The sequence below is a fragment of the Dermacentor variabilis genome, chromosome 1 (assembly GCF_050947875.1).
Source record: "Dermacentor variabilis isolate Ectoservices chromosome 1, ASM5094787v1, whole genome shotgun sequence".
NCBI classification, from domain to species: Eukaryota; Metazoa; Arthropoda; class Arachnida; order Ixodida; family Ixodidae; genus Dermacentor; species Dermacentor variabilis.
In genome coordinates this window covers 213289455-213577812 of record NC_134568.1, presented here as the reverse complement: position 1 = coordinate 213577812, position 288358 = coordinate 213289455, and the positions used below count along the sequence as shown (strand labels likewise).

Genomic DNA, 288358 nt, shown 5'->3' with positions numbered 1-288358 from the left:
AAAAAAAGTGAGAATTTTTGGAAAAGGCCTGTTCTTTTTCTTCGTTTTTCTTCAGGGTATAAAAAGCGAAAGAACAAATAAACGAACAAACAAACAAAAAGCACTAACGTTCCCAATTTGCCCAATAAAATGGAGTGCGTTGATGGAAATCATGCGAAAGTTGTTTTGATGTCACTTTGTGAGCATAAACATTCAGGAGACATTGATTCATCCAGTTTGTGTAGCATTTGTTATGTTGGTGGTATGCTGCATCTACATCGTTTGTTGTTCAGAAAGGCGCCCTCGACATGAGTCACATTTGACCGTGGGACCTTTTGACCGTGGGACCATCCGACCTTTTACAGATGAAATAACGACAGGACAAACAGTTTTGGTAACGCTCTCATTCATAATGATGGAGAAAAACGCGCTTTAAAAGACACTTCGGGTGTCTTGCCTAGTCTCGCAATGGACGTCTGAGTGGGTACACAGAACATAATTTACCGTTGTCTTAACCTAGTACTATAAGGTGCGCGTGAACCGAGAGCTTGGCAATTCAGCTCAACATTTCAGAGTAGCTACTCTAAGTTTGCGTTTATGAAGTATCGTCCAGAACCCGACACACGCCAAGACTACAAGTAAAGGACATGGTTTGCTCCAGACACACCTGGTCGTCTTCTTCAGTCAGAGAGTTCATGGACGCACGCGCCCTGCCGATGCACGCATGCACAGTTCAGCAGTGAGCGCGATACGGCACTTCCTTCTCCTAAAATTTGTCCGGTGGCTTTCTTTTCCGAGTCGATCGTCTGGGTAGGCTCGGGACTTCCCCAGTACTTGCAGATTGACCTGTACTAGACCTTATGTCGGTTCGCTCGCAGGCTTCATCTATCCATGGTAGATCAGACTGCGAACCTCCGCCGCCATTCTCCATTTCACTCTCCCTTTCTTGTGCTACGGCGGTTTCCTGCTGAACTTCCCGAAGTCGCACTTGGTCTACATGTCCTCACTGTCTTCTGCCTTCCGTATCTGATCAATCATCCACCACTGGCGGCAGCCACTGTGCCAGGCAGCCATCTCTGTCTTGTGCGGTTATACTGTCGCGACCAGACTCGTGTTCCGGAAGGAAACAATGGGGTAGCCTGGTGTCGAGACCTGACTCCTGGCTGGAAAACATTGTGCCCTGTTGATCTGGGAAATGAGCATTTAGTGTGGTCCCAGGTTGGCTGTCCAGCAGCATCAGGCGATTTGCCGTCCTTTGTCGGCGTTCTGCTGTAGCGAAGCAAGAATCGAGCGAGTCGACATTGCAGCAACCCTGATTTAAATTCCTTTAATGCTTCTTTGACGGTGTGCACCACGCGCTCTGCTGCCCCGTTCGACTGCGGATAATAAAGCGCAGTTGTAACGGGACGCACATGGTTATCTCGGAAGAATATCTTTGTCACCGTGATGGTAAATTGGGATCCATTATCGACGCGTCTGTGTGAGGCAGGCCGAAACGGGCGCAAATGCTCCGAAGCACTTCCACTGTGGTATCAGCCATCGCAGTTTTGAGCGGCACCACCTCTGTGCATTTCATTCCTGCTCCCACCAAGCGCTTGTTGGTTTCCGGCCAACTTAAAGGAACCTGAGCCGCAGGTAGTGGCCAACACTGCACACATTGCGGGCAACATTTTACCAGACTCTCTATATCGCGGTTCAGCCCACGATACCAAAAGACCGTGCGAGCGAGGCTCTTCATTGGTGTCATGCCCCGATGGGGTTTCGTGCAACTCTTGCAGCATGAAGCAACGCGCCTGCTCGGGCTAAATAACGTGGTGCTCCCAATAAATTAAACCGTCACTCACTACCACTTCGATCGTGCCTACGAGTGAAATAAGGTTGAGAATACTGTTCTGCACTGTTGCAACTTCACGTGTGTTTTTGAAGTGCGCGCACATTTTATCGCCTCACCTGGCGATCCTTCGGAGTTCGGACTATCACTACTAACACGTGCTCCTTCCTATCTTCCTGCCACTCGGCTACTTACAAAAACGCTCTACACCCTTGAATAAACGTTCATTTTGTTCTACTGACTAAGCTGATACTTCACTGGTCTGGCGTTACTGCGAGCACGCCATGGCTACGCCACAGTGGCGACGAGGATGGACATCACCCATGCAGTGAAAGTCGACGCTGAACCGGAACCTCCGCAGAACCGAGAAACCAAGCCCATCATGGCTCACCAAGTTCCGGACTTCGAAGAAGGCAAAGTGGAAGCCGTACCTTATTAAAGTAGAGGCATACTTCGAAGTGAATGCGATTGAAGAGTCGACTAAGAAAAGAGCATTGCTTGTTACCGCGCTAAATACGCATACGATCCATGTGCTGGCAGGGAAGGTGGCTCCGCGCAAGCCAAATGCGTTGACGTATGAAGACGTCCTCAAAGTTTTGAGTGAGCACTACAGTCCCAAGAGACACGAAATCGCCGAAAGCTACTAGTTCTTCAGTCGTTGCTAAGCGGAGGGCGAGCCGATTAATGAATTCCTGGTAGACATTCGCCGAATAGCTGACCATTGCAATTTTGGCAGTCCTTTGGATTGCATGCTACGAGATCGCATTGTGTGTGGTATACGGTCAGATGCCCTGCAGAAGCAGCTACTGGCAAAGCGGGAATTAACGCTACAAAACGCTGAAGAGATGGCCCTTGCAGCTGAGGCTGCGGATAGTGATATAAAATACATGATCGGACCGGCAACGACACCCGTGTTAAATGTACAGGCGTATCAGAAAGAAACTCTGCTGGATGAGAGCAGGGCTGCCGCACGTCAAGAATGCGCAAGGTGCGGTAGTACAAAACATAATGACGCATGTTGCCCCTGGTCCAACGCTCGCTGTTACCGCTGTGGACGACGTGGTCAGCTTGCAAGGAAATGTCGAAGTCGCGGGGCTCGAGAACAAGGCACGGCAAAGACGGCCCAAACTAACATCTTCTTGGGGACGGAAGCCTTAGCAGACGAGGAACACGAAGCCGCCCACATTTGGACTTTGGTATCACAACGAAAAAGCTGTCTGGAACCGCCGCTCCGCCGAACATTTGCTTGGTGCGGTGTGCAGCTGAGCATGAAAATCGATACTGGGTCGCCCGTTTGTGTCATCTCGCGTCAACTGTACTAAAAGCACTGCAAGCAATGGCCGAAGCTGAAACCGTCTAGTCTGAATTTATCCTGCTACACAGGACGCCTTCCAGTACTTGGGGAGCTTGCGCTCCAGGTTTGTCATAAAGGGGTGACAGTGGAGTGTGCTCTGACCGTGTTGGACTGTGCGGGACCAAGCCTTTGCGGTCGTGATTTAATCCAGCAGCTGAACGGCGCAGGTGCTCCGGTAGTTCGTTTTGTAGAGGACTTAGCGGCAGTTCGTTTTGTAGAGGACTCAGCGGCAACAAATGAATTAAGCGAATCCAGCGTGAACAGCATATTCAATGAATACCACGACGTGTTCTCCGAGGAACTGGGGATAATCAAGGGTCCTCCAGCCAGCCTGCACATGAAGGAAGGCGCCGTACCCAAGTTCTGTAAGGCCAGACCCATCCCATACGCGCTACGCGAGCGAATGTCACTCGAACTAGACCATTTAGTTTCTCTGGGCGTGCTGTCGCCGGTGGCACACTCTGAATGGGCAACGCCCATAGTCGTAGTGCTTAAGACGGCGCAGTAAGAATCTGCGGCGATTTCAAGGCCACAGTAAATCCGGCGTGTGCAACTGAGCAATACCCATTGCCAATCATTGAGGATATGTTTGCCAAATTACACGATGGGGACTATTTCAGCACCCTGGATTTACGGGATGCATACAATCAAGTGGCGCTAGACGATAACGCGAAGAAAGGTTGCGTCATCAATACGTCAAAAGGGCTATTTTGCTACAACAGACTTCCTTTTGGTATAGCCTCTGCGCCCGCGATATTCCAAAGAAAAATGGATGAGGTATTGGCTGGCCTTCCAGGAGCACAGGCTTATCTTGACGATGTGCTCATTTCCGGAAAAGTGAGTGATAGATGCGAAAGGCTGAAAAACGTCTTAGAGCGCTTCCGAGAGCACAGTGTAAAGCTAAGGTTCGATAACTGCAACTTGCGCAGCCCAGCAGTAACTTATCTAGGGCATCGCATCGATCGTGGTGGGCTTCAGCCAACAGAGAAAAACCTTGACGCTATCATGCACGCACCGAGCCCCTGTAATGTCAGCGAGCTACGTTCTTTTTTGGGTATGACTACTTTTTACGCCAGGTTTCTGCCGAACATGTCAACCACACGTGGTCCATTGTATCAAATGCTTGAAAAGACTGCACGCTGGCAATGGAAACAGCCTCAAGAGCTCGCGTTTGATCTTGCCAAGGAAAGCCTTAAAACAGCCAAGGTTGTTGTTCATTTCGACTCCTCGAAGGAACTTAAACTTGAATGTGGCACGTCTCCGTACGGTGTGGGAGCTGTCTTATTTCACACGACCGGTAACGTTCACAGGCCCATCAGTTTCCGCTCGCGAACATTAACGCAGGCGGAGCGCAACTATTCGCAGCTCGAGCGAGAGGCACTGACACTGGTATTCGGAGTTGCGAAATTCCGTGAATACCTTCTAGGTCGGGAATTTACCTTGGTGACTGACTACCAGCCGTTGTTGGGCCTGCTGAGATCGGACAAGCAGACGCCCACAATGGCCGCCGCACGGATACAACGTTGGGCGCTCCACGTGGGCGCCTACCGCTACGGCTACAGTACGCACCGGGACGACATATGCTCAACGCTGACGCCCTGAGCCGACTTCCGCAGCGATCTCCCGGATCTGACGACGACGGTGAACCGCCCGAATATGTGCTGTCGCTAAACCTGCTGAACAATGGCGCCATATCACGTGAGCTGACGGCATTGACATCTTTTGACCTTGTCCTGGTCGAGGTCAAACCGTACATATTACATGGGTGGCCCAGAAACGCAAACGGAACGGCCCGGGCCGTACTGCCGTTTTTTGACCGTAAGCTCGAACTATCCGTAGCTCATGAACTGGTGTACTGGGGTAATAGTCATAATACCGACCGAAGCTAGGGAGCGAATGCTGCATCTTCTACATGAAACGCACCAGGTTCACCGGCAATGAAATCTGTCGCACGTTCTTTGTTCTGGTGGCCAGGCCTCAACAGAAATATTGAAGAGGTGTCTGCTCAATGCCAGAACTGAGTGCAAAATCTGCCAATGCCAACCTCAGCCCCCGTCGTTAACTGGCCTGAAACAGGCGAACGGTGGTCCCGTATTCACATTGACTACGCGGGTCCGATCTGAGGAAAAATGAGACTCGTAGTAGTGGACGCACATACCAAATGGCTCGAAGCAATACCTTTGTCGCATGCCTCAACGCAGACTACCATTAACTGTATGCGTGGAATTTTCAGCAGGTCTGGAACACCACGCACGATCGTTTCTGACGTGACCCAGTTTGCCAGTCAAGACTTCGCGTTGTTCTTGGCAAACAACAACATTGTGCACCTTCGATGCGCTCCATACCATCCCCAGTCTAATGGTGCCGCGGAAAGGGGAGTGCGAACTATAAAAGATGGCCTTCGAGAAATGAGGAAAGGAAAACTGGAAGAGACCCTAGTACGGTTGCTTCTTAACTACCGGAGGACTCCGAGAAAATCGGGTAAATCCTCAGCAGAGCTATTTTTGGGCTATCAAATACGCTTACGCTTGGACACATGCTTTCCTCCAGCACTTCCAGGAGCAAAAGAGAACCAAGATGACTGGCTGCCGCTACCTGGAAGTGATGTATATGCCCGTAATTACGGCGCGGGGAGCAAGTGGACGCCCGGCAAAGTGAAGGCGACATCTGGAGCGAGAATGGTGACCGTGAAAACATCGGACGGAGTCGTCCAGCTGCACGTAGACCAGGTCCGCCCGCGACAAGAAGCACCAGGGGATAAACCGACAGTAACTACAACAACCACACATCGCAGTGAGCCAGAGCAAGCAACACAACTACAGCACCCAGAAATGGTGAACCCGGATGAAGGCATAACTGCTCGGCGCATTCCGAACGGCACACGTTCTCCAGATTTTGTGGCACCAGATATTCCGGTGGCTCCGTAGAATACACGTGTCGCCCAACAAACTCTGAGACGCTCAACGAGAGAACGCAAGCTGGTGCAGCGCTTTCATTTCTGAGGAGGAAGGAATGTTGCAACTTCACGTGTGTTTTTGAAGGGCGCGCACCTATTATCGCCTCATCTGGCGATCCTTCAGAGTTCGGACTATCCCTACTAACACGTGCTCCTTCCTATCTTCCTGCCACTCGGCTACTTATAAATACGCTCTACACCTTTGAATAAACGTTCATTTTGTTCTACTGACTACGCTGATGCTTCACTGGTCTGGCGTTACTGCGAGCACGCCATGGCTACGCCACATGCACTCACTTCTCTTGGCCAGCCATGCAGGATCCACGTGTTTACCTGACGAAGCAGTCTGTCCTCGGCAGTGTTGGCAGCTAACTTCTGGGGACACAGAGAAAACTCGTTCAATGCTTGTGCGTGCAGCACATATTCCACGGGCGTATATTCTCCAGCGTTTTATAAATTAGGCAAAGGTAAGCGGATCAAGGCATCGGCATTAGTGTTTAGCTGTCCTTTCCGATACTCCAATTCATATTGATACACGGACAACAGCAACACCCAGCGTTGGATACTTGCTGAGGCCATTTGAGGAATGGGCTTATCCTGTTGGAAAAGCCCGGTCAAGGACTTGCGATTGGTTGTCAGTGTGAAACGGTTGACCCCCCCCCCCCCCCCCAAAAAAAATGAAATAAAAAATAGTCACGAAACTTGGTCACACCAAAAGCTAAGGCAAGCCCTTCTTTCTCCAATTGCGAGTAGTTTCTCTCTGCTGCCGCCAATGTTCTCGGCCGGAGACCTATCGCGTAATCTTTACCGTTGATGCGATGAGAGAGAACTGTACCCAAAGCGTACATTGACGAATCACATTCAAGCTTGTGTGGCTTAAGCGGGTCATAATGAATGAGAAAGTGCGCCTTTTTCATAGCAGTCTTCGCTTCTTTAAGTGCGCATTCTTGCGCCCATTCCTATTTCCAGGCACATCTCTTCGTCAACAAGGCATACAGTGGTCCTAGCATAGTTGAGAGGTTGGGCAAAAATTTAAATGGATACATGATCAAACCAAGAAAAGATTTCAACTGGCTCACCGAAGTTGGTGCCGGTGTGCTTAGTATGGCACCGAGGTTGTCTTGCAAAGGTTGGAGACCTTTTTCGTCGATTCGGTGCCCCAGAAATGTCACTTGCTTTTCCCGGAACCTGTACTTGGCTTTTTTCAGCTTCAGGCCGTTGTCATGCAGTCGCTGGAACACTTATCGCAGTAAGGACATATCATGCTTCTTTTCCGCAACGATAATATCATATATATAGGTATATTTCACCCCTGGAAGGACCTGTAGAACAGATTCCATGCGCCCTTGGCACAGAGCTAGTGCTGAAGCGATTCCAAAAGCGAGGCGATTATAGCAGTACACGCCCTTAAGCACTGCTATCTATTTAGCTCCTGCGTCTAGAGGAAGCTGGTTGTATGCGTTGCATAGATCCTGCATACTAAACACTTCAACTCCTGCTAGCGCCGCGAAGATATCATCGACTTTCTGCAAATGACACTGTTCTAAGTAAGTCGCTGGGTTCACCGTTAACTTGAAGTCCCCGCAGAGCTTTATGTTGCCGTTCTCTTTCGCCATTGGAACTACCGGTGTTGCCCATTCAGACACACTGATCTGGGAAAGCGCTTCTTCTTGCACCAGGCGATGAATGTGTGCTGAAACTTATGCACACATTGCATAGGACATGGTTCGTGCTTTACAGAAACGAGGTCGAACACCTTCCTTGATGTACACCTTCCCAGGTGGCCGTTTACAGCAACCCAGGTTGTTGTCAAACTGCTGCGAAAATTCGTCAAGTAGCGTTCTCACTTGCACGTCCACTTCAACAAAATTTTACATTCGTAGCACCCTTGGCATCCAAGAGAGACACACCCGCCTTGCAAAATTCCTCAGTGGTACGCCGACCGCAGAAAAGTGGTCCTCGACAGTCCACTGCGATTAACCTGCTGCTCACGGTTGTCGCCCCGGACTTCACGTCCATAGTGAATTTGCCGACGACGGGCAGGGATCTAAGGAAACGCGATAACAGCAGGGAAGTTTTTTCCAGAGCTAGCCACCATCTGCGGTGTTTCTTGTATACACTCGTGGATACCACAATCACCGGCGAGCTAGTGTCGATGATCATGCGCAGCTTCCGCACTCTCCTCGTCAAATCTTGTTCGAGAGGCCGCGACATGTCCCTGTCGGCCGAGCTGTGCGTTGACCAGGGCAAGCATAAATTCTTCTTAACTCTGTCTTCCATCTTCAACCACGGCGCATGCACTTGACATCCGGAAACGACCCTTGTGGCAAACCCTAACCAGGTGTCCTTTCTGGCTGCACTGACCGCATTTGGTGGTTCGGTACCGGCACACGCTGGAATCGCGCGGCCCGTTGCAACGTTAGCACAGAGGGCGACTGTTTTACAAGTTGCTCATTGGTGTCCGTGGCTTGCAACGCCGCTGTGGATGCAGGACATTGATGGTGCTGCTTCCGTTCTCCATGCTATTCTCCTGCATGTCTCGGATGTCTTCTTGCGCCTTCTCTGAAGCCCTGGCGGGCTCTTCAGCCTCTTCCAAAGTCAGCTTCTTTTGCGTCAACAAGGAACGCCGTGCGTCGTCGTCCCGGATACCGAAAATGATGTGGTCTCGTAGCATTCGCTTCATCATGCTACCGAAGTCGTAACTTTCGGCAAGCCTCCTGAGTTCGGCGATGAAGTCTCAGACGCTCTTCCCTTCCTTTCGCTTCCGCATAAAAAACGCGTAACTGGCTGGAATTTCATTAGCCGGCGGGTTTTACTGATCTTCCAAACATTTCACAACATCTTCGTAGCTTACGCTGTTGACCGCGGTAGAAGGATGACGTCCTTGCAGTACACGCACGGCGCTGTCGCTCAGCGAAGATATCAACAAGACGCGGTGCTCCGCGGGATCCGTTAATTACTTGTGTCCTTCGAAGTAGGCTTTCAGGCGCGTGCGATACGTACCCCAGCTTCCCGCTGTTCCATTGAAAACTGGTGGGCGAGATGCCGTGCCTTGGTGCGTCCGTCTCCAGCAAAAGGTTATGCCGGAGTAGCATTTCATCCTCGTCGCCACTGAGGTATCGTCCAGAACCTGACACATGCCAGGACTGCAAGTAAAGAAGAGGGTTTATTTCTTTTTTTTTTGTTCCCTAGTGAAATGGTGCAATCCACTGTGGGCGATCGGCCATGAATCGGGCGATGAAGAAAGTGTTACCGATTTTTTTTTAATAAATTAGGGGGAAATAAAATAAGTATCTTGCAAAAGGGGTTTAAAGTGTCTATTGTTACAGGTATGTATTATCAATTATCTAAGCATTACAGAAAAAAGAATTTTGTGAGCATAAGTATTAAATGGACTGATCATTAAAGGGACACTAAATGCAAATACAAAGTGACGTGGACTGTTTAAATACCAGTCCAGAAACCTCGCAATGCTTGTTTCCTGTTAAGAAAAGACTTTGTTTACGAGACAATTGCATCTGAAGGGTCCGAATGCCTTTTCCGAAATTCAAATCTCCCGCCACCCAACCGGGTGAGTGGTGACGTTGCATACGCCATCACCACCCTTCGCTACCATCGGTGAGTAAAACGTCGCTCGACAGACGGAGGTACCGAGCCAAGACAGAGCGGCGGATTAGCCGCTGCAGCTGCTTTTTGGTCAAGTGGCGTAGACCGTTCGGGCATCCTGCGACATCACGTGGAAGTTGAATTATCTGCTACTTGCAGTTTGTGAGAGTTTCGCGAGTCAGCAAAACCAGTGCAGCAATACGCGACAACGAAACTAGTGAAACGCGAATGCGTGGGCGTTGCGGACTCGAGCGAAAACGAAACCCGTCGACCAGCCGCGTCATTTCCAAGGTAATTTCAATTAGTTTTTTTTTCTAAAGAATGAAATAGAACTGGACAAGTAGCATTTTATTTCGTCTTATAACACAATACAAGGATGTTTCTTTTTTGCAACGTATGGTTGAGTGCTAGTGACAGAATTTAAATGAGGTGTGCTTTCGTCATCGGGCAAGTACTTGAATGTCCCGGGGGAGTCCCTAACCATGTCCTGTATTTACCTCAATTTCTCAATTATTAAGGCTCTGTTCGCGATAATATTTGCGCCTTAAAGATTCTCGAGCAGTAATCTATCACTTTAGCTTGACTTAATATTTGCCTTTAGTGTCCCTTTAAGGACGTAGTTTTTTACGGCGCAACGCAAAGCTCACCCTCGGTATAGTGTTTGCACCTTCAGCAGTTACTTCCAGAAGCTCGTGGACATTCAGCAAGCAGAATGTTTTGATCTGAGCAGACTCTAAAGAAGTAAGAGTCCCTCCTCCAGCAACGCTGAGAAGTGAGAGCGATGTCAATAGCCCGCCTCGCAAAATTTGAAAGCCGCACATCGTTCTGCTGTCACAGGAGTGAGGGAAACATCGTTAACCACTTAGATTTAGACGTTTTCAGCTATTTTTCAAAATAAAAAGTTGGTACAATAAGTTCGCGTTGTTGAAGAGACCTTTCTTAGATTTATACCGCATTTCCCCCCAAGTACACGCCTACGTCATAGCTCACTGGCCCTCAACGTCGTTGTTCTGTCGATGGACAAGCCAAGCCAACTCATCGAAAACGAAGGCGAAGGCAGCGCCGCTTTTCTACTCACTTCAAACGAAGGCCTATCTGCACATTGTAAGTTAGACAAAACTTATAACAGAAAAAGGGATTTTAATACCAATAAAAAGACCAGGAACCGCGTAGACTAATAGAAGGTCACGTGTTAGGCCTCTTATGCATCTTCACGCTTTTGGCGCGTGGAGTGCCAAAGGTCATTTTTCGCTGCTTTTAGTGAAAAAATCAAAATATAAATCCACGTTTAATGAGAAAAACATCGCTCGTTTTAGCCACTACGATAGGCAATCTTTCCATCGGCGGGGTTATCTCGATTCATGTTGTGCTTTAAGAATTGTCGGTCCCTTTAAGAATTCTAGCATGCAATTTTTTTTTTGTCTCACGCAGAAAGATGCATAGGGCTTCACAAACGTTCCTGTGGCTGTAACCTAGTTCGGTAGCCCCAAACGAAAGAATTGCAGGAAGAGACAAATACAAGCCAAGCTTTTGGAAGGGTTCTTCTAAAAATCTTTTCCATTGAATAATGAACTGGCGGCATGTAAAACAGAAATGTTGCAGAGATTCACTCTCATTGCATAAAGGGCAAGAAGGCGATATAGCCCGACCAGGCCTGTGGAGGTAAAAGTTCATTGGGGGGCTTGACACCGTAGTCTCCTAATCGTTACTTCAATTTTTCTATTCGATCATCATTTGTTGTTACGAGGAAAATTGAGTTGCGGGAAATGAGACGTTTACAATGCTGACTGCGCGAAGTTATTTGCAGTAGTATATTTTCTGAATCGCATCGCAGTGACGAAAGCTGACGTAGGTTAAATTTGCTGAGCCGTTTGGTTCCCAGTAGCCATGCCAGTAGCTCTTATTCTGTGCGCGTTTGTTTGGCTGCCCTGCCGTGGCTCCAACAGCGCACTTTGACGTGCCATCCCGTACCTGTTGGGCGACCAGGCCTGGTTTCTATCGCGTTGCGCGATGCTCCCTCCTAACAATTTCCTTCCTCCATGATGGAAGCCGTTCCAACGCTGACCAGATGAAGTTCAGCGAGTACAACTCCTTGCAGGAGCGTTGCAGTTGGAAGTTATTTATAAATTATTTTTTTACATGGTAAAGGCTGTTTCAAATACTTCAATTATACTGCAATGCGCAAGCTGAGGAAGTCGAGGGTGCGCATTTCTCAGTTAATTGAGTTCTGGGGCTCTATTATGGACATGGAGGAAGGAAAAAGTTAGGAAGGAGCATTGCGCAACGTGACTGAAGCCAAACCTGTCGGCCCAACACGTGATCGCACGTCAAAATGCATGGTTAGTTTTACTGTTCCCGCTCTGCATGCAGAGACACGGCAGGGAAGCCGAACAAGCGCGCAGCGAATAAAAACTAATGGAATAGCTACAGGGAACCAAACGTACCAGCAAATCTCCATTCTTGTTCCGGGATCTCGACGCAAGAGGTCACGTGTTGGGCCAGCACTGAGCAAAGGGCTGGTTTCACGGAGCGTTCACTTGCCAAGGCTGGCTGCGTGACGTAATGCTTTCCCCTAACTATTACACGCAAGCGTAACAGCTCGCAAAATCGGCGGTATCTGTTTGAAGCCGCGAAGCAAGCGAACGAGGAAGGCGCCTGCAGGTGAAGAGAATTGCGCGCCGGGGAAAGCACGAAGGAGCACGCTGAGTGCGCGGCAACGTAAAGGCTCGTTTATAGTCCGACGTTATCGGCGCGCGGGCGCGACGCCGAGCACGTCGGAGGAATCGTACCTCGAACCATCGGCCGAAGTATAGACGCTGTTGTTCTCGCCAACATTATGTAACGTGTACGTGCCCTCACGCTGCGGCGGACTATATTTAGCCCTTAACGCTACCTAGAGGAATGTGTAGGTAACGTTTAGCGAAGTAGGGATGCAGAAACGAGGCCAGGCGTCGCGGAGGAGGAAGGTAGGCGGATGCGTGCTGGGTTGACCTCCTCTGGCACTTGCTACAGGTTTTCTTTGAGATGCGTACGTACCGGGTTCTTTTCGTGATAACATCGTCCTCGTGCGCCGTACGCTGTGTGTGCGACAGCATCTGGTGGCGGTGCAAGGAACCCAGCGGCGCGCCTGCTCCGCTGTGATTGGTTGGCAGCACCCACGGTCATAAAACCCGGCGAGCTTCGCAAAGGAAAGCTTTGCTTTGAAAAAAAAAAAGCGCATCGTGTAAAAAGGAACACACATTATATGACACTAATGGTATCTTCGACTGGTCGCCTATATGCCCCGAAACAGAGTCGGTTAGATCGGTCGTTTCCCGAGCTCAAAGGTAGGGGACAAGCGCGCAAGCCGAACGTGCGACTCGCTCTCGGAGGAGGAAATTGCTGATGCGAAGCCACGTGACTACTGCCAACGTCCGATGTTTCGCCTATCCAAAGCTCCCAGCGCTGCCGGAAAAACCGGCGGACGTGCCGGCGGGACGAACGTTTGTCGAGACGCCAGCATGCAGTGGCGTAGGTTGCCAAGGTTACGGTGGGCCGTCGCCAACAGCAGCGACGCGGCGCTGCGATAACGTTTCAATCTCGATGACTGCTCCGACGACAGGGCTCTGAGCGCCTCAGAGCGCTCCAAGATAGAGAGCAATCGAGAAGAACCAACCGAACGCAGGGCGCGCACCCTCTTTCAACCAGCCGAAGACAACGCCGCTCGCGAGAGCGCTCCAGAGTGCTCAGAAACGACCAGCCGAAGATAGCATTAGTATCTGGCCGCTATTTAGGACCTTCGAAACGGATTGCTGGGCTAAACTAGAACGCTGCAGTGTTTAACGCAGTAGCCAAACTGTGGTTCGCTTTCAACAAGGTTCCTAATGCAATATGAACGAGAGAGCCAATAAGTGAGCGAGTGCGCGAGTGTGTCATCTGTCACCCTACAGCCTTATACATCTTCACGAGCATGCCTCGCATGCTCGTACATGTGTATAAGGCATGCTCGTGCAATCGTACGAGGCATGCGAGGCACGCGGGCACGCTGTCTCTAGTTTCATTCAAAGCCAGAATGTCTGTCTGTCCATACATCAAACGACAACCGCATGCTGATGAAAATGGAATTCTACACGGCAAGAGACGAAAGGCACGACGGAAAGCCGCCGCAGACCCGTCGGAAGCGCTTTGCGCAATGGCCGTCAAGTCTCGGCGCGACATTGAGGCGTCCTGCTGCGGGAAAGCTGCGTCGCGGGGGGCGAGGCGGGCGACGCCGCACTCGCTCATCGGACGCGGCTCCGTCACCAAGGGCGCGGCGTCATCGCATGCTCGGGGCATCAGTGCGATTTCGAAAAATAAAGAAAAGCCGTTGCGTCCTGCAGGTGATCACCTACCACGCCTCGCGCAATAACGCGTTTCTCCGCTTGTGGCGTGACTCGTAATTACCCACAGTAGCTTCGGCCGTGGTTTTGTTGTCAGCCGAATGAACGTCCCCTTTCTTGCTTTCGTCAGCAGCAATAACGCGCGCAGGCTCCCTTGCCATCGGGCAAAACCCGAGTGTAGACAGTGCCGCGCTCGTCCAGGGAGGTCCTTATCCAGACCGAGTTTTCAGGCACACTGAAATTGAGCGACCTGAGGCTACACGCCCAACTTTGATCTTTGTCACTGCTGGCGATACATTCGCTTTGCAGCACGCTCCCGTGCGCTGAAAGCGAGTTATGGTGGGATGCAAGCTTTACATGTCAGCCCCATGGGCTACCAGGGATGTGCCACGTCAGAGCCACCGGGATTCCCTATAGTTTCCGCGCACATTAGAAAATGTACACTCGCACAGCACACTCGACATGGTGAACTGTCGACAGGAAAGAAAGGTGTGCGGCACCACAGGAGTTGAGTGAACTTAGTGTTAGCACACAACGCACCCGGACGATGTGTATAATAACACGAGTAGGTTTCCACGCACATCGGTAGAAGCGAAAGTAAAAAAAAAAAAAAAGAGAGGCGTGTTAGCGCGGCTAACCTCGATCGGTATGGTGAACTTCATAAGTTTATCTATCCGGAATAATGTTGAACATTGAGCCCCATTGCTAAACCAAGTCAATCTCGTAATTTGGGCGCAGAGATATAAACAGTATTACACAGATTACGACTTGGCGCAGCCGACACAAAGTGCTTCATATAAAGGATAGGAAAAGCTAATAGCCCTATTTGTTCGGTGAAGATGCAGTTGAATAATAGAACACGTTCTCTTACACTGCAGCAAATACTCATCTTACCGCCTAAAGCTGTAAAAAAAAAAAGAACACACCCACACACAAAAACAAAAACAAAAAACAAAAAACAACAACAACAAGAAATCCAGATTCGTGCTACAAGACCGCTGTCATTAGAGAAGCTCTCGGGTGCCTGAACAACAGAAACATTACGAGCACGGACAGTACGTGCATTCGTAGACTTTCTGAAAGAAACGACAAAAACGCGGAAACTATCTAGTGGTTTTGAAATAACTTGCAAAAGGTTGGGATTTTAAAGACACTTATTTACCCTTATTCGGACATGTGCATCGACGATTGCGACATTTGTGACAACAGAAAGGCTTTTGATCCCAGATATGTGACCTTGTATGTTCATTGTTTATTATATGTTCTTACATTATGATGCTTGACATACTGTGGTGGTATCTGTGTTTATCGTCGTTGTATCTACTTTATTATTATTTTTTCACATGGACTGCATAAGCTTGTGTTCTAGCTTGTGAACATGCAGCTTATGTGCCACGACTCGGAAATTGTTTGCGGGAACTCGTTACTGAGTGCTTTTGCATGGCTATGGATTTGTTATTTCCAGGGCGTTCCTCTTTTTAATGCACGTCGGAGCAGAGGAAAGGGATGTTTCAGTAGTGATCATGCTCGATAGTTATGGACGATGTTGTGCAAAACTTGAGGACAAGTAGAAATGAAATATAACTTTGTTTAAGTCATTATGCACAAGTTAAAGTGCACCATATTATTTACATAAATTTTTCATGGTTTAAACATAATTATAGGTAAAGGCACGGCGTGTAAAGGAACAAGGCAGATAATTATTTTCTAAAACTTACTGGATCCCCACCCCCCACCGCTCTAAGCCCCTAAAATAAATAAAGTTTAAACTACTACTACTATCAATGAAAAGCAAGGTGTACAATCACTACGTTCTACCGGTTCTAACATATGGGCAGAAACTTGGAGGTTGACAAAGAACCTGGAGAACAAGTTAAATTTCTCCTTTGCGGGTTTTCGCGCCTTTATGGCGAACGGTGGACATCATTCACGTTTGTACTAGTAAAGGACCCCTCCCCCCTCATTTGCATAGGAGTTACCTTGGGTTGGGCCCCCCTCGAAAAAAATCCTGGGTACGCGCATGTTAAGAAGTGAATGAGCACGACGGTTCTAGTGAATTCTAACGACGAAATCGATTAAGATGATTTGATGCCACTGACATTAATATAATAGAACTTCTTCGAAGAAGTGTTTTTGCACGAACTAAACCCTTCGCTCCAACTTCGACCTCCACCCGGGCTTCACCGATGTGAGTGATCGCTTCTATACCAGCTGTGCTTGGGAGTGGCTTTCACGAAGGCGTACACAAGTTTGATTGGAATGACCGACAGTGCTGCGTGCGACGTCTGTGGCGTCGAAGAGAACATCGAACATTTATTGTGCCACTGTCTTCGATTTCAGTCGGAAAGACAAAATTATTTATCACATTGCGACGACTGGACGATCGGTCGTTGTCTGTGCAGGGGCTGCTTGAAGGACCGTCCCCATCGCTCGTCGGCACACAAAGCTGTGAAAACACTTTTGTATTTCTTGAGGGCGACTGGCCTAGGGGAACGTCTTTGACTCGCTCAGGCCCTCCCCGTGTGCGCGAGCTCACCGCGGCCTTTCCTTCCCCTCCCCTACCTCTCTCTATGTCATCTTTCTATCCCCTTTTTCCCGTCCCCCAGAGTATGGTAGCCAACCAGACGCATTTCTGGTTAACATCCCTGCCTTCTCTCTTTATTTCCTCCTCCTTCGAAGAAGTGGCTCTTGTTTGGAACCCCGTTTTCTGTTTCGCTCACTTTACGAGTATTTTTGCATGTTTCCAGGAGACGCCGCTCCGTATACCTTCGGCGATGCAAGGGAAGTAAGCTAGGAGTCCGGATGAGACAGAAGTCATAGCGTCAAGCGTTCGAAGGAAGCACAACCACCTTATGAGTGACACTGGCAGCGAGGACATCCTGCTATACTACTCTGCTTCAGAAGAAGATGTGTCGGATGACGGGGACTACTTGACAGTTGTAAGGCAAAAAGGAAAGTGGAGAGTAGTCACTGCTTCCTCGTCTTCAACAAGAATGACGGCGATGGCAACGAACACTGACACGGTCCGTACCATCCTCTTTTATCCCGAGACACCAACCGTCGACCTGAATCGGCTAAACAGGCAAGTAACATCTGTCTCATTAGAGGCTCTTGTTCCGAGTTAGATTACGGATGTGAGAATTCACACTCGTAAGGATATTTTAGCAGTCGGTGTCAAGAACAGAGCAACGCTGGATATCTGGAGCACAGTAAGAGGGCTGGGCGCAATAAATGTCCGCAACGTAATACCACAGGACAGCGATACTTCATCAGGCGTGATTTATCATGTCGATGAGTCAATCCACTACAAGGACATGCCTATTTTGGCCAAGCTCGCTACAGCGGATGTAGTTATTATTCAAGTCCGTGGCCTAGGGGGAATCACGTTGTAAGAAGATAACATTCAAGGAAGGACGCTTGCCGTCACATGTGAAAGTTGAATTTTTTCGTCATCCAGAGCGACCTTTCGTTCCGAGACCTCTTCAGAGCCACAATTGTTTGAAGATCGAGTATGTCAGCGGAGTATGCAAAAATTCGATCATAAATCCAAAATGCTCGCAGAACCATAGTGATGATGTTTGCCGTGCGACTGACCAAGTGTGCCAATTGCTCTGCTCCCCATGAAGCCTCGTCGAAAGACTGCCCGAGACACAAGAGAGACCTGAAAGTCCTCAAACAAATGGTGAGAGACAACGCACAAAGACGCCGCCGCCAAAGTGCGATGGTGTCATGCCCAACGCGGACGATCTTCATCTACTGAGAATACTGATGCTGTCGTAAGCAAGACGCTACTTTCTACAGCTGGTTCTCCCAAGCCGGTCACCCGCACTCACAACACGGTGTCTAGTGACGCAGTGAATATACATCTATAGATATATAGTGCGAACGCCTGGTCTGCACTTCCGACATTAAATCCTGCAGCAGAACAAAGACCCATGGTGCAACCCATGCAACAATGACGGCACGGATGGCGTGCAAGGTCAAGACAAGCAAGTAATAGAAATCATCAAGTCTCTTTTGAAAGTGATTCGTGTGTTGATAAATGACATGCAGACACCATCTGCTCGGGGTGTACGGCAACTGCTGGACACCTGGATCCGGTTATTGCGAGCCTCGAATAGCAAACACAATGGTTCTACCACCTCAGCAGTTCGTCGGACAAGGAAGCGTTCATTATGCAATGGAATGCCCGTAGACTAAAATCCCGTATTTATGATTTTCGACAATTGATTCCCCATTCTTGTCGTATGTGAACCGAACCTAAAGAAACCCGTCCGATCCTCAGGCAATGAACTTTATGTGCCATCGACTTTTAATGACATTCGGTTATAATCTACATGCGGTGTGAACTGACGTATGTTATTGCTCCAGCGCGGCCTCACGACAGTAATCTTATGTCTGTTTGAGCGTGAAAAAACTCAAAATTGCGTTTACTTTGGCGTGCGCTTACCTTTCGCATACTTTTGAATCAATTTCTAATACCTTGTCGCAACTTGAAGCATCGCAAACTACCATGCTATATGAGGCAATAATGATCCGTGTAGCCCAAAGCAATATTGAGCACCTGGTCAACAGTCTTTCAACTCGTGTTGATGCCTTAGAAAAACTTGCTGAAAATAACCGTTACGCCGCTTCAGAGTCAGTTTCCTCCCCACATGCTAAAATTGCCAAACTTACTGCAGAAGTAAAGGCCTTAGCCGAGAAGTGTGACGACTCAGAAAACCGTCAGCGCCGGTCAAATCTGCTACTTTTTGGAATTCCGGATGAGAATGAGGATAGGCTGGACGCGATCCGAGTCGCATGCTGTCTTATTTTGTGCTGATAAGCTAGCCATTACGATTAACAGCAGTGATATTGAAAGGGCGCATAGACTAGGACGTTTCCAGGTTGGAAAGAACCGTCCGATAATTGGCCAAGTTTTCGAGATTTAAGGATAAAAGTTCAATTCTTTCTGCTACACCAAAGCTGAAGGATACACCTTTGCAGTTCGCGAAGATTACTCGGTACGTGTCAGAATAGCCCGCCAAAAACTTTTTGCAGATGCGCAAGAGACTCGGTCCACTTCCTTTAAGATTCGTTTTGACGATTAAGCTGGCAATGGACAACAAATTATTCATTTACGACTCCGTGGCTGATACCGTTAGAGAACTAAAGTACTAGCGTTCACCGCAAACGCGCTCGCTGTTACCCTGCCACACTACATTGCCACATTCACACCAACGTAAAGTCCCAGTATACGACAGCATTTCATTCCTTCTGGGAAACGTGCCAAGCTATCTTCTTAAAAAAGACCTAATAGAAGCCGTTGTTGATGACAGTTCCGCAGACATTGCAATATTTTCAGAGTCATGGCTTACTACTGATATAGACACGCAAGAACTTTTGTCTAGTGACGTGTTCAAAACCTGACAGGGTTGGTCGTCGGTTGGGGGGGGGGGGGCGGGGTTCTCTTACTGATTAAATGGGATCTGTCTTCCTCCGCTATACCAATCAACAACGAACAAGAAATTCTTTGCGTTAAAGTTTCTTTTCGTTCTTGCTCAAATATTATTATTATTATTATTATTATTATTACCGTGCACCCGACTTCGATACATCTTTTAGAAGATCTATTCAACTTGCTTTTGTATTTATTTGCTACATTTCCCAAAAGTAACTTCATCCTCTGGGGTAATTTTAACGTTCCTGACATTAACTGGGATAAAATGATAGCATCTTCTCAGCTATCTAAAGAATTTCTTGATCTTGTTCTAACATTTTTCACACAAATAGTGTCTACGCCGACTGGCGGTGCCAATATTATTGATTTAGTTTTGGTTTCCAACCCCGATGCTGTTTAATCGTTAATGTGTATTGATGGCCTAAGTGATCACAAGATCGTGTTATTTGACCTGACCTTTCAGGTAACAACCAATCAGCCTTCAACAAATTATACCCGCGATTACAACAAAGCAGACTTCTCGAAAATAAATCACGAATTAGAAGCTTTTTTTTGCGTGTTTTGAGCAGTTCGCTTCCTCGCGAAGTGTAGAGAGCAATTGGCTACATTATAAACAGAAGATATTGTCTCTTGTCGAGAAATATGTGCCACTTGTCCGTATTCGGGGCGATGTCGATAAACCATGGTTCACCAACTCCCTAAGGAAGCTCGTAAACAAAAAGAAGCGCCTTTTTCGGGCAGCTAAACTCTCTGACTGCAATTCCAAATGGGAAAGGTATTTCGCATGCCTCCGCCAGTACAATTATTTGTTGATGCAATCAAAAAAGAATTTTTTTCATATTGACCTTCTTGGTATCCCTCGTGAAAACCCACAGAAATTTTGGAAACTTCTACCTACAAACCACAGTGCTTCTCACAATATAACTTTGTTATATCCTGATGAATCACCTGTCCCTATCGATCATCGATCCGTTGTCATGAATCGTTATTTCTCTTGTGTTTTCCCGCATGCCTTCAGTTTACGTCACATCTGAGGACATTTTGGCCCTGATCGATAATATCAAGGTCTCCAGTGCTCCCGGTTCGGATAAGATTCCCGCTAAAGTCGTCAAAAGCACTAAGGCGCTTACTAGTAAATTTATACAAATCATCTTTTCGCAGTCCATAACTACCAGTACCATTCCTAACGACTGGAAGTTAAGCAAGGCTGGCCGGTTTTCAAAAGCGGCGACAGAACTGATCTCTCGAATTATCGCCCTATATCACTCACCTGTATTGCCTGCAAACTTCTTGAACATATAATCTATTCTCATGTTGCCTCTCATCTTGAAGCTAACTCTTTCCTTTTCTGTAACCAGCATCGCTTCCGACCAGGTCACTCATGTGAAACTCAACTCTTTGAATTCCCTACTGACCTCCATTTAAACCTTGATTCTTTCTTCCAAACAGACGTAATTTACCTAGACTTTTCGAAAGCCTTTGACCGTGTACCTGATGAACGACTAATCATCAAAGTAAACAGCTTATGTCTCCATCCTCTAATGACGCCCTGGAGCCGGTGCTTCCTAATTGGCCGATCACAGTTTACAGTATTGGGCACCGTCACTCTACAGTCATCGAAGTGTTATCTGGAGTACTGCAAGGTTCAGTCCTTGGACCCCTTTTGTTTTTAATTTTCATTAATGACCTCCCTTCTGGTATTTCGTCATACATCCGGCTCTTTGCCGGTGACTGCGTGCTGTACCGCAGTGCAAACTCATACAATGATCAGTTGCTTTTACAGCGTGACCTCACTACAATTGAAAAATAGGGCAAAGCGTGGGTCATGCAGCTAAACGTCAAAAAATGTAAGTTCATGCGCATATCGCGGAAACACTCTCTTATGTCATACTCTTACTCTTTGCATTCCCTTCCTATTGAGCTGGTTCAATCATACGGGTACCTTGGTATCATCTTCACTAGCAAGCTTACATGGTCAGAACATATCCAAAATCTGGTTACTGCCCCTAATCGATCCCTGGGATTCATAAGACGGTCACTATCATCATCACCCCCGGTGATCCGTCAACTAGCATACGAGGCATTTATCCGTACTAAACTGGAATTCGCGTCGGCAATAAAGAATCCCCATCTAGCGTACTTGGTTGAGCTACTGGAAGCGGTCCAAAACCGCGCATCCCGGTTTATTACATCCCAGTACGACTATCGGCTAAGTGTTAGAAACATCAAGTCATCCCTCCATATCCAATCTTTGGCATATCGCCAAAGAACCTCTCGCTTATGCCTCTTTCAAAAGCGCTATTAGAATTTCCCAAATTTACGCGACACGCTTCTTTTGCCACCCAACCGTACTCCACGCCGTCTCTCAAACAACATCAGTCTTCAACGTCTTCACGGCTCTACTAAATCCTTCAACAACTCTTTCTTGCTGGTAGCTATTGCAGAATGGAATAGTTTACCTGACCGCGTAGTAATCGAACGTAACCCTACCAAGTTTCGAAACATACTAACGAACTTTCTGAGTATTGATGCTTAACGTATTTGACTTACTTTTACTGCATCGCACTTTTTTGAGTGCATTGGTTATTACTTTTTGTGTTTGACTGTCATTGCATTACACCTTATTTACCCTTCTGAATGCTATTTTTATTGTTTTTACTTCAGTCATGACTGTTTCAACGTTTCTTTTTCTTATGTATGCTCGCCCCTTATGTAATACCCCAACAGGAGCCTTTAAGGGTCAATAAGTGATGGTGATGACGATGATGAAGTCGTACCGACAGGCAGAGACTGAGGGACATTTTAGATACGACTTCCGGTCCATGAATTGTTGTTGGTGAAGTTAAAGCACGTCATTCACTTTGGGAAAGCATCAAGGTAAATTCCAAAGGAAGTAACCTGTATTCCTTTGCATGCGATCGTGAACTTTGCTGTCTAAACGATTGTAGTACAAGGTTTCTACACGACAGGACGTACAACAGTTGTTTAGACAGCTTTTGTCTTGCTATCTCTCACTGGTAGCATCCACTGGTTCGCAGATACAGAAACCCATGGAAATGAACACATTCCTACCTACCCGAAAATAAAGGGCCTAGCAAAATCGGCTTTATGAAATCTTCAACAAGCAATAGTTTGGTCAGTGTTTAAATCACTCATGGAATACGCATGTTACGAAGGCTTTTCATCCACACTGGAAATTCAGATCGCCAAGGCCATACAGGATACTATGCGTTCATTTCCGCCATTGGAGAAATACACGGTTTTTGAGGCCCAAATACAGCGCCTCCGTGCAATCGGCTGGCGAGCGGAGCGACGATACAGACAGACTAAATCAGTTTACTGCTGCCATTCAAAAGAAAGTTCAGCGTCACAATATAATAATAATAATAATAATAATAATAATAATAATAATAATAATAATAATAATAATAATAATAATAATAATAATAATAATAATAATAATAATAATAATAATAATAATAATAATAATAATAATAAGATGAAGAAGAAGCCTATTTTATGTCCACTACCGGACGAAGGCCTCTCCCTGCGATCTCCAATTACCCCTGTCCTGCGCCACCCGATTCCAACTAGTGCCTGCGAATTTCTTAACTTCATCACCCCACCTAGTCTTCTGCCGTCCACGACTGTGCTTCTCTTCTTTTGGCACCCATTCTGTAATCCTAATAGTCCACCTGTTATCTAACCTACGCATTACATGACCTGCCCAGCTCCATTTCTTTCTCTTAATGTCAATTAGAATATCGGCTATCCCTGTTGGCTCTCTGATCCACACCGCTCTCTTCCTGTATCTTAACGTTACGCCTAACCTTCTTCGTTCCATCGCTCTTTGCGCGGTCCTTAACTTGTTTTCGAGCTTCTTTGTCAGTCTCTAAGTATCTGCCCCATATGTCAGTACCAGTAGAATGCATTGATTGTACATCTTTCTTTTTAAGGATAATGGTAAGGTTCCAGTCAGGATCCGACAATGTCTACCGAATGCGCTCCAATCCATTTTTCTTCTTCTGTAAATTTCCTTCTCATGATCAGGATCAATTACTCACTATTTATGTGAGCAGTTGACCTAGGTAAACGTACTCCTTCACAGACTCTAGAGGCTGACTGGCGATCCTGAGCTCTTGTTCCCTTGCCCGGATATTGACCAGTATCTTCGTCTTCTGAATATTAATCTTCAACCCCACTCTTATACTCTCTCTGTTCAGGTCCTCAATCATTTGTTGTAACTCGTCCCCATTGTTGCTGAACAGGATAATGTCATCTGCAAAGCAAAGGTTGCTGAGATATTCGCCGTTGATCCTTACTCCTAAGCCTTCCCAGTTTGATAGCTTGAATACTTCTTCCAAGCATGCGGTGAATAGCATTGGAGATATTGTGTCTCCTTGTCTGACTCCTATCTTTATAGGTATCTTCCGACTTCTGGAGAATTAAGCTAGCTGTGGAATCTCTGTAGATACTTTCCAAGATATTTACGTAAGCGTCCTGTACTCCTTCCTTACGTAATGCCTCTATGACTGTTGGTATCTTGATTGAATCAAACGCCTTTTCGTAAACTATAAAATCCATATAGAGAAGCTGATTGTACTCTGCGTATTTCTCGATTACCTGATCGATGACATGGATGTGATCCATTGTAGAGTATCCCTTCCTGAAACCTGCCTGTTCCCTTGGTTGCCTAAAGTCCAGTGTTGCTCTTATTCTATTGGAGATTATCTTGGTGAATATTTTATTAAATATTGACAGTAATGTAATGGGCCTATAGTTTTTCAATTCTTCAACGTCTTTCTTTTTGTAGATTATTAACATATTTGCATTGTTCCAGTTCTCTGGGACCTTTGAAGTCGATAGGCAGTTCGTATAAAGGGCCGCTAGCTTTTCAAGCATTATGTCTCCACCATATTTGATGAATTCGACTGGTAGTCTATCTTCTCCTGACGCTTTTCCCCGTTTCATGTCTTGCAAGGCCCTTCTAACTTCATCGCTAGTTAAAGAAAATGCCTCTCTAACCTGTTAAGTACTATTTTGAATCGAGGTATCGTGGCTGCTTTGGGCACTGTACAGGTCAGTATAGAATTCTTCCGCTGCTTTTACTGTATCTTCGAGATTGCTGATGATATTACCCTGTCTATCTTTCAGTGCATACATCTTGGTTCGTCCGATGCCTTGTTTCCTTCTCACTGTTTTCAGCCTGCGTACATTTTTTGCTGCTTCCTCAGTCTTTCTCAGGCTATAATTTCGAATATCCCTCATTTTCTCAATGTTGATTTGTTTTGACATTTCCGTGAATTCTGTATGATCTCTTGAGTTTGACACTTTCATTCGTTGTCGTTTCTTTATTAGGTCCTTTGTTACTTGGGAGAGCTTACGTACTGGTTGCCTCGGGGCTTTACCTCCCACTTCAATTGCTGCTTCTGAAGCCAGCCTAGTTGTGGTTTCATTCATTGCCTCTATGTTTTCTTCATCTCTCTGTTCTAAGGCAGCAAATTTGTTTGAAAGTACTAACCTGAATTGGGGGTCTGCTTTTACCCTTACTGCGTCTAGGTTGGCCTGGTTCTTCTTTACCAATTTCACGCTTTCTCTCTTCAAAGTGAGGTTAATCCTAGCCCTCACTAACCTATGATCACTGCACTTTACCCTACTTAACACTTCTACATCCTGCACTATGCTGGGATCAGCCGAAAGTATGAAGTCAATTTCATTTCTTGTTTCACCATTACGGCTTTTCCAGGTCTACTTTTTGTTCCAACGCTTCCTGAAGAAGGTGTTCATTATTCTCAGCTTATTCCTTTCCGCGAATTCTACCAACATCTCTCCCCGAGTGTTCCTAGAATCCACGCTGTAATTTCCAATTGCTTGTTGACGTGCCTGCTTTTCCCCCACTTTTGCATTGAAGACGCCCGTGACTACAGTATACTGAGTTTGCACTTTTCGCATCGCTAATTCAACATCTTCCTAAAACTGTTCTATTTCTTCATCATCGTGACTGGAGTTTGGAGCATAGGTTTGTACTGCCTTTATTTTATACCTCCTATTCAGCTTTCTTACGACTACTGCAATCATCTCATTAATGCTGAGAATTCGTCAATGTTGCCCGCTATGTCCTTATGAATTAAGAATCCTACTCTGAACTGCTTCTTATCTGGCAGTCCTCTATAGCAGAAGGCGTGGCCATTTGTCGGCACTGTATAAGCTTCACCAGGTCTTCTAACCTCACTAAGGCCAATTACATCCCAAAAATGCCTGATAATTCCTCAAATAGTCCTGCTAGGCTAGCTTCACTTGAGAGGGTTCGGGTGTTAAACGTTGCTAAGGGTCAGTTTCCATTGGCGGCTTGTCCGGGTCCAAAGATTCTTAGCACCCTCTGCTGCGTTACAGGTCTGACCACCGCCTTAGGTGCTCCACAGCTGCTGGGGACTGAGGGCCAATGGGTAATTGAGTGAGTCATTCGGGAGGGAGTGGGCGAATGCTCCACCACTGAGGCCAATTTCTGTTCTGGTGAGGGAGTTTAACAATACCTGCACACAGGCTAGATGGTGCATTGCAGATCGACGGAAAAGAAGCGCATAGGAAGACACACACGAACAGCCGAGAAAGACACAAGAAAGGCGCTTCAACAAGACACAGGAGTGTTTTTTTGAAGCTTAGCGGGTCTTCCTAATTTGGTTGTAGCTGCATGGAGGCGCCTCTCCAAGCGTGGAGATGTAGTGTACTGGGGGAGGTGGGTTCAAGTTTCGCAGCTTCAAAAAAAAAAAAAAAAACGCGAGGATTCGAACTTCTGACAGTGGCAACCAAGCATCCTAGCTAGCTCGGTCAGATAACCCAACGGACTGTCAAGCTACCTTAGGTCGGAGAATTCCAGCCCAGACTATCATATACGCGGCCTGAAAACATGTTTGAATTACCCGCGATATACGGGTTTTGCAGATTGCGGCAGGTGGCACGACATAGTATTTCTAAGTGGTTCTAACATCGTGGTTTCGGAGTCTCCCGTACGCATGCGGCCACGAACGCGGGTAGATACAGGATATATTTTCGGCGAATTTGAACAGCACTTAAAAGTAGTGCGAAAAAAAAGAAAATGCGAAACAGAAAGAACTTTTAGCGCTTACCGAAAATTCACTAGTCGCGTATGGAGGGAGGTACACCAAACAGCTCACGGTCTCGGCTGCATGGCTCAGGCATCGGAGAAGTCTTTCCGAACGAGGCGGAACTGATAGTGAAGCGGCGCCCGAGGCCGAGGCGTCGGATGAGTGGAGGGTGCATTGGCAGAGACTTTGGCTCAAACGGCAAATCCTCAGAGTGGCGAGACGGGCCGCCAAACAAGGGTTCTGAGCTGCGCTTAAAGTAGGCGACCTTGGAAGCGACCTTGCTCTATGGTTGGAAAGCACTTATACGACGCTTAGTTTAAGTTACAGCGTAAGCATCTGCGATCAGTTAGACATTGTTTGTACACTTCGCTCAGTTAAGCTATTGACGTCCCTTTTGCCGCTGCACTTGCAATAATTGCAATTTAGCAGTTGCGAATACACGCTCGTGATCTACAGGAGTACAAACGGAAACTGGCGAACACGAATATAAGTGCAAATGTAGAAGAAATAAATGGACGCAAACTACGAGCTTCTTTTTTACTTGATGAAAATCTGTATGTGAACTTTGCAACTGTTTTCGCTACGTTATTTTTTTCTGATTGTTTGCGTGATACTGCAAACCTTCTCATCACTTTTTTTCTTCCTTTGGTGCTACGATTCTTTTTTTTTTGGGGGGGGTTTCACTAGAAAGTTAACGCTAGGCGTGTCAGTAAAGTCAGTTTAAGCCAATTTTGTAAATCTTAAATGCTTGAAAACATGCTTGAATTATCCGCGGTATACGGGTTTTGCTGATCACAGCAGATGGCCCGGCATAGTATTTCTCAATGGTTCTAGCATCTTGGTTTCGTAGTCACCCGTACGCATGCGGCCATGAACGCGGCTAGATACACAATATAGTTTCGGCGAAAATATGCAAAATAAATGCTGGAAATGTTTTTGTGAGTCTTGATCCGTGTAAACCTCTGTCGGTTATCTAGAGAACAGTCCGTGGACTTTGAACAGCTCCGAAACAGCGCCGTCCATTTAAATCTTAGCGCTCCATCAAGGACGCCGAGAAGTCGACATAGCAGAAGATTACTGTGCAAGGATTGCGGGCCCGACATTCCAGACTTGCACACCCATTCCTATTGTCACCCCTTACTCCCGAGATCCTCGTATGGGCTGTTATGGCTGGCGTGTAGCACCCCGTGCAAGAGGGATGATCGACCACCATGGTTCATCGAAACGAAGGGTGAATTCCTAATTCGCTATGGTTATCTCGAGTGGATGCCGGTCTAGCGGACGCCCCGCAGTGTTCACATGCCCCTTTGTATGTGTGCACCCTTTAAGCGAACTAGACAGGAACCCCGGGCTGCCGCCCGCAGATACACGCTCGTGAAGACGTCAACTGGTACAATGGATTAGCTGCCTGTCCACAACCAGACGCCCTTTCTACGAACTGTCAAGCTCTACAGAACTTCCGCGAACCAACGTCGCCTAGAAGAAAGTATCAAGCTGCCCCTCCCGGACCTACAGGCTCACCGAAATTGAGAGCAGCTGCAAAACCACGACGAGGGCTTACCACGTCAACTGGGAGAATGGATCAGTCGCCTTTCCACAAACAGGCGCCCATCCACAACCAGGCACCCTTTCCGCGAACCAACGTCGCCTAGAAGAAAGGATAAGCGCCTCCGATCCCGGACTTGCGCGTTGGTACCTGCGGAGGCGGGCCCGTACCGGCTCACCGAAAGTGGGAGACGCCCATCCACAAACCAGACTCAGTGCCTGTCACGTGACGTTGACGTGAGCACGATCCCGCCCACGATTTTAGTGGGCCTATTTAAAGGGCCCCGCAATGTAATTTTTCACTTCATTCTCTTCTCATCTTTCAACAACCATTGAATAAACCGTGCAAGTTTCGCACTAGAAATCGTCTCGTGCTTGCCTGGTCGCCCTGGTCTACCGGATGCTTGCAGCCCGCCGACAACGCCACGCTACCCAATAGTAACGTCGGTCAAGCTTCGATAAACAGGCGTCGCAACAACTCGGCCGAGGTGGAGTACGCTACCCTGGAGAACGCAACAACTGGTGGCAGCAGTGGAATACGCTACCCTGGAGAAGGCAACAGGGCGCTCCTTTCTCCATTGAAGAGCCGGACGCCACACTTGTTTGGTACAGGAGTTTTTCGTCACCAGGACCGGATAGTATCACGTATTCTGCTCTTGCAAACCTTGGTCAAGAGGCCAGAAATGCACTTAAGGGCCTATACAACCCGTCATGGCGTGACGGCTCGGTGCCTACCACGTGGAAATTTATTCGCTTTGTTCCACTCCTCAAGCTTGGCTATTCTTCATTGGAACTGCCATCTTACCGTCAAATAGCACTGGCCAGCAGCATCGGGAAGTTAATGGAGAGAATGATCCTTACACTGTTAGAAGGATACTTTCAATTTTACAACGTCTATCCAGAGTTAATAGCTGGCTTTCTACACGGACACTCATCAATAGATAGCGCTATTGACCTTGTAACGTATGTACATCACTAGAAACACCTGCAACGAATCACTACGCCCTTATTCCTTGATGTTAAAGCTGCTGAGAACAATGTAGCTCATCACATAACTACGGATGCCTTAAAATCTGCAGGGATTGGTGGACACGTCTTTCGCTGGATAGGCAGCTTTTGGAATGGAGGATCTTTCTTTAGTTTGGCTGAAGATGGACCAATGCTGTCTAGTTATACCAGTCGTGGGGTACCGGGAGGCGGACTACTTGGTCCTACCCTGTTCAACGTAGTGCTTGTTGGTCTCGCCGATGCGTTGCCGCAAACCGTACAGCTCTCCATATATGCGGAAGACATTTGCATATGGGCTTCAGGAGGGACACGTGTACAAGACCGACTTCAGAAGCACGATTCAGAAGCACGACTTCAGAAGGCTTCAAGGGCAGCGTCAACATATCTAAGAAGAGGAGGCCTGGAACTTTCACCTGAGAAATGTGCACTCGTTGCTTTTACTCGCAAAGCAATGGCCCCATTTGCTCTGCGGATTAAGGGCCAAAATGTAACGAACACACGAACGCACTGATTTCTTGGCGTCATCATTGATAGAGACTTATCTTGGAGCCCTCACACCTCGTGCATGACAAACCATTTGACCGCCATTGTGGACCTTCTCGCGTTTCCCGGCGGGAAGTCCTGGAGTGCTACAGTACTGTCAACGTTGCAATTATATAACCAGGCCGTCTACAAAGTTGACGTTTCCAAATTCCCTGAGTTTTCCAGGTTTTACCTGAGTGCCTTTGCGAAATTCCTTGAGTGACACAGAACTTCGTTTTATGTCAAGACGGGCTGACACTGTGTCGCCCTATGGTGTCGCTCTCTAGTAAGCATGTTTAAAAATAAAAAAAAACTTAATCAAGCTCGAATAGTAAGGAGTAATGTTTATTGTATTCAAAAAGAAAACAGAAGGGAGGGGTTATTAAAATGCACAGCGAAAAGAATATATTCGATAACGGTAAAGCCCATTGTCAAACATTTCCAAATACGAATAAAAAGGAGATGCATACAGAAACAAATATTTTCGAAGATGAGCTATTTCTAACAACTGATAGCAAGCTCATTGGTGTGATACCCGAACTTTGTCACAATAAGATTCTCTCTCAACAGCTGATAACCACAACTATCCTGACATACTCTCAGCCTGCACACAACGCCTCATTCTTGCCTTTCACTGCGTTAAAGAATTTATTTTGGTTTGTATGAGGGACTCCTGCATCTCGGCATCAGCCAACACTTTGTTTTTGGAGCTCAAGCTCCTTCAAAGCAGCGGCACGCTTCCTTTCCCGTTCATTCTTCAATGCGTAGGTACTTTCTGTTCTTGTCCTCCTTCCACCGCGCGTTTGGCCGACGGATCACTTGAAGCATCCTTTTGGTCAGTTGTACAGTCAACGTCCGATTTTTGGGACTCCCTATCGGCCGCGAAAAGGTCCGAAAAGTCAAACAGTTGGAAAAAAATGAATGCATGTCTTTTACTGCCCTTAAGGGCTAAACTCGCCGCAGGCACATCCGAAAAAGCTCTGAGGGCCTGGCAGTACACTTTAGGTATAGCGGTGCCCATACTATGACAGGAGACGGTGGGTACAAGTTTGTATAATTAATGAATACATACCGCTTCCCGTGACAGTTGTCTCTACCCACGCATGTTATGTTTCACCGCAATACTTTTGCGTATGCTTCACCGCGTAACATTTTTGTACTGAGGCGAAGCTAACTTTCTGAAACCGGCATTAATTAAGCAACGCGTCGTTCTTTCCGAGTTTCGAAGCCAATGGCGAAGATTACAAAGGCGGAGTCGGTGCCAGTGCTGACAGCGGCGAATTCTTTCAATGAAAAAACACGGCACCAAATGGCAAGTAGCTTAATAGCGAACGTCGAAGCAGCCAGGTCTAGCGTTGCTGCGGCGGTGGCTACGGCTGCCAGCGGATCTGCGTGAAACAGCGCCTGTTCGAGGGGGGAAATAACCAATATGGCGGCGGTCATTGGCGCCTACTACGGGGAGGCTCCGGGGCCTGAGCCCCCCCCCCCCCACCCGGCGATGCAGAGGCCTACCCCCCCTCACCCCCACAAACACCTAAAGTATCAGCTTTGTCACCCACATAATATGAAGATCCTTTTGACTTGCGTCGACCTTTTCCCTTGAAACTTTACTGGGGCTAATAGCTTACTGCATCATTGTTGGCGCGGACGTGCATGGCTTTTAATTCATACTTTCACTTTATTTCTGCGAATCCTGACAGAAGGAGGACCCGCGCATCAGAAGCACTAGCAGTGGCTGCCTCCTCCGTATTTTCTCACTTCAACATTATTTTAAATGTCCACTGTAAGTACGATGCACACACACAATATGTTTAAATATAGACACAGGACAAAGTTTAATATATTTTTGAAGAGATGGAGGTAGGCACCGGACGGCGCGAGACATGACCCGCCGCGCCGAACAGGGCAACGCCTCTCGCACGATAACGAACGCTTCTCAAGCAGAATGGGACAGGCTCACCAGATACAACGACAAACCAGTGCATATTTGAACGCCAGAAGGATATACCCACCGCCGAGTCCCAAAGTGAACAGGAGGCAGGGCGTCGCCTGGAGACAACTCCAGACGAACACCTTCCCTAATCCATTCCGTCTGAAATGTATCTTCCCAGATAAGCATCAGGACGACACGTGCAAATTGTGCCAGGAAGGACCAACAACACTCAAACACATGCTGTGGGAGTGCAATGTAGTTATAGGAGGGATGGCAGTTACTCCGGAGACCCTGTCATCGAGGTGGGCCGCCGCTCTGCGCAGCTCAGACCTCGGAATCCAGACGTGGGCAGTCCAGCAAGCCCGTGAGGCGGCGTTGAGGCAGGGCCTTCACGTTCCACCGTGGGAGACCTGAGCCCGGGTCGCGTTAAACCTTGCCAGACGTACAAGAAAGTTGTATCCATCCATCCATGGAGGTAGGCAATTAAAGATTGCTTGCAAAGGTACGGATAGCCTAAGCCTAGAGAATGAATATGTTGCTGTATGTTCACCACGCTTCAAATTGCTTTGCGTGCTTTTTTGACCATGAAAAAAAACCTATAGACTTCAGTGACCCCTTCGGCAGAGACCTTTATCAATGGCGTGTGGAATGCACGTGAATGTTGTGTCTCTCAGTATTGCTTCTTTCCAGTAAGCAGTGCTAACGACTCGGGAAAAAACATTTCTAATAATTTCTAAACATTTTTAAGCCATTCGGGCACCCATTGATGAAAGTGAAAATGAAGACTCTGCAATCAATAGTGTTTAGGAGTCTATGGCTTGCTGTGCTGTTACTTTCTTAATAGATGTGAGAAGATAGTGTTCTTTTAGTGTTGTTAAGCTGTATCTGGCAAGAGATTTTGCATTTGCTTTCTTTATTGCAAGTATAATTCAATAAATTTTTATTTAAAATGTTGATAATCAGATGTGTGCTGTGGTATACACTCTTTATGGTAATTGACATTAAACACATCTGATAGCATCTTGACAAAAATGCATGCACGCTTAGCGAGTTTGGAAATAGGTCAACACACCACTCAATAATGCCTATTTTTTAGGTCACAGTGTTCCTATGTGGCACATTGTGCTGGAAACATATCACTGAACTGATGTCTTGCATCAAATACAGTGTGGCCTACATATGACATCATTATTTATTATATAGGATCAAGTGCAATGCAGTTCTTTCAGACCACGAAGCATTAAACTACTCGCCTACTGCTTTAAAACCAACTGCTTGAAGAAAAGTGCATCCTACAATGCACTCTCTAGACTTTCCTGCATTGAACATGGCAGGCAAGGCATTGTTCTGAGCAGGACAGCAACCTCGTAAATGAAATGCATATATTGGCAAGAAACCGGCAGAGGAAGAAAAAGATGAAAGTAAAATTTTGTGGCACCTTTTGATGAGGCATCATCTAAGACCACATGACATAATTACTGTTCATTGCACCTGTTACGTTCTGTTATGTTTGCGTTGTGCGGCAACGCAAACCAGCTCGGAGACGCCGTTGGGAGCCCCGGGAAGCGTTTTCTTTTCTCTGTAAGGAGATCGAGTCCCTGGAATGGGTTCACCCCGAGATAGGGACGGTGGCTCCGTAGAGCAGTGCGGCTGTTGCGCTGTCCGGTGCGCTCCTGTCGGCCCTTGAAAATCCGAGAGAGGGGGTGTGATTTTCGTGCCGGACCGTACCCACATCCGCAGCAGGTCTCCAAGGTGAACAGCCTCTAGTCGATAGACCGATGTAGGCAAGGGAAGTCGGCAAAATGGATGCGTAATTTTGGGAAAAGGATTGGCTCTGAGGGCTGAGCCGGTCGGGCTGGGGTCCAGAACGGCCAAGGCAAATAACTTTTGTCATGACCGACATATTTATAACTTTTCACTAGAAGGCTCCAAGTACAAGCTTAAAAAGGCCGAAAACTAAGATTGGAAAATAAGAATAGTTTGCTAAATCAAGGTTTGACTGTGTCAGTGATTTGGAACTTGTTGCAGTGTGGTAATACAAGTACAATTAATAATGCTCATGTTTCTTGTGGCAGGAGGCCATCCTCCATCTCACTCTCGGCTTTACGACCCAAGATTGTGGCTGTACGAAGTAGGGACAGTGCTGTGGATTCCTCCTGAGGCAGCAGTCGTTTGGTGGTGCACTTTCCATGATCTAGGCATGTGCAAATATTTACAACATTCAGTAGGGACTGGAACATCGTTAGTTGCATGCAAAGGTCACACACACACACACACACACACACACACACACACACACACACACACACACACACACACACACACACACACACACACACACACAAACACACATATATATATATATATATATATATATATATATATATATATATATATATATATATATATATATATATATATATATATATATATATATATATATAGTCACATCATAAGAAGCCAAGAAACACTGACACCAAGGACAACACAGGGGAAATTACTTGTGCTTAATAAATGAAAATAAAGAAACGATGAATTATTGGAAATTAAAGTGGATGAAAAATCAACTTGCCGCAGGTGGAAACCAAACCCACAACCTATATATATATATATATATATATATATATATATATATATATATATATATATATATATATATATATATATATGTATATACGGTGTCCCAATGGAATATCATTCATCAAGACTTAAAAGAAAGCAATACGCTACTCGAAGAAAATCTAGTGCATATTGCTTCCAGTAGAGTGAAGTGGCTGCCAGTCACTCCACTGTACTGAGATTCAATTAGGTCATTGTAATTAATTATCTCTCAGTACGTACTATCCTAATTATCAAAGGGTTAGTGAGGCATTTGTAGGCGCAGCGAAGGTACATCCAACTGTGGTATTTTCAGCGACGTACTAATTGCGTACTAATTTTTTACGATTGATAAATAAACCCTGCGATATATGGAGGATTCCACGTGACTGATCTCCCACCCTCATCATAAAGCAGCGCCCTCGAACAGGCTCCCTCTGAGTTAGCCAGGACAAAATAAAGGAAATAAAGAATAACATCGTGATCGAGCTAGTGTGTTATCTGCAGCATTGCGGCCGAATTAACACGTCGCGCTTGGTGTTAGTTCGAAACAAGCTGCGATAGCCGTTGTCTTAGAGTAGATAAAGTGCGTGGATGGTTTTTTCTTTTTTGCCATATTATCTATCCCCACAAAAGCCAATTGAGAACGTCAGTGCAAATGTTTAAAGGTGCGTTTTGTTTTGTCCCAGTCGCCATGTCTTTCTCTAATGAGCAGAAGGTAAACATAATCCTTGCCTTGGGATCTGCAAATGGCAACAATAGGAAGGCTGCAAATATATATATCAGTTATGGAAGTGTGGCGGTAGACCAAGCACATCGACTATCATCAGAAATTATGAAAACCTGAGACAAACCGGCGGCTTCAAGAAACAACGGCAGATGACTCAATCTTTGAGTCCTAGCCTACGCACGGATGTTCTAGCATTTATGGCCTCAAACCCTCTTGCTAACATGCGGGACGGGGCCGCCGAGATACAAATTTCCGAGTCATCAGTTTGGAAGATTCTGAATGACGGCCTTTCACCCGTACTACCTTAACCAGCACCAATTCTTAGAAGATAGGAACCTGTAGAAACGTCTAGATTTATTCCTCAAAAAAGCTGATGGGTCACCGGACTTTTTGAGCAAATCATGTGTACAGATGAAGCCAATTTTCGCGAAAACGCCTAGGTAAATTTGCATAATGCACACTATTGGAGGGACTACAATCTACCCTGGGTAAAGCGCAGTCGGCACCAGTACCAGTGGTAGCTCAATGAGTGGTTCGGAATTTACGCCGGTGCTAACATCGGTCCCATCTTCTTCGATCACAGACTGACTGGAAAGCGTTACGTGAATGAAATTCTTGAAGGAGGGGTGGATGATTTCGCAGCGAAGTCTCTCTGTCACGTCTTGCACTGCTGTAGATGTAGATGCACTGCTGTAGATGTCACGTCTTGCACTGCAAGATGGGGCACCCGCACAGAGCAGCAGCTGAGCACGAAACTGGCTGGATGCCACTTTTCATGCGCAATAGATTGGAAGGCATGGGCCTGTAAATTGGGCGGCTAGGTCATCTGACCTCTCCCCACTCGATTTCTTTCTTTGGGGTTATGTGAAAGATCGCGCTTACGTGATCGAGACGGGCGTCAGATTAGTTCAAGGCAAGGATAACGGATGGATGTCTGCCGTAGAATTCCGGCGTCGGTCATCAAGAAAGCCATTGAAAAGATGTGATAAAATGGACACAGTACTGCGTAGCTGCAAAAGGAGACCTATTCCATCACGTCCTCTAGGCTGCAGCTGGTGTTCAACAGGGCTTACAAATTCATAGATATTATGAAAAAACTGAAATCTGATGTTTTTTTTTTTGCTTTTTTGTGCAGGAATGCCAATTGCCAATTCGGCTTATTTAGAAATGGTATATTCTTTTTCTTGAACGCATCGGTTTTTCCTTTTCTCTATATGTAGGTCGCTTCTCGGTCTGTTTGTATCGCTTTTATTTTTTGCAGGAACCTGTTTGTGCAGCACGCATACATTTTCATGAAAAATAAAACCGTCACTTTTAATTGCTTTCTGGTGTGAAAGTAAGTTTTTGGCGCGAAATATAGCTGCGCGCGCACTCTTTCGATGCGATGCTAGCAGAGCAGGGAATTCTGAAACATTCCATGCTTATTACATTGCTTTTCGCGTTTCATGCATAGTCAGTGCGGCGCTTCAGCTGCGTTATCAAGGGGCTTTTGTTATCAATATGATCAGTCGGCCTTGAGAGACGCATAATAAGTGTGTCCTAGAAATGACAGGAAGGAATAGCTGCGAAACGCGAAACCTGCTGTTGGTGCTCCTTCCGTGCCATTATCAAGGTGATGCGCTGTCTCTTAGGGTTTGCGACAGGTATGCAGTTGCTTTCAATCAACTTATTTGAGGGTGCTGCTTTATGATGCGAGTGGGAGCGCAGTAACGTGGTATTTTTCTTACTTCGCGATGTTTTTTTGCCACTCGGAAAAAATTGTACGCAATTAGTACATCGCTGAAAACACACTAATTATATGCCATTTTGGGGTGCCTACAAATGTCCCATTGGCACTTTGATAATTAGGACAGTACTTCTCGAGTTTGATAAATAATCGCAATTACTGAAATAAATCCCAATAACAAAAAAGATTACTGGCGGCTGGAGTAACGCTACTGCTCATTTTTAAGGTCTTGGTGCATGATAGTTGGGGCACCCTGTATAATTCACTCAGTAACCGAAATGAGGCCGAACCGGATTCCCTCGAAATCAGAATCAATAGCAGTCATGTGCAGCAGCGCTCTACTCTCGTGCTCACAGAAAATGAAGAGAGCCAGAGAGAGAAAGAGAGAGAGAGAGAGAGAGAGAGAGAGAGAGAGAGAGAGAGAGAGAGCTGCAGTTTTTCCGGAAAGGCGAAGCAGTATTAGCGACAGCCAAGTATACAACAATTACACGAAGGAAGATTAAGCCACCGAGAGATGCCATATCCTTGGTGGTGCGAGAGGACTCGGGCTGTGAAACTGAACTGTCTCCTACTATGAGGTCTTGTAAATTCTCATATTCTACGCAAGGTAACACTCATATATATATATATATATATACATATACATACACACACACACACATATGGGGTTCAGAAAGCTGGTCCCCCCCCCCCCCCCCCCCCCCCCCCCAGGAAATATGAGCACTTTGCGCCTATCGTGGCGGTGGTGGATTTGTTTAGTGCGGTTTCGGACCCGCGGTGACGGCAAAAACTCCGGAAAATCTGACGGCGAAGGGTTCTTGCTTCCGAAATTTCAGACGTTCTTATACATAGGCTCTGTGGGGCACGTGGTGGTGCCGCAAAGCCGTCGGAATTATCGGGCGTCCGAAAAGTCGGTGGCTGACTGTACACTGGCAACTCCTCAAGCCGACGACACGCGTCAGAGACGATTCGCTACGATTCCTCTCTGTTACTCGAGCCAGCATTATCACTGCTTTCGTTCACTTTCAATAAAATTACACTCCCTTTCAATAAAATTACAGCTATTTTTTTCTTATAGAAGCACAAATTCCCTGAGTTTTCGCGGAGTATTTCCAGACTATTATATATCCCTGAGAATTCCCCGGTTTTCCTGGCTTTCCCGGTTGGTAGATACCCTTATAACGCGCTATTTTTGGGCTTCCTGCTGTACAGCCTACCTGTACTAGGAAATACTTGCTCTACAAATATCCACAAACTTCAGAGTATGCAAGCACAAGCACTCAGAACTTGTCTCGGTCTCCCCAAAACTACGTCATCGATTGCGACAGTGGCCATTGCCGGAGACACTCCTTTGACAGTCTATATAGATACAGATGTCCTGACAGCCCACATCCGACACTTGACTCGGATTCCCTCACACAATCTCGCCTGATTGCCAGTAAATAGGCCACATTTAATATTTGCCAAAAGTACTGTAAGACATGAGTCCTACTTGCCAATGCCTGCTACACGATTGTCATTGTCATTTAGGTATATGCACCGGCCGCAAATACAACTAACAATTCTGGACATCGAAAAAGGAAGCTGGAGCGTCGCTGCAAGCTTTGAAGAAAGCAACTTTGGAACACATTTTTAACGTTCACAGATTTCGACAACATGTCTACACAAATGGTTCGGTAAAACTCAACAGCTCTGTTGCTGCAGCCATCCCCATCCCGGTGAAACCTGAAGAAAGCAAATTAAAAATTTCATGTGTGACCACTTTGACAGCAGCAGAGCTTGCGGCACACCGTGCTGCATTTGATTGCGTTAATCAGGAACCACCGCAACCATGAACAGCTTTTAGTGATACCAAGGAAGCCCTTCAGTGCATACAAAGCCCAATGCACCACGGACCCCAATGCACAACTGGCCTCAGAAATTCGACAAATATATCATCACAGCCATGAGAAGAGACAATCTTTCAATGGCTTCCAGGACATTGCAACATCAGCGGGAATGACCACGCCGACGAAGCCGCCCGATCTGCACATGAAATGGACCAATGTGTTTTGATTCCGCTTTCGCGAACAGACCCTGCGGCTGAGCTACGATTGATGTCCCGTGAAAACATTTTGCCTCTTGGGGAATTGAACATTTTCGCCATGTGTCGGTTGCGTTCGTTGTCTCCGGATACAGATGCATTACCACGACATGAACAGACCATGCTGTACCGTCTCGGAGTAGGCGTCGCATTTACAAACTCCTTTGCTGAAAAAACGCCCATGTCTCTTGACTCCATCCGTCCTGTCAATTTAACCAGCTATGTTTTAAAAGTGATGGAAAAAATGATCGATACTAATTAGAGTGCAGTGGTGGATAGAATCAAGCAATTGTCTACCAGGTCAAATGGCGGGCTTCAGAAAATATAGATGTGCAGGAGAATGTATCTGACTTGGTAACGTTTGTTAACCACAAGGTTAGCTGTGGGAACATTGCTGTTGCTGTGTTCATTGATGTTAAGAAGGCCTTTGACTCAGTCAGTCACCTTCATGCCCTGCATGGACTCTGAACACTCGGAGTGCATGGCCGGGTTCTCAATTGAATTGATAATTTCTTGAAAGACAGAAACAAATATATAAATACAAATGACGGACAAAGCAATGCATACTTCATAAACAAAGGAGTTTCGAAAGGAAGTGTATTATGCCCACTTCCATTCAATGAAGCAATAGCAGGCTTACCAGCAGTACTTCCAGCAGACGTAAATATATCTACGTATGCTTATGATATTTGCATATGGACATCGCATAAGACTGTAAAGGTTGTCACGCATCGTTTGCAGGCAACGTTAAATGCAATAAGTGACTATCTAAGAGAAAGGAGCATGCAGATATCCTATGCCAAATCAGTGGTTTTTCCATTCACGAGAAAGAAATTAAGAAATTTCGGCCTTTCAACAGACGGCCATGAAATAGAGCTGGTTCGTAAACATCTTTGTCTCAGCATGATTTTAGACCACCAGCTTCGATGGACTCATCATTTGACCGCCCCGGAGGATCAAATTAGTTGTGTCATCAACCTTCTTCGCAGAATCACAGGCACGAAGTGAGGTGGAACAAGTGCATTCCTGCTCCACGTTAACTGAGCGCTTGTCGGCCAGAAAATTGCTTACTCCGCCCCTGTATTGCACAAACTATCTATGACGTCCCCTCACCGACTACAGCTACTGCATGCTCGGAGTTTACGAGTATGTGTAGGAGTCCCGCAAGCTACATCCGGTCACCTCACTATTGCAGAAGCGCAGGAACCACATTTCACCGTGTTCGCAGCCTGGAAACATGGCAGCATTCTGCGCACCCACTTATTTCAATGATAGAGAACCGTCCGGGTACACAGATGCATGCCATGTTTCAAGAGCATAAATGACGACTTCCACGACAGGTTTTTTGGCACTCAGACCTCTGCTACCCGCCATAGCTTCTATAGGCACCGAAAATAGAAACGGAAATCGAAGGTCTTGAAAATAAAAGCGACGTTTCCACTTTAGCAGCGAAGCAATTAGCCTTACATCAGCTATTTGACGAGTACCAGGAGTATATTTACGAGTTCACGGATGGTTCTATAATAAAAGAAAGTGCGGCTGCAGCTTATGTTATGCCATTCTTACAGGTAGAATACGCGTGTCGGCTAGAACACACGTCGTCACCAACCATAGCGGAATTAGTGGCAATTCTCCAAGCCACTTATTTTATCAAAACATATGAGACACCAAAAAAGTGGATAATTTGTACGGGCTCCTTATCGGCTTTTGCATGTCTTGAAGATATTGATGACAACCAACCACACGCACGAATAACATACGCACTACTGAAGAGTTTAAGTCAGGCTACCGAAAGAAACACGAAGTGATATTATAGTGGGTATATTATGCTGGTATAGCAGGCAACAAGTTAGCGGACTCGTTGGCAAAGTCGGCCCATAAAGATGCGTAAATTGAACTCATCCCTTTATCACCAATGGACACGCAACGCATATTATGCGAACTAAACAAGGACTTGTGTATGTCAAGCTGGTTCAATGAACATACTAAGGAATTGATTCTTTACGTAGTGGACCCTCAACTCAAATACCGGCTGGATATAGAACTTTCGAAAAGTATCGAGACACTGATTCATCGACTGCGCCTTGGGACAGCATACATTAAAAATTTTCTATATCGAATAAAACCAATTTCTTCCCCGGCTTGCTCCTGTGGCAACGACGATGAGGATGTTCGCCATCTACTCCTCGAATGCTCCATATACGCGATGCAAACACGGCAGCTCGAAGAAGCACTGCACTCCATTAATCCTCACCAACCTTCCTCACTCGCGAAACTGCTGGGCCCATGGCCATCAAAAATAACACAGCGAAAAGCATTGAATGCACTCGAACATTTTTACGAAGATACAGGCATCCTTACCTAGTACTAGATATCGCACGGAATAGACATACAATGTAACTACAACTTGCTTTTATTATTTGTAATTATTAGCGCTTCTATATGACCTGTCATACGTTTGTATTATGTGTCGAAAATCATTCTTGACTGTCATACTCTGCGCGTGTATTATTTTAACTCTGTAATTCCTCATCTGTTCACATGCTCTTCTCAGTCTACATCGCGGCCCTTTGTCACTTTGTTTACAAACTCAATGTGGTGCAACTTGCCTTTGCCTGTTATATATATATATATATATATATATATATATATATATATATATATATATATATATATGTGTGTGTGTGTGTGTGTGTGTGTGTGTGTGTGTGTGTGTGTGTGTTCGTGGACTTATAGGACAGTGTGCTATGCGTTTCTGACCCTGTGACGTCGTTTCATTTCATGTTCTACATGTTCCTACATGTTCCTACATGTTCTTTTTATATATTGTTATTTCTGCTATGAGGAACGGAGTAGCCGTCACCATTATAGGGTGACTACATCTCTTTCTTTTATATCCATTTCAATAATTAAAAAAAAACATTCCTTATTGGAATGGCCAACATTCCCACGTGTGACACATGCAGCTGTGATGAGACGCTCGCAGACATTATTTGTGTCTGCGCGTGATGTGCCGAGTGCTGTACCAATTGGACAATCGTCTGCTCGTTCCCCCCGTGCATGGTAGCCAATCGGAACGACGCCTGGCGAACCTGCCTGCCTTTCTATGCATCCTACTCTCTCTCTGTCTTCTTGGACTTGTTGGCGGGGTTTGCTAAACGTTGCTTTTGGGTGCTAGATGGGACATACAAAAGGAAAGGCGGCGTTGTGTGTACGTGGGCGTGCGTGCGTGTGTGTATGTGTGTAAAAGAGAGCAAGGAGCACAGAATGGCGAGTCTAACTTTGAAGGCTAATCAAATAATAACTATAGTCACAAGACTCGCTCAAGAACTAGGCAAATAGCCAAGCAAAGAATGTGAATGTGTAAGTTCGAATAGGTGGTGAACGAATGTTCGCTATCATAGTTTGAATGTGCAAAAGAGAGCGTTGTGAAGTGTACTTATTAAGCATATGCGAGAGTTGATGATGGTTCCTTGGCAGTAATCATTCTCTGTATGTATCTTCCCAGAGACGTTAGGCGAAAGTTGATGCCGAGATTCTTGTAAGTGGATAACCTGTCGGATTTGCTGCTTGTTAAGCGAGTATGCGTGCATACATAGAATTGAATTGTTTTCAACCCAACGTCATTAAATTGCGCTTGTCAGTATGATGCGGCACATACAGAGTGGAACAAATCGCTTATAGTAACACGGTTAAATAATGCCCGAGGATATATATATGATCAGCATCTGGGCGCATCTTCCGATGTATAATGGCATCATCTGCAAAAAGTGTAGTAGCAGACTGTGTTAGAAGGCAAGTAACTCATATATACAAGAAAATAATAATAAAGGACATCGAACACTACATTGATGTATCCTAGATGACACGTCAAAGTGGCGATGAGTACTTGTCGACTACGATAAACGGCTTTCGGATGAGAAGACGCATTGCGCTAGTGTGAGACACATGCTTATATCCTGGGCATTGGCGGGCACCTGTAATGTTATGCTCTGTCTGCCGATTTGCCTTTCAGCCACCGCTAAGATGCGAGCCCTTCCTGTTTTTGTTCTTGCTTCCTGTTCTGTTTGTTCTGTACTGCAGTCGGCCTTACATAAGGGGTGCTCAGCTAGCTCACAGCTGTAGGTGCCCACGACTTATGTGAGACGGCAACAAAAGAAAACAGCACCGAGGAAAATCGTGCTTGTATAAATGTGCCAGAATATATTCATTTCCTTGGTCACATCCAAATAATAGCGTTCCCAGCGATTTAGAGAGAGGTTGTGAATAATAATAATAATAATAATAATAATAATAATAATAATAATAATAATAATAATAATAATAATAATAATAATAATAATAATAATAATAATAATAATAATAATAATAATAATAATAATAATAATAATTTATTATCAAACCTGCGAGTATAAGTACAGAAATCGGGTTCGCCTAAGCCGTCACAGTGGCTTGTCACACGAAACCCGGCAGTCAATAACAAGACTCAGCCAGAAACTGACTTTTCTTTCTTTTGCAAGAAATAAAAACAAAAAGACATTGAAAACTAAGGTAGTGAGAGATAAAGTACAAGGAAAAAGAAAGAGAATCACGAAAAAACAACAACAAAGAAAACAAAAAAGCGAAGAAACGACCGCAGAGCGAAGACATGTTTCAACAATGACAATAAAATTAAAATATGACGCCTATAATCATTCTGTGTACAATGCCCTTAATGTTTTGCGAATGTCGCGTACAGACTTACAGGAAGAAATTTCAGTAGGAAGGGCATTGAATATATCTGGAACATAAAAGGCTCGAGTATATCTGCCAAATCTGGTACGTGTGTGAGGAACTGAAAAAGCAGGTGCACGCCGTAAAGGACGGCAAAGCACAGTGGGAATTTTATAGGTATCCGTCCAGAAGTGTTTAAGTACCACTGTTTAAACAAACAGTGAGCGCATGTTCGGCATTTTTAGCATCTGAAAAAGGTTCATCCCTTGTGGTGTGTATACGTCATAAGTAACACTTTTTAACATACACTTTAGCAACCTATTTACACGGTGATGCCAGGTACTAGAACAATGTACAAATGTTGTAATACCATATCTGAGCACACTGTAGGCTAACGAGTGGACCAAAAGTTTCCTGACAGACAAGGGCAAAACGCTTTGATGCGGTACAGTAAACAGACGATTTTACGAAGTTTGGCACATATGTAAGATAAGTGAGTAGAAAAAAGAAGACTAGAATCAAACCATATGCCTAAATACTTCACAGAGCCCGAAAATTTTATTGGAGGGCAGGAACAATTATTACATCGAGAGTTGTGCAGATAAAGTGAAGAAGAAAGTGAAACACGCTTGAGTGGGCTATGGAAGCAAACCAACTTTGATTTAAAATGATTGATGTCAATTACATTTGCACCAAGATAATCCATCAATTTCCCGACGTCATTTTGAAGGATTGAGAATGCGTCTGGAAAATTCACATGTGTGGCTAAAATTGCAGTATCGTCCGCATATTGAAATAACTTGCAGACAGATAGCACGTTGCACATGTCCTTAACGTATATATTAAAAAGTAAGGGAGACAGTATGGAACCTTGTGGCACACCGGCCTTCACAAAAACACGGGAACTGCAAATGCCTGAAATGGAAAAAATCTGGGAGCGATCTGTAAGGAAATTGCGTAGCAATCGGAAGAAAGGTCCTCGAAAAGCTAAATTGAAGAGTTTCTCTAGCATAATCGAATGGCATACCATGTCAAAGGCTTTTGCCACATCTAAAGAAAGTGCGCAACATACAAGATTTTTTTCAAGTGAAGAAAATAAATGGTCACTCAATTCTTCTAATAAAGCCTGAGTGCCCCTTTTTTCAATAAAACCATATTGACAGTCGGGGAACCCCCCCGCTTTGTCAATAAAGCTGTTCATTACTAAGAAAACATGTTTTTCTAAAACATTTGCTATACTAGGGAGGATAAAAATGGGGCGATAATTATGCACACACTAAGCATCACCACCTTTTAGAAGTGGTCGAACTACGGCCGTTTTTAACCGCGTAGGAATACTTCCGCTTGTAATTATCCCATTTAGGATTTCTAGCAAGACATCTTTCAGAACGCCGAAGTTCCTGTATAGATCAAACATGCGAATTTTATCGATACCTGGTGATTGATGTCTGCCAAAGCTGCCCAATAACCAGTAAAGCTCTTCTTCCGTCATAGTGGGTAGGAAAGCGGATTCAATTACAGGAGTAGCAGTGCTACCAGTGTAGCATGATTGCTTAGACACCCCAGAAAACTGAGAGAAAAATTGATTAAAATTGTCAACGACTGTTGATGAGTGAGTGAGTGAGTAAAGACTTTATTTGAAAACAAGGTATTGACGGATGACCTTGTTGTTAGGCAGCCACGAGCCCCTGGGCCCGGGCGGCTTCTTCAGCTCTCTCGATGACCTTGGCCTGCAGGTCAGGGTCGGAGCTGAGCAACACGGCCTCCCACTGCTCAGTACTACTTATTTCGTGATTTGTGTGATTTTCGGCTGGGCACGACCACATAATATGGAATAGATCCGCTTTTTGCTTACAATGCTTACATGTATTAGGGTATTGGTCCGGGTAGTAGTAGTGATAGGCTACGGGGTTGGGGTAGGTGTTCGTCTGAAGTCGTCTCCAAGCTACTTCTTGTCGCTTGTTAAGCGATTTGTGTGCTGGCGGGTACACTGCCCTGGCTAACCTGTAGTGCTGAGTTATTTCCTGGTAACTGACCATGCGATCCCTCCCTGACCCTAGCGTGAGCCGTCCGGGTGCTCGGTTGGCGAGTCCTCGAGCGGCGGTGTGGGCGGCATCGTTGCCGGGTAGGGAGGAGTGTGCTGGTGCCCAAATGATCTGGATTGGTCGTGGGTGTTGGTTTGTGTCTATTATGTGTTTTACGGGAGCCGAGACCCGACCTTTCGCAAAATTGCGAAAGATATTCAGAATCATTTTGATTCAGATTTACGACTGTTGATAAATCTGAATCAAAATGATTCTGAATATCTTTAGCCGAATTTGAAGGTAGTCCTCTCACCTCGTTTATCAGAGACCACGTTTTCTTAGGATTTCTGCGAGATTCATAAAAGCGGTTTCTGTTGTACGAACGCTTGGCTGCACGAATAAGGGCATTTACTTTATTTCGAGAAGTTTTAAATTGTGTACGCAGAATGCAATTACTAGGCGAACGTCTGCACCGTTGCTAAAGCAGGTCTTTTTCTTTGATAGCGGATAAGATCATGCTGTTCAACCAGGGATGGTTCGGGCGACGTTGGCGAGTGTAAATAGTCCTTTCACTGGATTTATATATAATGTCCATCGAACGTGAAAATTCGTCATATAGCTCGAGCCTGTCGGTATTTTCAAGCAGGCCTGGCAAGTCGAACAAGGCGACCAGTTTATCAAAAGTAGCCGTATCGGTAACAGCGTGGCAAGTGTTGGGGCTAGAACATGATAACGACCGAGAGGGAAAGCGTAGCTGACAAGCTATGAAGTAATGGTCGGCAACTTTCTGTTGTAACACTGCACCATGAACTGAAGCAGACTCCGTGCGGATGTTGAAGTGATCAATACAAGACTTTACCAAATTATTAAGAAGCAATTCTTCCCTAGTTGGAATATCAATAATACTTTCAAGGCCATGTTTTGCTATGATATCTAAGTAATCGCATACCGAGGTTGCAATGGGATTAAGAATATCTATATTGAAATCGCCTACTAGGCGTATGTTAGGAACTAACGTCGTTCTTTGTAAATGTGCCTCCAGCTCATTGAGAAACAAGGACAGGTTACTTGAGGGTGGTCTATATATTGCCAAGAGTGAAATATGACTAAGTTGGTTTGAAATGTTCAGTGCCAAAGATTCCGCACTAGAAAAATTAGCCGCTACCTGTTCCACACTCCAAGTATCCTGTACGAAAATTGCTATCCCTCCGCCTCTTTGAGTGTCTCGAGTGAACCAAAAGGAAACGAATCCTGGAAGAGTGAAAAGGTTAGTCTCGGCCGAGCATATATTTATTTCAGTAAGAACAAAAACGTCCAGTTTATGTAAAATGCTATCAACGTAAGTACGAAATGTGTCCCAATGCTTTCGCAAGCTGCGGATATTAACGTGAACTGTGGTAACTGTTGATGGAAAGGAAAACTGACGAAGAAGTGCTTGAAAGTCAACCAAACTCTCGCACAGAGCCACGAGGTTGTTTTGAAAAAGATCGCTGTAGTGAATGATAGACCGCTTTGAACCAATTACGTTAGGCGCAATAGATCATTCACGTCGGTCACACGGATTAAAGAGGCCCACCCTCCTCCTTCTTAGCAAACACGTTTCCGTCCTTTGTCCAAACATACTTATACTTCTTTTCCTTTCCCTTTTTCCTGGCAAGCCAGAACAGTTCCCAGTTTGCTGCTGTAAGGTTCTCATTAAAATAAAGTTTGTGGTCAGTATCACTTTTGCATAAGTTCTGCAGTTTGTGGCGACAAGCCAACCAAGTTTCCTTTACAGATACCGAAGCAAATTTAATCAAAACGACTGGACTTTTATCTTTCTTTTTGCTCGGTAAACGATGGATGCAAAAGGATAGACATTTGGGCGAGTTGGTACGTTAACATGATTTTGGGTTCTAGCGCGAAGTGAAACACGGACACAGAAAGGAAGCAGACAGGACAAGCGCTAACTCACAACTAAATTTTTATTTAACTAATTTTTATTTTAACTAAAATTCTTTCTAGACATAGATGCCAAACCACGCGGGAAATTATCGAGGCTTTCCACATAAAAAGATTAGGAGACACTTGCGTCAGTCATGCTTCGTTGTCTCTGTTAGATTGCGAATTTGAGTACCTTCGCAATACGTGTACTAATCTGAAATAATTTTTGTTCTTTGACTTCCATACCCCGTGATATGTTTAACTGATGCCTTTTACTTTGTCATGTTCTCATGCTACGGTTTTTGCAATCGCCCTTATATATGTTCTTCGTTTCAAAAAATTTAGTTGTGAGTTAGCGCTTGTCCTGTCTGCTTCCTTTCTGTGTCCGTGTTTCACTTCGCGCTAGAACCCAAAATCATGTAAACGATGGATGGCAAGAATGCCAGAGCTGTCGAAGTCTTTGATGGTCAATTTTTTTGCTAGATTCGCCGCAACAGCGCGCAAGTCCTCATTAGGTGCAGCAGGTTCCCGAACAGCAGCGTTCCCGAACAGCCACTGAGGCGAATCGGCTTCTTGCTTGAAATACGGTGGACAGCCACCACTTTCCCATTACGAGGCTTCTGTAGTTCGAGTTTCTGGGCCAGCTCATCAAGGAACTCGGTCAGGTTTCCCTCTGTTTTCGATTTCAAGCCATGAATTTCCATGTTGGCGTTCCTACTATTTTGTTAGGCAATAATAATAATAATAATAATAATAATAATAATAATAATAATAATAATAATAATAATAATAATAATAATAATAATAATAATAATAATAATAGATCATGTATTGACCGTGCCCAGGAAAAGGTTGGCATCATTTATTACCCCGGTCTGAGTGCTGGCGCAAGCATACATTAAAACAAAAAGAAAAACACGACAGGGGAATATAATTATGGTAACAATGAATAAAAAAAACTATTTGGAATAAAGAGTCTGCCCAAAACAAAGCGCAGGGGAAATACAAAAGAAGGAGGAGAAACGACAGTTAAACAATGCGAAATTGTGGCACAACAACGCTAAGCTCGGAAAAGAAAAATGACAGCGAGTTATGAGAAATATCGAGATCATGAAAGTAAACATTATAAAGAGTCGGTATTCAGTGGATGGTTGAGTTTTGGTGATGACTATCAGGGACATGGTAAGGTCTATGTTCACTGGTGATCTTTGCTCGGAATACGAAACATCATACAACTGAGGTATTCGGGACAGGTGAGAACACCGTGAAGGAGTTTGAAGAGAAACAGAAGGTCAGCGCGCTTACGTCGGCAGGGAAGTAAGGGCGATGACAATGATCCAATGATGACAATCGATGACAATGCGTGCCAAAACAAACTTGTGCGTGCAAAAATATAGCTCGCATGCGCAGTAGGCCATGCTTAGGGTATGACCCAAGCCACTGCCAGCCACGCACCTTGTCAAGCCTCTTTAATTGTTCAAGAATTAATGAGTTTCCCCACACCCACGCATGTCAGGTATAATCTGAGGCACTGTTCATGCGATATCTTGGGGGACACCATACTGGCGGACTTGTCAGCTCCTCCGTTAAAGGCTACACAGACGCGCATGAATTATATAGCTGGAACATGCGATCCTGATACGGCGTTGCTTCACAGTCGTAAATAGAACAAATGACAAAACAGGCAATTCGGTAACCGGAATAAACCACTGGTTCCGGTTAATTATGACTCGTTTCACTTACCTAAGCAAACACTAAAAGAAAATACAGCTACAATTTTGGATAAAACGCGCGAATCAACTCGGATCCACATAAAATCCCCGCCCGTACCGTTAAAATATCTGGAGCACTGTTTTATCTGGAACCTACATAGAACAAGATTAAGAGTGTAGAACAAGGTCCAGCGTCTATGTTAGTGAAGCGGTGATGATATATGCTTAGAAAATCTTATAGACACGATCCATAATGTGAGTGTTGGATCTAGAAAATGCAATTCTAGACGGCCGATGCGTATTCGAGTTGGGGAAGACTGATTGTTGTGAGCTTGCGGAACGGCGTAGGAGAATTGAATTCGCACGATGCTCTGAAATCTGAGTCCAGAGAGCGGTCAGCCTGCATTGCAACGCGTTTAGTGTCAGCAGAAAAGAGAGTGTAAGGTTGTACTGAAAAGTACGCTGAGATCATTGATCTCACAGACCTTACAGAATGGCACACAATCTATAGCATGAAAAAATCTTTATTGTTTGGCGAATGAAACTGATGACTTTGGTCTTAGCCATTACAAAAATTTTTATAGAAAGTCTATAGACAGTCTAGAGACGCTTATAGACTGTATATAGACTTTCTATAAAAATTTTTGTAAGGGAGCAACATTCTAGGTTAGGTTATTATCCTTGCATCAAGTAGAAACAAAAATACAGGTCCGACTGCAGGATGCGACAGTCAACCAACAGTATTAATTTTTTTCAAAATATTGATGCCATGGGCTTATCGAATTGAACGAAGCATTGCGAATAGCGTTGAAAACGTCATTATTAAAAATTAAAAAAGGCGTTCTAATACTGATTCTTGATGGACGCCGGTAGTTGCCATAAAAAGAAGACGTTTGGCTATTGACGTTGACATAAGATTGCCTACCAAGGAGATAACTGCGCAAGAGATTGACAACTGACGAGTCGACAGCAAAGTGCGTAAGCTTGATCAGAAGCAGTGGGCGGCTGACTACATCAAAATCTTTGCCGAGGTCACAGAAAATGCTGTCGCCTTGCCCCTTTTGAGGTACCGGCGCGGAGATCTGTGTCATGAAACTTGCAACATTTGTGACATTGGAGTGGCCGATGAGAAAACCATGCTGATTCGGAATCAACGAGTACTTCACAGTAAAAGACAATATGTTGCGAAGAACAAGCTCAAAAATATTATACGTGGAACAGAGAAGAGAAATCGGGTGATAATTTGAGACATCGGTTTTACAGCCAGACTTAAAAACAGGAATAACACGAGCAGTTTTCCACGTGTGAGCGAAAGTGGAAGCACTCAAAGAGTTATTTAATATTATGTCAATACTGAGGCAAATACACTGTCACATAATAATAATAATAATAATAATAATAATAATAATAATAATAATAATAATAATAATAATAATAATAATAATAATAATAATAATAATAATAATAATAATAATCCTTTTAGCACTCAATCCGAAAGTATGGGTATAGGGAGAACGCCTTACTTTATGCGACCACATTTCACATCATCTTCACAAAGAGATATATTACTACCGCCCTCACTACTGTCATCTGAGTCACGATTCAATCCTGACGCCGCACACGCAGCCTTTTCCTCCCGCAGCATTACCGGGCCATCAGCCGGCACATTTGACGGAGTGCGTAGAGTTGACACGCTGAAGCATTTCGGCTGTCACACGTGAACGTGAACGAAAATCGAGAAAGGCGAGCAAAAAACAAACCCGGCCGTCGGTCGACGGGCGGACGGGCGCAGGCTGCAGTTTTTTTACCACCGCCGTGCGAGTCGAGTTACCGCGCGTCCCCGCTCCTGATGGGTAACACTCGCGCCCAGCGGCGCTCTGTGGGGCTCGACCGCGGAGGGGCGCAGAGAGCGGAGCCCCGCCGCGCTGGACAGCCGACGACGCAGCGGACAGCGAGTGGACAGCTGTCCGCACACCACCGACGAAAAATCGTGAGTGCGCGCTTTGCTTCTAAGGTTTCGCACCAGCATACGGCGGAGTTGTGACTTGTTTTTATTATTTTTTTCAAATAAGTACACGCTCGCTTTGCGGCGCGAAACAGACGACCCGGATAATTAACGCTTACGCTAGGTATACGTTCTAAACGCGGTAGAGTTGCTTGTTTCGTGTAAGCCTTTTACAATATTACGACAAGCCTATATTCTTGTGTGTCACATGGCGGTATGATTAATTTCGGACGAAAATTGATCGTACCGCTATGCCTACCGGAAGCCTTGAGAAGAATGGGAGAATGCCGTAAAATGTTGCCCTATAGGCATTGCCATTTGATGACGTGTCTGGAAGAGGTGTCAGTGATCATCTTGCGAGCTTCCTGGCCCATGCGTCAGTGCACCACTGTCACACAGACACACAAGCATAGACAGTGTCTGTCTGTGTTTCGTACAGTACTTTGACGTACGAAAGCCACGTTCACGCGCGGCCGTCTGCATTTCACGTATTTTCTTGAGGAACTCGTCAAAGAAAACGTTCTTCGCTCGTTTATATTAAAATGAGACTAACACTCCGCACTCTCCATGGCCAGTGGTTCGAGCCATACTAAAATATGTTAAGGGGAAGTTACTGCTCGCTCAGGAGCGGCTGGCTACATATAGTCAAATAGCCACGTGATTTCGTAGAGGAGGCAGTGCGCAATGTAAGCGTTAGTATGCATCGACATACATTGATATACGCCACAAGCTGGTGGCCTTTCAATTTACTTTAACGTACGCAGCGAATTTCGAGGGAAACGATAGGCTATTTTGGAAGAATAAAAACACTGGCAGTGGGCTGGGGAAGGGTGCACAAATGGGTAAGGCACCGGCCTTAAAAGCGACGAAATGCCTCTAATCGCCCTTGCCGACGCTTCTGCCTTTTGCACTTGTGAGCGAACGGCCCGCTTGCTGCACGCGATGCCATGCGATCTGGCATTCTGGCATTCGGGGGTTCAAAACCGCGATACGGTTCACAGTAAAACTGTGCGGTGCGACCTACGACGGTCAGTGACGCCGAGATGTTCAGATGGTTAAAGCGCGGGCCAGATCGAGAAGCGACTGTTAACACACTTCGTCCTCGATGAGAAAGTAGAGATGCGACCTAGCGTTGGGGGGGGGGGGGGTGTAGCCCATGACAAGGACAAGAGAGGGGGTCGAAGAATCGCAGGGGTGCACGTTGGGTACACCTAAAGCCCCTCCATACACGTTTCCGCCGACAAGGTTAAGTACCGCCAAATTGCCCTCCTCCTTCACGCTCCTCTCCCACTCACCCCCTTAGCTTCCGGCGCCAAGCGGAACTTACGTAGCTGCAGCTTCCTGTTCCGAGTGGAAGTGACATTTTGTTTCTCAGCGTTGTTTACTTTCGCGTCGCTGGAGAGGCTTTAATTGCACCAGCTGTGGTTGAAACTGTGAATGCGATTCGATTCAAGAAGCACCGCCTATTCGCTGCTTCGCGTCAACCGCTGTGTTCGCTGTGTTCGCTGCTTCGCGTCAACCTGCGACCGGTTGTGGCACGAGCGACAACGTACAGTGGAATGTAGTGCCTGGGCGCTTGGAGAACACTGCCGTTTTTCGTGCATTTGGAAAACAGTGACCGCGAACTACAACAGCTTGTCTCCTTTGCATTCTTCTTATGGTGACTGCCACAGCTCTACTAAGCACGCGCGGGCGTCTCACCATCGTCTAACAGCAGTCAAAGCGGAAATTCCCGCAGCGCAACTCCAGGAAGCGGAAACGCCGGAACCGGAAATTTTTAAACCGGAAATGCCGGAACCGGAAATACCGGATTTGGTGTGAGAAGAAAAGGCGGCGCGCAACAAAGGTTGTCGCTACTTAAGAAAGCGGCGGTGGCGCGTGCATGCAGGGGCTTTAGGTACACCTTGTGTGGACCGTGCAGCAGCGGCAAAGAAAAAGGTCACCGCTGCTATACGCCGTCCGCTCACCCTGCACGTCCCAACGGCCTCGAGTGCCTCACGCCTTTCTAGCGCATCACGTTCTTGTAGCCGAGGGCAGTGGTCGCTCAGTGGATATGTCGTTGCGCTGCTCCGCATGAGTTCACGGCTTCGATCCCAGCGACAGCCTTCCAATGGAGGCAGAAATGAAAAAAAAAATATCGCCGATGATTACGATACTCCAATATGCGAAATTTGAGCGCAGCTGTATACGTGCTTTCATTTCGCGATATATTGGCTGGCAAGGAGAATCTGTCTCGTGCGGCACGTTGCAAACGGGGCAATGCGTGGCGCGTGGGTGAGATTCACAGCAGCCGCCGCAGACAGAGCTCCGTTATACAGTGCTTTGTTTCCATATGGGGTATCGGTCGACGCGTACGCCGCATGGAATCGCTGAACAGACGACGGCGCGCTACTCTGGCGCCATCGCATCATTACCGCAGAGCCCGTCTTGCGAGGCACTACGCTTTTCTTCTCACGCTTTCGCCACACCCTCCTCCGCCTTCTGCTTCATGACTCCTCTGCACCCTCCTCCTCCGCTTTCCTCCTCGCGCACTCCTCGCTATCGCCCTCTTAGCTATCGCGTTCTCTCAGCTATCGCCGAGGGACAACGCCGGGGCTCGCCGCAGGAACGGGCGCCTAAGGCCTGCGCTCTAAACGTGTGCCATACTTTCGGTGCACATTAAAGGACGCCAGATGGTCAAAGTTAAGCATGAACCCTTCAATACCTCGTCCCTCATAAAGCCCTGCGCAGTTCCGGGGATTATGGCGTATCGGCGCCCGTTCCTGCGGCGAGCGTCGGCGTTCCCGGCGTAACCGAGCGAACGAGCACAGCGAAAGATGAGAGCGAAAGCGGCGCGCCGCGGCGGATGAAAAAACGTGGCGAGAGAGAAGAGGCGCGAGAAGAAAAGTGGAGAGGAGGGTGCAGCATAACTATGAGGCGGAAAGCGGAGGAGGGTATGGCGAAAGCGGAAGAAGCTTAGTGCGGCGACGGTGGCTACGAGATGGCGCCCGAGTAGCGCGCGTCATCTTGGAGGTTTGTCCGCAGCGGCTTCTGCAAATCGCGCCCACGAGACACGCACGCGCTGGCTCTCGCGATCTCCAGTTTAGTGTTGCAGTGGCGCCACACTTCGATCCGTTGCAACGCGCCCCGCGAGACCGATTGTCCACGGCAGGATGTATATCGCGGCAATAAAAATGCGTATATAGCTGCGCTCAAATTTCGCATTAGGTTATCGTAATTGTCGGCGATCTTTTTTTAACCGTGGACAACGAACCTGAAAGGTTCGATTACGCGCATTTCATAAATTTGTCAGACGTTAATCATTCGTAATAATCGGTTTTAGCGAACTCGTGTAACCAACTGGGACATCACGCCGAAGCTGTGCTGTGGAAAGAGTCTGCACTCCACAGGAGCTTGTGCTGCCAGCTTGTGACGTGTGGCGTACAACCACCGACGCGCGAGACTTCATGCACTATCGTATACAAACACCGACGGATGTATGATGCGCCAGCGAATGCAATGCACTGCAGTTGTGCTCACGGGATTACGACTATATACTATAATAGTGACGCGTGTACTTGTTTAACCTTTTCTAGGGGACTGCATTTCACTCGCTAACAACTTAAAGCTATCGCTCAGCTCAAGACGCGCTTGCATGGTTTGGAACGTTCTCGGACGTTATCGATAGTTCTATTCGTTGTCTGTTGTTACCGAACGTTATGTAATCTGATTGTATGCGCGACGTGAATTGCATAGTACTTTCTGGAAGGCACGCAGGCGCAAGCGATTACATTAGAAACTTCGACGAGTCGAATCCCGCTTGACCCGCTGATCAGATTTCGACGATCGCAGACTGTGCTCGCTGCTGTCTTTGTGCTTCTAGTGTCACTATTGTGGGCACAGGTTCACCCAATACAAAAAATCCGCCTCCATTCCACCCTGTGGAAGTTGATGTACAGCGAAGCTGTTGCCGACGTTAGAAAAGCACTATACGGGCACTACACTCTAAGAAAAGTTTTCACCATTTGGGAGTGCCCCTTCTGCCAAACAACGATAATCGTCATCTGCCTTTATGCGTTTCCTTTTTTTAATGCTGCGAGCCCGGTACTTTCCAGTAACGAACGGCATGCGCGTTATCAGCATGATAGCATTCCCGACAGAAAAGTAGCGGGCGCGGCGTTTTCAAGAAAGGAAACGCATCAAGGCAGCTGGCGATTATTGTTGTGTGGCAGAAGGGCCACTCCAAAGGGTGAAAACTTTTCTTAGAGTGTACCACCACAAGCGACGTACGTTACGCGCGCACGCGCGTGTGCGGAAGTGCAGCATACATGCTGATTCCTCTAGGACCTCCGATAAGCGCAAGTGCCTTATTGAACAAATTTAATTTTTCAATGTAAATCATATCAAAGAATTCGCAAAGTGCCGCTTACATACAAGCAGAAGACATGCTAGCTTCGAATTGTAACTCGAATGTACGAGAAAACATACTTCTGGTACGCGGAAACTCACAGACAAAGCCCTTTTCCAGCTGCCCTTTGAGGTCTGTCTGAGTGGCCGCTAGGTGGAGGTACGGCTTTTGGACAGTGGCTACAAGGGATGAAGACGGTAATGTCTACGAAGGAGACGATGCGCTGCCGTACATCACAAACATTATTAGGGATAACTTCGGCACGAAAGAAAGCGCAGCTCAGACTCAAACAGATCCAGCAACACAAGAGAAGTCTGATAGATCAAACTTTAGCATAGAAAGCTTTTATTGAAAAAAAAAGCAGAAAAAAATGTCCCTAATAACACGGCAGCAGGACCCGATGAAATCCCAATACAGCTAATCAAAAAATTACCGACGATTACGTTACTTCCTAATGCGAAATTTGAGCGCAGCAAATAAGCTGTTTCACCTTTTGGATAGATTGAGGCAAAAAAATCGAGCAACACATGTATGCGCTATCACAGAATTTTTTTTTATTTTTCACACGTATTCCTTTAACAAAGACTCCACTAACAGTTCTTGACAGTCATGAAGGAAGCTTTGTGGTCGGAGAAATAGACTGATATATGTTCGACTTCGTACACCAATGCTTGATTCTCAAAGACGAGATGTATACAAGTGCCTCGCGAGGTTGTCACAGCCGTGGGGGAAGCAGAGGCTAAGCGCCGCCGCCGAGAAGACCCTGCCGTTCGCGCCGCCGAAGCGGAGGCTCATTGCCGCCGTCGAGAGCAACCAGCAGTAAGCGAGGCTGAAGCAGAAGCTCATCGCCGCCGCCGAGAAGACCCTGCAGTTCGCGCCGCCGAAGCGGAGGCTCATCGCCGCCGTCGAGAGCAACCAGCAGTAAGCGGAAGCGGAGGGGGGCGGCGTGTACACCCAGCGGCAAACGATGGGGGCAGAAGCGCGCGCAGCAAGCGGACAACACGATAAAGGGAGGAGGGAAGAGATAGCAGCGACTGACTGATGCCTTTGACTGATACTCTTTCTGCATGGCGGCGACGGTGTTCTATGCAGTCACGTTATCTTGACTCTCTAGCGGCGTCAGCGGCATCCAGCGGTATCAGTCGGTCGCTGCTAGCGCTGGGGGGATGAAAGGGGGGCGGAGCTGGTTACGAGGCCGACGCCGACGACAACGCCGACGACGACGCGAAACCCAGGAACGGACGCCAAAGAGCTGCGCTCTAAAACAACGGTCAGGGCAAGGCACTGCTGAATAATGACATGTAACAAGGGATTAGAACGAATTCCGGTTAAATGGCGTGATAGCAAGATTAACCTCATCTACAAAGGCAAAGCTAATAAGGATAAGACGAGCTCGTACAGACCAGTTACAGTTACGTCGGTGATATATGGAATGGCAATGCAAGCCAAAAAATTGGAACTGTCGAAGTGGGTAGAGAAAAATGACGTACTGGGGGAACTGCAGAATGGGTTCAGGTCAGGCAGGCGCTTAGGGGATAATATGTTTGTACTAACTCAGTGCATAGCGATTTCAGTAGCTCAGAATAGACCTTTATCGATAGCATTTCTAGATATTAAAGCAGCCTATGACGACGTAGACAGGGAATATTTATAGGATATTCTCAAGCACGAAGGCATAGAGGACGATTTCGTGAAGCTGCTGAGGGAGAAATATAGAGACAACCGAGTACAAGTTGTATTGGAAGGTCGAAAAGGTAATGAAGTTGTGGGAATTCGCCAAGGAATTAAGCAAAGGTGTCTTCTGTCTACATTGTTGCTCACGCTTTAAATTAAGGGCCTAGAAAGACGACTGGAAAACAGTGAATTGGGGTTTGATTTATCCTACAAGCGTAATAAGCAAAGGGTGCGACAGAAGGTCCGCAGACTGATGTATGCGGAAGACACAGTGCTGCTGGCAGACAATGCAAGAGATTTACAGAGACTTGCGAATATGTGTGGCAACACAGCGACAAATCTAGGCCACACGTTTAGCACAGAGAAATCGGGAATTATGATCTTTAATGAAGAGACGAGTAATTACGTGGTGTCAATTCAAGAGCAAGTCATACCCATAGTCTAACAATATAAATGCTTCGGCGTACAGATAAACGAAGGAAAGACTTATTCAAGCATCCACCAAGATAGTCTAAAGATAAAGGAGAAGGGGAATGCTGCAGTAAGGAAACACAGAGCACTGTGAGGCCACAATGAGTATGAGGTTGTGCGTCGAATCTGGAAAGGAGTAATGGCGCCAATGCCAACGTTTGAAAATGCCATTCTGTGCTTAAAATCGGATATCTTGTCGGGGCTGGAAGTTAACCAAAAATCGGTAGGCCTGCTGGCTTTGGGAAGCCACGGTCAAACCACAAATCAGCCAGTGCAGGGTGACATGGGTTTAGCCTCGCTTAAAGCCGGAGAACCGCAGAGCAAAATTTGTTTTGAAGAAAGTCTCAAGAACATGGATGATAATAAATAAGCACCTAATGTACACTAGTATCTGCACTTGAAAAGCGGGGACGAAGAATGGAGGAAGAAGTCAAGAAAGTTGGCAACCAAATACAGGGAAATTGAAACTGCAAATAGACAACCAGGAGTCATCAGAAGGAAGGTGAGAGAAACAGAGACAGTTAAGTGGATGCAAATAATGGACACCAAAAGGGCCGCGGAGATTTACAAGAATGAGAAGAAAGAAATTAAAAGGGAAAATCTGTACGATAACACAAAGGGAAATACCTTGCTATTTGAGGCTCGAGCCGGTTGCCTAAGGACAAAAACATGCCGCAACAAATAGTCGCAACAAGATGAGGCATGAGTGCGCTGCAGCAAAGATCTGGAAACCACTCAGCACATCCTATCGAAATGCGAAGGAATTCACCCAGTGGAACCCGGAGGTAACGTGCACATTTCAGAAGCGCTTGGGTTTAAAGTGGGCAGAATCATGAGACGGTCAGCAGTCGAGAGAAGCAAGAGACGTTTAGAGTATTGGTGGAAAAATGCAGGGAAGAGATCGATATGACCTAATCCCTTACAGTCACAGCTAGCGGTACAAGGTAGATTTTGATGAAAAAAAATTAAGGAGATGTATACAATAGTGATTGAAAACAAATGCTAGACATGCCAAGAAACATGTATAGCATACCTGATTAAATCAAGCAAGCTAGGTGACTATCTGTCACCGCCCAGTTTTAACAGCACATGCTGTGCGACAGATGCAACGGGCAGAGCACCCACGCATCAAAGGCATATGCATTGTGTGCACACGTGCGTTACGCGCGCACGCACGTGTGCGGAAGTGCAGCATGCATCCTCATTCGCCTATGCCCTCGGTCAAGCGCAAGTGTGCTGTTGAATTGAATTTCTCAAATTGCATCAGAAAACTCGTAAAGTACGGCTTACATACAAGCTGCAGACGTGATAGCGTCGGATTGTAGTTCGAATATACGAGAATAACTACATCGTCACGTGACGCTATAGCCGGATAAAGTAAACTGATGACGTCATCACATCAAACGTGACGTCACGCAATGGCGCCTTCTTCAAGTGATGTCCCCTGATGACGTCATGTGATGCCTTTTAGAAAAGCAGCACATTGTGCGATTCCTGCTTAATTGCACAGTCGCCGAGATTGGCCCACATTTTTGTGTTAGCACCGCGCACGCGGACACAAACACTCTCGACCAACTAGGGGATAACAGTTTCGCTGTAAAAGTTAGTTTTGTGATTCACAGTTTTGCGACTGTGTTCATCGTCACTAGAACGGGACAATCAATAATCATGCCACAATGCTGCTACTGCCCCTGTCAGATGTGACATGGGCCATCAAGTATGCGCTCCGGTTACGCTCAAGGAAAAAAAAACAAGGAAAGGCGCATGTTTGTGATGCGTCACGACATGCACATACGCACATATTGCAACGACATGTTGCTAGCCAGTTGCAACCGTCTCATAGGCGGTGGCGGTGACAGTAGAGCTGTCACTATGGGCTGATACGTTCCAATCGGGTGTTTTAGCATAGCGCTGCCGCTTGCCGTCCGGGGTGGCGTTTTTACAGTTGCTAGTAGGTACAGCGGGGCGTGGCGCTTCTCACGGTGGTCGACGTTTCTGCGCAGGCGCGAGTAAGAGCGGGTGCGAGAGAGAAAATCTGGGGGCCTTTGCTCCTTGAATATGTGGCTCTGCCTAGGCACTATGGTGGAGAAGTTTGTTTGCGCGTGTAGCATGCGTTTGTCCCTAGGCGTGCCGGCATGGCGGATGGGGGGTCGAGTTTGTTTGCGCTCCAACGCTGGCTGCCGGCGCGGCGAGGCAGTGGGCACGGACGCCCCATTTGGTGATCGCTGTGTCTGAAGGGGGAAGGTTCTGACTGATGTTCTATAAGTCGCGGGTCGCTTTTTTAGTCGCGACGATAGATTGCATTCTTTACAAGCACTGCTCCAGGAGGGCACATGTAACCGGCAAACGGAGGCCTCAGGAGAGCACCTGAGGTTATATTAAAGCAGGCTGCGCAGGATCTCTGGGGCACCCAAGAGCGGAGGTTTCAAAGCTGGAAGCAGGGCGGCCTGCGGGTTGGGGCCACGGAGGCCGAAGCGTGCCAGGGGGTGTTCACATAAAAAATTGGCTCTCCGCCATAGCGGACAGCCGATCTTATACTCCCCTGGCACGCGCAGACCTCTGCGAGCACCAACCCACGGACCAGTCCGGCTTCTAGCTTTGATGTCCCCGTTGCCGCTTTGGTGTCCTGGAGGCGCCGCCAATAATGCGAAATAATGACACGTTGTTTTAATTAGTAAACATCACGCTTGAATAAATATGATTGCGTCGAGCCGCCAATTTGCGATGCTAAGTTCAGCACTACCGCACCCCGCGACTTCTGCCGGCACGCCTAGGGACAAGCGCATACAACACGCGCTAAGAAACTCCTCCGTAGTGCCTAGGTAGAGTCGTACATTCAAGGAGCAAAAGTCCCCACATTTCCTCTCTCGCACCCTCTCTTTCTCGCGCATGCGCGCACACATCCGTCATCTCCGCAAGTGCCACGCCCCGTTGTACCTACTAGCAAATGGAAATACGCGTCCGGGTGACCCGCAACACTTGTGCGTGCTATATCTATCGCACGCCGCGCATGCACCTGGAGAGGACGCCGTGGATTAACTAGCGCGTGCGAAGATGGAACGTGGTCGACTGTATTGTCGCTATCGAGGCGGTAACGACGATATGGTTCCGATGTGTGCTTGATCACCCTATGAAACGATTTCAAAATGAGGACAGCCAAGGTGGGTGCCCTAATTTAAAACTCACTGTTTGAAATATTACGAATATAGTTATTGAAATAGCGTGAGCAAGAAGTTGCGTGAGATGAACTTCCCATGCACACAAATCAGATTACAGAGATAGTATTTCGTATGCTGACTTTGCGTCCGCAATTTTTTTTCTTTGCCTGAGTTTCCAGGTGGGATAATGTCCAGATGAAACAACACACAAGTATGGAGGCCGATTTCAGGCAGATAGTGCGACAGCGGCTTATTAAATATGTTGTCCATCGTTCGTACTCTTCAGTTTGGCCACTGCTCAACTTCACTTACCTAAATACACTTTCGCGGACTGCTTTGGTCCCAGCTAACGTCCAAATCGCGGTTGGTGGGCATCGCCTGCAGACGCAGGAGGGTAACACTTCGGACACTTGGGCATTGTCTTCCTATATTTAAACAAAATTAAATTCTGGTGCTTTACGTGCCGAAACCACGATATGATGGTGAGGTACGCGAGTCCTATCGGTGACCCAAGTATACAAGTGATGGCTCGTGTAAGGGGGCTCCGGTCCGATGTCTCCGCGGAAAGTCTTCCTCCATCTGAAAAAAAAAAAAAATTGTGGGGAAGGGCGCAGACACGCGGGAACCCGCGTCCCACCGGGGGGTAGATTTTCGCGCAGTGTAAACAGAGCCGAGGTCAGAGGGAAGGGAAAGAGAAGGAGCTACAGGTGGCGATAAAGAGTGGGCATCGCCGTACGCGAGGTCGTTCTCGTGGTCACGACTGTGTGCTTGCACCCAGTGGATAGTATAGTAGCGTTAACACTGGAGGGCTCCTGCTCACAAACGCGCAGCGTTTTTTGTCGCATCTTTGAGCTGCCTAAAACTGCGTTGATGATGTTGGTATATAGACATTGGCTTCGTTACGATTAGGCAGGTTGACGGGGACTTGGATCGCATCGTGTACAACCTGCAAGTCAAATGACAACGCCCAAATATAGCGCTGTTTATGGAGCTCTCTCTCTCTCTCTCTCTCTCTCATTCGCAGACGCGTCGGGCGCCTGTCTTCCAGCAAGGTGCCACTGGCCGTGTGTGGCGGCCGCGGTGGCCACCATGAGCGAGCGGCCGGTGGTGGGCAATGCGGCTCACGGCGGCCGCAAGCCCTGCTCGCGCATCCGCTTCTACAACCTCGGCTACTTCTTCTCCCTCAGCGGACTCATGGCTCTCTGCGAAATAGTGAGTTCCCCGAGGAATGAGGCGTCCATTGGCGCAAGCTGCGTGGTATAGCCTCATGGCGGCTTGGGCCGATTCGGCGCAAGTCAGCCCGCCGACGAAAAAGTATACACGGAACTCGTGCTATAAGGGTGTTCGCAGACCCTAGGAAGCGGTTGAGGCGACACGGTTACTCTTGAAAGGTTACGCGGCTATAGGAAAATGCAAGTTACGGTGCACAAACCGCGACCCCGACATGCATGTGCTCTCGAATAAGCATTTATTGATCTTGAAAAAATAACTTGCACGTAAGGTAAAGAATGATTTGTGATTTGCCGTACGGTAATGTAGCTATACTGCTGCATTCGCCCCAAATCAACAAAGTACTAAGATTCATAAATAATTAGACTCTTAGCCTTTTAACGTGCAAAATTATCTGGAATTTTCTGTGCCAGTTTCCGCACCCTTATCGGCATGTGATATTTAGAAAATAATTAGGGAATCGTATTCCTAGTACAAGCCCACATGGCTAAGCACCGGGATAATCAGGTCGAATGCGAGTCTTGTATTCAACGCACGTGCCTTATTAACAGCTGAGAGCATAGGCGTATCTATCAAGGGGAGGGGGACAACCCCCTCCCACACACACTGTCAGACATTGGGGCCTAAGTGGGCTTTTTGCTCGCCCACTTTTGAGGGCGGTCACTGTCGGCTGCAGACTGGAAAACACAACAAAGCAACTGCTGTGGCGTCGTTTTTCAGAATTGCACCCTCATCAGTAGGTACGTTTGTCAAGCGAAGCCGGAGTCCTCCACTACGGCGTGCCTCATAATCAGAAAGTGGTTTTGGCACGTAAAACCCCAAATATTATTATTGTCAAGCGAAGCTTGTATTGCCTCACTCATCTCGGCGTCAGTGTTAGTGATGCTGTACGAAAAAAACCCAAGCCACGCGAAAATAAAAATTGCTTGTCGGGCTGTGGAATCCAGCCAGCGACCTCCCGGTGGCGAGACCACCACGCTGACCGACTAAGCCATTTCAAGTTCATCATACGCTACCTTTAAACAGGGGTTTTATATGCCTGAAGAAGTAGGCGTAGCGCAAGGCGCGAGGAAATCACAGGCGTCCCCTCCCTCCGGAGGAGGAGGGAAAGGGTGTGATCGCGTGCTCGCTCGCCTCGCGCCCGCCGCCAGTCCTTTTTTTTTTATGGGGTTTTACGTGCCAAAACCACTTTCTGATTATGAGGCACGCCGTAGTGGAGGACTTCGGAAATTTCGACCACCTGGGGTTCTTTAACGTGCACCTAAATCTAAGTACCACGGGTGTTTTCGCATTTCGCCCCCATCGAAATGCGGCCGCCATGGCCGGGATTCGATCCCGCGAGCTCGTGCTCAACAGCCCAACACCATAGCCACTGAGCAACCACGGCGGGTTCCCGCCAGTTCAGGCCCGACAGTCAGATGGTGAGGTCGCGTTTCGTTCGTTCTGCCGAAGAGCAGGCTGCATTGAAGGAACGGCAGCGGGAGCGGGCCGCAACTTGTGCATTCGGCTGAAGAACACGTGGTGTTTGATGAACGCCGCCTGGAACTCGCTCGAGAAAGGGCTCGTCGTCGACGTACCGAACTCGCCGGGAGGGAGCGCGAAGCCGAGGCGTTACGACAACGAAGCGCCGCGGATCCCGAGCTTCGCTTGCACCCCTCACACAGTAGTGGAAGGGCGGTGAATTTTTTTTCTTTTATTATGTATCCTTTGCTTGAGTAGCTAGGACAACTTTTTGTATTTAGTGAAGGGCAACCTTTTTAGTGACTTGAATGAAAGGTGTGCGACATATTAGCGACTTAGAAGATAGGAAAGTCGCTTCAAAAATGGCCTTCTATGACGTAGTTCATTTTTCAAAAGCTACATGTGAACGGCCGAAACTCGCTGTAGGATGCGCAGGCTCCGTGACCATGATAAGGCAATGGTTGCGTTGACATTAGTATTCACATTGCGATTGTGCTTCACAGCATAGTGGTCACCACAGACTTTGCATTGCGCTCACAATATTGAAGTTTTTTTTTTCAATTTCTTTACAAAATCAATTCGAATTGGTTTAAACGCTGCGTGTTCTGCGGCATCACTAAATGCGTTCAATTGGTGGACGTCTGCAAACGCAGCAGTAAGCTATTTTACCAAAACCAATTGGAATAAATTGTATGTTCAGATTTAGAACACCGTAGGTGAATAAGACAGACAGACAGGCTGTTTAGAAAGGCGTAGACATCGGAGCTGCTGATCTCGTTCAAGAAAATCTGTGCAAATAACTTGCATTGCACACGGCTTTCCGGTAGATCAATGGGGGAAACGCGGTATTTGACCTGCACAAAGCTCGGGTAATTGTCATCGCCATGTCAACAACATGTGGCCATGCGCGTTCCGCAGAATTTAGCCATCTACACCTTACTGGTAAATACACTGTTTATCCATCGGCTGCACAGATATTACAGCTGCACAAACATTAGCATGCAACATGATAGCGTACGAGCGCAGTCACGTGGTTTTATTGCATATTTAGCAGGCTTTTTTTAAACGCCCCCAAAAATTGCCATGCAGCATGTACGTTGCCAAAAAAAAAAGTGGATCGGTCGTTTCTGAACCCCCTCTACAAAGCAACGGAACGCACTTCTCCCTAAAGTGCATATTAAATATTTTGCATAATTCATCTTAGCTAACGAACTAATTAAGCGTAATGTAAAAATAAATGCTCTAAGGAGCACGACATGACTGCAAACCATATGTCGTGGTTTCATTCAGGTGCGGCTAACCACTTCGTTTTTAAATCCTTGGTTTAACTTACAGGGACGTTATATGCAGGGTGTCTCCCGTAACTTGAGCCAAACATTGAAGATATGGAAGTGCCCACATTACCAGGGAAATGTTTATATATATATATATATATATATATATATATATATATATATATATATATATATATATATATATATATATATATATATATATATATATATATATATATATATATATATATATATTGTGGGCCATACTCTCCAAGCACCTTGCTAGTTTGGACGGTATACTTCGTCGCCCTTTATTCTTAGCATGTCTGGCAGCCAAGGACAGCCTAGCGTATATCTCCCCCTTCTCCCTCCACCACAATGGCAACCGCCCGTAACAGGTTCTACAATAATAGCTCGCGATGGAGACCAGCCGGTGCCGAAAGCGCGAGAGCGCAATCATCAGAAACACACTTAAAAAAGCGTTCGCAATTCGCTTTTTTATCAGATCCTGGGAATGGCGATCTATGCGCTGCTCTGGGACTCGGCCAACGAACTGGACAAGTTCCTCGTGACCGTGGCCTTCATGCAGTGGATGACCGGCCTCTACATACACGCCACGATCGCCTTCTGCGCAACGGGTGCCCGGATACGCGGCCTGTTGCTGGTGAGGCCGTCTACCTTTTGCACACGCGTCGTACATTCCGTCAGGGACAGCCGCGCAGCCCGTTACAAGGCCTGTCACAAGGGTTTCTTTTTTTCTCTCCTCATAATGAATGATCTGTTGAGTTCCTTGAACTCGATCGTCTTGTTTATCTTTTATAGTTACCTTTAAGCCTGTCAGAATTCCTGCTTTGTTCTTTTTCTTTTTCTTCTGAGCCTTCTTTCTAAGACGCAGGGGAAAAAATTATTTCGGTACTCACCAAATCGATGAGTGTAGAACTAGATGCTCAGTTGGTGCTTGTGCGCTTTTATTTTCCAATTCTGTCAAAGCCAATGCAGCTTGACTCAGTTGCGCACTCGAGAATGGCGTTTAAAGCATCGAGTGACATCCGAAATGACGACTGGTTTATCCACTCCTGAAACTGGTGAACAAACAAGAAATGCAGACGTAGCACAAGCATCTATATATGAAAGCGTAACTCGCATCACGTGCTTTATTTATTTAAAGGAACCTTGGTATGCTTCTTAACCCTAAGTGCGATGTCGCGGCATGAAATCCCGGTCATGGCGACCGCATTTCGATGGGGACGAAATGCAAAAGCACCCGTGTACTTAGATTTAGGTGCACGTTAAAAAGCCCCAGGTGTTCAAAATTAATCTGGTGTTCCACCACTACAGCGTGCCTCATAATCAAATTGTGGTTTTGGCACGTAAAACCCCACAATTTTAATGCTTCTCAGCAAATGTATGAAATAAATTTGGTATTAGACTGCGTAAAGGAATATCCTCCAACAAGAAATATTTCAACGCGTTGCGTAAGTTTTATTTTATTCGGGAGGATTGACATCAAGGCACAAAGAATAAAAGAAAGTTACACAAAGGTTTCTAACTCTGCATCGTGCAAGAACTGCAGCACTGTCTTTGCAAACTTGTTGTCCATCCCCCAACGGTCGTAGTTTTCAGGTAGGTCTGGTTTCAGCCTAGCCTTTCTTAAAATTTTAAGTCTGATCGCTCGCGTTTCAGGACACATCCAAAGCAGGTGTTGAGCATCTGACGCTGTCACGGGAGCCGAGCACTTCGAAAACGCTCCTTGGAAGTTTTTTGTCGATCACCAAGCACAGGTGACCGATGGTGTAGGGGCCACTCCAGCCCAAAGCCTCCGAAGAGGTACTTCCAGCGCATTGGTTATTGGCAGTCAATGATTACCTTGCCATCCGTCCACTGTGCTCCCGCTCCTTCTTCCTTCCTTGCATACTGGAGGCTATGCGAGGTAGAGTTAGGGGGCGGGGCAGGGGGGGGGGGGGGGGCTGGCCGTTATCTTCATATGCTTCGCCTTCAATCAGTCGCCATGATGCGATTTTTATCTGGGTTTTTGTTAGTAATGGGAACGCCACTACATCAGGTGTTAGCGCTACCGCTGATAAACTCGGAGGTTATCGCTCGGCTTTTACTTGAGTTCGTGTGTAGCTGTATTTTGTATGCTCTCGCATGAAGCAGTGACGAACTCGCGCTAAAATTTCTTGAGCTGACAGCAGCACCGTTAAGCACATCGTAGAGAGCGGAAAGCGTTTTAGTGGAATATGCAGCAGTTTTCAGGCGCGCCTTTCGTAGTTGATATAAGCGCAAACGTCTTGCTTTAGCCGATAACTGCCCGTTTTTTTGTACACGGGTGTACAGCTGCGCGCTTGAACGTTGGATCCCATGCCCGGCTCGCCACGGCCTGTGGATTTGGTCTGGCTGGGTGCATCGACAAGCGATAACACCTCTTTTTGTTGTTTCAAGCGACATATAATTTTCGCGGAAGCCCATGTATCTAGTGGCGTGAACGGCTACACGGACGCCCCGCAGTGCACTGCACACGCAAGGATATTTGACGGCGCTCGGCGTATTACGGCACTCGATGGAGAACTTTCGTATCGATGTCTTCGTATTTGCAGCCAACGATTCCGCAGCTATAAGCACGTTGTAAGTCCGCATTAATCTCAATCACCGCGGCTCTTGAAGCGCGCTCCACTGAGCTCGTATCTAGCTTAATTGTTCCGCTGAAACGCAACAAGACAAATGCGGTGTTAGCACCAGGGTGTCGGACAAAACCATAACTGAAGCAAAAATTGGAGCTGAAGCGTTATATCCAGCTGAACTAGAAACGATACCGAACCGTTATTTTCCCGTCATCTTGGAACCAAACCCCGAAGCGAAACTTATTGGAGCAACCGTTCCGAACCGCTTCGACAGAAAGTTCGAAGGCTCTGTGGACCCTCTTCTAGGGTATGTAAGAGGGGAAATGTTGGAAAAAGACTTTTAAAGGCTCCCGTCATCGGTAAACAATTCCCACGCTGAAGCAAGACACAACTAACTTGAAATAACCTCAACTCAATTCTGACACTCCTCATGCTGTTAATTTTCGAGCAACCAAGGCTGCTCTCGATGTAGTGAAAAATGCGTGCGCCTTACGGGTGCTCGCACATCTTGCTACAGAAAATGGACTGGAACAATTATGTTTAACTTCCTGTTCTATTTTAATGCTGTACGTGGTCGGCTGAGCTGCATTTGTAGTCTGACTACTCTCGAGAAATCTGTAGCGTTGAAAATTCCGACGCTTATTTCGGTTGTGCTTGGCGTCACGTGTGACGTGAGAAGCCAACAAACAAAGATACCAAGGAAAACATGCGGGAAATTACTCGTACTTACTAATTGAGTTAAAGAAATGGTAAATTAATGGCAATGAAAGTTGATGAAAAAACAACCTGCCGCAGGTGGCGTAATCCGAAGACGATCCCACGTCTTCGGATTACGCGTGCGATGCGTATCCTGAAAACCCAATAGTGCAAATTGAAATAGCGAGATCTCTCACACATGATGCACACGCTATTGCTAATGCTTTCAATGCCCATTTCCAATCTGTGTTCTCTCTCTCACACACACACACACACGCACGCACACGCACACGCACACGCACGCGCGCCTCGATTTCGAAGGCTGTGACTGCATAGCTTTCTTTCCGGTGTTCTCTAACTCTTTCACCGAGTCACCAGCAGCGCTGCACAACACGCTGGTTGGGTAGCCTGCTTATGTTAGTCGGTTGACTTGTGCTGAAAAGCTCTGTTCAGCAGAGTGCTCGCACGAACGCGTGGGAGCAGCTCGCGAACATATCTTGGCGATGCCTCGTTTTACGACTTTGGAGTGTGCGGACGAAAACGGGAGAAGCCCTTTCTTTGAGCGAGGCGAGTAGCTCCAGCACACGTGACGAAGTTTAAAAACAATTTCAGTGTCTAAAAACCTTAAACGGTCATTGATGGGTTGCTCCGTTGTTAATACAAAGTCCCTTATTATCGCACTGAAGGCATCTGTAATTGTCTTGGAGGTTAACTCCGTGTCACAAGGGTCGACTGGATAGAATGCTAAAAATCGTCAACAAAGCGGAATATTCTTACGGTTGTCAGCTGTGGGCTAGCGAGTAAGCCCCTTGTTGTATATGTGCAACGTTTATCAAGCGTATTGTCTCTTGTCAATGTGCGCCGCGTATCTGATGCATGCGGTCGCTGTTCACATGTGCTATTATATCGCTAAGTACATCTAGACTTTGCTGAAAAAGAAAAAAGATGTTCCTTTTAGCTGTAGATTCCTATTCCAAATGGTTGGAAATAAGAGTCATGACGTCAACGACCGCGCAATGCACGATCGAAACAGTGCGCTCGTTCGCAAGTCATGGCCTACTGAAAGAGGTAGTCACTGATAACGGGCCGCAGTTTCATGCAAAAGAGTTTGAGGACTTCCTATTGTCAAACGGAGTTAAGCACACGCTTACTCCGCCATACCATCCTCAGTCCAACGGTTCGGCCGAACGTTCGGTTCAAACAGTAAAGCAGTCGCTGTTGAAGCAATTGCTGGAAGACCAGAGGAATTAAAGTTCCAGGTCACTGCAGCACAGAATTGATAATTTTCTGTTCGCTTATAGAACAACGCCGCATACATTCACCGCCAAACACCAGCTGAACTCTTTTTGAGGAAGAAGTTGCGCACAAGGATGTCGTTATTGAAACCAGATCTGCAGGATGCAATAAATGCCAAATCTGAGAGTAATGTACGCAGTGCAAACAAGAGGAGGAGTTCACCCAGAGTATTTTCTGTTGGGGATAGAGTGTTTGTGCGTTCAGTACGTGGGGAACAGGTGAAATGGCGTCCAGGCAAAATTGTGGATGTGAAATCGGCAATGACATACCTTGTGGTTGTAGATGGACAGACGCGGTTTGTGCACGCGGACCATTTGCGACATTCTTGTGTAAAGCCTGGTAACGTTGTGAAAGAAAATGATGTACCTTTGCCACATGCAAGTGAACTGCTTGAAAGTGAAAGTGTCCTTGCACCCGCCTCAAACCGGCCAGTGTTGGACCGGAGTGATGGTGGCCCACTCTCACGTGCAGCCCAAAGTGCATCAACGTCAGAACAGAACGATGCCGGTTCACCTGTGCTAGCCAGGCGCAGCGCTCGTGATAAGCGGAAGCCGGATCGTCTGACGCATGACAGATTCTGATCTTGTTGGAGGGGAAGTGTTGTATATGTGCAACGTTTATCAAGCCTATTGTCTCTTGTCACTGTGCGCCGCGTATCTGATGCACGCGGTCGCTGTTCACATGTGCTATTGTATCGCTAGCCAATCGCATGCCTCGGCTACACCCATGCTCCCTTTATAAGGCCAAGCCACTGAATCGTTGCTGTCTGTTTTGTTCATGTTGCTGTCCGAATAAATACTTCACGGCGTCTCTGGTCAACACCCCTGTCATAGCGTGCCAACAAAATGTCGCTAAGTATGGGTGCCAAGCATAAACCTGCTACAACTCCGACCTCCACCCGGGCTTCACCGACGTGAGGCATCGCTTCTACACTGGCTGTGGTTGGGAGTGGCTTTCACGAAGGCGTACACTACTTTGATTGCAATGACCAAGAGTGCTGCATGCGATGTCTGCGGCGTGGAAGAGAACATCGAACACTTATTGTGCCATTGTCATCAATTTCAGTCGGAAAGACAAACATTATTTATCGCATTGCGACGACTGAACGATCGGCCGTTGTCTGTGCAGGTGCTACTTGAAGACCGTCACCATCGTTCGTCGGCCCACAAAGCTATGAAGGCACTTTTTGTCTTTCTTGAGGGCGACTGGCCTATGGGAACGTCTTTGACTCGCTCAGGCCCTCCGCGCGCGTGCGCGAGCTCAACGCGGCTTTATTCCGCCTCCCCTCCCTCTCTCTATCTTATCTTTCTGTTCCCTCTTTCCCGTCCTCCAGAGTAGGGTAGCCAACCAGGCGGATTTCTGGTTAACATCCCTGCCTTCTCCGTTTATTTACTCCTCCAGTATACACACACCCAGCTTTTGAATTAAAAGCTTATTCTCATGATAAACGAAGGTGGATTTTAGGTAGTAGTCGAGAATTTCCGTGAAGCTCTCGTTCCACAAGCATTTTGAAAACTAACCACCCCGTGCTTATCGATGCACTCAGCAACTTCCTCTAAAATCAGGTTACTTGGTAACGAATAGTACAAGTATTTCACATCAACGGAAAAGGCGCGGGAGTGTGGTGGGAACTCACTTTTCAAGAAAGTAGACACTTCACGCAGCTTCCGCATCAGGAAAGGGTCGTCCACTTCCAGATTTCCCAGAAATTTTTGCAGGAAAACAACTAGGAGTCGCTGCCATGTTCCCCGCTCCCACACAATCACACGGAAAAGGGTTTCCACCTTATGTGCTTTTACCAAGAGCACAGTCACAGTTACGCCCTATGAAGTCCTCACAGAAGATGCCAGATCTACTCGCCTGGCTCAAAGAAAGGGCTTCTCCCGTTTTCCTCCGCATACTCCAAAGTCGTAAAACGAGGCATCGCTAAGACATGTTTGCGAGCTTCTCTCACGAGTTCGTGCGAGCACTCTGTTAAACAGAGCTTTTCACCACAAGTCAACCGACTAAGATAAGGAGGCTGCCCGACCAGCGTGTTGTGCAGCGCTGCTGGTGACTCGGTGAAAGAGTTAGAGAACACCGGAAAGAAAGCTATGCAGTCACAGCCTTCGAAATCGAGGCTTGCTGTCATCCCATATGTACACCGTGTATCTCATACCATTATGAAAATTGCGGCTAAGGCTGGAGTGAGTGTTGTGTGCAATGCCCCTAATAAACGGAGCGGGTTGTGCAAAATAGTCAACAGGGTGGTTACTGTCGCGAGAAAAAAACTGCTATAAAAATCATGTTCGCGGGTTCATCGATTGTACAACGCAGCTCGTCTACAAAATCCCACGCTATTGTAAAGGTTGCTATACCGGGCAAATGGGGAGGTGCATTAATGATCGCATGCACGAGCATGCCGCTTCACTAAAAGGAAACTCGTACACTCATCTGGCTGCCCACTGTAACACGTGTGGTTGCGTGCACCCCGGTCTTTAAGAAATGCGAACTAATTTGAATATATATATATATATATATATATATATATATATATATATATATATATATATATATAGTGAACAGCAGGGGCAGGAAATCTTTGAGGCATTTTGCATATTCACAAGTGGCGACGCATGCGTCAATTCTGTGTCCCTTACGCTATCAACAATATAACTGGATTATCTCCGTGGCTAATGCTTATGATTTTTTTCTATCTTTTACGTCACCTTCAATGGTGTCTTTATATGCTGCTCCTGCCAATAAAGTATTTGGTTGCTAGTCAGCGCTCTGTCCTGTGCTCTTTGCTGGCTCGTCCTGTGTCGCGCTGTTTCTGTTTTATTCCAATGATGAACCAACCAGCCCATTTGAACGCACTGAAATTTCTTATTACGGTTTTAGAGACAGTATACTTTATCTGTTTTGTAGAGCAACCTAATATGAGTAATGATACTTGTTTAGAATTTTCTTGCTTTCTACAAGTGTTCTGACTCCTGGTGAAGCTTTTAAGTGATGTGGCCTATAGTTCGTAACATTCGGCAGACTCGCTTCAAAGCGTTGTGTCGGGGCTTGTGCGGCCCCGCGCGGCACACGCAGGATGGCTCACAGGCTGCAGGCTTGTGTCCTCTTCCGCCTCGCTGTGCGCGTCTTGTTCACCCGTCTCGCGCGCACTGCGCTTCTGAACGATGACGAACTTTCCCAAAATTTGCTAAAAGGAGTCGCGCAGGCGGTCTTAATTGCCGGCATGTCTTGCAAGGCTATTTCCGCCTGCAACCAGCAACATAATCCTCCCCTGTCCCCTCGGGGGCCATATTCTCGTATGTTTTGTGATGGGAAGCAGACTGCATGCTGTGCAGAGCTGCTTTAGAATCACAAAACATGACCCATTTTAGCGGCCGGTGCATCGCCACGGAGGCCTGCAAGTTCTGCCGCCGTAGACGTTACGCGAGACACCTTGAATTTAATTCTGATCTGCTTCGACGGAGCCACGAAAGCTGCTGAAGTCGAACCGTCAGTATAAATATGTATGCGGTCTCAGTATGTCTGGCGCCGTTATAGCAGCGTCAGTTGCTTCAGAGCCAGGGACAAATGATTGGCCTTCTTTGTAATTCCGGAAATATCTAGGTTCACTTGAGGCTGTCGCAGACATAACAGGAGAGGTGAAGGTTTTGTCGCAGGTGTATACGTTGTCGCTATACGCTCTTGATGAACGCAAATCACTCATGAAAAGGTTACTTGAAGTTTCTCTGTCATCAGGGAAGCTAAATGTTGGTCACGAACTTTTGACACATGGCGAATGTGCGCTATGAGAGCGTCGACAGCTGTGTGTGTCTGCATCAAATAGTCTCTCGCGATGACAATTGTTCCTTATGTTGGTGTGTATGAAGGCAGCCATATACACATGCGTAGGGCTTGACCTTGTATACTCCCTAGAGGGTGAATGTTGTTGCATGTATTTTACGAGACTGGCAGACAGTAACGTAGGATTCCCAGGAACAGTTCCCTGTTCCTTTAAAAATATAGACGCCTTTCAGGGTGATCCCGGGGGCGCCGCCATGTTTGATGAGGTGGTGACGCGTGCATTGCTTGCCTCAGCTGCTTCTGTGTTTACAATAGATGGGCATGACGCCCCTGTGCGGCTCAGCAAACGTCTGTTTTGGCGACTATCCTAAACGATGATTGGGTGGACGACACCACAGCTTCAAAGGACATGTAATCGCTTCCGGTGATCATTACGCCTTGTCCAAACAGCGCGTGCAGCGTACGCGGTATAAAAGTAGGCCAACAAATGTATTCCAAGGTGTCGAAACTCTCCATCTATGAATTAAATCAGGATCAATGTGTTTTTCTCTTCATTCCTTATTGGGCAAGTGCTGTCAATCAGCGGTTTGTAATGTTTCTGACTCGGTTACGCTTCTTGGTGCACTCGCTATCGTTTGTTAGTTATCTGCCTAATCGCTTGGGGGTGTGCTCGGTTGCGATAAATTTTTCCTTACTGCACACAAGGGCGTGGAACGTACACTCTTAGGCAAAGTTACACCCTTTTGCTTGCCCCTTCTGCCACACAAATATAATCGTTATGTGCCTTGATGCGTTTCCTTTCTTTAACGCTGTGAGCCCGGTACTTTCCAGTAACGAACTGCACGCGCATTATCAGCATGGAACAGTTTACACCCTTTGGAGTGCCCCTTCTGATAACGCGCCTGCCGTTCGTTACTGGAAAGTTCCGGGCTCGCAGAGTTAAAGAAAGGAAACGCATCAAGGCAGATAACGATTATTGTTGTGTGGCAGAAGGGGCAAGCCAAAGGGTGTAACTTTGCCTAAGAGTGTAGGTGTTGTGTAATTTGTAAGAGCCTCTAGCGATGACGTATTATCGCTATGGTCACTCGCTTACCACCTGTAGGCCGTCACGAAACGTTCAGCTTCGAGCATTCGTGTGTAGCCTGTACAGTTGCCGTAACCCATGCTTCGGCGCATTGATTCAAGTGTGCGCACATACACTTATTCTTGACCTGTGGGCGATATGCGGGGTAAGTTTACGTGTGAGTTGGGGTGGGTGTGGGTCGATAAAGTGCGAGAAACAATTACTATATCCTCCTGAGACCCCGCTATGGGGATTTGTCCAATATATTGGACATTCAGATATGAGACAGTACTCCTGTGACAAGGCTTTCATCCTCATAAAACCGCACTGTAAAACTTATTGGACACCTGCTTGCGCCATCTATGCAGCATTGATGAAAATACATTGTTCAAGTTCCCGCCAAAACAGTTCCACAATGGCGGCATTAAGCGGTGCGGCGTTTTACGGCAGCTGCCGGAGAAGTAAGCACGGTTTCTCGTATTTCGACCTGCTTTTAGGGCATATCTTTGATTTTATATTAAAGTTAATACAACAGCGTGCGCGCAGAATACAAAATTTTAACTGTTCGCGCGCTTACCTCTTTTTACTCTTCCTTTGATTTCGCGTGTCCATTACGTTGGACACTAGGACTCAACCCGGTTATTTTGAATGCGCTATTGCGATGGCCTTGTTATGAACAGCAGGCGAGTACTGTTGGCGTTTAGCGGCTTGCGGACGAAATCGCGTCGCTTTTTTTCTTCGGGGGACCGGCCTCGCGTGTCTGATGAATTAAGCCAATAACGTTTGTTTTTTCAATCCATGGCTTGGACCCGCAAGCCACCTACTGTCGCAGGTGGTCTCGTAAGGGAAAAACATATCAAGATCCCTCTACCAGATATTGTTCGCATGTACAACTTCAACATGGGCGGTGTTGACAAGGCAGACCGAATGATAAGTTACTACGTGATAAAAGCAGGCGTCAACAAGTCGACAATCAGAGCCATCTTTCACCTCTTCGACATTGCCCTCAACAACTTCTGGGTGCAGAACACGCAGGACGTACGCTCCCTAAAGAAACAGCGGAAAGAAATACTCAAATATATGCAGTTCCACCAATCTGTTGCTGAGACTCTCATGGCTCAAGGGAAAAAGCAGGATGAAACGGAGAGTGAGAACGAAACCGAGTGGCACCCGCCATCAAAGCAGGCTCGGCTGTCTCCTCGAGAACACCAAGAAAAGAGCACTACCCACTACTCAATACTGGCACCCACTACAAAAGCTGCCCGTTGCAGACTACAGGGCTGCGACATGAAAACAAGTTCTTTTGCACCAAATGTCGCCTCTTCTTCGGCATCACCAAGGAAAAACAGGTGTTTTGAAATTGCCCACGGGAAGTGAACACAAGAGCAAAATTTTTTTTAAGCAGAGGAATGCTCTTCTTATGTACTTTATTGACTACTTTTCCTTTTGAGTAACTAAAATATTTTTGCACACGAGTTTTGCGTAATATCTGCAGTACGTCATTACGTGCGCGCTGGGTGAAGAAAGACCGGGTAGCATCCCAGTGTCCAATATATTGAACATCGCGCTAAGCTCAAATTATCACGGCTATTGAAAAAACATTTAACACTTTTCACCTTCATAACCATACTGATTTATTCTGAAAGTTTGGGAAAAATCTGTGCACCCGAATGCATCCCGGGTCTCAGGAGGTTATGCCAGGAAGCGGCGCTACTCCTTTTGTCACTGTGTAACGAGCAGTACTCACCCTTGCCGACGTTCCGGGGCTTGGCGATGCAATGCTGGTGGAAGGGTAAACTTTTTTATCCTCGAGGAAAGCCCTGCATCGCGAAGGGCCGGCAACACTGGCAGTCCTTATGTAGCAGCGGTTTGTGGGCTTGGCCACACAGATGCATTTCATTCCTTACGATACCAGCCACTATTTTTGCAGCCAACCACTGCACACATCTTCCCTCCAAGGTTTCCCATATTACAGCACGAATGCAACACAGTGCGTTAGCGAACACCCAGTTGCCTTTCCGACAGCTGATCGTACAAGCAAGGCAGGACGGTAATGGTTTCGTATGCCTGCACTTTCGCTGAGGCAACGTGCTGCGCGCCGCCGAAAGCGCCATCTCGTTCCTCTATAGAGCAAACTTCTCCTCCAAAAGGGTCTAAAGATGTTACCAGGCTGAGGTGTTTTTGTTGTCAGAATTCTAGCGGTTTGGTTTTTTTATGAGTTATTATTGAGTGCCCCCCATAGGTGTCTCATTGTACTCCGCCCATCTAAGCTAAAAAGTGAGATGACATGATGGATCGTTTTCTCCCTCGTTGCGTGTCCGTCCAGCCCTTCATTCTGCCATGGCCAGATCGGTAGGTACGATGGAACTCTGCGGCCACGTTGGTGCAGATGAGGCTAGCACCTATCGGTAAACGACGTTGTGGCACAGCTCACCTGCAGGAAACTGCTTGCCTTGCAAAAATTTATTCCGCCAAGCCACGTAAAGTCTGTCAAGATTCGCCTATGGGATCCATACAGATTATTTAGTGCGCTGTGTAAAGTCGGTTGTCTTTCCGCCAAAGGTCTACGGAAATTATGGACTTTGCCACCCCTACCACTCTGTATGCGCTTTGTTCGTGCTTGTCTCCCTTTCTTTCTATCTTCCGCTTCCACTCTGTTTCTCTTTTTATCCCTCTTAACCCTTCCCCCTGCGCAGGGTAGCCAACCGGAACTACGTCTGGTTAACCTCCCTGCCTTTCTCTGCATTATCTTATCTTTCTCTTTATCTATGGGCTGACGACCTTAAGCTTTATATCAGCTACCGTATAACGTAAATTAGCACACCAAAAATTCAGCGGCGATTTAGCGTTAAATGCGAGAGGAATGCGTCGCACCTCTTTGAGGTCACGGTCCATGAGTTAAACCTCCTTCAGCACAGTGACAAAATTAGTCGCAAATGTAAAAAAAAAATGAAATAAAAATAAAATAAAATTAAATAAAATAAATGAAGTTACTAGTCGGCCGGGCCGTGCGAATATTTGAAAACTGCGAATACGAGCTCCACTGTTAAAATTAAAGAAATCGCATTCTATTCAAGAATTACCATCGAATATCTGATATGATTCTAATACCGTCGAATTTCGAGATAACGAAGTCGCATATGCAGCGGGAAACTTTAATTTGCGAATTTCTTTAAGTCGACTTTCATATGTTTTAGCAGTAGAAATCACTGCGCCGTTTCCTAGAAGGTGCATCGCGGAAAGCGTCCTGTCAACTTATGAACAGAATGCCGCAACCATCTCAACCAATAGTTACGGGGCCGAAATGGCTCGGTGCTTAGTATTGACTAGGTGGGCAATATTAAACCGGTTTCTTCCACGTCCCTTATAATCCATTAAAGAGCGTTGGGACGTCAAAGCTGGCCCATCACTGATTATTAACGATTTTATATATTGTGTCGTAACAGTAATGTGAGTGTCGTAACAAAATCCTCCACTGAAACTCCCTTTTGCAGCGGCATTCCTGTATGTGCTTTGTGAATGGTCTTCTTTTCTGTGCTCTTATAATATGCCAACCTCCTTCCCCGTCCTTAACTCTCATACCCCATACCGCCTGCGCTCGCCGCCGTTCAGGTGCGAGCAGCCACAGTTAAACAGTTACAGTGCGGCCAACAGCAATTTCCTTCATTCTTCTCATCCTCCTCCGCCCATTTTTTCTGAATAAACAACCAACTCCCCCCCTCTCGTCTCTCCCTTGCGTCTGTTCTAAACAAAACCTACACAGACCTAGCTCATTTTACTTTATCATCTGTCAAATCATGACATCAGGTTCTCGAACAGCTTCACGGCAAGTCGTCCTCAGCTTTCCTTGAAAGAACGCCCACATGGCAGAAACGAGTGTTTAACGTGTGTGTCGGCGCAAAGTCGGTAGCCACTGCGCCTGCCGCGTCGCCATGGCAATTTTTTTTTTCTTCTCTCTCTCGATGCTCTGCACACGGTCGCCTGCTGTCAGCCGTAAAAGACGAGAGTTTCTACACAGCAGCAGCGTCAGCAGTTCTTGCCACCTATGTCTGTATGCACACCCGTAGTTGCACTTCATTCGCAATCCTCTCGAAGGCCGGATGAGGAAAAGTGAACTTCACGCGTCGCTCCGCAGAGCACACTGAAAGAGAGGCGCGCCGTGGGAAACATCCAGCGGCGAGCATTCGACGACCCTGAACTCCCTGTCGGCAGCCGCGCCTCGGCTATCGCGTTTACCGCGATGCTTGAAATGCCCGTTTACTTTCCTGGGCTTCGCTTTTTCCAATGAAAATGTGCGTCCTTCAGCATTGTGCCTTCGCAGCTAGCAGGCTATGTGGTTTATGCTTTAAGAAAAATTTCAGGAACGTAGGCCATTATGGTAGTGTCGGCACAGATTCCAGCGCTGTAGCTCGCTCTCTATATAGGAGGAGGAGGAAAGAGAAGAGCAGAAGGCAGGGAGGTTTAACCAGAATATCGCTCTCTATATAGGAATCTGTGTCACCCATGGGCGCAAGGGGTCGGATGTAGTAAAACCATCTTGTTTGCATAAACAGTTCTAAGACAGTAAGACACCTACCTACTAATAAAAAAGTGCAAAGGTGGCTGAGCAATGATTATGTAAGGCCTAGTATTTAATTGGCTTCCCAGTTACTTCAAAGTCGCTGCATAGAACTTTTGCGCGCTTCATTACGTAATGGGGCACTAAAGAGTAATTTAGACGAGGGGTCTACGTGTTGACTTTTCTGCGCAGTGTTTACGTTTCAGTGGTGTAGAAGCATAGGCCAGTTGGTGTAGCATTAGGAGTAATAAGATGGCCTAATACCTATGGTAGAGAGCGCTTGTGTTGTTTCGTCTTGCTCTCCGTCCAGCGCATTGCGCTATGTTATCCTTGACAATGTTTCCGTCTTAAATGTTGCAAGAAAAGACGATTCGCATAAGTTGCAGCGTACAAGCTTATTCTGATCAAGTGAAACTTGAAGGCATTACGCGACTATGGGTTTCAAAAGCTGCCCCTTTTTTTACAGCCTAGCTGTGAAGGGCTAGTTTCCCCAGTATCGTGTCCGCGTGTAGAAAAAAAACTATCATAATCGGGATTGGCTCCAGCGTCATCGTCTTCTTCCACAGCTGACTCGTTGGCTCCCTTCGGCGCTAGCGCGTGAACGCGCTCGTGTGACTGCTCCCACTTTCGTCGTGGTCATTAATTAATTAATTAATACACACGAAGACGTAACCAATAACTGAGGAAGACTTTAATGAACCGTCGGAATTTACCAGTGTAAACACCAGGGCCGTACGTTTCAGCTTCGCTGGTGAACCATCTGTACGGGCTGCTTGGGCTGATAATGTTTTCTTTCTTTTCTTCGTGATTGTAGTCATGCAGCCTTAATTGCTATATTTTGTGGTATGCTATTTATTAGCAATAACCATTACCGTACTGGATATGTTACTGACCATTGGGGTAGCCAGGAGGGGGGGGGGGTCGAACCCTCCTCCCCAATAAAAAATATTCTGACCCCCCCCCCTTCCCCGCTTTCCCACGGAACATACCGTTTCAGGAGGTGGGCTCCTGAAGAGCGACATGGTTGAAAGGGAAAGCTGGAACGTGAAACCAAGGTGAGGGTTAGTGGCAGTTCGAGGGGGGGGTATGTCATGGGTGATCCCCTCTCCCATGCACAGAACACTGTGGCCCCCATTCATGGCGTGCCTCTACCTCATTCTGGGTCATTTTAATCGTAACTGCTGAAGGGAGACCTGCGCTGAAAATTACGCTAAGAGATAAAGATGGGACGAGCGCGCGCATAGAACGTCGAGCCATTCTTGCTCCCCACCCGGCCTTCGTGTCGTCGAAGAGCTTCTAATTTGTGGTATTTGACCAAATCGTCGACCATGTTGCGCGGAAGAAAATCATTCTGAAAATATTGCGACTTGCTTGTCTAGGATGCGCATAATAAGCACCCTCCCCCCAACCCCCTTTTTTTCTTCTTCCTTTTCTTTCCCTTGTCTCTGACTTTCATTATGACAAGAAACTCGAGAAGAGCTTGCGGATAGGCTAGTTTGTACAGACTGTGAAGAATGAAAACAGGGCAAAAAAAGAGGACAAGAAAGAAAGACGTCGTTAAGAACGAAGTTGGCGGATAATTATGGACATAGCGCGTCTCGTCACTGCCCGATCGCTCAACGCCAGATGGCCGTGACCAGTCGCCTAGCTGATGCTCACCTACCCCGTGGTAAAACGTAGTGCTTGCTACGGAGAGCCCATTTTAACTAAACTACTCGCCAGTTTTCAGAATAGACGGGTGTCAGGAGGCACAACACTTCAGATCTCTCGGAGCTACTGGCCCTTATTTTACTGCGAACTATGGATGCCGTAATTTTCACGAAGGTTTCTAAACAGGAAGCAGCCCTGTTTCAGACTGCCCGCCTAATCAATGGTTGCAAGTTACTTCCATGCGAATATCTCTCTAAACAAGTCGGACAGCAGGTCACCGAAAGTGAGTGAAATTTGCATCGTATGATGCTATCGAAGTTCTAGCGCAAAGTTTCGTTCCTGTATATTTAAATCTAGAATAATATAGCATGCCCACAACGCCGAAAGCGCGATTGAGTGACAGGCGACTTGCAATACAGTGACAGCCTTCTCCTGTACGTAGCCTTGGCCGTGCCACTAACTAGATCTATTTGGAAAACAACGGTTCTCTCCAGTGTCACCTGGGCTGCAACAAGTCTGACCTGCAAACAAGAGAACAAATGGGGAACGTGGGAGATGAAAATTCAAGACGATGAGCAAAACGAGAACAAGGTAAAAGCGGGAGCCAACGTTTCGTCAAGTACACTTGTCTTCTTCAAGGCGACATATGCTTTCCTCGGCTAAACTATATATAGTTAGGGTTCTTCTAAAGGGCAGAGGGGGTAAAGCGGGTGGGCGAGGCAACCATCAAGGGTGCGTTAGCGGCTCCTTCCACGGAAAAAGGAAAGCTACAGTGACTCGTGAATCGGCTGACTCACGGCGCTACCTCTTGGGAACCGTGTTTGTCGCTCCGCTAGCATTCGCGCTTCCGCTCCGCTGCTGAGCGGAGCGTAAAAACGACAAACTAGAACACTCTATTTAGGCGAGGCAGTCCGAAGGGGAATTCACTCGCCGCTGCTGCCCCTCTTCATCAAGCCTGACAGTGAGTTTCCGTGGTTATCGATTGGGATGTGTTTCGTGTTTGACTGTTCATGTGTGACACCGTGCTTGTTACTTTAGTCAGTAAGGAAATGATTGAAGCATTTGATGCAGCAGACTGATTATTAACCTTTTTTTTCTTATACGTGTGTAATAATACGCTATCACAATCAATGCTTCGCTTTTCGGGCGAAACTGCCACTTTTCTTTAACTCCATACGTGCTTTCCTTCCCCCGTCAACTGTGACCGAGTTTAGTTTGCCCCATTACAAGCTGTACGCGGTCATTCTTTTCTGATTCTTCAAAGATGTCCTCCCCAGTTACCGTATCATGCAAACTGTGGACTGCAGCTCGCTGCACGCTGCAGACTGAAGAAAACAGTTTTATACTATTATCAAGCCATTTAGGTGCTGTAATTTCGCCGGTGAAAGCTTTCTGAGCCCAGCGCACCCGGGCGAAGTCAAGAAAGCTTCGGCGAGTGTTCTCACGTGGTGGCGGGCGCAGGCCAAATGGAGCGTCACGCGTTTCTCTGGCGATAGTCGTATGAGACTCCCGATTAGCTTGTCGCCGGCTCGGTCGAGGTCGCGTCGTGCTGTCACCATGTAACTGCAGTGAAGTCGAAGGTCATGTGGAGGAGCCGTGCACTTCCACCCAGAGGTGCCGCGGAAGTTTGCGGGCCCGCCTGCAGGCCAGCCGTTATCGGATGGACCCCCGCCGGCCGCTGGCCAGCTGGAGGACCTCCGCGGACTGCATTCAGCCCACGGGCAGTAGTGTGGAGACCCCTGGTTTAGGCTGTTAAAGAATTTTCCCGAGTATTCGTGTTTACACTGATTTGACGAAAAAGAGTTGAACACTATAGAGGTGAAAATGAAGGCCAAACATGGCTTCAAGTTATTTTCTCATATTTGGGCGGTTCTGGCGCAGGAGGTGTTTTCAAAACTTGCTAGGTTGAGCATTTGGTCAATTCAGAGTACAATGTGATGATTATTAACCAGACCATAGTAGAGGCTGTCAATATCCATGACGTCACACAGAGCTGGTGCGAGATTTTGAGCGTTTGTTACAAGTTCCGAACACATTCCGATATGTGCGCATCGTCTGGACAGGAGGGACCGGATTCAGCTTGTCAATCTCAATGAAACGGCTGTGCTTGCGCACAAAAGAGTTCCTAAGACAAGCTTGCGTTATCGTAGCTTGCAGCTTCACCGTGGCAGCCTTGGGATGTGGCACACTTCACTAGGGAACAAGAGCGAAGAAGTTTTCTCAAGCAAATGGCAATTACCTCGGAAAAGAAAAGCGAGCTGAAGCTTTGCCCAGGCCATGGAGCAATATAAACCTGAGCGTCGACTCTCCTGGTAAGGCGTTCCTAATTTGTGTCCCCGGTGGGCCAGCACAAATCATGGATGGCACCGAAACCTATTAGTACCTAGAGTTGCGTCGCCTGCAGCGGCCCAAATGCGGTGTGGCGTCTAGCGAGGCATAGTGGGCTCTCTGTTTGTAGCCTACACTCTTAGAAATATTTACCCCCTCTGGGGCGTATCTTGTCCCACAACAATAATCGTCATCTGTCTTGCCCGCGTTTCCGTTCTTTAACGCTGCGAGCCCGGTACTTCCCAGTCACGAACGGCATGCGCGTTATCAGTGTGACGCAGCTTCTCGAAAGGAAAGTAGCGAGCACCGAGCTTTCAAGAAAGGAAACTCGGGCAAGACAGATGACGATTATCGTTGTGGGACAAGATAAACCCCAAAGGGTGTAAATATTTCTAAGAGTGTATTACTCGTTTGTTGTAGATATATGCGCACCTTTCGGCTGGTGCCCACGTGGCGCTGTTCTTATGCGCATGCCATCGAAGGCCGCTCGTGCCTTGCTGAAGTCCGCGTGAGATTTCGCTGCTTTTAAATGCATAAAAATTTACTAGTTTAAGTGCCACTGTCATTGTAGCGGCTGTTAAACAAGCCCATTTTTACGTTGGTTTGATTTCGCTAAAGTTATGTTTGCTAATAAAAGATGAAATGAAAAGGTGTGAACTGTCCTACGTCAGTGTGAATCCAGTACATCACCACCCGCCGCGGTGGCGTAGTGGTTTTGGTGTTGCGATACTAAGCCCGCGGGGGCGCGGGATCAAATCCCGGCCGCGGCGGCCGGGATTTCGGTGGGGGCGAAGCGCGAAATCGCCCGTGTACCTTGCATTGATGCACGTTAAAAAAATCTAAGTGGTCAAAATTAATACGGAGTCCCCCATTACGGTGCGCCTCATAACCATATCGTCGTTTTGGCACGCGAAACTACGATTTTTTTTTAAAAATCACTGAGAATTTGATGCTTTGCTTACATGAGCATATTTTATACTTAGATTAGCTTTGAGCCTACAAGCACCATCAAAAGCCAATATGACGCTACTGCTATACGTTCAAACAGCGCGCTGTTATCGCGTTAATCATCGCTAGTATAAAAACGACGGGTAACTCCGACGTTATAATAGTTTTTCACTCTTGGAAGTTGGCTGATCGTATCTTCAGTTGTTGCAGTCGCAATCGAACAATGCACCGCAATGATGTACCTCTTCAACCGGCGACAACAGCGAAAGCGCGTCATCCGGCCGCTTAATATTTTAATATATCTGAAAGGGTTCACGACACGTTCGTTTCCCGACTTGACCGCCGCATGGTGCGAATATTTGGCTCCAACGGGTAGGGGAGGAAGAAACGGAGGAGAGTACCTTGGAAAGCCACGAAGAAGAAAGTAGGTTAGGGGGAGCGAAGAGCGCGTTAGAATATAGTTAAGGGAACTGACATTTGGGCAAGTTGGTTAGGCTTCATCTTATGTACAGCGCAAGAGAACACGGACCGAGACGAAGACGACAGGACGGGCGCTGAGGAGGAGAGCTCCGGCCAGCAAGTTGGTACACGCTGAAACATGCAGGCTACACTCCTAATTTACTCAACCGTTCTTGCGAGATTATTTGTTGGCTAAAAAAAGGCGGCGAATCGCACGAACGCACAAAGAAAAGCAATATGGCCTTCATGCCTAATGTGCATCGTATATCGCATGCCCTAATAATAATAAAAAAAAAAAAATCCGCCTCCATTTCTCCCCGTGAAAGTACAGCGAAGCTGCTGCCGAAATTAGACAAGGACAACCACCACAAGCGACGTACGTCATGAGCGCGCGTACTTGTGCAGGAATGGGGCATACATGCATGCTCATTCTTCTTGGCCCTCCGCCAAGCCCTAGTGCCTTATTGAACTAACTAAATTTTTCAAAGTAAATTGCTACAGAGAATTCGTAAGGTACGGCTTATATACAAGCGGCACACATGCTAGCTTCGTACTGTAACTTGAATATACGAGGAAGTATATTTCTAGTACGCGGAAACTCAAAGATAAAGCCATTTTCCAGCTTACGTTCGAGGTCTGTCAGAGTGGCCGCGGCCGCTAAGTGGAGGTACGATTTTTGGACAGTGTTTGCCATAACGTCGATTACGCTCGCAGCACAAGCTGTGCGACAGATGCGGCAGGCAGAGCACCCACGCATCAAGGACAAATGCATGGCGTGCACGCGCACGGCACGCGCTCACGCACGTGTGCAGAAGTGCAGCACAGATGCTCGTTCTCCTAAGCCCACCGCCAAGCGCAAGTGTGTTACTGAAATAATTGAATTTCTCAAAGTAAATTGCATCAGAAAATTCGTAAAGTATGACTTAGAAGCTGTAGACATGATAGCTTCGGGTTGTAATTCGAAGATACGAGAATAATGGCATCGTCACGTGACGATATCGCCTGGTGATTTAATTAATGACGTCATCACGTCAAACGTGGCGTCATGCGATGAAATGTTCAAGTGATGATGCCACCTGGTGAGGTCAGGTGATGCCTCTTGGAGAAGCAGCGCACTGTTCGCTTCCCGCTTCTTTGCACTGTCTCGGGAATCAACCCACATTTTTGAGCACCGTGACCGCGAACACGAACAATCCCCACCAACTAGAGGCTAACAGCTTAGCGGTAAAACGTGGCAATAAGGTACGGGGTTGACGTGGTTTTTGCGGCACCAAGGAAAGTGAGTGGCATCGGCGCCGCTGTTCAACGAAAATTATAGAAAAGGATTTGCCTTTAGAACAAAAGGGCGGCGTTAAGCACAAGTTGGCATTCGTTGCTTGTAGAACGTGTGTGGTGTACCAGTGTACCATTGTCATGTGGGAGCGAGTATATAGGGTTGACGGGGCGCTGCATCAACATGCGTTTGAAAGAGCATGAACCGATCAGTAAGAATGATAGGCTGTCGCACATCGGAGCGCATTGGTGGCACATGTGGCTGCGATTCTTTTTTTGAGCAATGAACTGTCATTCACCACCATAGTAATCAACTCATGATGGAAATAGTATATGCGTTCCGTATTTGGAAAGCAAAATGTGTGTGTATCAGTCACCCTTCGGTGCCATTACAGAGTAATTGAATTTGCATCATAGCACTGACATAGATTAGACAGAATCATGCGTGCATAACGTTGACGTCTAGGCCTATGAGCATGCTCCCGATTACAGTGCCAGGCTTCTTCTCGAATGACGTTCTTGGAGTGCACGTGCCGTGATCGTGTATAATATGTGTGATCATTTCAACAAACTTCTCAGTGGCGACCCGCGCCTGTCGTGTCCTCTTCGCCTCCGTCCGTGTGGTCTTGCGCTGCTGTACATTGCATGAAGCACCTTAGAATACATGACGCCTTTTATCGCTGGGAGATTAGTACGCCACGCCAAATACATTGCAAGATAGGAGAATGGCCACTGCTGTATATTTTACTCCGTTGCCCGGAAGTTGCCACCTGAATTCCATACCGATAATAATGCAGGTTAAGACGCCTTAGCACAGCGTTACGGAGTTCTACCGTTACCACTCCAGGCGGGCGCCAGATGAACGCGCGTTAGCGATACCGTCCTGCTCCTGTACCATTATAGCACCTGAGAGGGACGGCTATGACAAGGATATAGTGTGTTGAGAAAGTACTTACCCTTCGTGCATCACAGTGCGTGTCAGCGTGTCACTCGCAGCATAATTGGCACCTACCTGAATCACCGAGGTCGAGGTAGAAGACAACAGTTGAATCTGCTGCGCTTTGTGTATTTCATTTATTTATTTCATACATACTTCAGTCGGAAGACCAAGCAGGAAAAGCAAAAGTGAACATAAAAAAAGACGTAAATGCTCTTTGTTTGAAGAAAAAGCTACACAGCTACATAACATCAAAAGTATATGCGCACAACGAAAAGCATAATAAATAAATAAAAAATAATGATTAATCTGGTTGGAAGCGAGAATTGTACAGCTCAATAAAACCACACATTGGCAATACCTAGAGCTCATGAAGGCGTTCAGAGCCCGATCACTATGTGAACTTCGTGCAGAAAGTATCGGCCTAGTCAAAAGCAGGCTACTTCTTTCGCATCAGCTTCTGCATGCATTTTGGGACTCTTGTGTTTTTTTGTTTTTTTGACCAGCTGTGAGTCTGCAGCTTCAAAGAACTTTTAGTCTCGCTTCATTGTAATCGTGTCCTTTTGCGTTTTCGGATAACAATACGCAGTTTCACCCGAAAGTCGAAGCATCGATTGCGATAGCAAAGTACCAGACAGATACGAAGTAAGGATAGTACTTTTATCAGCCGTATCAACTTGTAAACATTCGCTTTCTAACTAAATTAACAAGCATGGTGTGTCAGCGCGCGCAGCAAACATGAAAACATCGAACCCGATGACTGACTGCGGACACTTGCTGTCAAAATTCTGGCGTGAGGAGGCGCGGCAGCTGCAGCGAGCGAAGTGACACTCGTGCTGTCTATAACGTCACCGCAAAGCGAGCGCCGAGAACACACAGCACGCACAAACTACGAGCCGCCTACGTACGTAGACTGCCCCAACGCAGATAGCTCTCAAGGTACGGCTGCGCGACCGCGCGCAGCCGCCCCATGCGCAGTTGCAGCCGGAGATAGCGCCGCCCCTCTCCTCCCGCCGGCGCCTCGCAACGTTGGGGGCCTCGCGCGCGGGAAAATACGGCGCACTTTCTCTTCGCATTCGTCCCTTTCGCGCGGGCGAGATTGAGCCGCCAATCGTCGGCTCCCCCCGCACGCTTTCACTCGCACATTCAGCGTAGGGCGCGCGGCTACGGTGTTATCGCCCTTGGACTTAATACGGAACATCACGGCGACGCCGACGGCAGAAATGCGCTTGGAAGGCGAAGGCGAATCATGCCTAACCCTCATGCACATATAATTTCTAGCGTGTTTTAGGCGACACTGATATATAAAATTCTATTTGACTGCAAATTAGAAGTGTTGGAAATCTGCAGTTTGTCATGCTTTTCTTGTCCACTGAAATACTCTGATAACTTTGCTTACTAAACCTAACGGTACATTTCTGTGGGAAAATCAAACATCCTTCAAAGGCTTCTGTTTGTAGAAGAAGGAAAGGAAGATCCATGTAAAGAATCAGAAGGATTGTCATCTTGACCATCGGAGCCCAACAAAAGACTGACTGCACAACTACAGATACATAGCTGCAATCACGCCACGGCCTCATGTGTACTTTCAGCATTGCACACAGATGGCATGCGAAATCTTGTGACTCATAGTGTTTCACCTCTCTGTCCTACGCAGTACTTGCTGCACCATGGTGTCGGAGCCATCTTGTACCTGGGCGGCGCTGTTACAACCTTGGTCAGCTCCATGTACACGCAGACCGATGACATCATTCGAACGGCAAGTGTAAGCACTGCACCATACTCTTGCTCTTTCAATCTTGTGCAAATTGTAGTGACCGTATACTCGTACAAGCTAGTGGCATCAAGGTGTGTGTGTATACCCATGTGCATATCAAACGCAAACACACCTTTATTGTGACTTAAAATTGTAGAACTCTGCTGAAGTAAGATAAAAATTAGCTTTGGGGCTTTGGAATCATTTCTAGAAGGCGGGGGGGGGGGCAAGAACGTTTGTGAAAAAAAGCAAAAGCGAATTACAACAATGCAGTCGTTTACACTTGCCCATAAGCGCACTGGTGCCATCGAGAACCTCATTTTCTTATCATATGCGTTTAAGGAGATATCGGTGCCTTTGGGAAGTGCCCGTTTCTGTTCTTGCCCGACGTGTATACTTACTCTTTTGCCTACTGGCTTGCGAAGCTGAGGTAAACTGTCTTGTACGCCGGGTGGTCGTAGAGACATTGCTAAGTCACGCAGCGTACTGTAGGTGATTCCACTGCACCATCGTGGATCGAATGTAAATTGTGTGGCACCAAGTTGAAGCCGCACCTGCAACCTCTATAGACTTCAGACTCTGCCCAGGCGGCGCTGCGGAAAAACCCGTCACCAGCGCCCCCATCGCAGCCTTGGAGCGAACTGAGTTGTGCAAGGAGAGCTGTCCGCAAGCGGAGGTGCATAGGCCACAATGGACCCTTCTCTTTCGTTTGTGTTGAGGCACGGTTTCCTAAAAATCAAGGACCTGGAAAGCTTCTTCCGCCCATCCACGCTTCGGAAAGGAAGCTCAGCAGGGCGAAAGTGCGTGTACAATATAAAATAAAATCTCAAGTGTTACTTCGGCGTGCTGCAACTCGCAAGTACAGAGAACATCAGGTTTGTCTATAGGCATATCAGCATAAAAATCTAAGCATTTCAAATTTGTTCATATTGAATATATCCTGAACACAAGACTTAAGTATCTCCTATATTTTTATGTATTTTATCGTAATGTTTTGTCTCGCAATTATTTACAGAGAGTAAATCCTTTCATAGCCTTTTCCAGGGCAGCAAACAGAAAACGTTTTCCAAGGCAGCAAACAGCGTGCGATCATAACGAAAGTAAGCTTCCTACAGTGCCTACGCGCTGCATCTTTCTTTCTCGCAGGAGCTACAGCATCGCTCAGTACCTTAATTTGAAATTTTCGCAGACGCTTCGAGCAACAAGCGCGCATAAATAAATGTAAAGAAACGCGACATTTTTTTTCTTTCCACACGTGCGTTACTTCGCAATTACTCGTCCAGTGCTCCTACAGCAACTTTTACCCGCCGTGGTTGCTCAGTGGCTATGGTGTTTGGCTGCTGAGCACGAGGTCGCGGGATCGAATCCCGGCCACGGCGGCCGCATTTCGATGGAGGCGAAATGCGAAAACACCCGTGTGCTTAGGTTTAGGTGCACGTTAAAGAACCCCAGGTGGTCAAAATTTCCGGAGTCCTCCACTACGGCGTGCCTCATAATCAGAAAGTGGTTTTGGCACGTAAAACCCCAGATATTATTATTATTACAGCAACTTTATTGCTCACATTTAAAGAACGCAGTCTAGCAGGCTCAGCACATTGTGAAGCGTGCTTGTTGTATCGGCGCAGGACATGCAAAATAGCGAAAGTAGAAATGAGCTCGCGATACAACAATGCTCTAGAATAGGATTTTGAATTCATAAACGAACCAAAATGTTTGGTTAAGCTGACCTGCCAAATCTCTCCGTTCCACTTGTTGAGTCAAGCGGAGGCGAACGTCTGTTAAAAGATGGAGATATCGATGGCACATAAGCAGGATGGTTCGCAACGTTGTTTTTTTCTTTTACCAACGAAGTTGCGGCTGCAGATTCTTGAGCTTTCGCTTGGTTACCACGGTCCTCCGTCAGGGCTACGCAACACAATTACAGAAGAACAAAATTGTCGCACTTTCTCATGCGAGCCGCTGTGTTGTGCGGAATGCAAGTAATCCGATTACCCAACAGGTTGAATGGCCCGTATCCAGCGCTCTCGCCTTTCCCCTTCATACGATCGCGATGGAAATCGGTAAAACGGAACGTTGTTATTCCGTCCTTCACGTTCATGGCAATTTACAACACAACAGTAGCGTCGATTGCGGCGTTTCTTCGTAGCGCGCGGAGCTATCGCGGTTGCCGTCGTTTCCGCCATCAGTCTGAAGAGTGAGCCAGCAAGCGCTTTATTTATTTATTTATTTATTTATTTATTTATTTGAGTACCCTAAGGGCCCATTAGGGCATTACATAGGGGGGGACGAAAAAGTTCAAGCATGAGTGAAATCTGTACAATGTAAATATATGAAGGCATTAGGAACCATAAAAAACATCTAGCAGAAGCAAACAAAAAAAAGAAAGAAAGAAAGAAAAGGGTAACGAAATTTATACAATGTTTAGTAGTGTGAAACACGCATAAGAACCTAGAATGTGATGCAAACAATCAGTACCCATCGGAACACGATGGGTACTCAAATCAAATAAACGTTTAGGTAAACAGCCGACACAGATACATAGCAGATGAAACGGAGTGAATTTTACACAATGCCAAGCACTTTAAAACGCTGTTTAAATAAATATTCAAGAAAATGTGGGTTCTGACAGGTTGACACACTCTAAACAGGTTAGTAGTGCTGCATGAAATGATGATGATTCCGTAAGCGAGACAATGTTTGCAGGTAGCGAGTTCCATTCGGCAATAGATAAAACGAGAGGCGAATTTTGATAAGCGTTAGTCCTGGCAAATATAGGTTTTACTTTATGAACATGGTCTGTGCGGGTAGAGATGTGGGGAGCGGGAAGAATATGGGCTCGAGCGAATGCAGTGTTGCTGTGGTAAAGGCTATGGAAGAAGGTCAACCGTGATAATTTCCTGCGCATGCCAAGTGAAGGGAGATTAAGTAATTTCTTTAAGGCGGACACACTTTGATATCGCGAGTATGAAGTTAAGATGAACCGCGCAGCTTTATTTTGAACTGATTCGAGTAGGTTCGTGAGATTAGACTGATGGGGGTGCCAAATTATTGACGCATATTCTAAAGAAGGCCTGATAAGAGTACTGTATGCTCGAAGTCTGGTATCTGTGTTAGCAAGGTGTAAGTGACGTTTCAGGTAACCAAGTTTTTTGCATGCTTTTGTGGTGATGTGTTCAATGTGAGCATTCCAGCTTAAATTGGAGGTAAACAGGACACCCAAGTACTTGATTGAAGATACTGAGTCAACAGTAATACCGCGTATTGCATATTGGTCAGAGGTAGGTTGAGGTATCGAAGCAAATTTTACGTGTTTAGTTTTGGCTATGTTAATTTCCATCTGCCATGTGTCACACCAGCCAGTTAGTTTTGTTAAATCAGACTGCAACACAGAGATGTCGGCAGGGCAGCTTATTTCATTATATAAGACGCAGTCATCTGCGAAGAGACGTATATGTGAGGTAATATTAGTTGCGATGTCATTTATGTATATTAAAAATAGCAGTGGCCCAAGGACGGATCCTTGAGGAACTCCCGAAGTGACGTGAGTGCGGTTAGAAAAGCAGTTGTCGAGACTGATTACTTGAAATCGGTTCGTTAGGAACTCCTCAATCCATCGCGTCGTGTTGTAGTTAAGCTGTAGGTTTCTAACTACGCGCCCGACTAGCGTTTCTACGCGCCCGACTAGCGTTTCTACGCGCCCGACTAGCGTAGAAATTCATAGCTCTCTGTCTGGGTGTTAAACGCGCAAAACACTCGCAATATGGACCAAAATCTAGTCAAATCGTTGTTTCGCAGTCGCTAGCTGCATAGGCAACTTATCAGGGGAGTCGGGCTTCGCACTACTCAATTACTGCCTCTTCGCGCCGGCAGGTGGCGCTACGCGTCTTGCCAAACTCCAGAGGCTGACGTCTATAGGTACTCCACAAGTTTTTCTTCACTGCACTTCAGATTTACGTATTTCTTTGAAGATATCACCTCGCGTATAAAGCGTGTTTCTTTAACGGCTTCATGAATAAGCCAGCCGTCCGCAGGCATGCTGAAAGCCCTTCGGCTGGCCAGATGACCACACTGACGAAAAAGCTTCTATCCTTGTTCAATCGTCAGAAACATGCTCTGTGCATAGCTCAAAAGGCAGTCTGTCGTGACTGAGCTAGCTATTTATTTATGTCTGTGGACGCACTCAATAGTTCCATAATTTACGAGACGACTATTTTCCAAACCAGATTTACATACTTCTGAAAGCAGGGCCTATATGAGAATCTGTGGCGTTAGCACTTCTTTCGTTCACTCGGCGGGCTTTGTGACACACATGGGTAAAGTACCACGACCCCCTATGCCATATCTTTATGCCTTTGTAAGCGCCTGGCTTTTCCGGCTGACAATTCTGCATACTCACTGGGCTCTCCGATGATCACGAAAGCCGGGGTCTTGTACCGAGGTCTTCCAGGTAACATCGAGCCAGCCCGAAACAGGCCACTACCCCAAAGTCAATAGGCGCGTAATTTCACACCGGAAAATCCTGCCAGCGACGGGAGTTGCAGAGCAGGCACATATAGAGAAACCATACAGAAGCCTTGTAGAGAAACGGGCGCACGTAGCTGTTGATACAGGGTGAACATAGCCATGAACTATCTAGCGTGAAACAGAAGGAACGCAAGACACAGGCACACAAGAAGATGGACACTTGAAGTGGTCAACAGTGGTTGAACGAGGGACGTCCCACGGAGACATCGTTTCGATACAGAGATTTGTCTTTGTCCCTGACGTAGATGCCAACACATGTTGAGTGAATTCGCTGTTGTCTCTAATTCAGTTGCACGACAGTGCGAGGAAGCGATTTTTCTACTTGTGTAGCAACGCACGCGCAATGCGAAGACGTGGGATCGTTCCCTAACTGCAACAAGTTGCTTTTTCAGCCACTTTCATTGCCATTAATTTATCATTCTTTAAATTCATTTAGTTCGTACAAGTAATTACCCCCTATGTTGTCCTTGGGGTCTTTGTTGGCTTCCTATGATATGTGTCTGAGTCCCTCCACTAGACATGTTATTTTAACATTCGACTTCATTTTAGTGCGGTCGCCAGTCTTAGGCGTACTTATTGTGAAACTTGGTATTGATCTATAAGAAAGTATGACGTGAAGATAGCAGCTACCATCATTTGAAATGAGCCCTAAACAATGTAATATTTTAGCAAACACGAGAAAAGAAAGCTATACCTGTAGAGGGCTGGGGGGGGGGGATTATGAATATGATCAATAGTCGATTCGTTAGCTTTCACAGAAGAACGGGAACAAAAAGGGGAACGAAGCGTAGTTCGAAAATCAAAATGACAATGCAGCATGGCGCAACCTTAGACTGCAGCGAATGTAAAGCTACTTCCTTTCTTACGTACCTTTGTACCGGCCTTGAAGTAATGTCACTGCGAAGCACCGCATGCTGCAGCCATCGGCGCCCTTTCCACCGCTGTCCAGCATTTATGCTATTCTCCGCGATTGCGTGTACAAAACGACCCACACTATATGAGACGCCACTTGCTCGTATACTTACCCAACAAGTGCCGGCTTTAGATGGTAAAACACCACCAAAATGTAAGTACGTGAATAATGGCGCTACGCCCAAGGAGCCGTCGGACCAAAAGGAAATTATTTTTACGACCAGCGCGTGTGGGAAGACCGCATTTAAATATTCAAACTATCAAAAAATTCTAACGCGGTGATGACGCTCAGCGCTGTACAGCGTAACCGAGGTTGCGAAACAAGGGAGCGCTCATTAATAAGCGCAAATTGCGCAGAGCGCAGCTTATATGTATGCAGCTTTTTTTCTTTTTGATTTGGTGAAGACAGACAGCCAGGAGCAAGTTGGCCTGTCATACAGGGTGCGTCAAATCAACCTTGACATGCCATGTTAATGCGGGGAAGCAAGGGAATAGCCTTCGTAAAAGAAGCCTAATAATAATAATATTTGGGGTTTTACGTGCCAAAACCACTTTCTGATTATGAGGCACGCCGTAGTGGAGGACTCCGGAAATTTCGACCACCTGGGGTTCTTTAACGTGCACCTAAATCTAAGCACACGGGTGTTTTCGCATTTCGCCCCCATCGAAATGCGGCCGCCGTGGCCGGGATTCGATCCCGCGACCTCGTGCTCAGCAGCCCAACACGTAAAAGAAGCCTAAATAAGTAGAGAGGTGGCGTGTAAGAAGTACAGCCACAAAATATATCGGGATATTTCACTCGCACAATCTAATTAAAACCTAATGCAGCGAACAATGTTAGGCGAGTAGGCGTGCCAGCCTCACAGAACACCCAGAAAACTACCAAATAGAGCTTGCGTTGCAGAGTGCGAGTTGCCAGTTTCGGGACAATTCGCGTACTTTCGCGTATATACTGCCGGAAAGTTATGCGTTTTTTTTTTCCCAAGCCATAATGTGACCTCAAAGAAGAGTGTTGTTAAGGGGCCGTTATTCACGTAGATGTAAGCTGCTGTAGACACAGGACAACGTGAAAAGGACGACGGCATGACACAGCGCAACCTGCTGTTTAGTCATATTTGTCGCTATAGGGATCTAATAAGTATGCATGAAAACTGCCGCATAAGAACACTCACCACCGGCGCACATCAAAGACCAGAATAGCCACGTTAACAGAATAGCAAACATTCAGAACAAAAACTTGTAAGTGATACATAATTCACTCACCAATAAATTCCCGCAGACGGGCCGGATGTGTCGGCACGTCAGAAACACATTGTGAACGCGCAGCCTGACGTTTCCATTGCAACACAGAGTGAAGCCTAACAGACTTTGCTGACCGTGGTCTGCTGTCTTGCTAAACACAGAAAATAAAAGTACGCGGCCGGTAGTCGGATCGGACCTCGATCTTCCGGCAAAAAAGCCCGATACTCTAACAACTAGAACAACTTTTTTCATTTTTTTTCTTCATGGCCTGCCATGCAATTCATACTATACAGCAAACGACGATACGCAGCGCAGGCACGCTTATGTGACGAGCATTCCTAAAACCGTCAGCCCTGCTGGGTTGACAAAGTCTAATCAAAATTGAGCCATGCGGAGCTGTACTTCCATTTTAGGTATCCAGTCTGGTGCACATGTCTGCACTGTGGGCACTTCCAGGAAGTGTGGCAAGGATTCATTAAACTACTTCCGCACAAATCGTGCGTCAACATCTTCCTCGAGACACATATAACCTTTGCATATATTTATCCACAATTATATCGGCCCAGCAGGGGCAGACAGAATCAGCAGCCACGCCAAACTCAGGAGGTTAGGCAAATAAACCAGTTTTTATACATAATTCCGTGGGGGGAGGGGGGGGAGAAGGATGGGAAGAATGAAAAGTAGGGAGACACTGTAATACTATAGAGGGTGTTTAAAATTAAGCTGCATGGTTTTCTTAAAGTTAGGCACTGGGAGACACGCGAAGACCACCTATGCAAATAAGTTATCTGGCGAGGGGGACACAAAGTAAGATCATAATTATCGCTGTAAGCAGCCCAATTAACTAAAATTGAATAATTAACGTTTTGTTGACGGCAGTAACTCGGTACGTTTGTGTTGAAAATTTAGAGGCAGTCGTGTTCCTACACAGTATCAGTTGGAAGAATTCTTCTGGCGTGTCTGTGCTCCGAGATATCCGACTGCAAATTTTAATTGTCGTTCGCATGATTACGCATGCACGAGAGTGAGGATCGGCGCATGGATCAGCTGGCAAATTAAAAAATCGAAGTACCCGGAACCGCTGTCGTAACACGCGACCGCGCAGCCTGTAACGATGACGAAAGCTGCCGTGCCGAGATAATGGCACGAGCGGAGAAGCCGGAGGGCAGCGCGCGTGCGTAATGGTGGCTAGACGAGCGGGCATGGTCCTTGCCTGGGCTACGCAAATAAAGTGACTGCTGATTTTCAAGTACTGTAAGTTTTATTGAAATCAAAAGCAACAACTGCACTGCACACCGCGCTGTCATATCTTGATTTCGCCAGCCGAGAAGGGAAGGGGAACAGTTATCATCTTTGCCAATGCCTCCGCCTCGTTGTCAGATTAAACGCCGCACGCGACAGCCGCGTCAGATCAGGAAGGAGCTTGGCGCCGATCCTCACTCTCGTGCATGCGTAATCATGCGAACTGCAAATAAAATAAGTAGCCGGATATCTCGGAGCACCGACACGCTATAGAAGAATTCTTCGAACTGATACTGTGTAGAAACACGACTGCCTCTAACTTTTCAATACAAACATACCCAATTACTGCAGCCAACAAAATGTTAATTATTCAATTTTGGTTAATTGGGCTGCTGACCGCTATAATTAGCATCTCACTTTGTGTCCCCCTGCCCACATAACTTATATGCACAGGTCTTCTTCGCGTGCCTCACAGTGCCTAATATTAAGAAAATCATAAAACGTAATTTTGAACAACCGGTATATTTCCACATTATGTGCAGGATTTACACTTTACCCTGCGTGGCCTTTTCTCTTAAATTCCAGTTATTGTGTGTCGGTATGCGACATTTAATACAAATATCAAAGTGCAAGATTCGGCACTCGCCCATTGCAAACTAATTTAAACCGGACGCTCGTCTGGTTGACGAGCCTGCAGTAGACGAGCTGAGCAAATCATTTCTGGTGCGGGAAATTCGACGTTCTGTATACAAGTAATTGTTAAGTGAAAACACGTTGGCTTTGCACAACGTGTCGTGGCGCATTTCAGATAGCAGCCGCGGTTTTTGAAGAAAGTGAATGAATTCTGGATTTTTACGTGCCAAAACCCCGATTTGTTCACGAGGCACGCCGTGGTGGGACTCCGGATTAATTTTGACCACCAGGGGTTCTTTATCGTGCTCACAATGCACGAGACACGGGCAGTTTTGCCTTTCGCCCCCATCGAAATGCGGCCGCCGCGGCCTGGATTTAATCCCGTGACTTCGTGCTTAGCAGCGCAACACCATGGCCGCTAAGCCACCGCGGCGGTTTTTTTTAGAGCGCAGCTCTGTGAGGGCGCCCGTTCCTGCGGCGAGTGTCGGCGTCGGCGGCGTGGCGTAACCGAGCGAACGAGCACAGAGAAAGATGAAAGACGTGAGCCGCGAACGACGGAGACTAATGAGAGCGGCCCCTCCAGTGACGTGCGGGCGCGAAATTGGTGTCATGCGGACCCGCCCGACCGCTCGATGCGTGGTCATATCTGGTCTCAGCCGGACCGCTCGTTTCGCACTATCGTCTGCTCGCGGCAGCTCTCGCTTGTTTGGTTTTATTGGTTTGGTCTCGTTAGCGCTTGTTTCGATTGCCCGGTTTTGCGATTATTTTGCGGTCTGATTTCATACTCGAGGCGAATTGTGTTATTACTTTCTGGAAGCCACGCGACGCCAGCGATCGCACTCGAACCTTCGGCGATTCATGCACAATAGCCGACGCGCTTGACCCGCAGATTAGATGTTCGACTATTGCCGACTCTGCTACATGTCTCTCTAAAATTATTTCCCTCAATATATCGCGTAACAAAAACACGTATAGAGCTGCGCTCAAATTTCCCATAAGGGAGTATCGCAATCGTCGGTAAATTTCTTCGATGAAAGGAACAAAAGCTTTGACATATTACGAATATACAGGGACTGAAGAAGTCCATCTTCCTTACCTCTAAGTCCTGGTCGGCACCCCGTTCATAAACGTGCCCGTGCAAGCGATTTTTTTTTTGTAATGCTAGAGTTTTTTATTGACAGAGCGCGAGAATTTAAGCGTTCAACCTGATTTCCATATTGGGCATATTTAGCGGAACGTTTACGGTTTGCTCTATACTGAGACCTCTGTATCCTAAGCATTTGCAGCCGAAGCGATTGCGCCTGTGTGCTCGAGCCGGCAGCGGTCTGCTTCAACGCTGCCCCCGATCCGCTATCAGCGGAGCGTGTGGGTGCCTCTACCTGGCTTCTTTATCGTTCAGCAGCCAAGGTTACTGTGCGTTGCTCGCGTCTGTGGTAGGCGCATTTATAGAAAAATATGAATCAGTGCAGTTCTCAAACAGTGCCTCAGCGGGTGAAATCTGCATCAATGAAGCGTACAACCACCTTTCTGCAAAGGTACGTGACTGGCTCCTTGCTTCGGTGGCAGGTGCATGGCGAAAAGGATAGCGCATTGTATTACGAAGTTCTAGGGCCGGTGTTCACCGCGACTGCTGTTGTCCCGCCCACTGTGGCTGCCCTGTTCACACAAACGCGTGCGTGCGCGTGCCCGTGGACGCCGTTATAAGTCCAACACGCATTTCTTGCTGCGTCTGTCCTCGTCCTTGACAGTGCGTCCGCCTTCATGCGCTAAGTGAACCGCGCGCCAAGGCCTTCTTCGTTGCGGACAACATTGCAGTGACACGGAAAGCAGCGCAAAGTGGCTTGACGTCTCTAAAATATAATCGCCCGGAGTTGCTTTGCCATTATAGGTGGAGTCGCGAGAAGCGGCGCACGATATCCGGCGCCGACACGGCGATGGCGTGCGCGTCCTGCGTGCACCGGCTCTCTTCCAGTGTTGCGGCGGCGGCCGACCAGAGGCACGCGTGCCGTACGCGCGCAGCATAATGCGCTGTCGTTACACGGTCTGTCATCTCATTTATGTTCCTTGCGGCTGTGCAGCGGCCGGGCGATTTCCATTACCTCTCGTTCTCTTTACGTAAGGTCTCTAAAATGACGAAATTTGTCGTGACGCATTACAAACCTGCGCGTTTCCTTGTGTGTTTGATTGGGCGTAACCGACGGCAAATTCCTTTATTCGAATGAGCCGCATTACCGCAGGAAGTTGCTTTTTGCGTCGATGTATCACGCGAGCACACAAGTAATTTCGAGTCATTACGAGTACTTCGCAGCGAAAACTCGCCGCACTGACTTTTCTTTTTCTATCTCCCTATACGCGCGCATAGATTCATGTGTGTGCGTGTGTTACGACGTGCAGATGGCCGTGCTTGAAAGGAAGCAAGGCGAACGAACACGATCGGTACATCCCTTTGCTCATTAACTGTTGTTTGTTTTAAAATGAAAATTGTGATGCTACCACTACCTTACTTGAAGCCCATGGAAGGAGAGTTGTTTGGGAGTGCTTCCCGTGCGGGTGAATTGTCGCCTTGAAGAAAGTGCATGCTGCTTTCGCGCGGCTCTCTTCGGCCTTGGTTGGAATGCAGCGCTGTTCTTCCCATGTGGCGCCGCTAAGCTCACAAGATACTTCGTTGGTGCCACGAAACCCAAATATACAATGTAAAAATGAGGCTCCTGGAAGTAAATTCGAAGGGAAAGACATTTACTGTCTTGTTCTTTAAAATAAAGCATTTGCAGTACTCAAAGGCTGCGTTCAAACTCTGGCCAGCACTGAAGCATGTCTCCGTTGACGCCTAAAACAGCATCGAGCAGAAGTAATGCAGCACACTTGTGACGTGTCTCTGCGATTTGGCGCCATTCTCGCATCCGCGAAAAAACCATACGACAAACAAAAATATTAGCGCCATGTCTTAACACTGCGCGCGAACCTACGAAAAACACAACGTGGCTCCTTTAATTGCACAAGAAAGCGGGACTATAGGCTTGCTTGTGTGAAGGCGAGCTCCGTGCTGAATTTTCAGCCAGGCTGCTCAACCACCATCTTGTTTGGACAGCAAAACTAGCCTACATCATTATTAATTTTCGATGTTGTCTTCACGAAGCTCTTTCTTGCTGTCTTCACCAGAATTGGAAAGAAACTAAACATGGTCAATGTCCACTTTGCTGTCTGTTTAGCTGTTTACGGCATGTATCAAAACAATGCCAGAAATGCTGGTACACTGGAGCAATAAAGAGGCGATGAGCTAAGCCACTGACACATGCTGGCGAAAGATTCACAACGGAACCTCGAGTAAGCCGTGGTTACATCTCTCAACGTGTTTCACAACGATTGTAAGGCATCATATGCAAGCACTCGAAGTTGCGCTGCTGCATCTATTCTTAACAGCAGGATTGGCTCCTGCACGCCGTCTTCATGAGCAGACCGAGCAGCTTCATCGGCCTAGCTGTTCATTACCCATTATGCCACAGTAGCTAGGGAGCCACTGAAAGGTTACGTGGTGTCCTTGCTCGACGAGGCGACGAAGGAGCTCTCGGATTTGTAGCACTAGTTGTTCGCAGGGTCCACGGAGTAAGGCGGAAAGCAAGCAATGTATACATATAGAGCTTCGTTAGAGTCACCGAAAATGCTGCACTTTTGAGATGGTTCCTGTTGCATTATCCGTAAAGCGCTATGAAGAGCAGCGAGCTCCGCGGCTGTCGATGTAGTCTGATACGGTGTCTTCAACTTCAATGCGGGGACTTTCGCAGGTAAAAAAACTGATCCTGCAGAACCGTCCACGGTGGTTGAACCATCAGTGTATATATGGGTATGATCGTTGTATTGTTCGTACAGCAAGAGCAACGAAAGTTGTCTGAGAGCTGGTGATGAGACCTGTGCCTTCATTCGAATCCCTGGTACTGTCAGTCGAACTTGTGGCTGAGCCAAGCACTAAGGGGGAAGCAAAACTATCGATGCAGTTGTGTAATCTGGTGGCAGGTATACACGATAAGGCAGTATCGTCTGACAAAAAGAGGCACGTGGTCGATCTTCTGGCAGTGAGGCGAGATAGTGGAGAGGGGCGCGAGCAAGGTGCGTGACGTGTGCTCTGAGCGCTTCCATAACAATGTAAATCGTGGCTGGGTAGTCATGCGCAATTGCAATGGCTTCGGATGTTGATGTACATTGTGGCAGCGTTATGGAAACCCTAAGCGCCTGGGCCTGAGCACTTTCGAGTGTACGGATGTTCGTTCTGCAGGTATTAGTCAGCACTGCAAGCTGTGCCTCAGATATCCGAGAAACAGCGTCCGGTACAGTTGCATCATCACGTGTACTGAAGTATCCCAGGCTTTTCCTCCAAGAAACCATAAATGATGAGAGATGGCTGTCAAGCGCTTCTTTATGTAGGCCACATGGGGACTCCAACAGATAATTTGGCCATCGATGGATATGGCGTACGAAGTCATTGGCTTCCGGCTAAATGCCACCAATGCACATTCATCTAGAGAAATGCTGAAGCCCTGTTCCCTAAGGTACGTCGATATCGACGTCGCAGATTTCTGCAGCCTTGCACGCACTTGAGGACGCGTTACACCAGATGCCCAGACGCAGATGTCATCGGCATGAGTTGACAACTTCACCGTATTTGGTAGACATTCTATGAGGCCAATAAGCACAAGGTTGAAGAGTGTTGGGCTCAACACACCACTCTGTGGTACTCTAGGGTATGTATAATGTTGAGAAGTTGGACCGTCTTCGGTATTCGAAAAGAGAGACCGCATATGTAAACGACTGCGTGTCCAACGATAGAGTCGACCGCCGAGGCCAACCATTTCCAGAGCATCTAATATAGCCTCACGCAGAACATTGTCATATGCTCCTGTGATATCGAGGAACATGGCGACAGGTAATCATTTACACGCCTTTGATGTTGAAGGTACGTAACTAAATCGATGACGTTGTCAATGAAACATCGGTGACGTCGAAGTCCATCCATGGCGCCTCTGTAAACTTCATAGCGTTCAAGGTACAATTCATGTCTAGCGAGGATCATTCGTTCAATCACCTTCCCAATGCAACTAGCCAGCGTGATTGGGCAGTAAGAAATAACCTGTAGAGGAGAATTGCCAGGTTTCAGGAGCCGTATCAGGCGACTGCTGCTCCATTGTTGAGGAACGTCTCCAGCCTGCCAGGACTAATTGAAGATGTGCGGCAATGCACGTCGCACCTGTTCACCGAAGTGGCACAATATACGGTAAGATATACTATCTGGATCAGGCGATGTCGACTGATTATATAAGGCAAGTGCCGCGTCGAGCTCTTGAGTGGTGAACGGCAGATCCATGCTTGAATCCCGTGTGCCTGGAACGTAGTTAAACGTAAGGGAACCTGTGCTCATTACAGGCTGGCCTGCAATCATAGCACAGCAATGTTCCGCTACGTCGAGGTCTTGTCAGCGTTGGAAGAACACCAGGGTCTTGAATTGGAAGTGTTGTTCCGGAACAGAACGTAGGCCTCTAACAGTTCTTCATATTTGAGACAATGGTATACGGGGGTCAAGGGACTCACAATATTTTGTCCATCGCTCGGATTCCAGTTAATCCATGCGGCGTTGCATAGCCTTTTGAGTGCTACAGGCGGTCCTTCGATCGTGAATGGACTTCGTGCGTCGGTATCTTCGTTCGGCGTGACGACGAATCACGCGAAGTCGCTCAAACTCCATGTCGAATTGCGAGTTTTGTGAGCACATGAACGTGCGCATAGCAGTCTGCGCCACTTATTTAATAACTTCCACAGGAGGAGACATTTGTGACAAGCGTCCTCCAGCAGGTTTTTAAGCACAGTCCAATCTATTCTTCGTAGTGTGCTTGGCGGATGAGTGTTAGACATCCCGTCGATCTTAAGGTTAGTGGGGATGTGATCACTCCCATGTGTCTCCATGTCCAAAAACCACTTAACGCGCTTGGCAAAGCGGCGTGATACAAAGATCAAGTCCAGGCAGCTGCTGTACACTGTATCCTGTAGAAATGTAGGACTAGCGTCATTCAGCAGCAAGAGGTCATGATTAGAGACAAATGAAGTGAGTCTTCGTCCCGTTGCGTTAACTCTTGAGCTTCCCCAAATGGTGTGATGGGTGTTAGGGTCACCTGGGATAATCCAAGGACCAGGATATGCTTTTGTTATGTCTTCTAGTCTTTTGATGTCAAACGGGCGTGGTGGAGATAGGTAAGCACCTACGAGTGCAAAGCCGAGCTTTCTATTTTTGACTGTTAGGCAGACATACTGATTGTCGTCATGAGACTGCACAGGCTGGACAACGTAGGTAAGCTCACGGCGAATGAAGACGACGACATTGATACTTTCGTTGTTGCTTGAGGACGTAATTGACTGCTAGGCGGATAATCTGATCGAATTGTATAATTTTGGTTCGCAGATAACGATGATTGGAAAACGGTTAACATGCATAAATTGGCGAAAATTAGCAATGCGAGGTCTTAGACCCCTGGCGTTCCACTGAATAATCGATGTATCACTGACCTCCTTACGAAATGACTGGTGTCTGTTAGCCATGGTTCACTCTAGGGTTGCTAGGAGTGGACTCAGCGAGTCCAGCACTTGTAGTCCTCTTCGAGCGGGTGGAGTTTCGATGCTGGCCAACATTACTCTGACGGCATTGATTAGGGACTGCAGCGTCGGAATGGTTTGGCGGTCCACTATTGGCACATCACCAACTGAAGTTTGCTTCGGTGGAAGCATCAAGCGTGTCGGCTCCTTGGAAAACTGGGTGCTCGGAAGCGCCGGCCAGTCTCCTACAGAGGAATACTTTTCCGTTTCAGGCCTCTTTGGTATCTCGGGTCTGCTTGTACTAGAAGCTGATGTCGTTGACAAAATCTGTGTATGAACTGCACCTTGCGTTGCACGCTTGTAGACGCCGGATCGTTTCATAAGCTTCACTGTGAGAAGAGCTGTCCCTAACCAGTTGCTTCAGGATTGCAACTTCATTTTTTATACGTGGGTAATCTTTAAATGTGACTTCATGAGACCCATCACAGTTACCGCACCTGATATTTGTTACGCGGCAGACATCGTGTGACTCCGCGCACCGGGGACACACCATAGATTTTGCACAAGCACCTTTGACATGTCTGATCCTGAAACACTTGTGGCATTGAAGCGGCTTACGAAGGGATGGTGTCGCTCTTGAACACTATCTTCACGCAGCGGCTGTTTCCAAGGCGGCATACGTGATTTACGACCACTCCTTCATTAGCCGGTTTAATCAGAATAGGCAGGTCCGAGTTCGTAATTGCCAGGTCAATGTCGTAGTTGACGCCGGCAGTACAGGTGTCTTCCATCAGTATAACCAGGCGCCCACTTTGATGTTCCCACTATTAGAGTTGTCGGACGATCCCACCGCTGGCATACAGTTGTAGGAGTTGCCGGACGATCTCGCCGCTGCCACCATTTGAAGGGGTTGTAGGTCGTAGTGAGGAACTTGGGAGGACAGGGCGTACAGGGTTTATTTACAGTATTCACATTTTAAACAAGAGATACATCCACAGTCTAGCGTGGCTCCCAAATGGAGCACGCAAGACGAAGCATACAGCAAACGAGCACGAAGATCCAAACACACTGACGAGCACGCAGCTCACGAGCACGACGACGAGCACAATCACAGAACACGCTCTAGCAGCCGACAACAGCTGCTTATAAACACTCCAGTGGTCCCTAGATCCCTAGGTGAGGGAAACGTTCGAGTCACCATAGACGAGCTGACCAGGCACCGTAGGCGAGCCGACCAGGCACCGTAGGCGAGCCGACCAGGCACCGTAGGCGAGCCGACCGGGCACCGTAGGCGAGCCGACCAGGCACCGTAGGCGAGCCGCCTTTCAGCGGGAGGGCACACACACCCATACGCACTTTGGCTTCCCCGAATTCGAGTCGAGCGCGTGTCCGTAGCCAGGCGGTCACGCCTGACCCCAGCCGGCGCCTCTAAATTCCAGAGCTGGCTTTCTCGTGTAGTCACCGATTCTCCGAACGAGGCACATGGTGGATTAAGGAAGTTCATGGTTGGTTAGCGCTGTCGTCCTCGCTGGTTGTCTTAATGGCGCCACCACCGCGGATCGATCGGAGAACGTGCAGCGGGCTGAAATAGCTTTGCAGAGCAGTACCCCTGCAGGCTGATCCTAACACCACATTCTGTAGTCTGTCGGAGCGTGTCTAGCGCATTTCCACGGGTCGTGTCGAAAACCAAGACATTTTTCCGCGTGTTTAGTCGGACCTCCTTAATTTCATTAGGCGCTATTCCCTCAAGGAAAACGGAGTGAGCTTGCCTGTTTAATCCTCGAAGGCTGATGGAAGAGTCCACAGGTATGAAGAGGATGGTGTGCGGCCAGCGCTCATGGTTTGCCTGTAGGGTTGATGCACTCCTAGGTGATGACGTCTTGATGAGCCTCCTTTTGGCCTTTCGGCTCATCACCGACACAAAGCTGTCATCCGAAGAGTCATTGCCTGAGAATGAGTAAACCACAGTGTGCCTCTGGTACTGGACCAAGTGCCTCGCTTCCCTGAAGAGCTTATCAAACTAGACCTCTGGCCTGCAGGGTCGGCAAGCTCCGCGTACATGGGTACGAGAGCAGGAGCCTCAGTGGAGTCTTCACTGCTGGTGGACCAGGTGACTTATGTCAATGAAGAGCTCACTGTCCTAGTCCTCTGGTCGTTAGGGCCTCTTGGAGGCCCCACGTCCATAGCCGCAAGACAGGATGCATAAAGAGCCGCGGAAAGTGTTTAAAATTGGACGAAATATAGCTAGCCGAGAGAGATGGGTTCCAGCAAGAGCAACTTCGTCGTTCTTTTTCTCGGCTGACTAGAGAAAGCATATGGAAGATATTCATATAAAAAAACTGGAGCAATCTTGTGTGAGCAGCATTCCTTCTGTTATGCCAACAGATAAAGGTGTGTGCTTCCTATCGGGACTTGGTATGAACACACAGTAGGCTTGCTTCTTATTGTGCTTGTGCTGTTGTGTATGTTCGGTTTATTGGTTGTCAGCCTGTGTTTATTCTGCGCGATCGAGAAGTAATAATTTAGTTGTTAGTGTGCCTTGTGATCGTCTCGGTCTCCTTGCTTCTCCTTCGTCCTCTCTGGCACCGTTTGCTTATATATGGCACCATGCCATCCATTAGGGGTGCTTCCAGCGTCCATCGTGTTTGATGGTCTGCGATCTCTAAGGTATCAGTGCGCGCCGCCTTGACATTGACGGTCACGGCTTGGTGAACAGCAACCATACCCTTCAAAGGAGCTATTTCTGAGCTGTGTGCCAGATTCCATGCGTATCGGTGCTTATTCCTCTGACCTTGGCGGCCTAGAATAGCGTCGCTACATAGAAGAGGTTTGGTTATGTGGTGGCACAGACCTCACGACTACAAGGGCGCCAATGGGGTGTACAACGTGAGACCATTCTCTCGAGTGGACTCGATGGAGATCAAGGATGGTCTCGTGCCTTCCCTCGAGTTTTATGATACGAGACCAGCTAGCGAGAGAGAAAGGTGATATAGGAAAGACAGATAGAAGAAAAAAAACAGCCCAGTTCAGACGGGTCGACGTAAGACGAGCAAGACAGAGAGAAATAAAAGTTTAACGATGTGAAAGGCAGAGGTTGGCCTAGAGGGCCTGGAGTACATCCCTCTAGTCAGCTGCACTGCGCTGCGGAATGGGGAAGAGGGAAAGAAAGAGGAGCGTGATGGGTCACTATATGTGACGACAGACGGAGTATGCAAAGCACACAGCAGGCAAGTGTACTCAAAACCCAGAGTGCGGACCCGTGCTCTCGATCTGGATGACCTGAAAACTAGGTCTGCCGTCATGCCAAGGGCCGAATATTATTTCCTCTGACAATGGTTGGCTGTCGAGGCGGGCAAGATCACCAATCAACCGGTGTCACTCTTCCACGTACTGAGGGCAGTCACATAGCACATGCTTTATAGAATCATGCAAATGGCACAGTTCACTGTCGAGAGTCTCGGTGTCACTCAGTAAGCGCAGGTAAGCACGCGTAAACGTAACTCACAGCCTAAGTCGTCGCAGAAGACTGGCACAACTGCGCTGAATTATTTAGTGGCACCTAAATGTTATGTTAGGGTCAAACCTTTGGAGGGGTCTGTGGCAATATACTGTATAGTAGCAGTGCTTTTCTGTGACTTTTCGTATGAGAAAGCAGTTGGCGTCCGCTCTTGAAAATGAAATCGTACGCAGTATCTCTGAGTCTTCGATAACCTTCTTCGCTTCGGCGTCAGGTAGTTCATCGCCATGTAGGCTATACAATGACTGGGAGTCCACCGAAGTGTAACATGATGGCCGTTCTCTTCAGCTAGAGTGGGTAGCTCGGCAGTGTGAAGAGCCAACACTCTGTAAGGACTTTCATTGCGCCTCTGTGTAGCTTCAGAGTCGATTTCGCGTCACCGAATATTGTCCATAGTTGAAAAGGTTGCGAGAAATATAGAGAACTGTCTCTCTGATTGCCAATTGGTAGAGCAATGCAAGCGCAATGCGGAGGTTGTTGGTTCGGCTCCGACCAGCGGCACGTTTTCTTTTTTCGTCCACTTTCACTTCCCTTTGTACCTTATCATTTATACACTTCTGTTAAAACAATAATTTCGCTTGTTCTTTTCTAGGCTTTATTGAATGTGGGCTTCATATGATTGTGCCTAATAAAAATCGGACACCTCGGCTCCCATTCTCGTTCATTGGCGTTTCAAGGTGCGTCACTGCCCTTTAGCGAGCTCACAACGTACCGAAACCATATAGCTACAAAGTTGGAGCGCACGCATGTGTAGAAACAAGACGTCGTCTAAATACGTGTTCATTCTGAAGATGCACGTAACTTCCGGCAAGTCATATCTGATACGGGGGACTGAATAAACCTAAGAAAACACTGGTGTCTTGCGTGACTGCGTCAGTGAGCTAGAGGCCGTTGGAGCGCAATGAAGGCTGAATACGTCGAAGTCCGTACGACGCTGATGTCAATCTCTACTTTCGCGTGGAGTATGTTATCTGAACTGGGGAGAACTGCGACATATACACCTAATCTAAAAACAGCTGAGACTCTTTATAATATGGCCGAACAGCTGGGCCTTGATGACTACCACGGAATCTTAGTGTGGGACACGGCGTAACAGATGCTATCGAAGTTGCTACGCGTGCGCGCTCGACACTGCCCAGCTCTGAGGCCTTCAGTTTTAAAAAAGAAACCATTTATTCTTGTCTCGCCGATGCACTTTCTTTTACGTCTTCATAAAGCTTGTTACGCATTGGCGCAGGCGCACAAGTAACGATGCCCAGCTCAAGGCCTAGTCTTTTATGAAATGACATAATATGGCCACTAATCTGTGGATATGTTCCAGCGAGAGAAAGAGACCAGGAAATAATTAAGGACTAAACTCTGTTTTTCCAAAGAGGATGAAGAGTGCACAAAAAAGGGAAGTGTCAAAAAGTGATGCACATGCACGCACGGCAGCGTTCACTGAACGCCCAAATAAAAAAGCAGCCGCACAAAATAAAAGTAAAAAGTCCTATATACTTTCACTTTTCTCCACCATGTCTCACTGCCCGATAATTCTACGGCTAAATCTCGTCAGCTTTGAGACTAAGACCCAAGGCTATCCAAAGAACGAAGCTGTTTTTGAAACTGCCTCGGCGTTTAGTTAAAACACGTTGGCGGCTGGTTGGTTTGAATCCATGATAGAATGTGTAAGCGCGACTGAACGAGGACGTAGAAAGAGACAGACACACAGAGACAGCGCTTTGTTTGTCTCTTTCTTTCTACATCCTCGTTCAGTCGCGCTTACAAATTCTATCATGGCGTTTGGTACTTCGTATCCGACAAAAAAAAAAGCGAACCTTATTTTGTTTTTCTTGATGATCACGTATTTTCAATGTTGTAGAAACTCTAAAGTAGGCTTCTCGAACGTAAAAATGATCCCTTTTAACAAATATGAAGGTCGGGAAACATTGAAATATATATTGTATAATTTAATACAAAGTCGTCCAGCAGTGCCGGACCTATCCTTATCGACATTATAGTCACGCATGATACAGAGCAAAACTGTCTGACATAGTGTAAAAACGAGGGTAAGTGTGCTGGTGTTGCTCATAAAATAAATACAAAAGTAAATAAACCAGAGTGGTTTATCTAACTTCTGGTTCACGAAACCCGAACTGGTTCACAGAAACAAGTTACATAGGTAATTATTTAGGGCGCTGTCGTGCTTTCCACTGTTCTTTCATAGCCTTAGGGTGGCTCGTACCTTCATATAACGTATTAAAATGACGAGATGAAATTGTAATGTCAGCACTCCTTTAATGGTAAATGTAAATGTAAAGTCCTGCTTCGTAACCCATCGCACCAAGTGGCCGTAGCCGGCGATATCGATGATGCCCGAGCAATTGATGATGAGTCAAAAGAAGGAAAAATGGAACTAATCATTTCCAAACAGGAGTCCAAACGACGCTATCCCCATATATATTCTATAAAGCGACGTTTATTTGGTTTTGTGCCTGAAATGGACATAACTCTTTTGATGGAATTTTTACAACCGCTACTGCCGCAGAAAAGCAGATCTCACGTGCCGAGCACCGCCAAACAGTGCAGAGCAAAGCAGAACTTTCCTCACACAGTACAAAAGCCATGGCTGGAGAAGCGGCAAAAGCACCGACGGAGGAAGAAGTAGAAAAAGAAAGAAACAAAATAGAACGGGAGAGGAAATTTTACGCGAGTGTCCTCGTGGGCGTCGACGTTCTATTCACTTTCGACTGTGGAGGTCCACGCCTCCCGAACCTTTGAGCCTGAAAAGCGCGTGTTTTGTCGAGCCGATTCACGCCATGCACTTGGGGCTTTAGTTTCCTCCGTCGCTTTGTATAGAGGATTTCACTGCCGATTACTCCACGCTTCGACACGACGTTTGCTGTCTCCTTGCCTTCCTTCCAAGCTATTCTCACAAGTCTCGGCGGTCAACAGGGCACCACGCACTTTGTGCTTTTTAGGCGGGCCTCAGGCGACAGTTCACGTCTTTGTTTTTTCTTTCCTCTTTACCGGCCCGCAGAGTAACAGATATTTTTTTTGTGTGTGTTTTGCTCTCTCTCTGACCTGCAGTGATGGAGGCACTCGGTGGGGCGCCCTCGTTGCGCAGGTCACGTTGGAAGGAACGCGCGATCGCGCTTGTCCTTTCTTCCTGGTTGCGGGGGTAGCGTGCAGCTCAAGTTCTCGTCGCTGCCGGCGCCAGGAGGAAAGAAGAAAGCGGAGAAGGGGGGAGGGGAGGGAGGGTACATTCTAAGCCATGAAATGTAAACAACGGATTGCCCGCCGTTTACGTCAAAGGGGAAACCCGACAGACGTAGACGAGTGAACTTGCAACTCGCACACGCCGCAGCGCGCTGGGAAAGCTAGCGGTAGAGACAGCGTGGTGGAAAGGGACTGACAGCGGCGGAACTGGAAAGGCAGGCCTGCATGGCCAAGCACATGGCACACTGATATAAAACCACTTCGGTGAACGCGCGGTCTTAGGAAGCGGATGCAGTTAATTTTTTTCTCTCTCTCTTTCTTTTTGGAAGGGAGAAGGGGAACTACGGTGCCTCAACGCGCACCTCTTCCTGAGGACATCGAGGCACCTTAGGAGGCACGCGACTCGAGTGTCATCAGCAGAGTCCAGGTTAACGGAGGCTCTCTGGCACTGCCCGTCGTGCATCCGATCGGATTGAACGCTGCGTTTAACGTGAAATTCAAGCTACTTAATGATCGTTATAATTACTTATTTTTCCTCTGGGCTGTAGCAGACAGATTTATTTTCATAACGACGAAAGGTTGGTGATACTGCCGTCTGTCTACGGCAGCTCTATTCAAATTTATGTGCTTGTTTCTGTACCTCTGTTGAGGACTTCCGCAGCCCAACACTTAAGCAAGCTAGCGCACCGTGTGACATTCGAGAAGCGGGTACACACCTGAATTTGCTCACCATCGGTTTCACTCTCTCGACCCATCTATGCAACTGCGGTGGTTACCTGGGCTTCCGAGAAGCGAGAAAACAAAGCTGTCCCCCTTACTGTAGAAGGATCGACATTAGGGCGAGTTGGTACTGGTTGAACATCTTGAAGGGGCAGCGCAAAAAGACGATGACAGAAGGCAGGAACACACAGGACAGCGCTGACTTTCTTTCTGCGCATAAAAATCAGACTACGAGGGAGATTATTGAGGCCTTCTATATCAGGAAAAAAAGGGTCGCGTTGTGTAAGCATGCCATCGTTAAATTTGCATGATAGTGAATTTGAATTTTTAAGCCGCTTCATAGCGTTAGATTAAATGGTTTTGCGTGTTTTTTGCCTGCGCACTGATAATGACGCCATAGATGGGAGAGCACGTGGCTATGGGTTATGTACATAAGTGTGTGTATGCCTTCGAATAAAGTTAGTTGTGAGGCAGCGCTGTCCTGTGTGTTCCTGCCTTCTGTCATCGTCTTTTTGTGCTGCCCCTTCAAGATGTCCCCCTTATGCCTGGGCGTTGCATTCACCAATGCATATACATGTTTGATTGGAATGGCTGATAGCGCCGAGTGCAATGCCTGAGGTGTCGAGGAGCCACCTCCTGTGCTACTGCCCAGCCTTTGAAAACGGAAGTAATGACCTCTGCACAGTTCTAAATCAGTTGCACACAACACCATCCACCTTGAACAAGATGCTGGGACTATGGGCTCTCATACGGCAGCTACAAAATGCAACAAAAGCGCTGCTGCGATTCCTGAAGGCCACCGGACTGAGTGACCGACTGTGATATAGAGAACTGTTACTACGTTGGCGATATACAGAGCGAACTTTCTCTTCTTCTTTTAATCTTTCCCTCCCATTTCTCCTCCCCCCAGTTCAGGAAAGCAAATCGGCTCAGTCCTGGTTAACCTCCCTACCTTTCATTTATCTTTTTCCTTGCTCGTGTGTTTGTTTAGTATTATTACTTTTATTTTTATTTATATTCCGACTAGTGTTCTCTCGGATAAGAATTGAAAAAAAAAAAACGTATCGGTTGTGCGAGGTGAACATGCTCAGGTAACGCTAACGTCGTCGAAATCATGGTAGGCAGTCAACGCATAAAGAACTACAAAACCATAGGAACTACGAAAGACCCACTGACAGAGAGCTGTATACTAACTCTTTATTTTGAAACATGTTCACACATGCGTTTGTGACGTTCATAGCATTTCCAGATAAAAAAATTCGCTCGCCATCTCGGCCTTGCGAAAGTGGATGTTCTGCGATGCTGTAGCAAACCACCACTACATCTACTGAGAGGTAACTGATGGTTCGGATACTTGTCTTGAGCTTGTTCTTTATTGAAACGTATGCAGTTCCGTGTGTGGTATGGGTGATTTCAATGAATGTATGCACTGTTCGCTTCACTTCGCTAAGTGCTTGTAGCCTCTGCATTACGAGGGGAATGAGCCATTGCATTTTTGCTTGCTTACGGGGGTAGGATCCATTGCTGCTGATGATAAGTTCTATTCACAGAAGGACACGAAAAATACCGACCACGGAGAGGCTAACAGCTTCGCTGTAAAACAACGAGAACCAGCGAAAGAACACGCACCGGCACGCTATAGAAGCAGTGTGAAACCTAATAACATATAACGCCCCTTTGTGCTTGTGAAAGAAGTACGAGCATTTTGTCTATAAGGTGCACTGGCTCAATACAACGCACGAGTTACCAAACGCGCTGTGCACTGACCGATAAGACTTTCAACCACCAAAGCTATAGTCCCTGGTATGGGAACATTCCGCAGAGGCAGCTTACAATATGTCTTACTTCATCAGTTTAAAAACTCCGCTAAATTCAGCTGCTGGAATAACGAAGCAGTTCTCTAATAGCAGGGCGTCTCGCTTGCAACCACTTGTGCCGTGGAAATATTTAGGGTAATTTTGATAAATAAGTTTTGCAATAAAATGTCCCAGGTTCATCCCAGGTTCATACAGCAGGAACTCTGTAGTTTAAGTCGCCTTTCAGCCAAGCGACTGTGTCACCTGCTGCCACTTATACGACGTCATCTGCTGCCACAGGGGCAGCAAGTGACGTCGCCTAGAGTAAATTGTACTGGCCACACCATGACTATTGGAACAGGAGCCAGTTTTTAAAGATAAGAATTTGCAGAAGACAATGATTTTAAAGTATTTAAATAGCGAGTAGCGCAATAAGAACATAAGTCTCTTATGTGCGCAGGTACTACACCTCCGATATTTTCATTAAAAAACGTAGAAAAAAACAAATGAAATAAAAAACCCCATCCTGGCCTCCGTCACAATTGTGATTACTTCACAAACTTATGCGATTGATGTAATAGTTCTGCGGAAACCAGCAGGGTGAAGAGAGGTAAGTAATTAAGGGAAAATGTGACATCTACCCCCCAATCGTAGCAATTGCTACAAACTTACACGATACATCACAATCACTGCTTGCAAGTTGTGAGGGACTTTAGCGTCACGCCTGCAGGTGTGCTACGCGAAGAGAATGGACACGAGCCGCCATATGCGAACACACAATCAAAACCTGTCTTGGGAATCAATAATCAAATTACAGGTAAGAAATATTACACAAGCAAAACGAACAGTTCACAGAAAAATCAAATGTCTAATGTGATACAACAGGAGATGGAGCATGAAAAAACAATGACATTTTAGCAGAGGGCTCACGGTTATACGTCCATCATCCGACGCGATGCAGTGGTGTCATTTGATCAGTAGAGTTTGGCCCCGTGGCTCCGGTGTAGGTAGACGGCTTGGTTGCTCCTAATTATCGGCGGCGGCGGCGGCAGCGACCGGTGGAGTTGACGATGACGGCGCCTGGCCTTGCGCAAAGGTGCGGGACGTCTTCGTTCCTGCGGTTCTCTTAAGCGCCCACCCGATTTGAAGTTGAACGCGTCTCCCCTCCAACTGCCGTTCCCAGACCCGCGGTCGTCCTACACCCGGCCGGTGTTTTCTCTCTTTCGCCTATTTCTCCTCCAGACGCGCTGTGCCGAAGCACCTTTGTTTTAGTCGGTGTTTTGAAATTTGGGTGTCCGGGGACGGTCTTCGAAATTCCATCGAGTCGTCCGATGCGACTGTCTGGCTCCCGCTTTGCGGCCCAGTATTCGGTATCTTACGGAGAAGTACAGAAGTTGTCGCGCTAAAATAACGGGAAACAAATTTTTATGGCGTGTTTACTTTGCTCACTGTTGTAGCCATATGTAGACATCATACACAGCCACTGTTTAGAGTGTGGAATAGGAGCGTTAGAAAGCTACTAGCTCTTTAGTACTTGAGGGTGAGGGAGACTCGAGAAAGGACAATTCGAAAGCAAGAGTCTTATCAATGGGAGACCGGTGAAATTTAAGTTCTTGAAGGTGAGGATGGACAACGACGGCATTTGATCTGTAGTTCCTGTTAGCTGCAGTTCTATAGGTAAATCATCGCTAATTCGGCACGTATATGCATCAGATGTATCAAAAGGTGTGCTCAGGGCAAGCTTTATGGAAATGATTGCCGTCCCCTATGAGTGTCGTGTCCGCGAGATTTTATGAATGTCAATCTTCACGGGTTGGCAGGTATGGTGGACATCGATGGCAGCTACTGATATCATTGAAAATAAAAAGGCATAATCACAGTGTTGTGCCGGTACACTGACAGGTGGGGCATATAGCGGCTAACAAAAAGATAAATTTTGAAAGGAACTTAAATGGGGGTGTGGGGGGGGGACACTAAAGAGAAACGCTAAATCAATTTAAATTAACGAAATATTCTTCTTTCAAAACAGTATTGTTCTTTTTTAATTTATCGGTAGGAGGTTGAGTAATAGATGAAAAAAATGGAGGTCAAATTTCAATTTTTGTAATTTCGCACCGTAACCTTAGCGCCAGTATACGTCAGTCGTGTGATGTCATGAATTTCGTTGTTTCTTTTTTTTTTCGTATTTGGGACGACGTGGCTCAGTAAGAGTTCTTGAAACTTGCTACGTTGAGACTCTGGTTCTTCTGGAATCCTCCTTTACGAATTAAAAAAAAATTACTCGTGCCCGAGCAGACGGCGGCAAACACTACGACGCGCGTCCCGGCGAGCGGGTGCGGAAAGTTCAAAGTGTCCTGGTCATCCGCCTTTCGTGTTTGCGTCTTTCCTGGCTTGCAGAGCTCCCGTCCCACGGAATGAGGGCCTTTCTTTTTTTCTTTAGGGGGGGGGGCGGAGGGGCATTGTAGAAGCTTAATCTACTTATACAGCTTAACTTAGTTTTCTATTTAGTCCACCTGTAAGGGCCGCGCAACGAGCAATATAGAAAGAAAAATCGCTGGTGCATAGCGAAGGGAGTGCCTGTGAGGTGTCGCCAAAGTCTCCGATGTTTTTTTGTAGTCGTCCACTTTACTGAGGGCACGTAGCTCTCCTTTTCAGCATTGCAAAAACGAAAAAAAAAACTAATGAAAGAGAAGAAAATGTTGCTAAATAGCTATTGGCGCGGCACGCGCTTTAAGTAGTATGCATACTAAACATTTTAACACCCTTAAGGGTGTAAATCAGTTTGTCGCCAGACGAACACCCTAAGGGTGCTGTTGTCTACACCCTACAGTTGGGGTGCCACTATAGCACCCTAAAGGAAGGGTGTCCAGCAAAATAAATTTAGGGTGTAAGGGTGCTCGTCCAAATTAACACCCATCTGTGTGGGTGTTGGAAGGGTGTACACCCTTTTATTTCTAGCCTGTATGGAAGGCAGATTCGGCAGTACACGCCTTCAATTACTACTATGTACAGCGATCCACGTGCAACTATTGCGTGTGCCAGAAGGTTCAAGTTCGGCTACCAAACGCACTGTCGAACAGCCGGCCTTGAAGCTTCGATAGGCATACACAACACCTATACGTGTGGATCACATTACATATTAGTAATTCATGGTGTATATTGGAAAACCTGTCTTCACTGCACAAATACAACCTAGCAAACTTGACACTTTTGAGCATGTATATCAACACCAAGGTTATCACGATTTCCATATCCAAATAACATGCAACACAGACTGGTAAGATATATGCTGCATTTTCAAGAAAACGCAAATATATTTATTGCATGCTGCAATACAGAGTACAACACATACATAAATCACATGAAATATAAACATGCACAATCACCAAACACATCGGTAAGTACAAGAACATGTACATTCCCCACAAAGGTACCTAAAATAAATGTATTGATCAAATCTGTTATTAGAGAAGAAACTATGTATAGCGGCACTGAAAGAGCCTGGGTTGATTCACAGTGTTTTGGGCCACATAAAGGAATAAATTTTTAGTATTAGGCTCCAGTGAACGAAAATTCAAGTTTTGATGCCTTAAAAACAGGCATATTGCAAAGGTGAATTAGGGAAGCAATTGAAATGCAGAGCAAACGCACAAGACACCTGTTATTTTGTACACTAATGTAATCGCAAAGCATCATGAAAAGTTTGGAAAGTCGATGTAAAGCATAACTGGCCAACATTTTTTAGACTGAAACAATACTTTCCAAGCACAGACATGCTTTAAGTGAGGTTTATGCCAGGAGCCTTATTGCTAATTTTCTATTTCCAACAAGATTACTTGAGCACAAAAAATATGTAGAATTTTTTAGTGCCTACATTGTCCTCTTTTGTGAAACGAGTTCTCTGGGCTAAAGGTGCTGTGTAGCGGTTTTTCTAACTACAATACCAGTTTCTATAAATTTTTGTTTTGTAACTCTAAGGCACTGGTACATATACAATATGTAGTTTGAAAATAGGTTCTTTTCTTACTATAAATCAAAAGAGTGCATATTCCACATCTACTAGTGCCTGGGTGCAAAGTGCAGTAGGAGGCCTGATAAAAACAAACCACTGTTGATTAAACGATTTTGCTGAGCACAAAATGTGGACAGTGTTTTAAAATACATAGTAAATTTCTAAATTATTTGCACTTAGATGCAGTAATTCAAGATTAAGGTATAGCATGTGAGCATGCAAATTAGCAAATATGGTTTAATAAATTAGCCATACTCTGGTTACTAAAAGAACACAGGCATAGGCAGTCATGCAAAAGTTCAAGTTAAATATCACACTGTTAACGTTTGCCAGCAAATGGTCGTATCAAACATTATAATTATACTGAACAAGGGTAGTTTCTTGGGATAGTTTCAATTAATGAGATAAAATTACGTACAGCTTGAATGACAAGAACTGCGAGAGATGACAGACTGCGCTGACTTCCAAGAATATTTAATTACGTTGCCACATCATGTGTATTTGTACAAAAGCGGGCATGCGCAGAATATGAGTCACAAGGGGTGTCTAACAGCAAGTGACTGTACTAAGAACATCGTCCTTTGAAAAAAATAAACATTAGAATTTCTGTCTGTTGAGATACAAGACTTCACTAGGGGTCAGCACGATAGAGGGGTCACTAACGCACACACTAACCAGTTTTCTAGTGAAATCTGCTTCTATAGTTCCCCGGATGACCTGTGTCTCGCTAAAGCTTCCGTACCTTCAAAGAGGGGCATGCAGCCGCAGTCCCAGCAATGGATGCCGAAGTGGCCTTGAACAGTGTTATGGACGTTGTTATTGTGCTCTCCTAAATGATTGTTTAGGCGCCTGTCTGTCTGTCCAACAAAGTCAAATGAGATATTGTAAAGCTTTGCCTCCTTAACAGCCTCAATAAATCTTGCTCCCACGAGATGCAACATAGCGTTTCTGCACAGGCTGATTGCCTATCTTGGGTTGGCTACCCTTTGGCCTTAATTTCAGCCATAGCGGAACAGCTTCTGAAGTGCACAAAACATGATGAGCGCACTCGGTCAAGGAACCAGCCGGTTGAAAGACACAGGTTTGCAGTGCTACCGTATGTTCATGATGTCTCCCATAGGCTAAAAAAGATTAGGGAACCTGCAGAAATCACAGTCCTTTTCTCAGCCCCAGAAAAGCTGGCAAGGCTCTGTAAGTGTGTAAACGCGCCTAAATCACGTCAGAGTTGTTGCTCTGCCGGGCACAGAAAACGTTTTGCGATGTGTGCAACGAATGTGGTTTCCCAAATTCCCATTTTGAGGCAGTAAATATATTGGACAGATAGGCAGGCGCCTAAATGATCGTTTAAGAGAGCACTATAACAACATCAATAACACTGTTCAAGGCCACTTGGGCATTCATTGCCGGGACAGCGGCTGCATGCCCCTCTTTAAGATCCGGAAGTTTTAGCGACACACAGCTCACCCGGTAAATTATTGAAGCTGATTTCACCAGAAAACTGGGTAGTGTGTGCGTTAGTGCCCCCTCTATCACGCTGGCCCCTAGTGAAATTTTGTATCTAAACAGATAGAAATTGTGATGTTTTTTTTTCAAGTGACCATGTTCTTTTTACAATGACTTGCTGTTAGAACACCCCTTGTGACTGGCTTTCATTTTCTGCGCATGACCCCTCTGTGTATACACACACGATGTGGCAACGCAATAAAATATTGTTGAAAGTCAGTGGAGTGTGTCTCTCACAGTCCGTGTCCTTCACGCTGTACGGCATTTTTTATACTGAATAGCCTATATTGATTCAAAATTAGAAAAATATAGTACACATCTGAGCTGCAAAAATGCAAGTGATGCAGCAAATGGCCTTTAGCTTTCCAAAAGAAAAAGAAATGTTCACGGTTAACCACGAGGTGCAGGGACTTCATTCTCTGAGCATCTTGACCAATAAATGCAGCGCATGGCATTGCTGGAATCTTGAATCCTGCATTAGCAAAATAAGAAGAGAATCATGAGAATTCAGTCCGTGCAATTACACATGTACTTTGCGGAAAATTTGATAATGCAACAAGCTCCTCAAAGTAACAAACTTAATTAATGTGACTGGGCAGAATGCACCGCTCAGGCAACTGGGCAAGACAAGTGAAAGATAGGAGAAGTTTCTATTTTGCAAATTAAGGAATTGCATGTTACTGTGAATGCTAAACCACTATGTCATTGTGAACACAAGGCACATACAGCAGGAAAAACATAAATTTACAGTAGCCTTTTCACCATAGAAAATAAGAGTGAATAAAGTTTAAAGACTAACAATGACATCTCTCAACAACAGACATTTGTCCAAGAGTGTGTATGTGACCTTAATACAAGATTGACATTATGAAATCTGCAATATATCTATCTGCATTACACTTTATATATAAGTACTGCAGGTGAGAAACTTACAGGATATGGCACATTAAGAGTGAAATGCACAAGGCATTAAAAAATGACTGTTTTCACACAACATTATCACACTAGGAGACAAAGAGAACTGTTTTACAGAGAGTGCACACAAAATGAAAATGAGGGAATCCCCACTGGCATTCTCATTTGCCCTGCAATACATGCATCCAGCCCAACAATATCCAACTCTCCAATGCAGTTTATTACACTTTCTGCATCCTAAAATTTATCGTGTATTTCTTATTTACTAATTTAGTAAGAATGGGCATTTTGGCATACTTTCCTCGAAAATTTAGCATGTGTTGTCAACTATTTTTCTTAGAGCACGCCCCCTCCTTTCAATGGCTTAGCTTGGCAATGCACTGACAAGTAGTATTCCCTTATTTAAACTTATGATCCTTCCTCATGCTCTAAACTGTGATGCCACTCCGATGCAGTTTATGTTAATCTGTGACTATTTACATGGTCCTTCTTTCTGTAGCCTCTCAACTAGAGCCTGAAATTTTTTGTCTCCTAGAACAATCGTCTTTCTTGCCCAAAACATATTGCACGGTTACCCCTCATAGGGGGGGGGGGGTACTGTATATGAGTTTTCACATAATCGATGAACCTCAGAGACACAACCATTTCTCATCCTGTGTTGCTACTACGCGCATGAGTCACAATGGTTGTAAATTGGCTACCTGCCCTCTCTCACTTAAAAGTACATTTTGCATGTGGAAAATAACCACAAGCATCACATTTCATTGAATGCGTGCTCCTGTGCATGTTTTTTTTCCCGTCCTGTAATGGCTAAGTTCAACATGGTCAAGTTGTTTGAAAACTGTCCAGCCTCAACCAATACTTTGTGTAGTTTCAAAATTATGATACATTCATTTTTCAAAACTTGTCCCAAATTAAGCATGAGACATTTTCATGATGCAAATGAGGTAAGGTTGTGCTCAGAGACTATGACAGGCCTGCTATATCCTGCAAAACTATGTGAAATGAAATATGCTTGCAATTTTCGTGAGCAGCTAGCTCAGTACAATTAGGCACATTACCTGCGGAAACGTTTTTTTAACGCTCCCGAGAGGTCCTGGTTTCTTGTAATTTCTTCAAATCCCTTGCAGTCTAGATTGCAATCCGGTGCATTTTGATTTTGATATTACATTCAAAATAAAACCAGCTGAAATTTTAAGGTTTTGATAATTATATGGGAACAAATTAAAGGTAGAATAGTGTAATGCAATGAGCAAAGAACAAGATCATTGCAGAGAGTAAACAAATATTCCTTTCCTGCAAATAAATTGGTAGCAGGAAGGTCATACGAAATTAGCAGTGAATGCACAAGAATATGATGCTACAATGCCCCGGCATTCTGTGAATATTCTTGCACAAAGAAAATCCTCATTATGAAAGACCATCAAGAAAATGCCAATCTATACTTCAGCATACCTGCAGTCATACCTGCAGTATGCACTGTACCATCGGCAATATTTACAACCACAGACAACTGCACATCATATCAAGCTTAGGCGGCCAAGGAGCCCGAGTTTTAAATTATAACTTGAGTTATTATATTACACTACACAACTATATCTACTTACAATGTTGTCTTCTCAACCGCTTTCAAGAAGACATTAACCATCTGTCTGAAGGCGAACGCAAGTGGCTTGCTCTTGATGGGGGGCGCCAAGGCTGGGCATTGTGAAATTGCTGCTACTATCTGCATGACCTGCGAGAAAGGACGCTCTAAGTACAAGATAAACAAATGCTATTAGAACAAAAGACAAGATCATTGGCAATGAGCCTCGTTTTGGTTTGCACGAGAAAAGCCAAGAATATGGACTTTGTGCTGCTTACTGAAGAAGAAGCAAGCCTCCTTCCAGATGTTGCAGTCATGCATTAAGATTGTCACACAGCTGCATGCTTGTATGCTGCTGTCGCCAGTACGCCAGTATGCTTTGAAGTTTATTATTTTAAGTTAAATTGATTATTGTGTTTTCTTGCCAATTCTTGGCAAACAGACCAGCAATGAAATAGCTCTCTAACACACATACTCCCTTTTGAGGAGAGAATTCACACACACGCACGCATGCATGGGCGCACACACACACACGCACACACATGCTTCTACCACATGAGCAGCTTCCTGTGCTTGACACACATACATTTTTTTTATCCTGTGTCCCTCCTACTGCTAAGGCATAAAAAATGCTTTGTGTTACCAACCCCAAACTCCTCAACCTACACCTCCAGCTTAAACACTTTCTCGAGAGCCAGGACAAGCCTTCTAGCTTCCCCAGTGCTCCAAACTGTAGTTACGAATTTCAATAGGGCTATAGGCGACAGCTCTCGAAGGGCATGCAAATTACCCGGAGACCTAAAGCTTGTATATGATACCTCTAAAGCACAACACTTCAAATTTTCAAAATTCATTAAAGCTCCTGAAGACAATTGCTATATACGTAGAACGTCTCGAATAACCTGCCGCTAACAATTTCAACGGTTGTCTGCATCAAAAGAAATGTGGGCTAATGGGAAATCCACGTCTTTAAGATCGGAATTATTGTAATGGCGGAACACACTACCAGATTTCTTAATCATTTATTTATGCTCTGAATGTAACGTTCCTTTCACAATAAAAAAACAAGGATATCGATTCATCAGGGCATGGGAGCAATTGGACGAAGCGTATACTTGGCGCCTTCCCACTGGTCCTCCCGAGAAACGACGCCTCATACAGCAGTTGTCCAGGTAGGCTTGAAACCAAACTCGGCTTTCAGGCGGGAACACTCGCTGCACCAAATCGGAAGAGTTTTATTGCGAGTAAAACTCTACCGGCCTCATGCAATACATACGCACGCACACAAAACGCACCCACAAGTATACGCACTCTCAAAGCGCAGACACAAAAGCGCGCACGCGCACATTGATGAACACAAACAAGCACACATACATGCATGCAGGCAGACACGCTAACACGTGCACACACACACAGCGACCCACAGAAAACACACTCACAAAACACGTACGCACTAGACACGCGCAAACACGCCGGCCCATACAAACCGGCATGTACTGAACGCAAGCGCGCGCGCACGCACGCACGCACGCACACACACACACACACACTCACACACACACAGCGAGCCGAGCGCACGCACGCACGCACACACACAAAGCGAGCTGAGCTGAGCGCAAACACGCACGCACACACAAATCAAGCCGAGCGCGAGCACGCGCACACGCACAGACAAAGCGAGCCGAAAAAATGCTGAAGGCGTCCGGCAAGCAGCAAGAGCAGCACGCGACCGCATCAGGGAGAACCAATACCGCGCCGGTTCCTTCGAAAGGTGGCTAAGCCAGTCCTTTTTCTACGCCACGCAAAAGTGGTCGACCACATTTAACTGAAGTGCGAACGACCGTATTACAAGCAGCCGCGCTGAACGCACAAGAGAATCACATCAATGAAAGTTCAAGCGCTGAGAAACAAAGCGTAACTATGCAGGCGCACCACGCCCGATGTAGATTTGACAAACATTAGTCACACGGGACGCGATCGAGGTAGTTAACTTGCCCTAGTAGGAGTGCAGCTGCTCTTGCTCTTACATTAGCGAATTATGAATTATGCTACGAAATCACAGTGAGATATTTCTAAAGCGAACAAAACAAATACCAAATAAACGGGCACTTGCCTGAAAGTTTCGATCATGCCAGTACTACCGACCGGGCACGTTGCAACTTCTCGTTTCAGCCTTCGTGGATCCATCTTCCAGTGCGTACGAACGCTTTGCTTTGAAGTGGGGCACGAGTAATACACAAAGCATGGGCCACATCTTTTTCTACCCCGCGCGCAAAACTAATCACACGTTTAAAATTACTTCGCATAGCGCGCGACGCGAACGCACGCGAAAACGAGCATGATGGCGCAGCTTCCGCCTTCCCGTCCTGCCGCGCGCCGAAGTGATGGTACAGCGTCGGCCGTCACTTCCGGTCGCTTTTCATTGGGCATGGAGCGGCCGCGCAAATTGAACGTTTATTCTGACAGGTTTGCATGCTCGCATGGCCGCCTGTTTGCTGCTGCTTCGTTGTGGTCTCTAACTAGAGCGGTGAGGCGGGTAGTTGCTACTACGTTTCGTGCCGGGCATTTTATTTTGGGGTGGGGGGCGCAGTCTATGCTGCATCACTGAGGGTACAGTACACAAATCGGGACCGTGAGCGAGACGATCGGCGCTCTTCTGCTGGTGCGATTAGATTATTCGCTGCGTCCGAACGAAGCAACTTTGCGAGGTCACAGCGTAGTTTCAGCGATATCATGGCTCGATAAAGACGCTCACATCTTGGTCGTGTGACAGCGACGCGTAAACATTCATGAGGAGACTGAAGACTGCGTTTGCAAGTGCGTATGCTCTGGATAAGAAATTACAGCTTTGACGACACCAGCCCTTAATATATAGGATCAGCCTTACAAGCCGTATTTGAGGATGCACTTAGAAAGGAGATCAGTAGCTTAGTAAACCTCTGAATGAATTAGGCAAGGTACGTGGAAATTCGGGTTTGAGAACTTCCAACGTCATCTCGCCTCTATAAGTCTTCTTTATGGATTCACCATGCAAATTGTACGTTGATGCCACTGTACAGCAGAGGCTCGTCCAACAGCACGTCCCTGTTTGTTCAGCAATGTATCCAAACAGCTTCTTCCATTTCACCACTTTTTGTTGGGCTATTAAGGGCACCGAAATATTAGTGCAGAATTGCGCAAGTTGCTCTCGTGTTTTCGCTCTGCTACTGCAGTTTTCCTAGAAGTGTTTAATTGCATGTTAATATTCCTGAGAGCACGAAAAATAATGATAATGGAATTGTAAGCGAAAGGGCGTTCTTTTTCTGGATGATACATTTTTGGAGTGGCCGTCATGCCAGTAACATCAGAATCCTTGAAGAAATATCGACAGTCACTTAGGAATGGGAAAACTTAATCGCTTCACGCATCTACACTTGGAATTGTCACGTGACCATGATACGTTAGTTCATACATTGTCGCGTGTTCTTGACAATTCTACCATAATCTCCCGTAATGCACCGTGCTATAGTTTGTACGAACCTTAATGCAATTTATTCCACCCTTATTCACATTATTTCACATTATTTACCCATAATCGCTCATACTTAACGTTGTTGTATTTGCTACCTTCTGTATCACTACTGACGTCATCCAAGACGGTGATGAGTTCACATTTTATTTATTTATTATATACATTCGAGGCCTAGTAGGCACAACAGAAAGAAGTGGTGAAAATATGCAATAATTGCAATGCAGCGCAAAAATAGAAAATCAAACCATAAGATAATTTGAACGGCGACCTTGAATTAGTGGTGTCACAAATTGAGACTGTGGAGGCGGGAAGGCGGTTGCATTCAGTGGCTGTTCTTGGCAAAAAGGAAGAATGGCACATCAATTTTGTGTTGATGGTCGATGCGAGACGAGAACTTGGTGTGGTGAAAAGATTTTCTTTACGAGAAGGGTTAAATTAGCATACTCTATGAAAAAGACAGAGACGAAAGTATTTGCGACGTAACCAAAGGTCAGGTTCACCTAGTGTTTTTTTCATGGACGTGACGCTAAAATGAAGTGAATAATTTGAGAGAATAAAACGGGCGGCGCGGTTCTAAATGCTTTCTGAATGCTTTCAAGGGAAATGACAAGATTGGCATGAGCAGGGTCCCGTATGGATTGTTGTTGCGGAGAACGCCACCTTTCCTACCTGAAAGGCCATGAAACGCTTTCGCATTAAAAATGCAATACATACACACATTGCTGAATGCGTGGACGTGTACACGTTACTCAGATTTATGCATCAATACGTTCAACACCCTTCAGGCTTCGATTTAACACCCTTCTTTGAGCAAAGTCACACCTTATGTGTGGTATCCACCCTAGTGCTAGGGTGCTTTGGCCGAAAAGGGTGCTAGAAGGGTGTGAGCATGGGTGTAAATGCCGAAAGCACCCCTACTAACACCCATAAGGGTGTAAAAATGTTTAGTGTGTGGCTGAACAAGCTGGGAGAAAGCAGACAGATGTTTGTAAATTATTCTTTTTTTGTTGTTGTTAAAGCTTAGTCATAAATATTACAAAAAGCACTCTTTACCGCACTCCTTGATATGATTAGTAAATATCTGAGCAAATTTGAGTGTGTGTAGTATTAATTCACTAGATGTCACTGTGGAATAACAATTCAATAAGATTTGGGCAAGGGCGCTACATTTCCCCTGTCCCATAGCTTTGTTTCTTTTATAGGCGCGCTATTAACACGCAGATATAAGGCCTCGTAATGAGCTTAAGCCTACTTTCGTATATTGCTGCTGCTGCGCGCCCTCTTCGGCGCCGTCTTCTCCTCGTTGGTCGCGCGAGGTACAAGGGGGAGCATCTTTGTCACCAACTGTCCAAGGTCGAGGTCATATACACAGCACTCGACCTCACAAAGAACGGCACTGTGGCGTGTTCGGAGGTCGAGATCAATCAGCCTCTTTCATAGCTCTGTAACTTGGCTGCCCCACCCCTAAAATGGCCCCATTGCGCGCGCACGCACGCACGCACGCACGCACGCACGCACGCACGCACGCACGCACACACACGCGCACGCACAAAGACGACCGTACTCGGACTTCGTTCCTATCTTATGGGAGCACGCAGCATTCATTTGAACGCGCGCTGCCGCTGCCAAACGCACTGTCCTGCTGCTGGTTCTTTTTTCTTCTCCCTCCTCCACTTCCTTTTCTTTCTTTTTTCTTCTTTTGATTTCATTTCCAGTGTACTAAATAGCTGAAATGTAGGGCTGTTGCACCGCTTTCCGGCACCCGCCTTCCAGAAAGAGGCTGTTCCCTTTCGAGGACCATCCGCGGAGGTGAGTTGGCATTCTCATCTCTGCTTCTGATCATAAATGGAAACGTGGGGTAGCTCTGCCCTGCGGATGAGTCTTCGATGACGGCGGAGGTTACACAACTATGGTAAAAGTTCATTAGCTATACTTTCGACAACACGGTAAGGACGAGAAGCTTCCATGCTCGGATGCCGCGTGCATCGATCCTAAGCACGCAACTCTTTTACAGGCGAGAGCTCGGAGCGCCGTGTGGGACTTCCGTGTCTGTGGCTCCTGGCGTAGCGCAAACACGAAACAAAGAAGTGCGAATTCAAAGCCCCGAGCCCAGCGACCCGAGAACTTGTTCAACAAACGCAATCTCGCTCTTTCTTCAAGATTTCACGCGGAAAAGCGGTGACAGAAATAGGGAAGTCACTACGAAAGCCCGGCATCACAACGACGACAATACAGCAACCGTCTTCAGCGCTAAATCAGTCTTTTCAAAATTCGCTCCGTGCGAATGCTCAACAGTAAAAGAATTGGCAACTGCATACACACAGTGTCGTTGCAAGAGTTTCTTTGAACGAAGGGAATAACCTATAGAATGCGTGTGGCGCTCTTATGCTAGCACGTAACGCGTCATTTCCTTGTATTGTGATAAGAATAACAGTTTTTGTATCTGTTCCTGGAAACGTTGAATAAACGTAGAACACAAAAACTGTAGCGTGTAAGATCCGACGCTGAGAGGAGGAGGAGGAGGAGGATTTCCCCCTTCCCGGCGTGTGTTCCGAATAATCTTCCAAAGGAATGTACCTTTGTGATCGGCGATGAAGTAACATTCTCGTCCTCGGTTCTTCTTGCTCCTCCGTTCTTTACGGGAACGTGAAGTCTCTCGTGCGACGATTGGCAGCGATGATCAAACGTAGACAGGAAGCGAGGCAGACGAAATAGACAAGAAGGTGCTTATAGGTGAACGTTCCTATGCTTATACATGGCTAAGAAAACAAATCAATTGCAATTTGAGCAATAGAGAAAGCAGTGACTCACTCTTCGAATTTATCAATGACTGTTAGAGCCCAAACTACTGTACGGTGCCTCATTGATCTATCAAATCTGATTGCAGCCCGGACTCCCTTTAACGTGCCTTGTGATGAGCCTCACTGATCTATCAGATATCCTGATTTCAGCCAAGATTGAGGGGCGGGATATCTTCTGGATTAATGCAGCTCAAACAGACAAAGAAAAAGGGCGGCAAGTCCGTTGGCCCGTCCCACATATGCAACTGCCAATGAGAGTTAAATGTTTGGTAGGCTACAACCAAAAGGGATGGGTTTACTCTTTAAGTAAAGGGAGTAAAGGTATTCGAAACCAAAACCGGGTTCTTTCTTTCTACGACTACGTTTCACTTTCCTATTTCCACGTAGTGAGCCAAAAGCGCTAGGTTGGCGCAATTTATTGCCAGGCCTTCTCAAACCAGGGCGGCGTCCCTAGCCAGAAAAGAGTTCGGGAGACGGCGCCGCAACACTACGTACAACCTGGTGTCTCACTCGAAGTTTGCACGCCGGGACAAGTTATGACCAGCGGTGGAATCCGCACTCGGTGTTTACAAGACAACGTTCTCTGAATGCGTTCTTCGCATGCGTACCACACCCCCATGGCGCGCACCGTGACTCGTCGCCCGACAACACGCGGGCCTTCTGATCCCTCAAAAACCACCAAGAAAATCCCCGGACCCGCGGGGGTATGGACCCTTCTCTGCACACATAACCCGTGGGCAACTCGCGACACCGCGATAATATACAAAACAATCACACGGCCTTACAGATGAAATCTCGACTAAATGTCTTCGCTTCTAGCATGACAATGTTTTGATGGCGAGAACACTTGTCCTTTTCTGAAGACGTGCACTTGCTCTAAAAACTGCTGCGCTTGCAGGCTCACTCACTGATATATATTCCGATCGCGCAGATACGACAGTCTAGAAGGTGTTGGGCAAGGTCGGATGACGTCAAATAAAAGAGGACAAGGAGGATTGAAGAGGACTTGTTCCAGTCTAGGTGGTGCCGACACGACCATTATATGGTGATGCCTATCCTTGATGCGGCGGCGAGCAAACCAGTAACAAGGCGGCGCCGTTTTACTGCCCTCTCCTCTCGTTCATTTCTTCCTGCGCCAGATCGCACTGCTCCGTTGGCGGTGTACACTCCGAGCCCGAGCGTCCGTCTTGCATGCTCGCCCTCCGACGGGCGCACGACCTGTATACGTGAACCTCGGCCTGGTCTGCTAGGAGTGCTGGTGTAGTTCTTTCAATCGCGAATAGTGCCCGTTGTCTTTGAAGTTTATTTCGGGAAACACGACGAAGGGCTTCGCGGAAAACGAAGTTAGCGCTTAGCGCGAATATACAAAGTTGCGCTAAAGGGCAAGTTTAGTTACATTAGTGAATTGCGCTGCTGCAACAGCAGAACGGCCACTCTTGCCATAAGAGCAGGCTTGGTAAGCGAGAAAAGACGCAGAAAACGAAAAACGGGCAGCGACGTCCAACCTCAACTTCCCGTCCCCAACTCGCCGTGGCGTCATGGACTACAAAAGCTGTAGTGTGTAACTGATTGTTCATCGTTAAATCTTCAAAGAGGGATTAAATTGTATTACAAAAGGACAGAAGGCTCAACCTAGCAAGTTGAGTACTCAACTCATGCAAAAAACTCTGCGATTCATGTACTGTTGGACTGTATATTCTCTATTCATCTCCTGTTCTACTGAGTGTCATATTTAGTGTCGCTATTCTCCCTTTTTACGCAAATTTGTTTCCTTTGCCAAGGGACAAGGTGTAGCCGGTGCCACCGTAAAGGCGCCAGCCTCTCCTAATATTGATTTCAATTAAAAAAATGATCAGAGAACTTTTACTGCGATAGAACAGTCCAAATACGAGAAGATACTTTGAAATCTGTGACGTCACGATGACGCATCGGCACTCGGGTCATGGCGCGAGAATAATTCTTAATTCTGCTGGTTTCGTAAGCACGCCAACACGAGTTAAGCATCTGGCTTAGCAAGCCGTGACCTGGCGGATCACTATAACACTGCTACTAATTTTTTTCATGAGGGCACGATAGCATCAGACAATACTGACCTCTGCCCTGTTTTTTTTTGTCACACGTGATGCTGATAGAACGAATGGAAAGCGCGAGCATGAACAATACATATCAGCGCATATCGGAGGTGGTTCTATAGAAGCATTTAGGAAAGATATATAACAGTTTGACCGGTCGTTTGTGTTCAAGGTAAAAAAGAAAAGAAAATGTACACGCCGCATATATTCGAAATTTCTCTAAGCTTTTGCGCAGATATATGCTAGGCATTTTCCTTTCTAGGGCAATAAAAAGAAGGCTAATCAAAACAAATAAGGAAGCCTTGGGTTACACGAAGTCGCCTGGAAATGGTATAAAACAAGCACTCTATTACGTATATTAGCGCGCGCGTCCGCTTCCAGTACTCAAAGAATCCAAGATACTTCGCAACAAAGTGAAGAGTTAACTTAGACATGTAAAAAAAAATATTTATTATGATTCTATTTTATTACGTCACAAACAAGCACCGAGACGTTGCGTGGAAGGTAATAAATAGTGCCTGAGGGCGTGCAAGAAAGCATCCCACGCTTTGTTATAGAATGTTATTTCTAAGTGCTGCGAGTTTACAGGCAACGCTCTCGCGGACTATTTCAATAGACTTTCGTAAGCGCCGGCATGACTAACAACAACGCAGCAGACACACTTTCTCCAGAATCTAGCATCACCCAAAGCCTGTTCTTAGAGCCTATGGATGACGCGAAAACTTACAGAACAGCTAAGAGTTTGAATAATTCGCTTGTCATTACCACAAAGCAAATAAAACCGGTGAAATACGTTCTTGAATTTGTTGTCCCAGCGCTAGCTCACATTTTTAATCCGACGCTAAAGAGTCGGGGCGTGTTTCAGACCGCATGAAGCTATCACGCTTGCCTGTAATACATGAAGGGGACGACAAAAACGTGGTAACAAACTACAGACGTTTAGCTTAGCATTCTCCCCTTTCCCCCAGTTCAGGTATGATGCAATGTACGTCACATGACTGATGAAAAATGCATGATACGCTCTGATGAGATTGTCCTCCTTGAGGCCTGCATTTCGATTCGAGACGCTGCCCAGGAGCTTTAAAGTACTGTTGGCCTGACCTGTGAGACGGTTCAGGGCCGTAGAATTACAGCTCCTTGCGTAAATGAGAAGACCCAGAATTTTAATTTTCTCTACTCTGGGTATGACCCGTCCTGTGTTGTCTGTGATTTTAATTGGCATAGTTTCTAAAGGCGCAAGGTTTCTAACACTTTGTCTCCCCTGTCTAAAGAGCAGCAGATCAGATTTATTAGGTGATAGCCTGAGTCCGGTGCCCTTAAGGAAGGATTCTGTGATGTCAACCACTGCCTGTAGTGTCTGCTCTAGTGCTGCGAGTGACCCCTTGGGACTCACACTGTGATATCGTCAGCGTATATGACGTGCCCCAAGCTCGGGATTTTGAACAATTCCTCCGAGAGCCTGTGCATGGCAATGTTAAAGAGGAGTGGGGACAATACTGAACCTTGTGGTGTGCCGTTCTTGCCTAAATTGTATGGACCGGCTGTGACTATTCCGAGTTTGACCCGAGCTGTCCGATTAGCTAGAAAGGACCTCACATAATTGTAAAAATTGCTTCCCAGGTTCAAGGTTGAGATTTCATGCAGGATATGTTTATGTGCAACCGTATCAAATGCTTTGATAAGATCCAGACCCAGGAGGCCCTTTACGTCCCTGATAGGGTCGTATAGCCCGTTTGATCATGAGCATGGCGTCCTGTGTGGATAATGCCTTCCGAAAGCCTATGGGATTGTGCCTGAAAAGCTCCTGGGTTTCTATGTGTTCTATTATCCTGTTATGAATAGCATGTTCGGCTACTTTGCCAATACAGGATGTAAGTGATATGGGCCTGAGGTTCTCCTTCGTTAGTGGTTTGCCGGGTTTCGGTATAAACGTCACCTTGGCCTCCCTCCATTCCGGTGGGACAGTGCCGGATCTCCAGTGACTATTAATTTTGACTGTGATTATGTCTATAGCATCATCGTCCAGGTTTCGCGAAAGTTCGTTTGTGATGCCATCCGGACCCGGGGCAGATCTCCCATTTAAATTAAAGAGTAGATGCCTTATCTCAGCTGCAGTGAAGTCACTGTCAAAGTCCGGTTGCGATATTCCGGAGTAAGCTTCGCTTATTTCTTCTTCGTTTTCATATTCATTTTTAAGTGGCAGGTACATGTGTGCGAGGTCGTTTGCGACCTGTCTTGCTGTCCGCCCTATAGTTATCTGTTTATTGACGAGTCTGTTTATGGCGAGGTTTGTAGTACCTCTGGAGAGCTTGTCATTAAGTAGGCTCTTCAATAGATTCCATTTGCTTCCTCTGCGCAATCTGCCGTCTGTTCCTGAGCAAGTTTCGTCGCATTGTTGACGTGAGAGTTGAGCCGCGTATGTTTCGATATCACGATTAACTTGGGCGATCTTGGCTCTAAGTCTTCTATTCAGTCTGTGACTCTTCCATCTGGTTAGAAGGGAATTTTTTGCTTCCAGCATGTGAGCTAGCTTGGAGTCCATTTTTGGGACTTCGATTTCTGTTGAGACTGCTTTAGTAGCTTTCTTAATCGTTGCCTTTAGTTACTGGAAATGCGGCCCAAGAGGGTCTTAAAATCCATTTTCCTATCTTGCGGAGAGCTGTAAACGTTAAGCTATATACATGTTAGCTGCTTTTTTGCTCTTCAGGATGAGTTCGATCACTTGTGCTTCTAGACCAACCTTGTACTTGGGAAGCTCGTGAGTTTCATAGGAGGTACCCTTTCGAACCAAAGTCGCTATTCTCCGACCCCCTGGAATGGTCAAGGTTTCGGAGTTGTAACCCGGTAGAGAGATATCCTCCTTAGCTAGTGTTTCCTGTAAGAGAATAACGTGCGGCTTAACTTTGGCCGATCTAATGAGCTGCTGCAGGGGAGCCTTGCGCGTTCGGAAACTCGCACAATTCCACTGCCATATTGTAATGTTATTGTTGTCGTTTGAAGCCATTATGATACCATTGGTTGACTACCCGAACCCCTAGAGTCCGCGCTCGGGCTACCGTTTGTGCCTCCGTGGACTGCCGATGCAGCCGCTGCGCTTGCCTTTGCCTTAACTTTGGGCCTTTCTAGTTGACCCACTCGAGCATCTAGATTAGTGATGAGCTCCATGATTTTCGCCAGAGTCCTGTCTATTGTTGCTAACCTTGCGGCTATTCTGACTTTTTTGTGTTTAGGGGGTGCCTCACTCTCTCCCATCTCCTCTGCCTCAGAGGTTTCTAAGTCTTCCTCCTCTGTTTCGCTAATGGGAACAGGGTGGGGGGCTTTACGTTTAGGTTTGCCGACCAAGGGTTTTGGAGCCGTTGTCTCCATCTGACTACGGGGTCTTTCGGGCCCTTCTTTAAAGGATTTGAAAGCCTCCCTGAGCTCAGACAGTTCTTGCCTTAAATTCCGATTTTCTTATTCTAATTCCAATATTCGGGGATTCGACTCACGTTCCGGCTGTGCCCTACCATTGGTACTCCTAGACCTTGCCCTTGTCGGTTGTCCTGGTTTCCCAAGGCCTCCGTTCTTGACAAGCGCCAGGCGTATCCACCTTTACTTGGATCACCCCTACCGATTCCATTCCCATCGTAATTGTCGGCGATTTCAACATAGACGTGCCTCGGCCAAACGGAAAGTGGTTCGTGGTGTTTCTCTAGGAAAGGTTCAGCATTCAATGTTACACAAACATCAGTGTGCCCACGACGCGACATCGGTCGTGAATAGACCTCACATTGGCCAATAACCTTCCCAGTGTTGCCACAGAGTCGCTGGCCGTATACAATAGCGGTCATAATGCGATAGTCTCCTTGGCGACCTAATAACAAATCCAAAAAAAAGCAAACGAAGGAAGGTTAAAAACAAAAAAAAGAAGCATCGAGTATGCGATTTAGTAAAACAACAAAAATCATGAAAAACGAAATTAATTAAATCAATAAACATATGTATTATCAACACATTTACGACCATATAGTATACAGCTCCGCTAGTGATCCACCTTCACAGAGTTGAATGGCTCTGAATTTTTTTTATGTTGTACATTACCAGTCCAAGCTGATTTAAACGTTGCGCTTTAGTGTACCTTTAATCATCTCTGCTCACAATTCCATAAAAAGTAACCGACACGGGATGTTGCAATCTCACCAATCATTCGCTACTTCGTGAAGAGGACTTCGCTGGGAACATCCGTTAAGATTTGACGAGCCAGTTCGTAGTGAGTTGAGGGCTTTTTATACAAGATGGAAACACCTGATTGCTGCATCAGCTGATACACAGCCGCACGTCCAACTTCTGCGCGTTACATTCAGCACTATTTGGCACCCCCTTCTTTCCCCTTGTTGTCACTACCAGAAACTTTCAAACATGATTTTCGTTTCTATACAAGCACACCGCCTGCCAACCGAAGTTTTGACAGCAGCGCAACTTCCTACAAAGCTCGAATACCTCGTGAGATAAACATCCCGCACGGAGTCAACATACGAACGTGCGAACCACACGGTTTCCACACAAGTACAAGTATGCGCATCTGATTTGCAGGTTGCGTGCTTATGGTCGCGAAATATTCGAGCTTTTTGCCACTTTGCACATTGCGTGAACCCATTTGTGGGCCGGGGTGCTTCTTTCAGGTTTAAATATTATCGCCTCGGGCAGTGTCTATGTACTACACTATGCGAGTACCGACAGAAAGGCACCATTTTTCGCAAACATGAAACTCTGTCAACAATCTTCGCATCGTTTTCCACCAGTGGACTTTATATTCCTCTCTTAATCATTCCCTTCCTCACTGTAGGGTAGCCAACCGGGCTCAGTCCTGGCTAACCTTCCTGCCTTTCATTTATCATTTTCACTCTCTCTCTCTCTCTCTCGCATCGTTTTCTCAAGCCGGTGTCCGTATATGACCCGTACCATTCCACAATCAAAGCAAAGTAACTTTCATGGCCACTCGTTACCGCAAGAGCCGCGCGGGCTTGGAAGTTTAGGTCATGTTTCGTTAGGTCTGAAGGTTTATTCCAAAATTTTCTGTGGCGATAATGCCTTTGCAAAGCATGTTGTTTCATATATTAAATGTTTCGATTCCGAACACAAGTGTATAGGAACATTGTTTGCATTGGTGCAGCTTTGTTTTCATATATTCTGTCCTTGTTTTCCCATAGACTGTTTGTACCCCTCTATGACCCCTAGTATAGCGTCTGGGCTAGCAGTACTTGAAATAAATAAAGTATCGATGTTATTAAAAATTGCAGCGGCAATGTACGCATGTTATGTACATGCTACAGCATGTCTCATGCCTTATATTACCATTGCTTAAGGCGGATATGTGTCCGCTAATCAAAAAGGTGGGAAATTTTGCACCGGTACAAATGTTACCCTGTTTATAACGTATGTATAGGTATACCTCGAACCGGGCTGTGCACACCTGTACAGCATGCTGACGCCGCGCCACGGGATGGTTTGCTTTTACGGCCCATGCCCGCAAGACAACGCGATCGCGACGCTGCGGCGCCAATACTATGCTTCGATAATAATGCTTGCTCGGTACCCATTGCGTCGCGGGACAGTCCTCAAAAGGACACCCTTTTGGTGCACGTGGGCGTGCGTATAGTTACAGTATAGCAACAGCCGCGCCTGCGTGTCCATCACGTGGTTCTGCCACTTGCCGTCGGCGCGAGAGTGTGATCGGTTTATGAAAAATATGTCCACCCAACTCCTATGAAGTTGCCAGCCCCGCGACTATACTCATGGGGCACATGTAAAACAAAGATAGGAAAGAAAAAACATGCGTGAAAAACCGGCGCGCGTCACTGATCGCACGTTTAATTGCGCGCTATGGAGCCGCCAGGTCGTCCTGGCCGACTTCCAATGTAGTACGTGTCATCCGCGCAGCGGTTATTCCAGGGAAGCGTGAATCCACAATTGGCGCTTTGATTCGCAGAAAGCGTCCACGCGTTACGTCTTCGTCGCATCGTAAGCTGAAAAGGCGAAATTTCTTTCGGCTACCGTACTTGTTTTCCATTGTGCGTACGGGTGAGTGCGCAAACTTAAATAGAAAAGAAAGAAAGGTACAAGACGACTAATGAGCGTTAGAGGTGGGCCACATGGCCGATGCAATGGGCCTCGTCTATAATTTGCAGCTGCTCACGCGGAACCAGAACCTGCTACTGACACACAAGCCGATCATGCTGAACAGTTTCGCAACACGTGCTCGTCTCACAAACGACAGCATGCACGTTACGCTTACCAACATGTAGTGAACCTACTACACTCGCGCACACATTTCTGTGGCCACGAATGGAAGGGAAGCCTGGAGCAGGGCCCGAGCTGCGCGCAGAACTCCAGCGCAGCAAGATATGGCGCATTATAGAGCCAGGCGTGACACTGCTACGCCACATTTCGAATGACCAAGCTTTTCGCCGATTTAGATGGATATCACGAAGTCCATAGCGCATGTGCACTTGCCTTGTCGGCAACATTGATGCCGGCAGTCCTCGCCACTTTCTCACTGTGCGCAAGCAAACATCGAAGAAAATAGCGAGGGTAATGCGATTGAGGATTTTTCGGACTATTATTGAGGTAGGGAAAGTAGCGTCTCTTCAGCCCGGCTCCTATTTGTAGAATATTTATCTACACTTTCGTGCCTCCTCCTGTAGAGGGCCAAATCATATACGATTGCCTGCAAATGCGTTAACCTTTGGTCTCATCTGCACGCCTAAGAATTCTATCGCAATGTTACCGCGGAACGTCGCGCATTCAACTATGCGAGAGAAGCTCGCGCAATAGTGCAAATAGAAAATGCGCATTCCAGCCACAAACAACCATTTGCGCTCTCACAAGTTCAAAAATGATCATGAGCATCGACCTGTTACAAAGTAATGACGTAACCCAATGTGTAAAGAAAGAGCGGATATCGCGGACTAGCTTGTTAAGGCACGTGCCAGACAAGAACGAATTCTGCGATTGCAGTTTGCAGGCATATGAAGCAAGAGGAGAGAGAGTAATACTTGAACTGAAAAATACCGACGCATCTTCCTACAGTAAAAGTGAGTGAAACATTTAGTTGGTACGAAACCATGTCAAGATTCTTCACTGTGTTATCTTCATGTCGACAATATCGACGGGACATTGTTATATCGTGTGCCGTAGAAGTGGCAAAATATCGCTTTACATGAAACAAAAAATAAGAGCCGTTCGACACACGAAGTTGAAAAACCCAAAGGGGCTGGATGTGCATTTATTTACATGAGATGTATTTGCCACGGAGTAATTACATTTGAATTGGGTTGCCTTTGTCGGACTACATAAAAGTGAACACGACGTTTCACGCTGCAGGCAAAGGATCAAGCGGCACAGGATATTTATACAGAAGCACTTCACAACCGCTTTCTTCATCCGCCTGTCGCACGACTTTCTGGCTAAGAACAGAAAAAACAGTCAGGTGTGCAGTGATGCTCAATCTGGCATAGCAAAACGAGGCACCAATGAATTAGCGTCCTCTCGCTGACTTGCAGCACATTGGGCGTCAGGCAAACGCGTGCCATCCGTAAGCCGGGAAACTTTCCGTCACTGCATCAGTCATTCGGACAGAGATCTTTTCGGCGGCAAGTCTGCAAGCGGCGTGTTTGAAGAGTTGCCGCCTGAGAGGCAAACGCGCACCGTGCGGCGACAGAGCAGCCGCGCAGCCCGTACTCGCCTGGTCGTCGCGAACCTACTGGCTCTTTTCCGCAGCGGTGAGCTTGCCGGGCTGCTTGTTGTAGGCCTGCACGTAGAAGCGGATGAACATGCCGAAGAAGAACAGGGCTTGAGGAATGGTGATCATCATGTGGGTCATGGGGTAGCCGCACTCCTTGAACACAGGGATGGTGCAGTGGATGAACATAATGATGAACTGCACTAGCTGGAACTGGGTCAAGTAGCGCTTCCACCACAGGTAGGGCCTCACCGAGGGCCCCAGCAGTGACAGGAAGTAATACGAGTACATGACCACGTGCACGAAGCTGTTGAGCGTCAGGCCGAGCGCAACCTGTCCGTCGGGTCCGTACGCGAGCCCGAACCAGCCGTTGAAAACGACCAGAATGTGGTGCACCACGTGCAAGAACGACACGTGCGAGTCCTTCTTGCGCAGAACGAAGAAGATGGTGTCGAGGAAGTCGGCAATGCGCACCCACAGATACCAGTAGCACAGCTCCAGGAACTCCGTGGTGGTCTGGTCGCGGGCTTGGTAGTCGATGCCCTGGCAGATGATGCTGTAGCCGCCGCCGAAGTACGAGCGTATCAGGAAGTGGTATACGAAGTACGCGTTGAGGAACACCATGGACAAGTTGTAGAGCATGATCACCGGCTTCAGGTTGTCGAAAGGTTTGCGGCCCTTCATGAAGCGCGGGCCACCAATCTTGACCAAGTAAATGTAGCCCAGAAGCAGTGTGATTAGAAACTGCTTGCTGCCAACTAGCGGCCAGCCCATCGTCCGCGGGTCACGCATCAAGAAAGTGTCGGGCACGACGGCATCCATGCTCGAAGACATCGCCGCCTTTCTGCTCAACTTTGAAGAGTGGCAGGGCACACGGCTAGGGCAGAGAGTGTGCGTTGCCAAGACGCGTAAGAGCGTATGGAACCCGCGCCTTTATTTACTGCCTGCTGAGAGAGCGAAACCGAATAACGAATGGGGCGAGAGACCCTTTCTTCTTTCGCGTTAATTCCGTTTTCCTCCTCCTCCCGCGACAGCTGCTTGACGTGCGCGCGCTGCACCGAGTGGAGAGGAGCGTCTCGCAAGCCGTGGCATTGAGTCGAATACGGCTCTCACCTACACCCGTCTTTCGGAGACCTTCGGGCAATTCCGCGGACAGAGTGCTGACTGGAAGCCTGTCTGTGTGCCATTCCCCCCATTCTGCTGCCCCCTCCGTTCGGTAGTCGCCCGGTGGAAAGGCTACGTGTGATCCGGCGACGCGCCCGACTTCCTCGTGGAAACCAGCGGAGAGGGGGAGCCGAAAACGCAAGAACTTCGGAAACCTTGACCAAACTGCGGGGATGCGCGGGCTCCAGTCCTATCGCTCACAGCCGTCATCTCTCCGCCTAGTATGTCGCTTCGGCTTTTCTGACCCAGAGCGTCATTTTTTCGAGCGCGCATCCGCGCTGCTGGTCGCGACTGATTGCTGTCGAACCGTGCTCGCTCTCCCCGGCTTTTCAAGGCGATTCTTGTACGCGCACGATATTCACCTTTGCTACCGGGCGGCTGTTCGCAAATAAATGCGAACCAGGAAAGAGGCTGTACACTCTAGCGCCAGATAAAGCCGAGCTTCGTGGCCTATGTGCTGTCTCGCGCGCGAGGTAAAATTAACCTCGTGGAAGCACTCATTTGCAAATAGCCGACTGGCAGGATTCTTCGCAATATTGTCGCGAGGCCAAGGACTCAGCAAAACTTCGCACGGCTGGCGAAGTCGACGGGGCCTATTCGCGCGCACCGCATCCGAACGCGCGCTCCGAACAACGGGGATTGCGCTCTAGTTCTGTACTAGCCAGCGGCTAGTAAAACTAGTACGTGTTACTTTTGCTAGCCAAAAAGGCTTCTTAGTAGTTTTTACTAAGTATCTACTAAGCCACTACTACCACCGCGTCTGGCCGTGGCTTACTATGCTGTGACAGTCTGCCACAAAATTGAGATAAACTGGTGTTTTTCATTATGGTGGACTGACAGTTATGTGCGACGTCGTAGCACACATATATGGAGACAGTTTGCTTTCCAAATGTGTGCAAAAAGCTTTGTTTGTTTAACCAAATACATAGGTGCTCACAGGTGCAACTTGTGCTCCCTGAAACTAAAGCTATAAATACTCTTGAAGCAGTAAGTGACGCGTAGTACCTCTTTGTCATTCTGTAAGTGTGGTCTTGCTTATCGTTGCTTGTTGGAGATATGTAGTACATTCTTACCCGCAGTATGTGCGCTAATGTCCTTGTTAAGCATTATGTACATATACCATTGATTGGGTCCTTAATATATCACGAAAGGACGCGGTTCTCTTTCTTTATGTATATATTTTTTTTATTTTAGTTGTGATATTACAGTATCTTCGATTTCATATGACAATGCAAGCGGCACTTATAAATCGAATAGGCGCCGTTGTATAGGTAATTATAGTACTTCAGTTGCGTTAGTAACTGCACTACCGAGGTGTAGTATTTAGTTAGTACTCGGGTGCTTTTTCTAGCTCCAGCTGATAGTGAAAAGTACTAACCATCATTTTACTACCTGCACTTGCTAAGAAGTTAGTGCTTTTTGTGACAAGTAACGTGTTAATATTTAGTTAGTCATTATGGCTATCTTTTATTTAAGAGTGTACTTCTCAGGCGAGACTCGGGACCAGTCAGCGATCAGCTCGCACGAAACGCAAAGCTTTCTTACAGTGAATGTCTACAGTGGCTGCGCGCTGCGTTCCATGTTTACAGCGGCTTCGATCCCACAGCGCATCCGATGCCCAACGGCCATGTTTCGGCGCCTGCCTGAACGCTGAAAAGTTGATGCCGCTTGGGGTGCGTCACAACGATAACACCAGCTGCGGTTCCGGCCGTGTCTCAGTCACGATAACCAATACATCGCCGAATAGCGCAACAGCTGCAGTGCGTGAATAGACGATTTCGCTCGCACGATAACAGTAGCGAAAGAGCGGCCCCAAGAAACTTCCGGTCATGGGCCTTATCAGTCTACTGCGCTGCACACACAGCGCGTTTTAAAGTTTGTTCCCTGTGTCGAAAGTCTATATTTAAGTTTGCAGATAAAAGACATGCGCGATACCCCTCAAGAATAACACATAAAATTTTTCGTATAATTTCTTAAATTTAAATTAAATTATGGGGTTCTACGTGCCAAAACCACTTTCTGATTATGAGCCACGCCGTGTCCGGAAATTTCTACCACCTGGGGTTCTGTAAGGTACCACGGGTGTTTTCGCATTTCGCCCCCATCGAAGACTTGTAAAATTGTCGTTGTGTACAGAGGAAAAGAGTTGAAAATCTGCGGGCTTAGATTTTAACGCACTCCTGCTTTCTCGATATTGCCGCTAATGTCTTCCTTGCTCGCTAATTTTAGCGGGCTACGTTTGAGCGAAACCGGAAGCCGTCCTGGGCGTATGTTTCCAAACAGAGAAAGGGGTCCATAGGGAGTTAGCGAAATATCGAACCCAAACGTGTTTGCGTGTCGAAAGCCCCACGCCCTGCTTCCGTTGGTTTATACTAAGCCCGGTGAACTGTGTCCCTAATTTGGCTGCGCAACGCCTAAAACTCACCAATAGCTTGGTATGCACCAGATATAGCATAGTATGACAAGAGTGTATGACGAACATAAATGAGAGGTCGTGGCATGGATATCATGACATGTGTGCCATGTGGGTCATGAAACAGCCATCTTGGCGCTCTCACGGTCGTTTCGTTGACTTGATAGGCTCCCTGCACGCTGCTTCGCATAATATCGATTCCCACCGGGCGTGGGATCGCGTATTGTAATCAATCAATCAGTTTATTTCCACTTCAAACAGCGGAGGGCCAGGAAATAAAAGCTCTAGAGAGACTGACAAGGCTTCCTAGCTCCTGCACAGTTCACCAGCTAAGTACATTTTACTTGACATTTCACACTTCAGCAAAGTACACGTTCAGCGACGCAGGTTAAAGCGTCGCGGAAGCAAGTCGTGGTATGCTCGAAAGCACGATGTAAACTATACAAGACCAAGAAAATACTTGTCAAGAGTAGCGTAAAAAATTGGTGAAGCAAGTGAGAATTGTGCGCTGATTGAAGCTAAATGAAACTGTTCAGCCATATCCCCATATTTAAAAAAAAAAAAAAAGCAGCAACGAGGAATGCTAACTTGAGCCCTATCAGTAAATTATGCTCCTGCGATCGCAAAACGGCCACATTTAATGCGAGAAAAGTAGCCAGAAAATATGCAAGGACGAGTGTCGCCGCCGCTTTGAAGCTCTCGGACCAGCTCGCCGCGACGTCATCAATTTCAACGCCGTCTGCCGGGGTCAGTTTTGTCGGTAAAGAAGGATTGCGCTGCATTGCAGAGGGACCGGAGACTAGACCCAGCAATTTTCGAGAACTCTTCCTGCGCACGAAGCGGTCTATATATGCGAAAGTATGCACCAAAATCACCCGCAGTAGTGGCGTAGTGGCTTTGGCGTTGCGCTGCTAAGTCCGAGAGCGCGGGATTGAATCCCGGTCGCGGCGGCCGCATTTCGATGGGGGCGGAATGCAAAAATGCCCGTGGTACCATGTCTTGGGTACACGTTAAAAGAAACCAGGTAGTCAAAATTAATTAGGAGTTCCCCACTTTGGCGTGCCTCATAATCATGTCGTAGCCTTGACACGTAAAATCCCAGACTTTAATTTTAATACCAGCTCGCTGATTGACAGACTACGTCTGTCTTGGAGTATATGAAATACTCGACAAAAGTGAACAAACTGTGGGTTCGGAATTATCTGCATGTTTGCGAAGCGAAGTATTTATAGCATGAATATAAGCCATCTCGCAACGTCGGAAATCCACGTTTTCGCCCAAAGAAATTTAAACTTTCTCACTTTAGTCACATGCATTGCATGAGAAGTTGGATATGCAAGGTTCAAAGATATTCCGTGTTTTGGAATATCTCGACGACTCGGTCTGGGCGGCATCTTTCGCTGCGCGAATAACTACTGACTGACAAGCATTTCGTTTGCGGCTAGAACTCGGGTTAGTGTTGTACCTTTTCCACGGGCAATCGGAAAATGATATGTTTTGGAAAATGTCCGACTGTGTTCTTTACACACGCCCTCGGTGATTCTCATAAGGTTAGATTTTCTATCAGCGTCTCACGCCATGCAGTAAACGTAAACACTGAAGAAATAAGTCAGTGTGTGTGTTTGAATGTACACGAACTACAATGATACGTTCGGCGCACCGAACCCTTATTTAAAAGAATTATGCAAGTGAATGCGCGAGCACAGTGAAGTATCGGCGGTGGCAGTCGCGAGAAAAGAGGCCGAACAACGATTGCATAGAGATCACGGAAACGTCGAACCTGCATGCGGCGTTGGAGGTGCACAGCACGCATTATGGCAACGTTCGAACCCGACTGTTCGGTCGGGGGCCCGATACGCGCCCAGAATGCATATATATATATATATATATATATATATATATATATATATATATATATATATATATATATATATATATATATATATATATATATATAGTGCTACGTTATCTTAGAGATGTGGTCTTACATGTTATTAGTCCCATGAATTCGTAGCGCCTCCTCTCTCGAGAGGATGCCACTGCGATAATTGTTTTGAATAGCACATGCCTCCAGGCCCTTGTGTTTCAAGGGCTCTAAGGAGGCAGTAGTGCTCTGGCATTTCTCATAATCTGATATATTTTACCTATCGTATCATTCTTTTTATATGCATCTAAATGTTCATAGTACAAGTCATACGTCATCGCCATAATTTTATTACACAGATTTTACGCGCTTTAGAGCGTATATTTTAAGGCCCCTTTACAGCCACGACACACCAATTTCATAGTAATCATAGTTACACCGCACACCCACTACCACAGGCATGGCGCTCTTTGGCCATTCCTGGCCCTTGCGCCATGAAACCCCATACATCATCATCATCACACACACACACATATATATATATATATATATATATATATATATATATATATATATATATATATATATATATATATATATATATATATATATACACTTTCACTTGCTTAGGTTTAGGTGCACATTAACTAAGTCAGTGGCATAGCCTAGGTGGGGTGCAGGGAGGGTGGTATTTTGGTGTTTTGGAGTCAGAAATCCACCTGCAATTTCGCTCTTGTGAGAACAATAAGGGACCCGGTGACTAGACGGCGAACTGCTGTCGCATGTGTTTGTGTAACTGCGATTGTAAATGAAGCTGTAGTGTGTTGCGTCCACTTTTAAATATAGCCCAGAAAAGACGCTTTTCATTGTAGCGTGGCGTATCCTGTACCGTCGTAGAGTCGCGTATTCCTCGCATCACCGAGAGACTGGTTGCGGCGTTGATTGCCTCTGGCACGAATAGAGGTCAGATAACGTAATAGCTCTTTGTAATTTTATTACTTCCTGTCACGGAACAACCGTGAAGGACTGGCATGCGCTGCCGTAATCTTCACGATCGGACCGTTAGGTGTAGCAAATGATAACGGCGAATGTGACGAATTTAAATGAATCGCTTTCAATTATCGCAATCAGTAATACAAGTTTAAGTTTTCCCAGATATCAGACGTAAAATGGGGAGCTCTCGTTACAAGACAAAGCTGTCGAACGAGGTATGAGTGATATGACAGGTGGCAGTGGACCACATATTCCAGGTTGTGTTGCAGGGCTTGGTTAAAACATTTGTGACTACTCGATCTTTGGCCCGTTTCAGCACGCCGTGATACATATATACAACGGGCACAGCGCCAAGATTACCGAATGGAGGGGCCCACATATAGCTAGGGCACCAGGATATCTTGTGCGCGATTCTGCAGCAGTTGGGGTTTATTAGCGTCGTTCGGATGGGAGGCTTCCTTGGTCTGTGCGTGGTCTGCGTGCTAAGTGACTCTGCAGACACTGGCTGGATTGAACAAGGACGCGCACACATTCCTTACATGGGGAGATTTGAGCGAGAGCTTGCTGTACGTGGGTATCGCACAGCATGTTCGAGCCAGCGACGCCTCTAAAAAACAGAGATATCATGTTGGCATTATGAAAACTGTGCGCCAACTGACTCACTCGTTCGAAGGAAAACAACCCTACCCAAGCTACTTTACTTAGGGAAAAATAAATAAAAAAGAAAGGAAGAAAGACAAAGAAAATAAATAAGCAGGTAAGTAAGTACAAGTAGGTAAGTAAGCAAGTAAATAACCTGGGCTTATCGCCAGGTTAATGTCTGCACGGTTGTGAGCCGCATGCCTGCTTGCCCTGCAGGAACAGGCGACGGTTTTCCGGCCTATTATAAGCCTGACACGTGTGGGAGTTTCAGAGGGAAGCTTTCTTCTTTAAGGTTCACACGGTGTTTGCGCTATAGTTGTGCCGGCTTTCAAGGAATGCGCACGCCACGTGCCTCTCCCCTGTGTAGCTCGGTCGGCACTGCGTCGGTGCTTTGTTCCAGCGCGTTCGAAGGCGCGGCCGGCGACCCGTCGCTATGTTGTTTTGTTGGCGACATCAGTTTTCCCGTAACCTTTGTTTACGTTTTGACATTGGAGAAAACGGGTGATGCAACGAAAGTCAGTCACCAGGAAAGGCGCGCAGTCGTGTCGCGTCACGGCGCCCGCGCGCTAAGCCATTACTCGCATTACCTAGGCACCCCTTCCAAGGTCGAAGATGCACATATCTCCGACCTTGGAAGTAAAGCTTGCGTAATGTATGTTCTCGATCGCGCTATCACTCTTGACAGGAGCCACGGCGATCACTGGTGCGCACGCGCGGTGATTAAGTTTGAAAACTAGAATTATGTCTATGCATGTAAGCTATAGCTAGCATGGCGTCGTAATCGTCGTCTTATTCCATCACCTGTGCCCCGTTTTTGTAACTGGCCGTTCTGTCTGACGAGTTTCTTCTCCTTTGCCCTGTCATTTTGCCCAGTTATTTATCAACACTGGCATTCCCTTGCTATGTATTCACAGCCGAGCCCGTTTCATCTTGTATACGAAAATCGGTCTTCAAGTGTCCTCTTGCCATTGTATAACTCTTGCTTGAACACCTCGTCACGCGTTCAAAGCTTTTGGGACTTGGACTGCGCCTGCAGCGTCCGCAACCCTTCGATGTAAGTACGTGCTCGTTTCGAGCTCGTCTCTTGCTCGGACTGCCGTCTCCCTCCTTATCCCTGCACCACGTGCAACGCAGCAACCTCATTTCAGTTACTTAGATCATTCAAACGTTATTCACGACAATAGCTTTGGCTCCATGACGCATTGTTTGTTTGTGTAATAGTAATATTAACCTCGATGTTCTCTATACTTACACACTCCACACGAATCCCAACAACGGCTGCAAACACAACCTTAAGCTATCATAACATCAACAGCAAAAGGCACACATATAAGGAGAGAACACTCAATCAATCAATCAATCAATCAATCAATCAATCAATCAATCAATCAATCAACCAATCAATCAATCAATCAATCAATCAATCAATCAATGAAAGAAAGAAACAACGACGACGATGCAAGCAACAATAACAAAACGGTACAAACCTGTATACCCGGACTCGGACCCTAAGCAAGATGTTGAAAAAAAGAAACGAAAACTAACATTCGGGAAGGGCTTAGCTTCCGCTAGTTGCTAATGTATGATGCGATAGAATGCTTATAAATTTGAGAGCTATATACTTTTATGCAGCCACAATGACGTTAAATTCAACGCACATGCTGGAATCTATTAAAAATCTAATTCTGGGGTTTTACATGCCAAAGCCAATGCTTACGTGCTTAGCCTGAAAGGTGCAGAATCAACGTCGATTATTACATTCCAGATGCGAAATTCCTCCTTTACGACAGCGAAAGTAACCGAAGGACAAACAACGCTGAAACGTTGCAGTCAAGGTTACAGTATTGCTTGTTTTTAGAGATTACCATTCATGAAGTGCTTATCGGCGTCTGATTATTATCTCCGCATAAAATGACGCCCAATTATACGAAGGTTGTTGCGAACGGGCTGCCGACAAAATTGGCCGCTTTGTGACTGGTTTTGATTTAGATTTCAGATAAAACATTTGCGCATGTGTTGGCCGATTCTGGATCAAGTGACTCCTGCTTTTACCTTATACCGGCAACCGATAGCTGCGTGCAGCGAGCACTTTCCCTTTTAGTCCAATGGGAAGGCAGCTGACGCCACGTGCTCGTTATTCATTTCAGGTCGCGCTTGCATCGCTATTCTGTAAGGCGCACTTGTCCATGTGACGACCTCTGAGGCCACAGGGCGTGATACGCGAACATCGCCCCCGACCGATAAAAGAAGGCTGAGAATTGCACGCCGAGATACCGATTCCCATTTCACTCCTGGCCCAAGGAATGCACGTGCTGATCTGCCGGTAGTGTTTTCTGTTGCATAACAAGGGCATTACGGCAAACGTGTTACCGCAAACGTCGCTGAGCGAGCATGGTCGGTGTGTGTACGAGAAGGCCATGGTTGATATGCGTACGTGTATAACCTAAACTGGCGTTTAGGTTATCTTCCTCCTATTAGTAAGAATGCTTTCTATTGCTTATTATTTCATATTTTGGATGCATGTTACACTTTAAGACAAAAACGTGGTATAGTGGCAGCCGCATGGCTGATGCCGCCAATGAGGCCTTCGCCGTCGTCAAGCACGACTTTCGCCCATGCAGTCCTATTAGCGCACCCAACACCAGCTTGTATGTAACCAATTACATGTAATTAATTACTTGTTATCAATTCAGATTTTGGCAATATTGTAAATTAACGATTTCTCAGTAATTCACTGTAGTACAAGTACTTTTTTTCAATAATTACCTGCAAGTAACCAGTTAACTTTTTGACCAAACAGGTTTTAAGAGGCGGCGCAGCTTTGAGCACTCAAATTTGGTGGGAACTGCAGCGCTTAAAGGGATGAAAACATGTACATGGGCAACCTCCTTACAACAGTCAGCGTACTGTGGCTACGCATTGGTCACGTGAATATGGCAGGCCTGCAGATTTGCACATCTCTCTTAGAAGTCCAACCTCTCAGCTTTTCTTTTACGATACATTTCTCTCTCTCTCTTAAAAGCAGTTTAAAGGGGCCTTCATAGGCGCTAAGAGCTTCGACTTAATAATTTTTCGCTTAGTTCAGCCCATGGCTTCTCTGACAAGTGCAGAAATTTGTGATCGTTAAACGTATATCTTACCATTTGTTTGATACACTGTACGTGACTCATATACACATATTTTTGCGGTTGTAACACACGAACAGTATTATGAAGGCTGATTGATGTGCAGCTTTATATTAAATTATAGTTATACATATGGCCACCTTTTCAAGGAACCTGAATGTTTGCTGGTGTCCGTTACAATTAGCCGTTTATGTCTGGAGAAAGAGAGACGTCATAAGGGAAAGTTAGGAAGGTTAACCTCGCTAAGCCGGGTAAGCTAGCCTGCACTGGGAAAAGGGGATTGAAAGATGAGAAGAAAGAGAGAAGTGCATGCTTTGCACCATTGCACACACAATGAAGAGTTGACTCAATCACAAGTGGTCATTAGGCTGGTGCATTTCAAGAACCACAACTACTTTTGTGGCTTTGTACATAACACACGCATGACACCATGGTCCAAAGATCTCTTCTGGGAAAGGCCTGTCATCTAAGTGCCCTAAAGCTGTCCGAAGGGCTGTCCTCTCATCTTCGTATGTTGAGCAGTCACACAGGGGACGTTTGATCGTGTCTTATATCCACACGTGCTGCAGTTGGCACCATCCCCCATTCGGATTAGGAATGAGTATACGTTCGTGAAATAATCCCCTAGTCGCAGACGGCACAGTAAGGTTTGTTCTCGTCTACTAAAACCTGGTAAAAGTTGTAATCTCATGTGTGGGTCTATGCCATATAGACACCGGTTGATGAACTCTGGCGTATTTCATTTTCTTAGTGATAATATGGACAAGACCGCTGAGGTGTCGCGCTGCATCCGTTCTCGACAGTGGTATCGAGGTGTTTTCACATTCTCCATGTGCCTCACAGGCAGCTTTGCAGCACTTTCATTGCCGGTGGTGTTGCAGTGTCCAGGTGGCCACTGACATAATATATCGTGGCCTCTGTCCACGGCTTGATGGTTTTGTAATCGTATCTCTGCCACCAGTTGTTCGTGTGGGCCATGACGCGGAGCTGATAGGAGTTGTTGCAGGTCTGTCTTTGAGTCACAGAATATAGCCCAATGATCTGGTGACTGTTGATGCATATAAAGAACTGCGCTGCGGAGGGCACAAATTCGAACCCTGTCGATGCTGCGTGGTGACTGACCTTGAATTTCTTGCAGATTAACGCCGACGGAATAACTACCGTACCAGCAGAGCTGGTTAGAGTAGGAGAGCCATCTGTATAAATGTGAACTCGATTGGAGTAGGAATCATGCAGTACATGTAGAGCGGCTTGATTCCAGCTACCCCGCAGCATCGACAGGGTTATGAATTTGTGTCCTCCGCAGCGCAGTTCTTTATATGCATCAACAGTCACCAGATCATTGGGCTATATTCTGTGACTCAAAGACAGACCTGCAATAACTCCTATCAGGTCTGCGCCATGGCGCACACGAACAACTGGTGGCAGAGATGTTTCGTTTTTTTCCTCTTAAGTAGTTACTCATGGCAGGTTTCTTTTTCATTGCCGCCACCCATGAGATTATGTGAGCCTATCTGACTTTCCGCTTGACGTTCTTTGTTGCTGTGCTGCTCATCCTACAGGCCGCATTCTTGCTGGTAAGCATCCTAGTCCTTTTCGTCCGCTGTGAATCAATGTTTTTTTCCTGTCGGCAAGTCGGACTTTGCAACTCCTAGAATGAAAAGCCGCACTTGTGGCTGCTGGAGACACCAAAAAGGACATGGTCATGTTGCAGCAGGCGTGAAATAGCACGGAAGACATGAGAGATAGGAGGCTACAATGTTAAAAAATGTGGCCTCTGGTCTAATTTCCGAGAGAGGAGCAAGGCGTTGAGACTAGAGTCTGGAAATGGGTCGAAGATGATTTCTAAAGGTGTCTGTGGAAACATACGCACTGATGTGATGTTTACTGGCGGTGGTAAGTGTTGCGGCTGTTGAAGCGCATCACGGTAGACCAAGACAGGTTCTCAGCTCTTGGGCTTGCATGCTCTAAGGCACTCTGAAATTTGTCTTCCGGGTGTTTGACAGCACCAGAGTGCTGCAAGGCAAGAAACCCCCGAAGAATGCTTTGTAAAGTTGAACCAGAGAACACACCGATGATTCGCATGTTTTTTCCAGCGATGCGTTTAAGTTAGCCACTTCGTTTAAGTCTAAATGGCTAACGAGTGAAAGGCGCCGAGTGCAGTTTCACTACATATTGGTTGACAAATTGAAACGGGGCTTCTATGGATCGATAGCGATGGCCACTTCGGAGTCGGGGCCAGGGAATCCCCTAAGGACGATTTTTCAGAGAGAGAAAGAGAGAGAGAGAAAAAAGACAGGGATGATAACCAGAGGCGAGTTTCTGGTTTGTTACCCTGTACTGGAGTGGGGAATATAGGGTTTGGAAAGAGGGCAAGGAGAGAGTGAGAGAGAGGAGGGAGACAGGGGGGGGGGAACCGGGACAGCTAACAGAAAAGGCGTTCTAATCACACGTGTTCATACAGCCGGGTCGATCTCAAGAAGCGCAGTAGCGCTTGCATGACCTTCTGGTGCGATGCTAAGACGCGTCGATGTTGAAAAATTACTTCTTCCGACAGAGGCTGGTTGTCCAACTGGTTCAGCACGATGGAGAGCTATTGTCTCTACACACTGTACTGCGGGCGCTGGCAATGAACATGCCGTATTGTACCTCGGTCGCCGCAATCGCCACATGCTGCGGTGTCGACCACCCCTATGCGGAACGCGTAGACATTGGTAAATGCGACGCCCAACCATGGCCTACACAAAAGGGTCGCGTCTCTTCGGGGAAATCTTGGTGGAAGTCGGAGACTTAAGGTTGTATTCAGGGTGTATAAACGGGTGTGCAAAAAATGTGGTTCATTCTACTCTTAAGTAGTACATTGGGCATGCAAGTAGGCAGATCATCCTTGCAGCATCTATCCTAGACAGCGGGATCCATAGGTGGTTGTCTTCTACCTAAGCTGAACGAGCAGCTTGATATGCACGTTCATTGCTGATTTTGCAGTTTCTCACTGGCCCTATCGGGAGCGCTTTCCCCTAACCCCAGCGACAACAAAGCGCTGCGCTTCACAAAGGATCCAGACTGGAGCACCGCGGCGTTGAGTAACTATGCACAATCTTGTGAGCAAAGTGTTCGTACTCCACAACACAGCCCTTCTCCGCAGCACGCACATCGATAGAGCTTTCAGTATCACTGTAGGTGTCATCACAAGAAAACGAGGGAAGATTACGCAAATAAAGTTTCAAGAGCAATTCTTAGTTGAAGGTAAAAACATGTGAAGGGGGGGGGGGGCTGAATAGGAAGCATTGAAAGAGCCAGGGCAGCTCGTTCTATTTACTGTACGTACTTTTGCTTGTACTTGTACGTACTGTACGTACTTGCACGTACTTGTACTTGTGCAAGTGCTTGTACTTGTGCAACGCAGGGAGGAAAGTAACGTTAAAGTAACCAATTACTTTTTAGTGAGTGCTCAATTACGTTCGTGGGACAGTAATTCGTAACTGTAATTAACTAAAATTTTCACAGACCTAATTTTAATTGTAATCGGTTATTTTTTTTCTGTAACGTGCACAAGTCTGGCCAACACCCGGTGCCGCCCTCGACTGATGGCTGACGCTTCTAGCACGGCTGGGGGCGCCGTTCTGCAGAAAATGGCCAATGACTCCTGGCGACCACTGGCCTTCTCCTCGACGCGCCTCGCTTCTACCCAAGCACAGTAGAGCGTTCTTGGACGTGATCCCTTGGGCCTTACCGTGCGCCATTACCGACACTTCGTTGAGGGAACTCAGTCCACTGTGTCCGCCGACCCTCCACAAACCTCTAAAATTATGGGGTTTTACTTGCCAAAACCACTTTCTGATTATGAGGCACGCCGTAGTGGAGGACTCCGGAAATTTCGACCACCTGTAGTTCTTTAACGTGCGCCTAAATCTAAGTACACGAGTACCACAAACATCTCACGTACTCCTTGGCGCGCCCTCAGTGTATGCGTATACTCCCCGCGTCGTCACCTTTCCTTTGTGCTTGAATCAAGCGCAGTTCGAATTTACCTCTGATATTCGGCCCGTCACTGGCGCGCACTAACGTCCCAGCCGACGCGTTAGGCCGGGTATAGACGCATTACAACTTGCAGAAGCTCCCTCAGCTACAACCTTGCGAGACCGAGCTTCCTCGTTTCTTCTGTGATTTAGCTCCAAATCTGGCACATTGAACTTGTTGACGTCACTGTTGTTTGTGACATGTCTAGCGGTGGCTTGTTGTGACACCAACACACCCCCATCGTCTCAAAAACAACTTCTATGAGATTAACATAACACCATTCGAAATAAATGTGCAGACGCACCACTATCTGAGTGCGCGTGTAGCGCAAATCCTTGAACAAATTGTTGCGCAAGCGTTAGCGTGGCCGGCAACCAAGTGCACGGTGCCGCAGTACAGCATGAGTTAGAATCCGCATGACGGGGGTAGGAGAAGTTTAGATTTAAGCGCTTTTACAGCTACATTGGCTACATTCCGCGTATTTTGCCCACGCACGCACGTATACTACTTGATCTGTTGCAACAACGTTGATATTCCGCCTCCATTATAGCAAAGCGTTGAATATCCCGCACTGCACGACATTAGCACGTCTGTGCGCTTTGGAGAGACCTCCGGTGAGACTACATATTGACACGTGTGCTTGTTTATCTTTTTCGGGTGAGCGCTTTTCACCGCCTAACAAATGTTATCGCTCATCGCGGGAGGCGTCGTATGTATCGGAAGTTTCTGGAGTGTTATCGATGTTTCTACCCGTTGTCTTTTGTCACCGGAGCTTGTGTAATCTGATTGCATGCGCAATGCGAACTGTGTAGAATTTTCTGGAAGACACGCGGGCACCAGCGATTACTCTAGAACCTTCGATAACCCATGCTAAACGCCGACGCGCTTGACCGCCAGATCAGATTTTCGACTATCGCCGACCGTGTTCGCCGCTATCGTTGTTGTGTGTGGCATGCTCTTGAGGGCACTGGTTCACCCAATAAAACGCTAGTTTCGTCAATCACAGTTTTTCTGCCTTCTTCACCGTCCCTACTACGTGACAATATTAGGCGGGCAATGTATAGTGGTTTCTTGGTTAATTGCGCTCGAGACATGTACTCACCGGCATTATTGTGAAGGTGAAAATGTCATTTATAAATGCTGGTCTGCTGGAGACTTGATCGTCTGCGGCGCTTAGCAATGTGGGCAATAGGTTTTCTCTTCGTGGCGTTATAGCTATGGTGAAGCTGAGGATGACGACGCGATCTGACGATGGCACAACACTCCTGGTGACGGCAATAGGGTGACGTGCTTGTGACAACGTGTGCGTGTCTGTTTTGAGAAATAGCAATAAGGTTAAAAGGCCTATGGTCCGTGGGAAAGGTCAGGGAATAGAATAAAGAAATTTGGAAATTCTAACAGCGTTTTGTTCTTCGTTTTTATTCGAGGCAATTTACATAGGAAATTGTCTCTGGAGAGAGAGAGCAAGGAGAAGAAAGGCAGGTAGATTAACCAGACGCATGTCCGGTTTGCTACCTTACACTGGGGGTACAGGAAAGGAAGAAGAGAAAGAGAGAGGGAGTGATCACCGGGAACACACAGTAGGCCGCACGGCAGGACTACAATCGGTCGCCGAGGCCGGTGTTCCTCAAAAACTGCAGCAGCCCACGCATAGTTGTACGCCGCATTGAGGGCAAGCACACAAGAGGTGCGCGATAACTTCTTCGGACCCACAAGTATTCTGCTTTGGTGTATCGGCCATTCAAAGACGGAAAGAATAGGCGTTCGTAAAGGCCACACCAAGTAATAGGCGGTAGAGCAGTGTTGCGTCTCGTGGGTCAGGCTAGTTAGCATTTTGAGTCGTAACAAACGGTCCAGGGTACGTAGGCGGCATTTAGAAACGCTTGGAGAGCTGCAGAAAGATTGTGTCGTTGTGCAAAAAAGCAAACGAAGTTCTCTGGAAGTGTCTGCCCACGCCAGTGGAATTGACTTTGCAAGTGTACTGTTGCGCATGCGCAAACACGGCTGTCACGAGCGCCCTCTACGTGGTTAGATACGAGAAGCAGAACAACAGCCGACGCAGCCCTAGCGCACTTTGAGACGCCGGTTTGTGGTGGTTTTGATCGCGGTATTTTCATGAAAAGGTCGGCTAGTTGTGTTGCGTATTGTGCACAAATTGCTTCACTGGCATACGGAGCACGAGTTTATTTGGGTTTCCGTCCGAGAAGAGCTATCCGGCGAGGAAAGCAGCATGAATAAGCAAAGGCAAGAAATGCCATCACAGAACACAACTTGCGCTATACCTCGCTCCTCGCAGAGCTAGTTCTGATCGCGCTACTTGCGGCTACTGAATTGTCATATGCCAGCGCCGCGAGTTTATTTAGGCCCGTAAGCTTCGAGACGCCCTTAAACGCAGCCGCATTTTGCCGGAAATGTGGAAAGCTCAAGATGGACCAGGACGGGCAGACCTTGCGATAGCGCAGTGCATGGTGTCAGTTATCGCTGACACGTAATTATGATAAATATTATGAAGTGATGTCTAAAGTGCGTCTCAAATGACAATCAGCAGCCAGCACTACGCCACTGAAGCGATCGAAACGCGCCATCCGAGGGCAGCTCGTGTCGCCGACGGGCAGCGCGCAGCGACCACCGTGCGACGGAGTTCGCCTGGCTTGCTCTTTTCTGCCGACGGTGCACAGGTATCCAAATGTATATTCATTTAGCCTCTTAATATTCATGCATGCGTTAAACAGCTCACAAAAAAAAATATGCGTTCAATTGCTAGCAGAAGCTTCTTCGTAACCGGCGACACCCGCGGAGAGCGAGCAAGGCCTACCGTCTTCATCGGTGGCAGTTAGTGCACGCAGTCGAGAGAACGGCGCGCTATTTGAGACTTTCCCGTATTTACCGTACGCGAAAAAGGACCGTCGTAATAAGGCAAACAGCTCTGTGAAACTTTGTTTTGTTGTAAACGGGACATATTAGTAAGGTAAACTCTCCTAAGCGGAGCATCACGCTCAGCCCACTCCCTTTGTCGGCAGCCGCCGATCGTTAGAGCCGGTATAGACATAGCGGGCCTATAGCTCCCAGTTGTCGAAGCAGCAACTGACGGCGCTTGACATAAAAACGCTGCGAATCATAAAGGGTTTATTTTCGTGAGAATTTTAGCGTCCGGACAATTATGCCGCGGTTAAATGAGCACAGAGTTGGTTCTCACTATACTCTGTCGGCAGCAAAGAGCAAATAAGGCGAGCCGCCTTGCACGGTGGTCGCTGCGCGCGGCCACTCTGCGAAACCAAGTGTTGACACTGGGCGATGCATCGGCAGCGTGTTTCGACGGCGGGCACTCCGCCCTTTGTTGTAAGGGTGTATGTCGCTCGCATCAGTCGCGTGCTGACGTTAGCAGATTCCGAATATACGATGTTTTTAACGTATTCTTCTTCCTTCAGTGCCGAGCCTCGATGAGCCTGGCGAATAGTGGCAGTTTTAGAAAGCTGATATTGCCACACGCGATCAGTTCTAATGGTACGCTTCGAGAAGTCGGAGGTCTACGTCATGTACGGAAAACTGGAACGTAGTGACGGCGTCTTCAATTATTTTTGTCGCAGTGAACGCACGCGGTGGCCGCGGCAGAGGCCAGGCAGAAGCCGAGAAACGAAACTCGCTTTCTAACCAGATACTCTCGCACACAGAGCGCTGCAGCTTCGCCTGTCGTGCGCCCGCTGGTGGCGCTCACTATATTGCAAACCTGTAGGAAATTAGGCGGTATAATAGCAACAGCTTGGTGGTGCAACCCAGCGCCCCGTTCCAAACGGGACGCTCCTACCATCCATCCTTCCATCCGCATGCATGGTGAGGATGGAGAGGGCGCTATAGAAGGAAGGAATATCGCGTTTAATCTCTCATAAAAACAGGCGGGCGCAGTAGTAGAGCAGCAGCTTCCAGGTTTGTTCTATGCGGACGACATTGTGTTGCTAGATAACAAGCAAAGTGATTTGCAACGTCTGGTATCTGTGTACAGAAAGGCTAGAATTTAGGTTCGAAATTTAGCCTTAGAAAATCAGGGGCTATGGTATTCAATGAAAACAGTGAACAGTCCGTGGCGATACAGGGCCAGCAAATACTTCGGGTAAACAAATTTAAATACCCCGGTATATGGATAAACGAAGGCAATAGGTATATGGAAACACAGGGAAAACAATAATAGTAAAGGGGAAGAGGAATGCAGCCATACTGAAACACAGAGCGCTATGGGGATACAATAGGTACGAGGTGCTCCGGGGTATGTGGAAAGGTGTAATGGCTCCAGGACTTACTTTTGGAAATACGGTTGTTTGCTTGAAATTAAGGGTACAATCATCACTCGATGGCAACCAAAGGTCAGTGGGACGCCTCGCATTGGGCGCTCACGGGAAGACTACAAATGAAGCTGTGCAGGGTGATATGGGCTGGACTAGTTTTGAAGTGAGGGAAGCTCACAGTAAAATTGATTATGAAGAACGACTGAGGAATATGGAAGAAGGTAAGTGGGCTGGGAAATTGTTGAGGTATTTGTACAGGAAAAACGTTGATCCACAGTGGAGGAAAAGAACAAGGAAGCTTACCAGCAAGTATGCGGCTTGTAGGGTGAGCAACGCCGCAACAAAGGGCGTGAAGCGGAAAGTCAGAGAGGCTGAAATAATCTTATGGGTGGCGTCAGTGGAAAAGAAACCTGCCAGACAAAGCACTTAAGAGAAAAAAACGAAATCAGGAAAGAAAAAATTTATGATAACTCAAAGGGCAGCTCATTACTTTTCGAAGCGAGATCGGGATGCCTTAGAACACGCACCTATAACGCGAGATATAAGAAGGAAGAAGAAGCATCTGCTTGCTGTGGTAAAGCTAGGGAAACTATGGAGCATGTTTGATTAGAATCTGAAGATATCTGCCCAGTGGTCGATTTAGGCACCACTGGCCTCCTTGAAGTCCATGGGTTCAGCGAGAGCAGGGGGAAAGTAAACATGTCCGCAATAGAGATTATTAACAGGCGATTGGAATATTGGTGGAAAAAAAGTAGGGAAAGGGCAAAAAACGGAGATATACGAAAACAAAGTTCACACTAGGAGGTCAGAAAATTTGGTTATCGGCATTTATCGTGTTTTTTTCCTTTTTCTTTTTTTTTCAACCTAGGAAGGGCATTATGCGGTATAACAGCAAGAACTTGGTGGCACAGCCCACCGCCCCGTTCCAAAGAGGACGCTCATAACATCCATCCATCCATACAACCATCAATTGAAATAGTCCGAGTGCCCCTGTGGGCAGGCCGTGCAGCCTTGTCATTAAAATCGTTACCGGCAATGCCGCAGTCACCCGGAAGCCGCTAAAGGATGGCCTGTTGCCCCTATGTAAATATGTAAAGCATATTTGACGCTCTGAAGAGCTGCTTTCGAGTCACAAAACATGACTCATTTCTGTCTTGGGTGACGCAGCAAAAGGCATACAGCGGCTGACAAGGCAACGCTACCCTTACAACAACATCATATGGAAAAAGACTAAAGCACAAAACAAACACTTCAAATATGTACAAAACAATTCTGATGTGTAAATACAAACAAGGCGGGAGCATAATATGCTTAGTAGCAATTAAACATTATGAAAATTACGGAAAGTAGAAAAATAACTCGCACATTACATATAAAAACAACAAATAAGATACACTTGAAGCGATTTAATGAAAACTCTCAGCAATAAAAAAAAAAACTCAGCACTCTGAGCGGATTAGAACTTCATGCCTGCCCATTATCCCTAATTTATTCTTTTGAAATTTAGGAATTTAGGCTCGGTTTACAATTGTACGAATGTTGCGCCAAGTTTTATGAAAAATAAACTCTTTCTGCGGAAAGGTTTCGTTCGTCAATGCGCGAACCTATCGTTGGAAGTCTTCCGATAATTCAAGAATGCAGGAGGGATGCTTCCATGGAGCAAGTTTGTACAGACTTTCTGAAGCAGTCGCCACAGAAAAAAATCGTTATCTAGGAATGTGTTGCTTGTCACTATTTGTTGTGCCAAGTCTGTTGATGCTTGTGTTCGCCGCCTAAAGTTAAATGTTCTTTTAAGATTTAACTCCCCCTCGCCCCTTCCACTTTGTCATGCTGAATTTTAAGGTTAACACGATATCCGGTATATAACTTATTTGCAGTGCGTTCCGGCAAGATAACATTCTTTCATAGTTTTATTGGTACATGATAGTTCCTCAATTCAATGTGTCTGTCTTTACACCATATTCATTAAATAAGTTTTATTCCTGCGAAATAACAAACCGATGAGCATAATTTCTTCGCGAACCTGGCTGAGAACAACAGTCGTCGAGAACGGCGAAGGCAACCTGGGTGCGGTGGCCGACAACAGTAACGCGGGCGGTGCACACATCAAGGACGGCTGTTCGGCTTCCGTCAGCTACACGAACTGCAGGGGACACGGCCGGCGTAAGTATATTTTTTTTTTTTGGCGGCGGCGGCGAAGCGCAGAACCTACGAAATATACACGAGGGCCAGTGTCAATAAGAATGATAACAGTCAGGCCATCGATCGAGCCTATAGCATCGCCTACCGTCGCACACTGCACTTTGGCGCGCGCTTGTTCCATGCTTGTTCTGCGCTTGCATGACGACCTGCGGAAGAAAAAGTGCAGGCCGAACTCAGCAGTGCCTTTGAAGGGGGAAAAACAGCTGTTGCCTTTACCAGCGGCACGTGGACACCACCAGACGAGTTGCGTCTGGGATTAACGGTCGGCAGAAGTTTTTCGGTTCGCGAGTCGCCAATGTAGCAATGTATTTGTGTTATGGCGACAAAGCTAAATGGATGGACAGCGAAACACCAGACAAGACAGAAAAAGGGCAACGGTGCTAGTGTCTGCGGCGCATGTGTGGGCGGGTACCGTGCATGCACATCTGCCAAGTCGCCCATGTTTCTGTCCTGTAAATTTAGGGATATACAGTGCAGCCTTGCCATGTTGCAATCACGTTTATTATTTCCCCTGTGGCAATATCACGAGAGTGCGACGAGCGCCTCGTTTCCATGGATCCACGGGGCACATGTTCAACCGACTTGCTCCCTCCTTTTCAAGCTTGCACGTGTTTGGGAAAATGCGTATTTCCTTGCGAAAGTGGTGGAAAGAAAATATCAGCAACACACCTCGAAACTGCGTTCACTTGGACGTGCCGGGCTCAACGTACGAGCGGTCACTTGCACGATAGCGTCCCCTGTCTCGGTGCGAGATATGCAGGTTTTGAAAGCGTGGTCCCGCAGGCGCAGTACCTGTGCAACCGTTCGCATAGTGATGATCAGAGAGCGCATAAATAGTGATCCGCAATGCATGCAGAATGAACAAGTGAGGTCACCAAATCGTGTGTCCTCACTGATTAGCTTCTTAATGGTGCCTTTCCAGTAACGGAGAGCAATTAATAATGCGCATAGTACATTACTTCGTTTTATTTAACTTAAAGAAAAAAGGCCAGTGAAGCGCATTTCTGTGGTAGATCCTGTTTGACACACCATAAACCAGGAATGCGAATGACAAGTTAGCTACAGGCCTTTACTTCGGGTTTTTGACAAATCCGACTTTGTCCTGCCATCTGCTAGCCACCTGCTCAGCTGAGATGGTAGAGCGGCTGCCCCAGAAAGGCGGTGGTCCCGGGTTCCAGTCACGGAGCAGGACGAATTTTTCTTCAACTGCGAGGCTGTCGAGGAACTCGTATGGTTGGGTGGATGTCTCATTTTCCTTTAATTAATCGCACTGATTAGCGCATTGCGCGTGCACACGGATTATACTGCAATGTTGAAATCTACTAGTTTTCACCAACATTCCATTTCACAGTATTTTGCAGAAAAATATTACAATATAATATAGGCTCAGCGAATTTTTGGCTTCAATTGCCCTCTACACTCTAATGTGTGCCCCTGACCTTAGAAAATAGGTATGTTAATATGCATAATCTCATAGTTTCTTTACGGGTGTTACGACTTGTGAACCAGCAGTCCAGAGCACGCAGCCGCATAGGGCAGGTTGTCGTTACATACAAGGTGTTCATTAAAGATAATCCTTCGCCCCTCTCCCCCCCCCCCTCCCCCCAAGAGAAATAAGACAAACAACGCTGCCTATTTTCTCTGCGCCTGCAGGCGACCATTCCGCTGAATTACGACGTTTGAAGCAAACATTACCGAAAAGTAAAATTATTTGTGTAGACAATGTATCGTGTTATGTATTGCCTTTTGGAATGACCTCGGCATGTGTTGTACATGTTTTCGCAACGCTTCAACTGATCAGAGGATAGCCTGAAATAGCTGCAACCGAGCTTCTTTTTTGAACCAACAACTACACGGTTTGCAGCTCTCCGAAGCGTGAGGCTCACTATACATGCCAGGCGTTATATACTACATAACATAAACAGCACTTTCCAGAGTGCGTTACAAAGGTGAATCCCCAAAGAAAGTAGTAGTGTCTGGGTAAGCAACAGATCAGGCCGCTCAGAGTGTGGCGTCATATATGGGAAGGCCAACGCTCCCGTTGAAAACCTCACACCCGCCTTGCTGGTGTAGTAGCTATGACGTTGTGCTGCTATCGCATTCCGGCCGCGGCGGCCGCACTTCGATGGGGGCGAAATGAAAAGAAAAATACATGTGCACCGTGCATTGTGTGCATGTTAAAGAACCTCAAGTGGTCAAAATTAACCCGGGTCCTCCACTACGGGGTGCCTCATAATCAGAAAGTGGTTTTGGTACGTAAAACCCCCTAATTTAATTTTAAAATTTTAACGTTTCCGTCCGGCCAACTATTGCCGTTTCGCGGGCGCGCGCTTCGCTACGCATACGGACAACCTCACGCGCTGCATGCGTGCGTGATTGCGGACGCCCAACTGTCCATTGTGTCAGGTTTGGGGACGCAAGCGACCAAAACAGCGCTTGTGCCGCAATGTAAACAGTTTTTACTCCGGCCGGGTGACCGGCCGCGCAGGTGTACGCGAAGATCCGATTCAATCAAGGGATTGCCGAACCTGCATTTCGATAGCGTCGGATCTGTCGTTGGTATACTAGCACTGAAGGAAACACATGGAAATAAAAGCTCGACTGCAACCCGCGGACGTTGCGGCCAGGGTTAAGAGCATCGAAAGAAAGAGAGAAAACAGCAAAGAAAGAAAGTAAGAAGGAAGGAAGGAAAAGAAAGGAAACGTTGAATTTTTAACTGCCAGCAAGAAAAGATGAAATGGAAAATAAAGATAGCTTAACCGAAGAGAAACTTCTGGAGATGTTACGGCAATTTATGGTGCCTATTTTAATACTTATGCACTGTGTGTGTGATCATAACTTTAATACTTATGCTTAAACAATAACCTATAAAGATTATTCGGATTACATTCCTGCAGATGAATTGAATGGCCAGGCGGACATCGTTTGCTGGAAAAATCTAATGAAGCTAATAAAACGTATTCACTTCTAAATTAGAAACATTACCGCATGTGTTTATATAGAAAACTTGAAGCGAATTATCATAAAAGTCTGGTTCCATGGCTCTACATCTGAAGATTACCATGTAAGTCGAAATGGCAGCCGCCAAGTTGTTCGTTCAATTCACCTCACTATATGGTGGAAAGTATACGCTTGTGGATGGTTCGTGACTGTAGCTAGAGCGCGAGGAAGCAAATATGGACGAGAGTAGACGCATGCTGGCGCTTACCTTCAACCTCAAAGTCAGCGCTGTGTCCGTTTCCTCCTGCCCGTCTTGTCTTCCTCCCACTGTAGCTATAGCATAACGCACGCGGGATGAGGGCAATTGAACACATTATTTGAAGGCAGTTACTTTAAAGCGCGGAAATACATAAGTAGACTTTTATGACGATTCGCTGCAACATTACAATACGAGCATATGCCGTAGAGTTTCTTATTAAGAAGTAAATTTAAGTAATTAGCTTAATTAGAAAATCATGGTGCTTGCGTGCACCGCACAGAATTTAAAGGGAGTGACAACCAATTTTTGTGATAGCTATATTGTTAATGCGATGGAGAGCTTGCGGTTGTCTCATCATGCAGTGGTAACTGGGGAAACACTGTGGAACATCTTTTATTGAGAATTTTTCGGTCTGCAATGAGGATGTAGTTCACTGGAAGCATGCTGTAGAAGCAGTGATAGGTGAGCGCGATAGCAATTATACGCCGGCAGTGGTGAGAGGCATGACATGTATGGTCGTATAGCTATCGTTCCGAGAAAGTATTATTATTATTATTTTTTTCATCGAGCCAATGTTCCTGCGATTCATGTTTTCCCAAGTGTTAAATTATTTCTGCAATAATAGCAACGTGCTTTCGTGGTTTCTTGTCCATCAGTTTCGGTCATTAACAAGTCAAGGGTGCTATTTAGGCAAGCCACGTTCTCTAGCTAAAGCCAAACGACGCTTTTACACGTGATACGCAGTTCAGCGCGTTCCCGTAGCTATGCTTGCGCTTTCGATTTCAAAAGCATGTCGTTTACCGAAGACTTTAGCGAGCCGGAACAAAGGAGTTTAGCTCGCATGCGCGCCCTGAAATTTGCGCGCGTACAAGAGCAATCATGCGCGCCGCCATGCGTTTAGGGACGCGAGCGCCGCTCGTTAGCGTGTGCGTTTTTTTTTTACTTTCCAATACGCGTAAATAAAACGAACTAGTCTAATAATATGCCAAGTGCACTTTTAAGCGCTAAGTATGCGGCACTTAATAACAGCCGACTTACGCACAGTAATTTTTTATATTACATCCTAAGTACCAAGATTTCACCGCCAGTTTGCGCCCCCTACTGGCTTTTGAGACTTTTCTTGCCAATTTCGAATTGTAATTCCTACTTAAATCGCGAACAGCGTGCTGGGTTCTATCGCTATAAGACTTGGTCATTTCATTTCCATCAACGTCTCGCAACACATTCTGGCCAGTTGTCAGTCCCCCTAATTCTCATTCGAACAAATGCTGTGCATTTGTTTGAACGAGTGTCACCTTAGCAGGCTTCGAGTGAAGAGTGCCAAGTGTCGTCAGGTGTTGCGTTATTGTAATATGGCTATCTCATCATCATCATCATCATCATCAGCCTAGTTACGCCCACTGCAGGGCAAAGGCCTCTCCCATACTTCTCCAACTACCCCGGTCATGTACTAATTGTGGCCATGTTGTCCCTGCAAACGTCTTAATTTCATCCGCCCACCTAACTTTCTGCCGCCCCCTGCTACGCTTCCCTTCCCTTGGAATCCAGTCCGTAACCCTTAATGACCATCGGTTATCTTCCCTCCTCATTACATGTCCTGCCCATGCCCATTTCTTTTTCTTGATTTCAACTAAGATGTCGTTTACCCGCGTTTGTTGCCTCACCCAATCTGCTCTTTTCTTATCCCTTAACGTTACACCCATCATTCTTCTTTCCATAGCTCGTTGCGTCGTCCTCAATTTCAGCAGAACCCTTTTCGTAAGCCTCCAGGTTTCTGCCCCATATGTGAGTACTGGTAACACACAGCTGTTATACACTTTCCTTTTGAGGGATAGTGGCAACCTGCTGTTCATGATTTGAGAATGCCTGCAAACGCACCCCAGCCCATTCTTATTCTTCTGGTTATTTCAGTCTCATGATCCGGATCCGTGGTCACTACCTGCCCTAAGTAGATGTATTCCCTTACCATTTCCAGATGGCTATCTCATGTGGTGTTAAAATTAAACTCTGGGATTTCACGTGCCGAAACCACAATGTGATTATGAGGCGTGCCTACAGTGCGGAACTGGAAATTTTGACCATCTGGGGATCTTTAACGTGCACCCACTGCATGGTACACGGGCGTTCTTTTTTTTTTTTTTTTTGCATTTCGCCCCCGTCTAAATGTAGCATGCCGCAGCCGGGGTTTGATCTCGCGCTATCGTGCGTAGCAGCGCAACGCCATGGCCGCTAAGCCACCACGGCCAGTAATACATGTGGTGTTCAAGATTATTTTCTACATGAAAGGCTTTTCCGGCCTAATGCGTTTTGTGTTTTAGGATTCTCTTCTAGCTTCCTAGAGGAAAAATGTCGGGTGCCTGACGCTGGATTCCGAGGAGATTCTTAATGGTCTCTTGGAAGACGTAATATGCGGTGACTTTTATTTCCGTGTTTTTATTATTAATATTTTTACACCTGAAACGTTGGCTAAGTCAAGGGTGTAAGCGACATTTATGGTGGCGCGCGTACAGTGTGCCACACCCAGAGCCGGCTGATCGTTGTTTGCCTCTCAGAGTGTCGTTATTTTGCTTTCCTTTCTAATAGCAATGGATAATTACTTTCAGCATGTTCACACACACCTATAGACGCACATGCCCAGCGCACGCGTGCCGGTATTGTACGTCAGTGCTGCTTCCTGACTCAGGCCACGAACACAAAGTGATGATGTATTATTTTATTCTCTTGTTGTACTCTTAATTGGGCTTTATGTTAAAACTGCGGGCACCTCTTCAATTCTTATTCTGTACCGTTGGCGTAGCGCTAGGCTGTTTCCTCACTTTTCGCGAGAATCAAGAGTTCATTGATTGTCAAGAGTTCATGTCTTCCTTTGACGTGTCGGGCTCAGCGAGCGCCCGGCCGGGATGGTGTACGCCCGCATGTGCTAGGTAGGTTGACCGGTTGACACAGTTGAAACCGCAGGGACGCCGGGTCGGGACGCGGGATGGCGAGCAAGGGAGCATACGCTCTTCGCCCGCGCGCTCTATGTAGCTGACGCTGTGTATTCTCGATCGACCACTTCCGGGAATATCTTTTTCATTGGGTGTCGATTGGCTAAGCTAACGGTGTCACTACGACTAGAGAAATGACCGCTCTCCCCGTTCCCGTCCTCCCTCCCTCTTTCCTTTCTTTTTGTGCGTATTAATTTTCTGTCGGATAGTTCTCGAGTGCATGGACGGGATACCTGTTGGTCCGGTGGGGCGTCACGTTGTACGCTGCGTCATACAAAAGTGAAAGTCGCCATGAAAGTGATTAGTTGAGAACACGGCCCCTGCCGCGAAACAGCTCGACGCTTTGCGTCGCCGCGATCTCTGCTACAGCGCCTTTCAGAGATGAGTGCATGCAGACGCTGCCGGTCCCGCCCGTGTCAGCCCGCCTTCGGTTCAGTTGATGTTGTAGGCGGCCAGTGGGCTACCTTAGATTTATCTCACGTGTCGAAATTCCATGGCGGCGGGCAAGACTAGCAGTCCGGTGCGCCGTTGACTTGGCCGCGGCGACTCGAGGCGTTCTCTCTCCTTCGCTGGCTTCTTTGTCGGTGGCACCAATGCCAGTAGTGCTGCCGCTACAATCGGAATGAAATTGTTGACAGCACCTCCCATTCGTAGTAAATATACTGCGCGAACGAAGGCGCAAGGAAGCAATCGAGAAAACGAGCGCGGTTTCATTTCGATACGCGACGACCGCTCCTTTGCTTCCAGCGCCTTCACCAAGCTATTCACTGAGCGTCCTTGGGGCTCATTTTTCCACCTATCGCTGCCAGGCGGATCAATGTTTGCATGTAGCACCGGTATTGTATACGGTTTTCACTGGCCCCGTATCGTCGAAGCGGGACTGACGAAGCATAACGGCCAAGAGGCAGCTGCCGTCCACCCCGAGCCGAAGCGCGAAAAGCGTTCTGGAGCTTCGCGAATACCGCGATGAGCCGGAAACAGCGCCTACCGACTGACGTCAGAGCAGGGAAGGCGCCGTGACGCTGATCCATGCCAGAGGTCGTGCGGTTACCGCAGACGCTGGAGGGCGCTGGCTTTCTGCCACAACTGAAGCCACAACGTCGGCATGCCAGCTGCACACAGCCGCGGGCACGTGGAGCCGAGTTACGTGAGCGAGCTTCGAGGATAAATGCGCTCTTTAGAAGGTGGTGCCCAGATCGCGGCGTATACCTCGATGGCTCCTGTCTGATTATTTTCTCTGCTTCCTATTGAATTAATGCATTAACCTGATGTCGTGCTAAGGTAGCACGTGGCTCAAGCTTAAAGATAATAATCGTAAAAGAAGGAAAAGAAGCGAGAAAATCGAAAGCGCATATGCTCGCGATACCACGCGAACATTCACCAGACTGTATATTGGGAGTTGCGCAAAGTTTCGAAATGATTCTTGAAAACAGCGGAATCGAGATATACACATTTACAGCAGTTCATTTTTCTCGGCTGTGGACGTCAAAAACGCGCGATAACCGCCGACGACGTCATAGATGAACTAAATATATTGATTATATTTCTAATTAGCGCACGGGCTATAATTCTTGAACTGAACCCGGTGAGTGTCCAAGGCTTGCTCAACCTCTGCGGCGGCTCATGGCCACGGCGCTTTGCTGCTAAACACGATACCAGTCGCGGGTACAATTACCGAAGCTTCGGCAGCCGGATATGTCGAAATAAAATAAAAATAAATATGAAAGGGGGCGGAATGCAAAAACGATCGTGTACCCAGCTTTGTGTTCACGGCAGATAACCTCAGGAGGTCAAAATCAGGAATTCTGCGCTGCGGCCACTCTCGTGGTTAATTTGTGGGGTCGGAACGTGAAATCTCATCAATCAAATCAATCAAATCAAGTCAATCCATAAACTATAAGAGTAGTTTGGAGAAACCCGTCAACACGATCTGCCACGAAGTCGGCGTCGTGCTGGAACAATTTACTAACCTGACGTGACCAACGCGAATATATATGAAATTCTTTTATTTGTCACGCTACAGCTGCGATTATTCTTAAAGAAAAAAAAAGAAATTGCGATAGAACACGCCTCACGATGACTGTCGACGGTAATGTGACCAGCACCGAAGCAATGCAGCGGCGCAACGTATTGTCTGCCCGCCGCGATTGCTTAGCGGCTATGGTGTTGCGCTGCTAAACTCGAGATCGCGGATCGAATCCCAGCCGCGGCGGCCGCATTTTAATGAGGGCGAAATGCAAAAACTCTGTGTCCCGTGCATTGGGGACACGGTAAATATTTCCTGGTGGTCAGAATTAATCCGGAGTCTTCCGCTACGGCGTGCCTCGTAATCAAATCGCGGTTTCAGCACGTAAAACCCTCCGAAATCAACTCAACGTATTGCGCCCGCAGAAACGCATCACGTACGACGCGAGTACTGTAGCGGGAATTCTTTCTCGCACTTTATTCTGGACACGCTGCGCCATCTAGTGACGCGGCCGTGAAGTCCGCACCAAGCCCTTCGTGTGGCTTCCGAGATCGCGCCGGCGCGTATGAGCCGTGTACTACATCCAGACAGCTCTCTCGGGCTTCGTTCGTGATGATGATCTTTATTGGCATCGCCTTTCTGAAACTGAGCGGTGGCATATAGGCACCTAGACGGCTTGACCTAAGCAGGCCTTACTACATCTGTGACCGTGTATCCTTTTGCGTAACTGTGCTTGATCTTTTCTTTCTTCGTTTCTTTAGCATTTGCTTGTCTTGTGTTCTATTAGTTAACTCTGCTGCTGTGTTTCCGCCCTTTAGCAATTGTACATTATGTTGTAATTTCTAACCGAGGGTCCCGTTTTCAGCGTTACTACTCTGGAACCCTCGTCTGTATACATGCATGTTGTAATTTAAGTTTTTTTGTGTGAATAAACTGTCTCTTTAAAAAAAAGAAACCTCTAAATTTATATTGTACAGTTACCTATGTCTGTAACGACTCCAGTTATATCAATCGTTTTCCAGATTTCTTTTTCACCGATATTCTAAACGTCTCTTGCTTATATCGACCACCAGACCAGCTTTCATCTGCTCTGAATCCCAGTGCTTCTGGAACGTATACATGTTTCCTACGGTGCTTGCTGGGAGAATATCTTCGCATTCCATTAACATGTACTGCGTAGTTTCCGGACTTTCGCTCCAGCAGACACATGCCTCAAAATATTGCGAATATTTGCTCTGGTATGTTTCCGGCAGCCGACTCGTGCCTCAGATAGCAAGGCATTCCCCTTTGGGTTATCTTACAGATCCTCCCTCCTGATTTCTTTCTTGGCGTATTAATAAATCTCTTTGGTTCTTTTGCTTCAGCGATAATTGGCATCCCCTTTGAAACGCGGCGGTGACAAGTAGTCACCGAGCCTGCTTGATTTGATGAGTTTTTCATGCTAGCATTTTTGTATACACCCCCATAACTTTTTCCCGTAAAACTTTTCTATCTACTTTGTATCGCTACCTATGCCTGTAACGGATCTCGTCGTATCGATTTCTCCCCTTCTTTTTTTGCCACCAATACTCTAAACGTCTTTTGCGTACCTCGAATCCTGACCGGTTGATGCTTCCGTTCCCTTTAAGTACAAGCGCTCCTGGAAAGTTTACGTTACCTCCGGGTTCCACTGGGTGAACTCCTTCGCATTTAGATCGGATGTGCTGAGTGGTTTCCAGATCTTTGCTGCAGCATACTCATGCCTCATCTTGTTGCGACTATTTGTTGCGGCATGTTTTTGTCCTTAGGCAACCGGCTCGAGCCTCAAATAGCAAGGCGCCGCCCTTCGTGTTATCGTACAAATTTTCCCTTCTAATTTTTTTTCATCGCATTATTGCAAATCTTCATGTCCTTTGTGTTTCCATTCTTTGCATCCAATTAACGGTCTCTGTTTCTCTCACCTTTCTTCCCATGACTCCTAGTTGTCTATTTGCAGTTTCAATTTCCCTGTACTTGGTTGCCAACTTTCTTGACTTCTTCCTCCATTCTGCGTCCACGCTTTTCAAGCGCAGATAATTGTGCACGTTAGATGCTCATTTGTTTTCATCCATGTTCCTGAGTATTTCTTCAAAACTAATTTTGCTCTGCGGTTCTCCGATTTCAAACGAGGCCAAACCCATGTCATCCTGCACTGCCTCATTTGTGGTTTTACCGTGGGTTCCCAAAGCCAACAGGCCTACCGATTCTTGGTTACTTCCAGCCCCGACAAGATATCCGATTTTAAGCACAGAATGGCATTTTCAAACGTTGGAATTGGCGCCATTACTCCTTTCCAGATTCGATGCACCACCACATACGTATTGTAGCCTCACTGTGCTCTGTGTTTCATTACTGCAGCATTCCGCTTCACCTTTATCTTCAGTTTCTCTTGGTGGGTGCTTGATTAAGTATTTCCTTCGTTTATGAACACGCCGAAGCGTTTATATTGTTAGACTATGGGTATGACTTGCTGTTGAAATGACACCGCGTAATTACTCGTCTCTTCATTAAAGATCATAATTCCCCATTTCTCTGTGCTAAACTTTTGCTCTAGATTTGCCGCTACGTTGCCACACATATTTGCAAGTCTCTGTAAATCTCCTGCATTGTCTACTAGCAGCACTATGTCATCCGCATACATCAGTCTGCGGTCGTTATGCCACGCCCTCTGCGCATTACGCATGCAGGATAAATCAAACCCTAATTCACTATTTTCCAGTCGTCTTTCTATGCCCTTAACAAAGCATAAACAACAATGAAGACAGAGGACACCCTTGCTTCAGTCCTTGGTGAATTTCCACCACTTCCTTACCTTTTTGACCTTCCCATACAACTTGAGCTCGGCTGACCCGCCGTGGTTGCTTAGTGGCTGTGGTGTTTAGCTGCTAAGCACAAGGTCGCGGGACCGAATCCCGGTCACGGCAGCCGCATTTCGATGGGTGCGAAATGCGAAAACACCCGTGTACTTAGATTTAGGTGCACGTTAAAGAACCCCAGGTGGTCCAAATTTCCGGAGTCCCCCACTACGGCGCGCCTCATAATCAGAAATTGGTTTCGGCACGTAAAACCCCATAATTTTTTTTTTAATTTCGGGCTCTGTTTTTGGGATATATATATATATATATATATATATATATATATATATATATATATATATATATATATATATATATATATATATATATGTATGTGTGTGTGTGTTTGTGTGTGTGTGTGTGTGTATGTGTGCATATATATTTGCTTTCACGCCATGCAACCGGAATTTCCCTAGTTCTAATCACTTGCTCTGTTGCTTTAGTCAGCAGTGCCTTGCTCTGGGGACCGATGTCTTTGATTAGCTGTATTGGGATTTCATCGGGCCCTGCGACCGCGTTATTCGGGATATTTTCTTCCGGTTTTTTCCAGTAAATGTTTCTGTGCTAAATTTTGATCTCTCAGGCTTCTCTGTCGCTGCTGGATCTGTTTCAGTCTGAACTATGCTTTCTTTCGTGCCGAAGTTATCCCTAATAACGTCTGTGATGTACCTTATGAACACGCTGCGCGATCTAGCGGCGGCGCCGCAAAGCCCGCGCGCTCCCTCTGAGATGCGTGGCGCGCCGGTACATGCGAACGCTGAGAATTGCTCCCTTGCAGGCCGCATACCCGTTGCAGGCTTTCACGTAACGAATTACATATAATTAATCACTTGTAATCAATTGTGACTTTTGGTAGTCTTGTATGTTAGCGATTACATAGTTTACTAAGTACAGCTCGCTATAATGTAATTATTTTTAGTAATTAATTACATGTAACCAACAACGAAACGAGCTATAATTAGCGATGCAGCTTTGAGCACTTAAATTTGGCGGGAACGACGGTGTTCAAAGGGATGAAGACATATGCGGGGGCAACCTCCTTCCCACAGTCAGCGTACTGCAGCTATGCCTCGGTCACGTGAACATGGCAGGCTTGCAGATTTGCACACCCCTCCTGGAAGTCCAACCTCTCAGCTTTTCTTTTATACTAAATCTCTCTCTCTCTCCCTCTCTCTCTCTCTCTCAAAAGCGCTTTAAAGCGGCTTTCATAAGCGGTAAGAGCTGCTATTCATTTCTTCGCCATTTAGAGTATTCTATGACTTCGCTGATAAGGACAGTCGGTTTTGGCCGTTAAATGTATTGTTTTTATTTTTTGATATACGTGAATCATATACATCTATTTTCGCGATTGTAACGCACGAACGAAGGGTGGAATAATATGCAGCTTTATATTAAATTATATTACTGATTTGGCCACCTTTTACCAAGGAACACGAAACTTTGCTGGCGTCCGTTATAATTAGTCGATTAAGTGTATATAGCTAACGAATGAAAGTCAACGGGTGGAGTTTTACCATGTTGGCTGACAAATTGAAACTGCGCTTCTTTGGTTCAATACCGATGGCCAATTAGGAGTTAATTATAATTTGTTATTTTTTTTCTGTAACGTATGTACCGCTGGGTATGTTCTACCCAGTGGTACATACCCAGTGACCCTAGTTGGCGTGAAAGTCGTTCATTGAAGAGCTCACGTATACGCGGTGCATTCTTCGCGTGGATCGCTAAATCGTCGGACTGCTCCCTGAGAAATCCATGCCATGCGGGTTTGATTCCGCCCAGCACGGGATCAATATTAAAGATGTTGTCTTTATTGAAGAATTCAGGAAAAACGGTTATATACGCAGATGGTCACAGAGCAACAAATAAAAATAAAAATAAAAACTATGTGAAGTATGCTAATCGCATTGAAAGGTTTACTTGATTTCTGAACCAAGTATATGTTATCCCGGAAGCTGCGGCTGCTGAGTGCCATATAGGAGCAGTAAAAGCAGTCACATGTTTGCAAGTATGTGGCCTTGAAATGTGCATTATTCATGAGAGGAGAGTAGATTTCGGCAAGATGTGCCAGAACGCAAGGCAGGTCTGGAAGTGTATGGTAATGACTTATCCGTTGAACAAGGATAAGAAAGGGCAGAAATAGCCCCCTTGGCGCTCTGTCTGTTTCTTCTAATTTCTTCCGGCGCTACAACGCAATTACATATCGAGAACCACTCTTGAGAAGACTTTGCTGTCGAGGTGACTTAAAAGGTAGCGACTGCATTTGCTTCCCGTGAAGGTGGCTAACGGGTTAAAAACAGCTACCCGTGCAGCCGGAAGCGGGCAGGCCGGGTGTCGTCTTGCCGGGCGATGACGAAGTTTCCACGAAACGGAAGTCTGCGGGAGGCCTGGGGAAAAACTACTGCGGTAAAAGTCAAACCTGCAGAAACTGCCTTGGCTTAACGAAATGAAAGCGCCCTAGAATTACCATTAACGCATTAAAAATGACGTGAATAATAGTATAATCCGTATTCTCACGCAAAGATTAAGCTGAAAGCAGTTTAAGGAAAGAGAGCGTATTGTTGCAGAATTTAAGAAGAGTGCATAACTCAACGCGTCCAAGGCACGCGGATATCACTGCTGATCGCCGCTCAGCGATTCAGTTGTGAAGCTTTTCCAAGGCGCGCGCTTCGGGACATTTTACGCGGGGCGTTTAACGCTACTCGTGGGGCCCTACTGGCCCTACGTCTACGTTGTGAAAAAAAAATTATGCACAACAAATTAACTTTTTGCCTTCGGGCATCATCTTACCAGGTTTGCAATAACGCGGCGCGTAATGATCGACGCAGATCGACCGCCTGAATCTTACGCTCGTTCGGCCAATCTCTGTGAGATCGCCGACACGCCCGCGTGCACATCGCTGCCGGCGAGTGTAATTCAAGCGCCTTGATCAGCGCATTGCGTTGCGTGCAGGCCGTTCGGGGCTTATACGCGCCGATTTCCCCCTCTTATCGCAATGTGAAACTCGTCCGTGCGGCCTCTGTCGCAGTCATACGTATGCACCGCCGAGGAGGAGGACTGCATTGACGTGCTCGCCTTGAACGCGCCGCTGCGAGAGACGAGCCTTTGTATCTCTCATCTGGGCGATTCATTCTTCTTCCATAGCGAATTGGGGGGTTGCGCCGATGTCGTGCGCCGGGAAAATACGCAGCAAACGCAAAACGCGGTCCAGCGCGTGTGGCGGTGAAGGTTGGAAAACCAGGAGGGTTTGGAAGTGGGCGACATGTATACGAGCCGATCTCTATCAGGCAGTGTGTGACCTCCTGAGCTGAGCGGCCGACGCGTTCGGTTTATTAATATCCTTCTCTATTTTCGTTAGTTTCCTGCCGTTCTCGGCGACCTTGTCAAGCGTGCGCGGAAGACGGTGCGTCGACGCGGGCCGTTGGCGCTGTATGTTATGATGCTTCGGCAGCGAATTTTTATTTGTTGCGTGTCCGGGGTACGCTGCCGGCACGCGACTTCAAGGGCACCATATACATTTGCTGCAGTTTCAGCGGTGCTGCCGGGTATAGTGGATTAGGTAAGGGCGCAACTGTTCAGCGTATATATAGTGGAGATTCGTCAGCTGGACAACCACTACGATGCTCCTGCAAGCGCGTGGCCGGACTATGCCCAACTGCATCACGGCCGCGCAACCTGTAGAACACCTCCTGGCCGCTTGAGCTCGTCTGCGTGGTGTTGAGACCCGCGCAGCGCGCATGTCCGTCCTATATTAAACAGAGCGATGAATTACGCTAGTTGATGTACGGTAATTGTTCTGGCGCTACGTACGGAACACGTGCTAATGGTGGTGAAAGGAACACTTCGGGGCTTATCTCGTCCTGCAACAATAATCGTTATCTCCCTTGCGTGCCTTTATTTTCCTTAGTGCTGCGCACTCGGTATTTCCATGTTACGAACTGCGTGCGCGTTATCAGCGTGACATCGCATTCTTGACAGGAAAGTAGCGAGCGCAGAGTTTTCAAGAAAGTAAACACAATGACAGATGAGGATTATTGTTTGTGGACAAGATACGCCCCAAAAGGTGTACTCTTTTTTTTTTTAGAGGAAGTCCTAAAGGGTGCATCCAAGCTTTTCTCAAAGCGTATACCTGCGCGAAGTTCTAGATCAAAACAATTTTTCCTCGGCTGAAAGCGGCAATTCTAAAATATTTTCACTCATCTAATTGAAGTGCATTTTAGAGACCCGCACAGAACTTTGTTAAATCATTGTGCTTCCTCTAATTGCCTTATGCACTTGAGAAAGAGATAATTTTTTAATTCATGTAACCTAAAGGTCCTTTTACAGGCATTGCATAGGGGGTTACGTAACATTACATAACATATTACGGTGAATAAGTAATGAAAACGAGCTCTATCTGCTGAGAACAGAACTTTGATAAAACATACTGAAAAATACTGCAAACACTGAGAACATACTGGAAAAAGTAGAACTAGAATGGTAGTGGCAACAATAGAGAATAATACAATTCTAAGCAGTCGGCACAATACAATTCTAACGGTCGGCACGCAATAAGCACTTCAGTTTGCAAACAAAAGCGTCATGGTTATTCACAGAAATGGTTTCCGCAGGCAGCCTATTCCAATAGTAAATGGCAAGGAACAATGTGGGGAATGACACATAAGCTTGGTATGAGCGATCTGTGGTTGTACTTTAAAGTCATGGTCTAATCAGGGAAAAACGCGATGGGCCGGTTTGATATGACATTCTGTGAATGGCGCTGGATTGTAATAAAGTCGGTGAAAGTGAGATATAACAGGGTAACAAGTCTTCGCGTTTCCAGTGAACATAAATTTAGACGCGATTTGATACCAGTAATGCTGGAGTCATTCATAAGGGAAAGGCAGGGAGGTTAACCAGGCCACTTGAAATTCATTCATTCCAAGCGGTTGGCTATCCTGCACCAGGGAAGGAGGAAAAAGGACTGAAGGATAAGAAGCAGTATACAGTATACAGGCACACACCCGCAATGAAGCCTTCAACGTTCAGTTCATCACAAGCAGCCTGGTGCGCCTCGAGAAGCGTAGCAGGGTTTTTGTGGCTTTGCACATCCCAGGACCTCCTTTTCGGTGAAAGGCCTGTCATCTAAATGACCTAAAGCTATTCTAAGGGAAAGCCTCTAATCTTCGTATGACAGGCAGCGAGTTTTATGGTCTTTCCCGCCACATGTTCCACCGCAGATCCCTTGACACGTCTCCCCGTATACTTGCAACCGTTTCGCCTAATTCTCTAAATTGTTCTAGTCTTCCCGCAATCGCTGGATCGCTTTGATGAGTACGAGTTCGATTACTTCTTGTAACGTCCACAATTACCCGTGCTTTTGTAACTTCCCCTGTATAATATGCACGCATCCTATCCATTCGTTCAAAGTGCTTCATTCTCCACCCACACTTAGTTGTCCTGAAGTAATCGTTTTAAATCTTCCGGTTACCGTTAACGTCAATTAGCCGGACTGATGCTTTCCAACGGCGCTTCCATTTACTCTGCACCTTTCAAATTTTACCTTCGTATCGCAAACAAGCGCTGTTCACATCTCTGCAACGTGTGCCTAGTTGTGCCTGCAAGAAACAGGCCCATGTATAAGGAAGAAAGAGGAGAAAAAGTACAATACAAAGCCCAACCTGTGACGCTCGTGCAGTGCCAAAAGCTTCCCGCTTTGTCAAATGACTGCACAAAGTCGCAACTCGAACTGCAACGAGCACTCCTCGGTTGCTTGGCTGCGACGTCCAGATCGTGAAAAAAGAATACATCATTTTTCCTTTGAAGTTTTTGTATTGCACATACGTTTCTGCGAATATCCAGGCTCATTTATCCTCTGCTGGCACGTGTACGGAACACATGGATGTTGTGCGTGTGAAAGCATAACATGTTCTCACGCGTCGATTGTGGGGCGCCGCAAGCGCAAGGCACGCGCGTGCCTACGCGATTGAGATCCTCATCACGTCGCGTACTACGCGCGTGCTGCTTACTCAAAGCGAGTTGCATTTTCAGCATCGGCTTAAAGCAAGGGCGTGTACTCTGGGAGGCGTACTGCGTGAAATGACGTTAACGGTACCGATTGCGGCAATGCGGAAGGCCTAGCTGCACCAGTGTTAATGGCAAGACACGTCAGTCTGTTATTCACGTGCTCTGAAAAAAGAGACAGCCGTGCAAACGTTTATGTCCAACTACAATTGGTGCGAAGTATACGGGGTGTTTTGGCGAACACTTTCGATTTTTTTTAATTGCCTGCGACAGCGCAATCCTAGTCCATGAGTTGGTCTACTCGACGAGGCGCACGTTACTCGCACAAAAAATTAAAACGCATAATCGACAAATTAAGAAAAATTCACGATTAGGTTTTTAACTAATTATCTCATGGCACGCATTGCAATTTACAAATTCTAGCCGAGGAGTTCTCAAGGTGGATCCACTTGAAAATAATTGTGTGGATGTCACCATTTACGAGATATGCGCCGTCAAACTTGCGGTAAAAATACGCTGTCGATCCTGTTACTTTCTTAACGAAACGTCATTTTGTGCATTGAAGCACGAAAGTATCTGGAGCGCGAATGCATTTCTCCGCTAAGTTCGTGAATTAATATCTCGAAACTGGTGTCATCCTGAGAATTCATTCCAAGTGGATCCACCTTGCGAACTCCACGGCTAGAACTTGTAAATTTCAATGTCTCATAATGTAGTTATTAAAAACTTAATTAGTGATTATTTAATTAGTCGATTACGCATTTCATTATTCTTTTGTGCAAGGAATATCCGCTTCCTTGAGTAGACCAACTCATGGGCTAGAATTGGGCTATCCGCCACAGGCAATTAAAAAAAAAATTTGAAAGCGTTCACTAAAACACCCTCCATAAATGTGTATGATGTCAGTTGTTCGGCAATGTAAGGACGCAATAACAAAGGAACATGCAAGGAAAAAGCGGGAGCCTTGAGGAGTACATAGCCTTGCCGAAAAACACCTTGACTGTACTCACAGAAAGCAGACACCTTTTGGTTCTCATACGCCTGCTGAGGTATGCAGGTCTTTCGTAGCTCGAGTGCCCGTTGTTGCCAGAACGCCAGATCACCCACTAACTTGAAGCTGCGGTCCTTAGGCACGCAGCTTTCTCTCAATGAACTATCAGAGCCTTTCTGTGCCGACGAAACCATAGCGGAGATTCCCTACCTGGTCGATCATCACGTCAGTGCCTGGAATGAAGAGCAAAATAAAAGCTCCTGAGTCGGGTGATCACATATTTTGCTCTTGGGCATATTACTGACTGCTACAGTACCCACTTTCACATCTACACCGACGGCTTCGTCACACGTGCATGATTCGCCATCGGTGTATGGATTCTGTGGCTGTGTGTTGCAATTTCAGCCGCGCTTAGCCACTAGATTACAGCTGCAACCACCTAACTAGCAGCACGGCGGGCAGCTTTTGTTTATACTTTGGATCAAAGAAGTCAATCACGAGCCATCATCACCTACTCGCGAGTGGTCCTGCAGGTGGTAAAGTTGAAACACACACGACAGCAGCTCATAAACAGTAGGCGCCTGTGTATTAGCCATGACACTATGCGTTACGAGCTTACAAAGCAACGAAATCATTTCTAGAGTTCCTGAAATCGACTGATCTCAGTGACCGATTGTGATGGGCGGCCCCCCGTGTTGATATTGCTAGATGCTCTCCCCTTTTCCTTTCTTTTAACCCCTTCACCTTTGCTCACATGGCAGTCATACAGACGCACATGTGGTTGACTTTATTTTCCCTTCTCTCGCCCTCCTCCTGTCGCTGCTGCTGCGTAATAAAGCCTGCGCACTGCATCACAACACTGTCTTGCAGTGGTTTTCCGCCCACTGTGGCATACATGATAATGTTGGTGCTGACCGTGCTGCAGGGGTCGCACATGGAACTTGCACGTCAGCTAAAGAATTATTTTCTATGTGAGAGACACTAACACCCCGTATTCTCAAAGAATCCTTGACTCGAAGCTCTACTCCATGGATGGATGGATGCTACAAGCGTCCCCTTTGAAACGGGACGGTGGGTTGCGCCTCCAAGCCATTGTTCTTATTTTGCCTAATTTCCTACATATCTTTTAAAAGATAACACACGAAGAGTTCCCAGCATCAAACTTTCTGAACCTCTATTGGGAACTTTGTTTTTGTACGCATCCGTTGTGTGCAGTCTCCCGAATTTTCCGCCACCATACCTCTAATCGTCTTTTACTAAACTCTATTGCGCACATTTTTGCTTTCCCCTTGCTATCCCTGACCTCAAAGGCTTCAAGGACGCCATCTGAGCGCAAACCGACAGCTGCGTTGATATCTTCACATTCTAATAAAAAAATGTTTCATGTTCCACTGTGTTCCACTGAGTCGAGCACAGCGCCGCATCTCGATTGAAGAAGGCACTACGCTTCTCAAGGATTGTGGATTCTCTATGTGGCGCAGTGATCGCTTTTGTTGAGGCGCGAGGCTCCCATCAACTTTACTGAAGGGAGGGAAGGGAGTTTCCTGAAGACTTTGGAAGTGAGTAATGGTGCTGGCGCTGACTTTCGGAAATGTCATTCTGTGCTTAAAATCGGACATCTTGTCGGTGTTGAAGGTTAACCATAGATCAATAGGCCAGTTGGCTTTGGGGGACCACGGTAAAACTACAAGTGAGGAGGGTGAGATGAACTGGCCCACTTTATAGGTCAGAGCTCAGAGTAAAATTAGTTTTGAAGAAAGGCTCAGGAATATGGATGAAAATAAATGCGTATCTACAGTGCACAAGTATTTGTACCAGAAAAGCATGAGCACAGAATGGAGGAAGAGGTCAAGAATGTTGGCAACCAAATGGAGGTTAACTGAAAGTGTAAATAGACAGCCAGGAGTGATCATAAGGAAAGTGAGAGAAAGAGAGGCAGTAAATTTGATGCAAAAGATGAAAAGAACAACAAAAAAGCCATAGAGATTTACAAGATTGGCAAGAAAGAAGTTAGAAAGGAAAGACTGTTCGATAATACAAAGGGCAGTGACTTGCTATAAGAGGCCCGAGTTGGTTTCCTAAAGAAAAATTCATACCGGAGCAAATATTCGAGACAAGACGAGGCATCTGTCTGCTGCAGAAAAAATGCTGAGACAAATCGGCATATCCTAATGGAATGCGAAGGTATTGGCCCTAGTGACATCCGTAGGTACCTTCCAGAAGCACTGGGATTTAAAGCGGGCGGAAGCATTAACTGGTCAAAAGTCGAGATAAGCAAGAGAGGGTTCGCGTATTGGCGGAAGAAAAGCAGGGAAGAGATTAAAAATTATGCAGTTTTACACGCCAAAACCACGATCAAATTATGAGGCACGCTGTAGTGGGGGACTCCGGAAATTTGAACACCTGGGGTTCTTTAACGTGCATCTAAATATAAGTAGACGGGTGTTTTCGCATCATTCCGCCATCATTAAATTGTGGAGAAGCCTCACCCCTGCTCTGCGTGGAACCAAAGCACTTGTAGTGTTTTTGAAAACTACAGAATTTGATGAGACTTTGTGAAAAGCATACGTATAAGTGTGAGTGCCTGTGGCTGTACGTACCGTCTGCGTGTAAGTGTTTATTTTGGATCATAGTGCTTATTTCTCACCCACGCGACACTTGGAGTAGTACGCCAGGCCGTCAGCCAGACAAACACCTTCAGCTTTCTATTAAAAACAGCATCCAGCTCTTTGTTTTGTTGTAGTTTTATTGAAAATCATTTGCGGCCTCTTATTAATGGTGCAGCGTGAAGACGGCATACTTTTTCTTTCTTTTATTTTGCTATCCTTTTCTTGGGAAATCTGCCTCTATTCCATGAAAAAGTGGGAGAGGTGACAGTGTTCTGGCTGTGAGTGCGCCTCAAGAAGGTTGCGAGCAAGATTCATACCGCAGCAGGCGTACAGCATCGAGGTTCCCAACGACACATACAAAGACCCCTGTGGGTCTGGTGGAAACCGTCTGGGTTGTTCGGGAACGTCTGACAAACGAACACGCTGCCACAGATGGTGCAAGTCAAACTATAAAACGCATTATAAAAAGCAATGATCAAAACGAGAACAAGGTAAAAGTGGGAGCCAACGTTTCGACAAGTGGACTTGTCTTTTTCAAGGGCTTGTCTTTTTCGACAAGTCCACTTGTCGGAATGTTCGCTTCCGCTTTTACCTTGCTCTCGTTTTGCTTATCGTCTTGAAATTCCATCCCCAGCCTTCCCCGTGTTTTCCCTGGATTATAAAAAATAGCAGTTTAGCTCGAAAGCTGAAGCAATAATTGCGACAGCAAATTATTAGACAGCTAACGAAGTAAATATCGTATTTTTATCGGCCGTACAGACTTGTGAACATTCGCTTACTGACTAAATTAACAAGCATGGTGTCACACGCTCAGAAAAAAACATAAACGCATCTCACGCCATGACCATGGAGGCTCGTTGTGAAGACGCTAGCGTGAGGAAGGGTTGCATCAGCAGCGTGCAAATTGACCTTCGTGCTGCACCTCGCTTCAACCCGAAATAAACGGCGAGAACATAGCACGCACGAAGCTATCAGCCCTCGGCGCACCTAGACTCTTTCCCCATCGTTGAACGCTTTAAATAAGATAGGGCCCGCGCGGCCGCGCTCAGTGTCCGCAGTAGTCGCCTGTCGTTAACGGCTTCCTGAAAATAAAACTGAAGTTATTACGCAAGGGGCACTACATACGTCAATGTATATTGGTTCGCGCCGGTATATATAGATGTATATATACTGCATGCCTAATGAAGAACCGCGACCTTTGCTAAAAAGTATACTTTTACGTACGCTGTACACGTCATGGATATTCAATCACCGCACTGTCAATATGGCGTATATGCCGAAAAAGTTTGTTTCTTAAATGCATGCAACAGTGGCGTAGCCAGAAATTTCGTTCGGGGGGGGGGGGAGGCTCACGTTGTAGCTCGGCCACCTCCTTATAGATATAGTGGAGGGATCAAATACGTTAAACATTAATAATAACTGCGTTGCCATTGCCAAAGATGCTGCAAACGAATTCTTGAACGCTAGGCACTGTCAAAATAAGTAAAATATGTATTTTTTCATAAAAGAGTGTACTCGCATGTCTCAAAATTGTGCCAGAAATAACTGATATCAATGCTTCCATGTTTTCTCTATATTTAATAAATAAAGCAAATGTAACACGAACTTTATAACTACATCAGTTTGAAACCAGCAAAGCAGTGTATGCCGCTCATATGAAAAATGTAAAAGCCACGAACTGTACAAGTTGAGGACAAATATTTTAATGAAAATTTCTTAGCCTCCCGGCCTTTCTCTCATTTGCACCTCTCTCTCTCGCGCTCTCTCTCTCTCTCTCTGTGCGTGCGTGCGTGCGTGCGTGCGTGCGTGTGTGCGTGTGTGCGTGTGTGCGTGTGCGCGCGCGCGTGTGTGTGTGTGTGTGTCATTCAAAACCTTGTTTCCATTTTTGTACATATGCAATGACCAGGGAAAAATCTCAATGACGCTGTCCTTTGTTAGAATGTATTGTTCAGGAGCAGCTGTCACCGGTTGTGTATTGCGAGTAATTACTCTGAAATTATAGTCGCAACAGAGAGCACATATAAAAAGCAGGAGTTCAGCAAAATATACGAGGGCGAGTCAAATGAAAGTGAGCCAATGCGAATATATGACAAATGACGTATTTTATTTAAAAGTAGTCTCCATGAGCATTTAGACATTTGTCCCACTGACTAACGAGTCGCGCAATTTCCGTCTCATAAAAGTCCTTGGGTTGCTGCTTCAAAAATCTGTAACTGGCTCTACGTCATCGACCGACACGAATCTGCTTCCCTTGAGCAGTTTTTTCAAATGCTCCCAAATGTTGAAATCGCAAGGCGACAGGTCTCGGCTGTATGGCTGATGTTGCAGCGTCTCCCACTTGAACTTTGCCAGTTTTGTATTAACCACATCAGCGATGTGGGAATGGGCAATGTCGGCGAGCAAGATGACACCATTGCTCAATTCTCCACGTCGTTTTTTCTTGATTGTGACACGCAGCCGATACGACATTTCACAATATCGCAAACGATTGACAGTCTCTCCAGGTTTAGCAAATTCGATCAATAATGGCTCCTGACGATCGAAAAAGAAAGTCAACAACCCCTTTCCCGCAGAAATGACTGCCTTTGCTTTCCTTGGGTGTGGTGAATTCAAATGCTTCCACTGTAAGCTTTGCCGTAGTGTTTCAGGCTAGTAGTAGCAGCACCATGATTCGTCCCCGGTCACATTTGTAGACAAAAAGTCGTCACCCTCATCGTGACACCGTATTAGATGAGTCAAGGCAGTACCGAACTTCTCCGTCTTCTGGCAATGAGTCAAAATCTTGGGCATCCATTGCACGCACAAGAGCCGATAATCAAGATGTTCATGAATTATAGTGTGACCCGAACCGTGATTGATGCTCACACGCCCTGCCAATTCATCGATGCTTATCCTCCGTTCTTGTCTAATCAGCCTTTGCAATTGTGTTGGGAGGGATTACATGGTGGCTTTGGCCCGGCCATGGATCGTCTTTGCAACTTTCACGTCCTTCTTTGAGCCGTTTACTCCAACGCTTCACAGTGGCCAATGAAATGCAATGTACAACGCAGTCGGCAGCCATACCGCGACTAATTTCTTTTTGGGAAAAATCTTTGTCTGTCAAAAGCCCCACCACACCACGCTGTTCAACTTTTGGGGTGTCCATTATGTCACGCAACCATGTTCAACCCAGTGTATAAGAGCATTAAAGAACATTTATACTCACCGCTGCATGTCACTTTTGTAAATGAGATGCCTGTGTGCTATGCGCATGCCTCGGAAATTATGAACCGAATCATTATTGCGCGGGGCAGGTTGGCTCACTTTCATTTGACTCGCCCTCGTAGATTAGAAATGCGAAGGTACAATACAATATACAAGTGTGAAGATACAGCTTGATAAAGGGCCAAAAGTATTCCTGGAGACAAAGTTCACTGCACATATACACAAATCCTCGCAACAAGATATTTAAATAAAGGTCTCCAATAAATCTACATATCTAAGAAAAAGTCACTGTATATGATGCGTCAAACAAGGCAAATAAACATGTTGCGCAATCAGATTCACAGATCACAGAATCCGAAGGTCCGCCCCCCTCCCTCCACTCCACCCGATGCATCGCGCGCGACGAAAGGCGGCGCGCTTCCTCCCCGCTTTTCTCCCTTGCGCACACAAGACTGAGCCACCATCGTCGGCTCACCCATGCCGCACCGCCCCCTTACGCTTTCACTCGCACATACAGCATGCGGCGCGCGGTCACGATGTTACCGCCCCTGGACTTTATACGGAACATGAGGGCGACGGGGAGGCAGGAGTGCGCCTGGATTCTCCATATAGCTGCTATCGCAATAATATGATAAGAGTTTCCGGCAACTGAAGCGTCCCGTGGCGCATTACTTTCCGCAAAAGAAGTAACAAAATCGAACTTTCACCATGCGAAAATTCGCTGCGCTGCAACAATGTCTTTCTTGTTTTCTTTTGTGGGGCGGGGGGTGCCGAAATGAAATAACGCAAATGGGAGCATGTTGGCTGCAATCGAATGCCTACTTTGGGCACTTAATGTGGCTACCGAAGGAATATCGAAGAAAACGTGAGACGTTTGGTCCTCAGAGAACCATACGCATAGTGCTGGGTACCCTACACCGGTGAGACAAGATTTTCCGGAGAGGTTGCGCTCAAGTTAACGCGTTGCAATACGTCGAGACCCCGCAGTGCTGGCGGCGAGCGATAATGCATTGTTTTAGGAAGGAACAGTGCCAACTAAGACGATCACGAGCGCGAGAACGACACAGGACAAGCACCACTGTTCCTTCCTAATTCTAGTATGCACCATCTAGCCCAAATTAATGTTGTCCTGAACAATACAGTGTTTCTTTTTCTCGTCTGCTAGCCAGAAAGCGTCCAAAACTCTGCCAGGCGAGAATCCAGTCGGCCAGAGAAAAACGAACGCGCATCAAATTGCGCCGCGCGGTGGTCGATGCAGCACGAGAAAAGCGCATGCGCTCTGATTGGATCGGCAGCCCACGGGTAGCAAGAACAAAAAAAAAGAAAGAAAGAAAAAGAGGCTCAATGTGTCCTCGCGAATAAAAATCCAATTAGAAAAATCAATAAGAGCTAAGTTACCTTTGCTGGCTTCAGCATCTTGACATGGATGCTTTGGCGCAGGGGAAAAAATGTTGATCATCTTTTCTGTGACATGACGGCACAAAAGAACCACCACAACGCTTCGTCTCATCGGACCTCGCTACGTGCTTTGTCAACTTGTTTGACAGTGTGTTGATTTGGTGTGTCTCTTTGTATGGTCCGATGTGAGACTTTAGAAAAGTCAATGCACCTTTGGCGTCAAATGTTTATAACAGCATTAAACCCACAAAGTTTCGGAATTGAAAATCTAAAGCACGACTTTGGAAATGTCAATGCACCTTTAGCATCAAAAGGTTATGAGAACTTTAAACCCATAAAGTTTCGGAATTGAAATCCAAGCGCTTCGTAAATTCCGCGGCCTCCGCGAGATGCCGAGACGAGCCCGCTCGCTATCAAAACGCCCTTGAAACTTTATGCTCGGTGGGGCTCCTCGCGTTACGATATGTGACTCCCGATGCATGGGCGTTGCCGCGAAATCCAGCCTGATTTCGCAATGTTCGCGCTAAAATGTCTTTTCGAGCGTGAAAAGGACATTCTAGACAAAATCTAGCATAATTTCCGGCGCCGGGAGTAGCTTTGGTCGGCGGCGCATGACAGCACGAAAAAATTTGGGGGGGGGGGGCTGAAGCCCCATAAGCTACCCCCCCCCCGGCTACGCCCCTGGTATGCAAGGAGGTGACACCTGTCAGAGGCACTGGCTGCTCCGTCTATGACGCGCAGGAATATACCCATGACCTAAACAAATAGTAATCAACAATAGAGTCGGAGTGGCATAGAGAACATTATTCAAGAAGAGCTCATGTGCGCTCCATGAGTACTTCAGTTAACGAACGCCATATACAACGCTAACTAGTAAGAACTAATAATGACAGCAGGCCCACCCACGTCAGTAACCATTCTGCGTCGCACATCTTTTCTATATAGGCGTGGCCGTTGAATGCATGAAGTGGGAAATGGTCACTTATGAGTATGAGATCAAGTATGCTGTTCGTAGAGCCTTGTGAGCGAGTTGGTTGGTCGACTACCTGGTAAAGGTTGAAATTTAGTATTAGATAAGTAAGTGCTGCGGATGTGGCTGAAGTGTAGTGCATGGTACTCCAGTTCAGGTCTGGTAAATTGAAGTCCCCCATGAGGACCACTTTGCTGGTACGAACGTGGAACTGCATATACTCCTGCAAGGCAAGCGCGCCTTCGGATCCACTAGTAGGGCTTCGATAGACGCAACCAGCAAATAGACCGGTGTCATTGTACAATATTTTACAAAATACAGCCTCTTATTTGGAGACTTCAGGGAGTGGAACGAATGGAATATCATTATTAAGAAGCAGGGCCACGCCACCACCACGAGACAGCCTATCTTTACGAATAACAGAGTAGCCTGGTGGAGATATCTCGTGACTGAAGCTATCTGGGGATAGCCAGGTCTCAGTGATGACCACCATATCGGGATTGTGTTCTAGTAACAGTTCTTCCAGGAGTTCCACTTTGTTTACTATGCTTCTCGCAGTTATATTAAGCACTGTTGGAGTCTCAATTTTCTTTGCCAGGGTCTCACGCTTGTTTGACGTCGAGTTGATGGACGATTTCTTTCTATGTTTTTTGTAGTGACAACCTTTCATTCTTTTCGTGATCCCAAACAAATATGCGATCATTAATGTAGAGCTTATCATATGATAGAGACCTTTTCGTGTTTTTCCCGATTGGTTTTTGCACTAGCTCAGCGTTTCTTCCTAGTCTCCCGCATTTTGCGGCTGCGCGAAACTACTTGACACTCTTTGAACTTTGAACTACTTGACCCTCTAGTGTGTTGATTCATCAATGTTTTCATACATTTTGTACTTGCAGCTAAAATTCTCGATTTATGATTCTCGCGTCGGAGGTGTCTACCGCACAAAGTTTTACAGTTTTTTGAATCCGTGAATCTCGCTTGATTCTTTCTTTCTTTCTTTCTTTCTTTCTTTCTTTCTTTCTTTCTTTCTTTCTTTCTTTCTTTCTTTCTTACTCTTTCTTATTGCCTGTAGGACAGGCAGTGGAGGTAAAAGCACTGGTGGTACTGAGCCGCGCGACTGCAGTGCCCACATGAATGGGCAGCTCTAGAAGAAGTGTCACCGAAAGTATACTTTCCGGGGAACTACTTGCTTCTAGAGCTGGGGTTCCCAAACTGATTTCCGCGGAACCCAGGAGTTCCGCGAGCGGCCAGAACGAATCCAACATCATCCCTCCTTGGGTTGATTATTACCCTGTTTATATGTTTGGATAATTTGTGCACTTCCTTTGTTCTCAATTTTAAGCCGATCAATTGATTTATCGCAAGAATCATCGCGAGGCTGTGCATAAGCTCATCGGTGGGTGGGGGGAGGGAGGTAGAGGAAAAGGTAGGGTGTGGGTGGGCGGGGGGGGAGTGTTCCGTAGAACTCTGGGAAAGGAAATGGGGTTCCCTAGGTTCAGAAAGTTTGCGAACCCCTCTTCTAGAGCTTTGCGCAAGCCGACGATATCAGGTTCAACTTTCTGGCCCACCTCTGTTGCGATTCGGCCGACTGTCGACGGCTCTTATGTAATTGCTTTTCAACCGTTGCCACATTATTGCGTAATATTCCAAAATATATACGCGAGAAATGTTGGAAATTTAAATTAAATTGTGAGGTTTAACTTCTCGAAACTACGCAGTGGGTTTTGAGGGACGTCATAGTTGGGGTATGGTATGAAGAACTTTATTTAAGTCCTCAGTGATCAGTCTGGGACTGACGCGGGCCGCACCCACGTCGGTACAGAGAGGCCGAGTCCCTCTGCCGTCACACGGGCCCTCTGGACAGCCGCCAGTTGGACAGTTGGTCCGCCTGCACTTCATTGTGCAGCGTCCGCTGCTCCGCATCAATTTTGTGCACGGCATGCGAACGTTTTTGCATTCAGCCCTCATCGGAATGCGGTCGCTGCGACCTCGAATCGACACCACGACCCCGTGCTCAGCAGCGCCACGCCATAGCCACCGTGCCTGGTTGTCGGAAGTTTCAAATAGCTGCCGTTGGATCGGAGAAGCCAATCGAATAGCACTATATTCGAAACGTAAAAGTAATGGCACATCTACGTCGAAATCCCAAAAGTGATTTTACTGCCAGTGAGTCCCTATATCTATACCTCCACATTCACGCAGCGTTGAACAGACGAGGAAACCGTCCCCTGTAGTACGATGAAGTGCAGGATTATATACGGGATTTTGTAGCCCTCTGCAACGTGTAGAAAGAAAGCTAAATGAAGGGAATCTGTACGCATACACTGGTCGGCGACATATTCTGCCAGCTGCCAACATTTCCAACACATAATAAATAGATAACTCAATCGATTCACCCAATAGCTACCCCAGACACGTAAGCATGCCTCACGCCGGCTTGGTGTGTTTTGTATAGACAGAGGCGAGTACTAAGGTGCACTGGCCCATGGCGTATTCACGATATCTTGCCGTCTCGCGCGGCCTCCGTGGGCACGGCATTCGTGGAGGGGATCGAACCCAGGCGACCTTCGGGAAGTAAAAACGACCCACGGGAGCCGATGCAATCGGTCTCGCGCCAGAGCCATGCCGTTCGCACGTGTGCGTGGATCCGCCATGAGTTTGTTACCCCGGCGCGAATACAATCCGCCGGACGAACGTGGGGCCACCCGGTGCTGCTTATAATTGCCTGGTGAATGCCTTCGCGCAAGATACACGCGCGCTGGCGCTTGCGAGGTCGCGCCGGCCGAGGACACGGAATTAATTACTACGACGTCCAGCGGGCGGCGACCTGCTGCTACACGGAGTCAATGTCAAGCAGCGCGAGCACACAACCGGCTGCAGTCGCGCAGCCACTTGTCAACTGAGATAAGAGTACGGCTCCAGACGTTTATATGGCCACGAAGACACTATCTACGGGAACTCATCTATGCCCTGTCCTTTTTTTTGCCTATCCAGAGAGCCTGCCAGGATATTGCATTACCTATATACACGTGATCGACAATCTATCTAGCTTGTTGCATTTTCATTGCGTTTCCGGAAGCTGTGCGTCCCCACACCCCAAAATTTCGTTTATAGCAATATAGCTACGCAGATCATCGGATTCGTGAGAAGTGTTATATAGATGACAAGGACCCGGGGTGTAGGCGTTAATGCAATGCAAGATGCACGCAGATACAATACAATGTTGGATTCTAAATGACGCGAAGCTCGTCAGCGAGGTTGCGGCCGCGTCAGCGGATGACACGTGCACTGCCTCGTCACGAGAACGAAGGCGATGTTTGATGTTTGTCGGGGTAAGAATGTTGATGACAGGCGCGTGCACTGATAAGTGCGACACACATATAAATATCTCTAAGGCTTCTATACCCCTTGCTTCAGAATAGCGCATACCCATTCCGGGTTATTCGCCAAGAATGGGCATATACCCCGTCGCACATACCCAGTGGGCCAAGGTAGCCCAAATAATAAAATAAAGAACAGGAACGACAGCAACCTTTTAATATCGTGCTCGGTTCCTTGAAGAGGTTCATGTGCTTTAGTGATACGTGTGAGACTCGGCTTACACAAGTAGAATAGAATACTTACATTGAACACCAGGGGGAGGACGTAATGAAAGCGTCGCTTTAGAAGGGTTGTTTTGATATTAACATTGACTAAAAAAAGACGAAATACAAACAGGATATGTACAGGACGGGTGCATCTCATGTTTGTGTTTCGTGTTCCACAGCGCTGTAACATTGTTTCATAATGCCTGCAACCAATTGCTCAGCTTTCAGCAATGGTTATATCGCAGTCCAGAAGTTACACCCTTACACCCCTCGAAAAGGGTGTTTTGTAAGAAGAAGGACCTTCATTAACGATGCGGTTCGCTACATTACCTTCTAAGTTTGGTAACTTCAGATTTTCATGTGTGTAATTACAACATTACTCACTTCGTACATGTTGACAATATACCTTAACATAGACGTCATTACGCTGACAAAGTGGGTATATACTGCATAGCTTTCTGTCTCAATATTTGCTAAAGAAGCAAACTCAACAGTAAAAGCACCGAGGCGCGAACATGAACTTATAGTCACCACTAATTGTTTAAGGAAGCTGGCCTACTTTCGTACGCGATTCACTGCGCACGAAAGCAGCAGGGGCATAATAAGTGGCACAGGATGCCATACACCTTTCGCCACACCTCACCAACTATATACCCATCTGTATTTACCGACATGCTGTGGAGAGCACCCATCGGAGCAGTGAGCACCTTTATATTTTGCATAATTATGCGCGTTCAGGAAGACGAAGACCAAGCGTCTGCGAGCCGGAACGCTATTTATCTTGCTCAGCTGTTTCGCCTGATTTCTGTGTATATCTCAGGGAAGCCGCCATGGGTTGTTCCATGGATGCAAGTTGACGTCCCCACGCCTCTGCTGGGGATGGCGACTTCAGCGGTGGCTGCGTCTAGAAAGCGGACTGGACTCCAGAGCGACACCGATCGCGACGATACCAGTGTCTACTCGCTCAGCCGTGAGGACTTCTCCGATGACGACTTAAAGCTTGTGAGGAGCCGCAAGGCGAAACGAAGAAACACCAGGGCCTACCTGTCTTCAAGCACGTCAACTGTAAGGCCAACTCGGAGTACTGCAGTTAGTACGATTCTACTTCTACCACAACTTGCTACCGAAAACCTGAGGCGACTCAACAGACACCCCTTGAAGCGGTGACGCCAAATCAAGTACCGGACGTCAAAGTCAGTACACGAAAAAATTACTTGGCTATTGACGTTGTCCATGAGACTGCGCTGAGCACTTTGCGCAAGCTTACGGAACTTGGCGGCATGAAGGTCCGCTCGTATACTCCTCTGGACAGTGACATTATTACTGGTGTCATTTACGACGTGGACGTCTCCATCTCCAGCGCTGACTTGCCCATTCTAGTGAAGGCAGTCGTTGATTGCTTCGCCATGGCTCATGTGTCTTGACTCGGCACATACCGCTGTGTGAAGGCAATTTTCTAGGGTGAATCTCTTCCCTTACATGTCAAGGTGGGCCACTTTAGACACTCCATGCGACCATTTATCCAATGGGCACTCCAATGCCGCAATTGCATGCTGGGACACGTGAGTGGTGTGTGCAAGAAGACGAGAGTTTACTCGCGCTGCGCCGAGCCCTACGCTACTGACTCCTATGTAGCCACGGTTCTCAAATGCCCCAATTTCTTTGGGTCACATGATGCTACCTGTAAGGACGCCAGAATGAAGAAAGAAAGGGTGGTATTGAACCAGATGTGGAGAGACCGATCGTCTCGTCGGGAAGCTGTTGCGGCCGTTGGGAAGAGACGCTCCCGACGCTGTCGGACTTCAAAGAACGCAGATGCTCTGTGAAGAGCGCGCCGCACCCGATAACTATAACTCCTCCACGTCTTCCCCGAAGGCCTAGCGAAGTCGAGCCTAACTCTGAAAACAATAGAGCGGTAAGTTGGGCTAGTTGGTGGAAGTTTATCTTGTCATACGGGGGTTACTGCGCTAAAACACACGGCTAACATAAGTAGAAGTGAACAGGACGCGCGCAGTCACAACTGACTTTTATTGGGTGAAATATATATATATATATATATATATATATATATATATATATATATATACATATATATAAACATGACGTAATTATGCTGATAGGCCATCCAAAATCGCTGTCGTCACAATCTTGCGTCTAGAAATTGCCTCTCAGAATCAGCAAGTACAATGGAAGCATCGCTAACACATACACGCACTTTCTTCTTTATAACATACGCCTGGAACAGCTCCAGTGTACGACGATCCCTATGACGGTATAATTTTTTTGTTTTTTCTAGAAGCGGAAGGCACACCTTCTTTGTTTCGTTTTCACAAGCCCTGCAATGTTTTGCTACGTGGGAATTCTCGTCAGATGACCGATTCTTAAAATGTTCTTTAAAACAGATATTAATACAGCGTGCGGTCTGACCGACATAAACACAGCCGCAGAAGAAAGTAAATTCGTAAACCACACCGCGCGTGCAAGGAACAAACTGTGACCTGTGGCTTACATGGCAAGCAAAAGGGCTATAGCTAGGGATCTTTTCAATCTTTCTTGGGACCCGTGCACACAAGCGGGCCACTTTTAAAGGAGCAGAAAACAGTACATTCACCCCATAACTTTGCGCCGCGTTCTTCAAATTGTGCGACACATTATGTTGGAAGGGATCACAGCGTGCCTGTTACGCTCCTGGTTCTTATCTTGAGATGAAGCTGTGACGTTACACTGAACTTTTTTAATGAATTTTTCGCAATCTGCTGTTACCACAGAACTCAGATAACCAGCTGTATTTAGTCTAACCACTTGCTGTTCGAGAATCCCCGCTACTGTGTGGCCGCATGATTTCATCAAGGCAGCATCAATGCTGGACCCAACAATGCCGTTTTTTACTGTTTTACAATGACCTGAAGAAAAAATTAACGGTTGCTTTCACGGATCTGGGACGAAATAGCCAGCAGGTATGAGCCACTTCAAAGCGCAGGCGAATATTCAAATACTGTAGCTCGTTCTCATGAGGGTGTTCTCACTCACGGCGTTCTCTTTTTAATATAAGCCGTGTATCTAAATAATCATAAAACAAAATCTTGACACGCGAGATGAAAAAAAAAAACGTATAGAGCTGCGCTCAAATTTCGCATAAGGGAGTATCGTAATTGTTGGTGAATTTTTCATCCAAGAGGCCGGAGGAAAGAAGTTAGATACCCAGACGGTCGCAGAGCAAGAAATATCGCATTGAAACGCAGAAAGACACGTCCCTTCCTTGTAAGTTTTCTTAAGTGTTTTCTTCGCTTTTCCTCCGTGGCCCTGCGGCGCCTTTGCCGCGATAGCAGTTGCTGAAGGCGAGCGGTAGCCGGCAGGGTGAAAAATATTATGAGTTTCCATCAGGCTGGCGGCGCATGCTCATATGCAAGTCATCTACAATCAGGCGTTATCGGTAGACGGCGCCCGTGTAGTCCAAAATGAAGTCACAGAAGTGCAGAGCAAAATTTGGTTTGACAAAAGAATCGGGAACATGGATCAAAATAAATGGGTGGCTAAACTGCCCACGCATCTGTACGTGAAAAGCGTGGCCACAGAATGGAGGAAGAGGTCCAGAGAGTTAGTAACCAACTACAAGGTAATTAAAAGAGTAAATAAACAACCAGCAGTCATCAGAAAGACAGCGAAACAGAGAGAGCGAATTGGATGCAAAGAATTGAAACAAAATGACTATGGAGATTTACAAGCATGGGAATAAAGAAATTGGAGGAGAAAATCTGTGCGATAACACAAAGGACAATGCTTTGCTATTTGAGGCTAGAGGTGGTTGCCTGGGGACAAAAACATGCCGTAGCAAATATTCGCAACAAGATGAGGCATCTGTATGCTGCAGAAAAGATCCGGACACCACTCAGCACACCCTAATGGAATGCGAAGAGATTCGCCTAGGGCTTCGGCCACACTTAACACTCGACAGTGGCACGACGGACGAGGCTGCTATCGCCTGATACATTGTACACGCTTCAGCCGCACCGGCACCGGAAGGACTCATAACAGGGGTCACTGATTCACAGACCGCCTGCGTGACTTTGACACAAGGGATGGCCACACCCTACACACACCGAATCCTTACATCATTACACCCCACAGCGTTAAACAGGGTGCGTATCGTCCGGACAGCTGGACACGCCGCTCTCCATGGTAATGAACGCGCTAATGCGGTAGCCCGAGAGCTCGCTAACAGGGCGCCGCTGGAAGAGCTGTCCAATTCAGACAACGCACCGACAGAACCACTGAACTACAATGAAACTCTACAACATTACAGAGATACCAGGAGACACTTTCCCCACCACATAATTCCTTTAACCGAGAAGATGCCGTCGCGTGGCGGTAGCTTCAAACAAATTAATTCCCCTTTCTCTTTTATCTTCACCTCTTCCAGCCCACACAATATCCCTCATCTGCCATTACTGTGGAGCAAAGCCCACAGTATATAACTGCCCCTGTAAATGCTTACACCCTCCGGGTTACCCCCCCCCCCCCCCCCCCTATTCCTTCACCTTCCTCCTGGGAGACTGCACTGATTAGCTTAGAGCCTCAAGAGCAACGATGGCTGATCCAGCGGGTACGCGGAGCGGCGCGAGCCAATGGGGTCCTAAACTAAGGGCTCCACTCTACAAGGAAGTCACCCTACCTCATTAGAAATAAATGCTTTCTCTTTCTGTGTCTCACCCAGCGAGACCCGGAGGTAGCATACACCTTCCAGAAGCGCTTGGATTTAAAATGTATAGGAGCATCAACTGGTCAGCAGTCGAGATGAGCAGATACATTTAGAGTGTCGATGGAAAAGCAGACGGAAGAGATTTATATACGACCGGATTCGTTACAGACATCGGTAGCGGCTCAAGGTAGCTAGAGAAGTTTTGAGCAAGTGAAAAATGATTAAAGAGGTGTATACAAAAATGCTGGAATGAAGAACTTGTACAGTATACCTGACTAAATCACGCAGGCTATGTGACTATTTGTCACCGCCCCGTTTCAAAGGGTATGCCAGTAAATTATCATTGTCATCATCAGCCCAACGTTTGAGTGCTATAGACGTGCAAGCGTACTGAATACTCAAATGACACGCAATGAAATTGAAAACTACCCAAATGACACGCAAAAAAAAACTTAAATCCTGAGGGCTTTACGTACCGAAACGTCGATATGATTATGGGGCATGCCGTGTGGGGGACTCCGGATTAATGTTGGCCACCTGTGGCTCTTTAACGTGCCCCTAAATCTAAGTGCACCAGTGTTTTTTGTTTTTTTTTTCATTTCAACCCCATCGAAGAATGGCCGTCCTGGCCGGGATCGAACCCGCGACCTCGAGCTCAGCAGCACAACGCCGTAATGTGCTGTAATTTGGGCTTAAAGCTACTTAAATTTTAAACTCGAATATTCTTTCATTACATTTTTGATGCGACATTATCAAATGACCCATTCACCCAAAAAAGCTGGCGTCTGTCGTCTGGACAAGCGAAAAATGGCCCCTAAGTTTTCATTGGCTGCGACGACACGTCACGCGCGCGCATCGACGGAGCAGAGCGGGCGTAAGGGAACACGTGCCAAACACTTTCATGCAATAATTACTAGAGGGAAGTCTGGTGCTAGTGTCTACGGGAGCTGCAATCGGGGCAGTTCAGCCGGCATGGGAATTATGGGAAGTACGTGGATTTGCTTAAACTTTATCCTTTTGGCTTCAAATGGCTTCGTGACTTTGCAAGGAGATCATTTTTAAGAAAGTGCATTGTTATAAATTATTAAATAAAATTTACTAAAAGTGGCCGGCGGTAGGATTCGAACACAGGAATTCTAGTACAGAAGCCCGATATTGAAACCATGGATTACGCAAGGGACGCAAGGACATGCGGAACCACTGCAATTAGCAGCAATTATTCATGCTTGCAGAGCCTTATTACGTTCTCAATTAAAGAAAGTGTAAATTGCTTTGAAATTGAGACCTAAAGTCGTATAAATAAAACGTGATAAAGGAAACCACAAGAACTTCTGAAGCCTCAAGATCAGACAAATCCATGGACTGCCCATCATTCCCATGCTGGCTTAAGGATTGCAATGCCAGAGCTCCCTCTAGAAACTAAAGGAAACTCTTTGACACTTGCTGTGGCGTTTAGCGGGCCAAGTGTTGCGTGAAGGGAGCGGGCATCGCGGCGACGCTACGTCACCCTCGCTCTCGGAAGGCTGTGTTAGCCGCGCGTTCTTCGTCCGCCCAAGCTCTGGCCTGCGTTCTAACGGCGCCTCGACAATCGCTATAAAGGAATTATTGTATGAAAGAATTGAATAAATTTGAATGGAAAAATTCACCGACGATTACGATACTACCTAATGCGAAATTTGAGCGCAGCTCTATACGTGTTTTTATTTCGCTATATATTGAGGCAAAGAATTCGAGAGAGACATGTAGCAGAGTCGGCAATCGTCGAACATCTGAGCTGCGGGTCAAGCACGTCGGCTTTTATATATCACTCGTCGAAGGTTCCAGTGTAATCATTGGTGCTGCGTGGCTTCCAGAAAGTACAACAAGATTCGCTCCGCGCACACAGATCACAAAACAATCGTAAACCATGACAATGGAAACAAGTGCAAGCAAGACCAAACCAAGAAAACCACACGCACGCAAGCGAGCGCTGACACGACCGGACGATAGTAAAAAAACGAGTGTTCCGGCTGAGACCAGATCAGAGTACGCATCTAGCGGTCGGGCAGCTCCGCATGACACCAGTTTCCCGCGCGCACACCACTGAAGGGACCGCTCTCATTGGTCTCCGTCGTTCGTGGCTCGCGTCTTTTATCTCCCGCTTCGCGTTCACTCTTTCATCTTTCGCTGTGTTCGTTCGTTCAGTTACGCCGCCGACGCCGACGCTTGCCGCAGAAATGGGTGTCTAAGAGCTGCACTCTAAACCGTTGTCAGTAGTGAGTTTCGAACCTCTCAGAAGCCGAGTGTCTTACCCACTGGGCTAAACGAGCGCCTCCTATATAACAGACCTGTGCACTTTGCTTCATGACATCGTACTACATAGGCCGAAATTTCTATATTGCCAAACCCGGCGTGACGAAAGCGGTAACGTCGAAATCACCGTGGCTTACTCGGGAGCGTCCCCATTTGATTCTGTGGCAGTCGGGCAAGGTAGCAGGCGTCACGGATCGAAGTGCACTAGCCTTGTGATATCTAGCAGGCGTTGGCCAAGCATCTCAACGCGCTCGCTTGCCCACGAGGAGTTCGTAACACGAAGGAGCGCTCAGTGGCGTTCAATTGGAGATTATTGCTTTCGCATTCACAACTCATAAGAAGGGCTTAGGCGTTCTGTGATTTTTTAAAATTATTGTTTAGCTTGCTGAGCTGTCTACAATTAAAACGTTGCTACAGGCTATCAAGAATCCTTCCGTTAGGTTCCCTCCCGTATCAAACTAGCGCATCAAAAATGATGCGGTTAGCTTTGTGGGGAATTGATGGCTTTGTTGGCTTGTACGAAGCCATCCACTACGCCGTTCCTCATAACGCATTAGGTGGTTTCAAAAATTTTAATTTACAGTATTGCTAACTCACCATCGTTGAAAACATAGTTGGCAGACATGACGTATCACTGTCATCAGTATTAAAAATATTTACCTGCTGCTAGATTACGGAGGTGTCTTGGGGAAGAGTAGCCGGTGCCACATATAGCCACCAACCTCTCCTTTAGTACACTTAGTGAGTGAGTGAGTGAAACAACTTTATTTGGTCCACTATAGACGTAAGCAAACTACACGTCACCTGGCTAGGCCCACTCGGGGACCATCAGGTGGAACCTGACGGCCCTCTCGCGAGCCCTCTGGACTGCCAGTACACTTAGTAATATTTTTTTTAAAATGCCTGCAATAATACGCTCATCGTACACGTAATTTAAGACTCCTCAAAGATCCTTTCACCGGTTATATGCCAGAAAAGAAAATGAAAATGAAAAACAACTCAGTACCCTTCCACTCTGTGAAGAAGGATGACCAGTGAAGCTGTGTAATGTGGGCCCCTTAATGGCGAGCGGCACCTCCGCCGCGGGTCGGTCCGGTATGCACTATCTTCGTGATTTTTTTTCTGCACGCGGACACGATAGTGGGCAAAGTAGTCCTTAACAGCTTCGCTGTAAAAGGAAACCACCAGAAAGGAAGAAACGTGGCATAATTAACGTTGTCAAGGGCGTTTTGTACTTCGTAACAGTGCACGTATGTTGTGACTTTCGTAAGTTGTTTTAGGCGTAAAAAATAAGTCACGGACAACATAATGAAATACACGGATAGGCGCAACTCATTTTTATTTTTCTCGATGCTTTGCTTATATACCCTCAAGCATACGAACATGACCAAACACAGGTAAGTTCCCCATGATATAGAAACCGAACCTAATCTTATCCTATCAGCTAGGAAACTAAACTCCTTCTCGTGAAAATACAACGACGGAACGCTGATAAACTGGTCACCAAACTTTCTTATATACATCGCCTCTGCTAGTTTCCGTGCCTCCGTATCCTTACTTTCCAGTAACATGGAAGAATGCGAAAAGAAACGGAAAACACGTCCTGTTGTCATTCCGTATATACAGACTTGCTCATTCGCTAAATAATGTTGCTTCTAGGTAAGATGTACCGGTAGCGTTTTCGGCTCCTCGGAAACTTTCTCGAATTTGTGCGCGCCTGTCTTCCGTAAAAAGGGCCGAGTGCGTAAAGGACCCCACAAAGTGTTTTTTTTTTCTTTAAAAAAATTTTCCGCTAGTGTTGTGTATAAGATTCCTTTATACTGCGCCAAGGTATACATCGGTCAAACTGAGCTTTGTATGAATGATCGCCTGCAAGAGCATGCTCTATCAATCAAGAATGGGACAGGCTCGCTTCTGCTGGAAAACGCATGCATATTACAGAAAAGTAAGGATGCGGTGGCATGGGAACAAGCAGAGGCGATGTATATAAGAAAGTTTGGTGACCAGTGTATCAGAGTTCCGTCCTCCTCTTCACGAGATATATGGCAGATAGGATATGATAAGGTTTGGTTTCTATCTCATCTGAACTCACCTGTGCTTGGCCATGTTCGCATTCCTGAGGGTATATAAGCGAAGCATCGGAAAAAATTAAAAAAAAAAACATTTTCGAGTGTGCGCCTGTCCGTGTCTTTTATTCTGTCGTCCGTGTCTTACTTTTTGAGCCTAAAACCATTTCTAAAAGTCATGTACGAACTAGCCCGACCGCAGGCGTTACTAAAATATGCTGTGACCTTTTGATTGCTAGGTCTGGCAACCAACGCGCCGCGAGCCTTTCCTTCTATGTGGCTTCAGCGAGTCGACGCGGCGCTGCTTGAATGTGTCACCGTCGCGGGCTGCGGAATGACTTGTAGGTGTTTAGCTCATTCCGCCAAATATTTACGGAATCTCAGTTCAAATAAGCTCATTGCGGAGCCATGCAATATGTAAGCTTTGGGTGTAGCAGTAGCAACAGTATGCCGTAATTTCAACGGGCTCCGCAAGCATGAAACAAGAATCACCAGCCTAGATGTGTGTACGTGTTGGGAACTGTTTCGGCTGTACCGATTTCCACTCGACGAAGAGCAACGGCGTCTGTAGAGTGCCAGCGTGAATGGGAAAATGTTCTCGCTCTCTGATTGCTTGGCTGGGGAACAGAAACATAAGAGTGCTCGTGTACGGCTAAACCAATGCAACCACGAAGCACCTAAGCGCCAAGCGTTATAATATTTGTGTCAGATACCGGCATCGTTTTAACGCATTTCAACTCTACTATATGCTATCCATACGTTAGCCTCATGCATGAGGCCTATGGCCTGGTTCAACTGCGATCACTGCGGAATTGGGAAAACGACATGCATAAGCTTTGTGCTTCGGTATTACCTTCTTGCCCTGTAAAGCAGTAATATCCAATGGAGATCGCACAAAAAGAATGCTACAGCTATTTTTGTGAACACATTATCGCAAAACGAGTGAGTGCGTCATGGACGGACTCAACAATAATTTTTTTTAAAATCAGTTTTCATCCTCTCGTGTATTTAACTTTAGGTGCACGCTCTCACTACGGCGTGCCTCATGATCAGATCATCGTTTGGATGCGTAAAACATCGGAATTTAATTTTTTTTTCATCCCTTGCGACTTGCACAGTGTTAAAGGGACACTAAAGGTTACCAGAAAGTCAAGTTAAAGTGATAAAGCAATGCTCTAGAACGTCTAAGGCGTCAACATAATCGCGAACAGAGCTTTAGTAACCGAGAAATTGAGGTAAATGCATGACACGATTTGAGACCCACCCCCCAGCGACATTCCGGTACTAGCCCGATGACGAAAGCACTCCTCATCATAATTTATGTCACTAGTACTCAAGTACTCGTGTTAAAAAGATCATTTCATTAGATTATAAGACGGAAGAAAATGCTACTTGTCTACTTCTATTCGATTCTAAGAAAAAATAACATTTTGACATTACCCTTGAGTAGTATGGGTGATCGAAACGTTTCGTTTTCGCTCGGCTCTGCGCGCTCGACTTTGCACCGTGCGCGCTTTGGAGTTTCAGTTATTTCTTTATCGCGTCGTGCTGCGGTTGTCCTGCTGGCTCGCGAAACTTGCATTTGGAACAAGCAGCGAGAATGTCACGTCCATGTGATGTCCTGGGATGCCGAACGGTCCGCAGACTTGGTCAAGGGCAGTTGCAGTGGCGAATCCAACGTTACTTATCACTGTGTCAACGAGTGAACCGCTCCGTTCGAAGTGGTTAAGTGCCGTACCTCTGCCATAGCGCGCTGGCAAAGAGCCGAAAAATCACGTAGTGTGCTCGCTGCAGTTTTGTCCAGAGGATTACGCGTTCAACGCCAACTTACTGAAGTCGCGTCAAGTGCCTTTCAAAGCACGCCGTCGTAGTAGTACGCAACGACGCCGGCAGCACGAGCCCTCAACAGCAGGTCACGTTCATCAGTGCCTAAATCGCTGAACTCGAGCCCAGCATCGCGAGCTAATGTGTCGTTGTCAGGGTCATCCATTGCAACGAGCGTCGAAGTTGGCGTCATAAAATAAAGAACCAACTTATCGTCGTGCGCTTTCCCTTCCGCTAGCCACCATAGTTCCGCTTTCGCGCTACTGTCGGCTCTGTCTTGGCTCTGTCTGGCCGCGCGTTTGCGTTTTGTGCAGAAAAGCCGTAGCGCCGTCCGCGGGAGCCGTTTTACTCACCGACGGCGCAACGTCACTATGCGACCATGACGTCAATACTCCTCGATCAGAGGGCGGGTGATTTGAACTGTGCTAGAGGTACGCGGATGCTTTAGAACGCATCTTCTCTTAAAATAAGTCTCTTCTTCGCCCGAAACAAGCGTTTCGAGGTTTCTGGGATGGTATTTAAACAGTCCACGTTGACTTAATGTTAACCTTTAGTATCCCTTTAAACACACTTGTCTAGAGAGGTCAATCGGCCAATTTGATCACCACCATGCCAAGAAAGACAAGAAGAAAAAATCCGGCTAACGCCGCAGTAAGAACCCACCTGGACATGGCACATGCTCTGGCCGTGGCTATACAACAGTTCTATAACCCAGCAACTTCCCCTAAGTAGGTGCTCCGGATGCTCGCGCAGTCCGCAGCCGACCGCTAGACCACTCTAGTTGTGCGATACACACTGTGCGGTATGCTGTTATTACTAACTAAAAGTATCTTATTCGTAAGCAAAAACCGCATCGAACGAGCGTCCAACAAACCAGGTAGTCGCGCAATGTATATCTGCAGAAATAATTTGAACGCTTGTTAAAGCAAACGGCAAGACTTATTGCACAGCTAGCATGGTATATCCATGCTGTTATCATCGTCACGTATGTTTCGTAACTATTCATTGCTAATAGACCACAGCTTATAGAACTACAGGGATAATATTGCAATAAGGGTGAATTCGTGAAACGAATTTCGAGAGGTACCCTACTGATCTCCGAGGTTGATTGTACGCTGGAACATGCGCGAATACGTCGCACTGGGTGCTCCGTCCACCTCAACGCAAACAGATACGCCAGCCATGCCGACTTAACTCACTTCAGTGCGTTTTGCACTGAGCTTTCACCGAAGCCAGCATGGCGGGGACAGCAGACAGCTCCTAGATGGCGCCATTGCCTACGCGATATGGTGGCGCCCGTTAATAAAGGTCTATACGGTTGAACAAATCCATCAACGTGGAAACCAAGCGGTCGTTCCGCATGCATATGTGTATGCTGAATGGAATCGGTTTTCCTGAGAAGCCAGCGTAATCATGCGCGCATATCTTATCACGCGGTGAATTGCTTCAAAATTAAAACCGGCAGTGGGTAATTTTGTGCGTCAGAAATACGAGGCGGCAAATGGTGATCGAACAATGCAGGGCCGCAATTCGCAAAAGGGCTCTTACGCTACATGGTTTTCTAAGAGCAGGCGCCGGCAACCATAATACCAAAAATGACGAAAGTGCCCGTTGAATTACGAGCAGTCGTTACGGAGGAAACGCCCTGCGAGTTCGTCTCCCGATTAATGTTTGCTTCATTCGTGCCAGCTGGCACAATAAAGGCGGTGTTTGAACAGATGCTGCTACAGGTAAAGCCTAATGCAGATGAATTTGCGCGGAGAGCAACTTGCTAGCACTATAAATGGTGCTTTGTCACAGTTTGGCTGCAACAAAATGCCTTGAATGTAGGAAGAAAACAGATGCTACCTTTCGCCCCTATTTGTCGGTGCTGTCAGAGGAATTATTTATTCGGCCAATAAATTGCAGTGCATAAATGAATCCACAGACTAAGATACCAGATCATACAACTGAGCTAGAATATTCTGTCTGATAGTTGCATAAATAATTGATGTATATATATATATAACAGCAGAATATTACAAAAGTCACTAAAGGGTAGCACATTGTATACATGCTTGTATATAACAAATCAGTGAACATTCGGCCATGAATATTTTCAAAGAACACAGCAGGAAAAGAGCAAAAGAGGTCATATTTAGCTCCACTGTAATAGAAAAGGCAACATTTTTTTTCTTTCTGAGATTTTCTAATAAAATGGGCGTTGAAAATATATATGGAGGTGACTGCCAGAATGAGTTAAAGACGAGAGAAAAGGCAGGGAGGACAAACAGGCGCACTTCTGGTTTGCTAGCTAGCGTACACGGGGGAAAAGAAAATAGGGACAAAAAGAGTGGCAAACGAAGAATATAGGGAAAGAACAGTAGTTGCAGGCGCACGTGAAGGAGTGCACCGAGCGTTTAAGCGGCCGCAGCCACTTGTCGAACGTCAGTAGCCCTGTTTTTGTTTTCAGAGCCAAAAACTAACACCTGCAGCCATGGTCTAAGGACCCTCGCTTCTCAAGATGGTCTCGATTCCAGCGGGTTTAATGCCGTCCGGAGAGGGCGGCGCTGGGCGCACAATTTCTTCGCCTACTCTAGAGTCGGGCGTTCACGTGCCGCCCATTGCAATGCGGAACGAGTACGCCTGTGTGGTCGGAACCGTTCGGGTTCCTTCATGGGCCGACTGGGCAGCGTCGCCGGCGAAGTCATTGCCAACACTATCGGCGTGTCCTGGCAACCACTGACATGGGATGCCGTGCTCTTTATCGTGAGCTTGATGGTGATCTTCCTTTGCTTCCTGGGCCAAGTGCTCATGAGTACTAATGGTACAAATTGCAAACTCTGAAGGGCTGCCCTGAGCCGAAAAGTATGAGCCATCGGCGAGGTCGCTTTTGTAGAACGCATTTTAAAACAGTATGCAGGACAGCAAGCTCTGTCGTCATTGATATCGTTATATAGAAGAGTTTAAACTGAATTGTGATTAGCGTAGCCGGGATGACTGCGACACCTGTAGAGCTGGTGGACAAGATAGACCCATCGGTATGTGCGTTAGGTCCCCGTATGTCTGACAAAGAAATAGCAACGTTGTCTGTTTTAGAACTGTTCTTGGGTGATCGGAGTTGTTCGTTACTTTCGGAATATTAAATCGCATGGAGAGAAACACAGGAAAGGCATGGAGGTTGACCAGAAAAAGTATCGTTTTCTGCCCATCCCGGGAAAAAGGGGAAGGGAGTTAAAGAGATATGAAGGGACAAAGGCCATATTTAAGTGGGAATCGGCGTGCAAAATTGAGACGACACAGTCACTATCACAGCCTTTCTCGCAGGCCCGTATAGACCGCAGGAAGCGAACTAGCACTCCAGCTGCCTTGAGCGCACACGGCTGTTGTGACCACTGTCAAGTATTCTTCGCTCGGACAGTGGCCGCCTGTCCAGTGTCTCTTATGTGGTACATGGCACGTGGCTCTCCGTACTATAACGTGTACAGATGCTCAGAAGATGTCAAGGTATAGTTTCTGTTCACAGCCGTAAGTGTCACAGGTAATGCTCTCGGCCAATCCAATTGCGAACGAGTACGACTTGGTAAGCGTGACACCAAGCCACAGCCGGCACAACAGTTTCTTCGCACCATGGTAGCCCCGACAGAAGGTAGATCTTCCATCAGGAGCCAGGAAATGGAGGCGATGGTTCGTAGAACTCGTTCGATTCCACAACGCGAACGTACTATGGTGTGCCATAGAGCGAAGTGTAGGTGCTGCGTCTGTCCTCGCGAGTGAAACTGACACATACCTGCCACTGTCGTTCTCAGAATTGGCGGATTGGTCGGAGTGATCGTTTACACTGACATCACAGTGCGCCGGTAGACACTGAAAGACAGCGCAAGCGAGACGAAGGCTTTCTTGGGGGTGTATATTTTGATGGAAGGCAGCCTTGATGAGTGACGAAAACTTCTGAAAAGGTAGCTCGATATCTTTGTGAAACAGGGGAGGGGAGGGGGCAGGTGGGGATCGGGAAAGCAAGAAGGATGATGAATGTGCGCCCTGAGGAATAAACAGCGATGTTTAACGGGATTTGATGATCTCTGGCAAGCCCGCATTTCGCTGAAGCCTGATGACTTCGAGAAGCCCGAAACATGCGCGCAGTGCCTGGTCCCGTAAGCTCTCCAATAACGGCAGATATGAACTTAATGGACAACATTGGCAGGCTGTAGCGTAAAAACATCAGAAGCAAAGCTCTGTATAACTGGAACACGGAGTGTACTGATAGGCCCCGTTATTTTCCAGGCATGAATTTTAGTACATTCGCAAAAGACGACAGCCCTTTCTTTTCCAGATACGCGCAATGGGATTCCAACGAAGGGCTTCTGTCGCCTATTATACCCAGGAATCTATCAGTTTTTTTTCGTAAGTTATATTGCGCCCGTTGATAGAGACTGGGTGTGGTGTCGTGAATTTGTGTCTAGAGGCAGTTAACGTTCATTTCTCGGTAAACGCTGGCAAGTCTAGTGTTCGTAGGTAAGCTGATCAAAGTGCTGCTGTCTGTTGCAGTCGCGCACGCACCTGATTGCGAGTAACCGCAGAAGTTCAAAGCCGAATTTCGTCGGCGTATATAAATATGTAAACCACCCTTGGTAAAACATCAGGGCAACCAATGAGGATCTTGTCGAACAAACTCGGCGATAACACTATTCCCTGAGGGACGCTACAGCAGCTGTAATGTTCAGCTCTGCATGGAGTCATTTTCGGTTTGTACAAAAAGCTACTGTCGGATTATACATATAGTCGCGTATAACCAACAAAGTGTGCGGCCACCGATTCCGATTACCTCCAGAGACGATGACGTATAGGATTCAACAGTATGACTTCTGTAATTAGTGTGTCATTATGCAGATACCTAGAAGACAAAAATTATGTTATTCTAGGGAAATCACGTTGAGAAATTATTTAGGACAGGGACACTCCAATATAACGTGTTGAAAATATATGATTGGATGGTATGGTCGCGTCAAAACGTGTCGTTTTAGGTTGTACAAAGTTCCGCATGCTACATATTCGCTTCTAAGGAAACGAACAGATTCATGCTGTACTTTTTGGAGCTACGTTTTGGAGCTGCTTGTGAATGACCTGTGTGGTGGGGCAATGAGGTCACTACTACAGGTTCTTACAGATTCTGTTTCGGTGCCAACTTCTCGCACTTCTCTCGCCTGTACGTGCGGCATCCCGTGAGGAGTTGCGCGACTGCTGCCAACAATGTGTCTGCTTGCTCTTGAATGAAATCCTCCCCTGCTGGCCGATAGCGCCCTTCGCCGTTCGAGAACGCATGCGACGTGTGTTTCGGCACCAAACGTGTGCTTGCGACACGCAAGGTCTACGCGCAGCGTGCGTACGGGGCAACACGCTGTCGTCACGAGTGAAGGAAAACCAGGGGGGAAACAAGGGCCTTTGTCGCGGAACAACGGGCGTCAATTAGGTTCGATATGAGCCAAGGTGGCAATATCCGCGACCTCGTTCACAGCCCGCTGCGCGGAGTACGGAAACAACAGTGGCGACCCATGATCGCAAGCCTGGTCTCACGGCTCACACGAGGATAAGTTTCCGGGTCGGTTCTTGTCCCTGCTAACACGTGCGGCCGCACGAGCCATGATCCATCAAATACCTCCTTGAAGCCAGTATAGTTCTTGGTTTTCGCGGAATGTGGACTCAGTCGTTGTGTATGCAAGTCCGGATTCAGACGTGGTATGAGAAAGTCGGACCGTGCTAACCACCGACTAATGTGTGCTCCATGCATCCATGTTTTTTTTTCTATTTCTGTATAAGGTCTAAATAATTCAAATGTGTAGAACGTGAACTATTTGGAAGCTAAAAGCTCTCGAAGAAGCATGCATGCAGCCGCAGCACTCGAACGTTTGCGCGAATTGGACTCACGTCGTATAATTATCGGGGCAGCCAACGTGTGGAAGCCCGCGAATGGCTGCCCAAAAAGTAAATGTTAGCTGTAGGGTGTAATTTCTATGTCGGAATGAAAAGCTTGGCTGAGCACCATGTCAGAACTGAGGTTAGAATAACGCTTGCAGTTTCCGTAAGCCAATTTACAGCGATAAGATTGAAGACAGGGCGTTTTGATGCTAATATAAAGTGAACGTAAAGTGAATGCACTTGAGATCCCGCCATCTGGGATGGCGAGTGAAGGGCTGGGCGCAGATAGAGACTTCTCGCTGTCATGCTGGACAAAGCGTTGGCAAATTCAGGCCGCAAATAACGGGTTGTGGGGGGCCCCGTTACACCCGATGAGCAACTGTAGGGTTAGGGCTCATGTCCATGTTATGTATTCCAGGGTCCAGCGTTTCTGGTTTCAGCCAGGAAAGGAAGAAGGAAAGAAAACGAAAGAAGCATTGCCAGTTTGGCGGTTTGGTGGAAAAAAGACAATAGAAAAGACTGTTCATGAAATGTTAAATGAAAAGACCCACCGCCATTGGGTGGAGGGCCCATTAAAAACGCTTCAAGTTAGCAAGTTCATTCTTCGTATTTTATTGAGAGACCTTATACGTTAGAGTGGCTATCAAGAGTCAAAGTGATCATCCAGAGTGGATCAGGAAACCACGGCGGTTCCACAGTTCTAGTTGACTAAAGGTGTGTCTAGTGCGCACGTCATTGCACACTTCACGTAGAAAGCTGTGACCTAGTGCGTGCGTCACTGGGCACGTGACGGCGCAGCCAATGGGAAGGAGGTGGCGCCACTACACGAGTCTATAAAATGAGCGTATTAAATAAAAAGCACTAATGTTCAATTGAACGCCACTGAGCGGTCTCTCGAGTTATGAAGTCCTTGCGGGCAAGCAAGGAATCGCGTTGGGAGGCTCGGCACGTTTTGATTTGGCCTTACCGAGGCGCAGTCAGAACCCAGGCAAGAGCTTGCACGGTCAAGGAACACGCGGAAAAAGACATTTCCCCAAAAGGACTATAATGCTTTCGCATTCCCACGCGTAAGCATTCTTAGGTGTCTCTGCCGATTTATTTTTTTTCTTTTTTTGCTTCGGTTTTCCCTGGCACTACGACGAAAACAAGAGGCAGAAAGGGGGCAGATGGGCGGCGCGGTTGCCGGATTCGAGACCCTCGTTATGTAATGAACGAGAAGAAAGGGGGTTAACCGAGGGGCCCGATTTTTATTGATCATGTCATAAGAAGCCAACAAACAAAGACACCAAGGACAACACATAATTACTTGTGCGTAATAAATGAAATGAAGAAACGATAAATTAAGGGAAATCAAAGTGGATGAAGAAACAACTTGCCGCACGTGGGGAACGATCCCACGTCTTCGCATTCCGCGTGCGATGCTCTACCAATTGAGTCTTTAGTTGCCTTCAGGTAGCACGTGTGGGTATATTGACCAGTTGCCTTCACCCAAAAAGATCACGTACTCGTGACGCCTGCGGCAGAAAGGATGTTCCACGTCCGCCGCCAAGGTTTATGTGTGGTGGCGCTGGCTAACACTCTCAGGGTTAGTTATAGCAGTAACACATAAATACCCCAGAAAGTGTGGATGGGAAGACGGCGCCGGCTAACGCCGGCGCCGTCTTCCCATCCACACATATTTACACCCACACACACAAATCCCATCCACACACACATCCCATCCCATCCACACACCCATCCACACACCCATCCACACACCCATCCACACACACAAATACATATTTCACTTGTCTTCACCGTGCGTAGCATTGAAGAATTCATTTGCCGCATCTTTGGCAATGGCAATGCAGTTATTCATGTAATTTATCCCTCGACAAATTCTATGAGGAGGCCGAGCTGCAACGTGAGCCTCTCTCGAACGAAATTTCTTGCTGCGCCACTGAACACATCTAGTCGGCCTTTTCACGAAAATAGCGCGATCAAAACCACCACAAAGCGGGGTCTCAAGGCGGCTAGAGCTGCGTTGGTTGTCTCCTTCTCGTATCTAACCATGTAGAGGGCGCTCGTTATAGTCATGTTCGCGCATGCGCAACAGCATTTTTGCAAACCGTCAATTTTCTCAGAGTAAGTAACAGGTTCACGTTTGTAGCTTATTTCTGTTTTCAAATGGCCATACCTAAGACACCATTCCTTCTATTTTAACATTCTTTAGTGGCGTGTCCTACTGTGGTGTGACATGTACTGTGCGTGTTCTGCTTTATTCTTTGAGATTTGTCATCTTGCTCTTTATTTCCTCTTTCCTCCTCTCCTTCCTATCTTCCATTTCTGGGTTGGTGTCTCCTCTTTTCTGAAGACTAGGCAGGCGTTGGTGCTCTTCCGGTGGCAGTTGCCAGTCCTGCTCCTCACTCTCCCTTTCTTGTCAAAAGCACATATGTTTTCAAATCATATCGAATCTAATAATAATAATAATAATAATAATAATAATAATAATAATAATAATAATAATAATAATAATAATAATAATAATAATAATAATAATAATAGAACCTGGCACTGACCACATGAGGCCATCTGTGTTTTGGTTTCTGTTCTTGGAAACACAGTTCGATTTATTTATTTATTTATTTATTTATTTATTTATTTATTTATTTATTGATTGAAAGCTGAACTGGTGTCTCTGCACCGCTGCCGCAGCTCTCCTACACAGCGGAATTTTTCGGAATGGCTTTTACTTCCGTCGTTCTCCCTTCCTCGAGGCTCCAATATTTGGAATAAGTGAATATTCGACAGTCCCGAATAGCGAGTCCTCGAATCGGATACGAATCGAATAACACACACTAGTCACGCATTTCATTTGTACTTGAAATTTCGAATATCGCACGCCCTTAATGACGACACCAAAAATTCTTGACGCTTATGGACCTCTCCCTGTTTGCAAACAGCGTGACGTCACTGGGAGTGCCCCTCCCATCTGCCGCGCCTCCGAAGTGAGCGCTGCTGGGCAAAAAAAAAAAAAACATTCAGCTGACCGGTTCTCTCTGCATAGGAGCGCTGCCTGCATCTAAGCGGCTACGGTCGAAAATTTTTGCATATTGCTATTTTCTGAGATGGCAGCATCTATGAACTGCGCTCAGACCCTCGTGTTACTAGTACAACAATGTAGCGTTGTTGCCAAGTGCATATGGCGCCTTTAAGTCAGCATATAGTGATTTCGTTAGAATACCTCTTGAGTAGATAACAGCCACAAAAATTACACTACTGTTCGAAAGTGAATAAAATAGCACAGAAGATGAACATTTTCCCCGTGCCGAAACGACACTGCGCTTAAATGCGGGGTCGTCAGGAAAAAGAAGTTGCATTGCGTTGACACTGTAATCTTAAACAATATACAAGATTAATTTAGTCTACAACCATCAGCCGTACCCAGTTATGGTGCCTAAATTCCAATGGGGTGCCCCAGGTGCTCAAAATTAATCCGGAGCTCTCTCTTACAGCGTTCTTCATAAGCCACTCTGCTGAATAGGAATGTTCAACACCATACTTTAATTGATTTTACCTCTTGGTCATCGAAATGCGAATGCACGAAGCGTGTATAAATCATCCTGAATTCGTTGCGCGTTAACTTCGCTGTGCCTGCGCGTTCCCTTTGCTCGTTATGATTTTAGAAGACCCAGTTTCACGTTTTTATGAGCATCATGACAGCATACATTCTGTATCGTAAAGAGAAGTAGAAAAACAAGAAATAAAACGAGGAAGTTCACTGCTTTAGCTAAAACCGATGATATCTGCGCGATAAGGTTAGTGGGTCGCCTTTACTGCAATCCCCGTGGTGAAAGGTACACACGCGCAGCTTCGGCAATGGTGAAAACATGTTTGTAGTGCATGCACGTTCCTTCGGGCGAGGCGTACGCTGTTCCGGGTATGGTAAAAATAGAAATGCGAGAAGCTCATTTACAGTCATGCCTTTAGGCCGATAGTTTATGCTGAAACAATTTTTTTTTTCATTCACACAGCGCCGACGGCACTAACATCAACGCGCTCACTGATCGTCGCGTCTCACTCATTCCCACCTGTACAAAAAAAAAAAAAAACATGACAATTCCACTCTGTGAAGCTGGAATGGCAGCGAAAGATGACGACAGTCAAAGCTCTCAAACGAAAAGCAAAGTGCTTTCGCGGCCATTCCATCTTGACAGAGTGGAATGGTTGTCAGGAGCCGCGTGCATTTCTCGAAACTTGGCCTTGAGCGTCTTGTGCTTGTACATTTTGTTGGGGTTCTCGGTGGGCGGAAACGGAACGATCACCGTCGTTCTCCTGCTGGGCACGAACGCTGCGCCGAACCGGCACTTCTCCTTGTTCTTCTTGAAGCACGTGTGCGTGTGCTGGTGGATCTGCGTCCGCTCCCGTTGCAGAATAGACGCCTCTAGCGAAATGGGAAACTCGGCCTTGCTGATCGTCTTGGGCACATCCATGCTGAATTCCTTGTTCGGCGCGTTGTTCAGCCTTAGTAGAATGTGGTCGTGCGCACTTCCTCTCCGCTGAAATTCCAACCGCTTGAAGAAGTCCACAAAGTTGTATGGCTTGAACGGAAATACCTTGTTGTCTTTGAGAATGTTCAGAATCACGTCGAACAGCTTCTTGGCGTAGATGGCGCTCGCCACCCGGTCGTTGTTCCGCAGTTCTATTCTGTCGAGGTATAATGCATGTCCTCTGTCGATCTCCGCACCTCCTCGTTGCCCTGCCCCCTCAGGCTTTCCAGGAGCTCGATCAGCCGATCCCAGTGCACCTAGGACGAAGACATCGTGAGGAACGCGGTGAGTCTGCCCAGTTGCCGAATCATGGCGAACACTTCTTTCTTCCTCTCCATCCAGTAGCGGATCGCGTCGTTTCGCCCCGGCGCCGTTTACATTCTCGTTGCTTTTTCCTCCGGCGCTCCTCGTACGTGTGACAAGAACAGTTCAAGGGCGCTTTACAGGTTCCCGAGTCCACAGGGGTATTTGTCATTGAGCTTGAACCCTTTCTGCACTATCACCAGGATCCACCCACATGATTCCCGAGCCCACATGGGTATGCGCTATTATCAAGCTTGGACTCTTTCTGCTCGATCACCAGGATCGGCCCACATGATGATTTTTTCTGTTGTCGGATGCCGAAAAAACTGCGAAGGTTAGTGATATACAGCTTTCGCTGTTGAATGAAGGGTTCTACAGTTCTGCCGATGCCTCGTCACTAAGACTGCCCCTATTACACGTCAGCACGTCCACATTTTAGCAAACATGCATTCCGCCCGAGCTTCCACGACGTGACTGCACTCTTCTTGTCCGTCTATGGCTTGGAGTAGCATTTTCAAATGCCTACTCTTCCCGTATCAGAATGGCCAACAGCCCACTGTGTGACTTCCACGGGTGCAATGATACGATCGAGCATCTTCTTTGTCAGTGCTCTCGTTTTAACCCACAAAGAGCAGTCCTCTCAGCCACCTTAGAGAAACTGGACAAGCGCCCAATGACAGAAAACAATATCCTTGCCTTTTCTCTCTCTCTCTCACACCACACAGTAATGTACTCCGTTTCCCTACGCAAAGATGGGCCCATGCTGTCGCTATTTTTTCCGCACACTTTATCACGACAAAAGAAACGTGGTGCATTCTCGAAGAAAAGCCGATGTCGCTGTCCGCCATAAACCACCATGTTAACTTCTGCTAGTAAAGAAAGTCAGCGTCGCCAGCTTTACATCACGCCGTTTACCACACACCGATGTTCTCCTGCACACAATACTGGTAATCTGTGACAAGAGTGGAGTTTCACAAAAAATAAACAAAAAGAAGAAAAAAAAAGACGCATCCGCGTTGAGCACACCCGCACCAAGCACTGAGCGAGCGCACATCGCCGAGAGCTGGCTAGAATGTACTGGACTATTGTCGAGTGGACCGAACGACGCTCTTTCGCTGAGGCGCCGCGTGTGGAAAAATTTTGCGAGGGCGCTGCGAGCGAACTGGATTGGGGCGGAGACGTGCTTCGCGCCATATTCAACATAATTTCGCGGCGGGCCCTGAGACCGATTCCGCGCGTACGCTCTTATAGTAGTGCTTTATTTCCACTGCAAATTTATACTGACAACTTTTTGCTACGTATACATATTTGAGGCATGGGTTATACTACATGACGTCTTCAATTCTGCTGTCGTTGTCAAGTGCGTCGTCTGCTTGCGAGAGCGCGTTTGTTGCGCGGACGGCCAGTTTTTCTCGCAAGAAGTAACCTTAAAACCTTAAAATATATTGTAGAAGGCACTTCAGAACAACTAAAACAGCACATAGTCTGTGACAAAAAAAATATTACGGAACGATCCTGCCTTCGTTTATTAAAACTACTCCCGAGAGATTCTGGCGCCAAATCACACCTAAATGTTCTTCCACCAGTGGGTTAATGATAGACGGCAAATGTTCAAGTGATGAAACTGTCGTTTGTTCTGCTTTTAACAAGTTCTTCCAGTCGGTATTTACCAAAGATAATGGTTGCCTTCCCAACTTTTCTATATCGCTTCCTGTTATACCTGACGTTGTTATTTCTGAGAGCGGCGTTTTCAATTTGCTATTGAACGTTGATAGTAAAAGATAACCTGGACCAGATAATATATTCAATTAATTATGTGGTTTTACGTGCCAAAACCACTTTCTGATTATGAAGCACGCCGTAGTGGAGGACTCCGGAAATTTTGACCACCTGGGGTTCTTTAACGCGCACTTAAATCTAAGTACACTGGTGTTTTCGCATTTCGCCTCCATCGAAATGCGGCCGCCGGGGCCGGGATTCGATCCCGCGACCTCGTGCTCAGAGCCCAACACCATAGCCACTGAGCAACCACGGCGGGTCCAGATAATATACCAAACGCGTTTTTAAAGCGTTGTGCGGAATGGTGTGCTAAGTACCTGTATATCGTATCCACCAGATCTTTACGCGATGGTTCCCTACCGGATTACTGGCAGACTGCCGAAATCAAACCTTTACATAAATAAGGGAAAAAACACACATAGAGAATTACCGACCAGTATCTCTTACATTTACATCATGCAGAATTTTAGAGCATATAATTCATAAACATATATCAGGTTTCTTAGAAGAGCACAATGTACTTACTGATGTCCAACATTCTTTCAGACAGGTTTTCTACATGTACTCAATTAGTTGAGACTATTCACAATCTCGCACAGGCGATTAATGAAGGGAAGCAAACAGATATTGTGTTCATGGATTTTCGTAAAGCATCTGACAAAGTGTCACATAACAAATTAATTCATAAATTAGGGTATTATATAAAAAATTAACAGTTACTTACTTGGATCAGAGCCTATCTTACTAACAGACACCAATTCGTCACCTTAAACAATACTTCTTCTAACAATACAGAGGTTGCGTCTGGAGTCCCCCAGGGATCCGTTTTGGGACCACTTTTATTTCTATTATTTATAAATGACATAGTCGCACTACTCTCAGTTTCCGTGAAACTTTACGCAGATGACTGTATATTGTATGAAAAGATGTCTTCTGTTAATGATCAGGTGCGTCTAAATAATGACCTGGCAAAGGTCACTGCTTGGTGCAAACAATGGCAAATGTCTATTAATTTTGAAAAAAGTCGATTTTCTGAGAATCACAAATAAGAAAAAACCTCTTCAATTTGCATATAATGTTGACAACGTATCTCCATCAGAGGTAAGAGAGTACAAATATTTGGGCCTATGGATAACCAATGAGCCTTCCTGGACGAAGCACATCGATAGTGTTGTTGCAAATTCCTTGCGTAAACTGTTTTTCTTGAGGCGCTCACTGAAATCATCTACGTCTAGTGTTCGTTTACTGGCGTACAATTCCTACATTCATCCGTTGTTGGAATATCCCGTAATTATTTCGTACTCATTCACTTTAACCAATATTAAAAAACTGAAAATGTACAGCATACGGTAGTTAGGTTTGTTTTAGGTTTCAGTAAATGTAAGGGTACATAGACATACACATCCGCGACATGTATGTAAGAGAATAATTGTGTAATATTCTAACTGCAATGGCTGAAAAAGTTAGAATTCCTGACCGGAATAAGCGTGTTTCTTTTAAAAGTTGCGCCGGCCCCACGTGAACCAATCGACTTTCCGAGAAAATGAGTCAAGGCTATTCTTGGACGTTAATATGAACAACAGTGTTAGCGACAAGACATTGCCTTCGTACTCTAGATTGAATCGGGGAGATCGGGAAGTCTTTACTAAAGCAACCTCCGTGGCTTGTCTGGTTATCTACTTCAACGTGCCAGCAGGCGAAATGAAGTAAAACATATAGCCTAATCGAATGGTATTTGCCATTCAGATCGTATTCAACTTCAGAATTCACTATTGAAAATTACTGAATAGCCGTCTGCATTCGAATGTAACGAATAACAGCAACTTTGAAGTTTCGAAGGTGTGGGGCCCATGCAAGTGAGGACTCTTATTCCGAATGATTGTGCTGCTGGAGAATTGTTGTTGTAGCGCAGAGGCGTACCAGTTCTTGAGAGAATTAACGCACTGGTGCTAATAGGTTGTGCTGAACAAGTTTCTAGCTGGTCACTCAATATAAACGCCCTGTTTTGGGACAGCCTGTAAATCTGCAAACTTAATTCATGCAAGAAATACATTTTTTTACAGTCTCATCATGTCTGCAAGACTGCAACCCATTAAAACTGGCTGCCCAATGTGGTACCACACTTATCTTCAACGAACACAGCAGATCTACAAATATCTCTACGTGTATGTGAGGCATGCCGTTCCTTTAAATGCTTCATTTTTGCCCTTATGATAGTGCGCCGGATAACTGAAAGCAGCTGTTTATAATACGTAAGCTGCTTAGTTGAGCGGACGTACAATCGGGAACGGCACTACATTTAGGTATGAAATATAAGATAAGCGTAACATGTTTTTCTGAGAAATCAGACTCGAGAATAATTTCTTTCGTTTACACCCCTACAAAAAAGCCAAAGGACGCTGTTACCTTCATTTCTATTCTTGCTTTTTTTTTAAATTACGCAAATTCTAGCGTTTAACGTCTGGCAACATGCTTATAAGGCACCCTGTTCAGTTTTCACCACATGGGGTTCTTTAACGTGCACCTAAACAGAAGTACACGAGTGTTTTTCTATTTCGTTCCCATCGAATTCCGCAACCTGATTTGGACCCATGAGCTCGAGTTTAGCAGCGGAACGCTATATCCACTATGGAGCCACTAATTATGCTACCGCGCCACGTTTTTTTAAACAGCGAAGCTGTTAAGGGCTACTTTCCCCACTATCGTGTGTGCGTGTAGAAAAACAATCCCGAAGATAGTGCAATACCGGGACGACCCGCGGCGGAGGTGCAGTTCGCCATTTAAGGGCCCACATACACAGCTTCGCTGGCCATCCTTCCTCACAGAGGGGAAGGACACTCAGTTTTCTTTTGCTGTTGTTGTTAAGCATGGACTGGACAAAACATTTCACACAGCTTACGGGCCGAAGATCAGCATATATAATAGCTACCTAAAACTGTTTTCGGCGCCCGAGAGCCGACCGCAATAGAAGAACCCGCGCCACGCAATTACTCCGCGTTCTGTTACGCGAGAAGACGAAAACATGAATGGAATGTTGCACTGCAGTTTTTTGTTCTATTTCTACAAGAATACTTTCTGTAAATATGAGTACAGGGCACCGGATGGGGCCGATATGTTTTATTTGTTTGAAGCGGCAAGCCGGATCGAAGCTTATACACGTTTTTTCCGTCTGCGTTTTGCAAGACCTATTGATGAAAAACTATATGTGCAAAGATGCACACGAGAGATATATACTGCTTGAAGAACAAGAAAAATATTTTTTCTCCATAGAGAACCGTACAATAACACAGCAGTAGACACAAGGCGCCATGAAGCTGATAAAGCATCAGATCGTCGACCGCAGCACAGGAGATACAGGAGCCATCCTTGGATTATACTTGCAGGAGGCCTTCGACAATATCGCGCACGAATTCATTCTCCAGTCATTTGCCGGCGTCGGGCTCGGGAAAAGGGCCTACGACTTCGTCCGACCCTTCCTTAGCCAGAGAACTGCCAAGCTCAAGATCGAAGGATACCTCTCGCAAGAGATCACCCTCGGTTCACGGGGCCTGCCTCAGGGCTTAGTCATCTCGTCAACATTATTTAACATCGCAATGATCGGGCTTTACAAGGACTTCACGAAGATTCAAGGAATCAACCATACCATCTACGCAGATGACATCACCATCTGGTGCGTTGGCGGGAGCGACGGCGAAGTTGAGGACGCCACGCAGCGCGCCATCGATGCGACCGAGCGCTTCCTCCGCCCCACCTGGGCTCAGATGTCCTCCATCCAAGTTTGAATTACTTCTCTACAAGAAAAGACCCACAGGCGGCGGCCATCGTGATTGGAAACCGGCGTCCGAAAGCGAAATACGGCTTTTCACTGTGGATGGGTCCCCGGTGCCCAGAGCGGACTCGCTCCGAATATTGGGGATGTATATCGAGTCTAACGGTGCCAATGGAACCGCACTCAGAAAGATCATCGCCAAGACGGAGAGTGCTCTCGGCCTCATCCGGAGGATCGCCAACAGCCACCAGGGAATCAAGGAAGACAATCTCATCCGCATTATACATGCTTTGTGCTCTGACACCTTTCATACTCGGCGGCCATCCACAATTGGCATGTTGCAGAAAGGAACAAGCTCAATTCCTTCATCAGAAAGGTCTTTAAGCTTGCCCTCGGCTTACTTGTAAGCACTCACACCGAAAACCTGTTCAAGCTCGGAGTCAAAAACACGCTCGAAGAAATAATCGAGGTGCAAGAGCGCTCACAGCTGCTCAGGCCGTCCGGCACCCCGGCGGGCCGCAAGGTACTCGACGAGATGTGCCTCAGCCTTGTCGACCAGTGACCCGACGCCATGCGGATTCCCAGTGACATCAGGTCTCAACTGCACATCGCGTCCAATATTCCCCGCATTATGCACCCCGCAAACAACGTCGGCAGACGTCGGGCCAGGGGTACAGCTCAACTCGAGCATGTCCGCAACAACCACTGAGCACGTGCTGGTGGGTAAGTTGGTTATGCATGATTACAAAGAAGGCGCCAAATAAAACAACAGAACAACATCTCTGTTGTTTTATTTGGCGCCTTCTTTGTAATCGTAACAACCACATTGAGGCAAGCTTCGTGGATGCCGCGACTTATGTCCAACAAGAGGCATTCGCCGTCTCCATCGTGGACTCCAACTCCAGGCTCACTTGCTGCGGTACGCTCTTCGGAGCCCGTGGTAGCTGAACAGGTTGAAATCGCGCTGACTGTGCTCGATGGTCGCAGAGACGCAGTATATAGCGATTCGAAGGCAGCCATTGAGGCCTACTAAACCGGGATGGTCTCTCCTCAGGCCCTCCACTTTCTCCAAAGCGCCAAAGTATCTCTCTCCATTCTCTCACGTGGTTTCCCACTCACTTGGGGTCGACCGAGGGCTCTTCCTCTAAGGCTAACGAGGGCGCGCACGAGACCGCGCGAGGAATCACTGACTGGGCCGCCTCCGCAGTTACCCTGCCCCGCGGGGAAGCCTTGATCACGTTCAATGAGATTACCACACACTATTATGTGTCAAGACGGGTATTCCTCCTTCCGCACCCTGCTTTATGCGCACCCTGCCTTATGCAGGGCGCGGGCGGTGACCCTTCGACTTTCACAAGCCCGTGCGTATCTTAACCTTGCGGTCCTTCATGCAATATACCCTGAAAGGTATTTCAGTGCGGACTGCTATGCCTGTGGACTAACGGCAACATTGGACCATGTGTTGTGGGAGTGTGAAGCCATCGGCTCCTCCTTCAGCGAGAATAGGTGGGCTGCGCTCTTGGGCAGCCCCGAACTCAACGACAAAACTCTGGCTGTCCAGAGTTCCCGCGACTGGACCGTCCAGCTCGGCTTGGCGGTCCCTACGTGGGACTAGCAGGGTGGCGCGGCGTCTCCCCTACGTCTTCTATGGACCGAATAAAGTTCTTTCACTCACTCACTCACTCACTCACAGCGCCGCCCTTTTTTTAACAGCGAAACTGTTATAGGGCTACTTTCCCCACCATCGTTTCCGCGCATAGAAAAAAAAAATCTCGAAGATAGTGCATTGCCGGGACGACGCGCGGCGGAGGTGCAGTACGCCATTAAGGGGCCCACATAACAGCATCGCTAGGCATCCTTCGTCACAGAGTGGAACGGCAGTGACATTTGTTGTTGTTAAGCATGGACTGGACAAAACATTTCACACAGCTTACGGGCCAAAGATCAGCAAGTATAATAGCTACCTAAAGCTGTTTTCAGTGGCCGAGTGCCGACCGTAATAAAAGAACCCGTGCCATGCAATTACTCCGCGTTCTGTTACGCGAGAAGACGAAAACATGAATGGAATGTTGCACTGCAGTTTTTTGTTCTGTTTCTACAAGAATACTTTCCGTAAATATGAGTACAGGGCGCCGGATGGGGCCGATATGTTTTATTTGTTTGAAGCGGCAAGCCGGATCGAAGCTTACATGCGTTTTTTCCGTCAGCGTTTTGCAAGACCTACTGATGAAGAACTATATGCGCGAAAATGCACACGAGAGATATATACTGCTTGAAGAACAGGAAACATGTTTGTTCTCCAAAGGGAGCCGTACAACAACACAGTAGAATGAAAGCCGACACTGCGTCCGCAATGCACGCGCAGTCACCGAGCGGCATTAGAAATAAATAAAATGAAATAAAGAAGCGAAAGAAAGGCATCTAGTCCTAAAGCATAAATACATGTCATATCCAATCATAAACACCATTTGAGTGGCATGATCGTAAACAGCAGCGCGCCAAGCAGTACGAACAACCCCGCCGAGTAGGATCGTCAGCAGTTTCCAACGGCGCCACCTCGACGCGGCCCAATCCACTTCGATCGCAGCGCGGCCGCAGCATTTTTCGTCGTCGCGCGCCTCGCCGCAAAGCATGCGCCGCGCCCAGCCGTTCGTCCCACTCAACCGTACTCTGGTGCACTCTAGAGCTGAGGTCTGTTGTGGTAGCTGCTAACAACATACACTTGGTTTCATCCACATAGAAGGTTCTACTTCGATATATATATATATATATATATATATATATATATATATATATATATATATATATATATATATATATATATATATATATATTGGTATGTTGTAGCTGTAGCGAGAATAAAGGAACCGAGGGGCACAAGTCTTAGTTCGTCATAAAAAATCATGTTCTTAAAGCGGAAGGTAAAAAAAAAAATCATTTCCGCCGGTGGGATCCGAACCTGTAAACTTCGCATGACGCGCAGCATACGAAGGTTTATTCGCCACCTTTACGCTTGTATAGAGACGGGGACATATCGCAGAGTGGAGAACGGAACTATTTTAACGTCTGCTTTATTTAGCCGTGTACCACTAGACTTGAGGAATGCGTTTTCGTTCACCTTGACATCGACGCTCTCGACAATAGGGCCGGTACAATTCAAGGATTCCTTTCGCTCGATTATGTTCCTTTCGTATCATCCACCGTTCACGACCGATGGATCCCGGAGGTAACGTCGGCGAATCGCCGCACGGAGCAGTGTCGAAGCGCGAGAAGGAATAGCATTGGGATAAAATTGTTACATTAACCCAGCTTAGGTTGCCACACCCAGGCATTTGGAACATTGGGGTTGCTTCGCATATTCCTCAACAGGAGTAACCCAAACATTTTTTTTCGCCTTTGTAGGGGTCATTGTATCTCTTTAGTACCTCCTATGTGGAAAGTACTCTTTTATTCATTTCATTACTTACCAGGAAACTTGTTTCGCCTTCTTCGTTCACAGCTTTATCCTATGCGTTGCGTTGGTGCATTACACAAGTGCTTTGCTGTTCGGGGGCGGCGAAATTGTGGATCTATCTCACTTGAAACGAGTTTTTTGCCCCTTAGGGTTCTCGAGATAGGTTTTCAACTTTCACAAATGCTACATTACATGAAAGCGCTGCTAATTTCATGTGTTTTCGGCTGCCTTATGTTAATTCGCATAAAAAACGCATGCCGGTAAAGTGGCTTCACTGCAGCGCAGCTTAGAAAGAGCGCCTTTTTAACCACAGAAACTTTGCACAGTTAATCGAAACTTCACACGTGCGAAGAGGGAGTCATAGCGATTACGTCTTTTCAGTGATTCGGGCTGATGAAGGCGCATTTTTCCGGTATGAATTTCTAAACATCGCTACGGAGTTTCCAATAGTGCCGAAAAGTGGGTGTATAAGAAAGCGTTACTCTGTATTAAATTTTTGAAATTCTTTTCTCATTGAATGACGCTCACACAGCATGCGCGACCGACAGATGGCACCAGGGGTCAGTGACCCAAATTCCTGCACACGACAGCGACGTAGTGGGCGATGTCGCTCGGGTCAGCTTATTTTGAAACAAATTTGCACGCGATGACCACGGCCTAAACAACGAAAAACGGTAGCTTTGACTTAAACCGGCAGTGAACTTTTTTGGTCACATTTTGATAGTCGCGTACTGCAACTTTTTTTCCTTTCTCATTGCTCCGCACACGGCAATCTCCAGGGAGCGCAGTAACACGCGAATGACACTTCATCCTGTGCATAATTGAACGCATGGGCGAACTTTCAGGCTCACAACAGTGAGAACAAAGGTCCGTCCTTCAAACCTGCAAAAATGCCGCTTTGGTCACTTGACTTTGGGGCTTGCGAAATCAGCATAATGAACGCAGCCGCAGTTTTCGTTAGCTCAAAAGGAGGGCATCGTGGTCCCCAGTATGTACTATATGAGGGTTAAGGAAGACACAGACTTTACTTCGCTACCGTATGCGGCCGATTATCTAGATCACCGTATACCTGCGCGTGCCACGTCCGGGGCTGTGTTCAACCTCTTGCGTTCCATGTACCGGGTCTGTCCAGGTTTCAGGAAAAAAAAATGAAAAAAAACGACCCCCCCCCCCCAAAAAAAAAAAATATTCTGGAGTTTTCCGTGCCAAAGCCAAAATATCATTATACTGCACGTCGTAGCGGGGTACTCCGGATTAATTCTGACCACCTGGGGTTCTTTAACGTGCACCCGATCCACGGTATACGAGTGTTTTGCAGTTCGCCCCCATCAAAATGAGGCAGCCGAGGCCGATATTTGATGCCGCGACCTCGTGCTTAGCAGCGCAATGCCGACGCCACTAAGTAACCACGGCCAATCCGTCCTGCCAAAGAAAATATGGACGTTGACATCACTGTCCTAGCGTATATATGTCAGCGTTAATCCGCAAGTTTTCCCACAACTTGAAGAAAGTCGCTACTAGGTTTGGTGTGCCCGTTGTTTTCTCGGTGCTACCCAAGTTGGCTGGACTGTGTCCGCGCATAAGCCGCGTTGACAAAAAGTCAGGATGCCAGAAAAAGCACACTAGACAGTACGTCTTTCACAGTCGAATTGTGGAACGATTTAAATGGCACATTACGTGAGATGTCTGTTGATCATTTTGTGCTCGAATTGCCTAATCATGTATTTTCTTTATGATACTGTACTCTTTTCTCTGTAAATCTTTGCACTCAGATTTGTAATCATGCACTTTCCTAATATTGTTTATGTATAATCTTCTGTACCACTCCTGCAATGTCCCAATTCATGGGATAGCAGTATTTGTAAATAAATAAATAAATGTGCGACGGGCGTTGTATACGAGATACCGCTGAAATGTGGGAAGTCGTACGTTGGACAAACGGCGAGATGTGCGAATGACCGGTCCCGGGAGCATGAATTGTTTGTAATCTACAAAGGTAATGCGCATTTATCTGCGCATTGCATGGTTTGCCTGGAAGGCAGATGCCAGCCACTACTGCGTGAGATAAAGATACTTGGCAGGAGCGGTGATACATTAGCAAGTAAACGTTTGGAGGCATATCACATAAAAGAGAGAGGCACGAGTTTTATTAGTGATACGTCTGTCTTTCTGTTTGAAAACGAGATGCAGCTGTTAAAAACGTCACTCTAATCGCTATAGGCAACACCGATGCACGCATGCGCATTTGTTCATTCTCCCTGCCCTGCTGTAAGAATAAAATCAGTTGAAGTTAAGCGCTTGATCTGTCGTTTCATACTCTCCCTCCCCAGTCTTTATTTTCATTTTTGGCGCAAGAATGTATTCATTAAATCCATTGGTAAGCGTAAGAGAAATCGCGAGGGCCTCTGGAAAAAGCGCAACGTCAGTTTGGAAGGTTCCCTCCAAACACACTTATCATCCATACCATGAGTGCATACATAAAGAACTCACATTCAACTGGTTACTTGCAGGTACGCCTAGATTTTTGTAGTTGCTGCCTACCTCAGTTTAAGCAGTTAGCGCTCGTATTTATTAGACAACGTTCTTTAAACGAATAAGGCGCAAATTATTTTTGTTGGAACACACATGCTAACTACCACAACGCGCACCTACGTTAGAATCGTATATGAAGTCAAGGAAAGCCTCGGGGAAATTACCTGATGTTCTCACTTGAAATGTAATCCCGGCCACGGCGGCCGCATCTCGATGGGGGCGAAATGCGAAAACACCCGTGTGCTTAGATTTAGGTGCGCGTTAAAGAACCCCAGGTGGTCAAAATTTCCGGAGTCCTCCACTTCCACTACGGCGTGCCTCATAATCAGAAAGTGGTTTTGGCACGTAAAACCCCAAATATTATTATTATCATTTGAAATGTAGAACTAATACGGGCAATGCGAATGAAAGTGGAAGCCAAACCCACATCTTCCACATTACGAGTGCGGTGCTTTACCACTCAGGGGTAAACCGCAACGACTATCTTCCCGTGCAGTTTCTTGTGTATTTGTATTGTGTATAAGTATTAGTTCTGACAGCTTTAGCCAGCGCCACCTATATGGCCCAGGCGGCGAATGGTGCACATCCCTTGAACAGCAGGCGTGAACTTACGAGGTGGCAACAGGTCTGCACCTTATGTTGAAAGCATCTACCACATGGATAGGCGAACTGAGCCGCGTGAGTCATGGCCACGTTCGTTGCGAACAGAACGCAGTGATGCGCGGAAAGCACTGCAAACTGGAATGATGTCATTAAAATGTAACATCAGGGAGGCGAGTACAGAAGAGTACGCATTTCGGCTGGTTGGTTCATGATTACGAGCAGAAAACAGCGCTAAACGACTGGACGAACAGGGGGACCGCAGCGCCGCCGTCCCTCTCTCTGTCCTGCCGTTTAGCGCTGTTTTCTCCTCGTAAGCTAGGGAGACGCTCCGACGTCGTTCGTATATTCACGAGAAGCAGCGCGTACGAGAATACTGGCGCCGACACGACGAGGGCGTCGACGTCGCACAATACATTAGCGGGGCACGCTCTCTCCGAGAATTGCCTTGCCGGGCAATAGAAGAATCGCGTGACACCTGCGTGCACCATAATCCTTTGTTTGTTAGACGGATAGTGTCATTTTGTTTCGTTCTTTGTGGTGATTGAGTGACAGGAATATTCGTGTTGGCTTTTCTCTTTCTCTCTCTCTCTCTTTGTCTATGGACACCGTCATAAAATGATGAAATTCCTGTCCAGCATGTAATATATGTGCTTATGTGCGCGTCGTGGCGCACTGTAAACAACCGCTAATGTGTTGCTCCGGGTGCAACCAGCTCGCATATTTTCATTCAAGGGCATCGTGAGGTCAACAAGGCAGTCGAAAATTAAAGCATAGATACTGGTAATCATTACCACCGAAAGTTGTTTTTTTTCCTGCGATAATGTATCATACGAATGCGATTTGAAGTTGAAATGCAGCCATGCGTGCTTCGCACCAAGAGTGTCGCATCAACAGACGAACGTCGACCCATTGTAGTAACTTCGACGCTTCAGCAGAGCATGTTATCGTACAGTGCACTCAATAGGACCAACACCGGTTTCGCCTCACGGACCATTTGAACACCGTTGACAGACGTGCTCTCACAGTGAGCGAAGTGTTTGGACCGTGGTCATGCCCTGATAAGCAGAGAGACACCGTTAATTGCCCCTCGTGATTTTTTAATGGAAGCTAATATTATAGACTGCCTATAATTAACGTTTTGTCTTCTACATTGTGGCTCTTTGTCAACGAGCTGATTTCGTGGTGGCGTTATCCTTATATGTATACACGAAGGAACTTGTGTGGACTCCTACATTTCTGTGCCAATCCTATAGTTACTGGACTGTGCTTTCGGTGCTACTGCCCGTAGACGAGATAATCTTTGCGTGCTTGTGTTCGTGTGTTTATCGCGTTTCTGAAATGTTCTTCTTTCCTTTTCTTTTTTATTTTGCTTGCGTAACGAATCTGGAAATTCGGAATTGCCGGCTTTGACGTAGCCCTACCTTTCCATGTTTCTACATTTCAATAAAGAAAAGAAGAGAGAGATGCAGAGAAATAGGAACAGTGCGTAACATGTAGCAACAAAGTAATGAAGAAAAGGGGGTAATGAATGATAGAAAAAAGAAAAGATGTGGGCATACTAAAAGGGATATCTGAAAGTTTACAAGTGGTATAAAGGCTGATATAAGGTGCGACGATGTTTGAATTACTCCACGTTGCGGTAGATCCTGACACGCCATGTTTGACCTGGCAAGCATCTGCGGTGACGTGCCGTTATTAATATTTGCCGCAGAATGCGGTCTGCACTTCACCACTGGGCGTTTTCGTCTGGCGAAATAGCGGCACTGCATTTTCTGCACTCCCGGCTTGCTCGGTTTCGATATTGCATGGATGAAACGTTGAAATTGGACGGTGACTATGTCGAATTAGGTGCGATTAAAAAAAATAGATGCATTGAAATGTGACTGCTTCCAAATTTGCCCTATAAACAACTGGCCCCCCACTGTTAGCAAAAATTAGCCGAGACAGGTGTTTTCGCCGCTCATGCACTTCGAAAACTCCCTTGTACTAAAATGTTGCATTGAAATGCTGGAGTAAAATGCGCTACATTACACTGTTTTACTACCACCTCTAAGGAACGTGGTAAAAGAATGCCATTCCCCAACTTTACGATGTACGGAGATTTAGATCATGTGAATAGAAACCATCCATAGGGAGTTTAAAACTACGTAATCTAGAACCTTGCTCAAGATCACGTGATTGACTTCTACCATTATACTCCGCAACCCTTCACAAGCTCCGTCCCTTTCAGTTAAGCCTATACTCAGCGACGGGCACGGCCACGCCACCGGAAAACATGCCGTGGCCACACATCGGCGAACATATTGCTGTGTTGACTTTAGCGGGCGTCACAGGGAAGCACGTACGGCAGCGCGGAACCGGTAAGTGCCTTGCTTGGGCGCACAACTGAACTGCATTGTCCGTTAGCTGAGCAGTGAAAGCTGTGTGCGGAGCATGGCCGTGTTTGTTTGTTTACGCGTGCGTGCAAGCATTATGCCTGTTTCACTTCCGCCGAAGATCCCGCTGCCGTGGCGAAGCAGCCATCGCGACGTTTTGCCGTTTTGGTTTCCTACGCTACGAGGAAATGGGGTTCCACCGATTCAAGATGAGGCGGCATATTCTCGAAAGCACGACACTTGGTGCCATAACTGGCGAGCTCTCAGGAATAAATCTCATGAATAGCGGCAGAAACTTCGTGAAGGGAGTAAAAAATAGTCCGACTGTCCTCCTCAACAAGCTTCACATGGATGATATTGACACGTGTACTTATCTTTATCGGGCAACCACGTTTCGCCGCCTAACAAATGTAATCGCGCAGCGTGGGACGCGCCTACGTGTGTCCGAAGTTTCTGGAAAGTTATCGATGCTTCTATCCGCTGTCTGTTGTCGCCGAACCTTGTGTTATCTGATTTCATCGCCTGACGCGAATGGTGTAGAACTCTGTGGAAGGCAGGCGGGTCCCAACAATTAGTCTGGAACATTCGGCTATTGTATAAAAGCCTACGCGCTTGACCCGCTGATCAGATTTTCGACGATCGCCGACCGTGTTCGCCGCTACCGTTGTGCTGTAAGTGTAGCCTGTTTTGTGGGCACAGGTTCGCCCAATAAAAGTTAGTTTTGTCGTTCACAGTATTGCTACTGTGTTATTCAACGTCACCACTACGTGACAATATATATATATATATATATATACACTCCTGTTTTTACATGCAACATCACGGCCAGCAGGGGAGTAAATTTTTAACACGACTGGTACGCAGAATGAAAAAAAAAAAACAGAAACGGGGATGCGATACGGGACGAGCTGTTTACTCCCATTTCATGTTATTTTGTTGACAGGGCATAGTTAAAATAAAGAAAAGCTAATTAACGAATTTTCTTTCAATAGTCTCCCCTACATTTGTTGAGAGTTGGCGCTCGTCCTGTCTGCTTCTAGTCTGTGTCCGTGTCACTTCGCGCTACAATCCAAGATCACGTTCCCTACATCACTGCTTGTTCTTTTGGGAGGCGAGTTGGTTCATCTTGGCACATATGGGTAACAGCGCAAGCAGATGACCACAAGAAGGGAGACACGTATACACAAGCGCTGATTAACAACTGGTTTTATTCGCAAGGATAGCACATCTTATATATGCCAGAGTGATGCAAGGGAAATGAAGGGGAAAATATGCCAAGGGTGATAGCGTGCCAACAGTGCTAGTGCACTGCAGCTAATCAAGCGCAAAAAATCGCAAACAATTATTTTCCTTTTTCTTTTTCTTTGCAATCTGAACCCCCGACAGCAACAGCCAGAAGATCAAATTCAGCATCAAACAGACCAAGGGAAGGAGTGTTAAAGCACTTGCTACCAAATTTTCTAATGTGGTAGGCTTCTAAGCTGATGCGCGCGGTCTTGTCAGTGCTCTTTCCTAGAATCGTCGTCTCTTTCAACCGGGCCACACAATCCGTACACTTGCTAACGTGCGCAACTAAATGTGCGTATTTATCATCTAGTTTTTACAACAGAGCTGTATACCTTTACCATTCAAGAAAATTTTCGTGTCGTTGGCGTGGTAAGCAAAAAACTCCCCGTACATGGGCCGATCCAGGAGGTAGTGCAATGCCGGGCCTACCCGCGGTGGAGGTGAAGCAGGCGTTAAGCACTCCCGATACGTGGGCCGATCCCGAAGATAGTGCAACAGCGGCCCAACCCACGGCGGAGGTGAAGCAGGCGTTAAGCACTCCCCAGACGTATTCCGATCCTGAAGATAGTGCAATGCCGGGCCGACCCGCGGTGGAGGTGAAGCAGTCGTTAAGCACTCCCGATACGTGGGCCGATCCCGAAGATAGTGCAGTGCCGGGCCGACCCGCGGCGGAAGTGCAGTTCGCTATTAAGGGGCCCACATACACAGCTTCGATGGTCATCCTTCTTCACAGAGTGGAAGGGCACTGAGTTTTCTTTTTCAGTTTTTGCGCGTGTTCCCCTAAACAGTCATGGACACAGCGACCAGTTTCGCCAACGTAAAACATCCCACATGACATGGGAATGCAATACACCACTCCAGTGGAACATTTAACTAACGGCGGTTGGTGGTTCTTCTGGCATCCACGTTCTCTCGCGTTACAGATAACGTGGACGCAACTTTCCCAGCTTATTTGGGGCAGAGAAACAATTGGCACGCCTTGCGTACTTGCCACCCTAATATTCTGGGAAAATTTACGGATGTATGGACCACCTCAGGCTTAGGTGCCTTCCGTTGATCCTCAGCCCTTGTACATCCTGATTCACGTTTGAATTGAACCCTGCAGCCAAAAGACGGCTTACCTGATTATTAAAACTGGGCTTAATCTGAGGTGGGCACAATTTTTGGAGAGCCGATTCCATACACAACACCGCTATTCCTCTCTTGATTGTCTAGGAGTTAAGCTGGGAAAGTTGTGTCGACGTATCTGCAACGCCAGAAAACGTGGATGCTAGAAGAACCACCAACCGCCGTTAGTTAAATGCTCCACTGGAGTGGTGTATTGCTCTCCCATGTCATGTGGGATGTTTCTTGTCGGCGAAAATGGTCGCTGTTTTAATGACCGTTTAGGGGAACACGCTCAAAAACTGAAAAAAAAGAATATCAATACGCACATCTAGTTGCCCACGTTAGCAAGTGTACGGATTGTGTGGCCCGGTTGAAAGACACGACGCTTCTAGGAAAGAGCGCTGACAAGACCGCGTGCATCAATTTAGAAGCCTACCACATTAGAAAATTTGGCAGCAAGTGCTTTAGCACTCCTTTCCTTGCTCTCTTTGATGCTGAATTTCATCTTGTGGATGCGGCTGTCGGGGGTTCTGATTGCAAACAAAAAGAAAAAGGAAAATAATTGTTTGCGTTTTGTTGCGCTTGGTTGTCTACATTGCCCTTGCGTTGTTGGTCCGCTATCACTCTTCACATGCTTTCCCCTTCATTTCCCTTGCTTCACTCTGGCATATATAAGGTGTGCTATCCTTGCCAATAAAACCAGTCGTTAGTCATCGCTTGTGTGTACGTGCCTCTCTTTTTGTGGTGGTCTGTTTGCGCTGTTACCCATATGTTTCTAGTCTTGCCTAACTTGCCTTATTAGAGGCAAAGTATGCGGCTGCACTCTCTTATGGCAAACGGGACGCTGCCTTAATCAACGTTTACGTGAGTATGCACACTGTCTCAAGATTAAGACCGGTATTAATCTAGCTGTTCATTGCGCAAATTGTGGCTGCTCACCCCGCCTAGAAGACATACGGGTGTTAAAAGGCACGGCAATCAGATGACCAGGGAAATTTTTGAGGCCTTTTCAATATGAGAGTCAGGAGCCACTTGCGTAAGCGACCCTTCTGCAGGTTGTCCTGCGTAACTTGAGCGAAAGTTTTAAAAATGAAAGGCAGTGCGGACGCGAGTTGAACCGAATGCATAATATTGGCACTGGCCTAGAGTTACTCAGGCTATTTTCTTATTTTCCCCTTAACTAACAAATTAGTTATGCCTAATTAATCAACTTTTAATTATTGGCTGCAGACCCCAACTGTGATACGAAAAGTTGTAGAGCATCTTGAGAAACCTCTCAATAAATTGTTTCCAACTTGGTATATATCACGTGGTCCTTTCTTCCGCGTTCCAAAGAAAGCCCGCGAAATATGAAGAAATACCACGTGACGGGGCACTTGCGCATTGTTATTGCGTGCTCTCAAGCGTACGATGGATGAACAAGGTCGGCTGCAGCGAGACTGGCCCACGACAGGGCGTTATTTCCGGTGTAGGTATCTGGGCATACGGCTCTTATCGCATGACGGTGCAAATGCGTGCTTCTGTCCTAGCGGTGCCGAAGCGATAAAGCGTCTAAGGAGAGGAAAGAGAACAAGAACATAGCTTTAGTTTTTGATTCTTGAAACGGGCAAGAGCTGGCAGCCTACCGACGGAGTGTAATGGGGTTGGGTGGGGAGGCGATGTTAGGTGCCGGAATGATTTTCCAGTGACCTTCAATCCGAAAAGCACCCTTTGATCATAATGCGTGTTCGAAGAGGTCACCATCTGTTGCAATGCACATTTCGCATCTCATAGGCACATTTTCCGAGGCGTTCTTGATCATGGTATCATGGATGAAGTTGCCTACTTGTCTTATTTTTTATTTTAGATTGTCTAGTGTTGTGGTTGGTGTCCGATATACTTGATTCTTGACGTAGCCCCAGGGAAAGAAATCGAGGGGAGTTAAATCTGGCGACCGTCCCGGCCAAGCAATGGGCCCGTGCCGTCCAATCCATTTCTGTGGGAATACTTCTTGCAGCCATTTGCAAGCTTTGGTGCTGCCGTGCGCGGAAGCACCATCATGCTGATACCAAATATTATTGATCCTAGCCAATGGAACTTCGCAAAGAAAATCCTCAAGTGCCCCATCAAAGATGTCGTTGACGTATATTTCGCCTGTAAGCGTGTTATCAAAAAAAACGAGGCCAATCATAGTGCCACGGTAAATGCTACATCACACATTAACTGACCACTGATATTGGTGATGTGTCTTCAAAACCCAGTGAGTGTTTTCGTCGTTCCAATAGTGAGCGTTGTAGATGTTCACTTGGGCATTACGGGAGAAGGTAGCTTCATTGGTCCACAGTACTTTGTTGACAAAGCCTGGGTCCTCTTCCGTCTTGATTATAATCCAGTTTGCAAAGTCCTTTCTATTTTGGAAATCGCGGCGCTCCAATATCTGGTGCAGCTGCACGTGATACGGATGAAGTCGCCTCTTAAGTAGTCTCCACATTGAAGACTTTGACACTCCATCTTCAGCACCCACACTAGGAACACTTGCATGTGGGTCTGAAGGAAACTTTGACAGAATATCTGTCTCCATGACCTCGCCTAGGATTGAAGATTTATGTCGTTTCTTCGTAAAAGTCATAGTCTGTCTCATCGTTTCATATGCACGCACAATCGTCATTGAGCTCGGACGCGTACCTAGATGCCAGCGTTGAAATAGCTCAATTGCGCGCCTTCTATGTCCACTTGACGCACCTAGCGCCAAAACCATATCCGCTCTTTCATCTTTGGAGTAAGCCATATCTCCTGCTCAAAGTTGGTCAGAGCGAAATAGCGTTGCTGCGCAGAACACGCAGGGATACGGGCGCCTGAGGAGCACTGGATATATTGCAGTTCGCTGGGATTGGTTCAAACGAGGTACATAAGGTAGGATCTACATCCGGTAGACTGAAACAGCCTGCAGGCGCACTCTCTCAGGGACTGACGCGCCGGTCACGGTGCACAAGCGGCAAGCCAGACGCAGCCATGCCCAATACTGCGACGTGATCTTTCTAGAATATAGCCAAGGTTTTTTTACCATTGGTTAGTTTTGTCCCCGTGGGATTTATCCGCTGTTATTCGAGCCCTAAGGTTTAAAGTTGTAGCATCATCGTTCAATTCAATACCACTACAAGGTAATTTGTGTACAAAGGCAAAATTGTAGTAGCCGTCATCGCCTTCCATCGTGCCCACGCGCTTCGCCCTTTCCTTCTTTAAAGCCGAATCAAAATGCTGCTTTCGGCTTTTCCTTTTCGTGGCCTTAGACACTTCATTGTTTCAGCAACGCTCGGCCAGCAGCATGAATTTGCACCGTCATGCGATAAGAGCCGTATGCCCAGATACCTACACCGGAAATAACGCCCTGTCGTGGGCCAGTCTCGCTGCAGCCGACCTTGTTCATCCATCGTACGCTTGAGAGCACGCAATAACAATGCGCAAGTGCCCCGTCACGTGGTATTTCTTCACATTTCGCGGGCTTTCTTTGGTACGCGGAAAAAAGGACCACGTGAGATATATCGTGTTGGAAACAATTTATTGAGAAGCTTCCCAAGGTGCTCTACAACTTTGCGCATCACACTTGGGGTCTGCAGCCAATACTTAAAGCATGACTAATTAAACATAACTAATACGTTACTTAAGGGGCAAATAAAAAATAGCCTGAGTAACTCTAGGCCAGTGCCAACATTATGTATTCGGTACAACTCGCGTCCGGGGTGCCTTTAATTTTTTAAACTTTGGCTCAAGTTACGCAGGACAACCTGTATAGCTCTTTGCAATAACGAACTTAAGTTCCATAGAAGTTAATCAGTTTCGATTGTGTACCTATTGTGTATTTTACATTTGTATGGTTTTACGTTTGACACATGCGCAGCGGCAGCTGATTGACGATGACTCGCCTTCCCTTTCTTCCTTTCTCTCTTTAACACCGTTGTGAATAGTGCATATTCGTGCGGGGTTCAATAATGATGTTGGGAGACAGCGCTGGTCCTGTGGTCTTCCTTGTTAATGTGTTTTTTGGCGCTGTTTAGAATGAATATGTCCGCTTCGCTTTAAGACTTCGCTAGAAAAGTGTCACGTTCTCTATGCTCATAGCCGTTTTATAAAAAAAATACGTATTTTGAAAAAGAAAGCAGCTTGTTTCCAATAAGAACTCATGTACGTTGTACAATTCATTGCACAGCAACAACAACGACAAATTCTGTCGCTTTAGAGAAGATCATCGCGGGCAGACTATGGTTTCTGCGACCACTCTGACATTTCAGTGTAACGTATGTATATACAGGGTCTTCAAAGGTAAACTAATGATAATTTTAATGAAAACGCGATGCTAGCTGCGCAACATCTGCTCGCACAGATGGCTTATGGACTTGGGCAGACACAATTTTCGCGAACAATTTTTGTCATCAACCGCATAATTAACGACACTTTCTTAATGAATGTTCTTGCTATATCACGATTATGGTACATTCTTATATCTGAAACGTTAAGGCAATCGCATTTGAAGACATATTTTTTATCTTCGAGCGCTTCTGTTTCTAGATATTCATAATCAAATGTGGCACTCAGTCAGCCAACTTCGCATTTTAGGGGCGTGGATTTCGCCCCAACGTCAAGCGATGAGGGAACATGCGCAAAAGGCAACGTCAGTCGCTGCTTGTTTTTCCTAGCCAAGAGCGAGAGCGTAGCTTTCGCCAGCTTCGCCCAGCTTCGCCCAGCTTGCAAACGATGTGCTACACGCAGTCAGCTACGTCACAACGGGAGCTTGTCGTTATATCGAGATCCACGTCCCCGAATGCGACATTAGCCGACGGAGTGTCAAATTTGATTTATTTATGCATGTTCAGATAATTCCAGGGCCACCACTTGCGGGTATGACAGAAACGAGTAGCAAGATATTTTTGGAAAAGCTGGTAACATAAAACGCAATGAAGTGGGATACGGTGCGACATTATACACTCGATTAGCATTACACGTAATTACATTGATGTACATTGGTACATTGGTGTGCACGAAAAAAAAAAACAACCACAAAGCCATAAATAACAACGACAAAACCACGCATACGATATACACAAACTAAAGAATATTCTCTAAAGCTTCCTTGAAGTTACGACGTAAATATCCTAGGGTGTGAGCATAGCAGCACTGGCAACCTTATCGACGTGCATTTTCCGTGAGAGATCCGCGGAACTGTGGATACCAAGATGCGTAGACAAATGGGAGGGCCGTGCCATTAAGAGGAAACTTGTGCGCGTTATGGCTGTGTGGTAGACGGGGTACGAACATGCTTTTTCATTTCGCAGCATTAAGCTCCACGAGCCAGTCATTGCAGCATTTTGATACGTTATTGAGGTCATCTTTAAGGTTCTGGCTGCCACTTGCGTTAGTGTTTTTATAAACTACGGAGGCGTCCGCAAACCGTGTAATCGCAGATGTTACACAGCTAGGAAAATAATTATTATATATAAGAAAAAGTAATGGACCCAGCACTCATTCTTGGAGGATCAGTGCTGCTATCATGAATGTCGCGGGACAAAAGTGCTCCAGGAGAATAGAATTATGAATATACTTCTGGGGTATTACGTGCCAATACCACGGTTTGATTATGAGACACGCCGTAGTGGGGGCCTCCGAACTGATTTTGACGACCAGGGGATTTTTAACGTCCTCCAATGCACGGGACCGGGGCGTTTTTGCATTTCGCCTTCATTGAAATGCGGCCGCCGCGTTCGGGATTTGATCCCGCGACCTCGGGCTTAGCAGGGCCACACCATAGCCGCTAAGCGACCGCGGCGGGTTCCAGGAGAATAAAAGAGAGTGAAGTTGTATTCAAATATGATTGTCTCAATGTTTCAAATATAAAGATATACCATACAGCAAAAAAGAACGTTTTTGTTAATTATGTGTTTGGTGACTAATTTGTCGCGAAAATTTTGTCTACCGAAACCACCAGTGCAAGCAGATTTTGCGTAGCTAGCATAGCGTTTTTATTAAAATTACTGCTAGCTTAAGCTAGTTTGACTATTAAGGCGCTATATGGAATACCCACGATATGACCAACGGAGAGATCTCGTGCAGGATTAATTTAACCTTCTTGACAGGCGCCGCCTCGCATTGAACAAAATGTTTTGACCGTGGTCGTGTGCTGTGTGCAGAGGCGCGCCGTCAGTGCGCTATACGGTGCAAAGCAGTGTCGTGAACTGCCTCTGAGTGCCAGTTCCATGTTGAGTGCCAGCTCGGTGTTGTGCATTCCACTCATTATGTACGTGCGTACAAGTTTTGATGTGCACTTCTGCTAGTGTCATGTGGTGGATGCACCGAATAAGTAGGCCGCCGTGCTTCCGGTGTTGTGATGCCCGTGATGACGCTACTTACGTGTTTTTCATTTGCTTTATATAGCGTGTGCGTTGTTTACTTTATTATTTTGTTATTTTTTATGTTCTTCTTGTTTTCCTGTTCCGCGTTCCTTCTTTTCCTGTGTAATGTTTAGGACTATGGAATAACCGGTCCTTAAGACACCTTCCCATTTTTTTCTACACTTAACAAGTATCACATTATGGTATAGCGTCGGCGCGTACGCTGTTTTAAATATTGAACATATTCTATACATTTGCTTTCGCAATTTTTGCATGCGATAGTTTAATTTATGCCGCAGGGAAAACCAACGCATGCAGCCAAGGAAATGTGAGAGATGATGTTCAAAAAGCTCCGTCATAGATCAGCTTTTACGTGGGCTTGTACGTTCCTCCAGCCGGATCAGTGAGAGATATCTAAACAGCAATCTGCCACTAACACTACGAAAACGAAAACAAGGAAAGTCTAACTGTTCTTTTCAGGTCAACTACCCGATGCGCAACGGACTGTCACTGTCCTTATTTGTTCTAGGAAATATTTTTTTTGCGCCGCTTCGGTCATTTCTTCGAAACGTGTGGCGTCAAAGCTAATAGCTGCCGACCGATTTTATGTCGCTCTGATTATTCCGAAGAAAAATAGGTGCACCTCACAGGTGTACTTTTCCGGCTGTGCTTGGACAGGGAGCTTGCTCGCGGATGAATCGGCTGTGCCAATCGGGGCTGGGAAACGGGCGTCTACGCCGCACGAAAAAAAGAAAGAAAATGAAGAAGAACTACGCCAAGCAATTTTTAGTTGGGCCTGGTAATTTTCTGGCCTGGCACGCACGAACACACGTAGGCCCCAGACTGGGGACCAACCAGTTGAACCAAGAAAGGAAAACGCTTGCAGTACTGTCGTAGAAGACTAACGTTTGACAGTCAATTCGAGATGCTCACTATTGCCAAACACGCAATGGCGATTCACTTCAAAGGAGTATCCCACCATTTGGCTAAACGTTATCTCAGGTACGTTCTATATATTCCACTAAAAAGTACGTGTGCCACGGATGTTGTGTCCGCGTTTCAAAACAAATGGGTAAAGTTTTATAGAACGTTTTGTAACTCAGAGTTCTGCTCTTTACTCACCGTAAAAAAAACTGCAGAGATTTCTCACTTGGGGAATTCAATTTTAATTACAGCATTATTCTTTTATTAACTAGTTTGTTCCTTGGCGATATACATGCATGCGGCTTTAGATTGAGACCAATCGGCATATCGAGCCACGTGATTTTCCCATACCGAGTGGCCTTGCGAGCGCGACATGCACGTCTCCACCGTTTCCTGTCGAACGTCGCATAGACGAACTACTTATTCCACAAACTTCGATAGAAGCGAACGCCAAGTGCGGTGGGCGCCATGACTCATGCTTTGTGCGCGCGCACGCCCTTTGCGGCCGCAGTAGTACAGGCCTCAATCCTGCTTTGAGTTTGCGTGGCTGCTGCTTCGAGCTGCACCACGTTCTTGAAGTTTATTGGAACACAGCTTGCGACAGTGCTTCGCGCGCAACAACGAAGGCGCTCTCACTCTTCTTCTGAAACACTGGCCTGAACCTGATGTTCACGATCACCTGGTACCTTGTGTGCGCGGGGTTGTTGCTTGTGCAACTTTTATACACGTACGTCGTGTGTGTTGTGTACTGCATGTGAGGGGATAATTTCATAAACCACCCTTGGCTTCTGGAATCCCAATGTGAACATGGGGGCCGAACGATGGAAGCACATAGGCCAGGCAAACATCTCCAGCATCTATTAAAAATATATATCTCGAATCACATTAGCACCAACTGGCTTTTAATGGCAAGGAAGAAATAGGGCGTCCAAGTTATCATGCACTACATTTAAAAAAAAAAGGACGGGAAGATAACCATATACGCGAAGATAACCAAGTGCATATAACATATCTATATATAGATAACCAAGTGCGAGATAATATCTACGCGAAGATAACAAAGTGCATATTGTCACGTGGTCGTGACGGTCAAGAACACAGCAACAAAACTGCGAATGGCGAAACTATTTATTGGCTGAATCTGTGCCTAGAAAAACAAGTTACGCCCAAAGCACAACGATAGCGGCGAACCCAGTCGGCGATGATCGAAAATCTGATCAGCGAGGCAAGCGCGTAAGCTTTTATACATCAGTCATTGAAGTTTCCAGAGTAATCGCTAGTGCCGTGTGCCTTCCAGGAAATACTACACAATTCTCGTCGCGCATGCAACCAGATTACGCAAGCTTTGGTGACAACGGACAACGGATAGAACTATAGATAACATTCGAGTAAGTTCCAACCATGCAGGCGCGTCTTGCGCTGAGCGATAGCTTTATGTTGTCGGTGGTTGAAATGCAGTCCCCGAGAAAAGGATAAGTACACGTGTAGTATTGTTCAGAGTCGAGTAGAGTATACGCTAGTAATTTTGTTGTTGATGCCATTCAATTTACTAATTGATTGAATTGAGCTATATTATTGTTTACCGCTCTGAACGCCGTGCTGTCAATTAAGAACTTGTAGGAAATTAAAAGCAAAGGCAAGCTGGCATGTTCCCAGCTAGATACGTATGCCCTCACATTTTTTCCGGCTGGCAAGGAAAGCCCACGAAAAATGAAAAATACCACGTGACTAACCGTCCACCCGCATCAGAAAGCCCTCAATGACGCTGCATAGCATTAGTGGCAGAGCTGGCGCTATATCTGGCGCGTCCCGCCTGCAGCAGCGCGACGCCTTGGTGGTCATAAGGAAAAACTGCCGACAGCTGCTGGTTGGTGCGTCGTGGAAAAACTGCGCTCATTAACTCCTGTGCAGCGAGTTTGAGGGCGTTGCTATAGATGCGTTTCGGTGGTTAGCCACATGATATCAAGCATGAAATGCTTTTAGCTCCCATTGTCGGCTACCTTCGAGTTACCTTGTGCCAAAAGCCAGAGCCGTTATCCGTGCAAGTTGCCAGAACAAAACGAGATCACCCGGGCACCCAGTCAAAACGTAAGAAAAGGCAGTCTCTGGCCTCCGACCCTTTGTACAGGACAGCAGTACACACGCTAGTTGCTGCCGAAAGAAGTTTAAAAAAATATTGCTTCCGAGTTCTTCCTAATGTTTGTTCACAATATCACTCAAGCTGAGACTTCTAGTACGCTGAAGTGTTATTTGCCATTTCCAATAGGGTGGATGTTATAAACGTAAATACAAGGCACCATACACTTCAGTGTCATCTTTTGGCGCTGAGACAGGGCTGCTTGTGCTCTTTTGAACGCCAGCGGTCCGTGAGTTCTGCGGTGCAGGTTTTGCGTAGCTTCGAGAGATGGCGCCACCCTGTGTGCCGCCTCCTTCAGGCGTTTTCTTTTTCTAGCTGAGCAGCGTGCACATGGACCAGTGCGCAGTATGGCGTGGTGTGGTACGGTGTGGTTTGGTGGGGTGTGCCGTTGCGAACATGCATTACACCCGTTTTAAGATTGTGGCTAGTATTATCTCCAGCCAATCTGCTTTGCCGGCTGCCATTTCATGCTTACTCTGCTCTCAATTTCAGGACAGCCATGCATTTTTTTTTCATTTCTTGCCGGCGTTATCACCCGGAATAAATAAACTGACAAAAGGTACCTGGCTGAAAACATGCCAGCTCTGAGTTGCTTTCAATTTTCTACAAATTCATCATTTACAGCACACCATTCAGAGGTGTAATTAAATATTTGCTAATTTACCTTAATTAATAAATTGAATGACGTCACTAAAAATTGACTAGTGGCTGTTCCTTTCGACTGTGAACAACTTGCACTTGTTTGTGATCGCGTAAAATGGTCAGTCCGTCCTTTTTAGAAACGCGATGCATGATAGCTGGTACACTCTATATACACTCATTCTACTCTTGCGGCGGCTGCGTATGGCGCGGCTGAGCGCGGTCGAGAATGCCGTATCTTGAAAGCAATCTGCGATGTGTAGAGTCTAGGTGCGCCGAGGGCTGATTGCTTCGTGTGCGTTGTGTTCTCGCCGCTTAGTTCGTGTTGAAGCGAGAGGCAGCACGAATGTCAATTCTCTCGCTGCTGCTGCCGCTCCTCCTCACGCCACCATTCTGACAGTGAGTTTACACGGTGATGAAGTGAGATGTGTTTGTTTGCCTCTGCGCGCGTGACACCATGCTTGTTAATTTAGTCAGTAGACGAATGTTTGCGAGTTTATACGACCTGTAAAACGACTATCCTGACTTTGTGTAGCAGCCTAATAATTTGCTATCGCCATCGATGCTTCGCCTTTCGGGCGAAACTGCGACTATATTAATTTGTGTATTTATTTATTTAAAATATCCTCAAGGTACACACAATACGTTATGGAGGGAAGGAACAAAAACATGCTAGAATACGACATAAAAACATAGAATTGAAAAATTATACAGTTGGAAGGCTACGATAAAAGCACAAGAAGCTTTAACATCAGTCGAATAAAGAAAAAAGCAGTCTGTAGCACAGAAAATGATTCGCTGGAAGGCACTTAGACGAAAGAGCAAAAAAAGTAAATAAACAGCGCGACATCACTAGTTCATGTCAACTAAAGCACTTTTGAAGAGAAGGGATATCACTTATGTCCACTATTGACTCCGGAAGGTTATTGCATTCGAGAGCGGTCTTGAGAAGAAATGACTGTGAGCACGTGACAGTGTTATAGGAGTGTGCCTTGACTTTATTACAATGATCTTGACGAGCAGATTTAAGTGGTGATGCATGGATCATGAGAGAGCGGAGGGATGCGTTATGACAGTACGTTTTACGAAAGAGGCAAATTCGAGTTTGCTTCCGGCGAACAGCTAGTAAAATGGGATGGTAAGAGAGGTTTTAATTTGCGTTACGCTAGCTTTGCGATCGTAGATTGCTAATATAAAACGGACAGAACGATTTTGGATGCCTTCGACTGCATCAGCTAATATCGAGTGATCCGAATCCCAAACCGATTATGCATACCCTAGCTGACGACGAACATAAGTAATTTTAATGCGGACGGTCCGAGGAAAAATGTCGCCTTAAGTATCCCAGAGTACGGTTAGCTTTAGATATTATGTATTCGACATGATGTTTCTATGACAGTTTGTTAGTCATGTGGACGCAAAGTTAGAGGTACGATGTAACAGGTTGGAGAGAAAGATAATTCAATGCACAGGAAATTGAAACACTGACAATAGACCGCATGTGTTTGGCCCTATTGGGCAGTTCTGTTCGCTGGTGTTCATTCTGCTGAAATCCACATGCGAAACAAGAGGTCTGACCTGTGTGGGTGCGATCCTTGTGTTCTTTCGACAATATATTTCCTACTAATGCAAACTTATCACCTCCGAAAACCTGGAGCTGTCGCTTGGACAAGTATACACGGAAAGTTTGTTTTCCCTGCCATCTCATCCTTTATTTGTGCAGCAGTGTTCTGTCGGAGGGATAAGTGTTCTGCGTTCGTTCAATGGCACAGCGCATGCGCTCACGATTGGTGTCCCGGTCAAGCTGCGTGTAAATTTTTGCAGTTTTGCTTTTCTTAAAGCCTTGGGCTTCCTTTGTATACAATATGCCATATCCCATACAGGGAGGGTCCCATACGGTATCTCACAGAGGATGCCTGACGTTAGCCCATCCAATTCACTAAATATTGTTTTATACACTGCTGGGCATCGGAGCTGACATCGGCAGATAACTGGATAAAACGCACGCATGCACGCACGAACACACGTAATTGCCTTGGCTTAATTAACCTAGATTAAACAGGTTAGGGAAAGTGCACCACTTATTTCAAACTTAATCTGCTTGCGATTACACATGATCGTTACCTCCTAGATAAATAAATGCTTCGATATTTGTGATAGAAATATAATCCATCAAGCTCGCAGTACTGCCTCACGTCGAAATTTGTATGAGCCAGATATTCGACGAACCGTAAAAAAAAAGTTATTAATACGAAAGCGTCAAATGGCCCATTGGGCGAAAAAGCCGGTGTCTGTCGTCTGTAGCATCGAAACAGCACCTAAACTCGCATTGCCATTGGCTGCGACGCCACGTCACGAGTTGCGCCTCGACGGAGCAGAGCGGGTCAAAGGGAATACCTGCAGCGGCGATGGCATGCCAGGCGTTGCGAGAGGGGAGAGGGCATTCGCCGCGACGCCACGTCACGCTCGCTCTCGTTCTCGGCACGAGCACTCCTCGACGCCGCAGAGCTAATGTCTTCTAGATAGCAGGCCTGCGCACGCTGCTTCATGATGTCATGCTACTTGTACCTGAAATTTCACTGTCAAACTCGCCGTGACGAAAGCGGTGACGTCAAAATCACCGCGGCCTACTAGCGAGCATCCCTATTATATTCTGTGGTAGTCGGGCAAGGTAGAATGACGTCATGGGTCGAAGTGCACAGGCATTATGCTGTCTAGGAGGCGTTGGCAGAGCGGAAAAAAAGGGTAGACCTGCTGAGGTCGTAGCACAACAGGAGAGAGGGAATCGCCACGACGCCATAAGGAAAGAAATTCAACAAGAGGGGACACTCGGTGAAAATTGGCAACAGGAAACACGTCACGCATAGCGTTAATCCCATCCGTTAATTCACGGCTGCGCATGGGAAGTTCGCCTATTCGGCGACCCGTCTCTTTTGGATGTAGCCTGTTTGGTGGGCTCCCGGCCTTTTTTTTGCGTTCCTTCTGCATTTCCACACGGCACCACTGCACTATTGGACTACGGCAAGGTGAGGAATCTTGTTTGCCAGTCTGCGACGCATTTCAAGCAAATTTAGGCTTTCGGCACAAAACCGACACTTGTGACGCAGTTAGCGAAAAACAGCTCGGCCGTCCTGGCGTAGTTATATTGAGTTAATATCTCGTACTGGGAGATGTTTGCGACGCTTTGTATGGACCCCAACATTAATGTAACTTATTTCGGTAGTTTTTCGGCACGCTTGCCTCACCCGGCTTTGTGACGCAGTTAGCGAAAAGCAGCTCTGACGGTTTCACAGTACCGCATCTTACTGAGACAAGTTCGTGACTCTTTTCCTGACCCCCAACATTATTGTAATTAATTTCGGTACTTCTTAGGATACTTCCCAGGTACGCGCGCCGCGCCTGGCGTTATGCCGCAGTTAGCGAAAAAGCAGCTCGGCCCGGGAGAGGCAGGAAGTTTGGCGTCTACAGAACTTTAGTAGGGCAAGTTTGTGACGCTTTCTTTCACCCTGCGACACCATATACCTTCTTTCAGTGTTCACACTTCTCGAAAACGCGACAAGCGATTGCCAGTAATAATAACACGGGAACGTGTTGCTTGCGCCTGTAGGACGCGCAAAAGATGGCGCCGAGGAGCTCAAAAACCAAGATCTTGAAAATTCTGTCTTCTGAGCGTCTCAAAACAGGCTTTGAACCCACGCATTTGTCTTGAGTGCGATTAGAAGGAATTCTGCGAGCGTGTAACATCCTCTGGCTGAGAGCCTGTGTTCTGGCCACCTCTGTGTACTTTGCGTGCCATCGCGTCGGCTGAGGCCAAGTTGTTTTGGAAACCCGCAGTCACCCGTGTATTTGTGCTCTTAAAAGTGCAGGAAATAATGGCCGGGGACGGGGAAGTGCTTGAAAATCAGATGTTTTCTTCATATTTTATGGCATTGTTTGGGAGAAGTCTATTTCCTACAAAATGCACATAAAAGTAAATTTATTTGTAATGCCGCCCATTCACCACTTATGCACGTTTCGCCTCTAGACGCAGTATTCCTGTTAGGTCTATATATGAAAATGATACATGCTCGTAATTTACTTTTTTTTCAGCTAATGGCGTCTGGTGGAGCTTCGTACGGCAACTACTGCTGTTTACCTGGTGCCAGAATTTTGGATGAATGGACAAAAAACCCGGAACGAGCATATATATAGAGCAAAATAAACATTTCATCATTTCAGAAGACGTCTTGCGTTTACTTCAAGAAATTGCACGTGATACAGGTTCGATAGAGGCTTGTAAAAACGTGTGTTTCGTTCTCAAACTCAAATCGTTCGCAATAAGTTTTACTAAATAATACGATTCCGCGCCAAGGCCGCGCGTGGTTCAGCAGAAGCGAAAAACAATAATGCCGCGCCGATCAGCGGAGCCAGCGTGGCGTGTACCAGCTGGCGTTCAAAACGCACGCGCCCAAAATCGAAACCGGAAGGTGTTAATCCCATCCGCTTGGTGCGCTACAGTCATTTCGGCCGCTAGGCTCTATGAGAGTGTGCGCTCTTGTTGAATTTCTTTCTCAGTGGCCACGCGTGGATGGCATGCGGCGTGGGCACCGCAGGCTGCTGCTGCTTGGTGTAAGCTCGGGCAGCGCGTACTGTTATGGCACATTACTCGCTGCGCAAAATTCGAAGGACCGCTCAGCGCCGTTCATTTGGACATTAATGCTGTTGCATTCACAACTTAGAGGAACTCTTCGGAATTTTTTTACGGACATAGTACGGTGCTAACGTTCGTAATAAACAGGCAGTCGTTCCTTTATAAAATATACGGACGTAACAGACGTAAAAAAAAAGTGGAATTTTGCTACGTCGCACGGACGTCTCCTTCATTATTATGTGAAATGAAGAAAATATGTTTTTCTAACACGGACCCTCTTTCTGTATGAATGGAAACTATAACTATGTCCGTTTCGTGATGGCACGCATGGAACGCACAGCAAGTGTCATCCTTGCCAAGCCGTGCGAATGCATGAAATGTATACAGTTATATACAGGTCAAGTAACATAGAACTGAAAATGTCGCGGTAATCCTACCGCTAATGTCAAGAACTGCCAGTCATACAATTTTGATATGCAGCAAATATATACACCTAAAAACCGTGTAAAAATAACTAAAAACACGATAAGATGGAAAATTTTCACTTCAATTTTTTTTTAGTGGGAACAACCGACTCTTTCATTTAAAATGTATTTTGCCTGTTTACGATGAAAGGCAATTTTCACTGATGTTAGCAGAACTAGACATGAATTTCGTCCGAAGTAAATACTAGCGCGCGAAATAATTTTTTGTCACTATTTTGAATGAACAGTTGGGTGCAACTTCACCGCCCAAATAAGTGAGGCCAAAAGATCTCATACTCCAAGCCAATTAGCCTTAATTTCTGCAAGAAATTACAGCTGTTCAACGGGCCAGTCAATGCCATTCGGAACATGGCTATATATAGGCTTGATTCTTGGTTTATGCCTGAAGCGCCCGGTGTCTTGTTGTTTCTCATACGTTCTATGCAGCGTTCTTATCGGCACTTGTATGTTATGCTGCAAGCTCTTGAAACATATCCAGTGACTTGTGCCCATGTCTGTCTTGTTGATCTGTTTCGTAAATTGAGGAAGAAGTGAGCATTAGTCGCTACAGAAAGGATACGTGATATAACCGACTTTCTATATTACGAATTGTACGTTTTTACCAGTTCGTTCGTTTCCTGATTACCGAGATGAGGGAGGCAACATTTTGCCAGCAGTGTTTTGCGCAATCCAAAGGTACAGTGCAAGAACGAGCTCCTAATATGAACAATGGTACGGGACATGGCTAAATGTAATGGCTACTATGCGCACATGGCACCCGTCCACGTCACGGTATAAAGGATAGGATCTCAGGCAAATTCAGGAAACCCTAGACACAGCCTCTAGCGGCCATTAGATATACTTCATAGTTACGCCTGCGTGCGCAAAACTTATTGTACCAAATGTACCCGCCTGGCCAATTATTTCAGCAGTAATAATGTACTACTGCAGATTGCGTAGCTAGTAAAACAGGTTTAGAAATATAAAAATCAAACAGTAAAAATGCCATTCTCTGTGTCACATCATTTTCGTATAGCAAGGGGTTCCATATACGCTGACCCGAGTCTGGCGAAGCTCGGAATCTCCTAAGCTCTGGTGAACACTTTGAATAAGCACTGGACAATGAATTACGAGCACGCGGTGCTCTTTTATTTGATTCCCTGCAACATGTCGCACATTGCTCCATGGGCAGTGCTGGCTGCTATAGGCAAGTCTGCGTCTTTGTCCGTGCTATATTTAGATGGCGGAACTCGAATTCCTTGCCGAAAGACGAACAGTTTCACGTCTAAAATTTTAACGTTATTGTATTTGGGCAAGCTGGGAATCAGTCACAGGATTGCATAGTCAAATATATCGGTCGAGCATCGCGTCACAAAGATAGCCAGAACATCTGACCTTTATCTGCAAGAAGTAACTTATTCAAATATTCATTCACCCTGCGAACATTCGCACAGTGGAATTCATCACCCCGAACTTCGCCGCTGTTAGATATCACCGTATGATTTGTTACTGTTTTACTTCAACTGCATTTATTGTACACTCTCTCCTGCTTCATTCCATTGTCCGCAGCAGTGTGCAAAAAATTCAATAACTTATTTCGTTCCACTAGGTTGTTCATGCGCTTGAGATAAAACGCTTCGCCTTGTTTACTGCGACGCAAAATTTTATAATCAAACATGAGCAAGCGCGTCACTGGCAAGTTTTGCGCATGCATTAGGTTTTTTTTCTCTCGTCATGAGTTCCATGCAAAAGGAAAGGTATGCGTCGTCAAGCTTACATCAAAGCAGCGGCTTTTTCTAAATATCGCGCAAGAGATAATACGCGGATTCTCCCTCGCCCGTCCGAAGTGTTTTCAGTGCTCCGAGCGTTTACGTGTCGAGCGCAGCAATTTATTTCAACGCGTTCCCTCCATGCATTGCACATTACAAACAGGGACTCTTGTCAAAAGCTGCATCGGTAAAGCAGCTATTCCAACAGAGCAATGGTAGACGCACCCATGTTGCGATGCGAAAGCATTTGCAAAGAACCGCGTGCAATAAAGCCCAGGGGAACGAGAAAAAAATGCGAAATAAAAAAAACGGCGTGCATACGGCGCACGGCACAAGAGGCAGAACGTTTGAAGGCAATCGGCCGAAGCGAGGCGTCAAGTGCCAGAAGACGAGCCGCCGTCCGAGGCCGCGCAGAAGACACGATGCGCGACACCACACGCGGGCAGCGTTCACGCGACAGGCGCATCAGAGTTGTAGCGGCGCCGTCCTACTCAAAGACGCCTCGTATAGGCGCGCATCATAATCTTCTCCCAGAGCACCGCTAATAACTGGAATATAAAGAGTCCGGCATTTCGACATTCCTCTTGGTATTTCTTAGGTTCTGAGTCAACATTGCTCACGCTAACTCTTGTTTGAAACTCACCTTGTGCGTCCGCGTTGTGGCGACAGTTAAAAGGACACGGAGTCCGAGCCGAAGACTTGGGCACGCACCCAAAAAACGCGACGACGGCGAATCTACTACCCGGCACAAATATTCCATGCGCAGTCGAAAGGCGGCCTCCAGCCAACATATATTGTCTCAGATCGTAGCGCAATACGGGAGATGAACACGAAGACCTGCCACCGCGCTGTTTGTTGTATGCGAGCATGATGGCCCTCGCTAAACTCTGGCGCTTTCATTTTACGGCGCTAGGCAGTTCATAGCTCGGCGTACGTGCATCGCTGTAACATAACGGCTGCTTGTAGTATCCCGCTCCAAGCGGCGGAAACGAAAATAGAATGAGGAAAAATTTTCTCGAGTTTGCGTGGGCTCGAACCAAGAGCGCCACGGCTGTGAAAGTGCTCTGCCACTAATCCACAACCGTATATTCTTTCTCTCGTTCATGGTATTTGTTACAGTCCGCAAAGTAACATTAACAAGTATCATCACCTGATAAACTACTGGCACTCCTAATGACAGAAGCAATGAAGCAATGATACTATCACCAGCAGGGTGTCGAACCGAAATATTTTAGGGTTTGGTTGGGGTTCGGGTTCACGCAATTCAGTTCGGTTCAGGTTCCGCTCCGGAGCTAAAACATTAACCATTGTCACTGGTTTGTAGATTCCTGAACAGGTTCGTTCGGGTGCAAACGGGTTCGAAGAAATAAAAAAAAAGATTTGCGTCCCTCTAGTTGAAAAACGCGCGATGCTTTTGAAGAAACATGCTTCTGAAGTTCCCTGAATCAGCTCTGTAAAACTACTGCAGACCATTTCTTTTTCATGGGCATAAATTTGAAAAAAGAAGTTATCACAAAAATTATGCGCCCTGCGTAGTTGCATCTTCAGTTCGGAATTTACAAAATCAGTGGGCTTCGTGGTACCCAGCGTTTTCATGCGATGCTTTCCGCGTTACGGCTCTACCAAATTTTCTTCTTTATTGAACTCTTGAACTTGCTTGTGGTCGTTACTCGCACTACAGATAATGAAGCGAAAAACTTAATCTATTGTTAACTACCCATGTATTTTGTGTTCATATTATTTTTTAAAAAGGCGGCACCTAGTTCTATGGGAACACGTAATGGCATATTACGACGCTATGGTGGGCTAGTTGGTGAATGTTCATAGCTAAAACCCGAGGACAAAAACACGACTGGATGAGAGAGGAGACAGAAAGCTGAGCTAGTTGGTAAGGATTCATTATGCAAAAAAGAGGTGAGGCGTGCAGACAGGACACAAGAGTATAGAAGTGGACAACACGAACGCCGACTATATACCATTCCTGAGCTTGCGCAGATGAGTTTTGTGTCTTCTTTCTTTTTTCGCCTCAGTGCTCCCTTCCGTTGATAGTCGGCGTTCGTGTTGTCTACTTCTCTACTCTTGTGTCCTGTCTGCACACCTCACCTCTTTTTTGCATAATGAGAGAACCGAGTGGACATGGGCTCGACACCCGACTATGTGCATTCCGCATCAGTTGTGCGGAATGCACCTGCGGTGGTTAGTAGGAGTGTGCGTGTTTGGATGTGGGAGCTTAGAAGGGAGCTGAGAGGTCAGAAATCTTGGCCATCATACGGGTGATGCATATGATATCAAGGGCAGATGTCAACTTGGTGTATAGAGCAACGCACTTTGAAACACTTTTGAAATCAAGAGATACGAGTAAAGCGTGTAGATTTTTATCTTTAATTTCGTCGAGTGTTTTACAGAGCGCGTATAATGCGCGGGTCGCACGTTTTCCATGTGTAAAAACAAATTGTTTAGGATGACGTGTAAGTATTATCGACGGAAATTTGGAAAGTCGTTTTACAATTTTTCCTGGATTAATTGCAAGATCAATACCAGTATGATAAGGCTCAATAGGGTGGTCGGTTAGGTTTTGCAATGAAGAACATTCGATCTTTTCGCCAAGAAATAAGGAAGTGAATTAGTTTTAAAGAAGAATGAAATATGAAAAGGTATTATGTCGGGTACATTTCGGGTAACTTGTCGGGTAATATGTCGGGCCTGCAGAGTCTCATCCAAAGCGACCCTGGGCCTATAGCCTGTGGTCGAACTGGTTCGGAATGGTTCCTGTAAAAAGCTACGGCTCGGTTTCAATTCCAAGACGGTGAAAAATACATCGGTTCGGTTCCGGCTCGGCTGAAAATAATAACGGTTCAGCTCCGGTTTTCGGTTCAGTCCTTGTGGGTTTGACACCCTAATCACGAGATATGCATACTAGCAACGTTCACAGTGCCAGAAAATATAACACAAACTCAAGAGCCACCACAAAACAGGCCATTCATATTTGCAGGGCGTTCTTTAGGATTATACTCTTTCACTAGAAAGTTGTCAAGGATAAGCAACTAAAGAAAAGGGGGTAAAACTCACATTCATCATAAATCTATTATGTGGGCAGCAATTCCAGCGAAATGCATTCTCGGGGAAACGATCGTTTCTGTTTTGTGGTCCAGCGTGCGCGCTTTTCGCCACCTGTGCATTTTCATAGGAAAAAACTTCAACCGGTACACCATGAAAGTTGGCAACAGGTGTCACTCAGTGTCGAGATTGATATTTTTCACCTCCTTTTTATCGTTCATTATACACCGGTATTCCAGGTCACGATGTTCTTAAGCGAGGTTGGAAAGTGCATATTTCTCGTAACTCAAAAACATTCCTTTACAAACTCCATTATAAACTCTAGTGGTGAAAGTGTGGTTGCAAAGGGTAAATTATTTTCGTTTTCTTTCTGTGAATTCCGTGTATGTGATGCACTGGATACAAATGAACATTGTTTGATTAGCTGCAGACATGTCACCCTGCGTTGGAATATTTTTCTGTGAACCCTGAAAAAAGCCTAACGCAAACCGATATCGCAGGTAATTTCTTTGTAAACCAAGGTTTACGACATCACGCTCAATTGAGGGGGCTTCTTAGGTAATACCCGTAGAGGGCAGACGCTATTCTTGCAACCAAGAATAACAAATATGCCTTCTTTCAAGCCTAGGTTACCGGACACACACCTCAGGCCATCGAACCGCTTGACTGAGGACCACTAGGTGGAAACTCTTCGAATAGCTGTAGGGAACCATTCTTGTACCTGGCGACAGCGACAGTGAAATCACAGTGACAGCGGCCGCAGCGAAGCAGAGCGAGCAGCCAAAAGGGGTGCTCAAATAAAGCACCCCTTCTGTCTGATGGTCTGCAAGTAAATTTCGCAGCAAGCAGTTTTATCCTAGTCTCTGGCAAAGATTGACACTTTGTGCTTGCTGTCATTGGAATTACTTAGCGCGGTCATTGACTCGGGGCTGCGGAGTCGGTCTTCTTTTTTTCGCGAGTTTGAGCTTGCGCTTGAGCTGGAGTTCCTGTGTTATTTAAGCTTAACCACAAGCTTCCCGCAAATATTGTGGGCTTACGGCGCTCTTGGCCACACAAAAGTATGTCCGTTGCAAATTTTCGTCGCTATAATCAGGAACCACCGCAGAAATGGACGGTATTTAGTGGCTCCAAGTCATACAGGACAGTCTTTAGTGACTTCAGTGCATACAAAGCCCTATGCACCACGGACCCAGTGAACAAATGGCCTCAGAAATTCGACAGATATATCATCGCAGCCATAACAAGGGGGGGGGGGGGGGTTCAACATAATATTTCAATGGCTTCCAGGACATTGCAACATCAGCGGGAATGACCACGCCGACGAAGCCGCCCAATCTGCACATAAAAGTGGTCAATGTGTCTTGATTCCGTTTTTGCGAACAGAAGCTGCGGCTGGGCTGTAATTGATGCCCCGTGAATGTACTTTGCTCCTGTAGGACTCGAACGTTTTCACCATTTGTCGCTTGCGTTCGTTGTCTCCGGATATACGGATGCATCTACAGCCTGGGTTACCATGCCGCGAACAGACCATGCTGTGCCGTCTGTGGCTAGGCGTTGCATTTACGAACTCTTATGCTTTCCTTATTGGAATGGCCAACAGCCCCACGTGTGAAACATGCAGCAGCGATGAGACGCGCGCACACATTATCTGTGTCTTCCCGCGATATTGTGACCAGAGACAAGTGATATCTGGATAGTGCTGGACCAATTGGACAATCGTCCATTACCCGAACTAAAAGCTTTAGGTAAGTGCTCCCAAAGAATTTCCGCACCGAAGGCCTTACTCGCGTTACTGAGGTTCCTGCGGTCATATAGGCTTTAAGAACAGCACCCCTTATGCTCCCCTATAGTGTACGGGTTTGTTTGTGCACGCGTCTTTCTCTCTCTATCTCTGTCCCCCTTCCACTCTCTTTTTTTTTTCTTTTTATCCCTTCTTCTTCTTCTTATCATACGTCTGCCCCCCGTGCAGGGTAGCCAACCGGAACTACCTCTGGTTAATCTCCCTGCCTTTCTATGCATCCTTTCTCTCTTTTCATCCGATACGGACGGGCATTTTGAGCCAGCATCGTTCACATTCATTCAGACAGAGACAGATGACATGATTCGGGACAATCAGAACAGTCCTGTTTCCTCGGCAGCAGTACCTGATTGCCTACGTCGTGACCATATGAAGCCGTGACCGTTGCTAGATTAGTGGTAGTATCAGTCGGTGGGCGTTTTCAATTGCAACTCACCTGGTTCCTACCTGCGTTTGGCAATGAGGAATCAATTACGTCGTTCGCTATCACATTTTTTCTGGCAATGTGCGTCGTACGCCCGCCGTTCGCACGCACGCACATGGGCGTACACACAACTATATATATATATATATATATATATATATATATATATATATATATATATATATATATATATATATATAGAGCTAGCCAGCTAGAAGAGAGCGCGAGAGAGGATTTCACTAGTTCAGGCGTTGGCACGCGATGTGTCCTCCCTTTTTACATCGAGCAGCAGGTGCGTGCGAGGAACGTTCTAGCTGCAGGCATACATAACTTTCCGAGACTCGGACGCACGCCGAATTCGTGGCTTTCTGAATAGCCCCATTGTTATTAGTTTGTCACGCAGGAGCACTAGCTCCTTTTCCTCAGAGAAATATGTGTAATCGTTGTAAAAAATTGCTCGTCCGTGGAGGCAGCAGTCAGGTATAACAAAGTCTGCGTAGACTGAAATCAAGTCGAGCTAATATCAAGGCTCTGTGAAGTCCCATATGTTGTTTGACTTGTATCTAGTTCGGCATGATGAATGCGTTAGGAAGGAGAATTTATTAGAGGAAATACAGAGAGGTCGACCTAGGCTAGTGTTTTCTGGCCTGCTACTCTGCACAGGGGAGGTAAGAAAGAGGGCAGTGATAAAAGTCGATGATGATTAAAAGGAAGAAGGAATGCATATATACAGTCGGCGGGCAGAGGTCTGATGACCACAGATGCCGCGGAATTTTATTTTTCTTTGCAGCCTAGGCATGCAAGGGATGTAATAAATTAGTGTAGCCTACAGACCTGTTCGACCTATCTAAGGCATCAAGACAATTTCGCGTAGCACAGTTGGGCTAGAAGAAATTTATATTTCTTTACTGATGCTGCGGTTCCTAGACTTGCTCTCGGCTATGCAATAACCGTGTAACACACTGCTATATTTAGTCTCGTGTCTAGTCTGCTGCTGTGTAAATAGTGAATTCCTGCGCTGCTTTGTTAGTGACTCGTTCACTAACTATATACTTACTAGACTGCCTATGCTTAAGACGATTCACTCAGGCTTCACACTAAGATTATTTTTTTTGAATTTTCGTTTTTCACAGGTCATCAAAGAAGCGCTTCCAGCAGCAGATCTACGATTAAAATTACGACGCTATACATTTTCTTGCTTACTCAGTGAAGACATCCGTTTGCAAGGATATCAGATGTTTTGTAGAAAAAACAAGGTTTCAGGAAACTTTGTTTCTAAATTTATTCCGCTTCTTTCACCACGTTATCTGTCAAGGAACGTGCGATGATTTCGATCACAAACCGATACTTTCTTAAGCATTGAATTACTCAGTACAGCAATACACTAGACTGTGTACTTGCGTTGCAATGACTTGTGTATTATAGACTCACTCGTCATGCGATCACAAACATTTAGTTAGGGCTGTAAAATGACGATTAAGTAAGCTCTGGCCGCGAGTATTGGTCGTTGACCGTGCAGTGGACCTAACTACAAGGAAGGCTCTCGCTGAAGCGCTGATCAGCACTGAGGTTTAGAGTGCTCTTCATCTTGCGAATAATCTCATCATTTCGCTGGTGAGTGTCGCTCGATCGCCATCACGCTCGAGACGATCGGCGCAGTGATAGCCATTTGCAGGCAGCACTCGGGTAACAAGCGTTTTGGTGAATGTGAGCTCCGATTTGTTCCAAGGATCGCAAGACACCCTTACCGTCATTCTGGGCTGTTATTTGTGAGTGCGTGCGTGCGCGCGTGTGTTTACGAAATGCGTCATTGGGCGAAGACGGTTTGTTTTATTGTTTCAATTAGGCGTAGATCCTATGAGGAACATTTTTATTCTGCAGATTTATAATGCGTACCTTTATTGTGTACCAACTCACTGTACATTGAACGCGATAGTTTTCTAGTGCGGGCGTGGACAGCGAGCCTGCATGACAGCAGGCGCCACCATTGCTTCTCTGTCCAGGTGAACGCGACAGTTGAAGCGGCCCCCCGTCGCTTTAACGAGCGCCGCTTACTCTTCCAGAGCCTCGCCCTGGGTGCATCGGCGCTGCATCTGATTCAGGCCACCCGGTACCTGCTCAAGCATAGGCCCGGAGGAGACGGCGCTGACGCAGCTGATGAGGTCACTTGCGGCTTCGTGGTCGAGACGCGCATCGCCAAATTCAAGTCGAGGTACGTACCCTCAACGCCCGTGTTCTTTTTCCTGCATTTCAGCGCTTTCGATCATGATCGTGACTGACGGAATGTGCACTCGTGAGTCGTTGAAGATAACAACCATGGTTGGCAAGTGGCGGTGCATGTGCTGCACTGGGCCAAGCAACGTTGTAACGCAACGCCCCTGGAAACTCGGGGTAATGACGTCACGCAAGCGCACTGACTGCTCATAATTTCGTGGGCTGGAACGCAAGCAGCGACACTTAATTATCACGCGTTCGTTCTTTTTAAACTTAGTGGGGATGTTTTAAACTGAATTACATTATGGGGTGCTATGTCACCAACCACAGTCATGGCTGTGATAAGGGGGGGGCAATGAATCATTATGAGTGGAGGCGAATGTACAGAGGATTATGAAACATTACGATGCACTTTTAACACTTCAACACTCTGACCCAAATGTGATCGATCAATCACCCTCACGACACGACTCACGCCTCGTGCGACCTATGAGATCAAAGGCATGCTGACCACGCTCGCTAAGAGCGTGTAGCAGTTACAGCAAGGCTTAGCACAGGTGCAAGTCGCCCTAGGAGACCCGAAGAGACGCCTAGGATCGCTGGCCGATCGCATGGACGCCCCGGAGCATCTGGTGATCCCAAATAATGCGTCCGCAACTCCGATGCAGGTCGTTGTTCCGAACGCGTCGGGGACTATAATCAGGGCTACGAGCACATCGGCGCGTCAGAGTGGGGGGCATTTTTTACGTGCACCTGTGCTTAGAGCGGGCACCACAGAAAATTTGTCTAATCATGGATAGTTCCAAAGAGGAGTTTAGAATTTGGCAATGTAACTGCAGGGGGTACTCCAATAAGAGGGCTCCGTTGCAGCAATATTTTAAATCGCTAGCCAACAAACCACAGGTAATATCATTACAGGAAACTCTCGTCTCTGCCGCATCCCTCTCTGGTTATCGGACCGTCTCCGTGCAGCCCGGAGGTCGGGGAGTATGAACGTTAGTTGACAGGAGGCTTACACACTTGTCTCACGACCTGAAGCTGGTGAGTTGCAAGGTTGAATACGTCATGGCGTAGGTTCTGATCCACACGAGACAACGCAACCAGCGGAGAAACAGCGTGTTTATTCTCAACATCTACAGCAATCCTAGAGACTCGCGACAGCAGTTCAATACGATACTCAAGAAGTGCGTCGACCTGGCCGGCACCCATCCCCTGGTCGTCGTTGGGGATTTCAACGCACCGTACGGAGTGTGGAGGTACGTCTACGACACGAGCAAGGGCCGAGGTGTGTGGCAGAACGCCAACGAAGTGGACCTCACGCTCATCACGGACAAGGCGTTCCCCACCCGAATCGGCAACTCGATGAGCCGGGACACCACCCCCGATCTGGCGTTCGTGAAGAACATCGAGGAGTCCGAGTGGAGTAACACCGCAATGAATTTTGGTAGCGACCATTACGTGCTCGAGACCCGCTTCGAAGTCGCCCGAAGTAAATCCAGAGAGTTCACCGTCACAGACCTTTTTCGCAAGCTCCGCGGCAACGACAGCGCACCCGTCCGTAAAGACCTGGAAGATTGGTGCTAGCGAATCAAGAGTGACGCCGAGTCATCCACTATCGTCAGCGACCTGGAGGTAGAGAAGATGGACAGCAGGCTAGCTCATCTGCTCGAGGTCAAGCAGGCGCGGCTTCTCCGATGCAAGGGACAAATATTTAACCGAAGATCGAGGAAAAAGATCTCCGAGCTTAACAAGGCCATCGAAGGTCACGACGAACCCTGAGGTGGCCGAGCAAGTGGCTATTGCACTCGCCATACAAGACGGTCGGAGAGAAGCGGTGTATAGCGATTCGAAAGTGGCTGTTAGGGCATTCCAGAAAGGCCAGGTAGCCCGGCAGGTAATTCAAATTCTGAAAGGTGCCAAACACGGCGACACCTCTATACACTCTATCCTTTGGTTCCCTGCCTACGTCGGGGCGATTGAGGGGGTTCCTCTGAACCTCAACGAGTCTGCCCACGAGGCTGCGCGTGGCTTTACCGACCGCGCTGCCCTCGGATCGGGCAACTATCCCCCCGGACACAGAGACGCTCGTATCACGCACGATGAACTTACTAAATGCTTTTACTTAGAGAGAAGGACTTTCCCGCCTCCTCACTCCAAGCTAAGCAGGCCGCAGGCGGTCACGCTCAGACTCTTGCAAACGAACTCCTACCCACATCCGGCAACCCTTAACAATACATATCCCGAGATTTACCGAAATTGTTCTTGCGTGTCCTGTGGTGAGGTTGCTACTTTGCCTCATATGCTCTGGGAGTGCGGGTCGCTGGTCCCGAAGTTCACTAAGGAAGAGTGGGACGCCCTCCTGCGAATCCCTGTCTTTGAGGACCAAATCCTGGCCATCCAGCGCGCCTGCGATGGGGCCGGCAGCCTAGATCTGTCAGTCCCGTCGTGGGATTAGCCGGGTGCGCGTTTATCGCGTTTTGCTGGACCCAATAAAAGTTTACTCACTCACTCACTCACTCACTCACTCACTCACTCACTCACTCACTCACTCACTCACTCACTCACTCACTCACTCACTCACTCACTCACTCACTCACTCACTCACTCACTCACTCACTCACTCACTCACTCACTCACTCACTCACGACTCATGCAACCGCAAAAACCTCCGGCTACTGAATCAATCCGGCGAGCAGCTTCAAGCTTTCCCTCTCCGCGCCTCAGCTATGTGAGAGACCCTCGTTACGTCGACTTGGCGAGACATCGACGCCACACCCGCAAAATACGGCAATGAAGCTAAATCTACAGGCTACACTTGAGCGACTGTAATGCGGTAGCATTATCAGGATTACACTTAGTGCAGGATGGGATCACGTTATAAACCACATTAAAACTCTTGCGAGTGTGTAGGATCGGCCTAGTTTACTGCAGTTTCCAGGATTGGCCCAGTTTTGGTTACACCAAACCGGAATAGGCCCACTTTGCGTGTAAGAAACCGACAGGAATCACTTTTTCGTGATCTTGTTTTACTTAACCTGGGAGAAAGAGTGGTCAGCGCCATTAATCGTGCCAACCTCTCCTTCCATTTTTTAGTAATATAGTAATAGAAAAAAAAAGCATTGCTTAAAAATAAACAAAAGGAAAGAAAGGAAATGGAAAGGCCCAAACAAGAAAGGGTGAGTGAGTGTAGGTTTTGGGAATACATAGGTCAATTCCTCTAATATAGGAAGCAACCGCTCCGAAAACTTATTCCAGAATCACCAGCCATTAAAAACAATCCTAACTTTTATAAACAATCCTAACTCCTAACTATTATTCTAAATCCTAATCCTAACTCCTTACTTTTATTATAAACAATCCTGACGTGCCAGTCAAGTCAATCAGAGAGGCGACAATGCACCAGCGCTCGGGCGTACGTATAGCTTTCTGTCCGTTCGGACGTCCCTAAATGGCGAAATTAAAGAAAAGTAAAAGAAAGAAAAAAGGTGAATTGATTGTGAGGGGGAACCATGCCATGCCTGCCTTCGATGACAAGGAAGACGGCGCGTGTTCTCACAGTAATTGGGTCAGTATGGTGTAAAGATCAACTCGCCATCCCGACCCTGCGAAGCTATTGAAAACCACTACTGCAACTGCTGAGGGAGTATGCAACGCTTTACTGTTTAATTCCTCCTCCGGCGCTTTATTCAGCCGCAGGAGAATGCATGTGGACGTGCGGGCTTCCCCTGTGCTGGAATTACGCGGCAATACGACTAGCGGCAGCGTGCCGCTGGTCAGTTGATAGGGTCACTGATTGGTTGAATTCAGTTGATAGGGTGGTTGTTTTATATATGAAAGGCTAGTGACGTTACTATCCACGTCGCAAGCTCCCGTCGCAGCGGCAGCTTGTGCAACAGTAATCTTTACCGGCAAGCCTATGCGGGGAGCTCTACGCGTTTCGCATTGTTAGCTGGAGCGCCTTTTCATTAATTACATGGTTTGGATGCTTGTTTTGGGCTTGTTCTTTATTGAAATGAATGCGGTGCTGTTCGTTGTATGCGTGATACCAAAGAATGTACGCACTTTTCGCTCCAATCGCGGAAGGTGCTTTCTCCGAGAGGACGACGCCGCGTAACATCCCGATCGACTAGAGGCTAACCGTTTCGCGGCAAAAAATGCAAAACATAGTGAATCGGAAGTGCTGTTTGTCGAAGGTGGAAATAGTAGAGCGTGAAAGAAACAATATGTGCTCCATTAGTATAGGATAAAGCTGTTCCTTCATTTTGTTTCAAGTTTAGCGGCTTATTCACGCGCGTGCATGTCCGTACGCAATAATTTTTCTAAAGTGTTCATACACACGGAAATTAAAACTGCATAATGGCGCAGATTTCTATATACACTATAGTATTCGTTAATTGAATTAAGGACGCAATAACTGAACGGCTCCTCCTTATATGATTTCATTTTGGTTGGTAACAAATTTATTTGTAGTCTTGCGGAGCTTTCGCCGACGGGGCCTTAGGTCTCCCACGTGGGGACGTCGAGGTGTTGCCTCGCCGCCGCCGCCTCGCGGGCCCGCTGGACGGCCCAGAGTTGACTTTGTTCGTTTATTACTTTTTGTTGTTCCTCTTTTCTTCAATTTTCGCAGAAAATGTTGGAATGCTTTTCGCCTGTTTACTTCTGCATTGCTTTCATGCAGAATACCAACCTTTCTTGTGTGTGTGTTGTGTGTATAAGACAGTAGAGTCTGCGATTACTTCCGCTGAAGAAAAAGAAATTACTTGCAACCTCTTGAAATCTTTGTAGCTCTCTCTCTCTCTCTGTCTTTTTCCCTTATCAATGCTACGGAAAGAGTAAATATAGAGAGCTTTAGGTCTCGCGCACCTAAAGTTAAGGACCGACAACCTCCAGACGTACAAAAGAAAGCAAAAAGGCATATGCAAGAGAACGCAAGCACGGCGTGGAGCTTTGGCTTACACAAGGACGCTTGGGTGAGCTATTTCTAAAACTTCCTAATAACACGCGCGCGGAAACAGCCGGTAGCCAGCTCCGTTGACTGCTCTCTGTCGTATTTCCTGCGCCTTGAGGCAAGCTTTCCCTCTTTTTTTCTTAGGCGCGGCACGGTTTGTGTATATATATATATATATATATATATATATATATATATATATATATATATATATATATATATATATATATATATATATATATATATATATATATATATATATATATATACAGGGTGTTTCAGCGAGTACTTTCAATTTTTTTTAACGATTGCCTGTGGCGGATAGCTCAATTCTATGAGCCGGTCCGGTCTACTCGAAGCGGCGGTCACTACTTGTACAAAAAATTGATATGAAAAATCAACTAATTAACAAGAATTAGCTAATTCACTTTTTAGCTAAATATATTATCACCCATATTGCAAGTTACAAATTCTAGCAGTGAACTTCACAAGGCGGATCCACTTAGAACGAATTCTCAGAACAACGCCAGTTTCGAGATATAAATTCCCGAACTTTGCGGAGAAATGCATTTGTGTACCAGTTGTGTGCTTCAGTGCACGAAACGACGTTGTGTTAACAAATTAACTGAAACTCCAATGCATTTCTCAGCAAAGTTCGGGAATTTATATCTCTAAACTTGAAAATTCGTTCCATGTGCCTTGCGAACTCCACGGCTAGAATTTATAAATTGCAATATGGGCCATAATGTAATTAGTTAGAAGCTGAATTCATGAATTTTTATTAATTAGTCGATTTTGCATCTCAATTTTTTGCGCAACAATTGTTCGCTGCTTCGCGTAGACCAGCTCATGAACTAGAATTGTGATATCTGCCACAGGCAACTTTGAAAGATTTTTGAGTGTTCACTGAAACACCTATATATATATATATATATATATATGTCTTGTTCGTTTTTTGCGGCATTCCTGCCTGTCCTCGAGTTACGAGGCTGGTTAAGTAATGAAACCCGTTTCTCAAAGCAAATAAGCAGTGCCGTTTGACGCACGGTCTCGTGTTTACGAACCATGAGTGCGTAAATGAAAGGGCTCAGAGGACACGCGAAGGCGCTGTTCTACGCCGCTACTTGTGGACGCGTGCATGCCGTACCATATTAACCTAATGACAACTGAACAACGTTTCGATAGAATATCGCAGTGTATATGTGGCCATATATGGGTATATGGGAGTCCTAAAAACCATGAGGAAAGGTGAAAAAAAAAACGTGGTGGTCGTTCGGAATCCGACGTCTGCACTAGGGATCATTCACACGTTCAGCTAAGTGCCACAGCACCAAAGAAACGAAAGCCGTAGACGCCGACGACAGATTGCGGTAAAACCAATGGTTTCAAATCGGTCATACACACATACTATTTCGTGGTTTTGACTGTGCGTGTAGCTCTCCTCATAGTTCGACGCTTGTGTAGCCGTGTTTGTGCATACTAGCCCCTGCGGCTGGCCTTATTAGAATACATATTTGTTTTAAGAAACAGAGCCACAACATTTTGAAAAAAGGGGAGCAGCGTTTGTTTCACATTATCTGCTTCTTTATAGTTCACCGTCTTCAAAAGTGCCTTCATTTGGCGATTTCATATGCAGTCATTAAGTAGCTTTGGGACTGGGGGGGGGGGGACCAAATGCAAAGATGAACAAGACTGCTGATAGGTGACGGACTTTCCGCGACAGCTGTCGGTGCCGGTGTTCTCACCTTGAAGATTATGGTCTTGCTTCGTAGTGCATTTTGATGTATTTGTATCTTCCTCTGTATGGCTATCTATATGCATACCTGCGCAAACCTGCGCACGTGTACCTACGTGAATCACACAACCGAACAATGAGTTCGGTTGGATACGTGCGCATGGGGAGGGAATCTCTTTTCACGTAGAACTTCTTTCACGAATAAAAAGAACCACGCTTCGTTTGAAGGAGGCGACCCAAACAAAGTATGGACAAAGCGCCTCTGTCTCTATCCTCCGACAACACGATAGGTGCCAGATGAAGGCCCACGCATTCTCTCATTCGCGAGAAACGAGGGCGAGTGTTCCGCCCAACCAGAAGTGAAGCAGTGGTCCACTGTACCTGTGCTGATGCTTCCGCCGAGCACATGTGCATGACAATAGCGGAATCTGGAGCAATGAGGGTCCGGAAAAGTCCTAATTGACAGACATTAGATGGAGGTTGGGGATAAACTTGGCATCCTATAGTGTTCCTCGCACTTTGGTCTTCTCTTGGCCGGTGTTCTTTAAAGAAAAGGAAGAAAAGGGAAGACGTATAGCTCTTTGTTGGATCAAGTATAATTGTAGAACTTTCCCGCATCTAACTTCGTCGGTCGAAAAGCGATCAATATGCTTCACCTCGCCTCACTTTTTTCTTTTCTTTTTTTCTTTTTTGCACGCAGGCCTCCACCCATCCCACCCGTGCCAGTGCGCATCGACTCATCAGCCCTGCAGACGCGCCGGGACTCTACCGCTGTGGCTTCTGTGGCCGTCCGCAGGGAGTCCACGGTCGTACCTTCGCGGAGAGAGTCCAGCGTCGCCTATCCAGAATACCTATAACCCTCCCTCCTTCACCACCTTTCACTGGAAGTGCCGTATCAACGGGCTTGCCATATCTGCGTGCACAAATCGACCGCCTCAACACGGACTGAGTGGCATACCCCGTAAATAGCCACTACTAGGGTATCCCGGGTGATTGTTTCTCCGGACGCTGGCAGTCTTACGGTGCTCCAGTGACTTCGGGCACATCACTAATCCCCTCTTTTTTAAGACTTCATCACGAGGGAGCTTTTGGGGGGGAGATATTGGGAAAGTACACAACGCCCTTACACAACACCCTTACTTAGGCTTTCAGAAAGAGGCAAACGCACACAATACACATCATATGCTGGCAAAGGTATTCCGAGGCAGTTGCTTTGCATTACCAGCAGAAAAGTTACGATGCTAGATTCAAGAATCACGAATTCAGCATGCATACCAACGTCCATGAAAGTCACCACCTTTGTGAACTCTGCACACCGCGGAAATAAGTCTGAATTGAACACCGTTGTGTGCCGCGTGAGACTGTAGCCTTCGGCGTTGCCAGAGTATTTGAAAGAGTTTAAAGGCTGCAAAGAGCATGGTGCTTATGTATTCTTTAAGGAATCAATAAGGTGGACAGGCGAACCAGTTGGTTGAATAGTTCAATAAAAGTTTTCAAGGTTATTGTTGGCACACATGGCCACGGAAATGGGCACATTTAGTGTGCAACAACTCATGAACAAGCCTACTATGCGACCGTCGTCTTCACTGTGCACTGTGTAGGTAATATTTTGGTGTCGAATTTGTTTCTCTTTGCCGTGTTTGCTGATGTTACAAGTAAGACAAAAACACCAGCCACACGGCAACGTTCGGCCACCACAGTATTTCTTCCATGACCTTTTTTTTTTTGCCTTTCTCTGTTCACTACGGCATGCTTTATAATGAGATCATGGTTTTGGAAAGTGAAACCCAACGAATTTTAATTGCCTATGCTCCTTTTTTCTCTTCCAAATACTTCATTACCTTTTTCACTATGACTACAGTAGCAAGATTTCCCTGTTTTCTTTTTTTTATTTGCAGTCAACTTCTGTGGATCTGAGATGCTCTAATGACTTGCTATAATGATTTCAACAGCAAAATATGAGTTTGCGGGAGCGCATGAGTCAGCTGTCTTAATGTGGCGAGCTGAATTTAAAAAAAAATGGAAAGTAGTCCCTCATTTATTCATTGCAATCCCCCCCCCCTTCCTTTTCGATGCGAAAGCATAAAATGGCCCATTGATCGAAAAACCGGCGTCTGTAGCAGCGAAATGGCACCTAAATTCCCACTGGCTGCGACGCCACATCAAAAGTGCGCTTCGGCGGAGCAGATCGGGCGAAACGGTGTTGCGTGAAGGGAGAGGGCATCGCCGCGACGCCACGTCACCAGCGCGCCACGACGGAGAGGATACGGCGACGCAACGCCACGGCGAGTGAGACGTCGTCAGCGAGGTATTCGCGTGACGCCTGCGTGTGGGTGCTGGTGTCTCGCTCTGGGAAGCCGGCGCGAGGTCCGTATCTCTCTCAATCCCAACTGGGCTTAGCTGCTGCGCGCGCCTGCCGGCCTTTGTTACCGCTACCCGCCGTGGTTGCTCAGTGGCTATGGTGTTGGGCTGCTGAGCACGAGGTCGCGGGATCGAATCCCGGCTACGGCGGCCGCATTTCGATGGGGGCGAAATGCGAAAACACCCGTGTGCTTAGATTTAGGTGCACGTTAAAGAACCCCAGGTGGTCAAAATTTCCGGAGTCCTCCACTACGGCGTGCCTCATAATCAGAAAGTGGTTTTGGCACGTAAAACCCCAAATATTATTATTATTATTGGTTACCGCTGCTGCTTCCTCGGTCTCTCACCACGCTGTGCGTCGGTGGCATGCGGCGTTGGGACCGCAGGCTGCTGCTGATTGCTGGCTCGGGCAGCACGTACCGCTTTGGTACATTACTCAGAGCGCAACTCGAAGTACCACTCAGCGGTGTTCACTTGCACATTAACGTTTTTGCATTCACAACTCATAAAATAGTGCTTAGGTGTACTCGGTTTCTATTTCCTTCATACCGCTGTTTTGAATGACTGCGTATAAGCGTTGGCTGGATGTGACAGGCTGAGTAGCCTGTCTGAAGTCTTTATGGAACACGTCTGTTCCTTTAGGCCACCGTCAAGGCAGCCCAAAAAATGTCTGGGTGTATATATATAGTGTGATCATTTTTAAGTTTTGCGGAATTTAAAAAATCGCCTGTTGCAGATAACGTAATTCTAGTCCCTGAGCTGGACTATTCCGAAAGGCGCATATTGCTTACACGGTAAATGAAAACGTAATCAACCAATTAACAAAGCCTCATTACCTATTTTCTTAATTAATTACTTCATTGCACATTGCAATTGATGAGTTGTAGCCGGTGAATTTGCAAGACACATCCACTTTGAATGAATTACCAGAATGACACAAGTTTGGAAATATGCGCCATCAAACTCGCCGTTAAACTGCACTGTTATTCCACTTTTTGACAAAACACTCTTTCAAGCATTGAAGCATAAGAATAACTAGAACGCCCATGTATTTCTTCCCCACACTTTGTGAAATACCTCGAAACTTGTGTCATCCTGGAAATTCATTTCAAGTGGATACTTCTTGCAGCTGTCACCGGCAAGAACTCATAAATTGCAAAGTGTGCCGTTAACTAACTAATTAAGACGTTAATAGTGGATTTTCGTTAATTAGTTGAATATGTGTTTCGGTTTCTAGTGATAGTAACGTCCACCTCTTCGAATAACGCAGGTCAAGGACAAGAATGGTGCAATCTGCCACAGGTGAGTTTTAAAGGTTTCGCAAAGCTTAAAGACGATCACCCCGTATTTGCATGGGAGTGATTCAGGGACTTTCTCTGTTGAAGAGTTGTGTAAGAGTCTAGGGTTGACGATTAATATGCAGAAGACAAATGTAATGTTCAATAGCCTGGTAATTAAACAAGACTTCATTATCACCAGTCAGCCTCTAGAGTACTTATATCTAGGTCATTTACTCACAAGGGATCCTGAGCATGAGAAGAAAATTTACAGAAGACTGAAAATGAGTTGGAACGCATACAGCAGGAATTACCAAATCCTGAATGGGCGCTAACCAATGTCGTTGAAAATAAAAGTATACAATCATTGCATTCTACTGTTGCTAGCATATGGGGCAGAAACTTGATTAACAAAGAAGCTCGAGAACAATGAGTGACGGAAGGAAAAATTCTAGATGTAACGCTAGCAGACAGGAAGAGAGCGGTGTGGATCAGGAAGCAAACGGGGATAGCCGATATCCTAGCTGATATTAAGAGAAAAAAGATGGAGCTGGGCTGGCCATATAATACGTAGGGCAGATAACCGGTGGGCAATTAGATCAATAAAGCTTCGACTGGGCCTAGTTGGTATGGCAGCGTTCTGCTTGCTGCGCTATACTGTTGATACGAAAGACAAAAAGAGAAAGACACACATGTGCGCAAACTTTCAACTGTTTAATATTCCCTAGTGCACGTCAAATACATACACGAAAGGTGAATAAATAAAAAGAAAACGAGATGAAAGACGGAAAAGAAGCCAATCCAGGGGCGCTATAACATAGAACTATTCCAAACTTTTCTATTCCAATTCTGCAATCAGCCCTCCGCGATTTGTCAAAAACTTTTTTGGACCACCCCCAGTTCACCTGTCTGTCATGCGACGTCACGAAAACCGCGATAGCTCACCATCTGATATGACGCGTACACACTGATTATACACCATCTGACCGAACAAGAGAAAAACAGTTATTTCTCATTCGACGCCTTTCGGGCTGTAGTTTTCGGGCTGCACCCACTTCACCTGCTTGTCACGCGACGTCACAAAACCGCAAAAACTCACTGCGTCAAAGGGACATGTACGCGTTAAAGATGCATTAATATGTCGAACAAAACTGAATTTTCTTCTCAATAGCCGCAGGCTGCTCCGTTCCGAAAGGAATAAAGGATGGCTGCCGCCGATTGCTCAGGCACTGGCTACTCGCATCTGCCGGACTGCATGGGTTTATTTGCGTGTAATAAAACTTTTTGCCTGGTCCGTAACGTTCTCGAGCACATTCGGCACATTGATGACCTCGTTCTGCCAACTCTTATTTGCTGAGGATCTGTTTTACCGTCATTATTAATCTTCCGTTGCATGCAGCCGCGATTGTCGACGAGCCACCGCAAGCTAAGTAAAAGAAAGTGGACTAATTGCAGACGCCGGCACCACTCTCTTCATCCGGTTATCGATTTTCAGTGCAGTGGCTCGGCCCCATCGGATCCCTCTCCCCTTGAGCCTGCTCCTCGCCTCTTGTGAGCCAATTAGGTAAGACAAGCCGCTCAGTGTAGGCAATGTTATTCCTTTTTGAAGCAGACAAAAGTGACCTCCTATGAACGAGGAGAGCGTTTGATTGGTCTCTTCAGAGAACCTTGCAGGTCACCACCCGATGCTTGCGTCGGCGGTTTCGCAGATGTGACGTTAGTAGATTGTAATAAAAACATATTGGAATAGTTTTACGTCACAGGGCCCCTGATTTGACAATGACAAGTATGGCTTGATCTAACATCCGTCTATGAAGTTATAAGCTACTTCTCCCAGCGCCACAAAAGGTGTGCTAACGTGGTCTCTCGAGCCATTTTTAAGCCTAAAATAGGCTTGCAAAATTTCACGTGCTTTTTTAGATCTGCGTCTAGCCAACGCCTTGGTCTCTTTGAAGATAGGCTCGCAGGCGTATCGTGCGCGATGCGTCGCCAAATGTCCTGGTGACTGTAGCATTTTTGTCGCATACTTGTGTTCTCTTAACATAATATTAATACAACTGCCTGTCCGGCCTATGTATGATATGCACGTGAAAGGTATCTCGTACACAAGGTTGTCGACACAATCCAAAAATTTGTTGTGTGCTTTATTTGGCATTTGTTTTTGTCAGATTTTGTTTCGTCATTAAAAAAAAACAGTTTGGCGCCGTGCCTTTCGCCAATCTTTTCGAGGCCATGTGAAATTTTATGCATACAAGGTATGAAGTTAAGGTCTTTCCTCGCTTCCCTTTGTAGCTACTTTCTTTTTGTTATTTAAGGCTCTCAAAACTTCTTCCTCGATGGACGTTATAAGTGTTGCAGGATAACCACTGCCCTTAAGCTTCGAGACCTGCCGCTGCATACTATCGTTGATGCTGCGATCGCAGGGATTTTTGATGGCTACGTTAATGCTCGAGTTCACAATTGCTCTTTTTATTAACTTAGAATGTCCTGCATCGTAAGGGAGCAGTCCTTTTTCACTTCTCATTTTGTACGCCCAACATGTGTGAGTTGCACTGTATGTGAACTTTAAGTCTAAGAATTGGAGGATATCATTATCTGGCATTTCCACCGTAAACTCGAGCCCTTGGAGCGCCCTTGTGAACATTCCCACACTTGCAGTTTCAGTACCTTTTGCGAACTGGTCATATGGAAAACAAAGAAGAAAATCATCGAGGTAACGGAAACTTTGCGCACATGTTGTCCTTCGCATAAACAGTATAGCGCCGCGGGCAGAAGGAGGACAATTAGAGTTAAAGAATGGGTATCCAAGCGAAGGGAAGAGCAGTGGAGGATGGCAGAAAATAAAGTGGGGCGATGAAATGAGGAAATTTGCAAGCGCAAGTTGGAATCAGCTAGCGCAAGAAAGGTATAATTGGAGATAGCTGGGAGAGGCCTTCATCCTGCAGTGGAGATAAAGAAGAGAGCAAGTATGTGCAACCGTGAGCAAAAGTATACGGACCAGGGATTGCGCGATAAAACTAATTTTCTCCCGTGTCTGTGAATGCAACTTGAAAGTAAAGATTGCAGTCCAAACTTAGCAATACAAATTTTCGTCCCTCGTCAGTTTCCGTTTATGCGTGTTAATTACGAAGAAATTCTGTTTTAATCATCGGCGGCCCTGTGGTCCGTATACTTTTGCTCACGGGTGTACCTACTCAAATTCATATACCAGTTGGGTGCAAAACATCGACCGCCTGCGTAAGAGGAAATTTGAAAATTGCAGTTCGCGAACATAATTCTCCGCACATCCTTTCCTAACGTTTAACATACTTTTCGATGCTGACATCATTAAGTTAAATCCCGATATTGAAAAAAAAGGAAACGGTCATATTGGGGGACGTGACTATAACATTCCCCTATTCCTTGCGTCGTCTTTAAACTATTGACCAAGCAACGAGGATTAGCTTCCGTTTTTTTTTCTTCTTATCTATGATTCAGATGGGAAAACGAAAAATAGTTCGTCGGCTTTCCGTGGACCCGTGGTTTAACGCGAAATTTTCTTCTACGCTGTAGAGCATTATGCAGCACTTATTTGTTGTTATGCGAAACAGCACCAGAAACGATCACTTAGCGGTGTCGCAAGTGCCGATCAAAGAAAGGGGCGGAATTAGCTGCATTACCACGTGGTGAAAAGCTCGAGTGAAAGGCTGCAAAGGCTAGATACACGCACAGTAAACTCATTTACACCACTTAAAGGTGGGGTTTGCTTACCGCAAGGCTCGGACCTTTATACGATACCAACACGCAACAAAGGGGTGTTACCATTAGCACCCTTAAGGGTGTTTGGCCAAAGTAGGAGCGAAATTCAACATTACTTCGCATCCTCAAAGGACAAATACTGATTTATTTGTACACAAGTTTGCCGAAGGAATGCGTAGAAGTCGATTCAAGCCTAAGAACCACACGTGAGCACGAGACACTCTATCCACTAGGCCACACAGCAGACACACTGCAGGTCTTCGGTTGTTGATATCTGCAGATATAATTTGCATAGAAAGTTCCGTGGTGTTTTCTTGCAACTTCTGCGCTGCCAAAGCGCAGCGAATTTCTTTTATAATATTAGATTTGGTCGTTGGTCGCCATAAAAGCAGCATGATTACATACAATTGCGATTCGATATTCGTTATGTCAAAGTAGTAAAGCAGCAGGGAAACTTTAGCGTTTCTATTAGAAAAACGAAAAACAGCCCTGCAAAGTAATAAATCTACTGACACGCAAAAATATCCTGTAATATGAGAGTTATTTATCGTAAAAACTAGTCATTCCTAAAAGGGAGGTTTCTCTACCAATAAGTTGTTTTCTTTCATAAGGAATTCTGCGTCAGATCACAGATTGCACCTTGTGTGGCAGGAAATACGTTCGTTGCGCTTGAAATCTGTCCTTAACCCCTTGTAGCTGCAAAGAGATTTCAACATAAGTGAACACGCTAACCGGTACAAGAACACCTTTCTTGTGCCTATACACATAAACATACTGCAGGATGCAACCACAGGTGTATAGTTTAAAACACCGATTCAGCACTCATGTAGGTCGAAATGTTTTTATTTTGTGGTGATGTTTTCATGCGCATGCTTATTATGAGGTGGTATGAGTTTACATAGGCGCTAAATATGTGCAGTTGAGGGTGCAAAGAAAAGAAAAAGAAGTCCTTTTAACACCCCTTAACAGCACTGCAACCATTTATGCTGCGTAGGTGTGCTCTAAAGGAAGAACAAGAAATTAGCGATTATTTTAGGGGGTGCAGGACAAGTCCGAAGAGTGCAAACTATCTTATTCCCTTAGCATTCTTAGTACACTTCACACACTTTCCGATATCTATGTTTCCATGTTTCAAACCATTTTTCCGAGCCGCTATGCTTAGGGAACCGTTTTCCAGACCAACCGCTGGACAAGCTTGGGTGACTCTTTATGTCAGACTGTTTATGTCAGACGCTCTTCAAGAGACCTGTTTCATACCAATTTGGGTAGGCGTGGATGTGTTCCTGGGTATTTGCTGCTCTTGAACGACAAAAGAAAAAGAAAGAGAGAGAGAGAGAAAAAAACGAATATTTCTCCGGTGCGACGTGAAATTCAACCTGCGTCTTACACATTCAGGCAAGATTCTCTCAATTTATACTCAGACACGCGCCAAGCGCGGGCTTTGCGGCTGAGCCGCTACATGGTGCATCGTGTCGAGTGGAATGCGCGACAGAGGAGCCCAACTCACGTACACGGCTCACGCATGACGCGTTTCGGCGGTGGCAATACGGTGTGTCGCTGCATTGATGCACTGGTAATAGCATATGCGTCGACATTCAACGTGTCATGGGTTCTGGCGGAATTTTTCTTGCGAATTTATAAGCCTTGTATACTTAACCGCGCATTTGCCAGAAGGGAAAAGCGCGTTGAGAGCCGCGACAAAACACGTCCGAAACGCTTACTACGCGGTGCGTTATATTTCGTAACCTTGTTGCATGCTGAACTTTAAATCCAAAGGAAGCTTTTCCACGATAACAGCGAGGCTCTCACAAACACAGCACAAAAATAGCGCCATTTTTCTCGGTATGGGTAGGGTCGTCATATGTTGGTATATTATATGCCGTGCGAATATCAAACAGGCGTACGTACCTTTTCCTATACATGACGCAACGCGTGTGCTGTGACGCGTGTTTAACATGGCACGTGTGGCTAATCGTGGACGAAAAGTTTACGTTTGGTTAAATGACGCGTTTGCTTAATCACATGGCGGAAATGTCGATCTTAAAATAAACCTGGCACGTGCGCTTGCGTTCTTTGGATCGCCTCAGTCAAGCACATCACGAACTTCGTGTTTATAGTACGATGGAGTTTTTCTTTTTCCTCGTGGGAGCAGGAAGGTAATCAACCGAAATTACGCTCTGTGGAGGCGTGCACATTGCATCTGATGCCAGAGGCCTGTGTCAGTCGAGCAGACTCCGCTAATGACGTCGAAGCATTCATTCACGCTTTGAGAGGCGCTCTTAATTGTGCCAACTACACTACTTCTTGCTACATGGCGTTCTTGTATCTATCCTTTTGTGACCCCACTAAGTTGCGGCTTGGAGAGGCATTACTGCGCTGCATTGATGGATGGATGCGAGCAAAAATGGATGAACGTTAACTTTATGCAGTTGATGGTTATCTTTTGCTTCCCTTTCCCTTTGTTCACACACACACAGACACACACACACACACACACACACACACACACACACACACACACACACACACACACACACACACACACACACACACACACACACACACACACACACACACACACACACACACACAGACACACACACACACACACACACACACACACACACACACACACACACACACACACACACGCGCGCGCGCGCGCACGCACGCACGCGCACGCACGCACGCGCACGCACGCACGCGCACGCACGCGCACACGCACGCGCACACGCACACGCACGCGCGCGCACGCACGCACGCACGCGTCTAAAGATAACTGCTTGAGATGCTACTCCGTCGCAGTCATTACCTCCAATAATTCGACTTTTTTTTGATAGTTTGATAAAACAAACCATTGTTTCTGTGTAAAATGAATGTGTAAAACAAAACACATTCCTGCAACTTCCCGCTTCGCTGCTCTTTAAGACGTCCTTTTATCGAAACAGTATAAGTTGTGTTAGTACACTGGTTTCCCCTGTGCGAAACTTTTGGAGAGTTTATCAGTAGTATTTCTTCTTTATCGTCGAAAATTGTATCCATAACCTTCCCGGCTGATTTGTGGGCACCGACTTTATTTAATTGCGGATAACCCAAGTGCCGCCACAGCAGGGACGGCTGTGAAGTTTCGGGATCACGGTGATGCAGCCATATTTCCACCACAGTGGCCAAACGGTCCATGAAGTCGTCGCCAGGTGACTCCGAGTGCTACAAAAATCGCCTTCTATCCGTTACAGCCATGTGCTCTACGAAAACTCTACGAAAATTTGCTAACAGCGCCAGTCATGAGAAGTGCGATTAATAATTGCCTGCCAGCTGCGTGCGAAAACAGGGAGCAGCGAGTGTGGCAATAAGTAAATTTTCAGTAAATAGAACAGAATTCAGTAGGTGATAAAATTATAAAATTATGCACATTTATTAAAGCCACACTCAACTGCAGCTACAGTATTGCGCCAAAATACAGGGTGTAGCAGCTGTCTTACATGAAAAATAAAAAAAAGGACGGATCATTAACCGCGTATAATATGAAGTGCGTGTTGTGCGGAGTACAGTTGAGACGCTGCAAGTACTTTTTAGTCCCTGGCATGCCAAAATTATATGTTTCCAGCTAGGTACACATCGCGCATTATTTTTTTTTTCGCCGTCGAAAACAGAAAGCCCGCCAAATGCGAAAAATACCATGGGACTACGCGCCTCGCCACGCGTAGAGGAAAGGACGCTTTTCTCCACTCGACAACAGCACGCGGGCTCGTTCCGTGACACCCGCCGCGGTTGCTCAGGGGCTATGGTGTTGGGCTGCTGAGCACGAGGTCGCGGGATCGAATCCCGGCCACGGCGGCCGCATTTCGATGGGGGCGAAATGCGAAAACACCCGTGTGCTTAGATTTAGGTGCACGTTAAAGAACCCCAGGTGGTCAAAATTTCCGGAGTCCTCCACTACGGCGTGCCTCATAATCAGAAAGTGGTTTTGGCACGTAAAACCCCAAATATTATTATTATTATTATTCGTTCCGTGACGCGTTACCAGCTCCCGACGTGCCTGAGATGAACAGCTCGCTTTCCCACTGAGTCGGTTCGGGTGGTGCTGATATCCCTATGTGCCCTATACGAGTGGGCGTGTGAGCGTATAGTCGGTGTGAACTTTGACGGGAGCATTGGATTTGGATGTATCGTGCTATTGTCTACAACTGCCTAATGGACACCTTGACAATTGTTGAAGATTTCGCTAATTATTTGTAATTACCTAATTTTAGATGCGAGGGCCTGAAATTTTACTGTCGGTTTCTCGGCAAGACTAAGAACTTGCATTTAGTCTTATTCGGGTAGAATGATTCGTCTTTTAAGGTCTCGTACATAGTCTCAGTGACACCATGTATGCACTATGTGTCCCAGGGGCCCTATAAAGTAAAACTATTGCAATATGTGTTTATTCCAATATCCTGACGTCATATTTGCGTAACCGCCGACGCAAGCATCGGGCGGTCACCCGCAGCGTTGTCTCAACAGACCAATCAAACCCTCTCCTCGTTCATAGGAGGTCACTTTTGTCTGCTTGAAAAACGAATAGCATTGCCTACACTGAGCGGCTTGTCTTATCTAATTGGCTCACAAGAGGCGAGGAGCACGCTCAAGTGGAGAGGGATTTGATGGGGCCGAGCCACTGCACTGAAAATCGATAATCGGATGAAGAGGGTGTTGCCGGCGTCTGCGATTGGTCCGCTTTCCCTTACTTAGCTTGCGGTGACTCGTCGACAATCGCGGCGTCATGCAACGGAAGATTAATAATGACGGTAAAACAGATCCTCAGCAAAGAAGAGTTGGCAGAACGAGGTCGTAAACGTGCCGAAAGTGCTCGAAAACATTACACGGCCATGAAAAAAGATTTATTACACGCAAATAAACCCATGCTCTCCGGCAGGTGCGAGTAGCCAGTGCCGGAGCGATCGGCGGCAGCCATCTTTTATTCCTTTCGGAACGGGGCAGCCTGCGGATGTTCAGAAGAAAAATCAGTTCTGTTCGGCATAATATTGCATTTTTAACGCGTACACGTCCCTTTGACGCGGCGAGTTCTTGCGGTTTTGTGACGTCGCGTGACAGGCAGGTAAGTGGGTGCAGCCCGAAAACTTTTGACCAATAGCCGAGCGCTAATGGCGAAAAGGCGTCGAATGAGAAATAACTATTTTTCTTTTGTTCCGTAGAATCATTCATAATCAGTGTGTACACGTCATATCAGATGGGGAATTATCGCGGTTTTCTTGACGTCTCGTGACAGACAGGCGAAGTGGGGGTGGTCCAAAAAGTTTTTGACCAATCGCGGAGGGCTGATTGCAGAATTGGAATAGAAAAAGTTTGGAATAGTTTTACGTTATAGCGCCCCAGGTTAGTTGTGCCAAAATTAAAAATTATGCGAGTGCCACGTAGCTGAGCAGAAACAAGGTACTGTTGTTTGCGGTCACTTGGAGCAAGTCAGACAATTTTTGTATTTAGCCTAAATAAATAATTAGTTATTATTAATTAAACAACTTCTCAAATATTATATTCCGGGAAAAGGTGTCAATGAGAAAATTGTAGACCTTTCTTAAATATTTCCGATTCCACTGTTCTGTTGCTCAATACGTGCTACGTGAAAGGTTTTTCCAAGCCTGAAATAAACCCGCGAACGCCCGCTAAAGGTGTCGCGCGAGTATAGCCGCACGGGACACCAAAGAAAAGTAGTTCAGCTTTAATAAATTAACCTTCCGCAATGCCAAAAAAGGCTGTGAGACAGGAAAGCCCATATCATCACCATCAACACACCAAGAAATACGCTCTTAGCGTGAAAGGAGGCTTAATATAAGTAATATAAGTCAGAAAAGATGCAAATACGAAAGGCTGGTGGTGACGTCACCTCGAAGGTCCCGCACCAGTTGGCTGTGCGCATGATGTCATGGATTTTGACAGTGTCTGCACACTAAGGGAAATTGCACCCTTAAAGGCGTCTCACCCTTAAAGGCGACTCACTCCCTTAGACGCTCAGAAATGGGTGTTTTAGGCAACTAATACACCAATTTGGAAGGGCGAATTTTTGGGATTGTACCCTTTCCCCAATGTGTGTTTTTCCAAAATGTACACTATGTTTTATTTTTACAGCGACAGTTTTTATCCTACCACTACCCTAAGCTTTCGGACGTCCACCGAAGTGTTTTGCGACACGTCTATAAAAAGTGGGAAAAAATTGAATCCGGTTAACCCAAGTTTGCCGAGAGATAGTGTTTTGTAGCAGCAGCTACCTCATTTAAAATTGTACCACAAGACGCTGCTCGGCGCCGTCGGCGCCCTCGGCGGGAACGCCCAGTGAGAATTGTGGATGGATATGTTATGAGCGTCCCCTTTGGAACGGGGCGGTGGGTTGCGCCACCGAGCTCTTGCTATTATACTGCCTATTGTCCTACCTAGGTTAAGAAAAAGAAGAAAAGAACAAAACCAAATTTTCTGACCCCCTATTGTGAACTTTGCTTTTGTACGTCTCCGTTTTTTGTCCTTTCACTGCTTTTCTTCCGCCAATCTTCCCATCGCCTCTTACTAATCTCTATTGCAGACATGTTTACTTTTCCCTTGCTCTTGCTGAACCCAAGGCCTTCAAGGAGGCCAGTGGTGCCTAAATCAACCGCTCGGCAGATGTCTTCACATTCTAATAAAACATGCTCCATAGTTTCCCTAGCTTTACCGCAGCAAGCACATGCTTCTTCTTCCTTCTTATATCTCGCTTTATAGGTGCGTGTTATAAGGCATCCCGATCTCGCTTCGAAAAGTAATGAGCTTCCATTTGAGTTATCATGAATTGTTTCTTTCCTGATTTTTTTCCCTCTTAAGTAGTTACTCATGGCAGGTTTCTTTTCCATTGCCGCCACCCATGAGATTATTTCAGCCTCTCTGACTTTCCGCTTGACGTCCTTTGTTGCTGCGTTGCTCACCCTACAAGCCGCATACTTGCTGGTAAGCTTCCTTATTCTTTTCCTCCACTGTGGATCAACGTTTTTCCTGTACAAATACCTCAACAATTTCCCAGCCCACTTACTTTCTTCCATATTCCTCAGTCGTTCTTCATAATCAATTTTACTGTGAGCTTCCCTCACTTCAAAACTAGCCCAGCCCATATCACCCTGCACAGCTTCATTTGTAGTCTTTCCGTGAGTGTCCAATGCAAGGCGTCCCACTGACCTTTGGTTGCCATCGAGTCCTGATTGTACCCCTGATTTAAAGCAAACAACCGTATTTCCAAAAGTAAGTCCTGGAACCATTACTCCTTTCCACATACCCCGGAGCACCTCGTACCTATTGTATCCCCATAGCGCTCTGTGTTTCAGTTTGGCTGCATTCCTCTTCCCCTTTACTATTATTGTTTTCCCTGTGTTTCCATAAATATATTGTCTTCGTTTATCCATATACCAAGGTATTTATATTCTGTTACCCGAGGTATTTCCTGGCCCTGTGTGTCCACGGTTTGTTCACTGTTTTCACTGAATACCATAACACCTGATTTTCTAACACTAAATTTCAAACCTAAATTCTTGCCTTCCCATCCACAGATATTAGCCAGACGTTGAAAATCACTTTGCTTCTTAGCTAGCAACACAATTTCGTCCGCATAAAATAAACCTGGAAGCTGCTGTTATACTACTGTACCCGCATGTTTGTATGAAAGATTAAATCCGATATTACTTCCTTCTAACGCGCTATCCATCCTCACCATGTACATCATAAATAGCAGTGAGGATAAAGGGCACCCCTGCCTCAGTCCCTTGTTGATATGAACTTTCTCCTCGCTCCTCATCCCGTCCATTCAATGCAAACGGTATTTTCTGGGTAAATCTCTCTGAAAAGCCGTAGACAATCGTCACCTAAGCCTTCCCCTTCCAGAATATCCCACATAATGTTGCGGTATACGTTGTCATACGCTCCTGTAATATCTAAAAAGGCCACATACAACGGTCTGCTTTCTACTTTTGATATTTCAATACACTGTGTAAGAATAAATAAGCTATCATCCAAACGCCTACCTATTCTGAAGCCAATCTGAAGTTCTCCCAAAATGCCATTATTCTCTGCCCATGCCTGCAGCTTTAATTTGATTGCCTGCATTGCTATCCTGTATATTACCGATGTGATGGTCAACGGTCTATACGAGTGAATTCTATATTTCTCCCCCTTACCTTCATAAATTAAATTCATTGTACTTTCTCGTCAACTGTCTGGTATTCGTGTATCTTTTAAAGTTTTTACCACTGCTTTCACCAGAGCTTCTTTACTTTTTGGTCCTAGTGCATTAATCAGCCTAACGGGGACCTCGTCGAGACCACTGGCTGTGCGCTTAGGAATTTTCTCTTCCGCTTTCTTCCAGTTGAAATTTGTCAGCACCAGTTCCTTTTCCATCTGGTTCTCTTTCATGCTATTTTTTGTTGAAATACAACCTCGTCAATGCCTTGGAAAGATTCGTCTGTTGTTTTTCGGATGTGATTTAATGCCGATTCCCCTTCCAGTTTGTTTCCATCTACGTCTAGAATATGTTGCTGTATTGCGGTTGACTTCCTGCCTAATAATTTTATGTGGTTCTAAAATATTCTAGGTGCGGTCTTCTTTTTGTCACGTATTTCTGACAACCAACGTGCGCTTTCACATTTTATATTTGCTTGCACCAGTATTTGAACCATAGACTTTTTCTCCCGGTATATTTCCCATTTACTGGCTACTTCATCCTGCGGCAACTGCGCCTTCTTTGCCTGCCTGTGCTCTCGGGATGCTTCCTGTCGTTCGGCAATCGCTTCTCGGATCTCCATGTTCCACCAGCTTTTCGGTTACTTTTTTCCTTTCCAACGAACATGTTGTTTCTCTTTCCATATTTCTGCAGTTATTACACTTAGAAGCTCATTACGTTCCCACTCTTTACTTGGCCATTTGCAAAGTTCTTCATCGACCCTATGACTATATTTGCTATTTGTTCAGCGTTCAAATCTGGACTGTCCATTTTGCACTCCTTCCTCTCTTTCCCAACCACATATCCAAATTTGAAAATGACGCGTTTATGGTCACTCCCTATGCTGCTATACCCTTCCTCGTCAATGACCACTTCTCTCAACTTATCATGAATTCCTTCTGTCATCTGACAGTAATCAATGGTCGATTGCTGGTTTCCCACTTGCCCCATAATCTGCCATTCGTAATTCGGGCCCGTATTCATGATAACGAGGTTACGTTGCTCACAAAGATCTAGTATTGACTTCCCCTTGTTATCGGTATAGCCATCTAAATCCTATATGAGGGCATTCATGTCACTTAACAGGATAATTGCAGCACCATTCCCGAAACCCTTAATATCAGCACTTATACATTCCAATAACTCTTTTTTCTTCTCTGTGCAATTATTTCCGGTCCGCAAATACGTAACGCCCTGCCAGATTTTCTTCCCACTCATTGTACCTGATAACCAAAGATGTTCTTGACATTTTGAGTCTACTCTTTTCCATTTGGCTCCCTGATGGATGAGCATTCCGACTCCCCTCCCTTTATTTCCGACTTAGTTCTGTCTAACCCTTCCCAAACATAATATTCAATTACTGGCAGCTCTTCCGAGTCTCTAAGGTGCGTTTCTCTAACCGCATACACCCATATCTGTTCTCTATTTAACTGCTCCTCAATCTCTGCCCACTTTTCCCTTTCTTCTGCCGCCCTGCATGTTTATGTAGCCTACTGCATGGTGAGCACTCTTTCTTGCTTTCCTCCTTTTGCTGTTATTGACGGCGATGTGAGCTTGAATGCACCCAGCGCCTCTGGCGGTGGCGGCACGAAAGACTGTCCTTGAGTCGCTGTTCGTTTTCACTCCACAACGCAGGGCAGGTTAAGTGCCAGTTTGACATTGAAGATCAGATTTAGGGAACCAGGCGTTTTCTGGGTTTGTACGTGGAGTAGTAGAGCTATCGCTCTAAGGATTAGGCGCGTAGCCAGGATTCCAACTTTGAACCGACGAATTGCCAGTCCGTAGTTTTACCTCTCGACCTATCCACTTTTTTAATGTGTGATCATTACTTCGCTCATTATGCGACCCCGTCATCATCACAAAGCCGTGGCAGGTAAACGGCACACAAATTACGTCGTCTTTAGTTAACTAAAGCACAAAAGGCCACGATAAGGATTCGATCCTCTGCCCCACCGCCACTGCTACAGCTCAGTAACCGAGCGCGCTGACCACTGTGCCACCGTTGCAAGAGGTGACAGTGATGAATATCTTCGAGCATGTGCACGTGGTTGGGCTCTGTCTGGCGGGCGATTAACTAGATGGCAGAGCTTGGGGGGGGGGGGCGGAGCGATCGCAGCTAGATGCAGCTGCTCGCACTGCCTTTCGCATTGTCGGGCAGCGGCAGACGCCGCCGCTGGAGTCCATGGACGACGACGACAACTACGACATCCCCCAGAGTATGAGGTAGAGTTTGCCTACGAACCAGATGAAGAAATGTAGTGTCAGTACAATGGTGCCGCTCGGAAAAGTGCTGTCATCGCTCGGCAAAGTGGTGTCATCGGGCTGAAAAGTGGTGTCATCTTGAAAGAGCACCCTACACAATGTGCGGGAAACACTAATGAGAACTCCGCCAATAAAGGTCAGCTGACAGATCGCAATATGGTCGGTTTGTCGTCTTGCGTTGTTCCGACCTCAGAAGCAGCAACAATGCACTCGGAAAAATAACGAAGCAGCACTAAACTGAGCGACCTAATTCAGTGGCAGACTCAGCGACAAGTAATGCTCTTGCATTTACACATAATAATTGCTAAGGTGCCCCAATGCCTTTTAACAGCGGAGCTGTTCTAAGTCGAGCCTTCGCCGTCCGTTCGGTGTCACGCAAGGGGCAGGGGGCAGAGCGCGCGCCGGGTGAAGGGGCGGAGAGGGGCATAGGTGCAGGTGTTTGGCCGGCACGCCCCTTTCACCCCCGGGAGCTCGCACGAGAGCGGCAGCGTCGACGTCGCGCAAATGCCGAGCTTCGAGAGCGACAAGCGCAAGCAAAGCGCCAGCGGAGGGAAGCCGCTACCGCCGAGGGTCTAGAACGGGAATCACAAGCCAAGCGCCGGTGGAGGCAAGCCAACCCCCCCCCCCCCCTTTCAAGAGAAGGCAACCCAAGCCAAGCGCCAGCAAAGACAAGCTAATAACCCCAGTTAAGTTTGTTATTTTCTCCTGGAAATCGATCAAAGTCTCATCAAGATGATTATCGGCGACGATGAAGCAGGAGGCAGGTTGGAGGTAATAAAACTTGAAGATATATTGCAACGAAAATATTTACACAGTCAAATTCAGAGTTAGCAAAAGATCAGTGATGCAAAACACACAAGTAAACAGCACCTTACTCTTCTATTTTTTCTTAAGTTAGAGCCTAGGACAACTGTCACTACATACGACCAACCGAGTCTCACTGTTCTACCACTAAGTGGTTACGGCCCAGACTAGCGTTGCATCGTACGAAGTTTTACTAATCTATCAGGTTTAGTGATTACAGCCCAGACTGAGGAACAAGCACCTCGTGCCGATTGTTATAGGTGAACGAGACAAAGAAAAAGGGCGGTAGGACCGTTAGCCCATCCCACCGAAGCACTTGCCAATGAAAATTGAAAGTTCGTTAAGCCACAACCCAAAGGGTTGGCCTTACTCTCAAAAGTAAATGCATTGGAAGAAAACTCTGTTTTCCTTCTTCCCACAGCCTCGTTTCCCTCTCCTATTTCCACGTGGTCAGTGACGGCCTCAGCAAACACGCCAAGCACGCACGATTTATTGAGGCCATCTCGAACCTCAGCGGCGTTTCTAGCCAGCAGGGGGCTTGGGCACTGGTGTCACAACACCGCGTACCGCAGTCCCCCCTCAAGGTTTTTCCGCGTGGAAAAATAATGACCGTTGGCGGTATCCGGACTCGGTGTTCTCAAGACGACGTTCTCCGAACGCGTTCTCCGCATGCGCACCGCGCCTCTTTCTACGGCGCGCACTGCAAGTTGTCACTCGACACCACGCGGGCTCTTCTCAGCGCTCAAAACAAGATACACATTGTTGCCGCCTGGACGCGCAGGGGAGTGGACCCCCGCTCCGTACGCGCGACACGTGGTCAACATTGCTAGGCCCCTCTAAACCTCGGGGGCGTCTCTAACCAGCAGGGGACTCAGGAGCCGGCACCACAACATCGCGTACAGCCGTCCTACTCCAGGCTTCTCTGCGTGAACCTATTATGACCATCGGCGGAATGCCAACCCAGTGCGCGTAAGACCGCTTTCTCCGAATCCGTTCTCCGTATCCGCACCGCGTCTCCTCCCCTCCCCCCCCCCCCCCCCCGGCGCGCGCCGCGGCTCGTCACCCGACACTACGCGGGCCGTCAGACCCCTCAAAAACAGAAATGGTTGCTGCCCGGACGCGCTGGGGAGTGGACGCCTCCCTATTCATAAAATACATGGGCAACTCGCGGCACTGCGAAAGTATATTCTGCATGTTCGAGAGATGAGCGGCCTAACAACCCCAACTTCGAGAGTAGGAGGCCGAGCAGAGACGTCGACGCAGAGAGATTCCTCTCACGGAGGGTGCCGATGGGCAGTTCAGAGAGAATTCCCCGACCGTGAGTGCGGCCACAGCTGCAAGGTGTGTGTGTGATAGACGGTGGTTTGATCACAACCTCACGCAACTGAAGAGTGTGCGCAATCCGGAACCGAAGCTCGAATCTAGCAAAACGACGACGAGACAAAAAAATTTCGTGAAAATCGTGCTAAAAATCAGTTCAAACTTGAGAAAACGACCACCAGCTTCGCTGTTTTGACAGCTTTCATAGCGTGGAATTGGCTTTACATTTTTTTCCCTCTCTATTGCGAGGTTTCTGCAAGTAAAAGAAAGTAACATATACAAAAGTATTTACAAATGAAGACAACATAATATGCATCCCTGATAGGTAGCGCCTAAGGCCGCATGACATCGCGACTGGCATTATAAGTTAAATCTTGCCAAAACCACGATTTGAGTATGAGGCAGGCCGTAGTGGGAGACTCAGGATTAATTTGGACCACCAGGGGCTCTCTAACGTGCCCCCAATGCACTGGGCACGGGCGTTTTTACATTTCGCCCCCATCGAAATGCGGCCGCTGCTGCCAGGATTTGATCCCGCCACCTACATTGCTCCGCCATGTAGTAGCTGCGAATGCTTATTCCGAACGGTACTGCACGAAAGAGCACGACACTAACTGTGACTGATATTGCTCCGGCCCCGATGCAACAACACAAAGAACATGCGGGTAGAGAATTATGATTGGCGGACGCGTTGTGATTTGCTGACGACGGACAGCTGATTTATCAACAACACCGAGCTGAAACATCTTTAACAAAGCCAGTGGCAAAAAGCGAAAGGCCAGAATAGGAAATAAAAGAAAGACCAGTCTTTCCACTTCACCACCGCAGACGCCATGTACATGAAGTAGCAGGTTGACATCCATAGCCTACTGTGACTGCATGACATTCTCGAAGAATCATTTGGCGCAAACCGTTGGGAAACCGATATTTATGACTTTACTTGCTTGAAATGTTGAAGTGCCTTAGCAATCTTGAATTCTGCAAGTTGTATGTTTCGCCACCTTATGTCGGAGAATTCCAGCCCAGAGGATCCTACATGTCTGGAAACATGCTTGTATTATCCGCGATACACGGGTTTTGCTGATCGCGGCAGGTGGCACAACATAGTATTTCTCAATGGTTTTAATATCGTGGTTTCGGAATCTCCCGTATGCATGCGCCCATGAACGCGGCTAGGTACACGATATATTTTCGGCGAACTTGAACAGCACTTAAAACGAGTGTAGAAAAAAAAGAGCAAAAGAGAAAAGAAAGAAACTATCAGCGCTTACCGGGAATTCACGCGTCACGTATGCACCTAGGTACACCCATCAGCTTACGGTCGCGTCTGCCTGCCTCTGGCATCGACGAAGTCCTTTCAGAATGAGACGGAACTGATATTCTGCGTCTTTTGCGCCGCCGAAGGCCGAGATTTCGGGTATGAGAAGGGTGCATTGGCAGAAACTTTCGCTCAAAGGGCAAATCCTAAGAGTAAGCGAGACGGGCCGCTAGAACAATATGGGCCTGAGCCACGCGTAAAATAGCAACCTTGGAAGCGGCCTTTCTAAATGCTTGGACAGCGCTTATACGATGCCTCCTTTAAGCTACAGCGAACGCTTCTGCCATCAGTTAGACATTGTTTGCACGCTTCGCGCGAAGAAAGCTATTGACGTCGCTCTTGTAGCCGCACTTGCAATACTTGCAATATAGCAGTTGCGAATACACGCTCGTGGCTTACGGGAACACAAACGGAAACACGCTAAATCTAATATAAGAGCAAATGTAAAAGAAATTTATATGGACGCAACTACACAACACAACACAACACAAAGAAGATGCGGCTGGAGAACTATGATTGACGCAAACAACGACCGTTTATGACGTGATGAAAATTTGTAGCTAGCTTGGATGCTTGGTTGCCACAGTCAGAAGTTCGAATTCTCGCGTATTTTTTTTCTCTGATGGTGCGAAACTCGAACTCACCTACCCTAGTACACTACATCTCCAGGGGCGCTATAACGTAAAACTATTCTAAACTTTTTATTCCAATTATGCAATCAGCCCACCGCGATTGGTCAAAAACTTTCTTAGACCACTCCCACTTCACCTGTCTGTCACGCGACATCACGAAAACAGCGATAGCTCCCCACCTGATATGACGTGTACACACTGATTATTCATAATTTGACCGAACAAAACAAAAATTGTTATTTCTTATTCGACGCCTTTTTGTCATTGGACCTCGGCTATTGGTCAAAAGTTTTCAGGCTGCACCCACTTCACCTGCCTCTCACGCGACGTCAAAAAACCGCAAAAACTTATCGCGTCAAAGTGACGCGTACGCGTTAAAGATGCATTAAAATGCCGAACAAAACAGATTTTTTTTTCTGAATAGCGGCAGGCTGTCCCGTTCCAAAAGAAATAAAAAAAAATGGCTTCCGCGATCGCTCCGGCACTGGCTACTCGCCCCTGCCGGAGAGCATGGGTTTATTTGCGTGTAATAAAACTTTTTGCTTGGCCGTGAAACGTTTTCGAGAACTTTTGGCACGTTTACGACCTCGTTCTGCAAACTCCTATTTGCTGAGGATCCGTTTTAGCGTCATTCTTAAGCTCCCGTTGCATGCCACCGCGATTCTCGACGAGCCACCGCAAGCTAAGTAAGAGAAAGCGGACCAATCGCAGACGCCGGCACCACCCTCTTCATCCGGTTATCGATATTCAGTGCAGTGGCACGGCCCCATCGAATCCCTCTCCATTTGAGCATGCTGCACGCCTCTTGTGAGCCAATTAGATAAGACGAGCCACTCAGTGCAGGCAACGTTATCCGTTTTTAAAACAAACAAAAGTGACCTCCTATAAATGAAGAGAGCGTTTGATTGGTCTGTTCAGACAATCCTGAGGGTCACCGCCCGATGCTTGCGTCGGCGGTTACGCAAATTTGACATCAGGAAATTGGAATAAAAACATATTGGAATAGTTTCACGTTATACGGCCCCAGGCTTGGAGTGGCGCCTGACACCGGAAAAAACGCTGAAGAGCAAGTGGGGCTATATTAATAGAGGTACAACCAAATAAGGAAGACCCACTAAGCTTCAAGAAAAGGCATTCCTTCACCACAACAGGAATTGGCCTCCCTGGTGCAGTATTCGACCACTCCTTCACAAATGATTCATTCGATTAACCAATGGCCTTCAGTCCCCTGCATTTGTGGAGCACCTCACCAAGGCGGCGGTCAGGCCTGTGACGCAGCAGAGGGTGCTAAGAATCTATGCACCCGGACAGGCCGCCAATGAAAACTGACCCTTGCAACGTTTAACACTCAAATTCTCTCGAGTAAAGCTAGCCTGGAAGGACTCTTTGAGGGACTATCAGGCATTGTTTGGGATACCATTGGCCTTAGTGAGGTTACAAGAATTGGCGAGACTTATACAGTGCTGACAAATGGCCACATCCTCTGCTACAGAGGACTACCAGATAAGAAGCAATTCGGAGTAGGATTCCTAATCCGTTAGGACATAGCGGGCAACATTGACGAATTATACAGCATCAACGAGAGCGTAGCAGTAGTCGCAATAAAGCTGAATAAGAGGTCTAGAATAAAGGTAGTACAAACCTACGTTCCAACCTCCAGTCACGAAGGTGAAGAAATAGAACAGTTGTATGAAGACGTTCGATTAGCGATGCGAAAAGTGCAAACTCAGTATACTGTAGTCATGGGTGACTTCAATGCAAAAATGGGGAAAAAACAGGCTGATGAACTAACAATTGGCAACTACGGCGTGGATTCTAGGAGCACTCGAGGAGAGACGTTGGTAGAATAAGCTGCGAGTAATGACCACCTTCTTCAGGAAGCGTTGGAACAAAAAGTGGACCCAGAAAAGCCCTAATGGTGAAACAAGACATGAAATTGATTTCATACTTTCTGCCGATCCCAGCATAGAGCAGGATGTAGAAGTGTTAGGTAGGGTAAAGTGCGGTGATCATAGGTTAGCGAAAGCTAGGATTCACCTCAATTTGAAGAGAGAAAGAGTAAAATTGACCAAGAAGAAACAGGCCAACCCAGACGCAGTAAGGGTAAAAGCAGACCAATTCACGTTGGCACTTTCAAACAAATATGCAGTCTTAGAACAGAGAGATCAAGATGACATAGACGCAGTAAATAAAACCGTAACTAGGCTGGCTTCAGAAGCAGCAATTGGAGTGGGAGGTAAGACACCAAGGCAACAAGCAGGTATGCTCTCCCAAGTAACAAGAGAAGAGAGAAAACAGGATAGCAAAGGCAGGGAGGTCAACCAGAAGAGCACCCGGTTTGCTACTCTACACTGGGGGTGGGGGAAAGGGGGATAGAAAGAGGAAAAAAGGGAGAGTAAGCCCTGAGTGCGTCTGAGAGGGACACTATACACAGGGACCCTATGGACGGTCCCTTAAGCCGGTGCACTTCAAGTATTGCACTAGTGCACGAATCGCTTTGCGTGCCAGTGACGGGTGTGGCCATGGTCCGAGTATCTTTGACTCGGTGAACGGTCTTGAGTCCAGTCGGTGTAAAGTTGCCCGCAGAGAGAGGCGTTGTACATCGTAGCGAGGGGAGGTACACAATAGGGGCTCGATGGTTTCCTCGCACCCACAGGAGTCGTGGGTGCGAGGGCTCTCGACCATTCCCAAACGATAGGAGTATGCGTTCGTGAACGCCACTGCCAGCCACAAGTGGCACAGCAAGGTTGTTTCGTCGCGGGAAAGGCTGGATGGCAGTTGTAGCCGTAGCGTGGGGTCCGGTTTATGTAATCGGCAACTGAAGGCACTGGAACTCCAGAGATCTTGTGACTTTTTGCGTGCAAGTAGGCGCAGTTCCCTGGCAGCGTCGGACCTCGCCAAAGGTGTTGGACACGTCTGGGTATCTTCGTGGGCAGACGGGGCAGCCTTGTCAGCAAGGTTGTTGCCGACGATGCCACAGTGAGGAGGAATTAGTTGAAATATAACATTGTGCCCTCTTTCCAGAGTGTGGTAGTGCACTTCCATGATGTCAGATACCTGCTCGTAAGTTCTGTGATGTAATGCAGGCTTGATACTGTGAATGCTGCCTTATAATCACAAAATACGACCCATTTCTCTGTTGGCTCTTCGGTGACGCACGTCATAGCGGCATGGAGAGCTGCAAGTTCTGCCGACGTAGATGTAGTCATGTGTGATAATTTGATCTAACTGTAGCCTGCTTAGCTGGAACGACGAATGGGACAGTTGAGCTGGTAGGTGAGGTCGAACCATAGGTATACGTCTGGTGCAGTAATGGGAGCCTAAGTTGCTTCAGATGCGGCGATTGATAATTGGCCTTTTTTGTAATTCCAGGAATAGCAAAATTCACTTGAGGCTGTCGCAGGCCCCACAGGGGAGATGAAGCCTTCGCCGCCGATGTAAAAAAATGACGGTATTCACTCCTGATGAGCGCTAATCACTCTTAAAAAGGTCGCTTGAGCACTCTCAGCTGGTAGGGAGGCCAAATGATGGTCGGAGATCCTTGACAGATGGCGAATGTGCGCTCTGAGAGAGTCGACAGCTGCATGTCTGGATAATATGGTCTCCCACCATGGAAATTGTTGCTGCTGTTGAGGTGCACGGAGGCAGCCCTAAACACCTGCGTAGGGTTTGACCTTACATGCTTTCCAAAGCGCGAAAGTTCGTCTTGCATGTATTTGACAACACTGGTAGACTGTAACGCAGGAGTCCAAGAAACAGTACCTGTACAGCTGCATCATAGAATGGACTGGTGTACCCTAATTTTTCCCGCAGAGAAATTTGAAGACCTGAGTAATGGCGACTAACTTCTTCTTGAGATAGAAACAGTGAGGGCTACACGAGAGGTTGCGGTCAATGATGGCACCCAGAAAGCGATGCATCTTAACATAGAATACAGCTTGACCATTGATTGAAACAGGATACAATGACATTTGTTTGCGCGTAAAGCTAACCAATGCGCATTTTTAGTAGACACACTGAGGCCTTGTTCTTGGAGATAAGACGCCGTCATGGTTGCCGCCCGCTGAAGCCTGGCTCGTACCTGAGGGCGAGTCACCGCAGAGGCCCAGATGCAAATGTCGTCGGCGTATATTGAGACATGAACTGTCTGCGGTAAGTACTACGCTAGTCCTACAAGGAAGAGATTGAACAAAATATGGCTCAACACTCCACCCTGCGGCCCACCACGGCAGATGTAACGTTCTGAAGTTGGGCCGTGTTCGGTCAGAAAAAGCACCTCTCACTCAAATAGTCCCGAATCCATTGATACATCCGGCCACCAACTCCCACAGCCTCAAGTGAGTTCAGTATGGCCCCATGGGCGACGTTGTCGTATGCTTTTTTTATATCTAGAGAAAGTGCCCCTGATAGGCGCTTGAGGCTTTTTTGATTTTAGACCCAGGTTACGATGCCAATGACGTTGTCGATGGACGAGCGACCTCGACGAAAGCCCGTCATGGCGCCCGGATAGATGCTGACTCACTCTAGGTACCATTCCAAGCGAGCAAGAATCATTCTTTCCATCACTTTGCCGACGCAGCTCGAAAGCGCACTCGGACGATATATAGCGAGCTCAAGCGGAGACTTTCCAAGTTTCAGAATGGGGATCAAGCGGCTCGATTTTCATTGTTTAGAAACGGTGCCGTTATGCCAAGAGTCATTGTAGTAGTTGAGCAGCTCATCGCATGCGTCATGTCCAAGGTGGTATAGGGCAGCATACGTGATGCCATCAGGTCCTGGTGACGAAGAACGCCTGCAGGTCGCCAACGCAGCATCGAGCTCTTCGAGTGAAAATGACACGTTCATTTCTGGTACATCTGCCTCAGGGCTGCGTCAGTAATGATGGCCACGGACCCAGCAAACCGCGTACAGAACTCTGCAGCCAGTTGATGTTACGAGCGGGGTTGGTAGAGGGCCAAAGCAGGAAAGAGCTTCCTTTGATGCGGAGATGAGCGAAGGCCCCTAACCGTTCTCCATATGTGCGAAAGTGATTTTCGGGGATCAAGCGACTGACAGAAAGTTTTCCATCACTTGTCTTCCACTTTATCCATGCGACGCTGGACTTTCTTTTGTATGCGTCGTGAAGCCCTCAGATCCAAGACGGACTTCTTGCGCCGATACCTCCTCTCCGCCTGTCGGCGTGCCGCACGCACCCTCTCCAGTTCCATGTCCAAGTCTGTTCGCCTTGCTGACCTTGTAAGCGAGCAGGTGGATGTTTTCAATGCCTCTGCGATTGTATCTTCGATAGTGTGTGAAAGGCCTTCCCGACATGTGTCATCCATATCCTTCTTAAACTTTGACCAATAAACTGTACGCAAGACAGTAGAGGAGCTTTGCTCAACTCCACTAACCTGTATGTATGTTGGAATATGGTCGCTTCGATGTGTTTCTATGTCCGTAAATCATTGGATGCTCGAGGCAAAGCGCCCTCAAACCAAAGTGAAGTCCAAGCAGCTACTATAGGTTGTGCCTCGCAGAAATGTAGGGATGCCGTCATTGACACAGCACAAATCATGGTCGGCAGCAAAGGAGGCAAGACTCCTGCTTCTGGAGTCAATTTTAGTGCTTCCCCATAGCTGGTGATTCGCGTTAAAGTCACCTGTGATAACCCAGGGGTCATTGTTCATTAGTAATAATATTTTCTTAAGTCGTTCGCCGTCAAAGTGACCCGCTGGGGATATGTAGGCTCCAATTAGTGTAAATGACACATCCTTGTTTTGGATATTTAGGCAGACATATAGGTTGTGATCATGAGGCTCTACCGCGTTAGCAGCATATGTAGACTCCGTGCGGATGTAGATGATTACTTTTGTGCTCGCACCGCATGTGGACGAGACGAAAGATTCGTGACCGGACAGTCTGAGTGGAGCTGATGTATTTGGTTCGCAAATGAACAGTATGGGGAAGCGATTTGTAAAAATGAATTGGCGAAAGTCTAATATACGGGTCCTTAGGACCCCGGCATTCCTCTGAAAGATCGACGCACTTATAACTTCAATGTGGAAGGGGACTATTGGTCTGGCCGTGATGCTTAAACGATGCTAGCAAGCACTGGATTAGGTGCATCCAGTATTTGCAGAGCACTTCGAGCTGCTGGTGTTTGCAGCTTGTTCAGTATAATGCGCATTGTATCTATCAGCGATTGCAGCATATCAGCCACGTGGCTGTCTTAGTCGCACAAATCATCGACAGTAGACGTCGGCGGTTGTCCAGCAAAAGTTTGCTGTGATTCTGTTGGTGAATACTGTCGTTTCGGTAGAGCCGGCCAAGATTCGGCAGATGGGGTCTTCTCAGTGGCCTTGTTCTTCGCAGTCCTTTGCACAGTCTTTTGCAAAAGAGGGGGTGGTGTTGTAAGAAGTGACATGCGCGTCACCGAGGCAACAACATTCTTTGAGGAGCGCCGGCGACGGGAACGTCGCTTCCTGATTTTATCGGCGGCTTCGCGATGAGATGAATGATCTCTCGCCATCTCTTTCAAGATGGTCATTTCCTTCTTGATATGAGGGCATTTCTTCGATGAAGCTTTATGTGACCCTTCGCAGTTTGAACACTTCATTACAGTTGCGCTACATCTATCTGCAGCGTAGGACTCGGCGCAGCGGGGGCATGCTGCCTGATTTTTGCAGACGCTGCTCACGTGTCCCAGTTTCATGCATTTGCGGCACTGAAGAGGTTTCGCAATGAAAGGCCACACTGCATGTCTGAAGTGTCCCACCTTATCATGCGATGGTATATATTTACCCTTGAATGCAGTCTTCAAACAGCGTGAACTGACTAGCCGCTTAGCATCAACAATGACCTCATAATTGGCTGGCTTGATAAGAATCGGCAAGTCATTATTAAGGATGGCAACGTTTACGTCGTAAATAACGCCGGTGACTACGTCAGATCGCAGAGGGATGTAAGAGCGCACCTGAATGCCATCGAGGTCCATTACGCTGCGTAGAGTAGTCATAGCAGCCGCATTCTGGGCATCAACCGCCAGTAGATTTTTCGGGTATTCACTCGAATGTCCGATATCTCATTTGGCACCAGGGCTTCCAGTGACATCACACAGATTGCCTGTTAAGTAGCTTCATGTTGACGGTGGGAAGCAGGACACAAATATGGTGGTATTGGTGTCCGGCCTCTGCGTGTGTCTTACTGCTTGCGTGCTTGACGATGAGGACGTCCTGGTGTTCCTTCTCTTCGCTCTGCAGCTCTGCACAAGCAGGAAGTCGTCATCGGAAATGTCATCACTGCTGCGACAGTAAACATGGGTATCCTCGCTGTCGCTGTCGCTCTGCTGACCGATCCGCTTCCTGGCGGCGGCCGCCGCTGACGCCGCCGTCGCTGGCAGCCATGCGGGGTGGTCCACTTCCATCACGACCGAGCAGGTAGCAAGGACAAGCGGATGAACTTAGATTTTCACAAAAATAAACGGGAGCTAGAAAGAACAGCGCTCTATCAAAAACACTTCGTCGTCGTGCCCCCAAGTAACAAAGGACATAATAAAGAAACGACAAATAATGAAAGCGTCCAACTCAAGGAATCAGATAGAATTCGCGGAACAGTCTAAACTGATCAAGAAGGAGAAAATAAGGGATATCCGAAATTATAACGTGGGAAAGGCTGAGGACGCAGTACAAAATGGACGCAGCATGAAATCAGTGAGAAGGAAACTTGGCATAGGACAAACCAAGATGTACGCACTGAAAAATAAGCAGGGTAATATCGTCAGCAGTCTCGAAGGTATAGTAAAAGCAGCGGAAGAATTCTATACTGACCTGTACAGTACCAAGGGGACTCAGGATAGCTCCATTCGAAACAGTAATGAACAGGACACAGAAACTCCTCCTATAACTAGCGATGACGTCAGAAGGGCTTTGCAAGACATGAAACGGGGAAGAGCGCAAGGAGAAGGTGGAATAACAGTCGATTTAATCAAGGATGGAAGAGACATAATGCTTGAAAACTTGCGGCCCTTTATACGAAATGCCCATCGACTTCAAGGGTCTCAGAAAACTGGAAGAATGCCAACATTATACTAATCAACAAAAAGGCAGACGTTAAAGAATTGAAAAATTATAGGCCATTAGCTTACTTCCAATATTTAATAAAATATTCACCAAGATAATATTGAATAGAATAAGTGCAACACTGCACTTTAGTCAACCAGGAGAACAGGCTGGCTTCAGGAAGGGATACTCTACCATGGATCATATCCATGTCATTAATCAGGTAATCTAGAAATCCGCAGAGTACAATCAGCTTCTCTATATGGCTTTCATAGATTACGAAAAGGCATTTGATTCAGTAGCGCTACCGGCAGTCATAAAGCCATCACGTAATCAAGGAGTACAGACCGCTTGCGTAAATATTTTGGAAAATATCTACAGAGATTCCACAGCTATCTTAATTCTACACAAGAAAAGTAGGCAGACACCTATAAAGAAAGGGGTCATACAAGGAGACACAATCTCTCCAATGCTATTCACTGCGTGCTTGGAAGAACTATTCAAGCTATTAAGCTGGGAAGGCTTAGGAGTAAGGATCGACGGCGAATATCTGAGCAACCTTCGGCTTTCAGATGACATTGTTCTATTCAGCAACACTGTAGACGAGTTACCACAAATGATTGAGGACCTTAACAAAGAGAGTGTAAGAGTGGGGTTTTAGATTAATATGCAGAAGAGAAAGATGATGAATAACCGCCCAAGGGAACAAGTGTTCGGGATTGCAAGTCAGCCTGTAGAGTTTGTGAAGGAGTATGTTTACCTAGGTCAACTAATCACAGGGAACCCTGACCATGAGAAGGAAATTCACAGAAGAATAAAAATGGGTTGTATTGCATACGGCAGACATCGTGAGCTCCTGACTGGCAGCTTACTGTTATCATTGAAAAGGAAGCTATATAATCAGTGCATTTTACCAGTGCTGACATATGTGGCAGAGACTTTGAGACTGACAAAGGAGCTTGAGAACAAGTTAAGGACCGCGCAAAGAGCGATGAAACGAAGAACGCCAGGCATAACTTCAGGAGACAGAGAGGAGTTTGGAGAATATGGACAATATTCTAAATGACATTAAGAGAAAAAAATGGCGCTGGGCAGGTCATGTAATGCGCAGATTAGATAACCGTTGGAACATTATGGTTACAGAATGGGAGCCAAGAGTAGGGAAGCGCAGTCCAGGACGTCAGAAGACCAGGTGGGGGGATGAAATTAGGAAACTCGCGGGCGTTAGTTGGAATCGGTTGGCGCACGACAGGAGCAATTGGAGATCGCAGGGAGAGGCCTTCGTCCTGCAGTGGACATAAAAGATGATGATGATGATGATGCCACCCGTCATTGTCGATCTGTGAGCGCTTCGTGCGGGGGCCTTCGCTTCCTAGCTTTGTTGTTTTTATCTTGATAAGAATCGGCAAGTCATTATTAAGGATGGCAACGTTTACGTCGTAAATATTTTCCCGTGCTAATATTTTCTCATTTTCCCGTGCTGTCCTAACAATTCTAAATAGTATAAGCAATTTCACATTAACTCTGTGTCGTTAACGATATGTTGCACTTTCGTAGCGATCCTGACCATACGTTGCGGCCAGCCCTGACACAGACTACTCTTGCACTTTTGTAGCGATCTTGAC

At 46.6% G+C, this 288358-nt stretch overlaps 1 protein-coding gene and 1 pseudogene across 1 annotated transcript; one reads left to right on the top strand and one right to left on the bottom strand.

The window, feature by feature from the left end:
- The first annotated feature begins 51028 nt into the window (after positions 1–51028).
- Positions 51029–258789, top strand: LOC142592682 (uncharacterized). Its single transcript, XM_075704251.1, has 6 exons — positions 51029–51137; positions 61867–62054; positions 65313–65471; positions 88073–88180; positions 249859–250067; positions 257453–258789. Exons 2-6 carry the CDS (start codon positions 61932–61934, stop codon positions 257607–257609), a joined length of 756 nt encoding a protein of 251 aa, XP_075560366.1. The 5' UTR covers positions 51029–51137; positions 61867–61931; the 3' UTR covers positions 257610–258789.
- LOC142592672 (very long chain fatty acid elongase AAEL008004 pseudogene) lies at positions 136165–137570 on the bottom strand (annotated as a pseudogene).
- Positions 258790–288358: the final 29569 nt, after the last annotated feature.

Bases quoted from the DNA above. Each gene is read 5' to 3' on its own strand.
- LOC142592682 (XM_075704251.1), top strand. From the start codon at position 61,932: ATGAGCGAGCGGCCGGTGGTGGGCAATGCGGCTCACGGCGGCCGCAAG. The intron at 62,055-65,312 runs GTGAGTTCCCCG...CTTTTTTATCAG, and splicing joins TCATGGCTCTCTGCGAAATA to ATCCTGGGAATGGCGATCTA. The intron at 88,181-249,858 runs GTAAGCACTGCA...TTCTCTGTCCAG, and splicing joins ACATCATTCGAACGGCAAGT to GTGAACGCGACAGTTGAAGC.